This window comes from Podarcis erhardii (genome assembly GCF_964252035.2).
Source record: "Podarcis erhardii genome assembly, chromosome: 12".
Taxonomy (NCBI): Eukaryota; Metazoa; Chordata; class Lepidosauria; order Squamata; family Lacertidae; genus Podarcis; species Podarcis erhardii.
The window spans coordinates 32,965,471-33,253,828 of NC_138513.1; the positions used below are offsets into that span (position 1 = coordinate 32,965,471).

The 288,358-nt window shown below is 42.1% G+C and overlaps 1 protein-coding gene and 1 long non-coding RNA gene across 3 annotated transcripts; one reads left to right on the forward strand and one right to left on the reverse strand.

Annotated features, from left to right (window-relative positions):
• The first annotated feature begins 34,714 nt into the window (after positions 1 to 34,714).
• On the forward strand, positions 34,715 to 210,322 carry KCNH8 (potassium voltage-gated channel subfamily H member 8). Of its 2 annotated transcripts, XM_081881916.1 has the most exons (16): positions 34,715 to 34,997; positions 93,597 to 93,830; positions 112,206 to 112,337; positions 125,063 to 125,190; positions 129,740 to 129,980; positions 138,200 to 138,357; positions 144,098 to 144,302; positions 160,221 to 160,418; positions 164,324 to 164,523; positions 165,864 to 166,113; positions 168,003 to 168,217; positions 184,560 to 184,598; positions 188,235 to 188,596; positions 193,539 to 193,645; positions 202,019 to 202,095; positions 208,395 to 210,322. In XM_081881916.1, exons 1-16 carry the CDS (start codon positions 34,922 to 34,924, stop codon positions 209,100 to 209,102), a joined length of 3,330 nt encoding a protein of 1,109 aa, XP_081738042.1. In that variant the 5' UTR covers positions 34,715 to 34,921; the 3' UTR covers positions 209,103 to 210,322. The 2 variants fall into 2 exon arrangements, with proteins under 2 accessions (XP_081738042.1, XP_081738043.1); XM_081881917.1 differs by lacking the exon at positions 184,560 to 184,598.
• On the reverse strand, positions 124,732 to 144,207 carry LOC309325772. Its single transcript, XR_014149984.1, has 3 exons — positions 144,090 to 144,207; positions 143,323 to 143,487; positions 124,732 to 125,151 (listed from the first exon to the last, which is right to left on the reverse strand). It is a non-coding gene; the product is annotated as an uncharacterized lncRNA (long non-coding RNA).
• Positions 210,323 to 288,358: the final 78,036 nt, after the last annotated feature.

The window sequence follows — 288,358 nt, forward strand, 5'->3', positions numbered from 1 at the left end:
CGGGCTAAATAGTAGCAAAGTTTTTCAGCGAGCCGGGAGGAGGGAGCTGTTTTTTTCAGCGAGCTGGGGAGGAGGGAGAGAATAGCTCGCTAAATAGCAGCAAATTTTTTCGCAAGCAGGCTCTCTGTCCCTTCTCCTCCCCACTCAGCGGGCTAAATAGCAGCAAAGTTTTTCAGCGAGCTGGGGAAGAGGGAGAGAAGCAGAGCCTTTAAAGGAGCAAAGCGGAAGAGGAGAGGAGCCTTCTCTTATACCCCTCTTCTGCATTATTAACAGCATCCTTCTCCACCCACCCCACGCGTGCACCTTGTCCCTTGAGTGCTTTTCCTTCCCTCCCCACTTAAAACGTGGTTACAAAGCACGGATCCACATGGATCCTCAGGATTTTTGCACTGGGTCACCCCAAATTCACCATCAGATCACATAGCATGTCCATGGCTACAGCTTGCACCAAAAAAATCACACACCCACTGTTGCCTGGGGCCGCAGTGGTGCAAAAACGTGGTTACAAAGCACGGATCCACATGGATCCTCAAGATTTTTGCATTGGGCTACCCCAAATTCACCGTCAGATCACATGTCTGTGGCCACAGCATGAACCACAAAAATCATACATCCACTGTTTCGTTTAGAATATTTTTTTTCTTGTTTTCCTCCTCTAAAAACTATGTGCGTGTTATGGTCGGGTGCGTGTTATGGTGCGAAAAATACGGTAATTCTTCGGCAATCAGCCTTCTTTATGGTCCAGCTCTCACTTCCATACATCACTACTGGAAAGAGGTAAAATAAAACTGCCACTATCATCATGCTGCTACACAACTCTGTGGTTCAACATCTGCACTTGGAATATTGTGTTCAGTTCTGGTCACCACTCCTTAGTTCGTCATAAAGCTGGAAAGGGTCCTGAAAGGGAAAGCTGAAATAATCAAGGGTCTGGAGCATCTCCTCTGTGAGGAAAGTTACAAGATTTGGGGGCATGTTTAGTATTTAATTTTAGGAGAGAGGCAAGAAAGGTGGGGCGTGACAGAGGTTGATAAAGTTACGTGTGGTGAGAGGAAAGTGAAGAGAGAGAGGTTTTACTCTCTCAAAATACTAAAAGCTGAGGCCACTCAATGAAGATGAATGTTGGAAGTTTCAGGACAGATATAGCAAGTAGTTCTTCACCTGGCACAGAAGGAAACGATGGAATGTGCTACCACAAGATGCAGTAATAGTCATCAATTGGGATGGCTTTACACAGGGACTTGTAAGTTCATGGAAACTTCCCAATGTGTTCCATCCCATGGTTTAAAAGCAGCCAAGAGTCTTGTGGCACCTTAAAGACTGTTGGCTTCTGTCTGTATCAACAGAAGGGGTGAAATCAAATGGCACCAAAGGAAAGCAGATCAATACGTTTGACACCAAATTGGCTGCAGGAGTTGCCAGAAGGAGGCGTACAAGACGCCATCCAAGCACCTTAGGTATTGCACTCTGGATTTGTGTACAGTTTACTCCTCAGCCTTTTCTTCTCCCAAGGTTATCCTGCAAGGCTGTGGAGGTTTAGCACCAGAGTTTTCCTTCTCCTTACCACATTGGTGAGCCCCATCTGCCCCTCACTTCCCTCTATAGCATGTGCAGAAACCACATTCTTGACCATTGGACCCACTATTGGTCTCATCCGCTCAATCCACTGGAGTCTGCCTTGGCATGCAGGCAAAGTTCAACCATAAAGACTAAGAGATCAAATTTGGCATAAGCTTTTGGGCACATCTGATGAAGTGAATTTCCGTCAATGAAAACACATGATAAATCTATTATTGGTCTTTAAGAGACTCTTAGCTTGTGTACACACTTTAACTCACATTGAAAGTACATTCTTTCCCTCAAAGAATACTGGGCACTGTAGTAACAATTCCCAGCAACCCTTAGCAAACTACAGTGAAATCTTTAAAGAGTGAAATGTGCTTTGACTATGTTTTCAGTGTATAATGTGAACACAGCCTTGGTGCTTTTCTAGAAACAGATGAATATGCCTATCCTTCCATTGTCATTCAATTGTTCAGGTACACTAGAACAAAAAAAAACTACATACAAAATGTCTAATTGCAATCCATCCTCCCCTCTAACCCCCAAAATTCCCTTTTAGTTTATTCAACTCTGAAGTTTTTATTCAGGTACAGGGGCCAGATTTTCAAATGAGCAACATTCAGAAACATTGTCACCGCCCACTTAGTTATCGAGATACCAAGATATGTACAGGCAAAAAGCTCTTTAATTTTAATTGAACAGCAAGGAAAGTCCCTTGTTGCATAATAAGATCCCCTCATTATTTACAGCCATCTTCTGCCAGTGTAACCAGCCATATGAACTTGGGCTGAGTTGCTTACTTATGAAACTCCATTGCTCACTTATTTGGCCTGTGACTTGGCTGGCAAAAAGGTATGTGAAATTAAGGCAAATATAGAAAAAAATTTACCAATGTTTCTAATGCTGTCGGCTCTGGGGAGGAGCGGGTTAAAGAATTGACTGGTTGATTCTTTAATTTCTATACCACTTAATATATTAAAAAATATCTCTAGGAGGTGCACCGAATACTGAAGCAAAAGCAGACAACATAATCAAAATATTACAAAAATTCATATATAGATAGAAAAAAGTTACACTGATACAAAGTTAGTAATATATCTAAATCTATATCGGTTGATTTTCTTTCAAACACGCCTCTCTCACCCTCCTGGTTTTGTTGTTGTTTTTACAAGTCCTTCAACCAGATTCAGGTGCAAAATCATGTCTTTAAGAGGCAGAAACAGATGAAAAAGTTTTATTACTGCAAGGTACAGTGGTACCTTGGGTTACAGATGCTTCAGGTTACTCTGCTAACCCAGAAATAGTACCTCAGGTTAAGAACTTTGCTTCACGATGAGAACAGAAATCGTGTGGCGGCAGCAGTGGGAGGCCCCATTAGCTAAAGTGGGTACCTCAGGTTAAGAATAGTTTCAGGTTAAGAACAGACCTCCAGAATGAATTAAGTTCTTAACCCGAGGTACCACTGTAAAAGGTAAAGGACCCCTGGACAAAGGCGACTATGGGGTTGCAGTGCTCATCTCACTTTCAGGCCAAGGGAGCTGGCGTTTGTCCACAGATAGCTTTCCGGGTCATATGGCCAGCATGACTGAACCGCTTCTGGTGCAAATGACCACCGTGACGGAAACCAGAGCGCACGGAAACACTGTTTACCTTCCCGCCGCAGCGGTACCTATTTATCTACTTGTACTGGCATGCTTTCAAACTGCTAGGATGGCAGGAGCTGGGGCAGAACAAGGGGAGCTCACCCCATTGCGGGGATTCAAACTCCCAACCTTCTGATCGGCAAACCCTAGGCTCTGTGGTTTAGATCACAGTGCCACCCGCGTCCCTCTATTACTGCACTCCATAAGCCATACCCTGTGATACATTGGGCATCAGTACCCAGCACCTTGGGGTATCTGCTAGGGCCCCAGCAGAGCCTACCACTGAATTCTGCACAGAGTCCCCCTTTAAATGGTTTCCCCCAGGAAACAATTCCCCCATCTTAACAGTACTGAAGCACCACTGCCATGTGGTAATGTACGCAGGAAGATAAGATGCTGCCTTAGACCTAGTCACACCATTGGCCTACCTAGCTCATTACGGTCTACAATGACTGAGAGCAGCTCTCCAGGGTTTCAAGCAAGAATCTCGCCCAGCCCTACCAGGAGATGCAGGGAATTTAAACTGGGACGTTCTGCATGCAAAACAGATGCTCCACCACTGAGCTATGGCCCTTCCTGTTAAGCCTGCCAGGGCCCACCAACAAAGGAAGGTAACTTGGCATGATCTCTTCAAACCCGGAGCAGCCTTGCCTTGGGATGACCTTCATTTCCCAGTGCGAATCTGCATCTGAGTTAATGCAATGCAGGGATCCTCACAGCCTAGTTCACAGGAGGGAAGGAGTCTTTTTGTTGTTGCTATTATGAAACATTATTGGGAGGTGCAACTCTTGCTGATCTACTGCACATCCAACAGTTTACCTCTAGATCCAGATCTGCCTGCTCCCAGTTTATTCCTTATTTAAGGATGAGCAGACCAAGTAGCTGGGTGCTACTTGCTTAGAGGCAAATTTTGGTCAGTAGTCCTTGCCTCCTTCCATATTTGCAGACTTGGGACCAAATAAAAGCATCTGACCAGGATGTGGTTTGTCCTCTTTGACAAAGAATCTGCCCCAAAGAGAAGCTAGGGGAACTTTGTAGAATGGTTCTGATTTGGCGAAAAATGCCTTGGGTTTATTATTTTGATTTTCTCTGTGTCAGTGGAACATCACAATCTCTTTGTCGTGCTAGTTATTATGTCTTGTTTTGCCGGAGATAAGTACTCTCTAAAATAATAAAGCGAATATGACACAGAACTGTACCTATTTATGAATTCTAAGGAATAAATGCAGCAAAATCAATTACAATTATTCACGTTGTTCTTGAAAATGACAGTACATGAAAAGAAAAGGGGGGGTCACTTACTCCCTCTTGTTTTAAGGCAGGTTTTGTTTACCTAGTCCCCCAGTGTTGAGAGGTTGCATGGTACATTTGCATAGGATAACTAACGCAAACAAGCCATTTTCACGTCCGCATGTACACGTGAGTAACAGTAATTACACGTGACACCAATTACTCTATTACTTTGTATTAAATTATAATGGAAAATTCCACTAGAGAATTGAAACCTAATTGCATCTTAATTTGCATAATTTTGCATATTAATTACATCTCAGATGAATAATAAATTTCAGCAGATTTTTAATTTATGCATAGACACAAAAACAAGTGGAGAAATAATTTAAGGGAGGGGGGGAAAGAGAGAAAAATACCAGCAACTATTACTTAGGGCATTCAACTAATTTTGCTTAGTTTAGCAAAACAAAACTTGGTTTGTTTAATACAGCATCTTTAGCCTGATTGCTGTTTATTTCTCATTTCTTCAGTCTTGAAAGAGACACGGAGATTCATTTTCATTCACAGCTTTTTAACTGTAAGGATATTAAAATATTTCAAGTAAAATGCAGATTAGCTAATTTGGGCATTTGCATGTATCTGAAGGACATGCATATTATGTAATTTCACCAGTCTCATTTTATGGATTTTTGCAAAAATAGTATGAAAGACAACATTTTTGAATAGATTCTGTGATGAAACACCTTTCTTTTGACTCAAGATGATTGCTTAGGAAATATAAATTGTGTTATCTATTAATTTTGATGCAACCAAGGCCACGAAACCATTTTTTTTTTTTAAAAAAACATGTTTTTAAATAACTGCATATATTTAATACTTGTAAAGATGAGTGGCAGATATTTGCCTGGTCAAGTGTCTAAAAGGTATCATATTGATGAAAAAACTAACAGTTGTAATATGCAGTCCTACAAGCATAGCTTTAAAATCAATCAAAGAACAATCTTATTGAATTAAATAGGACTACTCATGTGCCCCAATTTCTAAAACTTACAGGTCTCTATAACACATAAATGCAGTATGGGGCTTTGAATGTTACCATTTCTTAATTACAATTCCCACTCATATTCGTTTCACATTCCAGAAGAGCATATTGGTATGCTTGCTGTGACAACAAATTGGGAAATAATCAGGTACATGCAAACAGCTCTGCCTTGTACTAAAATCTTTCTGACAGAGGTAGCGTCATGCTGCTAGAATTTACTCCCAGGACCGGCTATCATAACTGTCAGCGCACTTATGTTTCTGCAGTCTAGCCTCTGAAAAGCGGAAGTCCCCATTCTGCTGTTAATTCACCCAAACCCCTAATCTGGTATTATTCCCTTTTATACATGCTGCCACCGACAATCTGCAAATGCCTGCGTCGAGAATAATGCGATTGATCATTTGCCAAACGATACAAAAGGAGTGGTTTAATAAATCAGGAGACTGCCAAGATCAATAAAGGTATTGCTCAACTGTGTGTGCTTGTGTGCATAAGGCGGCGATTGCGAGGTGGGGTGGGGGTGGGAGAAAAACCATCAACCCTACAAGATGCATATATTTTCCAGTGTGTTTTGTAGTTCTGTCAGTGTATGAGCTGGCTGGGAGCCAGAGGCTTGCTCCGTAATCTCTAAGAGGCCATTTGATATATCTTTTATCATATTTTCCTGGTGCCTTCTCTTTTTTTCACTGAAATGAACCAGAAGACAGTAAACAAGAGTGCTACATGGCTCATCGTTTCTACAGTTACAGATTATCCTCTTTATTTATTTTTTTGCTAGCCTGGCATTCACTGGGTCAGACTCTTATACAGCAGAACATCTGAAAGGAGTTACACTTTGGAAAACTTTTCCTCATTGGCAAAAAAGAAAAAGAAAAAGTGCCATGTAAAGCAAATGAAGTGGATCGTCGTTCTGTATTATTATTATTATTATTAAACATAATTTTAAAAAATGAAATCCATTAATACTATGCGCCTGGTTCTCCTAGCAGGCTTCTGTCACGGTTCCTCCAAATATCACACTAAATCCCATTAGTAGCGTCGTCGTTTTGTCCCCTTCTCATGCCAAAGTAGAAACAGTCGAGCTTTCAGAACTTGCATTCTAATGAGCATCCCAGACCGTCCTTTTACTTTCTGAACGTCTAATGTTACACTGGAAACATCTGATAGCAACAGAAACAAAGCGGCAACTCTTAGCCAATGGGTCCCTCTCCTGGCCATGGTTAAGCTCTGCAGTGCAGAGAAAAGTTTGCTCTTGTTTTGCCTTTCATTTTCATAAAACAGCAAGCAGGAATCACAATCGGATCCATTGGGAATGAATGTCCCTGATCCTCATGTGGAGTCAGATTCTCTGGTTTAAGAGCACATTGTCTTTTAAGGTTACAATTAGCAGCATAAAATGTTCCCAAAGCCAGTACTTCTGCATGATGTCTTGCCTCCTCATCTATAGTAAAGGTAAAGGTAAAGGGACCCCTGACCATTAGGTCCAGTCGTGGCAGACTCTGGGGTTGCGGCTCTCATCTCGCTCTAAAGGCCAAGGGAGCTGGCGTACAGCTTCCGGGTCATGTGGCCAGCATGACTAAGCCACTTCTGGCGAACCAGAGCAGCGCACGGAAACGTCGTTTATCTTCCTGCCAGAGCAGTACCTATGTATCTACTTGCACTTTGATGTGCTTTTGAACTGCTAGGTTGGCAGGAGCCTCATCTATAGTAATGATAGATTAATTCCATATTTCAAGTGTAGCCAGTTTGGGGGTCCTCCCATCACCCCCTGCCATTTCTTACACTTCCCAGAGCCCAGCATCTGAAAGGACCCTGTTGCTTACTCCTGCCATATTTGAAATACAGCATGGGGGAATTCATGGCACAAGGAGCAGCACAAACACAGCCTCTGCTAAGGTGAGTGGCATTTGAAATAGGAAGATCTCCGACTCAGGTGCCTGAGCCTGGCATTAACTGGGGCTATGCTGGCTGAAGATCCTTATCCTGGCTCAGCAGGATATTTGCCAGTGTAAGGCCTCCATCCTGGCTCAGGTAGATGAACCAAAGCCAGCTGAGCTGAGGCTGTGGTTAGCCCACAAAAGGAGCATTCTGGGAGTTACGGGGCAGTGTCGTGGCAGGGGTAAACTGCACCTGTTCCAAATGCTGTTCAACTCAGTCCCATGACTTAACAAACAATAAGAAGTTATAGTGGTGAAAAGGTCGTATAAATTCTATTTTAAAGGTTTGTTTTCCCTCTGGCTGGATCTACATTGACTGTAAAAATGCTGCAAACCCCCCCCCCCCATAATAATCACTCTCAATGCAACTTCCCATTGAGGACAAATCACTGCTCTATAGCGCCCTCTGATGTCGGATTATAACTGATCAGTGTAAAAACCTAGGATAGAATAAATAACATTAAAGTCAAAATATGCTATAATATGGCAGTGAATAACGGATGAGAAATAGAAGTAAGGAGTAGACGGGAAGTCAGCTATATAGGAAAAGTCATTTTTATGTTAAATGTATTGTGAGCAATATTCAATGTATTGTTGTTTTTTGTTTTTATTTTCTTTATTTCTTAGTTGTTAGGAGGTGATGGATATTTGTGTATCTTCATATTTTCTTTTTGTATGTGGTGTATTAAAAATGAAATTATATATATATATATCCTCCCAGGAGAAAGGCACCCACAGGGGAAAGGTAATCAAAAAGAGGATCATTTTATATATATATATATATATATATATATATATATATATATATATATATCTGATCAGTGTAGATTTGCCCTTTGTTGGGGGTGGAATAGCTCCGCTCCCGAAGAGAGTAATAATAAATTACACTAGCATAACCTACCCTGGAGCAACTTACCCTGGCTTCCTATAGCTTTTATTGCTCTACTTCCCTGTTAGCTGTATCCTGCGTCACTTTCAGGGAAGTTAAAAACTGTACTGGGCCATGGGAAGGGGACTTTAGTACCTGAAACTCAGTGAGTTTAGACTGAGCCCAATCTGCAGGCCAAGCTGGAATGATCATGATTGTTTTCCTCCCAGGAGAAAGGCACCCACAGGGGAAAGGTAATCAAAAAGAGGATCATTTTGAAGGCACAGGATTAAACCCCCTTTCGCCTCATGTCCCCCTCCGCCCATCCACTAGGCACCATTTTGTAAACAAAACAAGCATGTGAGGGCCAAGTGTGTCTAGTTTTGGGTCTGGCAGGATGTCTGCAAAGAATATGTTTGCACTGAAGGGAGTAGAGGAGACCTGGCGAGATAGGTTTATAGGGCTTGGGGAGGAGAACAGGATTGTGAATGAACTGTGTGCGTGGAGAGAGAGAAACTCATAGGAAGCCTATCCTTTAAGTTTAGTCTGAACCTGTTGACAGGCTTAAGATCAGATATTTGTCTCTTCCAATTGGAAGAGACAAATATCTGTGTATCTGAAGAAGTGTGCATGCACACGAAAGCTCATACCCAGAACTGACTTAGTTGGTCTTTAAGGTGCTACTGGAAGGAATTTGTTTTGTTTTGACTATGGCAGACCAACACGGCTACCTATCTGTAACTCTTCCAATTGGAGTTTAAGTTGGATAAGTATACATGTATACAATTGTTATATATATTTCTAGGAGAGTTCCATAAGAAGGTGGGTGGTGCTGTGGTCTAAACCACAGCCTCCTGGGCTTGCTGATCAGCCGTTCAAATCCCCACAACAGAGTGAGCTCTCATTGCTCTGTCCCAGCTCCTGCCAACCTAGCAGTTTGAAAGCATGTCAGCTCAAGTAGATAAATAGGTACCTCTGTGGCAGGAAGATAAATGGCATTTCCGCGCGCTCTGGTTTCCATCACAGTGTTCTGTTGTGCCAGAAGCAGTTTTGTCATGCTGGCCACATGACCTGGAAAGCTGTCTGTGGACAAATGCCAGCTTCCTTGGCCTGAAAGCAAGATGAGCGCTGCCACCCCATAGTCACCTTTGACTGGATTTAACCGTCCAGGGGTCCTTTACCTGGAGGAGGACAATTGTGATCAACTCTTTCAGAGAGATTCTGAAAGAATGAGCAAAGATGAGAATTGTTGTTGTTGTTTAGTCATTTAGTCGTGCCCGACTCTTCGTGACCCCATGGACCAGAGCATGCCAGGCACTCCTGTCTTCCACTGCCTCCTGCAGTTTGGTCAAACTCATGCTGGTAGCTTCGAGAACACTGTCCAACCATCTCGTCCTCTGTTGTCCCCTTCTCCTTGTGCCCTCCATCTTTCCCAACATCAGGGTCTTTTCCAAGGAGTCTTCTCTTCTCATGAGGTGGCCAGAGTATTGGAGCCTCAGCTTCAGGATCTGTCCTTCCAGTGAGCACTCAGGGCTGATTTCCTGAGAATTAGCTGATCTGAAACTGGTACAACACTTTATTTTTTGTTTCCTGAGTAGCTTCCTGAACTTTTTAGTCTCCCATATTGCAAATAAAAAGAGTGTTTTAAAACTGCAATTTCCCCCCTCAAAAACGCCTTTAAAAGACTCCATTACTTAAAGTGATTTGGATAATTGTGTTCAATGGTAGCCATTATTTAAAAATATAATTAGTTGCTGAACTCAGAGAGGGAGGGAAATTTTTTGCAGGTGTTTCTCATTATTTGCTGTGCATACAAAATACCTGCATAAATTACCTTGATGCCAAACGCATGCTAAAAGACAATGAAGCCTTAGCAGACAAAGAGAAACAGTGTTGACCCACAGTCTGGCATGGCCTCGTGGCAGAACCTTCAGGTGGTTTGCATACATGTGTGGAAGAACATTTAAGACTGAAGGTTGAAGGCAGCACCTGCAGCCATGCATTTAGTATACAACACAAGTCCCACCAGAGAGATATTGATAATGCACAGAGTTCTGTAGCAAATCCCAGCATGGAATGCTTGTGAAAATGTCTGGATATCACCTGGGAAAAGATGGCTAATGATGGGCTGAATTACTTTTTGCACATTATTATTTCATGCAAGGCATGTTTTCCAGGTAAAACCATTCATGGCTTTCTCTTAGAATACAGAAAATGCGGCCCATTACCTACTGAGATGAGGACATGTACAATCACTCTTGAATATCCCAGACTAGCATGGTGACTGAAATAGAGCTGTATGGGTTCATGTGCTACGTGTGTGAGTGATGTCAGCATGCCGGGGAGGTGTGGTGACTTAGCGCGCATGCTCTGCGATGTGCCCCCCAGTGACAGCACATGGCCCCAGGCACCTGCAGCCTGGGGGGCAAGACGCTGCTGCTGCTCCCCAGTAAGATTTACTGATATCTCACCACATTTTTGCCTCTGCTTCCTGAGGTCTGAGAGTTGCTAGGAGACTCCTGTTCTTCTCACAGAGCTACAATTCTCTGAGTGGTTCAATAAACCACTGTCCAGTGAACTCTGGGAACTGAAGCCCTGTGAAGGAAATAGGGGACTCCTAACAACTTTAGGGATGTGGGTGGTGCTGTGGTGTAAACCACTGAGCCTTGGGTTTGCCGATCGGAAGGTCTGTTGTTCGAATCCCCGTGACAGGGTGCGCTCTTGTTTCTCAGTCCCAGTTCCTGCCAACCTAGCAGTTTGAAAGCATGTCAAAGTGCAAGTAGATAAATAGGTACCACTCTGGCAGGAAGGTAAACAGCGTTTCCATGAGCTGCTCTGGTTTTGCCAGAAGTGGCTTAGTCATGCTGGCCACATGACCTGGAAAAACTGTCTGTGGACAAACGTTGGCTCCCTCGGCCAATAAAGTGAGATGAGTGCCGTATCAGAGTGCTCTAAATATATGGTACAGATGGGGTCTTTAGAGCACTGTTGCAAGGGCTAAATAGGGTTTGGGTACCAGATCATGTACACTGCTTTGAGCTCCTTGGAAGTAAAGTGAACTACACTTGTACCTCGGAGGGTGAATGCCTTGCAAGTCGAACGTTTTGGCTCCCGAACGCCACTAAGCTGGAAGTGAGTGTTCCAGTTTGCAAACCTTCTTTGGAACCCAAATGTCCGACATGGGTTCTGCAGCTTCTGATTGGCTGCAGGAGCTTCCTGCAACCAATCAGAAGCTGTGCCTTGGTTTCCAAACGTTTTGGAGGTCAAATGGACTTCTGGAATGGATTCCGTTCGACTTTCAAGGTACGACTGTATAAACAAACAGACCAATTCAGAGATTTGATTCTGTGAACCAGGGTCAGAACAGGAACTTCCTCTAACAATAAAGAGATCAACAGAAATATCTGTGATGACGTAGGCCTTCACTTTCCTTGTGTACAATTTGTGATTTTAACTATTAAAAAGAGGGGGGGGGGTATGGGCTACTTCAGTGCCCTAATCAGATTTGATGCTGATTATTGGAGTCTCTCAAGAAATCCTGATCTTATAAGTAGTTGGGCAGGCTCGTCACAAAACAAGGAAGAACTGATAGACTCATTCTTTCTTTTGAGATTAAATGTAATTGGCTTAAAAAGATAATGGTTCCTTTTGTCTGATTTTTATGCATTTCTTATGAAGAGCTAACACATTTTACGATAGTCTGACAAAGTGCCGCCTTTTATCCTCATTTCCCAGTGGATAAATACTTTGTTAATTAATAAAGTATTATACTAGCAGTTAGCGTCTGCATTTAAACATGGAAGGGTTTTATTCAGATTATGTTAATAGATTGTTCACCCTCTTTTGGCATTAATTACAACCTTTTATTGTGGTATTCTCAGAAGAGAATTGTTGCTGGGAATAGGGGTTTTTCTTGGATTATATTTTGTTTCACTACTCTGTAAAAAAAAAAAAGTATTGTTCATACTGAATGTGAAAGCTGATGCTGAAATATTTACTGAGAATAAAATTAGCAGCTTGTTTTGTGTTTTTCATGCTTCAAATTTATTATGAAGTGATTACTCCAAAAGACAACTGGTTGGATCCAATGTTCGTTCTAGACAAATTGAAATGAATGGACACTGTTATCTTAGGCCTGTTAATTTTAGTGGGTCTACTCTGACTTGAAGCTACCAGCATGAGTTTGACCAAACTGTGGGAGGCAGTGGAAGACAGGAGTGCCTGGAGTGCTCTGTTCCATGGGGTCACGAAGAGTTGGACACAACTAAACAACAGCAACACTCTGACTAGGACTTAGTTGGCCACAATCCTAAATTAGCTGCACCAAGATCCCACCATACTCAATGGGGCAACTTAGTCATGATTTCACAGGAGTCCCATTGATTTCTGCTTAATGTATTAATGTATATGAATCAACCCTGTGTTGAAGCAACTCATTGCTAAAAGCACAACAACCCTTACTTTGTCCAGGAAAACTCTAGAACCTGCAAATTCTGGAAAATATGCTGACAAAATGGAAAGGCGCAGAATTTCACACACATTCCAGAATTGATGGAAGGACCATAATGCCAGCCAGACATTCATGAGAACGTATGTATCTGACTAGATGGTGATATCCACTTATGACTCCTGTCATCTAAATTTGGAAAGAATCCCTAGGCGTTTTGTTACCTTGCCTAATACAAGACTGTAGACCAGCCTTACCAGTCTAGTGCTGTGCTGACTGAGGTATATGCAGGTTGTAGCCCAAAGCATCTTGAGGACATCAGGTTGACGGAGGCTGCTGCAGGGTTTCGCCGTGGTAAATAATTGTAACTAATCCCATGTTTTCTCAGCCACTAGTCAAGCCACCTTGGGCAGCTTTGCATCTGTATAAATTCAGTGTAGGTCGAGTTTCAACTGCATGTTTGACAAAGCAATCACATGTTCAACATCACCACAAGCTAAATTTCAGCTCAGATCCCCAAAACTGTGAAAATTGAAGCAGATTTTATAATACATATCCATCTGGAGGAGAGAACTACTCCAATTTAGATAATTTTAAACTAACTGGAGCAAGTGGAGAATATTGTTATGACTTTGTGGGTGCCAGACCACTATAATCTCTGGATCAAGCTAGTGTTAGAATTTAATTAAGGCTTGGGGTGTTAAAACAGGGTGCCAGACACATGTGTATTAATTTGTGTGCTAGACACTCCTAATTCCCTGGAATTAGCAGGTTGTAACAGCTAATTAAGACAAGCTAGTTTCCTTTTGAGGTGAAGAAGAGAGGAAGAAGAGTTTGGATTTGATATCCCACTTTATCACTACCCGAAGGAGTCTCAAAGCAGCTCACAATCTCCTTTCCCTTCCTCCCCCACAACAAACACTCTGTGAGGTGAGTGGGGCTGAGAGGCTTCAAAGAAGTGTGACTGGCCCAAGGTCACCCAGCAGCTGCATGTGGAGGAGCGGAGACGCGAACCCGGTTCCCCAGATTACGAGTCTACTGCTCTTAACCACTACACCACACTGGCTCTTGCCTGGGTGAGAGCCTGGGGGATGGGTCATTAAGAGAAGAAAGCATAACAAAAGGATCTGGTGTGAGACAGCAAGTGGTTGGGGCCACACTCCCAACAGATAAAGCCAGTGGTTAGGTTAGAGAGGTTAGAGTTAGGAATTATGTGACAGAGGAGCAAAGTTGCAGGCAGGCCATTATGTCTGGTCTCTGTTTGAATACAAGGCTGTGCCCATGGGGTAAGCAAGACCCTTTAGGGGTGATTATGCTGTGAACACCTCCATCATAAGCTCAGATTGTAGATATGTGTAAATATTCCATATATGATAAAGAAAACACAGTCTACAGTGTGCCTCATTTCCAAAAGGAAACATGAACCCTGCGTAAGAGCCTGGGACTCAGCTACATTAGTCAAAAAAACAATGTTTTGAATGTGTTATAAATATGCAACACCAGATGGCACCAGAGAGCAAAAAAAAAAATCAATGTGATTTTTACAAAGTGTTTTTTATACATAGTCTTTTGTTATAATGATTTAATTTCTGACTTATTTATAGCATCCCCCCCCCCTTCGTGTATAGATTCATCCCAGGAACCCCTGGAATCTTGCACTGCTCAGACATTGGGGTGGTGTGCAACACTATTTTGTATTCATAGACCACCCATTTCCAGAGAAACTACCTTCACACACATTGCTGTAAATGTGTTAGTAAATACTTCTTCAGCTGGTTAACAAGTGACATATTCATATGAACACCATTAAAGTATCTTCACTTTTTAAATAAAAAAAAAGCCTCATTCCTAAATCTGCTATGCAAAACTCATTAACATCATAGTCTCCATCAGTAATTGCTTGAAAGTGAGCACAGAGCATTAGGGAAAAAACAAGGAGCTTGAATTACCACTTAATGAAAAGCAAAGGCGACAGACAATTTAAATAGGCTGTTTGTCCGCCAGGCAGCAGCCACTCCCCGACTTGAAGCAATTACTTGACAAAAGTGTTTCTAGCTTCAGTGTAGTATTTACAGTTTGAGGGAAAGCTTTTACAGCTCAGAGTCAAAAAAGGTGGAAGCGAAAACCAAAACATTGTTTTCCATTTTAAACGAAAGTGCCATTCAGCTGCTGACAAAAATTATTCAAGGAGCAGGGGTGCTGATAATCACCTATATTCATACTGTATTTTGATATTTTAATGCTTATCAAGAAGTGGCATTTCTATCAGATGCATGTTTGTAAAACAGTGCTCAGACTGCCTCAAAGTGAGCTTCTTGTTCAAGGAATCCGCTGTTCAACCCTGCGACACAATTGCATGGCTGCAAAGTTTGCAAAACCAAAAATATGAAAGGAAGTCAGCAGATGTAACTCTGAAGATTTTAGACTTTACAGCAAATTCCCTTGCTGGTTTTGCCACACTGCCTGGCATCCTACCGTTGGCATCTTACCTGTGTGAACACCTGGCATCTGTGAGTAGCTGCCAATCAACATTAAGTCCTGGTGCCATGTCAGTATCAGACCCATCTGCTATCCTGTCTGTGATGGCCTGGGATTCGAACTCGGAGGCTGAACCTGAGGAATCCCAGCCTGCACAGGAGTGCCTGCCTCCAGAACCAGCTGAGCCGGGGCTGCGGCTTGAGCCTGAAGGGTCCTCACCTGTGCTGGATCCTCAGGTGCAGGCATCAGCTGAGCCTGCTCTGGCTCCTGAGGTGATGGAGGACCCATTGCCTGTAGGTGCTCCATTCTCAGCCCCATCAGGGGAAGCTGAGGTTGCCTCTGGGTCCGGTAATCCTGCAGCCTCTCCTGAGCTGCAGAGGCTCAGGGCAGAGAGACGGAGGGAACTAAGTTCCCGCAGGAGGAGTGCTTGTCTCCAAGCCAGGAGAGGCGAGTCACCAGAGGATAGGGGCCGCCCTATGCCTCGGGGCAGATAAAAACCGACCAGCACCAGTCCCAAGTTGCGGGAGCAACATTGTTGGCAGCCTGTTCCTGCCTGCACCCTGTCCTGCTCTTCTGCCAGAGTTCCTGACCCCACCCAACTCCCTGCCTTGGACCCAGCTTCAGCTTTGACGGACAGCCTCCATACCGCACCCTTGACCTCGGACTGGACTTGGACCTTGCCGCACAGTTAACCCTCGGGACCAGCACGCTGTCTCTTGTTCTACCTGGAGGTGGCTGCAAGCTGCTCGCCATATTAAATTCTTGCAGTGGCACTAGGTCTGCCACTACCCGAAGAATTAAGCCCCTCTGCTGCCCACCATCACTTATTAAGCCCACCAGAGGGCTGGATGTAGCTGTTGGGTAAGCTGCAAACATTGGAGGAACCACCAGATGGCGCTTTACTGAGTGCCTCCTTGAACCTGGCTCCGCATTACAGTAGTTCCAGAAGAGAAGGTGCGTAAGTGCCTCTTTTCATTCGCACCTCAGCTCAACAAATGTAGCTTCTTCCCCCTCTGCTCTGGTAATTTAAGGACCTCGAGATCACGTGAGAGGGACTGCATGAACTTTGCACATGAACATGGCTGCACGTTCTGGAAGGAGTGGGAAGTAGCCACATCAATGACCTTGGGAAAAGTCCCATCACTGGAACAGAATGAGGAAAAGTCTTGCTCCACATCCCGGGATAGGTGGGGCTAGTGTGAAAAGAAGCTGGATCGTCGATTCCTCCTGTGTGATCTCAGAATAACCACTTTAGTGGAGCATTGTGGGGAAAAGAGTCAGTCGCTTCTGAGCTGCTGAGCGAATTAAGACTAAGCTCTAAATCACATTAAGAAGTGATTCGCGGGAGATTAAAAGGCAATCTCTGCAAGGACTGCGAGCAAATTGTTTTTAACATAAAAACGTAAGAGGCTTGCTGGATCAGGCCAAAGGACCACCTAGGATCCTGTTCTCACAGTGGCCTATACTAGGACGCCAGCAAGGACAACTGCTCTCTGCTATTGGAATTCCCAAGCAACCGCTTTGCAGAGGAATGTTGCCTTCAGCATTGTAGCTAATAACCTTTGATCGTTGTCTCCTCCAATGGTTTGTCTAATCCTCCTTTGTCTAATGGATTCGTCTAAGCTTCGAAGCCATTGCTACAGTTTGTGGAAGCAAATTCCATAGTTTTGACTATGCACCGTGTAAAGGAATTATTTTATTTTGTCTGTCCTGAATCTCCCAGCATTGATATTCATTGATTTTCTCCAGGTTCTAGCAGGAAAAGAAATGCTCTTTCTTTTTCCCTTTTCCAAACCGAACATAACACCGGTCCTGAGAGATCTGCATTGGCTCCCAGTAAATTTCAAAGTCATGATCACTGCAGATGGTGACAGCAGCAACGAAATTAAAAGATGCCTGCTTCTTGGAAGAAAAGCAATGACAAACCTAGACAGCATCTTAAAAAGTAGAGACATCACCTTGCCTGCAAAGGTCCGTATAGTTAAAGCTATGGTTTTCTCAGTAGTGATGTATGGAAGTGAGAGCTGGACCATAAAGAAGGCTGATCGCCAAAGAATTGATGCTTTTGAATTATGGTGCTGGAGGAGACTCTTGAGAGTCCCATGGACTGCAAGAAGATCAAACCAATCCATTCTTCAGGAAATCAGTCCTGAGTGCTCACTGAAAGGACAGATCCTGAAGCTGAGGCTCCAATGCTTTGGCCACCTCATGAGAAGAGAAGACTCCCTGGAAAAGACCCTGATGTTGGGAAAGATGGAGGGCACAAGGAGAAAGGGACGGCAGAGGACGAGATGGTTGGATAGTGTTCTCGAAGCTACCAGCATGAGTTTGACCAAACTGCAGGAGGCAGTGGAAGACAGGAGTGCCTGGCGTGCTCTGGTCCATGGGGTCACGAAGAGTCGGACACGACTAAACGACTAAACAACAACAACACGTTTCCGAGCACAATTCAAAGTGTTGGTGCTGACCTTTAAAGCCCTAAACGACCTTGGTCCTTTATACCTGAAGGAGTGTCCCCACCCCCATCGTTCAGCCCGGACACTGAGATCCAGCGCCGAGGGCCTTCTGGCGGTTCCCTCATTGCGAGAAGCGAGGTTACAGGGAACCAGACAGAGAGCCTTCTTGGTAGTGGCGCCTGCCCTGTAGAACACCCTCCCTTCAGATGTGAAGGAAATAAGCAGCTATCCTATCTTTAAAAGACATCTGAAGGCAGCCCTGTTCAGGGAAGTTTTTAATATTTAATGCTGTACTGTTTTTAACATTTGATTGGGAGCTGCCCAGAGTGGCAGGGGAAACTCAGCCAGAGGGGCGGGGTATAACTAAATTATTATTAGTAGTAGTAGTAGTAGTAGTAGTAGAAATTCCCCACCCAGTTTTTAGACAGAGAAACTAGGGGATAATTTCATCAAATTTCTCCATAGGGAAGAAACTCTCCAATGCTTTCTTGGGGTGGGGATTCCCGTTAGCAGTGTTGGCAACGCAGCATATATCATTTTGCCTAACATTTTGTGCTTTTTTTTTTTTTTTTTGCAGCCATTGCATGTAGCAGCACCAGCTATAAATCCCCCACAATGCCCTATTGTGCCAGGCCATTATATGGAAGAAAATAGCAATGATTAGCCATTTCCCTCCCAAAATGGTAGAGAATATTTAGAAAACATTCTGCAAATTGGCCTTCTTTTCCTTTCGGGGTGGAGGGGTGGGGAGAAAAAGAAAAAGTCTCAGAAATTTGATCAAAAATGTCATTTTTTCCCCTGAGAAGTTTCAGCTCATCCCCAAGATTGTTAGCGTTGCTTGTGCAAATGCTCAGAATGAGCTTCCGTGCACATGATAGTTTTCTGCGTCAGAGCAGAACAAGGCAGGAGCTCATTTATGGTGCCCCGTTCACTAATCACGGGACAGCTGGGAGGTGAGTGGATGAGTTGGTAATTCCATAAACCAAGATCAACCCTGACCACCTGCTCCCCAGTTTGATTGCCAGCTTCTTACATTACTTTTGATGAACACGGATAGAGCTGCATTAAAAGATGTGACACTCTGCCGCTAATTTATATTTCGAACAAACAGAGCCTTTAGTGAATCTATCTCAATTTGTCAGCACACTGAGCTCTGCCAGTGTAGGATTCAATTCAGCTTGCATATACCTGTTCATTTTGTGACAGTTTGGTTGTCTTAATAAAGTTATTGCCCTAATGTGGATATTGGAATTTTTCTTATGGGACAACATGACAACCTTTGTTTGTTTTTTAATTATCTTTTAAGTTATTCTTTTTATGAAAGTGGTAGATGTAATACCCTACATGGTGCACTAGGTGGTGGTCTTGCTACACGAGCTGTACTTTAAAAAACCTGCACAAAATACCTGGGCAGGAAAAGAGGGGGAACAAAATTCCTTTTCTTCATAAAATTGGTGTGGCAGATTCAACAGTACTGGAATTAACAGTACTGGAAATCGGCATTCTGGATAGGAAGAGAAATGCATGTTGGTTTCATAATCGCAGATCTGAAGCAGCTGATTTCTCCCAACCCTCATAAAACTTACTTACACCGCAATCACCGGAGCAAGTTGTTCTTCCCTGTTTCTTTATTCCCTAATGAAAGGTATAAAGTGCAAGAGAATTGATGGCTTTGGAGAAGTAATTCGTGACCTGTGTTGATTTGCAGCTCCACTGGACTTGTTCAACATCTTTATCAACGACTTGGATGATGGACTCAAGGGCATCCTGATCAAATTTGCAGATGACACCAAACTGGGAGGGGTGGCTAATACCCCAGAAGACAGGATCACACTCCAAAACGACCTTGACAGATTAGAGAACTGGGCCAAAACAAACAAGATGAATTTTAATAGGGAGAAATGTAAAGTATTGCACTTGGGCAAAAAAAATGAGAGGCACAAATACAAGATGGGTGACACCTGGCTTGAGAGCAGTACATGTGAAAAGGATCTAGGAGTCTTGGTTGACCACAAACTTGACATGAGCCAACAGTGTGACGCGGCAGCTAAAAAAGCCAATGCAATTCTGGGCTGCATCAATAGGAGTATTGCATCTAGATCAAGGGAAGTAATAGTGCCACTGTATTCTGCTCTGGTCAGACCTCACCTGGAGTACTGTGTCCAGTTCTGGGCACCACAGTTCAAGAAGGACACTGACAAACTGGAACGTGTCCAGAGGAGGGCAACCAAAATGGTCAAAGGCCTGGAAACGATGCCGTATGAGGAACGGCTAAGGGAGCTGGGCATGTTTAGCCTGGAGAAGAGGAGGTTAAGGGGTGATATGATAGCCATGTTCAAATATATAAAAGGATGTCACATAGAGGAGGGAGAAAGGTTGTTTTCTGCTGCTCCAGAGAAGCGGACACGGAGCAATGGTTCCAAACTACAAGAAAGAAGATTCCAGTGTTCTTCCTAAACATTAGGAAGAACTTCCTGACAGTAAGAGCTGTTCGACAGTGGAATTTGCTGCCAAGGAGTGTGGTGGAGTCTCCTTCTTTGGAGGTCTTTAAGCAGAGGCTTGACAACCATATGTCAGGAGTGCTCTGATGGTGTTTCCTGCTTGGCAGGGGGTTGGACTCGATGGCCCTTGTGGTCTCTTCCAACTCTATGATTCTATGATTCTATTCTATGAAATGTCTCCTTTAACCATTTGCCTTTCATCATTCCATTTGCTCTCACTGTACTCTCAGTGTGCAATTATTAAAAAAAGGATGAATAAAATCAGTTTTTATTCTAATGTTTCCTCATTTCAACTTACAAAATGTGGACGGATTTAAGGAAGTGGGATAAGTTTGGCCCCCTGGTATGTCCCCCTGATCTTCCATTGCCAACCTACAAGAGGGGAAGATGGACTTTGCAATCAGAAGCTATCAAACCACTTGAGGGAATGTACGTCCATCACTGGCTTCTGAAATTCCCTTTCAGGAAAACTAGTTGCTAGCCTTTACCTAAATTCCTGATCCACCCTCCTTTCTGAACAACATCACTGATCCTTTCTCCTTTTGATCCCACTCAGTCCTGGATTTGCACACAACCTAAGTCAGCCACAGTTTAGGGTCTCCATTTCCAAGGGGCCTATAAATGCAAATAAATTGGTAAATGGCAATAACTGATTAAAATATAGATAGGCTTACTGCAAATTTTAGTCGGATCCTTCGCGTTTTCATTGCATCCTTGCCTTATGTACATCATAAAATATGCAAATTTATATACACATAGACATGGTATATATGCAAATATGAAACTTTACTATTTCTATGTTTATTTTCCTTTCTGTTAGAATAATTCCCCCCTTTTTTGTTAACCCTATGGGGCCTCCCTCAGCAGGTCTTAATCTGGCTCTTTGCCATGCCTTCCCCCTTATCCGTTCTCCCAGTTTGCTTTTCCTTGTTGACAGTCATCTAAGATAGCCATCTTTTAATTCCATTTCTATTTATTTTTCTTCAGTGCTAAGCACAGTTTCATTGGCCAGGCTCAAGGCGGAAAACCACCATCTCGCCTGTATTATCATATTTGTATATTAAGGTTTCTGTGGATCCGACAGGAAAAAAAATATTTACATTATCAATAAATAGTAGTCTTCTGAGGAGCCACTCAGACTGTAAAAGAGTTGTGGTTTTTTGTTTTTTGGAAAATAATAGCAAAAGCAATTTAAAATCTCCCTAGTGTTCCTCTTCTGCACCGTCATTCAACATGACCTGCCATAATAGCTAAGGTTTAACACAAGAATGTGAGGAGCGCTGTCCGCTGTTTCCAAATAATTTCATTGTGCAGGTTCATATAAATCTTTGAATCTTTTGGGGTGGGGCGGGGCTGTGTCCGGTTAGAGGAGCTCATACATCAAAAGGGTTAAGGGGAAATTGTATTACAAGGACTTTCCTTGTGAACTAGAGTCGTTCCAGATTGCTCACATATTCGTTAGGTGATCTGGGTAGAGCAGCAGCGTTGCGATGGAAAAGTAATTAGCCACTCTCCAAATTAGATCTGAATACTGTTAAAAGTATGACTCAAACCAATAAAAGCAAGGAAATTCAAGGATAATTTTGTTACCATGTTACATTTGTACAGCAGAGGGCCCTTACTGGAATAAGGAACTTATGGTGCTTAGAAGGGCAAGGGCTCCTGAACAAACCCCATTGCAAGGAACAGGATCAGCAGGCCAGCATGGTTGTGATATCCTAAGGTTGCCATCCTATGCACACTTATTTGAAAGTAAGCCTCATGGGGTGCAACGGAGCTTATGCCTTAGCAAATATGCATAAGGTTTGGGTTATAAGTGAATTTAGGGTTGTGTGTGAACTTTGGGCTTCTCTGGACGACGTATTTATTGCACACTCATCCTGATTTGCTTGCACAAAGCTTATGCGGAGGTTAGATTATGTCCAGTGTTTGTTGCAGATTTGTCCATGTGGTGATATGACAATGGGCATTCATCCTGAATTCAGCTTGATTTTCTTGCAGGATGTTTATACATATTCCTGTTAACCTTTCTTGCTTTTTAATGCATCCCCCCCTTCACTTTACTAGGTGGAACATGCCCATTCCCTTTTGAAAGTGGAGTTGTTGTTGTTACATTTATAACCCAACTTTACTTCCAAGAGCTCAAGATGGTGTACATGGTTCTTCCCTTTCTCATCTAATCCTCACAACAACCCTGTGAGGTACCGTAGGTTAGGCTGAGAGAGAGAGAGAGAGAGAGAGAGAGAGAGAGAGAGAGAGAGACTAAGCCAAGGCCACCCACTGAACTTCATGGCTGACTGGGATTTGAACTCTGATCTTCTTCGTCCTAGTCTGGCACTCCAACTTGGCAAATTTATTCGTTGCACTAGGATGACAAAGCACATTAATTACACAAACCTACATTTCCAAATATGAACTTGAATCCCCATCACAAAGCACTAATAATAATAATAATAATAATAATAATAATAATAATAATAATTTATTTATACTCCGCCCATCTGGCTGGGTATCCCCTGCCACTCTGGGCAGCTCCCAACTGAATATTAAAAACATGAGAAAACATCAGACATTAAAAACTTCCCTAAACAGGGCTGCCTTCAGATGTCTTCTAAAAGTCAGATAGTTGTTTATTTCCTTGGCATCTGAGGGGAGGGCATTCCACAGGGCGGGCGCCACTACTGAGAAGGCCCTCTGCCTGGTTCCTTGTAACCTCACTTCTCACAGGGAGGGAACCACCAGAAGGCCCTCTGAGGTGGACCTCAGTGTCCGGGAAGAACAGGTATACTGAGCCGAGGCTGTTTAGGGCTTTAAAGGTCAGCACCAAAACTTTGATAGTCTGGGGGCAACCTTAATCAGAAGCTCAGTTGAACAGATTGCTTCCAAGTGAACATCCAACCAGCTATCACAGAATCATAGAGAGTTGGAAGGGACCATAAGGGTCATCTAGTCCAACCCCCTGCAATGCAGGAATCTTTTGCCCAACGTGGGGCTTGAACCCATGAGCCTGAGATTAAGAGCCTCATGCCCTACTGACTGAGCTAACCTAGGAATGGACTCTGCAACTTTTACGAGTCGAAGTGAATTCCCAGCATAACAGCTACTACTCTTGTATTTCTAGGCAGTCAGTTCTGAGCTTTGGAAATAACATGTTCGCTTTCCTTCTAATCAAGCTTTATATTGTGAGAAGGGAGCAAACTGGCTGCATGAACATGTTTTTTCTTCCCTGAAGGACTTTTTCAGGATTGGCAGATCCTTCAAGGATGAAACAACACTTTCAAAATAAAATTTCTTAATATTTTAAAAAATCATAATCCTTTATGGGGATTGAACCTGCAACCTGGGCATTATCAGCACCAACCAACTGCAGACCTCCTAACTGGCCCATCATTTTGCAGGATAATCCAGCATTGATGTAGAAATCCTTCTGTCATCCGTTAATGAGAAGGAGAGAGTGACCCACAAATATTATTTATACGTACTGGTGCCATGACCACAGAGGATAGAATTATGCCAGGTGGTTTCACCCCCGTAGAATAAAATCTTTTTAAAATTAAAAGGCTGGCTTTAAATTTATGCATTTATTTAAAATAGTCCCAAACCGCATGAAAGATCTAGAACTAATATATATAAAAAGCACCTTAATATTCATTTCCCGATTCCGTTTCTTCATATGTTTTGAAACTCTATCTCTTGATAATCCAAGTTGTAAGTCAAAATGCTTGTTAATGTTTTATTCCCCAGCTTTATAAAAGGACGGGAGGGTAACGACAATAAAAGGGTAATGTACTGTGAGTAAGAACAAAGAATAATCCCAATCATATATTATGTTCAGACCAAGTTAACGACTGCAGAGAGTTTCTGCTGGCTCCTATGTTTCAGTGGCCTCGTGAGAACGAAAAGCTAATAAAGCCATTACTCAGAATGGAACGTAGCTGGTGAGTTAGAGCAAACTTCAGAAGCAGATTTTTCAAAATTAAGGATAAGCTATTGTTGCCCTGCTCAGGGTGCATCTGTGTGTCTTATCTCACCAGTCTCTACCTATGAGATGCACATAGTTATGTAATATTCAGGGGAACTCTGGTTCTTGCTTTTCCCAGGGTGGGAAAATCAAAGCTGATTTAATGAACTGGATAAGGAAGAAAATGTGATGTGCTTTATAGCATCCCCAGGCTAAAGAAATGAGTGGTGTTTCTCAAAGGAGACACAGAGCAGTAAGGAGAGAAGGGTGATGGAAAAGGCTTATCTGATTCTGGCTATCTTGGGCTCCAATTACATGTTAGGCAGAGTTCTGTGATATTTTGCTCCACTTTTTAAAGCACACACACACACACACACACACACACACACACACACACACACCAGCCTTTGGTAAGTTGAGGCTGAAGGGAAGACGGGTGGATGGTTCCTTGACTCTTATTTTTTAGCTCAAAATTGCACTGCTCAAACTGCTGTTTTACTTACAGACATGAATGCATTTAGCTGAGATTCCTTCATTGCAAGGAGTTAAGACTAGATGGGATTCAGGTCCCTTCCAACCCTACATTTATGTGGTTCTATGACACTATGAAGATACGGGGAATGTATTGTCCCCCATATCTCACACATGGGTGGAAATGTTGCCCATGGAAAAATGTTTTTGCCCAAAAGTGGAAAGAGGATGAGGTCCTGACGAAAGAACATTGGATACAGAAACTAACGGAGTATGCAGAAATGGCAAAACTTACCGGAAGAATAAGAAATCAAGATAACAAACTTTTTAGAAAGGAATGGAAGTGGTTTATTGAGTATTTAGAAACAAACTGTAAACATATTAAGACATTGGAGGATTATTGTAAAAGCCTGCAGTGTGTGTGTGTGTGTGTGTGTGTGTGTGTGTATGACTTATTCTTTTATTCATCTATTCATAATATGTCAAGATAATTTGGAGTATGCAGGAAAGGATGAAAATAAATGTAAGGAACCACAGAAATAGGGGGTTAGGGAGTCAAAACTGAAAATGTTAAAACTTGGCAAAATAATTGTTGTGTATGAATGACAATTATAAATAAAAATTTAAAAGCAAGAAAGAAGATGCTACTCAAGGATTTTGAGCTCACAAAGGACAGATAAGCAACTTTTTCTCACATCTTCTTCAGCAGGATCAGACTTCCGGTTTCCCAGTGCTGCATCCCAATAATATAAAGCATGCAGAAGAAGGAATAATTGAACTCTGATTGACAATCCAGTTTGAACCTATAAGGCTGCAATGCTAAGTGCTTTTTAGGGAGTAAGTCCCACTGAACTCAGTAAATGTGCTTAAGATTGTGCTCCACTGAGCTGGATGAGCCAGTTGTCAGACTCAGTAGAGAGAAATTTCCTATGCTCCCTATTTTATTGCTCCTGTTGCTAAATTGAGACTCTGTTACCAATCTACTGCAAATCACCCAGAGAGCTACTAGTATATTCCCAATCTACTTTCTGATCACCCCTGCTCTAAACCACCGTTCAGACATGAAAAGTAAAGGAATCTGATCCTATTTTTAACTATTTTTAACTGTGAATAACCCATACAAAAACACAGTTGTTCACCTATTTGGATGTTTGATAATGCTATACTATTCAGTTACTGTTTAAATAATGGACATTTTATAATGATTTTGTTTTTTATTTGTATCTCCTGCATTTTTGTTTTATAATTTGTAAACCTGTTTTTGCGTGGACAGGCGGAGTCCCCCCAACCCCAGGCGACCCCCGAGTGGAATAATGACTCAAGACAACGGGCTCTGGGATTAAAATTGGCCACAACTTTATTAAGTTTCAGATGTAGGGAGACCTTGGCTCAGGCATTGGGCGTTTATCCTTCCCAGTCTCCAGCTGGGGATCTGGGGAACATCAGAGTTATCCAGAATGTGTGGGGATTGGGCTGGCTCTGGAGAAAATATGTTCAAGCAGAGAGCCAGCCCCCTGTTTCGCCGCTGTCACAAGGGAGAGCAATAACAACCTCTCGGCGTATGGTCAATGCCTCCCCTCAAGACCCCTTTAATGGGGAACCCTGGGATCACCGCTGCAAAGGGGGCATGGGTCACCACTTCACCCCCCCCCCCCATTTAGGGAAGATAGACTAAAGGATTCCGCCCAAGGCCTGAAACCGCCAAAGTTGTGACATTTTGCTAGGGGGAAGGCAAAACTTGCCAATGCAGGAAAATTCCTTTCCAGCCTTTCAACAGCAACCATGATGTAGCAGCGCCCGCATACATGTGGAGAAGAGGTTAACCTGCAAAAGAAGGCTTAACTGAGGGAGGGCAGGGTGGGAGAAGCTCTGGAGCCTACTGACACTTTGCAGGTAAGATTTGCCTTCTGTTGTGTGGGCAGGACAGTCCCTCCCCTTACCTGGCTGATCCCCTGGCAACGCCTCCCCAGGTGGGATTGGGCGATTGGTTGAGGTAGGTGGAGACCTCCAGGTATCCAGCCTGGGGAGGGCAAAGTCAGCCCGTACTATGGGAGCCACATTGGGATCCAGGGGGCTGCATGCAACCAAGCAAAAGTCACCCCCCCCCCATTTGATGTGGGGAGCGGTCATTTTGATTCATTTATTTGCCAAAAATGTTAAGCGGTATACAAAATGTTCTTGATAAATAAATACACATAGTAAATTATCCTTGGAGAACAGCTGGGAAGTTAGTTCCTTTCTATCGATGTGCAGCTTAGCTAACCTTTTTTCCTTGAAAACTATGGACATAAAAGTGACTAAATCTTCAGCCCATTTGCACGTACATTCCAGTTCAATGATGATCATATTTAAGACATCCTAATGCAAATACAATTTGTAGCCTTGTGCCAGAAAATTGTGCAAAGATGCGGTTAGAAGTGCAACATGCTGATGTTTGTGCAAGTGTTAATTTTTGGTAACTAGAGGGCATATTATATTTGTGGACTACTATGGCACACATGGCCTTGATAGAAGACAAGCCTCCCAGAGTCTGATTAAAGCTACTATGTATTGAAACTGAAAGAAGTGACTAGAAATTGTTGCCTTAGCACAACTAATGATCTATAGTTCTCTCCTCTCCTCTGAAAAAGCAAATTGCCTCCTTCTGTAATAGTCTATCATAATAAAAATAAGCTCAGGAAATCACTGAGGTGCTTTGATGGCAAGAAAGTGATATAGAAACAGATCTGGACTATTACAGTGCAATGGGTATTCCTTATATTTAGTTTACAGTACGGTACCAATAGTTTACAACTAGAGAATAGAAGGCCTGATCCAGAGAACTATAAAAGCAGCAGGAAGATTTTGCATATTAATAACTCATTAATAACTTAAGAACTCATAATTGATTTTAGGAGAAAGAAAAGTGTATTTTTACCATTGCACATAAATGGCGAGGAGGTGGAGAGGGTTGGTAGTTTTAAATACCTGGGCACTTACATCTCTGAGGACCTCTCATGGACTGCAAATATTAATATGGTTGTGAGGAAGGTGCAGGGGAGGTTGTATTTCCTGAGAATGCTCAGAGGATTGAATCTATCTCAGCACCTACTTCTGTCCTATTATCATAGTACCATTGAGAGTGTCTTAACCTATAGTATATTATCGTGGTATGGGAACAGCTCTGAAATGGATAAAAAAGCTTTACAGAGAATAATTAAAATTGCCCAGAATGTTATTGGGCTCCAACTACCAACCCTGGATGAGATCTTCACGTCTCGCAGCTTGAAGAAGTCACACAATATCCTGAGAGATCCCACCCATCCTGCTCACAACCTCTTTGAACTGTTGCCTTCGGGCAGAAGATACAGGACAATGAAAACACGAACCACACGCCTTCTGAATAGTTTCTATCCAAGAGCTCTGATTGCACTAAATAATGATCTCAGGGCCAGTTGTAAGAAATAGCAAGCAGTGCGTAGTAAGGAATGAGATAGGTTTTAGGTTATGCTATGCTTCTAATAGGTTGTGTTATATTCTGGATTATGTATGTTTTAATAGATTATGTCTGAATAGGATGAGAGTGTTGGAGATACGTGCAAATGTGTATGTGAATCCGGTCTTGGGTGTTTGATTTTCGTTGTTGTGTATACTGTGTATATACGGACAATGACAATAAATTTATCTAATCTAATCTAATCTAATCTAATCTAAAACTAGCCCTGTTGCTGTATTTATATGCTGCTGGTTTTACAACTACAAGACAAATGCAGTAGACAATAGCTGGGGTTGGACTAGATGGCCCTTGGACTCTTCCAACCCCACAATTGTATGATTCTATGTTTGGAGCCAGCCATCATCCTGAAGCTGACACCCACAGCCACACTAAGTGGGAAATTCTACTGTCAAGGTTAGTTTTCATGCTTAATTGCTATGTTCTGTAGTTATCCACATGCAAGCAGGCAGGCTCTGTTCCTGACAAATCCTTGCAGATCTTGCTGTGGGAGGAAGAAATTGATAAATCTGTACCATGGAAGGATGTGTTGGGAGGTAAACAGCTAAGTCTATATCTGGAACTGTGCTTAAGTGTGCTATATCTGTTTTGAGTTCTCTAGCTCTGTGTCACTATCTCAAATTACAGGGGAAGCCCTTATTGCATTGAGTAATACTTTCCCCCTGAAAGTAATTCCACGTGCTTGGGGTTTTCTCTCTCTCTTTTGCATCTAATTATGGTGCAATTTTTGTTCAAATAATTGAAACTGAATTTGTGATGAAATATTACTACAAATGTGGATGGTTTTTTGAAATTAATAATAAAAGGTGTGTACCTTAAGACAATTGTACTTTTATTCATCATCCTAACTTTCAGAATTCTATATCATAAAGCAGAATCACATTATTTCAAATCATAAAGCATCACATTTTATTGGCCCAAACCTGACAGGCTCTTGTTTACAAAATAAGGAGCAAACAGTTGTACTGATAATGTGTAGCTCTTGTAAGACCCAAGACATCAGAAACCACAGCCATACCATAGTGCTGACAATCTCAGAACTGATATCAGTCCTTGATGGTTACAAATTCAGAGAGAGGCTGCAAACCAGCTAAAGCAAAGCGTCTTTAAGTCCCAATGGTTTGGAAGGCTGAGCAAATGCTTAACACTGTCCCACTGAAATCAGTTGGACCTAAATTTAAAGTGCAGTTCTATGAACTCAAACGTATGTTTGTATAGGCGTGCATCCAAAGTCCTGTTGATGTTATTACGTTCATTGCTCATCATTTTATTACTTTTCAGCCTGTCGTGTCATGACCACCAGGGTCTTGTCAAGAATTAGGGCATGGACTGGCATGATCAGACAGATGAGAAGGAGGACAGTGAAGGAGAAGTGTGTGTGTGAGAGAGAGAATTGTGGGAACCAGAGAGAGTGGACAGAGTTTCTTCCCTTTTGACTCCAGCCACTATGGGAGAGAGAGAAGGAACGCTGGTTTTCTCCTCTACCAACTCTCCCCTCTTGATCAGCTGCTGGGGGGCCTGGGGTTAGAGAATAGAAATGACCTACCGTACCCCCACCTCCCAGTTGCTACCCGTAAAAGTGATGTGTTTGTCAAGCAATTCTAAAAAGCAGCTTGGAAGAAAAGTTCATTTTGAGTCAACTGTTCATGTATCTTGTTATTCTCAGATCTACTTCCCATCATTCATTGAACTTGGGTAAAAGACCATAATGTGTCAGCAGGCAACATGACTTTACACAATACAGTTCCTTGCCTTACTAGAGTCTAGAAACTAGAGAAAAAGGGGGTTAAGGGAATACCCTCATAATTGCCATTACAAAAAGATTTAGTCGACTTTCTGATGTAAGCATTGTACATCAGCTCTATGGGTGGGCTGAATAATGAGGCAAATCTGGGTGATTTGTAAGTCTCTGCCTCTGAGTTAAAGCACAAAGTCAATATACCCTTTAGTTAGTTCAGGCCCCCCTCAAAGTCTTGTTTCTTCCTGTCACTCTGTTGTTTCTGTACCTTATAGTTCCATGGTTTCCTATATCTCTATGTTTCCCTAGCTTGATGCACTTCACAAGAAGCGAAGCTTTGGAAAATGTTTCCTGCAGAACACTGAAGAGCTCTGGATTATTATTATTTTTTGGTCAAATTGCAGCAGTGAAATAATTTCTTAAAAAATTATTTAAGAGCTTCATTTGAGGTTTTGTTTTTTTATTTTTTTTAAAAAAAAACCACCTACATTGCTCTGCTTTAACAACAAAGAAACCAGAGCTCTTCAGAATTTTGCTGGCAACGTTTTGGACAGCCCCGTGTTGTAGGCACACAAGCCCCAGAAAACAAATGGCAGTGTGAACCTGCAAATTTATTAAAAATATACTTACAAGAGTACACACCACTCAGGTACTACTTAATTATTTTAATGTAAGGAAGAGCAAGAGACCAACCCCAATTATGGTTATGTAAGAAAGTGAGCCCCTTTTATTTTCCCCACAAAAAACAAAACAAAACCCTGGCCTTTTTGTCTGCACTTTGGCAGACTTAATTCATTCAGCGAGTGGGAGCAGCTCCTGTGCATATAAATTCATCTACTTGAGCTCAAAGGGGGAAATGTTGTAGTGGCCATTTTTATATTTAACATTATAGTGAATGGGGCCTCAGAGCAGCTCAGAAGCCAAAACACAGAATGAGGCCAAAAGAGCACGAAACAACTCAGAAGCAGATTGATTATTTTTTTTAAAATGCACAGACTCAGATACAAAGGGAAACCTGCCCCATGCACACCCCTACTAAATGTGGTTTCTATCATAACCACCACAGAAATCTGATGTAGTAAAATGATCTCATTGTGATTTTTTTCACATCAGACAAATTCATGTGAATCTGCCATGCATTGCATGTTACACTCCTTCTTCTGGATGCCATTTCATGCCATCGCAACACACGTAGTCCAAGAGTTTGAATTACATGGAAATGGCAGGTTGTTGTTTCACTGATAGACGATTATGATACACAGAACGGTTTAAATGCAATTATTCCATTTTATCATTGCAAATAACTACTGCTGATTTTTTTTTTTAATTAAAAAAGAAGAACTGTAGAACTCCAGCATTCATTTAAGGGAAGAGTTCATAGTGCTTTCAGTGATCATTTCCTATTCTAAATAAGTCTTCTTTGCAGATAATATTTCATATTATATTAGCTCTTTCATAAGAGATGAACAGCAGGCTGCCACTGTCTGCCCTTTCCAATATCGTTTTTTTAAATATTATGAACTTCTTTAAACTTCAGGGGAGCTCATGTTAACAAACAGGTAAGGATGAAGCAGTTTCTTAATTCACCAAAGGAGGCCTTGAGCATTAGCAATTATATTTGCTTGGCAAATTATTTTCAGTTGCATGACTGCAGCAGTCGGTAAAGGTCAAGAAGTTTGAACAGTGGGATTAGAAATCATCCTCATTGATTAGTTTGTTCAAACATCTTAAAAATTCACAGTAATGTAGATTGTGCTTCAAGAAAGCAAGGCTACCTCACAGAGTCATTGTTGAGACACACAGCTTTCTTAGAAGACTGGGAGAGCACACTTCACTCTTAGACAATAAAAGGCTTACTTTCAGAGTGTTTAGAAATAGTGATGTACAACCGTCCCTTTTCTTCATCCCAAAGGGAATAACCCTTTGCAAATGGTCCAAGTGAGCAGACACAAAGGATTGACATTTTTGTGTATACTCCCAAGTGACCACATGCAAAACACTAGCAGGCACTCAGAGCATTACAGCACATTTGCCAACACCTTCTTCCCCTTACCTGCCTCCTAAGGCCCTCAAAAATATTACCTGGGGCAGAAGAAAAGGTAGAAGGTGACAGGAAGGCTTCTTGGCAAAACATTGTGTCCTCACTGAGGAGGACACTGGGAGTGGGATTATACATTGCAACATCGTAATACATCAGTTTCTTCCAAGGATTGGTTTATGTCCAGATGTGCTGGGACATAAACTTCCAGTGCCCTCTTTAGTGTAGATGTCTCTCCCTTCTTCTGTCCCTGGTAGGTTTGGGGACCATTGAGAGGGCAGGGAAGATGGAGATGGAAGTGGGAATCAAACAGAGGCACTATTTTTTTCACTTTTATGATCCCCTCATTTTGATTATCCATAGCATCTTTGCTTAAAAATACGAATTGCTTGCCCTCAAAGGATCGGCCACATTTGGCACTTTTTCTGTCTGTTTCTGGATTGGCTTCATGCAGAGATGCAGCAGACAGCACTTTCTAATGGAGGTTATGGTTCCACTGCATCTTCTCATTGAGTTAAACTCCATTGGGAGAGCCATGTTTGTCTGTTGCAGCAAACACACAAAAAAGGAGTGTTGTGACACCTTGAAGACAAAATAGATTTATTGTGACATAAGCTTTTGTAGATTTGACTGCATTTTATCAGAATGCTTGAAGTGTGAGTTAGAACAGGGGAGAAAAGTATGAAGCCTTGGGAATAATTAGGACGCTGCCTTATACAAATTCAGACTATTTGTTCACCTAGACCAATATATCTGATTGGCTGTATTTCTCCAGGGTCTTAAGCAGAAGTTTTCTCCTCACCTGCTACCCAATCTGTTTCAGTGATACTAGGGACTAAACCATGTGCTCTGAGCTTTGGTTTCACTTCATAGTTAAGTGGCTTGTAATTAAATTATTATCCAAGTACTTAAAATACAGAAAAGTGACAGAATGCACCCCAGTGAAGGTTCACTGGAAAAAAGGCAAGATCAGTCTGGGAATTAGATGGAATAAGAGGAGACCGAGAGGGGAGATGATAACCATCTTTAAATATCTAACGGGGTATCACATGGAAGATGGAGCAACCTTGTTTTCTCCTGCTCTGGAGGGCAGGATCCAAACCAACATATCCAAATTGCAGGGAAGGAGATTCTGCCTAAACATTAGGAAGAACTTTCTGATGGTAAGAGCTGTTCAACAGTGGAGCTGACTCCCTCAGACGGTGGTGGACTCTCCTTCATTGGAGGTTTTTAAGCAGAGGTTGGATGGCCATCTAAAATGGAGGTTCCTGCATTGTAGAGAGTTGAACTAGAGGACCATTGGGGTCCCTTCCAAGATTCTATTAATTTTACAGAGACGTAGTGCACTGCATCTTTTGGGTGTGACCAGTTTGGGAGCCTTTGGTCTATTCTAATGGGTTCCTATTTTGTCGGGGCTTTCAGATTAGCAATTATCAGACTGTTGGGCTCATCCATATTTCTATTTGTCCTGTGATTTCTTCCAAACTTCAGTCTGACTGACATTTGTTCTCATTCACAAGTAAACAGTGGGTTTCCCCAAGGAAATTGGTGGGACAAATCAAAACCTCTTGGACAAACCCTAAACCCAAGCATTGCTCATTTCAATTAGATGCGTCCTGCAAAAAACAGGAGGGCCTCATTCATCAATTGCCTTCTTTTGAATATTACTTTAGTAGTGACATTCAGTAGGTGTGGACACTCAGAGCTTTCCTTTTTATTGTGCCATGAAATATGGCAAATATTGTGACTGTATTATGTATAAGTGTTTTGCAGAAAAATGGTATTATTGAATACAGTGACAAAGGACTGAAGCTTTTTGTTTTAATGCTGCCAATACAAACAGCCCTAAAATACCAACTACCTGACCCTGTTGAATGAATTATTGGCATTGTGGAAAGTCTCACTCCTCTCGGGTGGGACTCCCAGGTGTTTTTGCATATGATCGCATCCTAAGACTTTTATGATAATGAAGAATTAGATAGCCTTTCTCCATTTCTTTTTTTGGCAGTTGGTGCCAGGCAAGCTATCTTTTTAAACATTTCTTTAATTGAGAATTTATTTTAAAAGATTAAACTAACATAAAATAAAAATGGCACTCATGAATATTCAACACAAAACTTTTTGAGAAACTTTGCTGCTACGAGTCTGAGGTCATATAGTTCCCAGCTTCTAGAGTTCATAATGGGTTAGCAACTCCTGTTCTTTTTTCCTGAATAAGTAGACCTCTGAGGAGAATAAGGCACCACAAAACCAAGCATCCTTGATGGGCTTATATATTTCCCAATATATAAAAGTGGGCGTGGGAAGAAAACATCTCCTCAAGGTGCTCTCCTTTCCTCATTAGTATTTCACACGACCCACACCTGACCCTGTGAGGAATGGGGCTGTAGAAACTATGATGTGACTGATATGCATTTGCACACATTATTATTATTATGTTGTTGTTGTTGTTGTTGTTGTTGTTGTTGTTGTTGTTGTTGTTGTTGTTTTGCTGTTTCACATGGTCTAGGGTGTGAGCTATTGCGCTGAAAACACAGTCTTTGCCTTCGAATATATTTTGCCCTTGGGTCTCGCATGTGGCGATCCCTTTGCTCCCCGCTCCCCCCGAACCCCCTCAGTAGCAGCGTGAAAAGCCCGCCATTTCTCCCTCCCGCCAAAACCCGGCGCTTTGTCTGCTAGCCAATGGGGTGTCCCCTCCAAGCCGCCCGCGAGGGAGGGAGCAACAAGGCTCGCGGCAGCTGGTGGCTCGCGGCAGGGCTGTGAGGGGTGGGGGGTGGGGACTCGGCGAGCGCGCACGCGCACAGGGGTCTCTTTGGCTTCGCGCGCAGGGCGCCTTCCCCGGGTCGGCGAAAGTGGGCAGGAGCGACGGCGGCGGCGGCGAAAGTAGCATCCTTTCCCTATGCCCGAAAGTCCGCGGCGGCGCTGCTGCTCCTCCTCCTGCTGCTGCTGCTCCTCGCCTGCTCCGCCACCAGCGCGCTTTGCACTTTCTTCCCCGCGACCCCATCCTTCGCAAGGCAAACTTTGATGGAGAATTTCACACCGCGCTGGAAAAATGCCTGTTATGAAAGGATTACTGGCACCTCAGAACACCTTCCTGGACACCATCGCCACTAGGTTTGACGGCACACGTAAGTCTCGCCCAGGCAAGGCGCGCCTCCGGGCAGCCAGAGGCGAGGCGCTTCTCGGGGCTTGCGGGGGAAACTCTCCATCCCGTCGCCCGCGCTGTTTTGGGGAAGGATGGCTCGGGAAACGGCTCGGATCAAACTTTGCAGACGATTTCTTCTTCAACATGTGAATTCTCTCGTTTTTTAAAAGAAAAAACGGGGGGGTGGGGGTGCGCTTTCCATTATTGCCCATCCAAACATCATTATGATTGTCACTTTAGAAACTTTGGGTATCCAAAGAGACTTTGCGATCAAAGATGATTTGATACCCGTTCCCCGTCCAATTTCTCCCTTGTGTGATCTGGTTTAAGATCTATTCGGAAAATCTCCTCGGAAGTAAGGGACCTGGGTGGAGGTGGGAGGGACAGAAACAGGCAGACCTCCTTCTCAGAATGGAGCTTTGATTTTTATTGTATTTTTTTTTTTAAAAGATCTCTTTAAAAGCTTAATTCCGGTATGCCAGGTTGTGTATTGGCTGGGCAGCTGTTGTCTGAGGTTACTGAATGAAGTCTATATCCGTCCGATTAATGAATGAGTTTATTACGGCAGCCGGGAGAAAAAAGGGAGAAAGGTTAGCTTTTCAGGACCCTGGACAGATCCAATCGTTCTCACCCAGAAGTATAATCCTAGATTTCTCTCTGAAGGGTTGCGTGCGTCCCTGATGGCCTGTTTTTTCTTTTTTTTTAACGTTCCAGCTGTTCCTTGTGTTTGTGTGTGTGCTTAATAGGAAAAGAAAACCCAGTTAGAATACAATTTCCCTCCCTTCACAGGACACACATGGCCTTCCTGCTGCTTCAGTTAATCCCTGTTCAATGGTTCCCTTGTGATATATTGTATTCACATAGTAGGGGTGTGTGTGTTTGTGTATGGGGTGTGTGTGTGTATAATTGAACACAAGCACATGCGGCAACACACACACAAATACACACCACCTGAAGGATTATTAAAGATCCTGTTAGTAGACTTTCTTTTTTGGAAGAATGTTGCTATTTGCCCTGGTAGAGGTAGAACTATTTAAATATTTAAATAAAGGGAGTACATAAGGATCATTCAGCAAAAGTTTATTAGCAGTGGGAGAATGTCAATATTTCTGTGAAGTCTGTAGCTGCTTTTAGGAGGATTACCACGAATCAGTTCTTTAAAGTGTTGACAATTCTTGGTTGTTGCTTCCACCCCACACCCCGTCTCCTATGAGTATTGCGCTAGTCAAGACTCTGGTTCAATGCATCAGGGTGATACAGTTGCATCTTCTTAAATTGTAAGATGTTAATTATAGTCTATAGCTACAGTAATGACTTATAATAAATTGTAATGCTGAATTAGATTGTGTCATACGCTGGGACCAGGTTAGTAGGATTAGATGAAAATGTTAGGCTTTCATTTTGGCATATTTTTTCCAGTTTTCCAGCTCTATTCTATGTTAGCAATTTCAAGTAATTTCAATTTGAGAAATTAAAAATACTGGTAAATTAAAAATGAATATCCAGGGCAGGTGCTTCATACTGGAACATGGAACCAAGTGAAAGCAGAAGGATCCCACCCACCCCATTCCCCCCCCCAAAAAATGATGACGTATATTCTAGGTTGACTTATGTTCAAGCATTTTTTTAACCATAGAAGTAAAATGTCATTTTGTTTAGCTTTTAAAAAAAGACCCCTACACCAAACAACTTTTTATATGTAAATGGGTAAAGAAATATACCCACCCTTGAGCTCAGTTGGACTTCTGATTTTTGGACTTCTAGAGGAATGCAGGTTACATCCCAACCAAGCCAATTTGAAGTACATGTGGGCAAAGGATCTAAATTTGGGTTAAATACAACACTCTGTTGGGTTGTGGCAAAAGCTGCCAATCTTTCCTCAAACAAATTTCAATGTTATAATGTTATGTTCAAAGATGGCACATGACTGAATCAAGGCATGCACTTGCTTAACTCTGTCACTAAAATCAATGAGACTGATAAATACTCATTTTTAATAGACCGTGTCCTTAAATATTGCACAGTACAATTTACATAAACCATTTTGTCCTGCAGACCCCTTTGAAAGTGATATTATGGTGTTATAAATGTTGAGCCCATGTTTTAACATAGCAACATTGACTGTAGCTAACATAGCTCCTTTTATTCTAAATCTTTGGGGAGGATATATTTTGTTGTCATCAGTAAGACTCTTATCCAGCAATACATCTTTAATCCTGTGGAGAATTAATTCTAATTCCGGGCAACAGTACAGGAAAGGATTCCTGATCATGTTGGGAAATATGTTCTGATTTATAAAGCACTCTCATTAAAGCATAATTTTTTTTATCTATTTCATCTTTAATCATTGAAGTTTACATGTGACAGAGAAACTTGGCAGACTGAATCACCTCAAGTAAAAAAGAAAACTTTGCTTGGGTCTTTATATGCTTGTACTTAAGCAATTTAGAGGGAGGCAAATTTCATCAACTGAAGTGTCTCCATAATAGTCTTCTAAGGGTCTTCTCTCAAACAGTGGCCAGAATTTGACTGGGAAGATCACAAGCAGGGAATGATGTTTGCAATAGTGACAGGCAACCACATTTCTCTCTACTTTGCTTAGGAACACAATGCAGTTTGGATTTTAATTGAGAATTATTTGTACATTTTCATGATTTCCCAAACTGCATTCATGGTACACATGAATAACATGTGCAATATCGTTATTCAGTGTCACAATGGCTAGGTTGAAGTATGCCTCTGAATACCACTTGCTGGGAATCAGAACTGGGCCAAGAGCTGCTGTATTGGGGTCCTGCATGCAGGCTTCCCATAAGGCATTTGGCTGACCAGTGTGAGAAGAGGAAGCTGGACTAGATGCTGCCGTGCTCATCTAATGTTTTTATGCAGTTCCGTCACTCACCAGGTGCTACACCTGAGCAGTAGCATACATATCTCTCCAGATAATATTGGGAATTGGTGTGGAAAGGAGCATACTGGTCCTGTTGGAGGCACTGCTGTTATGGCAATCACTGAACACTGTTAAAGAGGAGAAATAGGTTGTATTCCATCACTAGCATTTGTTCTGCAGTACAATGGGTCCCTGTATAATGTTAGTGATAAATGCTCAAGCGTTCAGACAAACATTATGAATTGAAACACCCCCTTTTCAAACTGATGGTTGCAGTTGACAAGAGACACAAAAATACAATTTAGGATGTCTTGCTTGAAATTAACTCCCTTCCCCAGTGTTGTGTGATTCAGAAAAGAGCAGATCTCGAATATTGGTCTCACTTGTAGCAAATGAAAGCAGCTTGGCTATCTGAAGTGAAATTACTGAATAAATAAAGACTCATGGATTGGTTTGGATATTACCCTTCTGGAAGTATGCTACATTTGCTTCATTACTGGCTATTACCAGCAGTTTATATGAATTTAAGTAGCCTTAAAGTACTCAAGCTGTAATCTTACACGTTTTTACTTTAAAGTGCTCTTGTTTTTAATAGATGTTTTTATCTAAGAAAGTGTGCTTAGAATCATAGCCTAATGCACTAACTTGGAAGTAAGCCACCTTAGAATCAATGGTACTTATACTGGAGTAAACATGATTGCTTACGATGGTGTTGCAAATCTTCAAGAGCACATTTTGAAATGCAAGTAATGAAGAAGTGGGGCAGCCTGAAGTCCCAAGGCCATATGCAGCTCTCAGCCAAATTCCATGTGAGTTGCCAGGAGTGAAATAATGGGTGGTAGAAGAAAGACAGAGAATGAGAAAGAGACTACACACTACACACACTTTTAGTTCTAGCCCACTAGTGGCTCCACCCATGTCCACCACCAGTACGCAGCTCTTGAAAAGTTACTTTTAAGGAAATCTGACTACTGAAGGAAAAAAGTTTCCTCACCGGTGACATAATGGATGGGAATGCTGCAAGGACTTCTAGATCTTCTTTAAACCTTTGTGGGACCCCCCATGCTTTCCCCATTTCCATGGCAGCTGGGGTATAGCTTCCATCTCCCCAAGGACAGCAGCTTTTGTGCTCATTGGCCCATTGGCAGGGTGATGTACTTCCAGGGTGCTGTGCCACCATCTATTTTATCTGGCTGTGGCTATCTTGCCATTGCCTTCTTGAGGGATAACCTGTTGGACACATTCATTCTGCCTCTTGGCTTTTCCAGACTGACAAGCACTCCTTAGACTTCAGCAATTTCTTGAAATCATTGTCACCATCCGTTAAGCAAAGTCCCTCTACTAGTTAATTAGAAATAAGAGTAGCAGGAGAAAGAGATATGCATTCAGCAATGCAGGGGCAAAATAAGTAGTTGGGGGGGGGGGAACCACCAGTGATTGCTTTTCTCATAAAATTTCTGCAGGGAAAAACAATGGTATATTTTTAAAGAAATCCTTTGGCGGTTTGTTTTTTGATACATATATCTGCAATGTTTAAATATGTAATTACTAAAAGCATAGAAAAAGTATTAAGGGTACAGTGAAACGTAACATAAACCAATACACATGTGATTAAAAGTGTTATCATAATGCTGATATGGTTCAATATACTGTTACACGCCTTCCCAATCTCTGCAGAGTAGTGCAAGATTCCAGAGGTATCAGAAACACTAACCTGGGTCTGTGTTCCCTTTTGGGACAGTGAGGCACAGCGGAGAAAGTCATGTCTTTATGATAGATGGCTTATTTACACATATATACAACCTGAATCTAGATGAAGGGATTGCAGAGCATTCCAATCCCTCCACTATAAGATTCCAGATTCCATTGGATTCAAGGAACAGCAAAAAGCCATGCTCTGTGTCTCTTTTGTTTCCGCCTGTCACCGTCGGTCCACATCGTGTTTTACCCATCATTCTCTGCTTCCCAAACTGCTTGCAAAACTGACACTTTTTTCTTGTTTGATTATGTCATCTACCCTGAAACCCTCACAACCAGAGGAGGGTTCTCTCACATCCTTGTCCAGCAGTCTGGCACTCTCTCTTGATGGTTTCCTTGATGGGCCATTACTCTGCTTTGTTCTTTAATGGCTTACCCTCAGCTAGCCTTGCCAGGCTAGTCTGGCTTGTTAGCATAAACAAACCCCCGGAATTTCCATGTTTAGTAGACTTTAATCATAGAATCATAGAATCATAGAATCATAGAATCATAGAGTTGGAAGAGACCACAAGGGCCATCGAGTCCAACCCCCTGCCAAGCAGGAAACACCATCAGAGCACTCCTGTCATATGGTTGTCAAGCCTCTGCTTAAAGACCTCCAAAGAAGGAGACTCCACCACACTCCTTGGCAGCAAATTCCACTGTCGAACAGCTCTTACTGTCAGGAAGTTCTTCCTAATGTTTAGGTGGAATCTTCTTTCTTGTAGTTTGGAACCATTGCTCCGTGTCCGCTTCTCTGGAGCAGCAGAAAACAACCTTTCTCCCTCCTCTATGTGACATCCTTTTATATATTTGAACATGGCTATCATATCACCCCTTAACCTCCTCTTCTCCAGGCTAAACATGCCCAGCTCCCTTAGCCGTTCCTCATAAGGCATCGTTTCCAGGCCTTTGACCATTTTGGTTGCCCTCCTCTGGACACGTTCCAGTTTGTCAGTGTCCTTCTTGAACTGTGGTGCCCAGAACTGGACACAGTACTCCAGGTGAGGTCTGACCAGAGCAGAATACAGTGGCACTATTACTTCCCTTGATCTAGATGCTATACTCCTATTGATGCAGCCCAGAATTGCATTGGCTTTTTTAGCTGCCGCGTCACACTGTTGGCTCATGTCAAGTTTGTGGTCAACCAAGACTCCTAGATCCTTTTCACATGTACTGCTCTCAAGCCAGGTGTCACCCATCTTGTATTTGTGCCTCTCATTTTTTTTGCCCAAGTGCAATACTTTACATTTCTCCCTATTAAAATTCATCTTGTTTGTTTTGGCCCAGTTCTCTAATCTGTCAAGGTCGTTTTGAAGTGTGATCCTGTCCTCTGGGGTGTTAGCCACCCCTCCCAGTTTGGTGTCATCTGCAAATTTGATCAGGATGCCCTTGAGTCCATCATCCAAGTCATTGATAAAGATGTTGAATAAGAATAAGACCGGGCCCAAGACAGAACCCTGTGGCACCCCACTAGTCACTCTTCTCCAGGATGAAGAGGAACCATTGATGAGCACCCTTTGGGTTCGGTCAGTCAGCCAGTTACAAATCCACTGAGTGGTAGCATAGTCAAGACCGCATTTTACCAGCTTCTTTACAAGAATATCATGGGGCACCTTGTCAAATGCCTTGCTGAAATCAAGGTAGGCTACATCCACTGCGTTCCCTTCATCTACCAGGCTTGTAATTCTGTCAAAAAACGAGATCAGGTTAGTCTGACATGACTTATTTTTCAGAAATCCATGCTGACTATTGGTGATCACAGCATTCCTTTCTAGGTGCTCACAGACTGTTTGCTTAATGATCTGCTCCAGAATCTTCCCTGGTATTGATGTCAGACTGACTGGGCGGTAATTATTTGGGTCCTCTCTTTTCCCCTTTTTGAAAATAGGAACAACATTTGCCCTCCTCCAGTCTGCCGGGACTTCGCCTGTTCTCCAGGAATTCTCGAAGATGACTGCCAGTGGTTCTGAGATTACATCTGCCAGTTCTTTTAATACTCTTGGATGCAGTTCATCTGGCCCTGGAGACTTGAATACATCTAAACTAGCCAAGTATTCTTGTACTAGCTCCTTAGTTATTCTGGGCTGTGTTTCCTCTGCTGAATCATTTGTTCCAAATTCTTCAGGTTGGGCATTGTTTTCTTTATTGGAGAAGACTGAGGCAAAGAAGGCATTGAGGAGTTCAGCCCTTTCTGTGTCCCCTGTTTGCATTACACCATCTTCTCCTCTGAGTGACCCCACTGTTTCTTTGTTCTTCCTTTTGCTACGAACATACCCATAAAAGCCTTTTTTGTTGCTTTTAACCTCTCTAGCAAGCCTGAGTTCATTCTGTGCTTTAGCTTTTCTGACTTTGTGTCTACACGTGCTGGCTATTTGTTTGAATTCCTGTTTGGTGGTTTCCCCCCTTTTCCATTTTTTGTACACATCCTTTTTTAATCTTAACTCAGTTAAAAGTTCTTTAGATAGCCACCCTGGCTTCTTTAGGCACCTTCCATGTTTCCGTCTCATTGGTATTGCCTGAAGTTGTGCTTTTACTATCTCCCTCTTAAGAAACTCCCAGCCATCATGAACTCCCTTTCCTTTTAGTATTACTGTCCATGGGATCTCACCCAGCACTTCCCTAAGTTTTATGAAGTCGGCTTTCTTAAAGTCAAGAAATTGAGTCCTAGTATGCTTGGCTGCTCCTTTCCGCTGTATAGTAAACTTCAGAAGAGCATGATCACTCGCGCCTAATGATCCTTCCACTTCTACCCCACTAACCAGGTCATCAACATTGGTTAGGACCAGATCTAATTGATTAATTCTAACTCTTACCAATTTTAAGAATTACGGGCACCTTGCACTCACATAATTCTGGCACCCCAACACATACAATTAACTGGTGTTTATGTGAACCCTTTATCCTGTGGGACTTCACGAGTTCTCCGACAATAGATGCCAAATTTGGAAGTGGTCTCAAATCAAGAAAAAGATAGGCTAGGAAAATGGAAACCAAAGGACAGTTTCCAATATGAGTTTTGGATTGCTGATAAGGGCGGAAAGCATTTCTGTGCAATCCTAATCCTGTGTATTGATGTCTGGGGACAGTGTGGGTTAGGATTGTGTTCCTGTTTCCCCAGTTGGCTAGTGGAGACGAACACAGCTGATTGAGGATAGGCAGGGAAAGGTGTTCTGCTCCACCTGCAGCCCTTGCTTCACTGGAGTGATCAAAATGCTCCTTCTAGCAGGAGGTTCCCAATGGAGCATTTCCTAGCAGGGTAGCGTGCCAGAGGTTCTGGATCTGCTGGATGCCCCAAAAGGCCAATCATTGGGCCCTTCTGCTACTGTTCCACACTCCTGCTCTCTAGCCCCATTTAGGATTGCTCCACTGACTTACGTGATTTCAGTGGTACCTCGGGTTAAGAACTTAATTCGTTCTGGAGGTCCATTCTTAACCTGAAACTGTTTTTAACCTGAGGTACCACTTTAGCTAATGGGGCCTCCCGCTGCTGCCGCCGCACGATTTCTGTTCTCATCCTGAAACAAAGTTCTTAACCCAAGGTACTATTTCTGGCTTAGTGGAGTCTGTAACCTGAAGCATCTGTAACCCAAGGTACCACTGTATATATTTATTTATTTTAGAAAATTTGTTCTGCCTTTTTCTCTGTTCAATGTGACCAAAGTTCACAATACCTATAAAATATAAGGTACAATAGAATATAAGCAGGATAAAGTCAACATCAAGAGAACACCCCCCCCAAAAAAAATACCTCCCTCCAAACCATAAATTAAATTACAAAAGCACAATGTAAAAAAAAAAAGACTCACTTGTTTATAATGTGGTACAGAAGAAGCAGCCAATGCAGTGGCATCCTCATGTTTTGAACCACAACCCTCATCAGCTCCAGCCCACATGGCTAATGGTCAGGGACTATAGGAATTGTAGTCCAACAATATCAGGAGGCAGCTATGTTGGCTCCAATTGGGGTTTAGAGCAAGCTTTTCTAGGAAGTAATTTCTATATTTAGGGCAGCAGAGCAAAGAAGGCCCTTCTCAATGTGTAGAAATAATTAAATTTATGGACACGTAATAGACAGAGAGGGATGCGGGTGGCACTGTGGGTTAAACCACAGAGCCTAGGAGAAGGATCAGAAGGTTGTGGTTCGAATCCCCGCGACGGGGTGAGCTCCCATTGCTTGGTTCCTGCTCCTGCCAACCTAGCAGTTCGAAAGCATGTCAAAGTGCAAGTAAATAAATAGGTACTGCTCCGGCGGGAAGGTAAACAGCGTTTCCATGCGCTGCTCTGGTTCGCCAGAAGTGGCTTAGTCATGCTGGCCACGTGACCCGGAAGCTGTATGCCGGCTCCCTCGGCCAGTAAAGCGAGATGAGCGCCGCAACCCCAGAGTTGGTCACGACTGGATCTAATGGTCAGGGGTCCCTTTACCTTTAAGAGACAGAGAGGGTTGTATGGGAAAAGGTACTGAGGTACATTGGATTCAGGCCTTGTAAGGCTTTATATTCTATAATCATCACAATATTGAATGCACCCAGAACTGGACAGGCAACCAGTGTGCTTTGAAAGGTCTTTTCTCTTGCAGATATTTTACATAGTCTTCAATGGCTCCTTTTTGTAAAGTTCCATACCCTCCCGTTTGATACTGTTTGGGAGAGTGAGGGCAAAGCAATATATTATCATGTGTAAGAATAGCTTACAAGTTCCAGGATGAAATTATTACAAATGTTTAATAAAAGACATATACACCCAGGCCAATAGATTCTGAGAGTAATAAATTTACCTTTACATAAGAAAAGAAGACATCTAATAAATTGCAGACACTTCAAGAAGATGAGATTTTGCTGGAAGAAGGTTTATATATGAATTTCCGTTAACTAAGTAAGCTGCAAGTTCTGTTACTTCTTTCCATTGGACAAAGAAAAATATTAAAACAAAACAAGACAAAACCACAACTTCCTGGATTTTGGTTTCCAGCACTAGGTTGCACATTGATATGCAAGCATTAAGATAGTTACATTACCAACACCGAGGGACCTATAGCAAATGTTGCAGACCCCAAATGTTGGATAAGAACATGTATTGTGCATAGTTACACTCACATGGTTGGTTCACATGGGGAATATGAAAAAGGAGGGCAAAGAGGCTGAGATAAGATGCAGTTAAGTAATGGGGAACAAGAGCCTTGGTTGTTGGAAATGTAAAGTATGACTGTTGCTCTCTAGCAATGATTTAGGGGGTCACAGTTTCAAAAGACAAAATGAAATAATTGTGTAATTTAGTTTAGAGTGAAATATGACCGTGCAATTTTAAACCAATTTCAAAAACTGGGTTACCCTGAAGATATCACTATAAAGGCAGGAAGAAAGGTTTTTTAAACATACATACAAACAAACAAACAACAGGTCAAACTGTTTGATGACATGATTTTGTTTATCTCCATGTTCGATTCTGCCTTAAGTCCACATCAGGTGTTCCCTTTAAACCTCTCTCTGAGGTTCCTGTCGCCTTGTTCCTGTCTCTCATCTGCTCCATCCTTTGCTCATCTGTTTGGATGGTATTCAGTTAAGTCTAACTCAGAGTACACCTATTACTGTTAGTGAACCTAAGTGAGGCATGCCCATTAATGTCAATGGATCTGCTCTGAGCAGGATTAGCAGTGAATAAAACCCATTGTGGCCAATTGTTTCCCCTGCCCAGTCTTACTCTCTTCATGTTTCTGTCAGCATTTTGTTGGGTGGGGGGATAAAGGGGAAAGGAGTTTGTGTAATTGCCTCTTTGTTTCTCAAAGACATGGTTGGGAACTTTGTTTCCCTTTACAAGGTCTTTCAGGCCCTTTGCTCAAAGACATGGTTGGGAACTACTGTAACCAGAAAAGGGAGGAGTTGTGTCATTGCAGAGGAATATGGTGGTGGATTCTACATGGTCAGTAAATCTCATTAGATAAACACTTTCCTGCAGTTGTGATTCAGACATTTTCTAGGCAATGGTGAGGGCTAGGAACATACTTGTAAAGTAACATTTTCAAACTCAAAATATGAGATACCCAGTTTCGTGCAATGCCGATTTAAAGTAATGATCCGTGTACTGCTTGCAACATTGGCCTGGGCTGCACGCTAGTTTAAAGTGCATTATGTAATAATAGTCAGAGAGTGCCCCATCCACTGTTGTTCACTCCATCCTTCTGGCTGTTACAAAATGAAGACCACGGTAGTAAATTAAGCATGTTAATAATACATTGGGTAGGGGGCAAAATAATCCCTTTGTTGTAAATCTGTAACCTGCAATGTTCTGAATATACTGCTAAGATGTTTCTTTAGTTTATTAGATTCAGAGGGCTTGAAAAGAGAATGGAATCCACATTTAATGGTAAAGAAATGTTTTATATTCTGAATAAAATAGGTTACAGCATTTACCTTCTACAAATGGGGAAGAATTTTCCAAATACACCAATGAAGGGTTTTATTTTTATGCCTGCACAACTGTACAGTTGGAATATTATTGTTGGAATGTTCCTATTAGATAACTGAATTCAGGGCCGTCTTAAGCATTTCTGGCGCTGTGGTGTAAAGATCCCTCCAGCCCCTTCCCTTTTTTTAGGGTGCTGACACCACGCTTACACATTATTTCTGCTTGGGGGAAAAAAACAGGAAACATAAACAAAATTTTAGTTGCTCATTTATTAACAATGCACATATACAGTATACGACACCACCACATTGATTTTGGCAGATTTAAGACAAATTATCTTATTATGTAACACCTTGTTTTTAACAATGTTGATTTCTTTTTAAATTCAGAATACCTGAGTTATTCATGTAAAATAGTTTGATACAGTACATTGTATGGTATAGTTTTTCCTCACATTCTAAGGTTCTCCTAACACCTTAATCCTTTGCTTTAATAAGGGAGACCTTAAAACAATGTGCAAACGTATTTTAAAATAATTGAAATTTGAAATCCACTACATCAAGCCAGCTCTCAAAAAATTAACACATACTGTATGCTTCAAATACCAGTTAAGAGATTTTGCATACTATTGATCAGATAACGTTGTTAACATCAGTAGAATTCACAACAAGAAAAATGCTTGCCCCTAGCACATTTCACAGCTTCAGACTGGCACTGAAAACAATACATTGGTCAGTCTGAACCATGTCAAGTAAACTATGGAAGTAGATATCCACAACACAAACTGTACTTGTACTTTCTTTTCAAGTACATTCTTGCAGCCCAATGCCAGGTTCCAGGCATTACAGTGGGTTGGGTCCCTTCCAGCTTTACAATTCTAATATTTAATAAAAGGTCCTTACAACATAATGCAATTTAGTCCCATATGATTAAGCAATTATAAATAAATGAGCCCCCCCCCCCACTCTGAGAATAATGCACTCAGGTAAACTGGTTTGTGCAGATATTTTTGGGCAAGATACTTTGGTCATAACAACAGGCTACATCCAACTAAATCCTACTTAGGGCAGACCCTTTGAAATTAAAGTTTGGATTTTTAATTCATTTCAGTGAGTCTACTCTGAGTAGGACTAGCACCTGACACAACTGTGTGTGTGTGTGTGTAGGAGGGCAAACGAGCGCTGAGAGCAAATCTAAAAAGGATGGGAAAGCTGCATATTCCTGCAATGCAGAGGGTTGGACTAGATGATCCTCAGGGTCCCTTCAAACCCTACAATACTATAATTCTAGGGCAGGAATGTCCAATATGTCAACCTGGTCCCTACCGTCCACTAGTGGGCGTTTCAGGATTCTAGGTGGGCAGTTGGAGGTTCTATGGCACAAGCTGAATCCTCCTTCCATCGAGCACTGGTGGGTGGTAAGGAAATTTTACTATCAAGAAAGATGCATTAGTGAGCGGTAGGTATAAAAAGGTTGATTACCCCTGGTCTAGCCACTACACTGCACTTGTTCTCTGGTTTTTATATTTTGAGCCAGAGTATATTTGTTTTGGGATGCGGGTGGTGCTGTGGGTTAAACCACAGAGCCTAGGGCTTGCTGATCAGAAGGTCTGCGGTTCAAATCCCCGCAACAGGGTGAGCTCCCGTTGCTCGGTCCCTGATCCTGCCAACCTAGCAGTTCAAAAGCACATCAAAGTGCAAGTAGATAAATAGGTACTGCTCCGGCGGGAAGGTAAACGGCGTTTCCATGTGCTGCTCTGGTTCGCCAGAAGCTGCTTAGTCATCTTGGCCACATGACCTGGAAGCTGTACACCGGCTCCCTTGGCCAATAAAGTGAGATGAGCTCCGCAATCCCAGAGTCGTCCACGACTGGACCTAATGGTCAGGGGTCCCTTTACCTTTACCTGTTTTTGTTTAGCAGTTGTCAGAAATCTGTTTTGGCTCTAAGTCTTGTGAGAGATCAAAATAATTTTGGATACCGCCTGCACCGAAGATGCAAGAAGAAGACATCTCTTAAAATTGTTCCATTTGAATATCATCCTTCATTTGAAAATGCAAAACTGTACAGGCACGTTTCATCTATTTCAGTTAATTGGCATTGTGATTACTGCAGAAAGCATCTACTGTGTTCGTGGCATTAACACTAACTGTAAAGCATCTGAAATGGAAACAAGTGCTAAAGTGATGGGAAATGGTCTTAAAATGAGCTATGTAGGGAAGGGGAAATGGAATCGCTTGACAAGTAACAGCTTCCACAAATGGATGCTACTAGTTTGCTAGCTACAAAAATAGTTGCATTCCTATACCATACATTTCCAGCTGTATCTTGAAGACCATCTTTTGGTCAAAGACTTGCTTGTTCTTACTTCACTTCATCATCAATAAATTTCACTTTTCCCTGCTTCTGCCAAATTTGTTCTACCTTCTCGTTTAATAATGGAATGTAGGATGGGGGGGGGAATCTGTTGCTTATGTTTTTATCACCCAGAGATCCATTTTTAAAGAAAGAAAGAAGTCCAACATTTTCCTTCTTATCTGGGGTGCATTATCACAATGCTGTCCTGTTCTAATAATTTGTTGCTGAAAGAAGGTAAAGAAAAGGGGAAACTTTTAACATATCTCTCCAAAGAGCTGAAACTGACTCTAGAAATCTGAATCACTAGAGAATAATTTGCTATGCTCCATAAGGGTACATAGCAATAACAGTTTCAGTTAATCACTCGCCGTTGAAACCAAGAATTAGAGGCTAATTAGGGGGGTTCTTGTAAATATAGTTTGTTGTTGTTTTAATAGCATGGCAAACTTGTCTCTTCTCATGATATGCCTTGGGTAATTCTTCTCAGAGTTGGTTGGTGGTGGTTGTTTTTTTAAAAAAGCATGAAACGTTTCCTGCAAGACTTAGTCACACAATGGAAATCACAGCCAACAACTTATTGCGGCAAAAATATAAACCTTGCTATTCTTCTGGCACATTGCTACTGTCACCGTTGGGAAATTATGGTACTCAGCCCATTTTGATTTCCTGACAAGAGAATACAGAGTTTCCCCCAAGTTATTTCTGCTTGCATGTAATTAAAATAGACATAATCATAACAATTACCCAAATGACAATATTTTTTTCCTAGAAATTCAGTTAAGGATAAGAATTCATGCAAGGGCAGTCTTTAGTACTACAGTTGCTAGATTTCCAGTCATTAAAGCTTAACACATTATTGCTGATCACAGCAAAATGATTATCTTTTAATTTCCAAATTATTGTACTAGTTTGCGTGGTGGTTCAGTTTTTTACAGTTCATTTACCATGGCTAATCTGCGGCTTCCAGCAACAGTTTGTAAATGGCACAATTAACAAAGAAGACACAATAAGAGAATAGATTGCTTTAGAGATTGGTCACTTGCTGATACTCAGGCTTCAGAAATATACACCAAACAAGACTTTCTAGGTGTTAAGTATCTCAGTGCTTCAGAGTGAGCTCATACCTTTCTGAAAGTGGACTTCAAGCTCTAAATTAGATGCCAAGCAAAGACATTTTTTGTTCACTAGGGCCTTTGGTAACTAAGTTGGCCTCTACAGTGCTTCTCATCATTTAATAGAGTGTTGTGGGATTTGTCCCTTTTATTTTGTTACCCTATAAGCATTTTTAGGTGTTTTGTACTGAAAATTGTTTTAATTTTTTTCTGGCTTTTCATTGTTTTCATCTGCTTGTATTTTATCTGTTTTTAATCTGTTGGGAGCTGCCCAGAGTGGCTGGGGAAACCCAGCTGGATGGGCAGGGTATAGATAATGAGTAAGAATTGTTGCTGCTGCTGCTGCTGCTGTTGTTATGTCATCACTTTTTGTACAAAGTGATTAACAAATGTAATTAGTTGTAACTAAAATTCAAGGCCTTGTGCTCAGTTTTTTTTTATTGAGGATTTTTGTATGGCCACAGCAATGAAATATTTAGCACATGCCCTAGGGAAGTCCAGCAGAAGTTGATGGAACAGCTCTGGGTGTTGACTTGAGTCTTATTGTATTTTTAAAATCCCTTTTATCCTATTCTCCTTCCTCCACGGGGGTTGATTCCAACAATTTTTATCCATTGCACAAACAAGTTTTGTATCATATTGAAAATGTATGTGGATTGTGCAGGAAATACATCCCCACTAGATTCAAAACCACAGAAACTGCTTCCCTTAAAGATGTTCACTTCATTTCTGCCCATTTTAACTTGCAGTAACTTTACTGCATATAAACCTCAATGGCAACACACTTCAGAACCAAGAGGTTCACAACTTGCTAGCTGGAAAATGCTGGTTAATTTATTTTTCTCTCCCTGCTATTTCCCACCTGTTATTTGAATGTGCCCCAAACAACTGTGTAGGTCTCTTGACTTCTGCATTTACTGTAAATGATACATTTTAATAACAGTTTAGCAAACCGAGTCTGACATCACTGCTACCATTATCTAAATGTAGCCACAGCGACAATGTAAATTACCCTTTAAGACTTTATTCTGAATGCGTAGTTGTGAGTACTTTGCAGTTTGGGGCTTGGGCATCCCTTGTACATTTGAGCACAGCCAAGGGAGAATTTGGAAAATTAGCTTCAAAGGTGGTACTACAAGGGCTGGGTGTTACTTTTAAAGGAAGCAGGACATGAAAGGATATTTCCATTTATTGGGAGGCAGTGTTTCACTTAGCTAGCACTTAACCATCTATTTTAGGGGGGTAAGGTGTAATGGGATTCAGCAGACAAGAGGTGTTATATGGCCTGGGTGTTCTGCTGTTTTCCTGGAATGTGACTAATCCAGCTCACTCTCAGGATGTCTGGGTCACTTTCTAATTTGCAGAAAGCTAGTTTATCGGAAGTGTACTGCATTACAGATTTATCACAGACTGTCTACAGACAGCTGTTTCCAGATGCCTGGAGGTAGTGTTTGGAGACCTCCCTTGCATGAGAAGACAGGCTCCGGCACATTGAGTGGACAAGAGCAATAGTGGGTCCAATGGTCAAGAAAGCGTTTACTGCATATGCTGTAGAAGGAAACGCAGAGGGAAATGAGGGACTAGGTAGCAGTGTGTGTGTGGCTGTTGGATGCATTGGCAATGGGCCAAGCATGTGCAATCCCACACACCCTACTCATGTTCTTTGAATGAATAGGTGTGGCATCTAAACCCCCTATAGTTATTGCTCATGAGTCCACATTTGCTTATTGTGTTCCATTACCATCCCTTATCAGGGACATGGGTGGCACTGTGGGTTAAACCACAGAGCCTAGGACTTGCCAATCAGAAGGTCGGCGGTTCGAATCCCCATGACGGGGTGTGCTCCCGTTGCTCGGTCCCTGCTCCTGCCAGTTCAAAAGCACATCAAAGTGCAAGTAGATAAATAGGTACCGCTCCGGCGGGAAGGTAAACAGCATTTCCGTGCACTGCTCTGGTTCACCAGAAGTGGCTTAGTCATGCTGGCCACATGACCCAGAAGCTGTACGCCGGCTCCCTTGGCCAATAAAGCGAGATGAGCACCACAACCCCAGAGTCGGCCACGACTGGACCTAATGGTCAGGGGTCCCTTTACCTTTTTACCATCCCTTATCAAGTAGGCTTTGTTATAGGTGCCTTTTTTGGGAGGGGGGAATCCAGTAAAATCATGTTGTGCAATGTAATTAATATTTTTTGGGGTGGGGTTGAAGTCCAGATTCAACCAGGGTCTGCCAACTTCCACTCCAACTTCAATAAATTCCATAATAAATGCCACTCAGGTTGTCCCTAATGGCTCACAGTCAAACTTCAACAGAATATGTTGTTCTCTGTAGCTGACGCAGGAAGCCTACTACTATAGTTTTGTAGATCCTCATCCCTCAGGGGAAAAGGGTGGCCAGATGGCTGACTCAAGAGTATTATAGAAGTGTCCAAAAGTTAATCTAATTTTTCAATCAACCTCCAGTCACTTTTCATAATATGTTTTGCAAAGACCAATTAGAAGACAAACAAACCCATGTGTTCATTTTTCACACAGAATTCTAATGATCTCTCTCTCTCTCGCTAACATTTATTTCTTACCTCAGTTACTAGATAGTTTAATTTACTTGGCAAATACATTTTTTTAAAGTGTGGGCAGACCATATATGCAAGCAATTAGTCTGCTGCCTCCTTTTTTTATTCTACTGTTCTTTTTTAAAAAATATGAACATACATTAAAACCATTTTATTTAAACACAAACCCAAAAGGTATCAAACAAGTTGAGCTCAAATATGAAGATAACAATTTTCATAACGATCAAGTTGCATCTTAGCCCTGGGTGCTATTCTACAAAGTTTTTTTCAGAGTAGAACCACTGAACTTAACAGGCCTAAATTAGTAATGTTCCTACAAAAAACATATTTGAATACTACCCAGCACCTCTACAGGGGTACCTCAGGTTAAGTACTTAATTCATTCCAGAGGTCCGTTCTTAACCTGAAACTGTTCTTAACCTGAAGCACCATTTTAGCTAATGGGGCCTCCTGCTGCTGCCGTACCGCCAGAGCACGATTTCTGTTCTCATCCTGAAGCAAAGTTCTTAACCCGAGGTACTATTTCTGGGTTAGCGGAGTCTGTAACCTGCAGCGTTTGTAACCTGAAGTGTATGTAGCCCGAGGTACCACTGTAGTTTCTCTCCATTCATTGTGCCTGACCACTTTCATGTTAAAGCAAAAAAGCACCGTACTTATTGTCTAGGAGATGTCAGTGGAGAACACCCCTTCCAGGTTCACAGGCAGTGTGCTGCTGGATACCAATAGCACATCCTTGGAGTCGGTGCCGGATTTATGTATGGTCAGGCCTGTGTGATCCACAACATCTGGAGGGCACGACATTAGCTACAGTACTTCTGGGTTACATGGTAGAGAAGGAAAAACATTGGCTGATGGGGTGAAGTGATGGAGTCTGGATCTCATTACACTCTTAAGAGTGAATGGGGGAGAAGGCTGCAGACATTCAAATGAGGGTCTGTTAGATGCTATGCAGGTTTCAGGTTGCACCTAGAATTTCTGGGAAGAAGGAACCTACAATGGCTGATGCCCCACATTTGAAAATATAAAATCCACCTGTTAACTAGGTCTGTCTCTATCCTCAGATCTTAAATCTATCTGCCTTGCTACATTTCAACCTCCTCCTTTTTCTGTAAAGCTCTTCCCAGCTCAGGCTTTATTGCTCTGCCAGGGCTCGCTCTAAAGTGAAGCCATTTGTTCAACATTTGAGTGCTGATTGCTCAGAGCAATCCTGCAAACACAAAGACAGCCTCACACAGCGGTCTGCAATACAGTATTTCATGATGAATCCATTATCTCTCCAGACCAGGCTGCCTGCCTTTAACAATGACACAGAGAAGGGATGGTGATGCTTTTTATTGGAGCAACTTCTGTCTGCCAGAGTACAACACTTCCCAGCAAATGTGGCTTTATGTTGGGGTATCTCGTGATTCCACTTTGTATTTAAGGTTACAAGCCTCTGTCCCGAGTTTTTGTGTGTGGTGATTTTAGGCAGAGCCCCTGTGCCTTTAAAGATGATGCTTTTAAAGCATCAACATGCAGCAAGGCACCATTTAACTGAATGATCAGTTAGAGCTATCAAATAAAAAAATATTATAATCTAAAAGATCTGTTTGAAATAGCTTTTCTAAGATGGTGCCCACCATAAAAACCATGTATACCATCTAAAAAATAGAAAAAGTAAGCTTCTTATTTCACAAATATTGGTTTTAGCCATATGCAAATTTAATCAGTAATAGAGTAATCAAATAATTGACTAAAACTCATATGTTTTAATAGCCAATGGCTGTTGCTAAAAATTGGTTTGCAGAACCAAAATGCAGTGTTGTGATGGAAATGTCACATAATTTAAGACTCATAAGAAGAAGGTTGGAGTTGGCACCTATTGATTTTTCCACTATTCATCCAAGTTGTTTAAGCCCAGGTACAGGAACGCCTGGGGCTTATTCCCAGGTAAAGTGGCACAGGATTGCAGCCTAAGCAACTCTTGTTGAGACCCATTAAATAAAAAATGGTGCTAAAAGAAAAATACTGCTTACTCTCTTACACGTTACATGAAAGTCAGCCCCATTGATTTCACAGGGACTTGGTTCCAAGTAAGCATTATTCCTGGGACATTACAGGCCTCAGATACCCTGCTTCCAAACAGCGACCCTTCATTCCTACTGGGGATTAAATGTTGCTGCTGCTGCTGCTATTTAAAACCTATAATACTGTAAAACATACGCACCATCTATTTTTAATAATATGACTGCCTAGTAAGTATGCCTGTCCGTGCTATTTTTCTTTCTCCAAAGGCTTTTAGGGCAAGTAGTGCAATAAATTACAGAGCATAAATAATCTATCATTATACAACCAATTCATAAATAACACATGGATTTTGACGTAAAAGACAGCATGGAATGTCTCGCAAGGTAGGCTTTTTAAACTGTTGACAGCCGCAACAAAACTTTTAAAGTTTTTGATTCTTACTTTTGCAATATTTAGAAGCTTGTGTCATCGGCAGATGAAGTGAATGACAGGGAGGTGTGAAAAGAGATCACCCTAAGGCACTACCTGCATAGTATAATTTTAATTATTCCTTTGATACTGTAGTCTTCTACGTGAGATAATTGAGATAATTGAGATACACAGGAAATGTGCTTAAGCTATGGGCACTTGGATATACAAAATTTTTCTGTGTAAAAGACGATATATTTTCCTCAGAAATAATAGGCAAAAATTGTGGGTCATCATATACACAGATAGCAGAGGGGGGACAGGCGGTTGGTGGCAGCAGCCAGCAGGAGATTGGCAGTGGTGATTGGGTGTGTGATTGGTTGCTGCGGCAAGGCCTGCTGCTGATTGGCCGTGGCTGCGGCAATTGGGCGGGTTATTTATGGCAGTGGCAAGGTGTGCGTGCAATCGGCTGTGTTTGTGTTGAGTGTGCAGGTGGGCTTTTGGTGGCGAGCGTGCTGACGATTGGTGGTTGTGGCGATATGTGCAATTCAGCAATTCTCTCCCCCTCCCCATTTTTTTATATTGCGGTCCCCAAAAATAAGAGTCATCTTATACACGGGGGCGTGTTATACACGGAAAACCACAGTATATATATAAAGTTATAGTCCTCTCTAAAGGTTTACTTGTGAAATTATAAGGCATGAATGATGAAAGCAGATCAAACATAAAAAGAGACAAAGGGAGACTCCAGCACAAAAATTCTCAGTTCATGTAAGGAAAGTTCCCTTCCCTCCTGATTTTGGATGCTCCTGACCTGCCTCAGCAACATCTCTCCCCCCCCGCCCCGGCAATGCTCCATCTCACATAGAATCATAGAATCAGAAGGGACCATGAGGGTCATCTAGCCCAACCCCTGTAATACAGGAATCTTTTCCCCAACTCTGGGCTTGAAGTCACTGAGATTAAGTGTCTCATGCTCTACTGACTGAGCTAACATAGTTCAATGGGGGCCCCAGATGCTTCAAAAAGGCTTTTCCCAAAGAGCAGATGGCTGCAGAATAGAAGAGGTGAGAGGAAATTTTCCTTCTGGGAACTTCCAGGCCCATTTTTAGCATCCAAGCCTGTATCTATCAGTCCATATCTGCCAGCTGTGGATAACACTTCTTCATCTGACAAAGTGGGTTCTGATCTACAAAAACTTAAAAATGAAAATTTTAAAGACGTCACAGGGCTCTGAATAATTTCAAGATATATTGGGGATAAATCAGAAGAACCGTATGTGTTCAAATGGAAATAAAGGTGTGCTTTACATAATATATTCATTGAATTGCTATGGATCTTTCTCTGCTTGGAAACAGAACTTACTGAAATTGGCTAGCTTCCCAATGCATGGATGTATCATGACATATTGCTCCTGGTACCATTTTCAGGCATTTAAATACATAATTTCCTCTTCACCAATTTAATTTGTTAGAGATCATGGCAGCCTTTATTATTTTGTATTTTTAAATTATTCCCCTTTCAGCTGCATGCAGTTAAAGACAGTTTTATTCTGTATTTTGCGTATTTAATTTTTTCAGCGTTCCAGCTCAGTATTAAATATCATTTTCTTTAATGCTCTTTGCATTGTGCAGTGATGGGATCTAGCCAAATTACCAGTTAGTTGCATTCAGCAATCAACAGTAGTCAATAGACCATTTATACTTTGAATCACTATTAAAGGTGCATAGATATTTTCAAGCAGAATGAACAAAATGAGGGTAATGTACCCTTATAAATGTATAAGGGTAGAGTTCTCCATGCTTTAATTTACTGAAGAACCAATATAACTTTGAGCAGAAGTTAAAAACAACAACAAACTTGTCTGTTAATGGATAGACTTTGTCATGCTCCCCAGACTTCAAGCCCAGGGGAGGCAAAAGACAGGAAGGAATAATCTCTTGAAGAGTCACCATCCTCTACTCTGAGACTTTCCAGGTCAGAGGGTATTGCTTAAACAGGTTCCTCTGCTTCTTAAGACTCATTTCCAGGGCAGCTACTTTGATTTTCATTATTATTTATGCTGTTGTTGTTACTGTAGATTATCATTATATTTATTAATCACTCTTCAGTCACTTTGGGTCACTTGTTAACACAACACTAAACAGTAAAACTAATTACAACAATCAATAGAAACAAACAAATAAACAAAACTATACAAACAAGACAGACATCACAGATCCTGCCCCACGAAAAGGGGCCACAAGTACCTAAAACCCTTCAAATTAGGGGCTGAGTGAAAAGGAAAGCTTTTGCTTGGTTCCTAAAAATAAAGACTGCACAAAGTGAGCCTTGCTGGAAATAACATTCCATAAGCAGGGAGGCACCGGTAAAAAGGCCTGCTTTTATGTTATCACCTTCTGGACTTCCCATGGAAGGAGCACACAGAGAAGGGCCTCGGAATACAATCATAGCATACAGATTGTTTAACAAAAAGAGATGGTTGATTCCTTGAGGAATGTTGGTCCTGAGGTGCATGTGCCTTTATAGCATTTTAAATTGAGCCTGAAACTAACTGATAGCAGTTCAGTCATGCCAGAATTGGTGTTATCTGTTCGGACCATCCTGCCCCGGTCAACAATTTGGCTGCAGTTTCTGAACCATTTTCAAAGGCAGCCCCACATATAATGCGTTTCAGTAAATTGCAGCATCATACAATGCAAGGCAACAATCCTTTAAGGCAGGGATGGGGGAAAAGATATCTCTCCCACCCTGGAGGGCCAACTATAAGGTAAGGTAAGGATCTCTGGATGGTTAAGTCTAGTCAAATTTGATTATTGGGTGTGGTGCTCATCTTGCTTTCAGGCCGAGGGAGCCAGCATTTGTTTGCAGACAGTGTTTCCAGGTCATGCCGCTAGCATGACTGAACCGCTTTTAGTGCAATGGGACATGGTGACGGGAGCCAGAGCACACAGAAATGCCGTTTACTTCCCACCAGGCGGGAGATGCTGTGGTCTAAACCACTGAGCCTCTTGGGCTTGCCGCTCAGAAGGTCGGGTAAGCTCCCGTTCTGTCCCAGCTCCTGCCAACCTAGCAGTTTGAAAGGATGCCAGTGCAAGTAGATAAATAGGTACTGCTCTGGCGGGAAGGTAAGCGGCGTTTCTGTGTGCTCTGGCTTCCATCACTGTGTCCCGTTGCACCAGAAGCAGTTTAGTCATGCTGGCCACATGACCCAGAAAGCTGTCTGTGGACAAACGCCAGCTCCCTTGGCCTGAAAGTGAGATGAGGGCTGCAACCCCATAGTCGCCTTGGACTTGACTTAACCATCCAGGGATCCTTTACCTTTTTTTTTTTAACCTTCCCACCACAGCAGTACCTATATATCTACTGGCACTGATATGCTTTCAAACTGCTAGGTTGGCTGCAGCTGGGAGCTCAACCGGGTAGGACCACTCACTTGATAATAATGTGATTGGGGAAAGGTACTGCACAAGCAGGCTTGAACTCCCCACACATCAGCTAGTGCACAGCTGGTGGTGGTTCAAACTTGCTTTCTTTAGGGTTTAAGTGTACCAGTCAATTACATTTTATTTTATTTTTTGCACCAGCTTGTACTCATGACAGCATGCTATTTGATTCTTTTAAATTCCTGGCTTATTTAAAATGCTTATGTATTATATGTTTAATAGGCACTAATTGGTATTCCTTGATAATGCTCTGCAGTTCAATTAATTAATAATTTGTTAGTTTCAGAAGTGTTTCATGACTTACATTTAATAACAATTCAATAACTGCTTAATTTTACTGTGCTCATTATCACTAATAGAAAAAAGTGCTGTAATAGTTGTTGTCCATAGTTGTCTGGTAAAGATTACAGTAGGCAGTTTTCTGCGATAATGATACACATGCATACATAATTTTATCAGTATGCCGCCTCAAGGAGGCTTACAGCATGAAAAATAATACACAATTATAAACATAACAAAAGTAGTCATAAACAATAAAAACCCATCGAAAAGTACACAAATTGAAACAGTCCACATAAAATGCAACATCTAAAATAAAGATACATAATAATAATAATAATAATAATAATAATGTCAATAACAGTGACAACCTGCCTGCCCTCAACAAAAATCCCTAAACAATACCCCAGCCCAAAAGTGTGTTCAGCAGACTCTGCTTTTGCAGCTGGAGTCAGTCAGGGCTCTGTCCTCCCAGGCCAGGTGGAAAAAGGCCTGCAGGACAGGAAGCAGGTCTTCCAGGACTCACAGCCAAGATGTCATAAAGCTTTATATTAAGGTACTCAACTTTTTTTATTGTGTAATGAATGGTACAAATGGTGGGAAAAGTTGAGCCCTATTTTAGTGTTATGTCTTAGATGGGTTACATTATGGAGAGGCATCTGTGTATGGATTTCAAGCTGTGAATACATTGTATAAATTAATCAAACTTGAATATAAAAAGATTATATCATTGCAATGCATTAGTACTGCTCAGGGCAACAAAATTGCCCACAAAAGTAAAACAACTGCATAAAAACAGCATATAAAAGCTTTCTAAAATGAGGGTATGCTACTGGGGAAAAAACATATCCCTAGCAAGGCAATGGCTTGCCAGAACAGGATGGTTTTAACCAGCCAACAGAAAACAGAATGGGAGGGAACTAACTGATCTCATGGGGTTAATCCTGCATAATCTGGGACACTCTAGCAGCATATCTCTCCAACAGATTTTAGGGACTGGCCACAGTAGGGGGTAGTCCATCAGGTGTCCTCAATCCAAGCCATTTCAGGCTCTGAATATAATCTCACCAACATTTAGAATGCTGCAATGTAACATGGTGCCCACCAAAATTCTTGCAGCTGCATTCTTGACCAAATGAAGTTTCCAAAAATTTCCTCAAAGTAGTTCCATACAGACAGCATCAAGGTATTCCAATCTGGATGTAACTAAAACATGTGTAACTGTGGTTAGGTCTGATCTTCTCAGGAATGAGCACAGATAGTGCACTTGCATGGACTGGGCAAAGGCAATCCCGGCCACAGATTGGATCCAGGAGGACCGCCAAACTTTTACAATGGAAGTGCTACCCCACCCAAAAGCAGCTGAATCCCTCTTCCTCCTGAGCAGTAACACCTCTGTCTGGATTAAGCTTCAGTTTATTAGCCTTCATCCAACCTAATTCTTCCTCTAGGTTGTGGGACTGCAGTGTTCATTGGCCATTTTGGCTAGGGCTGATGGGAATTGGAGTCCACCAATGTCCAGAGAGTACCATGTTGGCTACTCCTGCAATACTACATTATAAACAAATGAAAGCTTTTAATATATTGTGTTAATTTATGGTTAGGGGAGAGTGGATATTTTTTTAAAAATTAGTGTTCTTTTGATGTTGATTTTAGTTTAGTTTTTTTATTTATTTCTACTCCCCTCTCCCAGCCAATATAGCTTTTTGGTCTAATCAATTAAAATAATTCTTAAAGCTGTAGAATCGCTGTAGAAATGAAACCGCAGACACTAAAAACCAATCTGATCTGTAACCCATTTGCCTCATTCCCCTTAATTAGCTAGCTCCTGAGCATACAAACAAGACTCCCATTCCAGACCTCCAAGAAATATTGCCCCTTTTAAAACAGTCCGTACATGATACAAAGTACTTTTTAAGGGCTGTGGGAATTAATTACACTTGCATCCTGTTGCATGGAAAGATAGCATGTGAATTTTCACTAAGTGGATTTTTGTTTTGATATTTTTGTCTTCCCTGTTGCTTTGATCCTTTTCTGCATTCAAGACCCATCTCTTCTCTACACAATTACCCTACTTCCATGGCTGCTTCTTGAGTTGTAACTAATCAGAGCCACAGAAAATTGCTTTATGAAAGCTACATGCGGACTTTTTATACTAATCAAGCTAATTAGGCAAATTCTAATTTAAAACCACAGGTCTTATTGCTGTTCTTATTGAAGTCAGTGGTGAAGCTTCCACTAGACACCTTTAATAACTCACAACATCAAATACACTTTCAGCTTGTTAATTAGGAATTTATTATCATTCCAACATTGTTACATTATTCAGATATGATTCATATACCCAGTACTTTAATTATTAGAGAAGGTGTGCGGATGACCCTGTGCAAATAGTTTCTAGGTACAGAAGGCAAAAGGGATAGAATGGGGCCTGCTCTGCTGTCACAACCCAAATCTGTGTACTTGTTTCTGAGCAACAGTCATGTACTCACCTACCTGGGAATCATCTCCATCGTACCCAGTGGAACTTATTTCTGAGTAGACATGTAGGTATGACCTGATCAAACAGGTGTGCTGCATTTAGATCAGCTTAATACATTGCAGTAACATTACAAAAGCATTCAAAATTCATTGTGGTATTTTAGACGCAAAGTTTGTTCAGTGGCGTGATTTATTTATTTTTTTAAAAAAGAATTATTTTAAATAGGTGGCATAATGATGATGTACATGCAGCAAAGCGAAAATAAAAGTCGAGACTTGCAGGGGAAATAGGGTGGGTTCACTCTGCGTTACATCACTCCCAGTTTGCAGGATTCAGATTACAGCAGCTTTAGCCCAAAGGGTAGAATCTGTTCACTTTACATTGCAGCGATACCTGTTTGAAAGGTAGCTCCTAGGTTCACTTTACATGACTACAGCTCCAGTTTGTAAGGGTAGCCCCAGGATTCACTTTAGGTTACTGCAGCTCAGCTGTGTCAGAGGTGAAGTGCAGCATCTGCATCCCTGTCATCCAGAAAAATTCCTTCCTTCCTTAGCTGTCTAGTACAGAGAGGGCACCACCATCCTTCTCAGGGTGGTGTGTGAGTGCATAGTAAAGGACCACAAGATCCACTGGAACTACATGGATTCAGCCAGGGTGAACAACAAGTCATTCAACTCCAACATCTCACTGATGTGGTTGGTGATCTGCATTGGAAACTTAACATCTTGTGAGCCCATTCATCCCTCAGCCCACTGTCCCCAGCCTAAGCTGTTTCAGCTTTTGGAGTTGACATGAGAGGTGTGTGAGAGGAGGACTTCACACTCCCACTCTGCCCTGCACCCCTCTTACCCTTACTGCAGGCTTCCCCAACCTCCAGATGTTTTGAGACTACAATTCCCATCATCCCTGACCACTGGTCCTGCTAGCTAGGGATCATGGGAGCTGTAGGCCAAAAACATCTGGAGGGCCGATGTGGGCAAAGCCTGCCTTACTGCTTTTCTTCTCTGAGCTTATCTCACCCAACTCACCTTGGAAGGGACTTAAGTTGGTCTCTTCCAGAGGAGAGGACTTTGGATCACCTGGGCTCGAGAGCCCAATCTGGAGTGGGTGGACAGGATTGTGTTTAGGGCCCCTCTGACCCTCCTCAGGGACAGCTCTGCCTGTGCAGGTGCATTCTAAAGCGGCTGTTGGTGTAGTGCCATGAAATCTTCCCCCTGCTCAGCTGCTTACTGCAATACAGGCAAGTGTCATAGCTGGATCTGCTGCCACTCCAACGAGATCCCAAACCACACTCTGCTGCTTCTGTGAGGACCAAAAATCTCTGCCTTTATTCTGGCTGACCTCCGCAGGATATGTGGAGGAGGGGCTGGTATCAGAGGTAGTTTTTCCTTTGCAGGGTGGGCTCCTCCTCTGCACCAGAATGCTGCTCCCTCTTTCAGGGAACTGTGAGGAGGGCTGTTCGAGAGATCCCTCTACTCAATTAAAGTGTCCACCAGATCTCTGCAATCTACCTCTCAGTCTCTATATCTAATAAACTGACATCCCCTCCAGGTTCAGTCAGAGGAGCTGCCAGTGGCAAACAACAACAACAACAACTTATTATTTGTACCCCCACCCATCTGGCTGGGTTTCCCCAGCCACTCTGGGCGGCTTCCAACAAAGATTAAAAATACATTTAAATGGTTGGCCAGAGGGTGTTAAAGAAGGATCGAACATTTTTCATGTATGCAACAATGGCAGCAAGGATTCTTATCGCAAAAAATTGGAAAACTCAAGATTTACCCACACTGGAAGAGTGGCAGATGCAGCTGATGGACTATATGCAACTGGCCGAGATGACTGGCAGAATCCGAGATCTGGGAGAAGAAAGATGGAGGAAGACTGGGAGAAATTCAAGATGTATCTACAAAAACATTGTAATTTGTTTGAATGTTAAGAAGGATGCTAGATTATAAAAAATTGGCCACCACTAAACTAGATTTAAATTTGATGCTAAGTGAGATTAAAGAAAATATAAAAATTTTATTGGAAAAAGTGCTAGATTATATTTGAATGTGTGGACATGAGACTGTAAACAAGTTGATAATTTGTTTGGAAAAAAATTTTTAACGACGTAAATGGGAGAGGGGGACGTGAGGGAGTCCAAAGAAGCGAAGAATTTGTTGTGATAGAAGCAAGATTGTTTTATGTGTGCATTTTATATCTAAAAAAACCTTAATAAATATTTTTTTTAAAAAAAATAAAAATACATTTAAATGTCACACATTAAAAACTTTCCTGAACAGGGCTGCCTTCAGATGTCTTCTAAATGTCAGGTAGTTGTTTATCTCATTGACATCTGATGGTAGGGCATTCCACAGGGTGGGCACCACTACCGAGAAGGCCCTCTGCCTGGTTCCCTGTAGCTTTGCTTTTCGCAATCAGGGAACCGCCAGAAGGCCCTTGGCGCTGGACCTCAGGGTCCAGGCAGAATGATGGGGGTGGAGAAGCTCCTTCAGGTATACTGGGCCGAGGCAGTTTAGGGCTTTAAAGGTCAACACCCTTTAAAGATCAACTGCTCCATGCACTACAAAAAGAGCTGCAGGAGAAGTGGACTTGCTCTTGCTAACCCCAATAACCTCAGAGAATGGGGCAACCTGCCACTGCATATCATTGCTCCTCATGTCTAAAGCAGTGAAAGTGCATTTCAGTTAGGTTGTGGTATGGAACTCAAATGGCCTATGGCAGTGGTGGCGAACCTTTTAGAGACCGAGTGCCCAAACTACAACCCCAAACCTGCTTATTTTTTGCAAAGTGCCAACACGGCAAAGTCGTCGAGGTTTTTTTGGGGTGGGGATTGCACAGGGATCTGGAGCTTTTTTAGGGGGGATGCAGAAAATAACTAACACAGTTAAAAACGCTGCAAATCGCTCGCGTCAGCACAGCAAACATGTGTCTGCAACTCACCAACAGCACACCGCCAGCTGGTTCACAGGTGCAGAACTTCAAACAATGCGCACTCTATGGAACGTTTAATGCTCGCAGCGGCGTGCCCCCCCTGCAAAAACTCCCCCCCCAGCACCACTGCGGGCAAAGCACACTCTAAGGAGTGCTTCCCACCCGCAGTGGCGTGGGGAGAGCGGATGGCCACTGTGCTTAATGGGCCAATGGCTTGCATGCCCGCAGAGAGGGCTCTGAGAGCCAGTGTGGTTTAGTGGTTAAGAGCGGTAGATTCATAATCTGGGGAACCGGGTTCGCGTCCCCGCTCCTCCACATGCAGCTGCTGGGTGATCTTGGGCCAGTCACACTTCTCTGAAGTCTCTCAGCTCCACTCACCTCACAGAGTGTTTGTTGTGGGGGAGGAAGGGAAAGGAGAATGTTAGCCGCTTTGAAACTCCTTTGGGTAGTGATAAAGCGGGATATCAAATCCAAACTCCTCCTCCTCCTCCTCCTCTTCTTCTTCTGGCACGCATGCCATAGGTTCGCCACCACTGGCCTATGGCAATGCTTGTGCCTTTGCCGCCACCTCTGCTACTGAGGCTGCCACACAGCTTGCTATCAGCAGCACCATGTATATATACCTGAAGATTAGGTGCAATTATGGATTGTTTACAATAGGAGGGTGTCTGTAGAATAATAATGATAATAGAGATAAATGTGTATTGTGTGACTGTTATGCTTATAACAGTGAGTGTACGTAAAATAGCATTGCAGTCCAGTAGAATAGATGGGCGGGTGAGACACACACACACAAAGACACTAAGATTTAATAACAGAAATAATAATAGTAATGCAGACCATGGCTGATAAGTAGAAAAGAATTAAGAACTACGTGAATACACTAAATTAACTTCTACTACAGTGCAACAAGCAGTAATGTGTGTGTGGCTGCTTTTCCCTGTCACACACAGAGAGAATTTAATAATACACACAAAGAATTCAATAATAATGACGAGGCAGTCTATGACTAATAAATCAAATCACTTGAGACAGATTAAATAAAACAGACTGCACATGGAACTGAAAGTGAACTCCTTGGACCAGAGCTATTCTTAGGGGAAGAAAGATCACTGACAGACAGCAGGATTATATCAAAAGGAACAGTAAGGATGTTAAGGTTGGTAAATAAGGGACTGGACTGGAACGACATAAACTGGTACTGGTAAAAAGGAACACATGGGCTAAAGAAAAGCCTGAAATGGTAGCACCTTTAAAACATTACTGGTTCACAGAGACAAATCTAGCATAGAACAAGAAGCACATGAAAGTGAAGTTACTTATTTACTTCAACTCTTAAAGCACTGGGATTGAAGAGCCCTAGTTAAATAATTCTCTCTGATTGCAAGTTAGACCTGTCAGTCACAGAAGAACTTTCCCTTCTTTCCCCTTTCCCCACCCTGGTATTTTCTTTATGTGGTAAGCTTATGCTTACCACATATGCTTTTCAGTTTTAGCTGATGCTTGTCTGAAGTGGTTTTTTATATCTGAAACACAGAGGTGTCACAAAGTGCTTTCAGGTGCTGCTTTGACTCAGGCATATCAGGCACAGCCCTCTTTGCCTCAAACAATCCCAGATCCCCTCTGAAGTTTCCTGATTCAGTTGGGGATTCATCAGAATCCTCTGCATGACCCTATTGTGCAGCCCTGTCTAAGCCTATTGATATAAGTTGCTCAGTGTACTTTTGTAATTTCATGGGAGAGACGCTCATTAAACCTTCACACACACACACACACACACACACACACACACCCTTAAAAAAACCCCACCTGTTGCATTTCCTGTAGCTAACCATGGTTATGGGTACATAAGTAAGAAATCTGCTATATAAGTGTACCCTGTAGTACCGTGTCTTGTTTTCATCAGATGTACCATGCTTGGCTGTGAGGAATCAGGAGGCCTTTGTAACTGGCCAATATCTTTGTAAGAGACACGTCCACAAGAAGAAGAGACATGATGCCATTGAGGGGCTGTCATATTTAATTCTGATTACTCTTTCTCATCTGCCACTATTCTAAATTATGTTGGAAAAGTGCCAGATAGTTCTCTCATTGTCACTCTAATGGGATTTAGATTGGCTGTTCTGATTGCACGTTCTCCTCCTCCTGTTTATGCTGTTTTAGATCTTGTAAGGGATGTATCAAATAACTATTTTAAGTGCTCCTTAGGGATAGAGCAGAACTGACAACATGCATGTGTGTGTTTTAAAAAGCAAACATATCACTCTTTTGTACTGTTGAATCATTGTGAAGCAGCTTTCTAAATGAAAGCAGATAAACACCACCATTTTGCCTTTGAATATCCAGCTGCAAATATAGCTATCTTTCTAGCTATTCCTTTTTTATTTATTAAAATATATTTATATGCCACCCTTCCATGCAACTTGCAGGTTGAATAATTAAAAAAAAACAAAACAACAAAGTAACTTAAAAATCAGTATAAAAATAAAGCAATACAAAATGAAAAATAAACAATTGCATTTGCTTGCAACTGACAATACATCAGAACTGGTGCCAGCCTAGCGTCCCTGCAGAGAATATTCCATAAGGTATATAATGCATTATATTGTATTGCTTAGAGACAACTGTAATTAAGCTGTATAAAACAACTAAGTGGTGTGCTATCTATGTACCTAATCTATCAATGTATCAGAATCATAAGAGTCAATGTCCAAATACACATTGATTAATGAAAAGTAGCCTGAAATGTGTAATTGTTACTGTAAAAGGTTTCTGTCAAGATTTTATTGAAAGTCTTATTCTTCTAATGTTAGACTTGCCTGCAGGTGGTAATGTGAGGGTTACCCTCTTTTCCTGTGAATCTGAGAGCCAAACTACATGTGATGCTCATGCAGCTTTACCTACTATATGAATGAATGAATAGCAGCTATATCAGAAAGGGGCTTATTGACAGTGGAGTTTATGGAAGCATGCAGAATGGAATAAGCACTTAACTGGCAGTATATTCCACTGTATTTCTGGAAGCGGCTGTTTATGTTGTGTGAAAGCTCATATATAATGTGGAAATTCGTGGTTGGGGAAGAGTGAAAATGGATTAAACTTGAAACAGTACATTAGGATGCAGGGACCATGGTGAGGACCAAAATACCTCTAGCAGCTACCTAGGTATATTTACCCCATATTTGAGTCAGTCTGGGAGAGAACTGCTTTCAAGTAAGGAGGCAGAAAGTGTGGAGTACATGTCTTTGCCCTACATACTCCTTTTCACATCTTCTCCCTCTTTATAAGTGAACAGGGTAGACATGTGGATGCAATACTTATCAAGTCTCCACTCATACTGTTGCATGGCACCCTAATTTCCGAGTGGTGCGATATTCCAGGGGTTCCAAGTGCTTAACCAGGGTTCGTGTTTCCTTTTGGAAATGAGGCACAGCGGAGACTTTGGTGTCTTTATGATATGTGGTTTATTTATACATATATACAACTTGAGCCTATGATGGAGGGGTTCACAGCATTAACACCCAACAAGGGTCTTGTTTCTCCCCATAGCCACCACCTTGGATTCAAGCAGAGATCAGGTATGTCTCTCACTCTTGGGTTTCTGTCTGCTTCTAGCCCAGCTCACATACACTCAGGGTTTTTTCAGGGGGAACTTATAGGAACTCAGTTCTGGCACCTCTCAGACGGATTCCAGCACCTCTCAGGGTGCCATTGCCACTCTAACAGAATGAGGGAGGTGTTTGTGGTGCGTTCTAGCACACCTTTTTCTAGAAAAATAGCACGGCATACACTCAGCTCTGGCTTTTGTCTTTCTAAGTGCCAGCCAGATGAGGAAGGAAGCCCACCCATTTTCTTTCTGGCACAGAGCAGCTTCCTTTCTTATACTAATGACTCATACTTAGAACCATTACCAAGAAGCTGGTGTGGCTATTCCTACGGTAGAATCCTACATTAGATTTTAACCCTTGCTGGATCCAGGAATTAGAAGGCATTCAGACATACAGCCTAACCATTGTCTACTCTCCCCCCCCCCTCCAAACCTCCCCCTCACAACATAATGTTTGTCATCTCTCACATAAATGTATGGCCCATGAAGTACCAGGAGTTGGAAGAGAGCTGATATGTTTCAAAAAAGGCTAGTTTGATAGCATCATATTGAATTTTTCAGTATGGTTTGGAATTTAGATATAAGCCTAGGACTTGGCTAGCACTTTGGTACTGTATTAAAGATATGGGGAAAGAATGAGAAATCATTAAAGGGTTTTAGGCTATGATTTTAAAGCTATGCTGCCTGTCATTATTTCATCTCCGTTAGTACTGCAGAGGACTTACTTGAAAATGCTGTGGCATTAGACTGGATGAATTAAGGCAATCATACTAACCGCTGCCTTTATATTCTTAGTCCTTCAGTCCAAAGGTTCTTTCTTTCTTTGTTTGGAGACCATTTCTTCTTGACAGGATTAGCCATCCTTAATGAGACAGAAAACCCCTCTTGGGGTTTGACAACTATTATGTTTACCTTTTTCTTCTTCTTATTGAAAGGAGACATGTTAGACATGAAGGGAGAATGTAACAACAACAAAGGAAGGGAAAATATATATCTGCCGTCATCATCTGTGTTTAGTTTCCAAACAATTCTTCAAAAAAAATTATAGATATGAACTACTCATTTACCCTTTGTGAGGTCTACAGGCTAGCTTCATTGGTTGAAATCATGGCTATTACTGGAATGGCATTATGAAAGGTGAAATTGTCGCCACTGACTAAGCTGGACTATTAAACAGCAGGTGAAAAGCAAGAGATGGGAAGAGAAAGCTGGTAGCACAATGATGTAAGAGAAAGCAACATATAGGGTGTAATGACAGTTGAGGATTCAGTGTCAGACGTGATGATGTTCCTTCATTCTTCTTACACATATATTCTGAACAGCCTTCAAGAATGTGATGACTATCAGAGTTCTAGGACGGTTGTGCGTAAGACATTAATACAAAAGCTGCATTCTTACCTACACTGAGGTTTGCAATGCTTGAGGTTTCTGATTATCTCCAGAAAACCAACTTTTTCCCATCAGAAGCTCCTAGATAGTTATCACTTTATCATTTTCTAGCTCATTCACTGACACTGTATATAGTGCATGAATCTCGTCTTCTTGCCAGCTTTCATTAGATGCTTTTTGTTTCAGAAAGGTCTTATTATGCTGCTTGAAGTTTTCACTGTATATATTTTAATGGTGAGGTGCACCTAAGGTTGTTGGGTTTTTTGTGGTCAATTTCCTTCCTTCCTTTTAGCTTCCCTTCCTTTCTAACAAACTGGGAGCCATTCTTTTGTGGGTGCTGACAGATTTGTGTGTGTTCAATGGGTCTTTTTTTACTTTCATTTCTGAAGAGCCAACAGTCCCTCTGCTTACTCCAACTGTACTTTTAGCTGGGGCCAGATAAGCCAAGGGGAGCCTAAAGGCATTTGCAGTACAGTGGTACCTTGGGTTACATACACTTCAGGTTACATACGCTTCAGGTTACAGACTCCGCTAACCCAGAAATAGTACCTTGGGTTAAGAACTTTGCTTCAGGATGAGAACAGAAATCGTGCTCCGGTGGCGTGGCAGCAGTGGAAGGCCCCATTAGCTAAAGTGGTGCTTCAGGTTAAGAACAGTTTCAGGTTAAGAACGGACCTCTGGAACGAATTAAGTACTTAACCTGAGGTACCACTGTACATTGTGTGAATTTTGAAGGATTTTAATTTAGGGTCACCTCTCTGGAGGTGTGATATTAATGAAACAACCAAACCCAAGATATATTTTTCATGCTCTGTTAACAGAATTTTTGCTGGATAAAATCGCCAACATATTTTTAAGAAAGGCTATGGTGCAAAAGGTATCAGAGATGACTTAATGAATCCTTTCTCTCTTTTTTTGCTTTTTCACAGTATACTTCTTTCTACCTGACAAATAAGGCACCTTTTCCCAAATATGCTTTGCAATGTTGTGGGTTGTTTTTGCATTTTAAGTGGGTAATGCCCGGAGGCAATCTTGTTCAGCCCAATAATGTTACTTCTGAATGCTGAGCTGGCAATTTCATTTCTGCTTTCAGCTAAGCTCAACCAATAGCTTTCTCCCAGACTGCTTAATTCAAAAAGTAGGAGTGAATTTTCAATCCCCAGAGAATTTTTTTCCCATCTGCAACTGCTAATGGAAACATGCCTCAGAGGCAGTATAGCACAGCTGGGAATTTAGGCTTGTCTTCTCAAAGAAATCTGAGTACAAACCTATTTAGCTCCACACAGCATGTTTACTAAAAAGCATTGTGCTGCCCACAATGCAAAGGAATGTATGTGGATGGGCAAGCTGGAAATTACTAAATACAAAAACCCTATGAAAAATAGCAGTGTAAGCTAATAAGGATTGTTTTTGTATGTTGTTTCAGGTGCTAAAGCTGACCTTGTGAACAGTAAAAAAAAGGACATAACTTTTATTTATTTAGAGAATCTATATTCTTTTGTTTGTAAGTGTGTTTGCAATATGAGAAAACATAAATATTATTACACCTTTGCATGGAATAACACTGTTTTGGTTTCAGAACTAAAATGTTAGTTATGTGTTATGGTTTTGCTATATACAGTGGTACCTCAAGTTAAGTACTTAATTCGTTCCGGAGGTCTGTACTTAACCTGAAACTGTTCTTAACCTGAAGCACCACTTTAGCTAATGGGGCCTCCCGCTGCCGCCGCGCTGCTGGAACACAATTTCTGTTCTCAACCTGAAGCAAAGTTCTTAACCTGAAGCACTATTTCTGGGTTAACGGAGTCTGTAACCTGAAGTGTATGTAACCTGAGGTACCACTGTAATTGGTCCGGTTCATATTTCTGAAGCAGCCAAAGAAATATGTATCCTAATACATGACAAACAATTCTGAGTAGAATAGAGTTAAACAGGGATATGGTTTTCCAGATATTGTTGAATTATAGCTTTTATCAACCCTAGCCACTGGCCATGCTGATTGGGGCAGATGGGAGTTGGAATTCAGCAACATCTGGAGAGCAACAGGTTTTCCACTCCTGGACTAAAAATGGCCCATGACTCTTTTACACCAGGCAAGGAGAGAATGAGAGGGAGGGAGATAAGAGAGAAAGAGAGATTTTCTAAGAGAAGCAGATTAAAAAACAGAATGGATGAGAAGCAGTATCATGGAAACAGGAAGCCAGATCATGGGTATTATAGGTGAGAAGAGATAAAACCTACCAATGTAAAAAGTGAAAATTTTCATGTAACACAATTTCTTAAATATTAGAGGAGCAGCATAATGAGCCATTATATAGAGGTGAGGATTAGGGATGTGAATCCTTGTTCTGAGCTTATTAAACCACCATGCAGAGAGATACTAGAGTTGCCTCCATTCTTGCTGCCCTGATCCCATTGCCAATTGTAGAAAATAAATTTAAGGAATATCTACAGTGTGCTAAAGTAGACCAGTTTAAAGAAGGATAGTCCTCATGGAAGAAAATGACATTTTACATTTACTGTTGGGCAACCACTCCTTCACACCTTATCAGATCTTCTGAAATCTGGCAACAGCTCTATCAAATCTGTTTCCAGAAAGTGCCAAGGAAAAATCCCACATGAACCTGCAGAGGAAAAACCAATTTTGGAAGAAGAAGAACCACCACTCAGAAACAACAGTGAGGTCCAGTTTAAGTTACGCATTGCAAATCCCCATGTGCTTGAAGATCTCCTGTTGTAATAAATGAGATTGAAAACTGCTTGATTTCAGTAGGATCATGCCCAATGTTAATTATAATTATTGTCATCAACATGATCAAATCTATAATCACTGGGGGGAAAGTACTGATTCATTAAATCTGAAGTGCTTGTTATGTATCCCAAACTGGTGATTATAACCATGATGTTCTGTCACTGAACATTACATAATGTCAACAACAACCTTCAGAAAAGGCAATAGCCATGTTATCTTAGGCCTCTCAGTCTTTTTTAACTAAGAAGGTTGAGTGTTTGCTTTGCATGCAGAAGGGTCTAGACTCTAGGTCAGGGGTCAGCAAACTTTTTCAGCAGGGGTCCGGTCCACTGTCCCTCAGACCTTGGGGGGGCGGGGCGGCGGACTATATTTTTTGGGGGGGGGAAATGAATTCCTATGCCCCACAAATAACCCAGAGATGCATTTTAAATAAAAGCACACATTCTGCTCATGTAAAAACACACTGATTCCCGGACCATCCGCGGGCCAGATTTAGAAGGCGATAGGGCCGGATCCGGCCCCCGGGCCTTAGTTTGCCTACCCATGCTCTAGGTTAATTCTCTTGTTTAAAAGATCACAGGCAGCCAAGCAAAGAAAGACAAGGCCTTGGAAAACCACCACTAGTGGGCTACATGGATTAATAGACTGATTTAGTGTAAGGCACCGTCTTATATGTTCACAGTGCAATAAATTCTGTGCACTGATCTGGACATCGAAAATTGGGAAAAGAAAGGCTTCTGTGTTTGTGTGTATAACTTTTCAAGCAAACCTCACAAAGCAGTTTACATAAAAATGACAAAACAATAAGACCTGGTTTATAACAATATCATCTACAATATAGTTTGAAAAGTTGTTTGCTTGTTATGCCAAATTTGCATTATGGTTCCTGAGATCAAGAAGCAGGTTTTCATCTATGTTTGGATACAACTGGATGCCGTTTTGAATCAGGATGGCAGACCGAACCTTCCCAAACTGCATTGGTTTTAACCATAGATGTGTGAATTATTGTTGTTGTTTCTTGGAATGCTTGAGTAACAGTAAAGGTAAAAGGTAAAGGTACCCCTGCCCGTACGGGCCAGTCTTGACAGACTCTAGGGTTGTGCGCTCATCTCACTCTATAGGCCGGGAGCCAGCGCTGTCCGCAGACACTTCCAGGTCACGTGGCCAGAGTGACAAGCTGCATCTGGCGAGCCAGCGCAGCACACGGAACGCCGTTTACCTTCCCGCTAGTAAGCGGTCCCTATTTATCTACTTGCACCCGGGGGTGCTTTCGAACTGCTAGGTGGGCAGGCGCTGGGACCGAGCAATGGGAGCGTACCCCGCCGCGGGGATTCAAACCGCCGACCTTTCGATCGGCAAGTCCTAGGCGCTGAGGCTTTTACCCACAGCACCACCCACGTCCTGAGTAACAGTAGGCACAGGCTACAAGGTGGGGAGAAACTTTTAGAAGCTAGCACTCCCATGATGGGACTTCCATCAGGGCAAGATGGTTCATGAGTAGCCCTATGGTGGCAGCTGAAGGAGGAATAGACCACCCTCAGTTAGAACATTTGGGAATTAGATGGTGGGCAGCTCTCCAGTCTATTCTATCTTCTCTTCTTTTCTCCATTCCAGACACTTCTACTGGAGCTAGACTGAAACTAGCTACATATACAGCTTCTCTCTTAAAGTAGATTTTCTTATTTTTGTATGATGTGAACATGGTGTATTTATTTGTAAAATCTTTATATACCACCTTCCAGCCTTTAAATGGGGGCACCAAGGCAACAAATACCTTAATAGTGCTTGAGAGAAAAAACATCTTAAAACAATTATTTCATCAAAAGCAGAGGATTAAAGCCTCATTTTAAAACCTGCAGAAGTTCAGCAGAATAAAAGTGTCTTGGCTGGCTGCCTGGAAACAGTGAAGGACAGGGACAGCAAACCCTCCCTCAGGAGAGTGTGTCTTAATAGGAGTGCTGTCACTGAAAAAGTCCTGCTTTGGGTCTCCTCCTATGGCAGAGTAAGGCTCCAGAAAATAGGCTGGTTCACATGGTATATTTGTAAACTGCTTTGAACTTCTTTTTACAGTTAAGTGGTATATAAATTTTATGAAATAAATAAATAAATAATAAGAAAATATTTGCAGCTGAACCTGCAGTAGAAATTATCTGAATTATGATGACAAGTATAATAATGTGCAAAAATTTGTATTCTGTCTTTGTCTTCAGCTTGACAAACAAACTCTTGAACCTTTCATAACTAATTAAGATAGTAGGGAATTCTAACAGTAACCTAACGAAGGAAGGTTCAACATTAACAATGATTCATAGCACCATGTCTCTGCAGTGCCTTTGATCTTCTGAGCATGTCTCAAATGTTAACTAATCAGTTAGGGTACTTTAGGATCATATTTGCAGGGGAGCTAAGAAGTTTGAAAATATTTTGACGCATATATTATTTATCATTATTCACCCTAAGGTCCCAGGGCAGCTTAAAACAATTTAAATATAGTTTTAAACAGTTTTAAAAGTTACAATTAAATATACAGTTTGAAAAGAACAACCATATGAAGTTGCTTTGATAAAAAATTAAATTGCAAAATCGATATTTCTGGTGTTATAGAAACAAACCCTGCTCCTTTTCCCTTATGGGGTATCCAAGAGCCCATATAAAGTCCTTAGGTGGGTTTCCTATCAGTAGGAGAAAATAACAGAGGCCAACCAGAGTATATTGAGAAGCAAAGAGGCTAGTAAGCCTGATCTTTATTAACTGTTGCAACAGCGTCCCCACTCACCACACGCAGGAGGGAGGAGAACGCAGAACAATGGTGCGCAAGCCCATTGACTTTTGAAATTGCCCACTCTGTAGCTCAAGACCACCCCCCAAAACATCATACATACATCACAGAATAAATCCTGTCTGCCAGGATATCTGTTAATGCTCAATGATTGCTTTACCAGGGCATCCTGTCCATTCTTTTGTGATGGTAAAAACTTTTACTTCCTGAATCCAGGTCACAGGCTCACCCTATTCACACACAAATATGCCCTTAAGACAGGATTTGTAAGTAAAAAGACAAAGGGAAGGCTTTCCTCATTTCCTCCCTCCTTGCAGAGAAATATACTGTATTGAGGTCAATTTGGGAGAGTCAAAATCAGGGGTCGGCAACCTAAGGCCCATGGGCCACAAGCAGCCCATGGGGGTTGTTTAACCAGCCCATGGACCCCTGCCGCCCACTCAGGGACCCCAGACACCCGCTTGGTCAGCTCCTGTGCGTCATGCTAAACCGGCGTGGAGCAAAGCGTGGACCGCCTTCCGTGATGCTGGCTGGCTTCCCATTGGCTGCAGTAAGCTCCTGCAGCCAATGGGAAGCTGTGCAAGCCTCCTCTGCGCTGGGAGGAGCGCCGGAAATAGCGTTTGCGCATGCATGCATGCGCATGCACACACTCCGGCCCACCGTGGCGTCTGTGGGACCGTGAACTGGCCGAAGCCACAAAAACTTTGCCGACTCCTGGTCAAAATGGTTTGGGAGAGTCAAAATGACTTCAGGATTGCTCTCTTGTACTATTTCAGGTTTATATACTTATGTATGTGTTTGCCTTGTACATTTATGAACATTTATTTTGAACGGGTTTTTTTGTAACATGAAATCATTCAATAAAAATTATTTTTTAAAAAATATGAACATTTATTTTATATTTGGGACCTTAGAATTCTTATAACACTGGGAAACAGAAATCTAATGGGACACTTTAAAATTCATTTTTGCTGTTATACAATAGCTTTTTAAAAAATGAGAAAATGACTGAAAGCTCAGGTTTATCTAAAATCTAAAAGCATAAGGATCTCTCATTCTTGCTGGAAAATAGCCTTGTGCCTACCTAATGCTTTTCTGAAACAAACAAACAAAAAAAGAGGAGAGCAGAGCAGAGCAGAGTGAAGCAAAACAAAACAAAGGCTCAGTTTCCAAGAAGGGCATTATTTACATCCCAAGTTTACAAGATATGTAGCATTGCCTGGAAAATAACTAACCCATAAGTTTATTTTAGAGAAAATAGTAGTTTTAGACCTTGCTATTATTCAATGTGTGTGTCTAGACCACAGAATAATACCTCAGGAATGCATCACATAAATAGCTTATCAACAAGACCAGAGAAAAGAAAAAGCATTAACCTACATGTTATTGTGCAAATAGAACCGCAGTCACAATTCTTTGCAGTATTTCTAACAGGAACTCTGAATTGCAAAGACAGATTAGTTAAGTCCCGAAGAAAAGAATTCTTAGAACGGGAGTTTTCGCACACTTCAGAATGCAATATTTAATTGTAGCATGTATGAAAAACTGTACCAGAACTAGTTTAACTACGGACTAGTCTATATGTTACCTTCATCAAATAGGGACTATGTCAAATGGCCTCTGCATGATATTTTATGAACACAGCAGTGGAGGCAGAAGCTGCCCTGCTTTTGCTCCCATAGGTTTCCCAGGACAGGCGGTGGCAGGGATGGGCAGAGGTGTTCCGCAAAGTGCTCAACACAGCACAAAACTGCCAGGTGAAACAACTGCTGCTACTCCCATCTCTGCTAACTAACTAACAGAATGCTTCTGGGTCCTACTATGTTAATTGCAGTTCAGCGTTCTCCGTATTGTCTTCCTATATTCTGTTTTGCTTTTCAGTTACCTGAGTTGTGGCTCCCCCATTCCACTTCCACACCCCCAATTAAAAAGAATTGCAGTAGCATAGTGAGTACAGAAAAGTACTACTGAAACTTTTAACGGTTCCTGTGCCTTTAATTAAAAGTCTACCCTTGCCAGGCCTTGACCTTTCTATTGCTTTGTGTTGATAGTGGTAGGCTGATTAGTGATAGTTTCTTAATTGCCCCACTGTTCATTCCTGTTCCTCTTGGGGACAGCACTCTCGCTATTAGTTCCTTAGCATTACTTTTTTCTGTTCAGTTTTAGATCAAAATTTACTGTAAAAAAATGCAAAGAGATAGAGATAGGAAATAGCCAAGTACAGTGGTACTTCAGGTTACATACGCTTCAGGTTACAGACTCCGCTAACCCAGAAATAGTGCTTCAGGTTAAAAACTTTGCTTCAGGATGAGAACAGAAATTGTGCTTTGGCGGCACGGCGGCAGTGGGAGGCCCCATTAGCTAAAGTGGTGCTTCAGGTTAAGAACAGTTTCAGGTTAAGAACGGACCTCCAGAACGAATTAAGTACTTAACCCGAGGTACCACTGTAAAGCTTTTGTTACCTCCAGAATAGGGGGGCGGGGTATTCAAGGGACATTTACAAGACCATTCATCACTAATTCTGAAGCCTTCATTCACAGGAAGCAACAAAAGGAGCAGGACCAGTAAAAAAGGAATATATTTTTAGAAACTGCTCCCCTCCTTAATTTCTGAGCAATACTATCAGTAGAACAATGCATTGTTTAATATTGAAGTGTTTAAACCACCAGCAGCAACTGTAATTCTGTTTTCTATTTTTTTAAAAATGAAAAGGAGAAAATATATTTAATCAATATATTTAATCAAACTTAAAATAACAAAATAAAATAACGAAGTAACTTTTTGGCAGTGGCAGAGACAGGTGGAAGGATACCTCCACATCTTCTCCAGAACAGCAAATTAGGAGGTTGGATTGCTCTGCAACACCCCATCAACTGAGTATGATGTAATGAAGTCTTCAGTGGGCATGTCTCAAGAACAATTCCCAGTCATAATTAACATTGGGCAGTACCTTTCCTTAATGGACATTATTTGTGAGTTATGATCGCATAAAGATCTCAGCCATGGGGAAGGGAATTGCTGGATAATGTAGTGCTGTGTGGAAACTCCATTTCACTTTCAGCCAATTAAAAGGAAAGCTGCAACCACAGTAATGACTGGTATCATGAATATTGGGGTGGGTGGGACTGGATTAATTGTGATCCCAGTCTTCTCTGCACTAGTTCTTAATGAATCATTTCACTACGTTTAAAATGAACTTTGTAAATTATTGCTGCCTAAAGAGTTTTACTGGTAATCTTTGCTTCATGATTGAATTATCAATCCCATAGAACAAAATACAGGCGCGCGCGCGCGCACACACACACACACACACACACACACACACACACACACACACAGTTTATTTGCATTAGCCACTAGCCATAGCAATAAAATAAAATGTGATATACTTATGATGGAGCTAAGTGCTTAGCCATACAAAATGCGTTCCAGAGGTTTACATCAATACAAATGACAGAATTGATACACCCCACCCCACCCCCCCTTGCTCACAACTGACTTGCATATATACGCAGCATCAGGAAACAATTAAATAATTTACTTCATACCCAGAAATGGAGGGGAAGAGCTGCAGAGTCCTTGCACCTCACAAGGAGAACCTTCCTAGAGCCCGAAGAGGACTTCAGTGAGGGCCGAGACTGGAGGTACAGAAGGATTTTGTTTAGGCTGCTCAGCCTCCCCGCCTAACAGCTGGTGTGTGAGATACCGCAGCAGCAACAGCAGCCGCTTTCCTGTGCATCCTCTAGTCTCCTGCGAGCCCTAGAGCTTCACTTCCAGTTGTGGATATTTTTCGTGCAGTATTTTTGATCTGGATTGAGGAGGGAGAGTGGCAGGGAGGGGCATTTAGGGCTGCTTCCCCCCTTATGCAATTTTCACTTCTGCTTGTGGGGTGTCAGAATGTAACCTCTGTGTAAATGGGGAGTTGCCTGAATGAAAAAGGAAGAAACTGTGTGCTGTTTTTCATATGAGATAAATAAGTTAGTAAATCAGGAGCCTGAACTAACTAACTTATTAAGTCAGGCTCCTGATTAGGACCATATCTGCTAAATTTCAGCATCAGATGTTCCTGGACTGTACACCTAGGATCACAGGAAGTTTCCGAATACCTAGCCAGACTATTGGTCCATCCAGCAGTATTGTCTACATTGACCGCCTGTGGCTGTCATAGGTTTCAGACAAGACTCTTTCCCCTAGAAAATTATTCCTAGAAATTAATCTCGAGCCTTTTGGCAAATCACCTGCTCTGATGCTGAGCTATGACTCTTCCTTTGAAATGATGCTGTTTCCACTTGGTCTAGAATCATAGAATCATAGAATCATAGAGTTGGAAGAGACCACAAGGGCCATCGAGTCCAACCTCCTGCCAAGCAGGAAACAGCATCAGAGCACTCCTGACATATGGTTGTCAAGCCTCTGCTTAAAGACCTCCAAAGAAGGAGACTCCACCACACTCCTTGGCAGCAAATTCCACTGTCGAAGGCCATTATATTAAATGCAGGTAATGCACACAGAATTGTTTACATTTGTGGCCCATATATTTTATTTTCTTCAAGTGTCTAATGCATAATGCATGAAATGGGCGGGGGATCTTGATCTTGAATTTTATGCTTATGTTATCATAGATTTTTCTTCTTCCTGTGGCATTGAAGGCTTTTGTCATCCAGCACCAACAAGAAGAGAATAAGGCCTCGGGAATATTTAGAATCACTTCAAAGACAACAAGCCCAATGCTTTAAGAAAATTGAGGCTGACATAATTGCTGTAGGCAAAGGCAAGAGCCAATGAAGTGTTGGCAATACTGCTGAACCACCAGCAAATTCTGCGTCCTGAGAAATGCTTTGATAAACAAATTTGGAGAATACTCTTTCCTCCTGCGCATCTGTTTTATGGCTGAAAAGTAGATGCTCTGTGTGGAAAAGTCCATTATTGAATGCTGCATCCCTTCCATAGACACGCAGCCACCACTCTACAAACACAATGCATTGCCTGGAAATCATTTGTTAGGTGAGCTTTCTCATAACGAGTCAATGATTTCCATTTATTCCTACAGGAAGATTTTCCAATGCATTCCCCACCATGGGATTTTGAACCCAAAATGCAGGGAGAAGCCCAGGAAAATCCCATTAAGAAATGCTCTCTGGTTTGTCTGATTGCTCCACCTCCCTCTCTCCCTCTGTTCCTCAGCCAATCAGCAAAGGGTAAACTAGGAAGTAAAAAATGTTTTCTGTTCAGACATCTGAATCTGCAGTGCGTATCTTGAGATTTGGGTCCTGATTCTTTGGAAAAGTGATTTTTTTTATTTTTTTTGCATAGCAAACATTTATAAGGCAGGACCTATGTATAGTTTTGACAAACCTAGACAGCATCTTAAAAAGTAGAGACATCACCTTGCCAACAAAGGTCCATATAGTAAAAGCTATGGTTTTCCCAGTAGTGATGTATGAAAGTAAAAGCTGGACCATAAAGAAGGCTGATCGCCAAAGAATTGATGCTTTTGAATTGTGGTGCTGGAGGAGACTCTTGAGAGTCCCATGGACTGCAAGAAGATCAAACCTCTCCATTTTTAAGGAAATCAGCCCTGAGTGCTCACTGGAAGGACAGATCCTGAAGCTGAGGCTCCAATACTTTGGCCACCTCATGAGAAGAGAAGACTCCCTGGAAAAGACCCTGATGCTGGGAAAGATGGAGGCCACAAGGAGAAGGGGACGACAGAGGATGAGCTGGTTGGACTGTGTTCTCGAAGCTACCAGCATGAGTTTGACCAAACTGCGGGAGGCAGTGGAAGACAGAAGTGCCTGGTGTGCTCTGGTCCATGGGGTCACGAAGAGTCAGACACGACTAAACGACTAAACAACAACAACAACAACAACAACAACATGTATAGTTTAAACTTTGACACCCGCCTCCTCTGGTTGTTTAAGAACATTCAAAGGGCTGTTTCACGCTCTATCGACAATCCTTCCCTGTTCATTGTGGAGGAGGAGCAGATTTGCCTCAGCTGTTCAGTGTAAAGGCTGAAGACTGGCAGGAGTCCAATGCACCAGAGTTGCAATTTCAGCTGAGTTTGGGGGAACCGCTTGAAGTATCCATTGTGTTGAGCTATTTCAATTGCTTTTGTTTGATTTGCTCATTGCAAACAGCTGAAAGTCTGTAAATTTTGCTAAGAAGCCTGATTTGCAATGGAGGTTCAATAATTTCAATTGCAACTGTATTTGCTGTACATCTTTTAATATGTAATATATGAAGCAATGCCTAAGACTTCAGACTTACGTTCATTCACTGTACACATTATGAGGTCCACTTGCACAGTAAAGTCAGTCTAGCATCCTTGCTGATATCTTTTAGGTGCCAATTGTAGACTTGCCTTTCCCTAGAGGCCTGAGCTAATTCTGTGCTGTTGTTGGTGTGCTTCTGAAGCTTCCTATGGCTGTTATGTGAGGCTGTTTTTGGTACAGCATATGAAAAAGCACTAAAGTTTTAGATGATATTTTCTTTCCCCTCCCCCACCCCCATATAGAATTGTAGAGTTGGAAGGGACCCTGCGGGTCATCTATTCCAACCCCCTGCTATGCAGGAATATGCAGCTGTCCCATACAGGGATTGAGCGTGCAACTTTGGCATTATCAGCACCACACTCTAACCAACTGAGTTATCCAGGTGGTATAATGTATTTATGTTTATGTTTTTTTAATGTAAGTGGCTTGGAAACCTTTTGGGTAACAAGCAGCTAATAAGTTTAACTCATGATAATTGAGTCACTTTGGGTTGCCCTGGGCAAGATAAAGTGATTAGCAAATTTAATGAATAGTAATAATTAGACTCTTAATTTCAGGGTCATGGGTCCTAGCCCCTTGTTGGGCAAAATATTCCTGCATTGCAGTGGATTGATGACCTTTGTACAATTCTATGATTCTAATTTATATAGAGAACGGTAAAGGTAAAGGGACCCCTGACCATTAGGTCCAGTCGTGACCGACTCTAGGGTTGCGGCGCTCATCTCGCTTTTTTGGCTGAGGGAGCCGGTGTACAGCTTCCGGGTCATGTGGCCAGCATGAATAAGCCGCTTCTGGCAAACCAGAGCAGTGCACGGAAATGCCGTTTACCTTCCCGCTGGAGTGGTACCTATTTATCTACTTGCACTTTGACGTGCTTTCAAACTGCTAGGTTGGCAGGAGCTGGGACCGAGCAATGGGAGCTCACCCCGTTGCAGGGATTCAAACCGCTGACCTTCTGATCAGCAAATCCTAGACTCTGTGGTTTAACCCACAGCACCACCTGTGTCCCTTAATTTATATAGATAGATGATAGTAAATCCCATTGAATACAGTGGGAGTTATTTCTGGGCACACGTGTATAAGACTGGCCTTCAGGAGAGAGGGTAGATCTTAGCTACAGCAGCTTGTGTTTTGTGTTTTGATTGAAGGAGACTCTAGAGGGTAGTTCACTACTATTAAAATACTGTGCAAAACAAATTTCCTTAACTTTGCTACCGTTGTTTATTATTAGAATAAAACTTGTGGATTGGAAACACTTTCTAGAAATATGAAGACATGCAAAATAAAAACTATTATCACATTTTTATTAAATAATGTCTGAATCATTTAGTGTAACGGGTAGAAGCAGAAAAATTACCAACCATCCAAAATATTTCATTCAGTTCAAATCCATGCTTTTTAAAGCATGCCAATCAACAATACTACGTTGGCATTTTAGCAAATAATAATCTTTCCCTAATCTTTGCAAGCCTGAGGACAGGAGTTGTAACTATTTTTGTTGAGTGCTGAGTTCAGCATGTTAAATAAATAAAGAATCCTTACAAGAATAGTTATTATACGCATAATCAACATGCTGGTTCTTGAGTGTGCTGCTCTCCAACCCAACATCTGCACTAAGAATGTGTACAGATAATTCAGATAGCAGATTCCGTACTTTGGGGGTGGCATTTGGTCAAAAGGGAATTAAGCCCACTACAGGGCACATATTTATAAAAAGAAATATCTTCTTTTAGTGCTAGTGTAGCAGTGTGGAACTATGACGACTGCACAGCCTGTGCTGGTCCAAATCCACTAAAAAACCACAGTATGAATATGTTGGGGGACAGGCAAGGACAAATCACTGCAAGACAGGGTATTTGTCTTTGAGAACTGGATAACCTTCAAGACTACCATCTGGATATAACCAAGGGCTGTTTTGGGGTCAGGCACAGAGGGCACGTGGTTGAGAACTATGTCTTCTTGTTCCTAAGAAGAACAAGTAATCTTCGCTGCCTTTCTCCAGTTTGCATCAAACTAGAATTGAGTGGTTGGTGAAGATGAGCAGTTGTCAATCTACTATGAAACTAATAAAGGTTAAACTTCAGGGCCCCTAATCCTGAGAGGGTCCCAGAAGAGACTTTAGTCCACATTTTGGGGTCCAGTACACCCAATTTGAGTCACATAACTCAAATTGGTGCTCTCTCTGTGTGTATTTCAACAATCCCAAAGTTTGAGTCAGTAGCACAGATGTTGCAAAGGTGGAGTGTCACAGTAAATTATCAGTTCAAATAATATTTGCACCTTAGGAAATCCCAGAACACAGAAGAAAACACACCACCCAAAATGCAATGTGTATAAATTCTTCAGCTTTTTTGTGAGCAACAGCTAAATGACTAAAGAATACTTAAATTCTTTATGTATATTGTCTCTCTCTAGAAAATGACATTGCAAGGAAGCTCTCATATGACGAAACTGTACATGAATATGCTGCTTGAAAAACTAGAAAAAAGAGTATTTTGAAAAATGTGCTTCATGTAGTATGTGTTCTCATAGGTGTCTAAAATAAAATATTATATTGACTGCGGTCTTTTCTATCATTTATTTCATCATTCTGTGATGCATATATATAACATTTCCATAATTTTCATCTCCAAAAGTCAAAAATTATAAGGCATAGGAATTTTTTATTCACACCAGTGACTTTGACATGTGAGATGTGCAACAATTTTAATCAAAATCTGAGATGTAGCGGTATATATATATATATATATATATATATATATATATATATATATGCAGGTTTTGGTGTCCTCGGGTGTCTTCCCGTGTAAAAGTTGGGGTGTCTAGGCGACGTTTCGACGAGGTCTCACTCGTCATCTTCAGGCTGGTGCTTTCGGCTTCTTGTTACTGGAACAGAGCAGGATCTCAGTGTTTGAGTTCCTATAAATACTGTAGAGGGGGTGTGGTGTATAGCCTCCAATGTTCTGGGCAGAGAGGAAGTTCCCAGGCTAGTGTGCCTTTTCTTCTTTTGTTCCTTAATTTTCCTTCTTTTGTTCCTTAATCGTCGAAACGTCGCCTAGACACCCCAACTTTTACACGGGAAGACACCCGAGGACACCAAAACCTGCATTCCTGTACCCGTGAAAATCTACGAAAGCATATATATATATATATATATATATATATATATATATATATAAAAAAAAATGTGGTGATCTGTTGTAGAACAAGCCCATTTAAGAAGTGGTTACCCAGATCTCGTTGCTAGTTGCAAAGAGGCCGCCATCTTGGAGAAAAGATGGGATATACAGTTGTACCTTGGATCTCAAACACCTTGGCTCCCAAACAAATTGGCTCCCAAACGATCAAAACACAGAATTGAGTGTTCTGGTTTTTGAACGATTTTCAGAAGCCAGACATCCGGCTGCGCTTTGGTTTCTGAACGTTTTGGAAGTTGAACGGACTTCCGGAATGGATTCCATTCGACTTCCAAGGTACGACTGTAAATGTAAAAATAAATATATTATATAAAAAATGAACTAAAGCTTGTATCAGCCCTGGTCAACATGGCTAGTGATAAGAAATAATGAGAACTGTAGTCCAAGCAGCTAGAGGGCACCCGATGTGGGAAAGCACGAAGAGTGATTGATAATGGCTTGCCTAAGGCCACCTTGGGAGAGGCAAGATTCAAACCAAGGACTTCTTGATTTGTCAATCAGCCACTGCACTAACTTGAATAAGATTGTCTTCTCAGAAATATGATATTTAATACCAGCTCTTAACAGAACACTTGACGAAGCTGACATTGCAAAAATTGCTGATTCTACCACATAAAAAGATAATTGGGCCCAATGAAAGTTTTACAATGTAAGAAAAGAGGCAGAAGAGGATCCATCAAGCCTCTTCTTGTGGTGTGTGCGTGAGTGACAGCCTTGTTTAGGTGTCTTGAGTGGAAAGACTTAACTAGATTAACATGAATTGTGAAGAAAGGCTTTCTGTTTCCTTTGAGCAAGTCTCAGCCTGTTCCTTTATTGCGGTGTTGACCCATTATTGATTCGCTGGATAATTACTTTGATTAAAGGCAGTGCTTCCCTACCTCATCCTGAAGAATGCTTTCTCTCTTGCTCCTGCTGTGGTCAGTCGATCTCCTCCCGATAGGACGCCCACACAGCCTTGCTTGTTCCCCTGGAAAAAAAACACACAGCAGAGAGTGAGCGATTTCTCTTCTCCACTTCCACCAAATGCCAGGTTATTGCCGAACAATGTAGGCAGCAAGAAATGTTATTTTGCTGTTGATGGGAGCCCAAGGATGTCAAATTGTTATGGGCTTGTTTGAGCATTAAGGCTTAGCTTTCATTATTAGACAGTATATAACTCATGAAGGGAGTTGTGGCTCCCAAGGCTCCCATTGTCTTTCTTTCATTTTGATAAAAGCTTGAAGAATCACTTGGCTTTGCCTCATTCCAGCTGTGGTTTCCTGCCTGTTATATTCTGTGTAGCTCAGGCAATGACCAGGGATGATGGGAGTTGCAGTTCAGCAGCATCTGGAAGGCCAAAGATTTCCCATTCCTCTGCACCATTGGGCAGCCTCTTATGATCACTCAAGGGCTCTCAACATAGGCCTGGGATTTGGGAAAGGGGGCAGCACTGGGAGGAGGAAATCACAAAAATGGGTGGAAACACCTTGTACTGCACTCCCATCTATAATTAATTCTTCTGTGAATTCTATTATTGCATCGGATTAAACTGGAGAGAACTGCCCAGACTGGTGGGATTAGAGATGTAGACCTCTGCAAGATTCGTTTCTCCTAAATGTCATTTAACATTAAAATGTCAGTTGCTATCATTGTAATATTAACCAAATTAAATTGAAGTCAATAGTTAATAATTATGATAATAATAATAGCCACCTCTTAGATAATACCCAACTAAATCTTACTCAGTAGACCTGTTGAAATCAATTGAGTTAGGTTATGCAAGTCCATTGATTTCATTCTAATCTAACGTTTCCTAATTCTGTCTCTGATATTTCTGCTTGCAGAAATACTGATTCCCTCCCCCCGAACATTTATTAGATGTGAAATACATAAGAATGATAGAATTGTACATACTCCACTTTGTTCACGGGCTAGAGCTGTGGAAGAAATATCTCACTTGCCCACTAAATCTTCCACTTTACTCACAATCTACAGCTTTGAGAGATATACAGTATTCCACTTGCTCATATCTAACAGTAATAAGAAAACATTGTCATTTGTCTGTGATTTAAAAGTCTGTGATTTGTCTGTGATTGTTACCAATTAGCACCTATGGAATAAACATTATATTTTGCCTGAAAACAACAGCTGTAAGAAAGAAGAATAACTGCAAAAGAAATGTTGAATAACTGCATATAGCTGTAAAAGAAATGTTGCCCACAATTAACAACTTTGAGGAACCATAGCAAATTTCTGACAGCAGTTGTAAAACAAATGCCACACACTATAGTTGTGAGGAAAACGTTGAACAGCTGTATGATTGAATTGCATCTTAGTTTACTGCTATATAAGGAAAATTATATTATATATGTGTACTGCTCTACACTTTGCATCAATATTTAACAGCTGAAAAAGAGTTTCACAACCACCCAACTGTTAACAACTGTGGAACAAAATTATGTAATCAAATTAGCAGCTCTAATAGAAGTGTTGCCATTCATGAAAACAAACTGGCATCTAAAGAAGAAAGAGAAAAACAAATGTTTTTATTCTAGGATTATTTAAGCATTAAGTGATGCTCAGAGAAGACCCATTGAAATAAATGGATGTAAATTAATTACTGGATGTAAAGTTCAAGTGTCTCAATGGGTTCTGAGTATTATTTGCTTAATAGTGTGAGATACTGTAGTTTTCTAACTAAAATCAAGCTTCACCTGCTAGTAAATATCATGATTAACTCATTCCATAAATAGTTCAGAAAGAAACAGATCTGCACAAAATTTATGATCTTCCTAGTTAGCAGTGCTGTTGAGTGCATTTTTGAAACTTCACTTCCTTTGTCATATAGCTTATCTATAACAGTGCTGGATGGGGATTATGGGAGTTCATCTGGAAGTCCAAAACATCTGGAAGGCACTAGGTTGGTGAAGGCTGGTTTATAGTAAAGATTGGTAGCTAATGATAGCCTTAATCCCATGGTGTGAAGTTTGAATGTACAGTGGTACCTCGGGTTACAAACGCTTCAGGTTACAAACTCCGCTAACCTGGAAGTAGTACCTCAGGTTAAGAACTTTACCTCAGGATGAGAACAGAAATCGTGCAGTGGTGGCGTGGCGGCAGCAGGAGGCCCCATTACCTAAAGTGGTGCTTCATGTTAAGAACAGTTTCAGGTTAAGAACAGACCTCCAGAACGAATTAAGTTCTTAACCAGAGGTACCACTGTAGTTTAAAAAGATTTATTTCAAATTTTATAGTCATCATAGAACCTCAGTTATGCAGGAGATTCAGTGTACTAAAGCATTTGTCTACTTTAAAAACCTTTTAGGCCACCTGTCATCTAGCCAAAAAATTATCTGAGGAAAACAATTTCAGAAAAAGAAGCTCAGGAAAAGGCTAGTGAAAACAAAGGGTCCTTCTGAAATCCATTAATTACTGGAGAAATGTTGGAGAGTATGGAATAGGATGTCCCTATTTTCGTTGCAGAAATGTTGCAGGGGAGGGGATCTCACCCGATAATGTGTTCCAGGGACAAGGACCCACTACAGAAAAGGCCCTCACCCACATGTTTTTTAGAATAACTGATCTCAAAAGCGGGCACATGAGAAGAACCTTCACTGTTGATTTTGGAGGCAGACTGGTATGCGTGACAGTAATTAGTATCTCATAATGTCTTCCAAAGTGCCTTTCCAAATACCGTATTTTTCTGTGTATAAGATGCCCCCATGTATAAGATGACTCCTATTTTTTAAAACCCAAAATTAAGAAATTAAGTTGTTTAGTTTTTGGGGAGTGTGGGGGAAGTCACCCACCTGCCCGCCACTGCCAATTGCACACCTTGCAGCAGCCACCAATCGCCTGCTTGCTGCCACCAACAGCCCACCCACCCACTTGCTGCAGCCGCCAATTGTCTGCCCAATTGCCACAGCCACAGCCAATCACCAGCAGGCCTTGCCGCAGCCACCAATCACCCACCCAATCGCCGCTGCCAATCTCCTGTTTGCTGCTGCCATTAATCGCACATCCCGCCCCCCCGCATTCATTATCTGCGTATAAGACGACACCCAATTTTTTTTTTTAGCAAAAAGCATTGTCTTATACACATACAAATACTGTATGTCATATGTGCACACACTTATTAATAGCCATAGCATGTGGCAAGGCACTGCACTGGCTTCACTCTGTTTTTTATTGAAAGTATGACAGGAAGTCTTCTTATTTAATTTCTCAAATATTTATTAGGAAGATTTTCATCCCGCCCTTCCATAATATTATCAGAGTGGCTTACTAAACCTAAGTCTGCTCACCTTCTATGGCGTGTGGTGTTGCGGCCGGACCATGGGCCACGTCAGTGATCCAGTGAATGGTAGGGTTGTGTGGTCTGCCTGCCTGCACTTGGCCATTGGCAACATGTCTTGGGCAAGTGTTCTCCAGGGATGGGCTTAGCCGGCCAATGAGCACCATCTGGGCCCACTTCCGGGGGGGGGGGGGACAAATTGTGGCCTGCCCTCAGTTCCTTCTCACATAGTGCTGGCTTTTCAGCCTTCCTGCTGGAGCAGGGACTTCTCCAAAGTCTGCAAGTGGGTATGCTGGAGGCAGTGGCTGGTGGGACACATACTCCTATTCAGTTTCACTTGTTCCATCTTTAGTAGTTTTTAAACTGTGCTTGGATTAATTTGTACTGTGCATTTTAAGAGGTATATGTGTTTTTAAATGGATGATCTTGCATGTTATTATGTTTGCATTAAGAATTGTACACTGCTTTGTGAGGTATCTCCTGAAAGGCAGTTTAGAAATCATGTTATAAGCTCCCCCTCATACCTCCCCTCTAAAATAAGCTGATTTGTTGATTCAACCAGTATGTTTTTGTTTTTTTTTAAAGATATATATTAAGGTTTTGCATAATAAAACAAATATCACAATCAGAAAGAACAAAGAAGAAAAACAATCAAAACCAACACAGTTCAAAAGTGAAAAAAAGAAGAGATAATCAGAAAAACAAAACAAAAAACAAAGAAAGAACTATTTCTTACTTGCTGTCTTTATAACCCTCTTTCCTGACTTCCTCACATCTCCCTTTTCTGTGTTCCCCTTTACACAATCAAATTCAGCAATTCCCTACCCTCTTTCCAGTCTTATTCAATATTGTACATTTCAACCTATTATGCCTTTGGTTTCCTTTCCTTTTAAAACCATTTATCACATGTTCTTTATAACTTATTCCTTTATATCATTTGTTTAGTCTCGACATAATAATAATCTGGTCTTACCCCTTTTTTCTTCAAAACCTTTTTACATATTTCTTTTTACCATGTCACTGATGCCCTATTCTCTTTATATCCAACATCATTTTAACATTCAAACATTTTACAGTGTTTTTGGAGATATTCTTTGAACTTCTTCCAGTCCTCTTCCACCGACTCTTCTCCCAGGTCTCGGATTCTGCCAGTCATTTCTGCCAGTTCCATATAGTCGATCACTTGCATCTGCCATTCTTCCAGGGTGGGCAAATCTTGTGTCTTCCAATACTTTGCGATGAGTATTCTTGCTGCAGTTGTTACATACATAAAGAATGTTCTGTCTTTCTTTGGCACCAATTGGCCGACAATGCCCAGAAGGAAGGCCTCTGGTTTCTTAGGAAAGGTAAACTTAAATACCTTTTTTAGTTCATTATATATCATTTCCCAGAAGGCCTTAACCCTTGGGCATGTCCACCAAAGATGAAAGAATGTTCCGTCAGTTTCTTTACATTTCCAGCATTTGTTATCAGGCAGGTGATAAATTTTTGCAAGCTTGACTGGGGTCATGTACCATCTATAGATCATTTTCATAGTATTTTCTCTTAAGGCATTACATGCCGTAAACTTCATATCAGTGGTCCACAACTTTTCCCAGTCAGCAAACATAATGTTATGACCAATGTCCTGTGCCCATTTAATCATAGCTGATTTAACTGTTTCATCCTGAGTATTCCATTTTAGCAGCAAGTTGTACATTCTCGAAAGTATCTTAGTTTTAGGTTCTAACAATTCTGTTTCTAATTTCGATTTTTCCACCTGGAAGCCGATTTTTTTATCCAAGTTAAAGGCCTCTCTAATTTGATGGTAGTGTAACCAATCTCGCACTTTATCTTTTAGTTTCTCAAAACTCTGCAATCTCAATGTGTCTCGATCTTGTTCTAGTATCTCCCAATATTTCGGCCACTTGGCCTCCATATTGAGTTTTTTCAAAGCCTTAGCCTCCATAGGTGATAGCCACCTTGGGGTCTTGTTTTCCAATAGGTCTATATATCTTGTCCAGACATTAAACACAGCTTTCCTGACAATATGGGGGGGGGGTTGATTCAACCAGTATGGACTTATGGACTTATATGTGGGTTGGAGCAAGATTCTCCCCTTAAACTTTTCTTTACAGTTTTTTGGTTTCTGTTTAATGTTATTCCTGCGATATCTGGTTTCATTGGCTGGAAAATTGTAACAAAATTTTACATAGCTGGTACAGGAATTTTATTTGCATATAAAAATATACTGCTATAAAAATATATAATTCTTTTTTATTGTTTTAAAAGACACACCAATGATTCAAAGCAATGTTTATCATGGTTGCCTCCATCCTTTCTTTCCCATTCCAAATCCCTCTCCTAAACTGGGTTCACCTGGGTTCCCATATAACTTTTATTGAACAAGCAGTTAGGCCCTTAGGTATATTTCCCACAAAGATGTATAAGTTTAATTTTAGACAGTGCAATCTTCTTAGAGGAAAAGAAATTAAGCATCATGCCAAGTAAGGCCAGATATTTTAATAAAACAAGCCTTATATTTACATTTTCACAAGTCCTGTAGGTAGTAGTGCTTAATTACCATGAACGCTATCATTTATTTAGAGCCTACAGTGTGCTAGATGCATTAAGTATGTATTACGAATGAAATTGAAACCAAGGAAGCATAGCTCTGGAATCTATGATAGGGAAGCAGAGGCAACAGCCTAGGGAAGGCCTTAAAACAGCTGTGGGGGAAAGGAGTGGTCCTCTGGCATTGTTGGACCATAACTCACCATCCTTAAAACAAAACAAATTCCCTCCAGTAGCACCTTAAAGACCAACTAAGTCAGTTCTTGGTATGAGCTTTGGTGTGCATGCACACTTCTTCAGATACACAGTGGGATACGTGGATTGTAGAGGGTTCTTAATTCTAAGACCCTTGGGTATAATGTCCAGGTTCTTGCATTTAGTAAGAAAGAAGATATCAGTCTGTACCTGTGCAAGTTTCTTGGTGAGGTTGATGGACTTCCATTTCATGCGGCTCAATGTGGTGCCTTCCATAGTTCCAGTTACAGATAGGTAGCCGTGTTGGTCTGCCATAGTCAAAACAAAACAAATTCCCTCCAGTAGCACCTTAAAGACCAACTAAGTCAGTTCTTGGTATGAGCTTTCGTGTGCATGCACACTTCTTCAGATACAGTCATGTGTGTATCTGAAGAAGTGTGCATGCACACGAAAGCTCATACCAAGAACTGACTTAGTTGGTCTTTAAGGTGCTACTGGAGGGAATTTGTTTTGTTTTGACTATGGCAGACCAACACGGCTCACCATCCTTATCCATTGGCCATGCCAGCAGGGACTGATGGGAACTGGAGATCAATCACCTCTACCTTAAAACATGCAAAAGAGGTTGGATGTGTTTGTTTCTCCAGTTCATTCTCATTTATGCCACTTTTTAAACCTTTAAGGGGATTATAAAGTCCTTCCAGTACCCAAACATATTGTAAAGAGGCAATCTATAAGTAAATAACATTTCTGAATTAAGTTGGTCATTTGGCACCTCATGGTCTTTAGGAAAAGGGGTAATATTGGCCCTCCAGATGATGTTGAGTTACAAATTCCATCATTCTTGCCCATCCATGCTCACTGGGATTGATGGGAGTTGGAGTTCAACAGCAACTCTCACAGGCCCATGCCTGGTAAGGGGATGGTTTGCCCCAGCTTATTTACTAAGACATTCAGAATCAGCAGCCACAATTTTGCCCATACATACAGACTTTTCTGTTTGTATCCCTTAGACAGGTCTTCCATGGCTCTAGAAGGCATTAAAATCTTTTTGCAGCTAATTAGCGTGGCCCAGAATCCCCTTTTATCTATTCAGTGTTCCTTTTCTGCTTCATGTAATTCACATTGAATTAGCTGAGAGGATGAATGACTCTGCAGTAGGTAATTGTATTTTAAACAATAAGAAACCCAGGAATAAATTAATTTGAAGGCTGCAGATGCTTTTTAGATACATGATCATTAGCTTTTATACAGAGGCAACATCATCAATTTGCATGGCAAGCATATGATTTTAATTCTTTTACTAGTAGGGGAATCTGATTTTGTTTTGACAGCAGAATCAGCACACAAAGACATAACACTGGTAATGATATTCATTTTCCATTTAGTAAAACAAAAGTGGGAGTTTGAGGAGTCAAACAATTGCTTGAACCTAGCTGGATTGCGGATGTGAGGTGAACAAATAAAATCTATTAGGAAGTGTTATGAATAATTCCAGAAACTGCTTTAATTGGATAAGGTCAAGCAAGTGAGCTCACAGGAATTGAAATATAGTAAGTCTATTAAAGTAAACTTCAGCGCTTTATTAAAATGATGGGAGCCTTATTAAAAATAAATCAGTCATGCATATTAATACCATATTTCCCATCCACCCCATGTCCTTGTGACTTCACTTCTCTTATGCACACATACCTGAAAAAAGCCCTTTTTTATATTTCTGCTGTTCCGTAATTTCCACTTTAGTTTGCAAGAGAGCAATTGTATACTAGTGTCAACACACAACAGTGCTCAAAGAGCATCCCTAAAGAAGGTACGCAACCCATCTCTTAAATTTAAACTTCTCCAACCCAATGTAGGTGACAGAGGGTAGCAGGAAAATGTCCATTACATTGTGAAGCTTTATAAGAGGACAAAAGCAGGAAGAAGATTGCATGTACTGGAAATCTTAAAAGATACAGCATATAGGACATGGGAAGTTTCACAGAGCTAAAGAAAGATAAACAGCAGCTTACAATTATCTAACTAAATTACTCACTGCAACATAATTCAGAAACCATACGTCTCCCTTTACTGCTTATAAGACAGTCTATTTGTTTGCTGGAATTTAACAATAGCGTATCTGATTGACAGGGCCCTATTTCTTTCAGATGTCACTGTTTATGACTGAAACTCACAGCCACTAATTTAACTAAAGTCCAACTTGTAGCGTTAATGAGAAGAAAAAAGTCAATATCTTGACAGGAAAATCACTACTTGTCAATCAACCTGACATAGTTCATTGCGTATGTAACATCAATAGAACCTACTTATGGACCTCCAATGATACATACTGATTTGTGGAAATATACCTTCGAATAAAAACTGAAATTAAAAGAAGTTAAATGTAATTAAATTAACATTTGGTGCTTCTGGATGGGGGTGGGGGAAAGGAATGTTAAAATAAAAAAATCAGCTGTGGATGAATCTCTTTTTATAACTGATATAACAAATAAATAAAAAAATCACAATGCAAAAAAGTCAGTATCTTTATATTTTGTGGTCCAGTTGTCTCTTAGAAGTAAAACATATGATCTGATTTACAGTGGTACCTCGGGTTACATACGCTTCAGGTTACAGACTCCGCTAATCCAGAAATAGTGCTTCAGGTTAAGAACTTTGCTTAAGGATGAGAACAGAAATCATGCTCCGGCGGTGTGGCAGCAGCAGGAGGCCCCATTAGCTAAAGTGGTGCTTCAGGTTAAGAACAGTTTCATGTTAATAACAAGCCTCCAGAATGAATTAAGTACTTAACCCGAGGTACCACTGTATATGGATGTTTTCCACCACAATCACTTTTTATCAAATGAATCAGCCTGAATATTACACTGTACTGGGAACAATGTGATCCATTTTATAAATGTTTTGCTTCCATGTGTTTTTTTCCTTCCCTACAGATAGTAACTTTATCCTTGCAAATGCTCAGGTGGCTAAAGGATTCCCCATAGTTTACTGTTCCGATGGCTTCTGTGAGCTTTCTGGATTTGCACGAACGGAAGTCATGCAGAAGAGCTGCAGCTGTAAATTTTTATATGGTGCTGAAACAAATGAGCAGATGATTCTTCAAATTGAAAAGTCACTGGAAGAAAAGATAGAATTCAAAGGAGAAATCATGTTTTACAAAAAGAACGGTGAGTATTATTTCATTCATCAGACATGCTGTGAATGTAGCCATTATTCAGTGGTTATGTAACAACCACTATTTATTTTGCATATGAATGTTCAGAAGGCCACATATATGCATATGCATGAAAGTACACTCTAAAGTTGTGAAACTTATTATGAGTTTTTGTTAAATTCAGTTTAAAGTAGATTATTTTCCACATTGTCCATAATTAGGGATTGTATTCAAATACTAACCCATGATTATGGTAACATGTAGCTTGAACTCATGAGACAAATTCACAATGCACCTGATTCAATCTGTATTTCACAACTTGATTGTGCACTATTTGAAATTGTCAGCTGAGCTTGGGAGAACCCTCAGTGAAAAATATTGTACTGGAGGTGGGATGATGCAATATGAGCGGTAGTGCTTGATCTGTGAGGTTCTTTTCAAACATGATAATTATCATTTCAGTCACAGAGTTATGAAAACGCATGTTTGAAATGACCTTTGACACCCGTGGCAAAATATACCGAGGTGTGTTACATGCCTATACTGAAATAAATAGGTGCTAGGTAGCCCTGAACTTTGTGCAATAAGTCTTCAACCTGCTGCACTTTAAAGCAAGGTGAAGGACCCCTGGGGGAAAAAATTACTTCTTGCTCTTAACAGATCTGATTACAGAGCCCACAACAAGCAAGTCTTCAGAGCTAATGGACTGCAGGCAACACCACATCTAGCCACAGGAATGCTTTATTTTTAAATTTGTAGTTGTCTCTGAAATTTCAAAAGTCGATTTGGAAGTTCCTGTTTGAAATAGTGGGGATTTTTTGAGGAATTTCAACAGAAGCAAAAGGAGTTTCAGTAAGGCTATAAAAACTCCTGAAGGTGGTTTCACATGTCTATACTGATGACACGTAGCAAATGTTATTTGGAATATTTTGATGAGGAAATGTGTCATTGTCCCTTGAAGAAGCAAGCTAGACATGTGAGGCTGCTGGATAACAAAAAGGAGGAAGAGACTCTGTTCCTATTCCTGGTTTGCAAAGAAAAGGAGATAAAAAAAAAGGGTAGCAGCAATAAGCAGGGAAAAGAGGGGAATCAACTTCTTTGCTGTGGAAATATATTTCAGCTCAGAACACAGCTCTTATTTGAAGGGGGGGGGGAGTATGTTCTGGAAACGTTTCCCCAAGTTTTATACTCATGGAATTCTGTTAATTCTGCTGGTGCTGGGAAAAGGGGATGGGTTTATAATTTTCACTGATTCCTCCTTTCTGCATGCCTGTGTGCCCTACTCTGGCAGTTTGTGGGACCCTTCAAAACAAAAGGTGGCCCTGAGGGACATGGGGGAATCACTTCCCTATCTCCTTTCTCCAACAGGAAGCCTCCATTGGTCCCAGTTCCCTGTGTGAGTGGATAGAGGCATTCTGGAGGCTTTCTGCACAGGAGAAAATCTTACTCCAAATTCATACACACCAAAGAGAGAAACAACACTGTGTTTATGGTACTAGAGAATCATCTCTCTCCACACACCCACACCCACACCATAAAGGAAAAGGCACAAAGTTTAGTGAAGTTGCCAGGACATTAATGGAGTATACCTTTAAAATGTAGCATTGCAGGGATGCTTCATGAAAATTCAGCAGAATCATGCCCTTTGACAGCATTCGCATTTGAAGGAAGACGTGCCACTGCATCTCTAAACCATATTCCTGGAAAACTGATGCAAGAAAGATAATATGTAGAGATAAATAATTTACAAATACTGCCTGAATATGAGCAATCCTCTTGCACCAGTAGTTTCAGAGCCATTATGCATGTCAATGACTAAGCATTACAATATGGAAGGGTAGACAATCACTACTATAACACAATTCTCTGTTCATTTCGGTGGGGGCTGGCCAGCGAACTAGGCTATACAGCAGCAGGAGAGCTTGGTGAATGGAGGAAGCAATGCAGTAACATGTTTACTTAAGCATTTCTCAAGTTTTCCAGTTCAAAAAGGGGAGAGCCCACTGTGTGTCCAGAGTTTTTGAATTGGGGAAAAAAAACCCAGAAAGACCTAGTGCTTAGCCTTTGTACATTCACCCACCAGTTTCAGCAGGTTAACAGGAACCCTGTTACTCAGTTGAATACTTCCTGATTGTTGCAAAGTATCAAGTGGGTCTTTCAGCGTTCCATTTTTAGATGGAAGGATAGCATTTGTACACAGGTTGAAAACAAGTAATGGTTCAACATGGAAGAACTAATTTCGCTGAACAAACACAGCCTCTTCTTCCTTTCAGCTATAAATTTGCTGTTGATGATGCAAAACGAAAAGAACCAAAGTTGTTTGTTAATGACATTGAGAAATAGAGATTAGAAGCAGGAAATGGGTACGACCTTTGGAATCTGCTTCCCAGGTTGTTTCATGGTACAGTCAGAGTGTTTGGAGCCAGATTTTCCTAATGATACAGACATACTGATCTCCTTTTAATATGCATTTCTTGCAGGCAGCATGCTTGGGGCAGAAGTATCGTTAAAATTAAGGTGATAGGATAGCTTTCCAGTATTGCTCTTACCTGGCAAAAAAAGCAAATGAACTGGGGGAAAGAACTATTATTTACCTTTGTTGTGTCTCCTGTAATGAAACTTGGGGAGGTACAGTATAACAGTAATGGATGTAAGTTTTCATATCAAGTGGTGTTATTATTTTAATACATTACATGAGCTATTTTAGAAGCAAAAAAGCCTTGGGACATAATAGGAAAAAAGTGAAATATTGTGAAACTGTTCTGTAATTTTAAACCTAGAACCAGGAGGAAGTTTGACTTCTCTAATTGACAGCCCTGACACACTTTCAGTACAGGCTTGCCTAGAGACCAAGCAGTGATTTCAGGCACATATCCGAATTTATAATACAGAGCATTTTAAACACTGAATAATAAGCACAGAACTGAGCTATGTAAAATGCTATTAGGAAATATAGTAAGTATTTACTATAATGGCTACATTTTCTTGATATATTTTGTTTCTATTAGATATTGAACAGATATTCTAAAAGTGCTCTTTTATCTGGCAAGACAAAAACTCAAAAGCTTAGTTTGAAAGCTCAGTTATATCTTTGCCAGTTGCTTTATACCATCAGTAAATTGCAATGTTTTTTTGTTTGTTTGTTCACATTCTGACCAGGTGCTCATCTACAGCTTGTATTGCTTTCATCCCTGGTCACATCCACACCACTCATTTAAAGCACTCTTATACCACTTTAATAGTCATGGCTTCTGCCAAACAATAGTGGGAACTGATGCTGAGTTGTTCGGCATCCCTTCACAGTGCTGCAATTCCCAGCACCCTTAACAAACGACACTTCCTAGGGTTTTGGGGGGAGAAGGCATGGCTGTTAATGCTGTACGAGTGCCTGGTGTGGATGTGATCTATGTCTTCATTCTAGATTAAAAGGAGCTCAAAATAAGGCACCTGCCAACTTCTGAAAACTCAGGTAATACACAAGTAGGTCAGAATCAAGAGAACAACACAACTAGTTCCACTAGCTCAGGAGGGTTTGGGTCTACGCTGGAGTCAGGCAGGCGGTCCCAACCTCAGCATCTTCTGTAAACTCTTAGCTTTTAAAGTTCAGTGTGGACTTTCATTGTGTACAGGGATCATAGAGAGAGTGGTCAATGGAGTGTCGTGTGCTAAAAAGGGTGGATTTTGTTGCAGTCAGGAGTGTTGGGTGTGGGTGTTTTGCAGACCATAGTGAGATGGCTGCCTTTGGTAGCTGATTTTGTGCATCATGAATGGGCAGGAGTTGTCTGTTCTTTAATTTCTTTTATTATTTAATTTATTGTCGTTGATGGTTATTGTTGTTTTCACCATCATTTTGCTGACAGGTGATGAGGTGCTTATGGGATTTTGTGATTCAGGCGGCAAAAATAATTTGATAGGCTATAGGTCCTAAGCTTAGGATGGCCGTATCTTCTTCTTTACACGGGACAGTCCTCTGCAGGGCTCTTGGAGGATAGTGGTGGGGGAAATGTATTTGCATGTAAGTTTATAGATATTTCTTTAATACATGTACCAGATTTTTCTCTCATATTGGGTACACATACACACACAGAGAGAGACCCTACCATTTTTACAATGCTCTTTAAAACATGTTTGTAGCACTCTGTTTATAATTCCAGGGTGATGTACATACAACACAGTGAGTTAAATATAAAATGCAACACTAAAACATTGGAGAAAACCCTTACTTTTTAAAAGAAGCAGGAGATTGCATGAACAAAAATGTTTCAGCCTAGCTCCAAGAAACCAGCAGCGTGCTGGCCAAGCCTCTGTAGGGAAAACATTCAATAAATGGAATGCACTGCTAAAAACGCCTGTTTCTTTGTTGCATATCACACCACTAATAAAGGGCTTAATAGGAAACCAGAGGCAAGGGGTGGGCTCCATTTGTTCCCCACTGTAATTTTATCTTGGGACATGGTGTAAAAGTACTATACAATATGAATGATAGTAATAATTAGTTGGGAAATGCATAAATCCACAGAGGATTTCAATAGGTATGGCATTAGCCCAGGCGACCACCAGGCTGCCAGTCCTATCTGTTGAGTTATAATGTTTGCCAATTCATTCATTCTCAATGAGGGTTTCTTGGCTGTAATATCATCGGACAGCAAGCATTACACTGTCAAAACATGGGGGTTTTTTTTGTTTAAAAAGCATGCTGTGTTGATGAAGGAACAGTCAAAATGGCTTGAGCTAGGAAGTCAAGTCTTACCCAGTGCTTTTTTTTCTAACAAAAAATGTTTAGGGGTACTCTCATTTTCCTGCTCATATTGAAATACTGCCCCTCAATGAGGCCAAACTTAGATTCACAAAATGTTTAGGGGTATACGTTCCCTGCGTCCCCCCAGAAGAAAAGCACTGGTCTTATCAATGTATTTGAGTCCTTACATTCTTATGATTTACTTACTTGGGCTTTAAGTGAGCTTTTTGCAGTGTGTGCCAGCAAAGGCTTCTCAGCAATTTTAGCCCTCTTCAGGATTGATGCCAAGTTAGAAGGACCTCTGGACTAGTCTAGCTTTTAATTCCTTTGCTCTTAAGATCTCTGGCAGAAATATTTACAGATAATCTATGAAGCAAGCAGGATGATAACTTATTATATAATGGTATTTTCTTATGAACAGTTTTACATAGTTAGTTGCCCTGAGTCAATAACCCCTTCGTTCTCTTGTAACTTGGATTTTATTCCTCTCTTACATAATTGCTCCCGAACAATTTTACATTTCAGAGATAAAGAGGGAGACATAAAAACAAGCAGAGAGAGAATGCGAGAGAGAGAAAGTTATTTGTATCCTATAGAATGGATAGAAATGAGTAGGAATGACGCTTGCCCCTCCTGACAGCCCCCCAAGTAAAACTGAATTCTTAATGTTTATATTGAAAGCCAGTGTAGTGTAGTAGTTAGTGTTCTGGACTAGATGGTGTGGGGGGGAGTAATGTACACCACCTTGATATTCTTGGAGGGACAGGTGGGATAGATAGATGATAGAGATAGATAGATAGATAGATAGATAGATAGATAGATAGATAGATAGATGGATGATAGATAGATAGATAGATAGATAAATAGATAGATATAGATAGATGATAGAGAGAGAGAGAGAGAGAGAGAGAGAGAGAGATAGATAGATGATAGATAGATAACTCAAGGAGCTTTCAAATATTCCGTATTTATACATAAAAATCCTAATTTAGTCATTGCCCCCCCCTCCTGCAAACAAAAAAAATTACCTTTGGGATGGGTGCAGTTAGAATCATAGAATTGTAGAGTTGGAAAGGACTGTGAGGATCATCTAATCCAACCCTGATGGAGCTTCTCCACCCCCATCATTCAACCTGGACACTGATGTCCAGCGCCCAGGGCCTTCTAGTGGTTCCTTCACTGCGGGAAGTGAAGTTACAGGGAACCAGGCAGAGGGCCTTCTTGGTGGCGCCCACCCTGTGGAATGCCGTACCATCAGATGTCAAAGAAATTAACAACTATCTGACGTTTAGAAGACATCTGAAGGCAGCCCTGTTTAGGGAAGTTTTTAATGACTGATGTTTTGATGTATTTTTAATGATGATTTGTTTTTGTTGGGAGCTGTCCAGATGGGCAGGGTATAAATATATTATTATTATTATTATTATTATTATTATTATTATTATTAATTACCACCCCTGCAATGCAAGCAGGCATCTTTTGCTCATCATGGGGCTCAAACTCACAACCTTGTACCAACTGAGCAGCTAACCCAGAGTTGTAGCAGGTGGTGGATTGCTTCCTTCACACATATATCCATTGTATGCAGGCAACAACCAATTTACCCATGTCCATTTGATGCATGGCCATGCATGAGTGCATCATGGCCACAAAAGGAAGCAGAATGGGGCAGAGGCATAACAGGGTGGAGCAGGCTTATGCATGCTTCACGGCCACACGTGATGACCCAGAATGCAACTCCCATGCAAATAGGGGGTTGTCTGTAGTCAGGTGTGTACTGGGGCAGGGTACACCATAAGCCACACAGTACACTATGTATTTTTCATTATTAGTTGCTGTATATGTATCAGCCCTTCCAAAAGCAACAAAGGTATTTCCATTTGTTGTTGTTTAGTCATTTAGTCGTGTCCGACTCTTCATGACCCCATGGTGCAGGAGCACGCCAGGCACTCCTGTCTTCCACTGCCTCCCGCACTTTGGTCAAACTCATGCTGGTAGCTTCGAGAACACTATCTAACCATCTCGTCCTCTGCCGTCCCCTTCTCCTTGTGCCCTCAATCTTTCCTAACATCAGGGTCTTTTCCAGGGAGTCTTCTCTTCTCATGAGGTGGCCAAAGTATTGGAGCCTCAGTTCATGATCTGTCCTTCCAGTGAGCACTCAGGGCTGATTTCCTTAAGAATGGAGAGGTTTGATTTTCTTGCAGTCCATGGGACTCTCAAGAATCTCCTCCAGCACTATAATTCAAAAGCATCAATTCTTCGGCGATCAGCCTTCTTTATGGTCCAGCTCTCACTTCCATACATCACTAATTTCCATTTATTAAGCCCTATTAAAGCCCATGGAAGAGCTTATGGCGGTCAGATGATTGCCAAATGTGCGTAAATCAGAGGGAGAGAGTTAGCAAAGTGTAAGCATGCTTGGGTTGGAGTCATGGCGACATTGGGATCAAAAGTTACAGCCTTCCTCCCCTTGCTCACTTTAGCCTTCTGCATTGTGTTTATGTGTGTGTGTGTGTGTGTGTGAGAGAGAGAGAGAGAGAGAGAGAGAGAGAGAGAGAGAGAGAGAGAGAATTGGGCTTCTGTGGTTACATGCAGTATTAAAAGCAGCAAATACAACCTGATAACTTACAAGTTGAGAGTTACTCGCATTCCTTTTATTGAACAATTTCTGGCTGGATGATATGACTGTGCAGTTTCATCTGCTAAATCTGGAAGAATAATACTCTCTAAGCATGTAATTCCTCACCATGCTGTAAAATCCCATTATGAACTTAATGTGGCAAAGATGACTACCGCAGCCAGCTTCCAGCTTCTTCTGTGTAAAATGTCACTGTTGTTACAATTTACCTTTAGGAGCTTCATCCCCAGATTGTTAGCAGGCAGAAATTCAATGTATTGAATGCCATGTTGAGGAAACCTAACCTGCCACATCTTGGTGTGATCTTATTTGTGCTATGGCACCAACCGAGGTTAACCATCCTCTTCCTGATCCCTGTCTTGAAGGGAAAACTCTTCCTGATTTTTCCATGTGTTGCAGGCAGTGAAGAGGAGGTGGGATCTCTCACTTCTACTCTATGTTCACTATGGTCTGATGCAGAAGGAGAGGGTGGGAGATTTAGCTGACGATGAAATCTGCTACTGAAATCAAGGGTTATTTGCAGTCTCCAGGCCGCTCTGCCTGGCTCTTGGGAATACCCTTCCTCAGGACACACCCCTTATCCTCAGGCCAAACGCTCATTGGCATCCTTGAGTGTTTTTGCCTGGCCACAAATACATCCTCAAACTCTAATCATGTGTCAGGGGCTGGATTGGGGAGGAATGGTGGGGGCCACCCCCCTTCTCCTGAACCTTCCCAAGGGCAGCAGGAGGACAGTATTGATTTAGAACAGTAGCTTGCAGAGGGGCATAGTCCAGAGGGGGAAAGCTGGGAAATACTGGGTGAGGAACAGCTAGAAGAGGAAACACCATGAGAGAGACAGTTGGCAGATTCCTGGACAGCATTCCTTACCCACCTTCGCCTAAGACTAGACGGGCATTGAGAATGATAGAACAGAGAGCTCAGCGGCAAGAAACTCAGATTACCCAACATAGGAGTGATGTAGATTAATGGGGATGGAGGGGGTAAACCTGTACTGGGAGCAACACCATTTCTAGAGAGGTATGCATTCCTTTTCTCTCTCGCTGTGATTATGAAAGAAACTAACTGGTAAGAACGCTCCTTTTGTTTGATCTGCTTATTTACTGCCTCTGGGGGAGGGATTCGATTCCCTGAAGCCTGACATCATGCTTCTTATTTGTCTGGCTGGAGGATAGAGAGGAATGTGGAAGTAAATTTTGTTGCTGTGCCCACTTCGCTGCTGCCTTTGCCTATGGCTGGCATGTGGCCTCCGTAAGTTTGGCTTCAAGGGCTTGTGCTCACCTGGTTTGAAAAGGATTCCGTGCTGGTTGAATTTTGATACAAAAGAAATATTGTGACTTTGTATAATATTAAATCCACCAGCTCTTGTCTCGTTTTACCCTTACCGAGTTCACAGCTCTGAGGATGTTCAAGCGGGGTTTTTTTAACATTAGGCTCTTACTGTGAAGAGGGGGTGAGATCTCTCTCTCCTCAGACAGTAGCTAAGGGCAATAAACAGAATGCATAAATATAAATCTATGAAGGAGATCTTAGTCAGACAGTGATTATTGACAGAGGCAGTGCCTTTTGTGTGTACTAGCTGAGGCAAAGGAAGTTATTTATTGTGAAAAGCTTTCTAAAAAACAATAACTCCCCCCCCCTTTGAAATGCAATAGCCACTGGATTTCTCACACACTAGTAGTGTACAAATAATTGCGTTTATTTAACATAGTTATTTTCCTATGTGTTAGAAACTTTAAAAATGAAACTAGTCAAGATGTGAAAGCAAGGACAATGTGAAGGTCTCTGACTTCCGCCATTCAACAAGTACTAAAAGTTATTGATTTTTTTTCAGCTAGTCCCTCAGAGGTTTAATCTGATTTCAGCTCGTTGGTGAATCTGGTATCTTCTCTCTCTTACATCATTGATGTTGGCTTATATTTAGGATGTATGTTCTGTATTATTTTATTAATACTATTGCTGCAAGTTCATCATGCTATGAACAAAATTAAATAATAATAAAAAAAACAGTGCCTTGAATCGTGATCTGGCACACGGCTTGAGGACACATGCTTTCCTAATTGATATTGCAGCACAGATAAAACAAGAATATAGGGAATGTTGCCAAATTAAGGTTGGTTTCAAAAAAGATCAATACAACAAGATCCTAATGCCCTTTCATCCATCAAAACATCTGTGAGCATTTCATTAAATTTAAAACTTTTCATGAACCTTACTTTTTATAAATACCATACTTTTCCGTGTATAAGACTGTTTTTTTACTCTAAAATAATGTTCAAAATCTGGGCTCGTCTTATACATGGATAGTATCTCCCCTCATTTTCTTAAATTGGAATCCTCAAAAATAGGGGGCGTCTTATAGATGGAAAAATACGGTGTACATTTCTAAAGAGATCTCGGCATGGAGTAGGTGCAAGTGCAGATGCGACATTAAAAGCATTGGATTGGTTTCCATGCAGCACCTGCCCCACCCCGAACTCCCACTGCCTCATACCTTCCGCTCTTGGTTGGTGCCAGCAACCCGCCATATTCCCAAGGTGCAAGCAAGGCAGCCTCCCCAGCTGCTATGGTTATAGAGGAGCTCTAAATAAAATTAAAGAAATGGCAGGATGTGACATTCAGCTTCATTTGAAGATAACTCTTTTGGCATATTTAAAAGGAGAGACACTGACACTGATGATTTAGAATTAATTGCTGCTGCAAGCACTGAGTATTCCAGAACACTAGAAATCCACACAGACAATCCAGACTGGAAAAATAATAATTTGGAGACATTGAATTGCTCAGTTTAACATGCATCTTATTTAGCTACAGTCCTAGTTTAATGTTAATTTAATGTTGGTGGTTTATTTGCTTTTGCTGCAACTGACTGTTTTATTTAAACAGTGTTAACTATTACGTGTTTCATTTATGTGAAACAAGTCAGTGATTATAATAAACCCATTCATTCATTGCTGGTAAAATTTACTCATTTCTCAAGAAGTAACTCGAGGAGAAAAATTAAGAGATTTGTTGAAAGAGTCTCTTTTTATTGTTATTTTTTTGGAATAATGATTTTGAAGATAAAACAGAGCCATATGTTTTCTTCTCAGAGTTGTAAATAAACGCTGCTTCTGTTTATTATCATTATTATATGGTCAAACAGTTTGCGTTGCCAAGGTATTGAATCCTAATTTGTCTTCTGTTTGGTCCATATTTTATTATGTTCTAAATGCAAACTGATATGCAAATGGGAAGAACTGAACTGAAGTCTGAAAAAATGAGAAACAGAGAGAAACATAAACTGATGGGTCTGCCTATACTTAGTCTATGGGACCTTCTTGTGTATGGGCAATGGAGTACCCTGTTGCTAGGAGCAATCCTCTAGCCTAAAGTCTAGCACTCTATCGTCTCTCAGTCTGCTTCCACCTTTAATAATATTAATAATTAATAATTATAAATAAATAAATAAATAAATAAATAAATAATAATAATAATAATAGTAATTCTTTTACTCCCCATTTGACTGGGTTGCCCCAGCCACTCTGGTTGGCTTCCAACACAAACACAGCATCAAACATTAAAAGCTTCCCGAAACAGAGCTGCCTTCAGATGCCTACGAGAAATTACCATATTTTTTGCTCCATAAGACGCACCAGACCATAAGGTGCACCTTGTTTTGGGAGGAGGAAAACAAGAAAAAATTATTCTGAATCCCAGAAGCCAGAACAGCAAGAGGGATCTGGCTTCTGGGATACCGTGTGGCTGTTCTGGCTTCTGGGATAACCGTGCCAAGCCTCTTCAGGGCAGCGGGATGAAGGCTCCCTGTTGTGACGTGGGGTTTGTGATTTCAGCTCTCTTGACATAATATGCTGGAGACACTTCTCTAGTAACACTTCTTTATTAAAGCAACAAGACTGAAACCTGAGGAGGGGAGAGCTGCATTTATAGGGACAGGGAACTAGCTAGAAGGGATACATTTTGGAGGGAACAATATCAGGCAATCACAGTCCTGCCTTTTGGAGGCAACCAATAAGACAGAGGATCCAAATACAGCAGCTTAAATGAACCAATAGTAGCTGTACCCTCTGGAACCAAAAGGCAGTTACTTTACCCTAATGCAATTACAGACAATAATAATACAGATATAAAATCCTTTGACTCAATACACAACACCCCTCCCCCCCCCCTAGTGAGCACAGCAGACGTAATCTCTCAGGTACAACTTCTACTTGATCTCCTGACAACAGGTGTTGCCGGTTCTGGATTGGGTGTCACCTGTGGTAGGGGGGCTGCTATAGGGGTTTTGTCAGGAACAGATGGAGTCCCAGACATCTCAGGGTCCCCTACCTGCACCTCGTCATCCTGAGGACTAGCAGACCCTGGTTCATTTGCTGAAGCCCCTGGTGATTTCACCTCTGGGCCATTTTCACTCTGGTCTTGCAGCTCTGTGTCGTTAGCCAGGGATGAATTATCAGACTCCTCCCTGCTGAGCGCCCGGCGCCTCAGCTGATCTATATGTCTCTTCTAAACTTGCCCATTTTCCAAGGTCACATAATAGGACACAGGTCCACTAGCCCGGGTGACCACACCAGCCACCCACCGCGAACCTCGTGAATAGTTCCTCACCCAGACCAGATCTTCAGGGGCGAAATACCTTGTTGTGTCAGTCTCAGCCTGGGGGTTTGCTCTTGAATTACGGTTTGGCATTTTATCCGGGTGGACATAATCCAGCACCGTTACCAATCTTCTACCCAAGAGCAGCTCAGCTGGCGACTTGCCCGTCGCAGTACATGGCGTCGCATGCTGCAAAAATAACATTCGCGCGATGCGAGCTGACCAGTTACCCTCCATTAAGCGCACAATGGATTCTTTGGCTGTTCTTACCATGCATTCCGCCTGCCCATTGGAGGATGGGTGAAAGGGCGCGGATGTGACCCCTCTTATGAAGTTATCAGCCAAGAATGCCCTGAATTCTTGGGATACAAAAGCTGCCCCATTATCTGATACAATGGTCTCAGGTAACCCGTGGGTTGCAAACAGCGGCCTCAACACCTTGATTACGGCAGCTGATGCCATGCTAGGGACCATCGCCACTTCTAACCATTTGGAATATGCATCGACGATAACCAAAAAGACCTTCCCCTGGAATGGCCCAGCAAAATCTAAGTGCAGCCGGCTCCAGGGAGATCTGGACTGCTCCCACCAGTGAACTGGTGCTCTGGCCACTTCTGGCCGCACCTCTTGGCATGCCTTGCATGTTCGTACCCATTGTTCTATGTTCTGGTCCATTCCAGGCCACCACACATAACATCGGGCTAGCGACTTCATCCTGACCATTCCCAGGTGTCCCATGTGAAGCGTCTCAAGAACCCTGTTTCTCAGTGGTGCTGGGATGATCACCCTATCTCCCCACAGGAGACAACCCTTATGCATGGATAACTCGTGCTGCCTTGTCGCATAAGGCCTGAATTTGTCTTCATGCGGACCACCTGGCCACCCCCTCCCCACCCAAGTGAGCACACGGGAGAGAACAGCATCTTTCCTCGTTTTCTCAGCAATATCAGTAGCCGTTACAGGAGCCCCCGGAAGTGTTTCCAGCATCATTATGTGCTCCACTGGAGCAGGATCCTCATTGCTCCCGCCAGGAAGGGGCAATCGACTCAGCGCATCAGCGTGGCACAACGGTTTCCCCGGCACATGGGTCAAGGTGTACTGGAACCCGTTCAGGAATATAAACCAACGCAACATTCTGGGGGAGAGAATTTGTGGCGTTTGTTTGTTCGGGTTGAACAACCCCAACAGTGGTTTGTGGTCCATTTCAATGGAGAAATGACGACCGTACACATAATCATGGAACTTTTTGATTCCTGCCACAATTGCAAGCGCCTCTTTGTCAATTTGAGCATAGTTGCGCTCCGTGGGCGACAACGTACGGGAATAGAAAGAGATGGGCTTTTCTGACCCATCGGGTTCCCTATGACTCAGCACCGCCCCCAGGCCGTATTGAGAGGCATCACATGCCAGGACCAGCGGCTTCGATTCATCATAATGAGCCAGGACGCTCTTGCTACTCAGCATTCCTCGCAAGGAGTCAAAAGCCTTCTGCTGCTCCTGCCCCCATCGCCACACATTCTTTTTCTGCAACAGTCTATGTAATGGTTCAGCTACTGAAGCTTTCTGGGGTAAGAACGAATGATAAAAGGTAATAAGTCCCAGGAATGACTGCAACTCCGTCTTGTTCTGTGGTCGTGGTGCCTCGATGATGGCCTTAACCTTAGCATCTGTGGGGTGGATGCCTGATGCATCAATTTTAAACCCCAAGAATTCCACAGTTTGTACCCCAAAACTGCATTTTTCCTTTTTTAGTTGCAACCCCGCCTCCTTGAACTTGAGCAACACTGCACAGACACGCGCAACCAGTTCCTGTGGGTCTTTTCCAGCAATCAAAACGTCATCAAAAAATGGCAAGACCCCCGGCAGACCTCTTAACAGGCGTTCCATGAGCCCTTGAAAAATCCCTGGGGCCACACAAACTCCAAATTGTAATCTGTTAACTCTGAACGCCCCTTTATGTGTGACAATAGTCTGTGCTTCCGCTGATTGTGGGGTTACTGGCAGCTGTTGGTAAGCTTGTGCCAGGTCAATTTTGGCGAACACCTTGCCCCCAGCCAGTTTAGCCAACAGATGTGATACGACTGGAATGGGGTATGAGTTTCCTCTGAGTGCCTTATTGATAGTACATTTGTAATCAGCACAGATCCTGACTTCCCCATTTGCTTTAAGGGGCGTGACGATTGGAGTCTCCCACTTAGCGGAGTCCACGGGTGAGAGAACTCCCTGCTTGACCAATTTATCCAGCTCTGCTTCGATCTTGGGTTGCAGTGCAAATGGCACTCGCCTTGGTTTGAGTCGGATTGGGGCCACCCCAGGGTCCAATTCGAAGTCAACTGGGGGCCCTTTATAACAACCCAGTTTTCCATTAAAGAGACCAGCAAATTCTTTGCATAATGCCTCGCTCATCTCAGGGCAGGTTTGGATTGAATTAAGCCCTGATATACTCAGTCCCAGGGCGGGGAACCAGTCAGTGCCCAGGAGACTGGGGTGACTGCCCTTCGCAATCACCAGTTTGAGTACCGCCTGTTTGTCCCGGAACTGTACTCTCACGGCACACATTCCCATGACATGGATGCGGCCCGCTGAGTATGACTGCAAAGTTGCCGGAAAGGGCTCCAGAGGGGGCAACTTACCCCTGGGGAAGAATGTCCTCGCGGTCTGGTCCGACACGATAGTGAATCCAGATCCGGAGTCCACCTCCATGTCGCACAGCTGACCCTCAATCTTCACCTTGACGTGTGCCTTGCCTTGCGCTGGAAACTGCACGACCCTCCCGTTGATCTCCGTTACGTAGTGGCAGTCCTTTAGAACATGGTTTGCTGTGGGCGATCTGCGATGCTCCAGTCTAGGTGCTCCTGTCGCTCCCAACGCCGCCGATCTACAGACCCTGGCGATGTGACCTGTCTTTCTGCACGTCCGGCACATAGCATCCTAGAAACGACAACTCTTCCGCTCATGGTTTCCGCCACAACCAGGGCACCTGCCTCGGTGATCTTTGTGCACTGTGCAGGCCTGACGCACTGACTCGACGCCACGGACTGGGCTCTGGCTCGGAGTAGCCTCTAGCTCGTCCATGGCATGCGCAACTTCTATCTGTGGTTTAGGGGCCCTGCGACTGGCATCAAGCTCCTCTCTTTCATAATTCTCCGTGGCGGTGGTGTCCTTCAAGGCTGAAGCAAGGGTAACCTCTTCTTTAGCCACGATGCGTCTTCTGGCTTTCTTGCTGCTCAGACCACCGACAAACCGATCGAGGAGAGTCTCTTCTAGATCTTGGAAGTCGCAGTGCTGAGCGAGCTTCCACAGTTCAGCTAGAAATGCAGATATAGACTCCCCAGCACGCTGCTGCCTCTTATGAAACTCCATCCGCCGGGCCATCTTGGTCTCAGTAGGCGCTAAATGGCTTGTTAGGCAGGCAAGAATATCTTTGAGAGATGTCTCACTTAGCTTCGCTGGGGCAAGCAATGCCTTGGCCAGCTTGAAGGTCTCAGGCCCACAGTAGCTCAGGAATGTGGCCCTTCTTTTGCTGGCATCGGTGATCCCTTGAGCCACTGCGAAGAACTCGAAGCGTTCGACGCAGTCTTCCCACGTGTGGGGCTCTGATGGCTGGAAGGGCTCCAATACCCTTGGACTCTCCATTGTCCTGTGGGCAGGGTCGTCTTCTCAGCTGGCCAGTGAGTCTTGTTCTTAGCTACAATCCGGACTCTGAGGCAGGGCTGCGTTTAACCGCTCCTCAGCATTCCGGATCCCACCTTCGTCGCCAGTTGTTGTGACGTGGGGTTTGTGATTTCAGCTCTCTTGACATAATATGCTGGAGACACTTCTCTAGTAACATTTCTTTATTAAAGCAACAAGACTGAAACCTGAGGAGGGGAGAGCTACATTTATAGGGACAGGGAACTAGCTAGAAGGGATACATTTTGGAGGGAACAATATCAGGCAATCACAGTCCTGCCTTTTGGAGGCAACCAATAAGACAGAGGATCCAAATACAGCAGCTTAAATGAACCAATAGTAGCTGTACCCTCTGGAACCAAAAGGCAGTTACTTTACCCTAATGCAATACAGACAATAATAATACAGATATAAAATCCTTTGACTCAATACACAACACTCCCCCTGCCCGAAGAGGCTGCACACGGCTAAGGCAGAAGCCAGGACAGGCATGTCGCCCCTTCAGCAAAGCTGGAGAAGGAACAGAAGGAGACCCTTCTGTTCCTCCTCCGGCTTCGCAGGACAGGCGCGTTGCTGAACAGAAGGGGCTCCGTTCCTCCTCCCGCTTCGCTGAAGGTGCGCTGCGCAGCTCTACCTCTCTGTGCAGCGCTATTCGCTCCATAAGACGCACTCACATTTCCCCTTACTTTTTAGGAGGAAAAAAGTTCATCTTATGGAGCGAAAAATACGGTATATAGCTTTTTAACTCTTTGACATCTGCCAAGAGGCAGTGCTGGATTAAACGCTGTGGATGCCCCTAAGAAGTCAAAATTGGGGTGCAGAGGGGGGCTTGCAAATTATCTCCTAATAAGTTTTTTATTTCACCAACCAAAAATTTAAATAAACCTAAACAATATTATTTGAGCCGTTGTCATGGGGCCCCTAAAAGGCGTAGGGCCTATAGGCCAGTACCTAATCTGGCACTGCCAGGAGGGCATTCCACAGGGCGGGTGCAACTACTAAAAAGGCCTTGTGCCTGGTTCCCTGTACCTTCACTTTTCACAGTGTCCAGATTAAACAATGGGTGTGGAAAGGTGCCTTCCATGCCGCCTGCACTGGAAAACTGACACTGGAGTATGTGAAACCCCAGGTGTAAAGGTAAAGGGACCCCTGGCCGTTGGGTCCAGTCACGGATGACTCTGGGGTTGCGACGCTCATCTTGCTTTACTGGCTGAGGGAGCTGGTGTACTTGCACTTTGACGTGCTTTTGAACTGCTAGGTGGCAGGAGCAGGGACCGAGCAACAGGAGCTCACCCCATCGCGGGGATTCAAACCACCGACCTTCTGATTGGCAAGCCTGGATTAGTGCTTGTTGCTAAATTGAGTGTCTCTGGATCCTGGGAGCTCTAGTTCAGTGTCAGAGTCCCAGTTCAGCACCTCCAAAGGGTGCACCACTGGTGTTCCTGAACCAGCTGGTTGCTCCTTCTTTGGGTCAGAATCCTCATAGTCCAGTGCTATTTTTTCTAGAAAAAGAGGTGCCAGAACTCACTATGAACACCTGAGAGGTGCCAGAACTGAGTTCCAGCTGAAAAGAAAAGCCCTGCCATAGACTATCAGGAACATAATACCACAGGAACACACAAATTACTCACCTGAGGTTAAGCAGGGGGGGATTTTACCCTGAAAAATCCCAAGGAGCCCTGACTGCATTTTATTATGATGTATTATTGTTGCTTTGGGAGACACTTTCCAAAATGTGTGTCCAGTAGTTGTGTATTCAGACCCGATTTCCCTGGTACATGAATTCCATTTACTTCAACACACGAGGCATATTGTTGGAAATAACTAGGGAGTGTTGTCATTTCCTCCTGCTGCATAAAATATTTGTGTGAATGGCAACTTGCTACGATTAATCATGTTAAGTAGTAGCATGTAGTATGACTATAAAAATCACAGCCAGCGCATTAAATACATCATACTCATTCAGGATAAAAATTAGTGACTTTAAACACATGTAATTGTATGCATTTTAAACTAGTGTGTTTAAACAATCCTGCCATGCTGCCATAGTGCAATTAACACACTGCACAGAAGACATTTATCACAGTAATTTCCGTAGGCAGAGGGATATCAGATATTCTCCTGTGTAGAAATCAAGCATTTAATGAGTTTCAACTTGCCTGTATTTAACAGCTGAGATTTGAGGAGCTGTGCTTTAGTTTCTATTTTAAGGCAGAGTGTGATTAGTTTGAATGTCTTTGAAACAGTGGAGTCATATATTAGACGCCAGGAATGTAACCAATGCCAGGGGGAGGGCAAGGAGGGAGAGATGGTATAATCTAAAGTAATGGCATTTGATAGTGAATAAAGGAGGTTAAGAAGCCAAAGTTAACATACTGGGGGGGGGGCATTTCTTTAAAATAGGAAACACAGGCCAAGTTAAAAGGGAAATACCATGTAAGAGAAATAAAAAGCTTCATTAGACTATTAATGATCCCAGTAGATGCATATTGCGTTTAAATTAATGCTTTGCTTTCAGAGGAAGCAGAATTACTGAGCTTCAGCTGATGATGCAAAGAGATTTACAGGAGCTGAACATCTGTGATTTCCTGACTATTGACCCTTTAGATAAGTTATGGGTGTTTTGGTTTGGTATTTTTTAAAATTGTGTTACTTGTAATTTTCATTCTTTAAATATATTTTTCTACCAAAGAAGGGAAAAGATTGCTGTTTGAATTAAATATATTCTCTTTCCCCCCCTACAGGGTCTTCATTTTGGTGCCTCTTGGACATTGTCCCTATTAAGAATGAGAAAGGCGATGTAGTTCTGTTTCTATCCTCTTTCAAAGATATAACGGATACAAAAGTGAAGGTTTCTCTGGAAGATAAAAAAGAAGGTTCGTATCATTTCCAGAATAAAAGGGGACATGTTTTCAGAGAAGTGTGACATGAAACAAGAGTGAAAAATGTACATTACTGTAGAAGTGACTAGGCTCTAACTCAGTGGAAAAGGTATGTCATGAATTTATGTCATTTGCAGTGTTATAACCATATTGAGCCTAGAAAATTAGAACTTTACTGCTTGTTTACTGTTGGAATTGCAGGAGACTCTGCTCCATGTGTCACAATTGCTTAGTTCACATGTGTCCAGCAGTAGTTCCGTACTGAAATCACACCATAGTTAATATTTAGTACGTTTATATCCCACATTTCCCCCCATCATGCAACTCAAGGAAGCTTACATGGCGTTCCAAGGTGGTTTCCTATTCATCACTGAGCAGACCCAGACTTGCTTACCTTCAGAAATGTGGCCAGATCATGTGTCCTCAGACCATGTTCTGGACACCAGTAGGGCTGGCATATAGTTTTCATCTGTTTCTGAAAGTAAGTGTGACAGAGGCACCAACTATAGGGGACGGAAGGCGCTTCAGCCCCCTCAATATTTGTGGGTAGGGGGCTGAGCCCCCCTCAATATGGAGCAGACTGCCATCCTCCCACTGCGCGCTGCCGCTGGGCACCACTTGCACGCCGGGCAGGGGTGGGACACATAGAGGGAGCATGACATGCAAATCATGTCACACAACGCAGAGTCCCCTCAATGTGAGGGGCAAGTCAGCGCCTTGGAGAAGTGGGTAGCTACTCTAATTCTCCTGGGTGCAAATACTTGGCGCCTGTAAGCACTATGGTGCCCTTGACATCTTTCTGCAGCATCAATGAAGCCTCTGAACCACCCACACATCTCCCGGTCCCTTTTTGTCATGAGCTGGTTATTGATTTTCCCTTGAAAAACCCATAGAGCTGAAGGAGGATGTCAGAAGAGTAATTCTCTTTCCTACTTCCTCTTTCAACTTTGTATGCTTTTTCAAGGCTCAGATCAATTCTACGGGATCTGACTTTTACCCAGATCTCTTGAAAAGGCATCTATCTCTTAGGAAGGTGATCTAAGGGAGAGGAGAGGTGATAAGAGGGGATGATGGTGCCCATAGTACTTGCTCAAAATGGTTGACATTCTCTGAGGTAAACGGTCACATGTTGTGATTTTATCATAAATGTTTCATTAAAATGGGGAAAGGGCCTGAGAATTCACATATCATATGAAAGATGGAAATAACTGCAATGATTATTTATAAGGTTTAAGGAAAGCTTCCTATTGATTCAATGTCAAAAAGTATAAAACTTTTTACAGGCTAAAATATATTAATAATCTGGAGGTATAGAGATCCTTGAGGTAAATGTTAAAAAACACAGAGGAATTGTGAAACAGTTAAATTATTTTGGAGATCACTTATAAGAGTCTTTTGAAAGTTGTTTTTAGCTGACACTACTCATCTAGTGCACTTTGAAGCATTAGAGTCATTAAGGCCTATAATAGTGCATTAGAGACTACAAAAAGTGAGATGCCCCAGAAACATTTAGCATACCTAATTGTTTATGTCTCTTTACTGCAAAATGTAAACAGTTCAGTAATTTACCACAGCAAACATTTAGAAATGGAATGGCTGTTCTAGAGAAATAAAAAGGCATTTTATCCAAGAACGAAAATTAGCAATATTAGAAATGGGGATTTTTCTTATTGGATTAATCTTACGTGTCAAATTCATGGCCAGTGGTATTCCAGGTGAAACTGATCACTATGAAGTCACATAGAGCATGAAGGCAGATGTCCACATATCTGCTAAGTCTTCATACACACCAGTTGTGATAGCCCAGTGGAATTTTTGACTTTTCTTGTACAGTTTGGGCTCATGCTACACTATAAACTGCTTTTGAATCCTCAGTTACAAAGTCTGCTTCAGCACCAGGTAACATGCAACTGTTAAGATTCCTGCTCCGTGATTGCAGTCATAGGATTGTTGTCTATCACATGACGGTGTATGTTTTGACTCCACAGTGTGGGAAGTGACGGAGACAGGATGTTTGTGTTACTGTGTTCCGTGAAGTGGGACTATTGTCCTTTGGTCTTTTTCTCTTTGCTGTCTGAGAGAGAGGGAGCCACGTTGCAGTGCTCTCTGTGTGTTTATATGTAAATAAAGTAGATTAGCCAAAATGCTGAGTTGCTGAGTTCTGTTACGCAAGCTGTGAAGACTCTGTGGATCCCTAAGTGTGCTGATGTCTGTTGGCATCAGTCGCTGTGATGTTCAGGCAGAAGAAAGCTTTTGAAGCTCCCGAACGATCAGCCAGGAAGGAGAGAACATGCTAGTCGGGCATGTGTCTCTGCCAGGGTCCTACTCAAGAGTAGGACGAGCTCCTGACAGCAACACCATTTTCAAGAAATGCAGCAAAAATATCCCTTGGGCTCATGAAAATAGTTTAATGGTTCTTTGGACCTTTGCCAATATTCAGTATTTTCAGTTGCATGCTTATAAAATACAAGGAATGCCTAGGAAAAATAGATAGAATTGTGAACTACAGAATAGTTTAGAAAAGAAAATATTATCGTCGTTTTCCAAAGCCTTATTTTTCAGATGAGTAATGCTAGCCAGGTAAATTCAGTTACACATTATCAAGATTTCTGTAAATATTTATGGTTCTACTATGTACCTTCCGGGTTTTTGTTATAATTATTATTGCTGCTGCTGAATTTCTATTAGGAGCAAAGAAAAAGCTAGACAAAATTGATTTCATAAAGCAGCAATACACTGGGGAGAATAATTCCATGGGGATAATAGTTAATAAAAATTTTTTTAGGGTTGCCACAGTAATCTGCCAGCTATGATTACCGATGTGGATATTATTATTCTGGTGGAGACTCTTCATTATGTCTAAATCTTATGCCTATTTATTTTCCCACACCATCATAGTTGTTGATGAAACATCATCCTCACTCTTCCAACCTTTTGCCTAATTTACTCCTGCCATATTCACTGTAGAGTACTGAACTTTACACTTGGCTACTAGACAACAAGACCTGGCTTGCAGATTCCTGGTCCTACAAGTCTAAGACCCTGGTACCAGTGATGCTTCAAGAAAAAGGACTGAACCCAGACTTTCACAAAGCCTGCTGTGAATTACAGGGCTATGCTTCCTTGATCCCATGAGCTGCCATAACCTTGCCCTAGCCCAAGGCCCAGAAATTTGAAAAAGGGGAAAGCAGTAGCACTGGGCACTTCTAAATTCCAGTGTAATCTGTCCTTACCCGATGCGGCTGAGGACTACAAGTTCCAGAAATCCCAGCAGGAAACTGACAGAATACCGGGGATTCTGGAACTTGTATTACCAGTATGCAATATAGGAAAAGGCACTCTGTTGGGAGGGTCTGATTATTTGTCTTCAGTTAAGTTTCAGGACAGGTTAAGGAAGAGGTAGTGGTGGATGCTTTGACCTTTAATGAATGTCCTAAATAACTTGGGACCATGTTACTTGAAAATATTGCCTTCTACAGAACTGTTGTCCTGTTCAAGCATGACTAGATGTTGAGCTCCTCTGGAGTCTTTTTCTTTCTGTCCTGCCAACATTTGGTGCGTGTGCTTGGCTGGAACTTATGAAAAGGCCTTCAAGTCATTTGTGATCATTTTATTGGAATACTCAGACATGGCTGTGGTCCAACATCTTCAGCTTCATTCGGTGCCCAGGAATTCTAGTATTATAAGAGAGGGAGGAAAACTTTTATCCATCCATTTTCTCCATGCAATGCATAATTTTATAAACTGCTTATTCACCTTACCCTTGCAGTCACGCAAACAGCAATTGAGACTCAGATTTAAAAGACGAAGTGGGCTGGGTTTGATCAACAGTTGCCAATTATGATATGAATGTTGCGAAAGCAGCAATGGGAGAAGGAATTCTAGAAAGGTGGAATTGTACAGCTAATACAAGGGCCCCCTACATTCACCATAAAAGTAGTCTACACACAGTTGACAAAACAGCTCATATATTCAGTACACTATTGGCATGGCAATTATTTTGAAACAGCAAATTTCCACAAGTGATATTTAAATTTGTAACTTTTAACGAGAAGCAGTAAATTACTTTTCAATTATCCACAAGTTGCACTGCTAATTAGGTTCCATACAAAGAGTTTTCCATAACACTCAGTGTCATGCATTTTAAAGTCAATCAACCTTCTCCCTCCCTCCCTCCCTCCCTCCCTCCCTCCCTCCCTCTCTCTCTCCCCCCCCCCCCGTCCTTTTAAATCCTCTAATCAAATACTGCTTTGAGACACTATTTGTCGCCAGATTTAGCATAACCTGACTAAAAAGGATGGTTCTTCCACAGCATGCAGGAAATGTGCTGTGCTATTTTAGAAAAGCTGTTTTGCTTTCAAAGAATCAAATGAAAGTTTAGCAGTCACCGCCTGGCAAGGGTTATTTCAGTCCCTTGCATTATGTTGAGTAATGTATAGGAATGATTCTAATACTGGTTACGTCTTTGTCAACTGTGTTTACATTCAAAGCAATCTTAGCTGAATCACCAAATGTATTAATTACTTCCAGATCTTATAGATGAACACTGGCAACATCTTTCCTTGATCTAATTTAGCCTGCTGCTTATATGTTTGTGTGGGCCAGGCTGAAAAGAGCCAAGAAATGGGGAAATAGACATATAATGCCTTGCATCCTAGACCACCTATTCATCGCCATCTCTCATCTTGCCTAGGGTCCCTGGCTTCCCTTCCCTTCTCTTCCTGGGCCTTTCTGCTTACTGCTGACATTCCTCTAGTAATTGCCTGCTCTTTTACCCAAAGTGTTCAAAAATATCCACCATTACGCATAGTAAAAATAAAAATAAAAATCCTAATAAAAATGTAAAAGCATTTTAATGCAAATTTCTCATAATATACACATTTTATATGCAATTTGCCTGATAGTCATCTTTTTGCAAACAATTTATCCTAATATAAAGTACTTTATGTTATTTCACTGATATATGCATTTTGATGCACACTTTCCCTTAATATACACATTTTAGAAAACCTTATCACAAAATTTGGAGAAGAGTAAATATTGAAGGAAACCTATTTTCTGTTCACATATTATTTTGGAAGGTTCAAAGTAGGTAGGTTCACATTAAATCCTAACAGAACCGAATTTCTCTGCCATTCCTAGTGTTAATTTAAATAGATGCCCACTCAAAAACAATAATCAAACCCAGATATCACGGACACAATGTGGTTCATGAGATGACAGTACTTGAGAAAGGATTGGGGCATAATCTATAAATAGGTTAGCAGATGAAGCTTTAGGTAACCATCATCCACTTACTTGAAGGTAAAGGGACCCCTGATCATTAGGTCCAGTCACGTACGACTCTGGGGTTGGGGCGCTCATCTCGCTCTATAGGCCGAGAGAGCTGGTGTACAGCTTCCGGGTCATGTGGCCAGCATGACTAAGCCGCTTCTGGCGAACCAGAGCAGCGCACAGAAATGCTGTTTACCTTCCCACTGGAGCAGTACCTATTTATCTACTTGCACTTTGTGCTTTTGTACTGCTAGGTTGGCAGGAACAGGGACTGAGCAACGGGAGCTCACCCCCTTGCAGGGATGCGAACTACCGACCTTCTAATTGGCAAGCCCTAGGCTCTGTGGTTTAACCCACAGTGCCACCCACGTTGTGCATATCCACTTACTTACATAAGAAGAATTATTGAGATAAGGGGCATTCTGCAGATACCAGAAGGCCAGTATCTTGTTTCCAACCAGACACCCCTCTGAAGCCCATGAATAAAGCACAAAGGTATAGCAACTGACATTCATAGGTGAACATCTGCACATCTTGGACAATAAATTGCATGGGTTTGCCAATTCATGCTGATTATGAAGTTCTTGGAAAGATGCTTAGCCTCTGTGGCACAGGTTTTTATAAAGACTTGTTCACCCAATTATTGTGGCAGATTCTTCCCAAACCTGCATCACTATGGAAGATCCCATCTGTGGCAATAGACTCACCTGCATTGCTTCAGCCTTTTGAGACCAAGTGAGCCACACTTATAAGATGTGAGATTTCTTAGAAAAGCTGTCAACAAATAACTATTATTGAATGCCTGGCTTTGCTCCTGAATTATGGATAATCTTTATCATCTTCCAGGGACTAAAGTTTCACTGCAGGGTAGAAACATTTTCTCAAATGAGAAAGGTCACTTAATAAACAGAGGAATATACTCAAGAGCTGAACCAACTGTATGCAAAGACACAGAATCTGCTCAATTGCAGCAGCATTTGTGCAGAGAAAATTCATTCAAGTCAAAGGAAATTCTTTGCACAGTGAAAAGCATGAAAAGCATGATTTTGCTGCAGCATTCAAAGACTGACAGAATGTAGAATCAATGCAAATATTTCATCTTCTGAATAAAATATAGGCCTGGTGTTGATGGCTGGTAACTATTCTGCCCATATGATTATCACCATGGATACTCTATAGCCATCTGTTCTCAATCACTATTACGTGCCAATGACACCTACATTCTGGACATAGAGTAAATAATACAACAGTATGTTGTCCTGTGCTTTTATTTGGCTTAGGTTTTCTTTTGAGCTTCTGAGGTCCAGGTTTTCACAAAATTTGGAATGTTGGGCAGAGGTTTAGAATGCGGCAGAAAATTGAGCTTGGTGCAAATTTCAGTTATGGGAATGCTGAGAATATCAATTTTGGGGGTGCACCTTGATGACTTTTCAGGTTTCAAACTCGTGATTGTGAGTTCAAACAATGCACCTGGAAGAACTGCTAAAGCAAGGAGGGCGCACAATACTGGTTAAAGGCACAAATTTAGTTAAACTAACTTATTTTGCTACCTGACAGAATAATGAAAGTGCAAATCTACCATATTCAAGGCAGACCTAATTCATTAATGATTGCATGAATTATTCATGCAAAGTATGAACAGGGCTACTTTGAGAATCAGTTGCTTAAAACCTATGTGGCATTTGAAGAAACATTTTTGGAGTCTTTCTTCATATCTCTGTGTTGCGAGCAGTCTAAATAGGGAAAATCTTCCACATAAAAGCACAATAGAAATAAAGGAACTTTTTTTTTTTAGACCTGTCACATCATGAGAGGCAGATATTGGCCCGTGAAACATAATTAAAATCTGTCAGATAAGACTACCCACTAAAATACAATAAAAGTAAAGCATAATATCCACCAAAGTATTGAGTTGCATCTAGACTAAGGGATTGTACACACTTTCGCTTGTCCTGCCACTTCCCCTCAGGAAAACTCATCGTTTACCACTGAATTGGAACAAACATCTCTGGATATTTCTGTAAGTTGATGTTTGTTCCAATTCAGTGATAAGCAGCTGGTTTTCCTGGGGAAAGTAGCAAGACCAATGAAAAACCGCTCAGACCCACAAGACAAGTGGAAACCTCTCAGATATGTGCTTTTTGGGCACAGAACAAGCGGAACAGTGGACGAGCCCTATGTTAGTGGTACCAAGTTCCCACAGAAATCAGTGAAGCAACAAGCTTGAGCTGCAATCCTGTACCCTTTCCCTCTAGAAATAAGCAGCATTGAACTCAATGGGACCACATTGCACATGTTTCTAGAAAATTTACTGATAACAGCAGGGCCTTTTCAATAAGGCCATGCAACTCTAGAATAGCTTACTGAGAAGTCCATTTGCAAGCCTCCATGTTGATGTTTCAAAAGAAACTCAAGACCTTGTTTGTCATTCAGTTCTGACTGTACTCACATTGGTAGGGTTTGAACCCTCACACAGCATTATTATTATTATTATTTAAAAAGACTACATTTTAGTGCACTTTTCTGGATATGGGTGAGGTTTGGTTCTTACTCTGTATCTCTGGTATTCAAGTGGCTGGGAGTTGTTGGAGTCCAACAACATCTGTAGCATCACAGATTCCTCATCCGTGCTCTAGGGTAAGGATTCTTCCCGCTGTTTGGTTAAGTCTTCAGACTTGACCCGGATCCACTTGGGCCTCACATGCACTATCGAGAGCCACATCAGTGATGCTTTATCTAATCAGAATCCATTGTGCCACCTGCACCTATGTTTTCACAAAGGGTCAAATCTGTGATAAAAGCACAGGAATTTTCCTAGGTGAACCAGTCCAGCACATTTCCCTCTAATAATCTGAGCCAAGCCTACCATTAGGCTATGTGAAGCAACCGCCTCAGGTAGCGGATGCTTAGGGCCAGCGGTAGCAATCTCACCTATTCCTACTGAGCCACCAGCCATTGCCCTTTGGCACCACATGGTATCTTCTGGCCACCCTAATCTGGCTTGCTGCTTCAAGGTTTGGTACTGAAGTAAGATTCAGCTGTTGGTCCTGGAGTATGCTTCTGTAAGTAGAATTAGAGGAGGCACTTCTTGTTCTTTGCTTCAGGCACCAAAAGGTTTTAGGCCAGTCCTGCTAACCACAGGCAGTCACATGCCTCCAGAAGCAGGACGTTATGATTTAGGTGGTAGCCCTGAGATTGTATCCAGGAACCACAAGTATAATCTATCTCTTTTTAGACTTAATATGTGGACTAAATGAACATAAATAAGCAGAGGAGAGGGTGGCATTCTTATACACATTCATTTTCCAGGAACTCCCTTCATGGCTGAGAAAGAAGCCTCTGGTCTCAATGTCTGTCCTGTGTGCGTGTGTGAAGTATGTTTTCTGTTTTGACTTAATATTTATGGCTGCCACCTAAATCAAGAAAACTATTAGATGCACACTGTTGCAAACTAGCTTGAAAATATGCCACCATTCTTCCCAACTGTTGTATAAGATTTTATATCAGATTTATATCGGTTTCAGATTTCCCTGACACCTGGCCTGCCCCTTAAACCATTTGTTTTGAATAATGCAGAGATAAGCTGCCCTAGTTTTTGTAGTCTGCGATGCAATGCTCTTTATTTAATCATATCTGCCTGAGATATATTAGAGGCATTCCTCAACTGTTTTCTGCATAAATGTGGCTTTCTGGAAATACTGCAAAATCCCTCTTTTTCCTCTCTTGTATAGCTCTAGCTGATTGCTGCAGCATAAATCACAGAATTATGTCAAGTTCCTTCACTGTGTTATTCCAGTGACTATTTGTATCATTACAGGTGGGACTTACAAGAAAATGTTGCTGCATAAAGTGTTCCTGTTCCTGTTCCAGCTGACTGGATGGAACCCTCCCTGTTTCTAAGATATTCCCAGTGCTTTTTTCTGGGTGTACGCAGGGGTACGCATATCCCTAAACATTTTGTGAATCTAAGTTTGGCCTCATTGAGAGGTAGTATTTCAATATGAGTAGGAAAATGAGAGTACCCCTAAGCATTTTTTTAAAGGAAAAAAAGCACTGGATATTCCATTCTGTTTCTCTCGTTCCAACAATTCGTCAGCCTTCCGTGGCCTTTAACCACAGAAGCAACTTATGTGCTGGTAACAGTGACAGATTAAGGACCACTTCCCAGGCTATGAACCTGCTTCTTCTGGGGGAGTTCAACGCTATCTAGCGCAGGATTGCCACTGTGTCCTTCAACATTACTTTAGCCTGGCATTGATGGCATTGATTTAGCACTCCTGCTGCTTTACCTTCAATTTGATGAAAAAGAGTAATAGAGTTAAGTGTCATCCACTTATTCATAACACTTCACCCCAGGTCTCTGGATGGCCTTTCTCAGTGATTTCACGCAAATGTTAAATAGCATGGCGGACCAAATGGAACCCTACAGACCCCATGGCATAATGTCAAGGATCTGAGAAGGAGTCTTCCAGAACCACCTTCTGGGATTGCTTGAAACCCCTCCCTCCGTTGAAATGGATCTGGAAACTCAGGCTCATCCAAAGAATTCCTGGACAACTACCAGCCTTTCCGTTAGCAACTTCCTGATAATTGTTAATATCTTCTGGTTCCAGAGCAGGTTTTTGTTTGGAGGCAGCCAAAGCATTTGGTCTCTCAAGAAGACATTTATCTCAAGAAGAATTTATCATCTTCTGGACCCAGCAAGCCAGCATATTTTATCCCAGTGTAAATTACATTGGATTCCTATGATTTGTAATTCTTTGTGTCTTTCAGCAATGAAATAAGCTGCCTATGGAAGTTAGTGAATTCCTTTTTTGGATGCTTTTGAGGAAAAAGAAGAAAGACATGGGTTAGGGGTGATTCTGATAGAATTTGGCCTCTCTTCTTAATCTCTGAGTGGCCCTGAAAGTTAATAAAATGCGTGAATTCAGGAAGAGTGTGCCAGTGCTTTATCCAATGTGAGAATTCCATCCAAATAACTTGTATTTAGAGGTGGCTTATAATGATTTGAAGATTAGGATGTTCATTCTAATGCAAAAAAAAAAAAAGCTGTAAAAATAAAAGTCAGTGCATTCAAGTAGATGGCATGATGCTAGAAAAGCCTTTGGGGGTTTCACAGCAGTGTTAAAAAAGGCTCCTTAGCCAGCTCTGCAGGGTGAACAAAACATGTCCAGAATCATTTTAGGGAGAGGTGATTGCCCCTCTGTGTTGCCTCACTAATGGACTTGCTTTCCATTTAAGCTTTCACATCAATCATGTAGGCATCAAGTGCAGACGTCAAGATGCACTTTTTATCTATTCCTGATTTCTTGCTGTGCTAATTGGGTTTTCTTCACCTCATCTGTATATTTGGCATTGATTTTAATTACGCTTGCTTGATGGACAGCTTAGTTTGAAGCTCCCCAAATTCCTTTTCTCATTTCTAGCAACAAGTTTAAGTTTACAATTACTTGAGGAAAGGGTGCAAGACTTCATTAAAAATAATAATCACCAAATTGTTCCCATTGTACCTGAAATGCTTTTATTGAACAAGCCTGGACATTTGTAGGTGATTACCTACTTCATGAGATGCTAAAGTTGGAATTGTGAGCAGCAAATCAAATAAATCAATTAATGTAATAATTACACACAATCAGTGTGTGAACAGATATATATTCTTAAGGCTGAAGTTCTGTATCCACTTCCCTGGGAGCAAGTCCTGTTGAACTCAATGAGACTTGCTTTGGAATAGACATATTACAGCAGAGCTTTTCAAACTGTGTGTCACAACATGTTAGTGTGTCGGATGCAATATGTAGGTATGTCACACGAACACTCCCTGTGCTCTTCCCAGGGCTGGAAAAGGGTTAGTTTAATCTACACTTTGCTTTTGCACGTCTAAAAAACATGTCACCAACATGAAAAGTTTGGGAAGCTCTGTATTACAGGATTGCACTGTTAGTGTGGTATAAATTGTTTCTATACACATTTATTCCGATCCACAGCATTTGTTTTCAAGGCAAGTAATGTGTTTTCAGACCCCTTCTGCGACATTGAGGGTCCCATCAGGTGTTCAAATAGAGGAGCATCACAGATGATGTGGACAGAGTTGGCATATCCTCTGTGTTGATTAACGGGCAATAGGCAATTCACAGCCCAACTCACATTGAGTTCCTTGGTGCCTACTGTGCAGATAACTGAACTCTTGCAGTCACAGTGTTTTACACATTGTTGTAACTTGATATGATTCATGATGATACTCTCATTCCTAGTTAGTAGCTTTATATTTGTGGGATTATCTGTATAGCAGCAACTATCGTCTTTCCGAGAGCAGGATCATTCTCCAGAACAGGTTGTAGGTGTGTGTCATGCTGTGTCACAGTACGTTCAGACGATCCCAGCATTTTATCGAATATAGGTCAAACTCTGCTCTAATTTATACAAGGATAAACCCAGAGATACTCTACTGAAGCTATGGCAACTGCATTGAATGGAGGGCAGTATAAATAATACCTCAGTTGGCCATTGTGTAAAATGAAATAAAAAATCTCAGTTTAAATCAGCACCACAATTAGAAATCTGAAAGCTGGAAAACAAGCGAATGCTGAATTCTAGCCCTCATGGATTGCCTGTACTAAGATAATAGCTACAGGAGAAGAAAATGACATTTCATTTTTCTGAACATACAGAAACATTGGTGATCAGCTGTATACTTAAATATGATTCCGTACAGATGAACTGTTGGTCCACTTCCCAGGATTCATGAGGATCGGGGAATACATATGTGGACACAGAAGTGATTTCTGAGTTGATGGTGGTTTGGAGGAGCCAATAAGGACTGGGAGGGTGTCCAAAATTTGGAGGATCTATAGTACACAATGGGAATATTAGAAAGCACTGGATCTGTAACTTTTATGATTCCGTCATGGGGGACATATGTGGCCTGTAATTTAGCGGTGGTGGTGTGTTGAGGCACCTCGCAAAACAATTATGCATTTTCAAGAGAATTCATTTCACTAGATCCAACTTTTGTGTGCATAACCAAGAAGACCTCTCTCTCTCCCCTTCCCTCCACGCCCCCTTTTCCTCTCCCTCTCTCTCCCACACCCAAATCCACCCGCACTCTCTTTCTCCCGACTCCTGCAGCACCCCTCTTTCTTCCCATTGCTCACTCCATTTCCCTATTCCCAGTTCCCATATTGCTCCCCCTTCCCTTCTACCCTTACAGTCTAACCACTATACCACAGTGTCTCTCTCTGTTGAATTAGGGTTGGTGCCTTCTATGAAAATTAATTCAATTTTAAAATGGAAAGGAAGCAAAACCAAAACAAACAAAATGAAACAAGTAAACAGCCGTCTGGGGCTTAGACTGCCAAAGTGGTAAAACTTGAAATAGCAGTGATTCAGTGTCCAGAAGTCAAAGTGCTGTCTGCATTGTTTAATATTGTCTCATCTTTGTTCTTCAGAAAAATTCAAAGGAAGAGGGAGAGCAGGATCACATTTTGATTCAGCCCGCAGACGGAGTAGAGCAGTCCTTTATCACATCTCTGGACACCTACAAAGAAGAGAAAAGAACAAATTAAAAATTAATAATGTAGGTGTAGAGCACTAAGCTTCTTTTTGTGTGGTTATTTGTACAGTGAATTTTCTCCTAACTCAGAAGAGTTTCTCTAATGGGTACTACTAATCATTTGTAATTTTATTTGTAGTACGTTCTTGCTCTCAAGTTTCTTTTCAATAATGCAATATGGAAGGTCAATATATAAAGCAAAAAACTATGCCAGTATGATATTTTTATATAGAATGAATTGAGCTATATTACAAGACAAGGACAGAACACAATAGAGGCTGTCTGGGACCTTGGCTTTTCATATAGGTGACACATAAGCTTGCAGATCAATGCCATTCATTTTCACAGCTGCAAGCTTCTTTATGATTTCTTTTCTCTAGCAAAGTTCTTAAAACTGATTCTAATGTAGTAGATAAGGAATTTCCCTGCTGGATGCACACAATCTCCAAGCTTCTCTGGATTTTGAGCCAATTCAGAATACCCTAATCCCTTGAGTTAGGAATTTGATTGTTTTCCTTCTCCTAGAAATGTTGTAGTATTGTTGGAACTCCTTTGGACTTCCTTAGTATTCTGCAAAAGTTTCATATGGAGGAACTTCCATATTAAGTAGGAACAGCCTAGGGATGTGTAGAACTCACATAGATAATGTAACCTCCGGAAATGTCAGAGACGTGCTTTCATATGAATGGTACCATTTCATATACAGTGGGTTCAGAGTCCATCTCTGAGAGCCAAACTAGATGCGATACTAATGGTGTTCCCACTATTAACAGGAGTGAAATTGCTGTACCAACCCCTTACCTGAATGAGACTCTGAAAGGAATTTCCCAAGGGGGCGCAAATATGTGACCTGGGGTGAGTGGACCAGGCCAGTTTTAGGGCTACTCCAACCCCTCCTTGTCTTTTATATCATCTGTGGTTGGCTGGAGCCAAACAAGTAGAAGCTGATCACCTTGGGTGGTCAGTGAAGGCAGCTGAGAAAATAAAGATGAAATCCTATGCCACCCTGAGGCATTATAGGGTTGTGGGTTCATAGGAGCAATCAACTATAGCCCCAGGCTAGGGGGAAGTGGTTTCAGGGTGTCTACAGGGATGGGCCGGGACACTTGGATGAATGCTTTTTTGTACATGTTTGGTCCTCACTCCTCAAGGCTCATCTAGAAAGAAGGAGGGATGATGTACCCTTAATGAAGTACCTTTTAAAAGACATCTGAAGGCAGCCCTGTTTAGCGAAGCTTTTAATGTTTAACAGACTATTGTATTTTAATATTTTGTTGTACCCCAGCCACTCTGGGTGGGGTATAAATAAATATAATAATTATTATTATTATCACTGAATGGCATGTTCAGGGGATGATAAAAGGGGTGCTCTCCTCTAAACAATGAATGAACTCCCTTGCCCTCACTTATTAATTGGCTCTTGATTTGCAGATCATCTCGCGTTATATTTGAATAATATACTGGCTCTTGAGTCCTCTTCACAGGTGTTGGGGCAAATGCATTGTTAGCAATTGAAGAGCAGATTTGATCCTTTCCTCTATCAACGTCCTAATAAAAAAATGCCCCCCACCTGTGCCTACTACTAGGCTTGGAAGGAAAGGTCCCATTGGTACCAGTAGAGGCTACCACTCCCATGGTTTGTGGGGGGGGGGGATTTTAATTCGGACTACAGTGAGGGAGGAAAGAGTTAAACCTGCTAACGGGCTGTTTGTTTATTTTATTTTATTTTTAAAAGCATAGACATGATGGCTAACAATACATTTAGCATCATATACTGTTTGGCTCTGACATAAGATACTCTCACAGCATTCAACATTTCACTTGCTTTTCTCCCATTTTTTATGCCTGTGTGCTATGGAAAGAGACAGTGTCATACTACACACCCATCCTGCCAAATCCAGGGCTTCTCATCATCTTGCTGATGGATACTTGTGAAGGTTGCCTTCTTCCCACCCAACTCCTGCTTTAACTGTTGAGCCACATGCACAAAATAGTTTTCACCATGCATGTCGGTTTGGCCAGATACACAGTTTGCCCTGAACCAGGGCAGCAGCATTTAGAACTGGAATGTTTTAGCATAGTTGCTCATATTGCCATTGCAAGTTTAAAGCATGAGGTATTTTTAGTAATTCATTACTTTCAGACTCCCTTTAATTGGCAGCAAGACTTTGAATCAAATCATTGCTGTTGTAAATAAAACCTAGAAGCTGAGGAGATTTCTCCCTGGATTTGAAATGGATGTGTGTAGCTTGGTAGAATACATAAATCGATCTTCTTGTGCTTTAATTGCAATCATAGTCTCTGCTAAGGCTTCCGTGGTGCACATCTCTAGGTAACCACAGCTGACAAGTAAGCCTACAAAATACACTTGCTGTTTTTGTAGGCTGGTTTCTTTTGCCACCAGACCTTTGGACTAATGCTTCTACAAGATGCCCTAATGCAATCTCAGCTACAAGTGGATACAATTTTAATTGTGTGCATTGATTAACACATTACTTTGCTCTTGCGTCCCCACTTTTTGCTTGTCCTGTACTCATGTTTTGCTTGTTTTAATCCACATCAAGCTGGGAAGGACATTTTGGCAACCAGGAAGCCATATGAGTTCATGTCTTGAAAATGTTTTTTTAAAAGCTTGCATGACTGAGAAGTTGAAATATACTGGATGCTCTGGTCAGTTTCTTGCCACTCTGTTGCTCCTTGATAAAAATCCTGCCATAACACACAAATTTTGTGCAGCAGCAATCAAAATATGACATATAATGATCAGCACCCATTATATATTAGTATAATATATAATATATTGACCAATGGACACTTCTAGGTCAGGAGTCCATTCTGACAGATAAATGACCACCCAGAACTGCTTTTTTATGTATATGTGATTTTATTTCATTTTATCTTGTTTTCAGCTTCCACAAAATTTTAATTGGCGTTTTGCTCTTAATACTGGTCGTTGAACGTAATAAAATGACCTGTAGTACACTTCTCAAATGGAGGGTATATTGAGCCCGGAGCTTGTTGGAGCTTGTTGTTCTCTGAATTTTAATTTTTAATTATGGTGAGATGATCCTGGGAAAGAAAGGCTTGATATTTAATATGTAAATATTAAGTGTATTTAATATTTTCTGATGAAAATAATAATATAATGTAAACATATGCTTAATCCACCCCTTGGAATTTATGAGATGAGCAGAACAATTCACCCTGAGCTCAGAAAGCAGCAGGGCAAGGCAGAGAGTTTTAGATTCACTGCCACATCTGAAACTCTGTTAAACATGCACCAGCCAGGATGGGAAGTGTGATGGTGGGCTTTTATTTTTATTTTTTTGCTATGCCAGCTCCAGGCTGGTGTCACTGAGGAGCCCTTTAGGGAATTCACAGGGCTTTAGATTCAGAAGTCTCAAAGCCACTGGTCAGCTGCCTCCAGACAACCTATTTCTGGGTTTTCTGGGCTCTACAATCAGCATGCCACTCCCACAGGAAGCATAGAATTGTAGAGTTGGAAGGGACCTTTAGCGTCTACTAGTCCAACCCCCCTGCAAAGCATCCATGGCCACTCAAACACTGCTTAAAAACCTCCAAGGAAGGAAAGAGTCCACTACCTTCTAAGGGAATCTGTTCCACTTTTGAACAGCTTGTACCATTGGAAAGTTCTTCCTGTTGTTTAGTCTCCTTTCTTGTAACTTGAATCTGTTGGTTCGGGTTCTAAGCTCCAGAACAGGAGAAAGCTGGCTTACTCTATCTTCCATGTGACAGCCCTTTAGATATTTGAAGATGGCTATCATATCTCCATTCATATCTCCTCTTACCCAGGCCAAACATAACCAGCTCCCTCAACCATTCCTCATAAGGCTTGGTTTTCTAACTTACCACCTGCTTGGGCAAAGCTTGGGACTTTACTAAACTTTACTTAGATTGTGTTCATACTTAGCAAAGTACTCTGACATCAGTGCCTACAGTTGAAACAACAACACACAAAACGATTTACGGTACCCTTTTTTGCAGCTATGACAATAAAGAGACAGAAAGTATGGCTCTAGTGTTGTATTGCCAAGCATTATTTTTTAATACCCGAGGTGGGCAAGTCAGCCAAGAATTATTACATGAACAGTCAGTTTAAAAGGTCAAGAGTTCTGTAATGGATGCTTCAGAAATGGCTGTAGCTAAACTGAAAATGCCAGCTTATGCTGGTAACAGCACATCTCAGGAGCAGCACCATGCATTTTCTCTGGATTTATAATGCAACAGCCGCTCTCTTGAGCACTTTTGGCCTCTTTACTGAGTTAGCATCGAGGATTTTCCCTTTCCATTTCTGGCAGAAAGTGTTTCCATTCTCCTCCCTTACGGTTAAAATAACCCTGCAGTACATTAATGTGAAGTGCGATTATGCTGAGCCCATGGAAGGAGGATTAAAGGAACAATATCGGCAAATTTAGCTTTGGTGGGCAATGTGTGGGTGGGTGGGGGAGGGCAGCTTTTACAAAGTTGTAAGACTATCAAAAAGTTTTCCATTAGTTGTCAAATAAGAACTGATGCATTGTATATTGATTCTCTTTCTCTCTTTCCCTTCCAGAATGTTTTTGTAGATAAACCAGCATTTCCAGAATACAAAGTTTCAGATGCAAAAAAGTCGAAATTCATACTTTTGCATTTTAGCACTTTCAAAGCTGGCTGGGACTGGCTTATTTTATTGGCGACGTTTTATGTTGCCGTGACTGTACCTTACAATGTTTGCTTTATTGGCAACGATGATCTATCTACAACCCGAAGCACAACTGTCAGTGACATTGCAGTGGAAATTCTTTTTATCATAGGTAAGACACACCTCTTCTCTTTCCGCTTTGCTCATTTCGTGGCTCTGAAAATAACTATAGGTTTTTGACAAGAAGAAATAATGCTGCATTCAAATATTTGTATTTATTTTCTGGCATAGCTGACCATACTGTTAGGCAGAGCAAAACAGACAGTCTGAGACAGCATATTTTGTCTGCCATCAAAGGGAAGCAGTTAGTGATTTAGGCTGTAATCCTGTGTACACTAACCTAGCAGAAAGCTACACTAAATTCAGTAGGACTTAACGGCTAAGTAGAGGTGAATGGAATTGATCTGTTGATGAAAATAAGAATAATAAATTGTGGCAGGGGAAGGGGGAATGAAGGCACCACTTGGATTTCCATCTTTAGTCATCAATATATATTGGACTGTTTCTGTTTTTCTGGACAGCTCATTACAAAGTAAAAATGACAGATGCCTGTCAAATTACCAGGCATCACTAGCTGACTGACAAGGCATTTAAGCTGGTGTACTTGCATTTTAAGCCATCCCTTCCCTACTTAGAGCATATGCAGAGCACCTTTCCCTCTGATTAATTTCAGAGAAGCCTCACATATTTGGGAATTCAAGCTTTAAGGGTATGGCTTCAGGGAAATCCCGAATCTCCTTTTGAAAGTTATCCATTGCATCGACTTCAATTACAAAATGATCAGGGTCCATGACTATGAAAGGGGTCTGTGAATCATTGTATCAGTTTGATGTTTGTATATCAAGGCAAACTTGCACAAGTGTCAGACGGTAGTCATGGAAACCCTTACTCTGTGATAAGAGCCACAAGTGGATTAAACTCACTTGAAGCTATCTTTGGTCCATCTGGCTCAACATGATTTACACAGACTGGCAGCAGCTCCCCAGGATTTGATCAGAAGTCTTTCCCAGTCTAACCTGGAAATCCTGGGGATTGAACCAGTGACTTTTTTGAATGCAAACAAATGCTCTACCACTGACTTTCCTTGACAACAGTCCTTCCAAGTGGTGACTTCTATGAGCTTCGTGAATGAACATGTATTTGAATCTTGAGTTACCCCACATCCAAGCTCTGCATTCTAGCCATTATGCTGCATAGCTTATCTGATTTATTTAACATTATAGTTCTAGCTGCTTTTACTAGGGAGTAAGAATTTTACTAGGGAGTAAGAATTTTACTAGGGAGGGACTTGGATGGTGCCGTGGGTTAAACCACAGAGCCTAGGACTTGCCGATCAGAAGGTCGGCGGTTCGAATCCCCGCGATGGGGTGAGCTCCCATTGCTCGGTTCCTGCTCCTGCCAACCTAGCAGTTCGAAAGCACATCAAAGTGCAAGTAGATAAATAGGTACCACTCCAGCGGGAAGGTAAACGGTGTTTCCGTGCGCTGCTCTGGTTCACCAGAAGCGGCTTAGTCCTGCTGGCCACATGACCCGGAAGCTGTACGCCGGCTCCCTTGGCCAAAAAAGCGAGATGAGCGCCGCAACCCCAGAATCGGTCATGACTGGACCTAATGGTCAGGGGTCCCTTTACCTTTAAGAATAGTTCATTCTCCTACATTCTATATCAAACCAAGGCTGAGGATAGAATTCAGAATTCTGATGACTAGGTTTTACTTAAAAAAAAAAAAAAAAAAAAGCGCATCACATTTCCTATCAGCACCTGATATGAACTGAGAGAATTAGCTGCATTATTCACAAATTCATCCATTAAATCCATCATTGACTAATGCCTTAGAATTTGCCTTCTTTCACCAACCACAGATGCTATCCATCTAATATATTATTATCCAGTACACATAACTTGTACAGGGTGTAGAAAGATGTGTTCTTCCCTGTACAACACCAGGCTGGGCTGCTGTGCATACAATTTACTAGGGTTGTTGCTATTGCTATGCAAATAGAGAATAACAATGAAGTATAATGAAGTTAAGCCTATGCTGATGTAACATTTCATTATGTCTTAACTAGAGTTAAAATTGGGAGGGCTCTTTGAAATTAATGTCATGCCTGGTTTGCCCCGGGACCTTCTGCATTAAAAACTGATGCTCTACCACTTAGATCCCCCCCCCCAATTTTGGGGTGTATTTGTTTTGTGACTTTCTCTCCTCCCAGTAACTCAGAGCAGCTACCAACAGCATTTGGAGAAATGTTTCTTTGAGTGGAAGGCTCAAAGTCCAATACACACACTATTGATCTGATGTATCATTAAGGCAGCTTCTTCATAAAGGCTGCTTCAGTCCCAGGGAAGCTAGTGGAATTTATTTTAGAGTATTTTAAGGGAAATATGCTATTGTGCAGAGCAGCTATGAACAAACAACAAAGATGGGAGTCACCTTAATTTTTAACCTAAGCCACAGAGAGAAAGAATAAGAAATTACTGGCTGAGATATACAGACCCACCACTGATTTCTTCTGCCACATGGAGAGGCAATTTAACACCACCCGCTTTCATTAATTCATCCATGCACAAATTTCATGGCGTTTATGACAAGGACATAAAGAAATGAACATTCTTCATCTCAGCTCTTTCTGTCTGTGATACTATTGCATCTCATGCCTGCCTTGTATGTGTGTGAATTATTTTGAATGGCTGTACGTCAGAAATTTCATTGCCTTGTCAGGCCATGTAGACGAGAAAGTCTGAGGCCTGCAGGTAAGCAATTACGATGGCCACTCTGTAAAGCCAGAGTCAGCAGAGAGGGAGACTGTACAGAAGAGATAATAATAATAATAATAAATAATAATAATAATAATAATAATAATAATAATAATAATAATAATTTATTATTTGTACCCCGCCCATCTGGCTGGGTTTCCCCAATCACTCTGGGCGGCTTCCATAAAAACCAAAAATACACTAAAATATCACAGATTAAAAACTTCCCTGAACAGGGCTGCCTTAAGATGCCTTCTGAATGTCAGGTAGTCATTTATCGCTTTGACATCTGATGGGAGGGCGTTCCACAGGGCGGGTGCCACTACCGAGAAGGCCCTCTGCCTGGTTCCCTGTAGCTTTGCTTCTCGTAATGAGGGAACCGCCAGAAGGCCCTCGGTGCTGAACCTCAGCGTCCGGGCAGAACGATGGGGGTGGAGACGCTCCTTCAGGTATACTGGGCCGAGGCCATTTAGGGCTTTAAAGGTCAACACCAGCACTTTGAATTGTGCTCGGAAACGTAGTGGGAGCCAGGCAGAGGCTGTGCATGATGCACAGGCAGAGGTTTTTTAAATCATTCAACATCTGTGCATGGCCTAGTTGACAGATGCCAGTGTTTTAACTTTGGTAGCTTGGTACATGTACATTTATAATGCAAAATAGGCTTATAGAATCAAAGAATCATAGAGCTGTAGAGTTGGAAGGAACCATGAAGATAATCTTGCCCACCTTCTGCAACTGTACTATCCCTTATCTTACCACCTTTCAAATCAGCATTTTTTCATTAGGCATTTTGAGATGTATCTCACAACGACAGTCTTATGGAACGTTAAAAAATTATTTCAGATCTGCTGGAAGTGAACATGGGAACTTTTAAACTTTTGGAAGGCATTCACAAGTCACTTAATGTGAGGTGGAATTTTAGAAAATGCAGATGGGTGGATTGATTCAAAATGACCCCCAGTTTTCCAGCCTGAGACATGCACTATTAGGAAACATGATACATTAAAAATTACCTATGAATGTGAAACTGATTTTGTAGTTGTTTTTCTTTAACCGCATGTGTTGCTTACCTTGTGGGAGGGCTTTAGATTCCACTCCACCCGTCTGTATCATCATACCTGAAGAATGGGGAAACATCACTTAAAAAAATTAAAAAGAGGGCTGTCCAAAAAGGATAGTCATTTTGGACATGATATTGACTCAACTTTACTGGAGCAACTTCTTTGAGGTCAAGGGTTTCAGAATGAATCCACATCAGGAGTATTTAAAAAGCTCAGAATCGTCGTAGATTTAAAAGCAGAAGTTCAAAAGCTTTTGTTTCTGATGTTTTTGATCTGTTTTATATTTGTTTTATGGTTCTCTTTTGTAGGCTCTCTTTTGGAAATCTAGATTAATAAAATTATGGCTATTGGAGTTTGTTTTTGTTTTTTTAAAAAAGAATTGTTGTAGATTGAAAGCCTTAGTAAGTAGGAAGCAGAAACAATGAAAGTGTTTATAATCCCTTATAATTTCTATGAATGTTCCCTTCTTCCGTGTTTCAGATTACATGGATGTTTATTCAGGAGCATAAGTGCAGGAACACAGCCTATTCAGGAACATAATGACTTCAGGAACATAATTATCACAATAGTGGGCAATCAAATGCGGACTTTGAAGTAGGAATACACAGAGAGAGAAAGAGAGAGAGAGAGAGAGAGAGAGAGAGAGAGACATTTTGAAACAGGGAAGTGGGGACCATAGAAGCATAGAATCATAGCATTGTAGAGTTTGGAAGGACCTTGAGGCTCATCTAGTCCAATCCCTTGCAGGAATTGCAGCTAAAGAATCCCTGGCCACCCAAGCGCTGTTTAAAAACCTCCAATGAAGGGGGGAGGTGTCTACCACCTTCCGAGGTTGTCCATTCCACTGCGAGACTCAGTGTCAGAAAGTTCTTCCTAATGTTCAGTTGGAATCTCCTTTCTTGGAAATTTGAATCCAGGAGAAAATAAGTTAGCTCCATCTTCATGAGACAACCCTCCAGACATTTGAAGATGGCTATCATAGCTTCTCTCAGACTTCTGTTCTTCAGGCTAAACATGCCCAACTCCCTCAACTGTTCCTCATAAGGAAGGCTTGGTTTCCAGACCCGTGATCATCTTGGTCACCCTCCTCTGCCTACATTCCAGCTTGTCAATATCCTCCTTAAACTGTGGTGCCCAGAACTGGAAACAGTAATCCAGATGGGATTTGACCAAGGCAGAATAGAATTATACTATTACTTCCATTGATCTGGATATTACTGTTGATGCAACCAAGAAATGCATTAGCTTTTTTTCTGCAACATAACACAGTTCACTCGTGTTGAGATTGTGGTCTACTAAGACCCCTAGATCCTTTTCACGTGTACTGTTGTCAAGTCAGGTGAACCTTATATTTGTCCCTACCAAAATTGATTTTGTTAGTTTCAGCCCAGTTCTGCAAGGTCATCTTGAATCCTGATTCTATCTTCTGAAGTATTAGCTACTCTTCCCAGTTTTGTGTTATCTGCAAATTTGATGAGCATCCTATCAATTCCTTAATCCGAGTCATTTATAGGTCCCAACCATGCAGGCAAAATAACTTATAGTTAGTAGAGCATGAGACTTTTTATCTCAGGGTTATTCCACAGGGAGTTGGACTACATGACTCTTTTGGTCCCTTCCAACTCTACGATTCTATGTCTACTTAGAAGTAAGGTCTATTGAAATCAATGAGGTTTACTCCCAAGTAAGTGAAGTTATAATCACATTCTATATATGTTTTGAAACAGGTCAATAATAATAAATTACTTTTTGTGACTCTTAGTTGGCTTTTACATTTAGAAAACTGAATCATGGCAGCTCAATAAGTAGATAGCTATCTTCTAATCTCTTGTTTAGGTCTGTTGTCATGTTTTCCATTACTAGAATAGACCAAAGTGGCTATTTATCTATTTCTTCTCAGCAGGAATGGTCGGGCTTTCTCCCTTTCCTTGTAATGAATGAGTGCTCCTGATTTGTAGGTTTAATCTGATTGATAAACCAGGCTTTGAATGTTGCCCCAATTTTATTTCTAAACAGGCTGGAATACTGTAGTTTAATTAAGAACTAAAATTGAAAATTATTACTTAGGGGTGCTTTTTTCTTTTTCTTTTTTTTACTGTGGAAATTTTATGGGAAAATCTGTCAAAGTCACCACATCTTAAGCGTCTGAAAAATAAAACAAAACAAATAGCAATGAGACCAATTAAATAAATGTGCAGCTTTTAGAAGGTCGGGAAGTAAAGCCTAATTAATCTTCTCTGGATGTGACTTTTGTAGAATAATGACTATTCAGTGACAGCAAGAAAGAAATGTAGGGGGGAAAGCCATTGCTGAAGAAAAGTTTAAAATTTGCCAGTATTGTCTGATTGAGTAAAAAGTCAAAGGGGTGAAGAACAATATGCCCAGTGAAAATGTTCCAGTGCTTTGATTGCTTTTCATCAGAAACTCTTTAGTGGCAACACTCCGCAGGCATAATAGTTGGCCACAAAAGGAACTAGGATCTTATGTATATTTATAAGCAAATCAGGAAGTAGGGCTGAGAAAAAGCAATTATGAAACCTGACATGCTTGTCACAAGCCATATTAGCGTTAGATGCTGTATGTGCACATTCAAGGATGATATTTGCACACTTCTGAGCACAGAAGCTAAAACAGCCCGTCTCTCTCCAGCTTAATGACCTAGGCAGAGCCTTCAGTCGCATCCAGGGATGGCATAGCAGGGCTTCCTTGAAAACCTTGGTGTGCAAATTGGAGTCTGGCATCACGAGCGTGTCTCACTGGAGCAAATTCTTTCCCCTGCTGATATTACCCATGATAGAGAGTTATATGGTCCCCAGTTTATAATCTAGATTATATTAAGAACCCAAAGTGGAAAAAGAGAGAGGCCATGTGCCACTTTAGAGCTGAAGTGTAAAATAGTGCAAAACCTGGCAGTTTGTGTGTCATATTCAGTCACTTGTGCCTTTACAAAAAGAAAAAAGAAAAAGTTATAGAGAGCAACTGTAAAATTGCAGTGGAATATTTTCCCTCTTGTGGCTTGGAAGCCTTAACAACTTTACTGAAGGTGCTACAAAAAAACTGTTAGTGGTGTGCAACATGATATCTACAACTTAGACAAAGGACCAGTTCAAAACATTTCCTCCTCTCTCTCCTCTTTTACATAAAGAGCATGGTTCATATTTTTATAGTATTTTTTTTTAAAGCCTAAAGTAGGTTATTGTGGTTCTCCAGATGTATGGTTTCTGTTCACAAGTGATATAGACTGTGATGTAGCCAGAAGCCAAGCTATAGCTCTTGATAGTTACATGTCACTACCAGGGACTTCACACTGCCCTGTGGAGTTTCCTGTTTGCAGAGCTCCTGCTGCACATCCAGGGGATACATAGTGCCAAATGGCTCTAGATCTGCAGTACAGTGGTACCTCGGGTTACATACGCTTCAGGTTACATACGCTTCAGGTCACAGACTCCACTAACCCAGAAATAGTACCTCAGGTTAAGAACTTTGCTTCAGGATGAGAACAGAAATCGTGCTCCGGTGGTGCAGCGGCAGCAGGAGGCCCCACTAGCTAAAGTGGTGCTTCAGGTTAAGAACGGACCTCTAGAACGAATTAAGTACTTAACCCGATGTACCACTGTATTGCAGTTAAGGCAAAAATGGCAATGTATGTGAAGTTTCAGCCAACATCAGCATGACAACATTTTTCTCATGGTTTCTTTTCAGAGGCCATGCATTGCAGTCTCTTTCTCATACACACACATTTTGCAAAATAGATAAAAAAAAAAAATATCTTGCATTCTGAGTTATCTCAGGGAAAGGCAACCGCTGCCCAGCCTGGTCCATGGGTGCTATTACTGAAAAAAAATGGTGCAAATTGAATTGCAGAGATGCAATTTCTGATTGAGATGACATGAACTGAAATGGTCAGATACAAGCAAAGCATTATATAAACTCTGTGCAAGTTTTTGATAGAGGGAAAATATAATAATGCTAGGATCTGCAGCTTCTAGCAAAATTCCTTTGACATTCTGTAGATGTTAGAGCAATGTTCTCCTTGACACCAGTAAGAGCTATATGGCTGAGGGCAATATATGGTCCTCATCTTCTGGAACATGATAATAATTGAGACAACTGCCAGAATCTGAACTTTTGTTTGGATTTTAACATGCTCTATCATGCCACATCAAAAGCATTTCTCATGGCAATAGGCAATGCAGCCATAAAGTGTAATACAGAAACACATAAAATGTGCAAGTCACCACGCTGTAATTCTTAGCTTTGATTTGTTCCCACCATCTCTCACCATTCAGTTACTTTCAGCTGACTCAGCTTTTCCATTCTGAGCAAGTCTTCACTGTGTTGTGTGGAGTGGCCTGCTAAACATCTGAAAAATATTTGCCAAAAGTGTTTCCCTCCCAGGTTTTTATTGTGAAATAAATAAAGAGCATTGTTCTTTTTTTTTTTTTTTTTGCCCTCTACTTATCATTTAAAGGAAAAAAATAGCAGCCTCTGACAACTTGTTTCTTTCTCAAGCAGATATTATTTTAAATTTCCGAACAACGTACGTCAGCAAGTCTGGCCAAGTAATATTTGAAGCAAGATCTATTTGTATCCATTATGTGACTACCTGGTTCATCATTGATTTAATTGCTGCACTTCCTTTTGACCTGCTTTATGCTTTTAATGTCAATGTGGTGAGTATGGCCTTTCTATCCCACTTTATCTCTGCTGTTCTCAAGTGTCCCTTTTGTGAATGAAAATATTGCTCTTCACAGGCAAAAGAAAAGCACAGGACCAGTGTGTGTGTGTGTGTGTGTGTGTGTGTGTGTGTGTGTGTGTACTGTACCCTCGAGTGCAGCTTTTTATCTCTCCCAAGTACATGAAGTGTTTTGTCTTGAAGTGCTGAAGAAGCAGTTGTGGGAAAAATGTAGCAGCTAAAGCAAAACCTTAGGTATCAAACTGAGGGGAATCCTCTGGATCTATAAAGTCTGCTGTACTTCATGCACGTGTGGTCTTTTTTCTCTTTTTTTAAGGTTCTCCATCTTCAGAGAAACCCTTCCAAAACACAAATGTCTAAGGGGAATTGGGGCCAATATTCTACTCCCACACAGATGTGGAATCTGTGGTCCCCTAACTTTGAGATCCAGCACCGAGGGCCTTCTGGCGGTTCCCTCATTGTGAGAAGTAAGGTTACAGGGAACCAGACAGAGGGCCTTCTCGGTAGTGGCACCCTCCCTGTGGAACGCCCTCCCTTCAGATGTGAAGGAAATAAGTAGCTATCTTCTTTTTAAAAGACATCTGAAGGCAGCCCTGTTTGGGGACATTTTTAATATTTAATGCTGTATTGTTTTTAAAACTTGATTGGAAGCCGCCCAGAGTGGCTGGGGAAACTCAGCCAGATGGGCGGGGTATAAATAATAAATTATTATTATATTATATATTTGATCTCCAAATTCCTTCTTCCTTCATGCTGGTAGAAGCTGGAGTTCAAGTACATTGAAGATGGGGGGGGTGTCACATGTCCTGCCCTGCCCTGAATTATGTAAGCCAAGTAGAAATACAGGGGGGCGGGTCTTGCTTTTTAAAAATACCGTATTTTTCCATGTATAACACCCCCCATGTATAAGACTCAAATTATTTTTGGGGACTCAAATTTAAGAAAATGGGGGGAGATGACCCAGAGTTGTTGAGATTTTTTTCAGGAGGATTGCCCAGAGCTGTTGATATATTTTTTTTGGGGGGGGGGGAGATGCCGAAAATCACTAACCAGATTTAAAAACGCTGACCACTAACAATTGCTCGCATCTCTGAGCAGCAGCCAGAAATCAAACGCCCAATTGCCGCAGTGACAGCCAATCCACAGCAGACGTTAATTCAGCAACCTATCATCCAACCAATTTGTGCAGCAGCAGAAAATCCAAAGCAGAACTTTTAGCAGCCAACTATCACACACCAAATAACCACTGACAAGCTCCTGCTCGCAGTGGCAACCAATCACCCATCACCCACAATCACTATCCGTGTATAAGACGAGGGTTTTTTTTAACCGTAAAATAATGTTAAAAACGTACCTCGTCTTATACACGGAAAAGTATGGTAGTTGAAAATGCTCATGAGATCAAGTGTGCTTGCTACCCATTATTTTTTGAGTAATGGAATTTCTGGAACATATTCGTGGCAGCTAACTTAAGAATTAATAATTTTAATTATACACACAAACATACAGAGTTAACTTTTTTGTATCAGTTATCCCCACCCCAAGAGATGTTGGGAAGTTGATGTAAGCTTGTGAAGGCTCCAAGGTTCATCAGCATTTTTGGGGGGGTGGTGCTTTGGGGTGGGAGAGTCAGTTCAGTCAAAAACCATTAAGCCACAATCTTGATATGCATCTGAACATTCACTAGACTGTACAAAAAAACCCATTCAGGAAGTTATTTTGCCACACTAATGTTTAAACATTTTCCTATTTTGCCTCTAACATGCCCCCCCAATTAATTTAGGTTGTAATAATATGCTATGTTTTACTGAAAAGCAGGATACTTGCATAGTTCCTACGTGATGTTGACTCAGTTCTGCAAACCAGTAGATTAGGGGAATTCAAGTTTTTCTTCTTTAATGCCTTAATACTCTCCTGTCTCTAAAGATCTTTATGCACAATGCAACGACATTGATTTACTCAGAAAATTATTCTGCCTTAGGCGGCCATGAATGTCCTGCACATGCATTAAGAGTTTCATAAATCCAGATTTTACTTTTTTGGGGGGGGGGGTTATTTGGAGATACAGATGAAAGCCTTGTGAATTGTTGGATTGTTATTTAATTGACAGTCTTACATGTAGAGTAAAGGAGTCAACAAATGCTGATAGAGACTTCTTTATTTTTAATTATGATTGTGACGTGAAGGATTTCTAAACATCTAACAGAATACTCCCTTAGCAATAATTAGCACAGGGGATGTACTTTCATTTGGTGTTTTTTTTAAAGCAGAGGCTGGTGAAGACTATACAGCCTTCTGACAGCATGCAGTTAGGCTGAAGTCTGAAATTTCAAAAGCATTGAGATACCTAAGAGCACACAAGGTCTGCTTACTTTGGTACAGTGGCTAAACTGATCTCTACCCATGGAGAGGTCAGCACTCCTTCTCTCTTACAAGGCTAGGTAAGGTAATAAATTCTTCTTCCTTTTAGATTCTGCTTTCAATGAGTTCAAAAGCACACAAGTTCTGATCACAAGAAGAGCTAGGATCATTTTATATAATTAGTAAATTGTGCAGTAAATTTATTTGTGGATGTCTAGGGTGCCGCTGGAAATTCTCTAGTGGAGCAATGGGAAACCTCAACCCAGGCCGCCCTGTATCGGGAAGTTTTTTATGCTTGATATTTTGCTGTGGTTTTTTTTATATTTTGTTGGAAGCCACCCAAAGTGGCTGGGACAACCCAATCAGATGGGTGAGAGATAAGTAATAAGTTGTTGTTGGGTGAGGTATAATCCCTGTTCTGGGCCCAATAAGCACAGGACGCCTTTGCCCAGTGGCACTGTAGCCCATAAATAGATACTGGGCAAGTATCACTTGCCATGCCTTCTCCAGCCACTTTTTTAGTTTTAGTGTTGCTGTTTTTAGCAATGTAGATTCTTGCAGTTGCTAGGAAAAGCTTAACCTTACTAGTCTAAATCAGTTAGCTGTAAAGTGGAATTCGGCTGGCTTTGCATACATGAGTAATCAAATTTAGCTAGGCAGAGAGTAGGAGTGCTGACTCCTCATTTTGTCTTTCTAAGTTGTGAAAATACTGTATCTTCTGTATATGAATTTCAGATCTTACAGTGAGAAACCGAACACTGCTAAAGGAAAAAAGAAACATTTGGAATGAGTAATGAGAAATAATTACACATGATTTATTACACTCATTTGCAAACCTATTATTATCACATAATTTAAAAAATTGGAGATTTCGTTTAATCCATCATAGAAAAATGTAATGTGAGCTCAAGTATATATAACTGATATAACTTCCCTTTAAAGGAGGCCCCTCCTTTCCGATAACTGTCTTCTCAGTGGCCATTTTGCCTTGTACCTGGGTTTAGTCTTCCCTCCCCAAACTTTTTCCCTTTTGTAGTATGTTTTTTACATTACTGACCTGGACGTAAAGCCCATCGAAGCCAGTGAGACTTAACGTCTGATAGCGTTACACACCACCCCAATCTCTGATTGTGAGAAATTCCAGGGGCTCCAGGCAGGCTTACTCAGGGTCTGTATTTTCTTTTGTGGATGAAGTACAGCAGAGATTGTGGTGTCTTTATTGATCATAGAATCATAGAATTGTGGAGTTGGAAAGGACCACAAGCTTTATCTAGTCCAGCTCCCTGCAATGCAGGAATCGCTTTGCCCAATGTGGGGTTCGAACCCATGACCCTAAGGTTAAGAGTCTCCTGCTCTACCGACTGAGCTACCTTTTAAAGTTGATACATGGTTTATTTACACATATGTACAACCTGGGCCAAGGATGGAGGGGTTCATAGCATCAGCACTTCAGGAGCATCTTGCTTCCTCCATAGGCACATCCTAGGTTCCAAGCAGAGATCCAACATCATGCTCTCTCCCTGCTGCTTTGCTCCTCCTGGTCACATAACTCCTTACTCGTAAGGTGCTGGCTCACATAGCTTCTAGCTCTAGTTTCTCTCAGCTGTGGCTTTATCTTCAAACTAATTTGGAGCTGAGGGAGGGGCCCTAACCACCAAGTCCCTTTGATGCTTTGTCCTTTTAATGGCTTTGTCACCTCATGCAGAAAGCTCAGCCAAGCCTAAGGAGTGCCCAACACTTGACTTAATTAAAGGATTAGCTGGGTCTAGTACAACTTAATACACACAGTTTGGGCTTAATACATGCTGGCTTAATGCATATGGGTCTGTCACCCAGTCTTAACACTCCAAGCACTGATGAAATTCTAACACCTACTGGACTCAGGAATTTAGGGTGTCTAGCACCCACAAACTCATAACACTAATATGCAGAAGTTTACACTGCTAGGATGTAAGCCTGAGGGCAAACACATTTTTTTTTAAAAAAATCTTTGTATAGTGCCCAAGAAGTTTAGGTTCCTATTGTTGTTGTTGTTTAGTCATTTAGTCATGTCCGACTCTTCGTGACCCCATGGACCAGAGCACGTCAGGCACTTCTGTCTTCCACTGCCTCCCGCAGTTTGGTCAAACTCATGCTGGTAGCTTCGAGAACACTGTCCAACCATCTTGTCCTCTGCCGTCCCCTTCTCCTTGTGCCCTCAATCTTTCCCAACATCAGAGTCTTTTCCAGGGAGTCTTCTCTTCTCATGGGGTGGCCAAAGTACTGGAGCCTCAGCTTCAGGATCTGTCCTTCCAGTGAGCATTCAGGGCTGATTTCCTTAAGAATGGAGAGGTTTGATCTTCTTGCTGTCCATGGGACTCTCAAGAGTCTCCTCCAGCACCACAATTCAAAAGAATCAATTCTTTGGCGATCAGCCTTCTTTATGGTCCAGCTCTCACTTCCATACATCACTACTGGGGAAACCATGGCTTTAACTATACGGACCTTTGTTGGCAAGGTGATGTCTCTGCTTTTTAGGTTCCTATTATTATTATATAACTAGAAGCATTTCAGGTTTTCCATACCTGACTATGTAACTCACCTTTATGCATTCACCAGGTATGTGCATGGGCACCAAGACCCGCCTTGTATGTGCATCTTGTGTATTTTTAAAAATTCTGATCTGTTTCTGAGTCACTCTGCTCTCCCACACTTCAATCTGTTCCAAGGTTTTCTGTCTAAAATGGACCTCTGTGTTCCTCATTCACTATAGTGGGAAACCAAAAAGGGCTGTAATATTTTCCCGTTTTGACCAATGTGGGCACATAAGCCTCTTCAGAGTGGATTTAGTCTGCCAAATTGCAGACAAATAGGTCCAGGGGCTTTTTGTGGGGAAGGAAGGGGGATTCACTTTCAAGAGGCGTTAGAGTGGTGTACATTCTTGCTTATACATTAAAAAAAACCATGAAGCTTCAGACTGGCCTTTCCTTTGTGGTGCTTGTGTCCTGCAATAGGCTCACAAAATGAGGCTAACAAAAATGTTGAGTTCTGAAGAACTCTGGGATTTGTTTTAGTTTGGTTAAAACACAGTGGCATAGGTTTTTTTTTAAAAAAAATTAAACAGAACAATTAACTTTTGAAGAAACCTTATGCTGCTTAAAAAAATAAAGAAAAGAAATTCCACCTAGAACTCTTTAATGTAATATTTTGGATAGCCTCACTTCTTGCAAAGTATGTGGACCTAGTAGAAAAGAAAGAGATATAGAAAAAAATATAGAGTTGTAAGGTCAGAAAAGTATAGAAATGAGACAGTAACCTGAAGCACTTTCCTGTATGGAAAGACGGCTGAATATTACTTTCCCTTCTCACCCTTTCAGGTGTCCATCGTTCACCTTCTCAAGACTGTACGATTGCTGCGTCTTTTACGTCTTCTTCAGAAGTTGGATCGCTATTCCCAGCACAGCACTATCGTTCTGACCCTTCTTATGTCTATGTTTGCGTTGTTAGCTCATTGGATGGCTTGCATTTGGTATGTCATTGGAAAGAAGGAGATGGAAAAAAAACCATTCACTTGGGACATAGGTATATGCTTTATTTCCCCTCACAGACTGAAAGGTTATACTTTAAAACATCGAAATGTTGCAACTTAAGGGAAGGGGGGCACAAAAATTTGGTATGATGTAAACTTCTGGCTTCTACGATCTTCTTTTTAACCCATTGGACAGAGTGAGGGCAGGGAAATGTTGCCTCACTCTGAATTAGTTTCATGCAACATTTCCCAAAACCAAATGTGAGTGATGGCAATACTTACTGCCTCACCCTGGTGTATTGTGTGATTGATTGATTGATTGATTGATTGATTAAAATAAAGGTTTTGAGTACAAAATAATGACATTAGCTAACCACCAGTAAGACTACAAAAACTTCCAGATCCTTTGTAATTTAAATCTATTGTATATGTTTAAACTGAATTTATTAAGAGCATATTATTTTCAAATAAGGAGATTTATAAGCACTGTGGCACAGTCTTATCAAATTTAAGAACTTTTCAGCCCCATTGTTTTCCCCAAGAGCCATTTCTCAGAGCTTCTCATCAGGTTAATTCTTCCACTGGCAATGAAACTTGACTCCGTTGACCAAGGACTCTGTGCATTACCTCTAGGAACTTAAAAAAAGCAACAGCATTTTAACCAAATGTGCAGGAATCTCCTGAAAATCCATGCATTTCAGTTCTTTGCTTGCAAAAGTATAGCTACTGGTTTTATATATAGTGTATATAAATCTCTCTAGACTAATTATTTGTTCCTCACTTTCTATAGTCCGTACTTCCTTTGGAGAAAATGAAATTAATTTTGAGTTGACAGTGCTTTTGGTTACCTGATTCTTTAATATTTCCAACACCAATTTTAGGTCCTGATTTTCTATGGGCTTAGGGCAGATCATAATAATATTTAAAAATTCTTTATAGTTTAGAGAGGTCTATTATGAAAGACATTCCCTCTTAGATGTATATGTAAGTGCTATTTAGATCTGTGCAGACAATAAGCAGATTACTCTGAAAATCTTCTTGGCTGCAAACTGTATTCTATATTTTGAAACTTCATGATCTTGTAGAACTGGACAGCCGTGGATAGCAGGTTAATAGGAGGCCAAAAAGTCAAGATGCGTCTTCCTTGAGTTCATCAAAGCTGCCATAAATTATTTGTACAACAGTCTTGAACAAATCTCCCACCTGTCAGCTATAATTTCAGCAGCATCTTAAAAGAGAAAGAAAAACCAATTCAGAACTGTTTTGTGTATAATGATTAAAAGAAATGACTTACCTTAAGCAGTAAACTAATTCCATTTACTTTGAATAAGCCTACTTTTGTCTTCTCCAGTCACTGAAATGTCTGCTTTTTACACTTACTCACCAAAGTGCATTGCTTTATAGTTTGTTTTTGTGTCTGAAGGGAGGTCATATTACATGTGCCACCTTCAGTATGTTTGAACCAAGAAGTGGTGGAACTTGGGAGTTTACTGACCTTTGGTCCCAATCTTCTGTTTTAACGGTGCAGTACTAATTGTACAAAGTTTATTGTTGCATACTTGTGCTCCATCAGCGTCCTCAAGACAGCCACTAGGCTAAAATCTTTTCCATGATAATTATAGTCACATACATCATATTCTGAGAATACTGACAGAAAGATTTTAATGGTTGGGAAGCTTTCTCAGGCTGATGCTAGTGGAATCTGAAGCATTCATCATTCTCTTCATTAGTGCTTCTGCGGTCACCAGAAATTCTTGTCAGCAGCTCTGGGTATGCATTTTGAATATATCCTTGAGGGCATATATCTACCTCGGTTAAAATTCAAGTTATGAGTTTTTTCCTTCCTCAGAAACAAATTACATTATTTAGGTGTAACTAACAAAGGCAGTAACAAAGGTGTAACTAAAGCTGTCAGTCTTTAAATCTGGAGTAATAATTCCAGTCTGCAAATCTGGTACATCTGAATGTTTGCAAATTAAGCTGACTTTGGATCACTTCTGATATTACTTTCTCAAGATACAGGTACATGCAACGCCTTTAGTTTTTGGAATGTGTGGCTTTTGTGGGGGAAAGCACAATTTGCTCTTGCTGTATTGTTGCAAATAGATGTGCCCATCTGTCTCTTAGGGCTGGTTTCTCAGGTTTAGAAAATGCATGCTGTACAACCCTTCTGTGTTGCTGTTTAGTTCAAGGATAGTGTTGCATGGTTTGATGGTCCTTCATGTCAAAATTCCCTGCCTGTGGAGACTTGGCACACCAAAGAGAGAGATTTGTGTCTAGTCTTCTTACCAATGTGCTCATTTTCATGTCTAGGGAGCTTATGATGCAAGAAGACTTCCCATCCACTTTCTGAATGGGGCAAAGTTCCAGGAGAGCTGTTTCACACCATGTAAACAAGGGTCTAAGCTATTGGGTGAAGTTTTCCAGAGATCAGAGGCCAGGGTTGGTGTCTGGACCAAGATTTCAATACAGGCATATTTACACTCAGGCACCTTCTTGATCGCTTTGCCTTGCTTGACTGCATCTCCATGTAGGGTTTTCTTAAACAACAAAACCATCTTTTGCCATCTTTTTGTAAGAGGGAATTTGTGAGTACAGTGGTACCTCTGGTTGTGAACGGGATCCGGAATGGATCCCGTTCGCAACATGAGCAGAACGCAACCCGCGTCTGTGCGTGCACGGGCCACGATTTGCCGCTTCTGCGCATGCGCGTGATGTCATTTTGTGCGTCTGCGCATGCGCGAGTGGCGAAACCCGGAAGTAACCCTTTCCGGTACTTCCGGGTCGTCGTGGGACACTACCTAAAAAGATTTAACCTGAAGCAAACGTAACAAGAGGTATGACTGTATTATTGATGAGGAATTTATATTATAATAAATAGGACTTATACTTTAGGAAAGTTATGTGACATCAGAGTGAATTAGGCATCAGTCTGGGAATTTCAAGGCAACCACTGTTTTGAGTCATAGAGGAAGATTTTAGTGAAGCAGTACAGGAGCTCATGGGACTGTTCCTCCTGGAGCTGGTTGGACATAAGTAGAGCCTGTTGGATCAGGCCAATGCCCACCTGCATATTTTATTTATAAAACACCTACAGTTACTGGATGCTGCAAAATAAAAAAGAAATGACAATTATCAGCTCACATGTAATCAATATAATTGGAGTGGTAAGGGAACAGGCATGAAAAGGGGAGGTGGAAGGCAGTATGAAACAATAGATTCTGAATTTTTAAAAGTATTGTAAGAGTTTGCAGAAGAAAATGCTGTTCAGAATTAATAGTTTCCCATAAGCTTTTTGAAAGATAGATACTAAGAAGCAGCGGGTTCCAGGTGTAGGGACAAACCTGAACAGCTGGTAAGTAATAGCACAAAGAAAAACAGAAGCCTTGCAGAAGATGAGCATGTCATATAGTATGGCTTGAAGTTGGCTTGTTTTTTAACAACCATAGTTATGGCAAAGCACAGTTTGTCTGGTGTTGAATGTCACAGCAAGCTGTGGTTATTTTAAAGTGGAAGGGAAAAGCTTTATTTGTGCTTCAAGCCCCAAAACCCATCCCGAATGGAAATAAAGACACAGTGGAGACAGAATTTAGTTTAAATGTTAATGGGCAAATTTTGGCTGCAACTTTATTAAAATAAACAAATGTGACTGGTATTGGCTTAGGCATTGGTATCAAACTATATCTGGCTCCTGCCCCACCCTGAAGGAAGCCTGGAAGGGTAAGCAACCAGCAGGGGGATCTCCGTCAGTGTATATTGACTGGTGCTCACACCTGGGGTTCCTGGCATGGCCCTAGCCCCTCTCCGGGCTTCGGATGAGATCCAGACCCCCAGATTCCTTTAACGGAATACCCTATTCATTGGAGGGGCAGGTGATGGCTGCACCTCCCCTCCCCACATTCCCCTAAACCAATGCCTAACCGCCAAACCTTACAAAGTTGTGACGATTGCTAAGAGGTAGGCAAAAACCAAGTGGCCAAAGCCAATCTGCCACATTGGGGAAAAAATCCTACCTGGCCCCCATTCCAAAACAGGCAACCAACCATATTGCAAAGCAAGGCCAAACACGACCTAATTAAAGGGTGGATGGGTGGGCGGGTGTTCGGCAGCGCGAAGCAAAAGGAGGTCCCTAAGTCGTGCTGTCAAATAGATACCCCCAACCTTGCCATGCTGCTGATTGGCTAAAGGCCATCGGCAAGCCCCGCCCACAAGCCGGTTAGGGAAGAGTTTCAGGGCCAAGCACAACAAGGACCCTCTGTTAGGAGGATCCAACTTCTTACACCTAAACAGGAAGAAAGGGAAAAGGGGAGGAGAAGTTTATATCCTCTAGTCTGACTGTGGCTTGTCCACATCACACCAGAGACAAAGCTAGGGGTTGGCAAAACTGGCCCCTTCTGAGGGCCCAGGCCCAGGAGGGGCACAAAATTCACCTATCAAACTATGGAGTGTATGTTGTATGGAAAGTATGGCGCCACACCACTGCTATCGCAGCAAGATCAAACACGGGAGAAGCTTCCCATCCTTCTTGCACCGTAGCACAAAGGTGTTTGGTATTGCAGTAAAGTGATTTTTCGGTGTGTGCTGATACCTCAGGTTACATACGTTTCAGGTTACAGACTCCGCTAACCCAGAAATAGTGCCTCAGGTTAAGAACTTTGCTTCAGGATGAGAACAGAAATCGTGCTCTGGCGGCGTGGCGGCAGCAGGAGGCCCCATTAGCTAAAGTGGTGCTTCAGGTTAAGAACAGTTTCAGGTTAAGAACGGACCTCCAGAATGAATTAAGTACTTAACCTGAGGTACCACTGCATAGCTCCTTGCCAAGGGTGCAAGGGACCCTAGGTACGCCTCTGCACCACACCGAACAGCCATTCAGCATTTTGTGAGAAAGAGGCCAATATATCGAGAGGAGCATGATAGAGACAATGTGAGTCAGCAGAAGAAGATAAAGGCATAAATGTTGGACCAGCTTTTCAGTACCAGATAGATTCTACTTTGTGGTCAATCAGAAATAAATGATGAGACTGCCTTTTCTTCACCTACGTAGCTTTTCTTCTAGAAAAATGGTTTTCAGCATGAATTAACGTTTTTAACTCACAAATGCCAGATGCAAAAAACAGTTCTAAGCAAGCGAAAAATCGCATTTGGCAGTTTTCAACCCTTGGGCAATCTAGCTTGAAGACTCACACCCCCTTATAACTTTTGGAAATTGTCAGTGTTAAAAGGGATTGTGCTGATAGTTTGCCCAATATATTAATATTCCAAGTGCTGCTGAAGCCTGTTGGTCAGTTTCCTTGGCTAATGAGGCTGCAGGTGATATTTTCTGCTGTTTTTTAAAACCCATTTTGCATTGTAACCAGGGAACTGCGTGTTCTCTTTGGCAAACTAGCAGCAGGCTCTCTGGATAGCAACTGGAGAATCTTACGTGGAAACCTGTAGCTGACCTACTTCTAGCTTCCTTTTATTTAATTTCACTGTCACCGCTTCAGAGGAAGGCTGCCATACATTAGCAGAACTGGCACCCAGAATCACACTTTACCCAAAAGAGTAGAGCACAGCTGAGTTTTTACAATACAAATGCTTGGCAGGTATCTGATCTTTCTCTCTGCCCTAGCTTAGTGTTTCTGTTCTCAATCATTTTAACAGGCACAGAAGTGGAAATTCTGTTCACATTTACCTGGAATAAGTTCCATTGAGCTCACTGGGGCTTACTTCTGAGTAGACATGAACAACAACAACAACAACAATTTATTTATACCCTGCCCATCTGGCTGGGTTTCCTCAGCCACCATGGGCAGCTCCCAACAGAATATTAAAAACACAATTAAATATCAAACATTAAAAAATTCCCAGTACAGTGTTGCCTTCAGATGTCTTCTAAAAATCAGATAGTTGGGATGGTGTTCTACAGGGTGGGCGCCACTATCGAGAAGGCCCTCTGCCTGGTTCCCTGTCACCTCACTTCTCTCAGTGAGGAAAGTGCCAGAAGGCCCTCGGTGGCAGGGTAGAAATAATAAAGTTGTTGTTGTTGTTGTGATGATGATGATGATGCTTGTGCCAGTGGACCAGACAGTGTTGTTTATTTCCCATCTTTCCATAGCCTTAAAAAAATAAATCTCATCCCATTGGTCTAAATGGGAGAAAAAGGAATACACCAGCCCAAGAGCAGGGTAACCCTCTCCCTTCCCACATTCTGGGAAAATGGTAAGGCTTTAGACCCCATAGATCCACAGCTCCAGTGATCCACACCTGACATGCCCCTGTTTCTTCCCTCTTTGTTGTGGAAACACTGACAGCAGAGAATAATTCTGGGAGTTGACTTTCCTCTTTGAGGGCATAGCTCCCTCTCCATCCACAGAAAGAGCTCCACCAAATCCTACGAGACACCCTTCCAGGGACCATAGGATTGGTTCATCACCATTATCCTGATTTATAGGCAAGACACATCTTCATTCTTCTTTATGGGCATAGCCTCCATAAGGCACCTTGCATAGTCATTAAATAAAATACATTTAAAAATGAGAAAATCAGCATTGGAAAACAGCATGAAATTTTAAAACAGGTCAGTCAATTTAAAATATAAATGGATTAGGCAGCAAAATATAAGCCAGCAAAGTAAATTAGCAGTATTGGTCTATGCAGATTGACATGCTGATTTACTATATCAGTGAGAACAAGGACTAAGTTTTACTTGTTTGCAAAGAAAATGCTTTAAGACAGTTGCAGTGTCCTATAAAGGCCGAGTATCCAAAATAAAACGATGCATAGTTTGAAAAGAATAGAATAGAAACTCATTATTTTTAAGCTAATCACAATATCCCGAAGAAATCTGACATGGTTCTTGATGTTCTGGGAAAGGCAACCCTGATGTTTTGCAAATAGTAACAAGGGGAAAGACCAATTAAATTGATGGCAGTTTGTGGCAGCAGGAGTTAATAGTGCTACAGGCTGGTACAATGTAACTTCCATGGAAAATGCAGTCTAGCAGTGGCAGACCCAAGTTTCTTCTGGTAAAAAAGGTAAAGGGGCCCCTGAACGTTAAGTCCAGTCACGGACGGCTCTGGGGTTGTGGCGCTCATCTCGCTTTACTGGCCGAGGGAGCCAGCGTTTGTCCACAGACAGTTTTTCCGGGTCATGTGGCCAGCATGACTAAGCCACTTCTGGTGAACCAGAGCAGTGCACGGAAACGTTTACCTTCCCGCTGGAGCGGTACCTATTTATCTACTTGCACTTGGACGTGCTTTTGAACTGCTAGGTTGGCAGGAGCAGGGACCGAGCAACAGGAGCTCACCCTGTCGTGGGGATTCGAACCGCCGACCTTCTGATTGGCAAGTCATAGGCTCTGTGGTTTAACCCACAGCGCCATTTTGACCCTAAACTGTCTGCTTAAACAGAGGATTCTCTGCTAGTGCTGTATTTTAAGTGGCCAGTTGATACACAGGCAGGTTTATTGCAAATTTATTTTGGAATCTTTGTGTTTCAGCACTGTAAATGTGTAACTATCTTGTGTTTATCAGATAAAGCTCAAAGAAGAGGCTGCAATTCAAGACCCCTTGCTCGTGACTATGAGCCCACTGAACACATGTGCAGAATCACATTGGGGATTAACTTGGTGTGTTGTGGAGTCTTTTGTATGGTTTGTGGTAATTTGTATGTTTGACTGTTCCCCTTTGATGGACAGGTTTTGCTTTTAATCACAGTGACTTATTTTATGAGGCTGCTCCAATCATAAAGTGATTGGGGGAGGGATAATTAAGGAAACAAACAGGATTCTTCTCATGGGTCTTCATTCTGCTCTTTGTGGGACGCGGGTGGCACTGTAGTCTAAACCACCAAGCCTCTTGGGCTTGCTGATAGTAAGGTCAGCAGTTCGAATCTGCACGACAGGGTGAGCTCCCATTGCTATGTCCCTGCTACTGCCAACCTAGCAGTTTGAAAACACCAATGTGAGTAGACAAATAGGTATCGCTGAGGTGGGAAGGTAAACAGCATTTCTGTGTGATCTGGAATTCATCACGGTGTTCTGTTGTGCCAGAAGCAGTTTAGTCATGCTGGTCACATGACCTGGAAAAGCTGTCTGTGGACAAATGCTGGCTCCCACGGCCTGAAAATGAGATGAGTGCCGCAACCCCATAGTTGAATTCGACTGGACATAACCTTCCAGTAGTCCTTTACCTTTACCTTTCATTCTCCTCTGAGTTTGGACTGTAAGAGAAACATTCAAGTTAGACTATTGGGGTGGCCATATTCCTTCCTAATCATTCTTTTTCCTAACAGATCAGAAATCATAGGTGACTCTCTCTGTGTCTCTGTGCTTCATGGTGAAAGCAGTCATGCTTTTTCTGTGCTGTTCCCTCAAGAGTTTTGGAACATCATCATGTCTGATCACTCCCCGGGGGAATTTTGCTGTATTTTTGTATTCACAGCATGCAGCAGCAAGGAGCCCACAAACTAGCCACCCCAGGATATGGGTGGTTTGATGCCCTATTTTGATTTTTTTTAATTAAAAAACAATTTTAAAGTAATGAAGCAGCTCACAATACTTGGACACCTAGTAAAGGGATTCTCCAGAGTGCAGACTCTGAAGTGGACTCGTGATAATATTCGTGTCATGATCCACCCAAATCTAATCAGGCAAGTTTGCTTTGGAATTTTTCTAAGATGCCTTCCCCATTGCTATACATCCTTCAAATGCCCAAGCTAGTATTCTGTAATCATTGCACCATCAGGAAAAGAAGACCTTTTCTGCTCTATTACATGGACCCAGCAACTAACAGTAGAATTACTGCACATTGGTTACTGCACAATTACTGCACATTGGTTACTGCTGTTGTTTGTTTGCATCTTGTTGGGCCTAGCCTTCTTGTGCCATATATAAGTGGATGCATGCAGCAACACATAGACAGATTGTGATTTAAGAATGGGGGAGGACTTGTAAAATGTGAGATATTTGTACTGCTGGCTGTAAATGCTACCGTCATCACCTATCCCAGCCTAGAAACACATTTACATTTTCATCTAACACTGGAACTCTTCCCAGAAACGGTTAAACAAAACACGGTGTGAAATCATCCCTCTACCTACAATTCATTTTGGATGAGATTTCCAAAAGGTCATAATATGAGTCCAGTAATCCCCTTGATTTAGAGAAGCATTTGTGCACCCACCTATCTTTTGTGCTTGTTGATTAATAACTGTACGCACTTTAATTACATTGCCATTTTGAAAAACCATCTGAGAAATGGAGTGAAATAACTTTAAGGTCTGGATACAAACCATGAAGGAACACTGAGATTCAAGGAGCCCTCTTCTTTCTTTTTAATAATAATAATAATAATAAATTTTATTTATATCCCGCCCTCCCCAGCCGAGGCCGGGCTCAGGGCGGCTAACAACAATCAAACAATCAAACTATCAGATATTCACACATTCTAAAAATATTTCATTATAAAAATCAATTAAAATCGAATTAATGGCAACTAATTAAGCAAGATTCTGTGCAGGTTGCCAGAGGAGGGAGTCAGGCTGCGCCCTGACCAAAGGCCTGGTGGAACAACTCTGTCTTGCAGACCCTGCGGAAGGATGTCAGGTCCCGCAGGGCCCTAGTCTCTTGTGACAGAGCGTTCCACCAGATTGGAGCCGCAGCCGAGAAGGCCCTGGCTCTAGTTGAGGCCAGCCTAACCTCTCTGAGGCCTGGGACCTTGAGGATGTTATTATTTGCAGACCGTAGGTTTCTCTGTGGGGCATACCAGGAGAGGCGGTCCCGTAGGTACGAGGGTCCTAGGCCATATAGGGCTTTAAAGGTTAAAACCAGCACCTTAAACCTGATCCTGTACTCCACCAGGAGCCAGTGCAGCTGGTATAGTACCGGATGAATGTGATCTCGCAGCGAAGATCCCATAAGGAGTCTCGCTGCGGCATTCTGCACCCGCTGGAGTTTCTGGGTCAGTCTCAAGGGCAGCCCCACGTAGAGCGAGTTACAATAATCCAGTCTGGAGGTGACCGTCGCATGGATCACAGTGGCTAGGTCAGGGCGAGAGAGATAAGGGGCCAACTGCTCTAAAGTGGTACCCACTCCCCTCCACCTTCGCAACTCAGGGTGTGCATGTCAGGTTTGCTTGCTGAGTTCCTGAAAAAAGAACACAGAGGACAAGGACCAGATGGGACAGTCTAAATGTGGTAGATGTGCTTAACACCTTCTCTGCCTGACACCAATTGCCCTGGAAATCTGAACGCAGTGTGTTCAAGTCATTCAAGTCAGAACTCATCTATCTTTATTTCAGATGTTATATGCATGAAGTGGGGAGGGATCCACACAACTAAAAGGGTTGTGAGGCTGTGCTACTGGCCTCACCCTTGGTGAGATACAAATTTCCCTGGTGCTGCCCATAGTGACTACCCATTAGCGTTGATGTCTGCAGGGGGGAAGATCTCTATGCATTTTTACAGGAACTGGAACCTGCTTATGGAGCTCTCTCCTAACTGATATCGTCCCCCACACTGACAAAGTTTAAAAAGGTAAAGGGACCCCTGACCATTAGGTCCAGTCGTGACCGACTCTGGGGTTGCGGCACTCATCTCTCGTTATTGGCCGAGGGAGCCGGCATGTGGCCAGCATGACTAAGCCGCTTCTGGCAAACCAGAGCAGCGCACGGAAACACCGTTTACCTTCCCGCCAGAGCGGTACCTATTTATCTACTTGCACTTTGACGTGCTTTCGAACTGCTAGGTTGGCAGGAGCAGGGACCAAGCAACGGGAGCTCACCCCACTGCGGGGATTTGAACAGCCGACCTTCCGATCGGCAAGTCCTAGGCTCTGTGGTTTAACCCACAGTGCCACCCGCATCCCTCAAAGTTTAGGCGTCACCTTAAAACATACCAGTTTTGCTAGGCTTGTGGTGCTTAGATGTATATTAGAACAATAAGAGTTTTAGCACCAGCCATTGGATTTAAAAGGTTTTTATTATTTTACCATAATTTTGACAATAATTTCATGATACCTGTGTTATATTGTAAGATTGTTGTTAGCTGGGCCCAAATTTCGCCAGAAGGAAGGTGTGGAAAGAAAATGATAAGTGGCATCATAATAATTAATTATAACCTGAGTGACCAGGGAAGTCTTGTTGTGTAAAGCTCTATGAGCCTAGACTTTCCTTTGCAGACATCCACAGTGAACACATGGATGTCTGGTGCAGAAGAAGCAGCATGACATCTCTGTACTGTTAACTAGTAATAATATTAATAATAAGTTATTATTTATATGCTGCCCATCTGACTGGGTTGCCCTAGCCACTGTGGGAAGCTTCCAACAAATTAAATCATCAAACACAGTAAAACACCAGATATTAAAAACTTCCCTGCCTTCTGATGTCTTCTAAAAATCAGATGGTTGACATCTGATGAGAGGCCATTCTACAGAGCGGGTGCCACTACTGAGAAGGCCTTCTGCCTGGTTCCCTGTAACCTCACTTCTTGCAATGAAGGAACCGCCAGAAGGCCACTTGGAGTTGGACCTCAGTGTCTGGGCTGGACGATGGGGGTGGAGACGTTCCTTCAGGTATACAGAGCCGAGGCCATTTAGGGCTTTGAAGGTCAGCACCAACACTTTGAATTGTGCTCGGAAACGTAGTGTGACGCCAATGTGGTGTGGTTGCTAAATGCTGGACTAGGAACTGGAAAATCAGTCTTCAAATCCCACTCAGCCATGAAGCTCACTGAGTGTCCTTGGGGCAGTCACTGTCTCTTTGACTAACCTACCTCACAGGATAGTTGCGAGGATAAAAAGGAGATGGGCAGCACCTTGTGCACCATCTTGAGCTCCCTAGAGGAAAAGTGGAATATAAATGTATTAAAACCAAACACCCATGTGTACCCCCTTCCTACTTATAAAGTGAGGATAGACATCTAAGGCCCCATCTGCACTGTGTATTTAAAGTTACAGTGGTACCTCGGGTTACAGATGCTTTAGGTTACAGATGCCACTAACCCAGAAATAGTACCTCAGGTTAAGAACTTTGCTTCAGGATGAGAACAGAAATTGTGTGGCGGTGGCACAGTCGCAGTGGGAGGCCCCATTAGCTAAAGTGGTACCTCAGGTTAAGAATAGTTTCAGGTTAAGAACGGACCTCCAGAACGAATTAAGTTCTTAATCCAACGTACCACTGTATACAACTTTATAGACAGTCATTGCTTCCTCCAAAGCATCCTGGGAAACGTAGTTCCTTAAGCATGCTGAGGGTTGTTAGGATATACCTACTCCCCTCACAGAAATACAATTCTCAGAGTTCAGTGGGAAGATGGATTGAGTTAAACCTCTCTCTCTGAGAATTGTAGCTCTGTGGGGTCAAAAGAGGTCCCCTAACAAATCTCAGCATGCTTAACTAGAGTTCCCAGGATTCTTTAGGGAAAGCCCAAATCATTCCAGAGACCAGTTCAAGGACATGCTCTGTCATTTATTCAAGATGCCATCAAAGGGTCTTGCAGCTAGTGGTTTGGTTTCCTTCACTTCTAGTATTTTTATTACTCCAAATGCACTTTTATTACTCCAAAATGAACAATGCAGTCTATTAGCTTATTTACAGACTGTTTTAATGAAAACCAAAACCAATGGGGTCAGTACAAGGCAATAAATGTCAAGAAGTGCAGGAGAATATAGATGTAGTCTGTTCTGTTCCCTGGTCTCAAGGATCTGTTTGCTACACAATGACAACGCTGACTTTCCCTTTAGTCATTGCTCTTAGTCCTCTGTAGTTTGATAGGCCAGCACATAGCTCTCAGGAGTCTTTGGTGCCTTCAGTTGTCCTTGATAGAGGGTCACATGCCCTGTCTTGCTCCAATAGAAGTTTACATCGAGGCCAGAATTCAGCATTCTCAGGGTTTTGTGTGTGCATACTCTGTTCTTAATGTATTTCACACTTGATCAAACTATCATATGTAGTTAATAATGAGCTTTCAAAAAATTAATAATGAGCTTTCAAAAAGTATGAGGCATAGACAGGAATCGAGGCAAAGCTATTCTAGGGCAATATGAACACTATTTCTGTAATATTTACTTTCTAACTGTCATGTGGTACAGCTTGTTAACAAATTACGCATGTTTTGTTAGAACTCAACTACTGTATGTATCCTGATTTACAAAAAGAAAATATACTCTCTGGTCATTTAAACTATTATGAGTTGTTTTATCACAAATTTACCGCCTGGTGTTTCAAATAGAAGAACGTTGTTCACTTTGTAAAAGAAATATTGTAAGGAGCTTTCGCGAACAGACAGAGTAATTGTAAGGAGCAGTGTTTTTAAACTCTAAAGCTTTCTGTCTTTCTATCTGTCACTTTGTGCTTAAATCAGCAAATTCAAGCTTTATGCCAGGTCAAAAATAGAAACCCCATGCAGGAAAATCCCACAAAGATTTGTTCGAAATAGGTCAGAATACCAAATTACACTTCCATTGTGTTATACTCGGAATCTTAAAACTTCAAAACACAAAAAGGGAGCTGCTCAGAAGAATCAAATTGCTCCCTAACAATGTCTCATGTTCTTAAAAGACCCCTTCGGTTTTTTGATTCCTTTTCATGCCTTTGCTTTCCTTTGCAGTACCACCAACCACCTTACCATTTAAGAACAGACATAGAGAAAAAGAAATAATTACTTTTAGCAAAATTACAAAAAAAAAAAAAAAAAATGCAACTTCAGTGCAATGATGGGAGACTGTCTAGGAAAGCGTGTTCACCTTCATGGAGAGCACGTGTTGCGGTGGGGGCCGCCAGGACACTCCAAAGTTGGGGGGCGGGCTAATTGATCATTGGCCACTGATGCGATTGGGGCTTCCCTTGTTGTTGGGAAGAAGTTAATGTTGCCATTTATTGATTGACAGCCAGAAATAGTAAAACTCCTTGCACGAGGCTAGGGCTTCCTCTTTTCGCCCGTGCATTGGATTGCCCGTCCCTCCCTCCCTAGAATAGGGTTGTTCGCTTTGACCTTGCTATGCCTGTCATGGGGTCGTCTGCTTTGGAGCGGGGGCCTGCTAGGAATTTTGTCCATCTGGCTGATTGGCTGGGGCCATTTGGTTTTTGCCTACTGCGTAGCAAATCGTCACAACTTGTAAGGTTCGTGGTTAGCCATTGGTTTATGGTTTGGTTGGTTGAGGAGCATGGATTGGCTGTGCCTGCCCCTCTAATGCTGCTGCTGCTGCTGCAAGGGATTCCGTTAAAGGAATCGGTGGCTAACTATTGCTTGTCCACTCTGTCAAGGGGGCTCGGGCCATAGCAATGAGCTCCTGGTTGCATTTGGGGTGAGGGCAGGTTCCCTGCTCCGCGTAACCCCCAAGTGTATTCCCCCATTCTGACTTTCGCATCGTGCGGAATGTCAGTCTGTCCCCCATGGTGGGGGCAGATAGTCGCAACCAATGCCTAGGCAACCACTCACAAATTTGTATTTTAATAAAGTTGTGGCCAAAATTATGCCAAAAATCTCAAACAAAAAATTCTGTGTGATGTGTGAGTTATTGGGGTGGACCTGGGGACCTCGACACGCAACTGCATGCAGGCTGCTATGGGTTTCATGATGAAAAAAAGGTGGGCTGTTAATGTACAAAAATAAATAAATGCAGTGTGGCCTGAGGGGCTGAGCTCTAGTCAGGTCATGCACAAGAAGATGCATACCCTCCAAGTGTCCTGATTTTCCAGGGACAGTGTTATGTACTAAGCCTGGATCCTAGAACAATAGGCAGGTAGGATCCTAGACTGCAACAACTGATTGGCCTGCAGGAGAAGACCAATCAGACTCCAGGAGGGAAGCAGAATCAGCCAATCAGATGGGACTTATTGTGTAAATAATGTATATAAAGGCCTGAGGTTTTGGGGGAAATTCAATCACTGTTTTACAAGCTGCAATAAAGAGCATGAAATCACTGCAGGACTCCGAGTACAGTATATTTCAGACAGTCTCAGAATTACGAAAGCCATCCTGCCTTCTGCTTTGATCCCAGAATGTCCCTATTTCCCCTGCCAGTGATGCCTCCGCCAAGCTTGGGGGGAGGATGAACTGGTGCTTACACTGAGCGTTGGTGGCAGTGGCTATGAGGGAGCATCCCATTGTCTCTCCATGGCTGCTGCTGCTGCCCTGGAAAGAATTGTGCTGTGTTCCAGTGGTGGCGCCCACCCTTCCACTGGTAAAAAATGCTTGGGGGGGGGCTGGGGGAGCCAAAATATGGGGGGGTGAGTCAATGAGGACCAGTTGTCTGGGAATTAGTAACTCCAGCGGGGCCAGCAACAGAAACACAGAAGCCAAATGTCTCTATTTTCATCTGAGGAACGTTGGAGGTTATGGAAGATTGGGGAAATGATCTGGTAAGATGCAGGCCACATGTCAAATAACAACTCCCCCCCCCAAAAAAAATGCCTTCTGGATTTGAAAGTATTTCAGTTTTGAATGCTCTTTCCTGTAGACCCAAGCCCTGCAGATGGAACAGTAGAGCAGGGAGAAAGGTTCTATGCCAACTCTTTGGTTACTGTGCTGTTTAGTTTTTGACACAGAGGAGCAGTTAAGAATTTGACCATCTGCCTGCAGTCTGAAGTGCTACCATCCATTCTATGAGCAGAACGCTTGAACATTTCCACTGGAGAGGTGGGTTTTGATACGGAGTTTGAAGGAAAAGTGGGATGTACATGCACTTACCATTTTGGTAGTCAATCTGGAACATCCTACATGAGTACAGAGACTTGTCTCATGAGCCAAGGCAGTAGAATTATGTTTGTTTGTTTTAAAATGTGTCATCTTCATAGTAGAAATAATTCCTGTGTCCTTAGCTAGTATATCAGCCTGCAGGTGACTGGTAAGATATTTGAAAGTGGATGCACTTAACTGTTTTCAGAATCAAGTAGCAAACACCCTATCTTCTGGATTCAAGGTATTATGAAGCAGCAGAATGGTGGCTCCGTAGAGTTTGATCACAGGCTATGTTTCTTTGACTTCAGGTTGGCTTCATGAACTAGGAAAACGTTTGGAGTCTCCCTACCTTGGCAATAATACATCAGGAGGCCCATCCCTCAGAAGTGCCTATATTGCTGCCCTCTACTTCACCCTCAGCAGCCTCACCAGCGTTGGGTTTGGTAACGTCTCAGCCAACACTGATGCTGAAAAGATTTTTTCCATTTGCACAATGCTGATAGGGGGTAAGTAAACATTTTAAGTGCAGAAGGGAGAACCTGGGGTGGGGGTGGGGGTAGGAATGCAGTAGTTCAGAACTATGGTGCATGCAACAGCACCGTGAAGGGTTAATAATTGTAGGAGCAGCCATGTGCCTTCCAGAGTCAGCATAGGAAGAAGAACCCTTAGCGGTTGTTATTACTAGTGATAGGACTGGTTGAAGTCATTTTATTGAAATTCCATTTGTAAATAGCAGTGTCTGTTCTTATTAAAAGTCTGGGAACAACTCTAATTTTCTATTAAAGTAACAGCATTGGGCTGGGGGTGAGGGAATATTTTCAGTTCATACTTCAGTACAAATTAAACCAAATTCTAAGTAGTAAACTAATCAATGATGCCTTTTTAAAGCAAGGCTGAGGTTCGTCAGAAAACATTATAAAAAACGCATTTTGTTATGTATTAGGCTGTAAGATTGACAACATTGCAGCTTAACTAATTAAGCCATGCAAATTTCACACCACACAGCTGTGATTGTTGTAGTTATTGTCGAGTGAAGCATTAATATTCATCGTGCAGCACAGAACTTTAGACTCCATCCTGAAAAAGCAAGAGTTTGGGGCATGCTACAGATAAACAAGTTGTTGTTGTTGTTACTATTGTTAAGTAAATTTCTATACCGCCCTTTATCCGAAGATCACAGGGAAGTTTGCAATACAAAAACACAAACATACATTTGATAATAACAAAAACAATACACACACACACACACACAGAGAGAGAGAGAGAGAGAGAGAGAGAGAGTTAGAGTTTAAATGCTCATAAATTGTTTAATTAGCCAAAAGGCCTCGTGGAAAAGGAAAGATTTTGCCTGGTGCCTATAAATATGTAACAAAGGTACCAGGTGGGCTTCTCTGGGGAGAGCCTTCTACAAGCGGGGAGCCACTGCAGAAAAGGCCCATTCTCATGTTGGCGCTCTCAAGACCTCTTGTGGAGCAGGCACACAAAGAAGGATCCCAGATAATGATCCCAGGTCCAGAACTGTTCATATGAGGAGAGGCAGGCCTGGAGGTATTGTGGTCCTGAGCTGTTGAGACTTTATAGGTCAAAAGGAGCACTTTGAAAAGGACCCAGAAACTAATTGGCAGCCAGTGCAGTCTGGCCAGCATTGGTGTTATATTCTAAAGCCATCTTGCCACAGTGAGCAGCTTGGCCACTGAATTCTGCACCAGCTGAAGTTTCCAAACCATCTTCAGAGGCAGTCCACATACTACATACTACAGTAATCTAATCTAGAGGTTATCAGAGCATAGACAGAAGTTAGGCTATCCCTGTCCAGACAGGAATGCAGCTCTGCCCACCAGCCAAAGCTGACAAAAGGCACAGAGGTGACCATACAGGGTGACCAAAGCAGTTTCTGTGCCAAAACCAGGCCTAAACCCTGATTGAAATGGATCTAGAAAATCAGTTTCCTCCAAGCGCTCCTGAATTTGGTCCATGACCACCAGCTCAAGAACCTTGCCCAAGAAGGGGAGACTGGCAACTGGCCGGTAATTACTTAGATTTTCCAAATGCAGGGAAGATTTATTGAGGAGTGGAATTACTACTGCCTCTTTCAAGCAGGCAAGGACCACCCCCTCTCGGAAGGAGGCAATCATCTCCCTAGCCCAGGTAGCTGTCCCCTCCCTCCTAGTTTTTATCAGCCAATAGACACAAGAGACCAGAGTGCAAGGTGCAGAACAATACAAGCACTGTGTCTACATCCTCAAGCCTTACTAACTGAAACTCATCCAACACAACATCCCTAATACTGATGGGTTATTGCCCTCTTCTCAGCAGCTGTACCCTTAAATTACATGTTGTTGTTGTTGTTGTTTAGTCGTTTAGTCGTGTCCGACTCTTCGTGACCCCATGGACCAGAGCATGCCAGGCCCCCCTGTCTTCCACTGCCTCCCACAGTTTGGTCAAACTCATGCTGGTAGCTTCGAGAACACCATCCAACCATCACGTCCTCTGTTGTCCCCTTCTCCTTGTGCCCTCCATCTTTCCCAACATCAGGGTCTTTTCCAGGGAGTCTTCTCTTCTCATGAGGTGGCCAAAGTATTGGAGTCTCAGCTTCAGGATCTGTCCTTCCAGTGAGCATTCAGGGCTGATTTCCTTAAGAATGGATAGGTTTGATCTTCTTGCAGTCCATGGGACTCTCAAGAGTCTCCTCCAGCACCAGAATTCAAAAGCATCAATTATTCGGAGATCAGCCTTCTTTATGGTCCAGCTCTCACTTCCATACATCACTACCAGGAAAACCATAGCTTTAACTATACGGACCTTTGTTTTGTTCAAATCTTGCTTTGGAACCACGCTGCATGGCTGTGATCTTTTAGTTCAGCAGCACTCATGTCCCCACCATGAGTAAAAGGAGAACCCAACAACCTAGAGCTTGCTGAATACAATAGAAATATACAAAAAGACAAAACAAACAAACCTGAGTTAGCACTGGAAAAGAAAGTTACTGCTATCAAATATCACACTGAAGTAATCTACTAATAACCTATTATGTAAAGCCGCTTGTGATATTGAACTGATTGTCCTAGATTTGGTGCTGAATGTTTACCCCAGACCTAGGCTGCATGGCTGTTCTCTGTTATAACTTCCTCATTAAGAAGCAATTGAAAAGCTGACAGTGTGAGATATTCTCAACACTGAGGAAAATATTCATGCAAAAAGGAGGGGGGCTGGGGAATGAGGAAAAACAGTCTTCCTTCCAGCTGTATTAATATCCCTGTTCTGTTTTGAAAACAAATAGCTGTGATTATAATCAGCTGAAAGAGGAGCAGTGTCTTATTAATTAGATGAGTAAACTTTATGTGATTTACTCTCATAATTAGCTAAGCAAAACCTATAATAATATTAATGTAAGGTAAGTGAGCAGAATGGAACTGGTCACTGGGGATGTAGTTAGGAAATAGTCAAGAAGAAATCCAAGTTACTCTCAGGTACATTTTCTGACTGAATCTCAATGGCAAAACTCACATTAATTCTAATAGGCTGAGATCACTGTTTAAAATGCCATGGAGTGCAGCTTACTAAATTAGAAATAACCTTAATTCTTTTAGCTATGGATAAGGAACACATATTATGTTGTTTAAAATTTTAAGGTTTTTATTTTAAAAAAACCAATAACAATATTCTAGGAACATAAAATATATTCTTTCAGTTTTAGTTCTCTCTGTGGACTACAGTTATTATCTGGGTCAGGAATGTAATGTAGAAACAAGAAACAATTTTCATTTGTTGAAGGGTGGTGAAGTAGTGGTAGCATATGCCAGGGAAGAGAAAGATAGTTTGAAAAATCTTTATGTTATAAGATTTGGAAAAAATATTAGCTCTTCAATGTATCCACCCAACAGATCTGGGGGTTTAGATTCTGCTGCCCAACATTTCCAAGTAGGAACTGTGCAACATGCAGAAGTACCAGCATAAAGACAAATGGAAAGTTTTATTACAGGTTCAAATTATAGGTCGGCTGAGCAAATGTATACGTAGCATATAGCAGATTTTAATTCTCCAGCCGTTATTTTCATTTTGCTCTCTTCTGAGACAAATTTGCAAGATGCATTCTGCATATACTGACTTCCTGGTGTTTTAATAATATTCATGAATGTCCTCTGGTTTTTAGTATGTTTTAAACTGAAATATCACAAAAGCATTTATGAATCTCTACATTTTCCAAACTGCTTTCTCAGCAGAGCAGAGCAGAGCCAGTCATTGATTCTCACTATCAAACTTACTTTATTCATTCCAGATCATTTGCTGCTTGCCTTTTATTATGTTGCCATCATTAATGGGCAAGTTCTTTCTTTCCTGTAACTCCAGCATCAGTTTTGGCAACAGTGGGGTCTCTTTTCTGCTTCAGTATGGCTTCTCTCTTTTACAGCTTTGATGCATGCCTTGGTGTTTGGTAATGTGACTGCTATTATTCAAAGGATGTACTCCAGGTGGTCCCTTTATCACACAAGAACCAAGGACCTGAAGGATTTCATAAGGGTCCATCACCTACCACAGCAGTTAAAGCAAAGGATGCTTGAATATTTCCAAACCACCTGGTCTGTCAATAACGGAATAGATTCCAATGAGGTAATCAGGGTCTTTCTAGCTATAAATTCTTAAATCAACAATGTTGGTGATGTTTTATTTTGCCATTTGGTGACATTGTATTTCTGGAACAATCTTACTTGTATGCATAGGGTGGTATCCAGCATTCTCTGTCCACTAGTGAGAGGGTTAGGTGACAGGTGAGTTTTAATGTTACGCAATTGAGGAATTCAGCGTGACAATTGTGTTAGCAGAAGCTCACTGTGGGATAGATTAAGAAACCAATTGCGTGAACCAATTAGGGAAGCTTTTAACCAATTTAGGGAAGCTTTTAATGTTTTATAGGTTATTGTATTTTAGTGTTTTGTTGGAAGCCGCCCAGAGTGGCTGGGGAAACCCAGCCAGATGGGCGGGGTATAAATAAATAAATAAATAAATAAATAATAATAATAATAATAATAATAATAATAATATAATAATAATAATAATAATTACCAGGTGCCTCCCGCAACCCGTGACAGTCTCCCCGATAAACATACAAGACGGCAATATTTGGGGTCAATTTAGGCCACAACTTCATTGATTATGGATGTAGAGGTTTGGCATAGGCGATGGGTATAACCGTTGAACCACCAGCCCGCCTGCTGGGGAATACCTGTTAAGGTATCTACCTGGGACGAAGGGGGCCTATGACACGCATCAAGTAGGGACCCCTCGTGGGGTTGCTGCTCTGAGGAGTGCTATGGCCCTAACCCCTGCCTGGGCATCTGGACAGAAGTGACTCCTTCTGGATCCCTTTAACAGGATACCTCTGAATATATTAAGTTGTGAGTACAAAGCTAACTTTGTTGCACAGGTGCCTTCAATGGTTGGGTGCTTTTGTGGAAGGTGCCTCAAGCAAGTTCCATGATCTAGCCGGGAAATAGCAGGTGGATTGGGGTGGAGCCTGAAGGCTACTCTGCCCCGCCCCTGGGGTGGAGCCAGCTGATTAGCCTGCCCATGATAGGCCAATTATTGGGCAGGGTACTATTCAGTTTCCAGGACAGCATGAGGCACGTTTGGTGGTCATCTGGCCTGGGGAAACCCCTCAATAGTTGCTTTTGGCTGGATCATGGAGCAACAAAGTTAGCTTTGCATTCACAAGTTTATGTATTCTCTTGAGCAAACAGTGTTCTGTCCCATTTCAGCTCCTCAAGCTGAACTTTTTCAGAAACTTTCTCAGCTCTGTATTTTGTTTAAAGCTGATGGGACCACAAACGTACACAGTATTTCAAGTGTGATCGCACAGTTGACTATGTGAAATGACAAACAGAGGAGCTAAATGGATAAAGGTGTAGATTTACTGAAATTTAACAGGAAACTTTCTCTCCCTTTCTGGATAGCTTTTAAAGGATTTTCCTGATGAGCTGCGCTCTGACATCACCATGCACTTGAACAAGGAGATTCTGCAGCTGTCCCTTTTTGAGTGTGCCAGCCGCGGGTGCCTCAGGTCTCTGTCTCTGCATATCAAAACCTCCTTTTGTGCTCCTGGGGAGTACCTCCTCCGGCAGGGAGATGCCTTGCAGGCTATCTATTTTGTGTGCTCAGGTTCCATGGAAGTTCTAAAAGACAGCATGGTGCTGGCAATTCTAGGTAAGTTCTTGGATGTGCTCTACTATTGCCAGATGGAGAGTGAAGTTAAAGAAATATATGGGTAGAGCAATCAAAACTATACAAAGTCTCCATGATATATATACCAAGGTAAACTATGCTGGTGTGACTTACTGTTCCAAACTCTGTTCAGTAGAGGGTCTACTGGTGGTTGAGGCAGCCCATGCCAGATTTTAAAACAGCATGATTTAGACATTTCACCAAGGCATTTCACCACCCTTTCTGCCAGTATGGCTTCTGCTGGGTTGCTAGGTCATGTGACCAAGCTGAATGGAGTTTGGAATAGGATTACATTTTCCCCTATACCATCCTATCCTTTGGAATGCTCCTTTCTCAGGATGAGTTGAATGAGCCCTGGCTGAGCCAGAATTCAGGATTTACATTGGCGTATCTCTGGCTGAGCCCAGACTCGTCCAAAATTTGGCCTATTCCAAACTCTGCTCATCTTGGCAGATCTTGGGTTCGGTTGCTCCTTCAAGATACCCTTGATCATTGTTAGCTGATAGATCAAGTTGTGTCCACTCTAGTAAGAGCAAGAACTGCTGTGCTGAACCTGTGCCCAGGTAAGTTTGGCTTGTGTGACCTTTGCAACCCATGCCAGATACAAAAAAATGGTAGGTATGATTCATACTACTGTATAAGGACTTTTCATTGGGATACTAGTGTCCTTTGGCATTTGTTGACTGCATCCGATGAATTTAACCTGCAGTTGCAATAAAACTTACCTTGGCGCATGGGAAACAGCAACAGAAGTGTTGGGTGCTCTCCAAGGCACAGTAGAACTTCCTTCCCCAGTGAGGAAACTTCTCCCCTTCAACTTCAATCCTAAAAAAAAGGTCAACAACTTTGGGCGGCCCTTTGGGTGGCCCTCACACATGTTCACTTCATCAAATCTGGCCCTCCTTGAAAAAAGTTTGGCTCCTCTAGTTCACAAAGTGTGCATGCATTTCCCAGTCTCCTGTGCCTCCCTTCCATTTATTTCAGTGGATTTGGGCCAATGTGAGCCCCATTGTGTGCATGTATTGGCTCATTCCATTGTTTTGAACAGGGGAGATTGCACATGCAGGAGAACCATGTTTAAGTGTAAGCAGGTGTGGATCTAGATCACTTGTTAAAAGTGGGAAGGTTTGAGTAGGGAAATCCTTTCCCCAGTCAGATATAGAGTGTAATTCTTAGAATGACTAATAATTTCCAGAATTACTTCAAGCACACAAAAAATGCTTTATTCTTACGGTATTTTATATTCTACCACCAAACAGGGAGTATATATGGCAATGAATAAAACACCATGCTATACCAAACCATCCCCATATAAAATGTCAATATGATCTTTGAGCAAAATTCAGAATACTGAAATTTTCTTATACCTAAGAATTTCTGCTTTGGTTATGGAAGAGGGTATTTAATAACAGTTAATCCGTGTTTCTTTGCAAAATGCCTTTCTTTCAGTCGAGGTAAGGAAAGCAGAGATTTAAAAAGTAATGACAGTTCCAACTGCAAAGCAAAAAACATGGCATTTCAATTTATTTTACACTGATCTTCAACTAGATTATAACAGGATACACCTGAGTGAAGCAATTACAAAATTTCTTCTTTGGCTATATTGGAACCATTAGTGTGTGCACCATAGGAGTCAGCAGCTTTGTGCTGTTCCTATTATCATCCTTACTGACTCCTCCCATTATTATTAATTACCAGAATTCCCAGAGCCACTAGTTTCAACTTAGTTACAGAAGCTTAATAGTTCTGAATCTTTGTATTTGGGTCCCTGTGTATTCCGCACGATCTGCTAAGCTGTTCTCTGTTTCTAAGCAAAGTCGAAAATTCGTTCATGAATAATTATTGCTCTCCTCTTTCGTATTTTCTTTTAGGTAAAGGAGATTTAATTGGAGCAAATCTCTCAATTAAGGACCAAGTGATTAAAACAAATGCTGATGTGAAAGCCCTAACCTACTGTGACCTCCAATGTATAATTCTCAAAGGACTCTTTGAAGTGTTAGACCTTTACCCAGAATATGCTCACAAGTTTGTTGAAGAAATTCAGCATGATCTCACATATAATCTTCGGGAAGGCCATGAAAGTGATGTAAGTAGATTTAATAGGACTACAGTTACTTCCAGCTTTAAAATTAACTCTTGTGTTTCAGCAGTTCTCCTTCATATGTACATCAGAGTAAAAATATATGTATCGTGTTCATTTTCAAATGAATTCTGCTTGGGTCCAACTTAACCATTCAGATACAGCTTAATCAAATTATTGATAATGAATTATAGGTCTGATACAAATTACTCTATGCTTCTATATAAATTATTCATTTGGTGTGGGTTTTGTCCTTGTGTGCTTATATTTTCAAATATTTGCTAGTCCTGCTAAACCTTAATCCAAAGTAACATTAAACCATTTCTATTTTACATCCTAAGTAAGAATTAATTCACACTGCAATTTAATATAGTTTAGAGAGTTGTTTCAGTTTTTAATACAAGAAAATGTTGCCAATGTACATAAACAAGGGAGAATTACAATTTATGATGGCTCTTAAGGTGAACTGAACTATACAAGCCCTAAAAGACCAAGAGTCTGTTGAGAGTTCTCCACACATGGGCTTATTTTCAGACCTAAGGTATATGAACTACAACAGTGAATAAAACCCACTAGGCAGAGAAAAGCCATGCATCAAAAGTTCAAGAGTTGTATGCATGCCTTTTATTTTTCATCTAATGAAACTAAACACTGCAATCCCTAAATCTTAGAGATTTCTTCCTAGCGCCCAAGGAATAATACAACCATTTTTCTAATACACTAGAACCTGTCAATTCATGCCATGAAATATTTGGAACGCTCCTATCTGCACATCCTATAAACTCTGTGCTTTCCTCACATTGTGCTTTTTTTGGGGGGGGGGGGGAATTTGGTACAGTTTTCCCCACCCTACCCCATATAGTCCTTAATATAGTGAACATCTCAGGGTTGGCTCTGAGGACAATGTGTCTTTCTGCTTCTGTGGCTTTATTCCTTGCCTCTTTGGTAAATCCCAAACAGCAAGATTGTGTGGGAGGGGCAGATGTCATGATTTCATGACTACCTCCAATGCCAGTGTCATCCACCCCCATGCAATTGTGACACTGGCATAGAAAGTAAGTGCACCCAGGGGCAGGGCTAGCCGCCCGCAGGGGCGGGACGAGCGTCCCAGGAGGGTGCCAACCACGGCAAGCATCCCAGGGGGGCAGGGCGTGATGTCACCCGCTCAGGGATGACACCCAGGGCGAGCCACACCCACCACACACCCCTTCCTCCGCCAGTGCTTAGGTTGCAATCCTAATTCCACTTACCTGGGAGTAAGCCCCATTGAATTCAATAATCCTAACCATGAGTAATCAGAAATTAGTCACTAACTTGCATAAGTAAGTAACGACGACCTAGCTCACAGATTTGTTGCAGGGCCAAGGTGTCCTGATATGAGAGCAAAGTTATCTGAGCTATCTATGCTGAACTTTAATTAGATTTTTGTGAAGTTTCCTGTTGTTTAGGTTCCTCTCAGGCATTTGTAACTGAGAACGTATTTGCATAAACTAATTGGCTAGATCAACACCTGTGGGATGCTTCGCATGTTACACTTTTAACAGGGGACACATTAAAGACCTCTGTTCGGCACCTGCTAAACCGAAAGCCAGTAACAGATTTCCGTAGTATGTTTTCATAGTATATATATGAGCTGAGGAAAATATGTGTGCACTGCAGACACACCTGTATATGCTGCAGACATCATGGTTTAGGAGACGGGTGGCGCTGTGGGTTAAACCACAGAGCCTAGGACTTGCTGATCAGAAGGTCAGCGGTTTGAATCCCCGCGACGGGGTGAGCTCCCGTTGCTTGGTCCCTGCTCCTGCCAACCTAGCAGTTCGAAAGCACGCCAAAGTGCAAGTAGATAAATAGGTACCGCTCTGGCAGGAAGGTAAATGGCATTTCTGTGTGCTGCTCTGGTTCACCAGAAGCGGCCTAGTCATGCTGGCCACATGACCTGGAAGCTGTACACCGGCTCCCTCGGCCAATAAAGCGAGATGAGCGCTGCAACCCCAGAGTCGGCCACAACTGGACCTAGTGGTCAGGGGTCCCTTTACCTTTAATGTGTGCCCATAAAAACCGTGGTGTGTGAAGCAACACAAAGTGACTATATATCAATATGATTTGCTGATATTGAGCTGAAATTTCTCAGAAGACATGGTTCAGGAGATGCTCTTAATTTAGCCCCACCTCCTGTTTATTACATACACATACCTGAAATTTCCCAGAATATCTTCAACATTTCTTTACGGCAAATACCATTTTCCAATCCTGCTCCAATGACCTGGAATGATACTAAATCTGGGGCATCACGAATGATTCAGAATGGTGAGCAGACTGGCAGGATAATTGTTGTTGCTGCTACTTGCCGTGATAGCCCCCTAAAAAAAAAAAAAAGATTTTTGGGGAAAAGAAGGAAGTTGGGCTGCTACTACTGCTTGTGATTAGTCCAACCCTTGTGAAATTGTTAGATATATTTTCCTCCCCTTGGAGAAATTCGATGAAAGCTGTCTCTTCAAAAAAAAAAAAATAGGGTGGAGAATTTTGCACACAGCTCCCAACACCAAGCATAGCTGCTGGTTTCTGAGAGGCTCAGGGAGTTTGGCGCAGTGCAGGAATGGTGGCAGGAATGGAGGATTGGCTCTGCCACTGTGCTCACAACATGCTGAGAGCTCTTCCCTTCGACCCTCTAAGGAACCAGCATTCATGCTCAACCTTGGAAGGGCAGATAAGCAACCCCATTGACCTCTACTGGTTCATATATGGTGCATCCAGGAGCAGACAGGCCCCAGTGGAAGTTCCCAGCGTATATAATTGGAAATGACAAGTGAGGACAACTGGTTACTTTTTAAAGGGGCTAAATAAAATGTTTCATCTTATTTGCAGTTGGATGAATGGGAAGGACAGTGTCCAAAGTCCTTTTGGGGGGCTTAATTCAGCCCACCAGTCGATTTAATTCGGCCCACATGTCAGTATATGTTCTGGGGTAAAATCCTAAAAAAATCTCAGCAACTTTGGTAGGCCCTCACACATGTTCACTTCATCAAATCTGGCCCTCTTTGAAAAAAGTTTGGGCACCCTTGGTGTAATAGCACAAGAACCCTAAGAATTGGAGATCCACCTACGGTTGCTTCAATATTTAATAAAACTAGAACAATCTGTCTATCTAGTGTTCTGCAATACACAGTAGAGTTCTAATGGATAGTCAACATAGTCTTTCTGCTTCTTCTCTACTCCTAAATCTAACTCTTAATACTACTTCCTTAGTATGCATACAAAAAGAACAGTCATGTGCACAACAGCAGAGACAATTACCCTATGTAGTATAAATATTATTGCAAGAGAAGAACTCATGCAGCCTATTTTTACTTATTTAGTAATAAACTTAATTCAACTGAGTAGACATGTATAGGACTGCACTCTAAATTGTATATATTGCAGAATTCAGTGTTAAATTGATTTGCAAAACTCCCCAAAGAAGGCAATTTTGCTGCATTTTCTCCAAATATTTTCCACCAGTTTGCACCCTTGAGCAAGTGCTTTGAGTCCATTTTGAAGGGGGATGCCTCAGAAGATATGGGAGGGTGGTCCTCTTTCCTGATGACTTTCTTGTTTGATCCAAAAGGCAAAGTGCACTTCTTGTTGCACTTTTTCTTTTCTTTTTATATGCTAGTGCAATGTAAGAAAACTATTCAGCTTTTCTGCTTCCTAGGACTCCTCGCCCAGGAACCTCCAATTATAGAATAGCCTTGCATGAACTTTATTATTTCCTCCTGTTTCTTTTGATCAACCCCTACTCGCATGAAAGACAAAAATGAGTGCTGCCAGATGCACTTGGTTATATTTGTTGAGATTTCATGAGTAAGCAAAATGTGAGAACTCCTGATCAGCAGTACAGGGCATGTTAACTTGCAAGCAGATACTGACTAGAGTGTATGAAGAATATTCTGTGGCACTGATTATCTAATGAGTACTTGGAAAAAAGCCATCTCATTAATGGTCGTCACATTTAATCACCAGTCTTATGGCTCAGAGTTTTTATGACAACCCTCAAAATATATTAGATTATTTAGCAATTGTTCACCAGGTACATATAATATCTAGTTGTGTGCATAACTTTTCACTGGATATGTATAATATCTATAAGCTATTTATGGTGGTTTTCCTCATTAAGAATTGATCTTTTCTTCTCCAGTGTTTTGGTCCAACATAGGTAATCTTTCCTTTACACAAAAAATAATAGAATTTTGGCTAATTCACATATAGTAATCCTGTTGGGGCTTGAGTTTCTTTTTATTTCATTCCCCCCCCCCAATCAAAAAGGAGATCTTTGTAGTTTCTGTGATATGGAGATTATCTCTCTCCATGGAAAATAAGCACATATGTGCTGTACAATCCAGTACCTCAGAAGTAAGCCCCATTGTGTTCAATGGAACTTACTCCAGGTAAGTGAGAGAGGGATTGCAAACTAAGAAAATTTCAGAGGACTATGCATGTTAACACTGAAAATCTGAAATCTGTTGAATGTTGACAGTTACATAAAGTATTTGTTACCACGTACTGGTGAACGAGCAGTTAAGTTAGATGTCTTTTTTGGGAAACTCAGCTGAGATTGCAAGCATTCTCTTGTGAGTGTGCTGGTTTAGATAGATAGATTTTAATATGCCTAGAAAGGTAACAAAAGATGGAAAATAACAGAGAGATTATTTGGTATCAGTCTCTTGGGGAAGAGTAACAAAAATGGCAACATGAATTGAATGCTTCAAGGGACCCTGATGACGCTGGCAGAAACATCAATGCCCAAGTGGTTGGCAGTGTTATCTGAAGCTGGTGAGGTGTGTACCTATAGTCTAGCACTGTTATTGTGCTTCTTTCCCTGTGGATTATTGAGATAGTTCAAGAATGCAAAAAAGAACATCTCTTTCCCTCTCAGTTGCATGCACAAACAAGCTTCTATATCATTCCTTTCAACTAAGCCCGTGTGTGCTTTGCCAACACAATGCTTTCTTTTATTTTGTTTTTATATAGCAATTGTCTTTATTAAAGGCTTTCATTGGTGCGTCTCTGTCATTTGCAGATTGCTTAAATGCAGTTACATGACAGCTTAGGAAACCTTGTTAACATCCACCCTGCATTCTTTACATGGATTGCTGGTAGAGTGGCAAATTGATTTAACACTAACATTATTGGTTTCTGTATTTCCTGAATGGCATACATCCTAGTTACATTTGAGAGCTGCACCTGGGATTTTATTTTGGGAGTGACCTGTGCCACCCACTGTTTGGATATGTCACTACAATACCTTTGTGCTGGTTGTTGGTCAAGCCTTTGCTGTGGCAAGACCGTACATTCTCCATTGCAAGTGTTTGGATGCAATGCAGCTGTAGTAAGGCTGATGGAGATGACATAGAACCTCCAAACTCCCAAGACCACCTTTCTGACCTTTCCTCAGATGCTAGATCAGGGTCTCCCAATCTTAGGTCTCCATCTCGTCCTGCTAGCTAGGAATGATGGGAGTTGTAGTCCAAAAACAGTTGGAGACCCAAGTTCGGGAAACTCTGTTCTAGACTGATATTCTCAGGGTTGCTGACCTAACTTCCTACTTCCTGTTCCTCGATCCCACGCTTTCATTTGTCTCTCTCAACCCTGATTGAAATGGAACCAGAAAATCAGTTTCTTCCAAAAGCGCCCGGATCTGGTCTGCAACCACTCGCTCTACAACCTTGGTCAGGAAAGGAGGATTAGCAACTGGCCGGTAGATAGTTAGGTTTTCCAAATCCAGGGAAGGTTTCTTAAGGAGTGGTTTTACCACTGCCTCCTTCAAACAGCCAGGGACCACCCCCTCTTGTAAAGAGGCATTGATCACCTCCCTGGCCCAGCCTAAACTCAACTTCTGTTGATGCATATAAGTTCCAAATTCTGTCATTCTCTCCAGTAATTAATCTTTGCTACTCCTTTAGCCAATAAGAAAAGAATTCAAATAAAATAGTTCCATCTTCTACATACTTTGGGGAGGGATCCATTATTTGTTCACTTTACCACAGCTTTTTTTCCCTTCCTGTTTGGTCCTTCAGAGATGTAGCCTTTGGAGGAATGAACATAGGCCACCCATTGGGTGACACTATACTGTACTAGAAACCTCCCTTCCCATATGTCAGGCTATAGCAACATGCATACCCTGCCTCTGCATCGAACCCATTGCAGTACATTCAGCCATTGTCAGGGAATGGAGACAACTCACCTTGCTGCACCCAAGAGTTCTTGGGTCACTCTCCTCTTATGTAGTTCTGCTCCCAGCAGTGAGGACCGGCTAAGAAGCAGACATGGACAAGGTTAGGAACAACCCCATTCCTTGTGAATCATTGGCTTCAGCTTCAGAGAGCCAGTGTAGTGTAGTGGTTAGGAGCGGTAGACTCGTAATCTGGGGAACCGGGTTCGCGTCTCCGCTCCTCCACATGCAGCTGCTGGGTGACCTTGGGCCAGTCACACTTCTCTGAAGTCTCTCAGCCCCACTCACCTCACAGAGTGTTTGTTGTGGGGGAGGAAGGGAAAGGAGAATGTTAGCCGCTTTGAGACTCCTTAGGGTAGTGATAAAGCAGGATATCAAATCCAAACTCCTCTTCTTCTTCTTCATAGCTGTGCATGTAGCACAATAGAAGAGGGTAAGGTATTTATTTAATTACTAAAGGTATATATTTAATTACTAAACTGGAAGGAGTAGAGATGGCACGGATAGAGTATTTGTGATGAGATCTTACTGCAAAAGAAAAGTTAAAGTAAGTTTAAGCCTATGGCAAGATTTGAAGTAAGTTTTGAGAGAGCTCATTGTTGGCTCTTTCTGGTTTTGCCGTGGGATGTGATAGCACAACCATGAACTCATTTGCTAAATGACACCAAGTGAGATTACTACTGTGCCCCCAGAAACAGAATGATAACACCTTTCCCCTGCAGCCGCAGTGAGATTTGATTCATCTCTTAACACCAAGCGTTGCAGCAGCCTGAGTCACTCAGAGGTCTTCTGTGCATTCCACAAACTTTAATGAAGTCCCAAAGGAAGATGAAAACCTCTGAGGGAAGCATGACTTCTCTCCTTTTGGTTCAGTGAGGTACTATCAATATGTGTCACATCGTGGAGAGAAAGATGGCTTGCTTGAATATGTAGAGATCTGTCACTGCAGACAGGATGTATAATTAGCATGAATGCTTTTCCTACAAAGCACTAAAAATAGCACTCATGTGTTCCATCCTGCCCAGCACTGACAAAACCAAATATTTACAAATTGAAAATAATAAGTATTATATAGCCAAGAGGAAAAGAAAGATCCTGGCTGTCTTTGAATGGTTCTCACATTGCATATACAATAATGTGTGCACAAATCTCATCGGTTGCAAGTGGGATTCTTTCACTTTGAAGATGCAGCTGTGTGACTGATGCTTGGTATAGGCTGATATCCAGAACTCTGATCCTGCATGGGTCTTTCACTGTAGACTATGACTAGGGACGCGGGTGGAACTGTGGGTTAAACCACAGAGCCTAGGACTTGCTGATCAGAAGGTCGGCGGTTCAAATCCCCACAGTGGGGTGAGCTCCCGTTGCTCGGTCCCTGCTCCTGCCAACCTAGCAGTTTGAAAGCACGTCAAAGTGCAAGCAGATAAATAGGTACCACTCCGGCTGGGAAGTTAAATGGTGTTTCCGTGCGCAGCTCTGGTTCGCCAGAAGGGGCTTAGTCATCCCGGCCACATGACCCGGAAGCTGTACACCAGCTCCCTCGGCCAATAAAGCGAGATGAGCACCGCAACCCCAGAGTTGGTCACAACTGGACCTAATGGTCAGGGGTCCCTTTACCTTTACCTTTATGACTAGGACTGGGTTGATTCTGCTTCTCTCGCTTTCTCATTTTTCCAATCTTAAATCCAGCTCTCCACATTTCTGCAGTATTTTTTAATATCTATTTTTAATCACCATAAAAATTATTCAGCATTTTTGTGCTAATTTCTCCTAATAGACAGTTCTTTTTGTATGCAGTTTCGACTACTGTACACATTTTTTTTTGCAAGCAATTTGTTCTGATGCAAAACATATTTGTAAGGTTTTTTTAATAGGTTCTTTTTTATGCGTAATTTGGAGGACTGCAAATCAAAATTTGGATAAGTGTGTAGTAGGTTTGCAAATTTTGTGCAGGACTCTTCCCCCCAATACTTCCTTGTAATTATTTTATGCTCTCTAGGTTGGCTGGGCAGCAGAGGAGGGTGGAACATATTTGGCCAGCTTTTAAAACAGATGTTTGATACACATAAATAAAAAATGGAAGTGTTTTGTAATAGGAAGCTAAATTACATTGCCTCCTAATTGTTGTTAAAGATATGCTACTAAATATGCTAGTTCAAGAGTTGCAACCCTAGGCTTTGTGGTGACTGAAAGAGGGACAAAGCTCAACTATTAATTTTAGCTTTTAAACCATTTTGAACTCTCTCCCTCCTCATTCACCTCACTTCCTAGGATTATTACATGAGGCACCAGATTATAAAGCTTAGCCAGAGGGTTACATGTTTGGACGAGGGGGGTGGAGATCCATAGTCCAGCAAAGCGGCTTATCTGTGTTTTTAAAATGTGGTGCAAGGAGGTTATAAAGCACTGAGCCAAGTAGCCTTTCGGCCAGAAAAACCATCTTAGGTTCAACAGGCATTTGTGTGAGAGGGTGAGGGGTGTGGGTGTGTTAAATCTAAACACAATTCTGTTCTGATCACAGTAGCCCTGGAAGACTCAAAAGGAGGAATTGCAGTCCTATGCACAAGTTTTACAACAAAAATCATGGGATTATAAAACCAAAGGGCATGAGGGCAAGCTTGTAATCAGCCACTTGCCTGGTTGCCTATAGCAAGTTACAAATGACTCAGAAGTCCAAGAGAATCCCAGTTGCACTGTAGGTTTTAGTTTGAAAGAGCTAATAACTTTGTCTTTGAGACAAAGCAGCTCTATCTACATCACAGTCTGTTAAAAAGTCATTTGCTTTCCCCTTTTCTTTTCTTTTCTTTTCTTTTTCTTTTTTTGAAACTGTGAATTTCACAAGTTTGTCTTTAAATGCAAACAGAATCAAATTTCTCCCTCACCTAACCATAGTTTGTCCTGGTTCACACAAAACAGTAAACTGTGGTTAGCTGAAAACAAATTGAATGCTTCCCATCTTCCTTGTTGCTGCACTGGAAGAGAAGAGGGGAAGGAGGAACCATGCGAACCCAAGACTCATTAACATAGCTATCAACTATGGTTTAGAATTACATCCAAACATAGCTATTATCTTCTGAAATGCAGTTAAGTCCTAGACTTTCCCAGTGCTGTGGAACAGTTGATAGTATTGGGTTCTTTTCACTTGTGACAACTTGTATTGGTTGGTATATAAACTTGTATTGGTTGGTATATAAATTGTCCCAACTAATAGGAAGCCATACTTATTGACTGCTGCACTGGATTAGAAGCTCCAACACCCAGCTGCTATGAATCATTGATCTCTACCAATGGAGAGACCAGTAGTTGCCAAAATGTCCCCATTCCCCCAATTAGCTAGCAGTGGTCAGGGATGGTGGGAATTGTAGTCCAAAAACAGCTGAGGACCCAAGTTTGGAAAGCACTGGTTTAAAGCATTTGGAATTTTGATACATGTTTGGTTAGACGTGTATGTGATGTATTTTAGGGACACACTATGCATTGCATGTAATGAAGGGCTAACACCATTTTTCTTTAAAGAAAAGTGCATACCCTCCAACATTTCTCCGGTGAAAATACACGTCCCATTCCATAATGATGATTTTACTATTTATACCCCACACATCTTATACTGGGTTGCCTCAGCCATTCTGGGCAGCTTCCAACACACATAAAAACATAATAAAACTAAACTTTTTTTAAAAAAAACACTTCCCTATACAGGATTGCCTTCAGATGGTTTGGGGTGGGGGTTGAATAACTCCATAGCTTCCAACATTTCTCCAAGGAAAACAGGGACATCCTAAGGAAAAGTGGGACATTCTGGGATCAGATCAGAAACCGGGACAGCTTCTCTAAATCAGTGACGTCCCTGGAAAATAAGGACACTTGGAGGGCCTAAAAGTGCATTAAAGTGCACTATGAATGGAAAACCAGAGGGAGAGTGATTAAACCTGGTCTCACTGACTGCTTTTTAGCTCAGTTCTCTGCCCAAACTGCTCCCCCACTGCCCACAGAGTCCCAGATGAATCAAGAGCTCAGCAGCAGAAAGTGCTGTGGAAATTTTGACTGGAAACAATGGCTAACAGGGAAAGCTTTAGACATTTCTGCCCACTACTAAAAATTGATTCTACCATAGCTGTAGTACACACACACACACACACACACACACACACATTTCCCACCAAAATTATTGGCATTGGACCCCCCCCCCTTCTGCTGCAGCTTACTTTATACTGCAAAATTATTGACTTGACTGTGATGCCAAAACTACTGAGTGTTGCAACAGCTCTTTTTTAAATAGCCATGCTTGTTTGGAATCCAATTTTATTGCTTTGCTTTTAATCTTCACTAAACCATCTATATAAATGTCTGCTTTAGAACCAAACTAGACACGACGCAGGAGATATATTAGTAGCATAGGCTTCATTTTATTTCATTCCTACTTTTTTATTTTTGTTACTATGCAAGCAGCTGCTTGGGGCTTCTAATTTGATCAGAGAGGCAGCCCTGGGAAGAGAGTGCTTTAACCCTTTCCCTTACCTAAATCACAACTTTAGCCTGCTGTTAGTTATGTTGCCCAGTGGGGGAGGGGGAAAACGATGACAAAATGTGGATTGGCATAGATGGAGGAGAGATGTGTACAACGTCAGTAGCTGTCTCTTTCCCCCCTCATACCCCAGATGGAGCTAATAACTATTTCAAATGGGTGCAATTTAGATCAGGGGAATGCCACAGAAGGCAAGGATACTTTTTATTGATTCAGTGCCAGTGAAAAGTCATCTATCTGCTTGGGCTTTGTGGGGAATAGTAGGAGTTACATTGTGCCTGGAAGTGAGCATCCCAGGTTGTGGCTCCCTGGGTATTTTTTATGGGTAGGTTATATTTTTTATGTTCTGTGTTGAACCATTTATTCTAGGGTTGTTTTAGTGTTTTATTGTACTGTAATCCTTCCTGGGATTATGTGGAGAAGGATAGGTCAGAAATAAATAAGCAGCCTCACATGGTTGGTTGATTTAAAAAAGAAAAGAAAAGAATAAAGCATAGGAGAGCCTAATCATCATATGTATATCCCATATCAGGTCTTGTTGAGCCCTTATAGCTTCATGTAAGGTAAAAAGCTAAAGGCAAAGGACCCCTGGACAGTTAAGTCCAATCAAAGGAGACTATGGGATTGCGGCGCTCATCTCACTTCCAGGATGAGGGAGCCAGAGTTTGTCCATAGACAGTTTTCCGGGTCATGTGGCCAGCATGACTAAACTGCTTCTGGCGCAACATTACGTAAGCCCAGAGTGCACAGAAACTCCATTTACCTTTCCACCGCAGTGGTACCTATTTATCTACTTGCACTGGCGCGCTTTCAAACTGCTAGGTTGGCAGGAAGTGGGACAGAGCAACAGGAGCTCACCCCATCATGGGGATTTGAACCACCCACCTTCCAATAATGCTTGGTGGTTTAGACCACAGCGCCACCTGCGTCCCAATATAAGCTCCATATAAACCTTACCTTACATATAAAGATGTGTGTTTCTATCCAACTTTCCCTCTCTCTCCAATCCTGCCGGAACATTGAATGCGAGATGGGGAGCTGAATGGATACAAATACCCCTGTTCAGTGTCAGTGATGGCTTGTGTGAGGTGATGAACAAGAGTCTATGTGCATGCAGCAGTGAGGGGGGGTGCCGTTTCAGTAAACTTTCCATACATTCACAACTGTATTTCTGTGCAACCTAACTTTTCTATCCCTGTAAAAATACAATGAATACTGTCGGCTTAGAAGCAGAAGAAACATGTTTTTTTGTTGTTTGTTACTTATACTACTTTTTCTGCTGGCACTAAGGGAAGTGCTCGAATATTTAGGAGTTCTCTCGTCCGCCAGAGATACATAAAATGCGATCAAACTGAACAGAAGCTGAGCAAGCTGATGAAGTGAAAAATTAAAATTCAGGAGATGTTGGACTAGAAAATTGTCTTGGGAATGTTATATTCAATTATTGAGTTTAGTTACAGTAACAATTATAGCTAACCTAAGAGGTCCTTCAGATCGCATTTGTCTCAGTAGGATGCAATTTGGGGATTTACATATTTCATTCAAAAATAAAACATATATCCTCCCGCTCAAAGGAAAGTAGAGAGAGATGAACATGTATGAGTCACTAAGCTTTTAGGTGATACAGTAATCCCTTGTTATATGCTCACATATTTTCCATTACCACACAGAAAAATCCCTAGGAACAAAGCATATGACATTTGATCTACATTCATATTGCCAACATTCACAAACAGAATTTTGTACTTCTTAATACTAAGCATATTACCATTCCAATTTGAGTGGAAATCCAGTTCAAAGGCTGGGTTAGTGTTTTTGCAAACCCCCACCCCAAATTAGCAGACATACAAAACATAGAACAACTAATTCAGTGCATATGAAAAGGTTTAAATGTCCTTCTTTGTGATATATCCACATTTTCTTTTGGTCTGAATACAACATCAAGATGACCAGCCAAAGCTCTTTCAAATCAAATGAATGAGAACAGAGGGTAATACTTGGGCGGGTTTTTTTATACATAGTAATGCAATAAGAGATGGGGATGTGGGTGGCACTATGGTCTAAACCACTGAGCCTCTTGGGCTTGCCAGTCAGAAGGTTGGAGGTTTGAATCCCCACGATGGGGTGAGCTCCCATTGCTCAGTCCCAGCTCCTGCCAACCTAGCAGTTTGAAAGCACGCAAAAAAGTGCAAGTATATAAATAGGTACCACTCCGGTGGGAAGGTAAACGGTGTTTCTGTGCGCTGCTCTGGAAGCAGCTTAGTCATGCTGGCCACATGACCTGGAAAAACTGTCTGCAGACAAACGCCGGCTCCCTTGGCCTGTAAAGCAAGATGAGCGCCGCAACCCCAGAGTCGTCTGCGACTGGACTTAACTATCAGGGGACTTTTACCTTTTAATAATAAGAATATTAATAATAAGAAATGAGCGAAGCTGTTTCAAAATGGATGCATAGCTCTGTCCAATATGGCTGTCAAAGGGCAGAATAATATAATTTGAGTACTCTTTAATATTAAAGATGGAATAATTAAAAAATTTGTTATACAGATTTGTGTCTCTCCCCCCCCCCCCATTTTATCTGTAGAGAACTAGAAAGGATGACCATTGCCATTGTACTAGTTCATTCCATAACAGGGTTCTCAACCTTTCAAGGATTTTTTTTAAAGAAAAGGATATGGGGGTCACAAAATGGACTGTTGCAAGCGGATGGCCATTCACAAAATAGCTGCTCCCACTTTTTCAGGATCACCCCAGAACTAGCACACACTCACATAAACACACATGCTTGTTCTCCCTAACATATTTTATGACTGTCAGTGTGGACCAAGATACTGGTGATTGCTTTAGTTCTCAGTACCACAATGGCGTCACATGGAAGAAGGTATGAGCCTGATGAAAACTGAATTACCGCTGAATCATCTCTGGGTTTTAGTTTTCCATCCTTCTGTGGAATCACACATTTGAGTTAAATAACACAAGCTGGTGATTGAAGATCTATGCAAAGGTTTGATAATGTTGTTGCTTTGTGTTTATTTGGTCTGTCTCTCACACTTTTCTTCTAGAATCAACAGACCGATTCCTGTGATCAGAAAAATCAAAGCCTTCTTTTCTCTTTTGATCAAAACATTTCTATCTCCTTCTTGTTGACCTCCTTATTTAGGGTTAAGCAAAGCCTGTTCCCAGCATCCTTTAAAAAGTATTAAAGTGATAAGAAATCAGGGCATCTCTGCAGGTCCTCTCACAATTAATGCATCTTATATTAAATACCCTAAGAGGCAGAAAGGTGTAACCATGGTTATGTGTATTCTGTGGCCTTAAAATTCACTACAGTTTACTGCGTCTGTCTTTGTCCTTGTTTGTGTCTGTGTGACTGCTTTCTGTTTGGAGACAAAGAAGAGGCAGTAGAGACAAAAGACTTTTACAGAAAACACAGGCGACTATCACCCTTCACAGGGAGCTCAATGAATTCAATATTTTTTTTTATATGTAAAATATTCGTTCTCATACTCTGTCCAAATGCTTCACTTATAGAAACAAGTAACTCAAGCTCCATTTCTGCAGATTTTTGAGAGAAATATTTATCAACTATTAATATAAATTCCCAGAGAGGTACAATTTGTAGACATGGAAAACAAAACAGATATGCAGCCTATAGACGCACTTGCTTTGAGGGTCATTCTCATTTATCTCTGTGGGATTTACTTCCAAGTAAATATGTGTAGGATTGGCCTACAACAATACCATCTCAAATAAAATCAGAGCTGATGTGGAGCAGTCGCTTGGACACTACTTACCTGGAAGTAGCTTACCTGAGAGTAACTCCCACAGAATCCAGTGGGACTTGTCTCTTACTATGCATTATAGCATTGCCCTAGAAGGATGCAAAGAGATGCAACACGGAAAATACACAATTGGGATCGTCTGTGGATTGGTTAGGCTACTTCCAGATGGGTTCATTTGCAAATGGGCTGTTCCAATACAACAAATGGGTCGTGGACAACAGTTCAGTTTAGGTTAGTTTTTGTTTTATTACTAATCAGATTTCCCCCGGAAATGGTAAATCCAGATTAAATGGGGGGAAATATGGGCCAGCCTTTTGATGCCAGCCATGTTGTGAGGATGCTGCAAAAACTTACATTTATGGGGAGCACTGATCCCACAATGAACATCCATCTGAAAGCACCATTACATGTAAAAACCGCCACTTGGAGCACAAATTAAATCATGGCCAAGGGTGCCAGAAAGCTAATGAAGCTCTTCCCTGTCTCATTTTTCTATCTCCCAAGCTGCTATTTGCCCTGCAGAGGAAAACATAAAGGCACCATAAAAGTACCTGTGCATTTCGCCCTGCAGATGCAACAACTTTGAGGAGGCAATTTAGAGTGACTCTTCCAGATGCTTTTTGACTACAACTTCCTTCCTTCTTGACCATTCGCCATGCTTGTTTGGGCTGATGGGAGTTGGAGTACAGCAGCATCTGGAGAGCAGCATTATTGTTATTGCAATTTGATTCTTCATGAAACTGAGCCAACATTCATCATTCCCTTGGTTATAATAGATAAGGGAGCACAAAGGAACGCAAGATCTCTCCCAACAAAGAGTATCTAAAGGTGTGAGTCATTGTGTTTGAACGTGTGAGAGGAAGTAGCAACTAATGGTAAGAATGGCTAGATCCAATGGTTCTGTTCAGAAAAGCATCCACAAGTTCAGATGTTTTATTTTTTCCTGCCTGTACCTATGTTCCCAAATTTTACAAATTGGAAATCTCACAAGAACTTGGTAGAGGAACAAAATGAATGACTGACATAGCAGATCCACACTATACATTTAAAGTATATCATATCATATCATTTATTTATTGAAATCTATATCCTGCTCTGCCCAGGGTGGCAAACAGATACAAAATTTAAAAATACTTAGAAAGGTTCTAAAAACAATACAACTGGTAACAATTAAAAGCAGTGACTCTTAAAAATATCCCAAACTGCACCATTCTAATGGGCATTTAAAGCATGTGACTCTAGAAATGTGCAATTGCTTCAGATCTGATCCTGCAGTAACATCCACCAGCTTAATTCTCATAAGTTCAAACAAAACACAAAGGTTATATAAAAACAAGGGAATGCATTTAGCTGCACAGTGAAAAGATCAAAGTGTGTGCATGCATGCTCAATGCGAAAAAATGCAAATTATACCATATACCAAACCAAAATCTGTTGTTTTTGCTAGGCGTGTTCTATCCCATGGCACATTCAGGCATATACAAAAGATGAAAATCAAATAAGATTATATACATATGGGCACCATGCCATTAAAAAGCCACTTCTTTTTTGTGGCATGGTGCCCTTATGCATCAAAACAGAAAGTACCACCTAAGAAAAAATGGTGGGCTTCAGTATTAGAAGTGAATATTTGCTCACATTTTAAGACATTAAAAAATAATTCACTTTTCTCTAAACCGTTTTGTCAACTGATTTAGCAAACAGACATGAGAGACAATTGATGTGAGATTTCCCTTTTACGCCATGCCCTGCTCTAAAATTGCTGCTGGAAAAGCCACTATTGTGCAGATTCTGGTATTTGCTACTTCCTCTATTTGTTGTTCTTTTCAGGTAATCACAAGATTATCAAACAAGTCTGCAATCTGTCAGGTATGGTTGACTGATTTTAATATAATGAGCTTAGTTTTAAAATACCTGTGGCTGAATCCAAATTCCTTTTCGGGTCAGAGTGTCACCTTTGGATCCCAACAGGCACTGAGATGATGTACCTTTTTAAAAGGTCCTTGTTTATAATGGGTACAGTAGTGTTGGCATGGATAAACTTGCCTGTTTGCATGCCCAGTTGCTACCTCTGCATTTTAAAGCCAGGCCCTGCATGCACAGTTGCTGGTCTGCGTAGAATTATGAAGTAAAAAAATTATAAGTTCTCATTAAATATTGGGCTGCCTCATATCAAAATATGATGCGTTTTGCATGCTGATTCTAACTTATGTATGTTGATGCATCTCCCCAAAAGATCACCTTCTGAATTGCAACTCACAGTGACGTTTGAAATATTGATTTCAAAGCAACAGACTTTTACTATGCTTTATTGACGTGAACGTAGCAATTTCAAATCTTGAAAGTATATAGAGAGAAACTCCCTAGCCAAATTAGGTTCATGTTAAGACTGAACCTAATAACAAGAGTCCACAGAATTCGCCTATCCGAACAATAATATGATGAGGGTTCGCAAACTTGTATTCAGCTAACTTTTACTCAGAGTTCACCCACCTAAGTTAGATATGGCCATTAATTTTAGTGCATCTACTCTGCAAAGAAGTTAGTTGAATGCAGCCCTATCTGTTGGGTTGAGTTCAGGCCCATTTTGTATGGTTGCCGTTCCAGAGAAAATGGGGCCCAGATAACTAGCCCTTTTGATTTTGCATATACATTTGAACATCACATCTCTGTGCAGCCATCTGGTGATATTAGAGGGGGCCAGAGCATGTTCTCACCTTCCTTCATGGGCCAGAGTGGAAGAGAGGTACCGCTAATGTCCTATCCGACCTGCAGCCTCAGTGAATCTACTGAAGAGACTACCCACACTTTCGTTCTAATAAGAATAATACTGGAACTCAAGCCTGTCCTGGAAGTCCTGGCTTTTAATTCTAAGTGTAGGGCAGCTTTTGCCAACAAGCTGCCCTCCAAATGTTTTGAACCACAACTCCTATCAGCCCCAGCTAGCATGGCCAGTGATGAGAGATGATGAGAGTTGAAGTCCAAAACATCCCAAGGGGACCAGGCTGAGGAAATCTGGTTTAGGAACATGCTGTAGTAGCTACATGATAAGGAAGGGCATTTTGCTCATGTTCACTGATACTTTTTGTTGTTATTATTTCACCTATTAGTACAGATTTTGAGTGAGCCCCTAATAAACCTTGCCACATACATTTTTTTGTTGTTTCTTAAACCAAATTCAAAACAGAGGTGAATTTGGGTTGGTCAGCCTATGAACAGGACGCAGGGTCTACATATTTTCTCCCAGATTGATTTTTCATTCTGATGTAATATTGCTCATACTTAATCCTCCATGGACATTGCGCCATGAAGATAAAACTTATGTCACAATGGGACCATACTGTATACGTTCTCAGTTGAGGACAAAAGATAGATGAAAATCATGATGATAACCAATATGATATCTTGGTTAGAAGCTTAGGACTAAAAGCTTTTAAACCCTGGTCCAAATTTTTGGTGAGTCTTGAAGTTCCACAAGTTAGCTGTCAAGGTAGTAGCCAAGATAGTAGTCAAGTAGCCCTTTCCCCCTGGCCTAGGGGACGAGGTCTAAACTCACCCAGCCCTACAAAAGAGGCTCCTCATGAGGCCAGAGGAAGATTGTCTGGCTATTGTTTTATTGATTTAACATGCTGTAAAATGCTTTGAGATTTTATTAAAAATATAAAGCGGTATAGAAATTAAAAAATAAATGAATATATTTTATCCTATTCTACCTGTGAGTTGTGGACATAAAATGAAAAATTGCCACAAGCAGGATGGAAATAGGATAGAAAGGAAGAGTAGAGCAAGCCAGTACAGACCACGGGGCTTGTTAGCAACATCACGCTCATTTAATCTAAATATGAAACTGCATCTGGAATGTACACTGCAACCCACATGGAGTAAGTATATTATGGAAAGGAGTAAGGCTACATGGGGGGGGGAGTTCCTGATTTTAAACCCAAACTCCAGTTTCAGGATCATTTTCTTTACCGAGAAATGTTGCCTAGTTTTGGTTCTTGCAATTCACACAGTGCCTGTTCTGCTTTGAAGCTCTCGGACATCAATAGTGTTGTCTACCGTTGAGCAACGTTACCATATTTGGATTCACTTAATTTTAAATGTTCTCCCCTACCTATTATTTCTGCAAAGGCTCTTAAGGCTATTTACTATTATCAGACAATGACTTGCACCCACCTCCCTGAGCCCACACACCTGCAAATAGCATTGTGAAGGCTTTCACTCCAGCTTCCCTTTGCACAGGATGCCCTCGCACTCTCTCTCAGCAGGTGTGCCTATATTATCTTCTTCTTTGGCTTAGGAAACTATGTAAGATCTACCTTTTTACTAAAACTTTGAGCTAGTTTTTAGGGGGAAAGCTGGTCCAGTTCATTTGGAGTTGTTTTATGTTGTTATTTGTCAGTGTGGATTTGTCTTTCTGTTTTGTTTTGTTATGTACATTTTAATTTGTTGCCATCCAAGCAAATTTAGAAACATGGGATTTAAGAGATTTAAATAAATAGGTAAATTAATTAGACAACCTATTTATCTGTTACACAGCTCTGTATGAACTAAAAATATGGAACATTTCTGGGTAACAAAATGCATTTGCTTACATTTTGCTGAACTGTGTTTATAGACCCATATTTTATAAATCTCCTCACATAGTGGAATCCCATTTAAGGGGCCCAAGAAGCTGCAAAGTGTTTACGATGGGAACATTTGTGGTCTTTGGGTTTGATTAAATGCTCAAAAGTTTTCTTCCTCTCAGGAAGAGGCTTCCATCTTTCTGTCTAATTCTCAGGGCACTTAAAAATTTGGGTGCAGGGTGCAAGCTTACCTTGTTGCAAGGTGGCCAAGAGTGGTGTGCCTCTCTGAGTTTTTCTTTCCAGTAAGCTTTCCCCCAGCACTCTGCAGCCTCCTTGGCTGCCCATGCCTCTTGATCTGAAAAAAGCTGCATGTATCTTCCCATTATAGTGCCAGGCACCCCAGAAGGCTACAAAGTGCAGGCTACTGGTAAGATGATGTAGATTGAAAGACAAGACACTCACAAACACCATTTGGCCCTCCCAAAAGTGAGTTAAGCACAAAAAGCACCTCTGCACCCCACCCAAGAGAAATTCATTGCAATTCCCCCTCCCCTTTATTAATTTTCAAATGCAATTTCTTTCCTCCTGGGAAATGGATGGAAAATATGCGGAAGGAACATTGGATTCTCAGATACAGTGGCACCTCGAGTTACAGACGCCTCAGGTTACAATCGCTTCAGGTTACAAACTCCGCTAACCTGGAAGAGTTACCGCGAGTTGAGAACTTTGCCCCAAGATGAGAACGGAAATTGTGTGCCGGCGGCGCAGTGGCAGCAAGAGGCCCCATTAGTGAAAGGATGCCTCTAGTTAAGAACAGTTTCAGGTTAAGAACGGACCTCCGGAACCAATTAAGTTTGTAACTAGAGGTACCACTGTAGTTACGACATAGCAAGCAGATTTCCATTTTAATTTCAATATGAGTTATCTGCTATTTTAGGCAGACTCGAAAGGAAATGGAAGCATCAACAAGAGACTTCCCTCTATTGTGGAAGATGAGGAAGAAGAGGAGGAGATGGTAGAAGAGGAGGCTGGTACTCTTTCTCCAGTCCATACCAGAAGCACAACCTCCTGCTCCCAGCAGAAAAAGTCAGGAAGCAATAAAAGCTATCTTGGGATAAACTTGAAACAGTTGGCCTCAGGAACTGTGCCCTTCCACTCACCTATCCGAGTTTGCAGTGCAACCTCCTCTAGAACCAAGCATGAAACCGAACTGCATTATTATTCCAAAAGGAGAGATAAGAACCTGAAGCTGCATCTTTCATCCCTAAACAGCACTGGTCCCCCAGACCTCAGCCCCAGGTAAATATTAGGAACGTCTCTTACAATGGCGCGCACCCAGTTTCTCTTTCCATACCAACATTTTTCCTGTGGATCATAAATGTTTTCCGTTCTTTGATACTGTTGCTAACAATATTGATGCCTTAAAATTACCCACCAATTTCAACCACTTTAAATACAACCCATAAAGGAGTAAATTCACTGATTATCTAAATAATAACTGTAGAAGTTTGAAGACACTAGCAGGATTAAAATAAATCTTATGACATGGACTTGAATAAAGAGGAAACTGTGAGATGTAGATTGGAAATAGAAAACTGTTGGCGGGAGGGAGGGAAGTCATTGCTTGGCAGAGCGGGGGGAAAGGAGTTGTACAAATGGATGTTGAAATTTATTGTTGTTTGTTTAAAGTGAAAATTTAATAAAAAAGTATTTTTTTAAAAAAATACAACCCGTAAAGGAATAATGGTTCTCTATACAGAAGGCATTCAGAAGAACTGGTAACTAAAACCAGTACAATACACAATGTTTAAGGGCACAATAAGACCCTATCCAGCATTCATTATGGGAGACTGAGGCTACAGTCCTCTACTCACTTGCCTGGAAGTGAGTTTTGCCCCACTGAGTTTTATGGGAATTATTTCTGAGCAGACATTGACAGGATTGCACTGTAAGCACAAAAATCATCCTTACTGATTTCAGTTTAGTTTGCCAAAATGCACCTGCATCTTTCAACATCCCTTCAACAGACCTGCTTTAAAAATTGTCTGTTTTTCATTCAGAGTCCTGGAAGTCAGAAAGATATGTAAAAAGAACACAAAGTATGAGGGGATTTTTTAAAGGATCATTGAAACCATGCAGTCCCTGAGCTAGCCCATAGAGCTTGGCTCATGAACGTTTCAGAGCTCTGGAAGGAATGGAGGAGCAGTATGTTTTATTTTATCTTATATAAAAAATTGATACCCTGATTGCAAAATACCCACTCAAGGCACTTTGAAGGGAAGCTCCCTGGCCGGAGCTAAAGCTCAGGCAGAGTCTCTTTATATGAAAACCTTCCTTGCCCATATAACAGGCCTGTCCCCAGCCCTGCCTATGGCTGCCTGATTGGTAGGTTTGCAGGGTTTCCCACTGACCATATGCCCCGGACATTGCTGGGATTTCAAAGGTGGAATTGACGTCCAAGGGGAATTTCCGAAAGGCATGGGGTGGATTCCTTAAAAAAAAAAAAAAAAAAAAAAAAAAAAAACCTGAACAATTTTGGAGATGTCCTGATTTTTACTTTTTGAAACATGGCAACCCTACCACAGGCATCTGACTGGCCACTGTGAAGACAGGGTGCTGGGCGAGATGGCATGATCCAGCAGGCTCTTATGTCTTTATGTACAGAGAATACCATATTTTTTGCTCTATAAGACTCACTTTCTCACTCCTAAAAAGTAAGGGGAAATGTGAGTGCGTCTTATGGAGTGACTGCAGGCTGCGCAGCTATCCCAGAAGCCAGAACAGCAAGAGGGATTGCTGCTTTCACTGCGCAGCGATCCCTCTTGCTGTTCTGGCTTCTGAGATTCAGAATTTTTTTTTTCTTGTTTTCCTCCTCCAAAAATAGGTGAGTCTTGTGGTCTGGTGTTTCTTATAGAGCAAAAAATACTGTATATAAAGTGATTCTGTCCAAGCTTTGGCTCCGTCAGCTTAGACAATCTCAGGGACTGTGCGGTTCCTTGGAGGGTTGTTCTTTTAAGTAACAACAGCCTTTGCACAGCTGTCTCCCCGCAGTGCAAAAGCAGAGAAACACTTGATTTCTCAGCAAAGTGCTTAGCTGTTTGCTTTAAGGCTCTCTCTTTTGTTGACCCATGCAAATTTTAAGACGGAAGTTCAGCTCCCTTCTCCTGAAAATGCTTACAGACTGCATTCTCACCTTGAAAGGCTTTCGGAAAGACATTAAGCTGAACCCAGTGGGGAGGTCTGCTGCATGAGGTCCATTGAGAGAAATCGGAACAGCCTGTACTACTTCCCTATTCATTTCAATTTGGCTTGTGCAGGAAACATCTCAGTGAACTGTGTCCATAGAAGCTAGCTGCAGGAAGGAGTGCCTGAGGAATAAGAAATGGGAGGGGGGGAAGGAAATTTCTCCTCCACTGCCACGTTGCTGATTTTAGCTTAGGACAGTTATGAATGAAAGTAATCACCTTTAATAGGTGTTCAGTGACCTTTGTAAAATAGGTTATAGTTCAATAAATCCATTTTCATTCCTTCATGCTGCATTATCACATCCCTTTCATTACAGTAAACTTACTGATGAGTGTTATACAACTGCTAATCTCGCACAGGCATTTATCAACAGAGGTTGGCTGAACAAGTGATATTCCCCCATTTTGTATCTCGGCAGCACTTTTTCTTTATTCGAAATGCAGGGAAGATTAGTGATAAGTTAAAGGAAATGATGGAGTGTACAGTGGTGCCTCGCAAGACGAAATTAATTCGTTCCGCAAGTCTCTTCGTCTTGCGAGTTTTTCGTCTTGCGATGCACGGTTTTCCATAGGAATGCATTGAAAATCAATTAATGCGTTCCTATGGAAACCGCCTTCCCCCGACCTCTTCTGGCGGCATTTTTAAATCGCCCGGGACAGCGGAGGACTTCTCCGCTGTCCGGGCGATTTAAAAGCCCCTGGGAAGGCAAGCAGGGGGGACGAAGCCTGGGCGCTCCTTGCGGAGAGTTGCCAGCGCGCCCAGGCTTCGCGGCCCCGCCGCCCGGCTTCGGGACATCGTTCCGATGCCAGGCGGCGGGGGGAGGCTTTCTCGCCCCGCCGCCCGGCATCGGGACGATGCCCCGAAGCCAGGCGGCGGGGGGAGGCGTTCCTGCCCCGACGCCCGGCATCGGGACGATGCCCCGAAGCCGGGCGGCGGGGGGAGGCGTTCCCGCCCCGACGCTCGGCTTCGGGACATTGTTCCGATGCCGGGCGGCGAGGGGAGACTTTCCCGCCCCGCCGCTCGGCTTCGGGACATCGTTCCGATGCCGGGCGGCGGGGGGAGACTTTCCCGCCCCGCCGCCCGGCTTCGGGACATCGTTCCGATGCCGGGCGGCGGGGGGAGGCGTTCCCGCCTCGCCGCCCGGCATCGGGGCATCCTTCCGAAGCCCGGCGGCGGGAGGAGGTGTCCCCGCCCCGCCGCCAGGCTTCGGAGGAGGTCCGAGGACAGCGGGGAAGACGAGCGCTTCCCCGCTGTCCCGGAGATTTCCCTATGGGCTGTCGTCTTGCGAAGCAAGCCCATAGGGAAATTCGTCTTGCGAAGCGCCTCCAAAACGGAAAACCCTTTCGTCTAGCGGGTTTTCCGTCTTGCGAGGCGTTCGTCTTGCGGGGCACCACTGTACAAACATTCATATGACTTAAGGAAAGTTGCCTTAATTAAACAACACCTTGGTTGGGTAGCCGTCTTCCAAACTCTGCCATGGAGGTAGGGTTGCCACATTTCAAACAGTGAAAATCTGGACAGAAAATATGTTTTGGGGCAAAGTTGTTGGACTTTTTTTTAACTTTTGCCCCAAGTTGTTGGGCAAAAATGGCACTGCTGACACGGGCTGCCATATTTTCCCAGACATCTTCTCGATTTCTGCCCGAACGCTGCTGTCGACTGCAGTATTCTGGATGTATGGCAATCCTTCATGGAGAGGGTGGGGCAAAGGGTTCATCAATTAAAAAGAAAGAAAGAACACAGAAATGGAAAACAAAGTATGGATGAAAAACAGGGCAATAGGTACAGAAACACAGTCATATTGCCAAAGAAGAAAGCTTCGTTCAGGCCATCTAATGAGAGTGCAAGTGCCTGGGAGCTTAGTACCAGTCCCTGTTCCTGACCTTTATGCATTTAGTATAAAACTTGTGGAGGCATCCCATTCGTGCAACTGTTAAATGTAGAAGGCTCTCTCTGTGTGATTGAGAGCCCACGCAGAGAGGTTCCACTGCATATATTATTATTGACAGAAGGAGCTATCTGCTGATGTTTAAGTGTGTGGTGCAAAGTGGGGTTGAAGCTGGCTGCTTCAGTGCTCCCTCTCCCCACGCCCAGTTTGAAAGTTTATAAAGGGAGTGGAACTTCACAAGTCAGATTTTTTAAAACATTACATTAATCTCCGCCCCTGCCCGAAAAGAGAGCATGTACGACTCCCAGGGTTTTTACAAAACCTCCAGTACAGCTTGCATTATTTCTTGCTAACACAACACAACACAAAACACAAGTTATGTTTCACCATGCCTTTTGGAGGTGGGCAGGGAATGAGAATGGGCATCTATTCAGCGAGCTGAAATTCTAATTTATGGCCATTGTGTGCAGAGGGTTACTTTTGTTTGCTTGCTTTCTTGTTTTTTGTTTTTTGTTTTTTGTTTTTTTGTTTTTTGTATACACCACAATATCCTACCTCAATCTTCTGTTCCTATATGAAGCACAATCTAGTTTCAGGCTCTGCTTGCAAGGAGCACATCAAATCCAAAATAATATTACAGCTGAGCGATCTTTTCCTCTGAACAACATATTTAATCACAGAAATTCTGCTGCTTTCCAGGCTAAGGGAAATCTCAGATTTCCTCTAACCTGAGGAAGCGGTTTGGACACTACTTTTATCCCTACTCCTCTTCAAAAGTATGAGTAGTCCCTCAGGAGGAAATGAGATCTGACAAGACAGACAAAGGCTTGTGGTCCTTTATTAAGGAAAAATGTTGTTTAAGTCAGTAACATCCACTTCAGTGTGTTTTCTTTGCAAAGATAAACATAGAATTTTCTATGCCACGTTATCAGTCGACCAACATAGCAGCTCTTTTCTTTTAAGCAATTTTAGGTTCAAATATTGGTAAAGTTCATCGTATGAACGTTCTGTTTCCCAAAAAATGTGTGTATTGTTTGCCATGTATGAGGACAAAGAAGCTTGATTTCTGTGCAATTATTCCAAGATTGTCTTTCCTTTTCAAAACAGGATCGTTGATGGAACAGAAGATGGTAACAATAATGAAGAAAGCCAGACATTTGACTTTAGCTCTGAACAACTCAGGCAGGATTCCAGAGCATCTCCTACCATCAGGGGTTCGTGCTATATTTAGCCATCTTACAAATGATTCATAATGCACCTTTCAGAGAGGGCTGCCTTTTGTGTACTGCACACTGTGAGAGAAATCCTTAGATGTGACTGGATCATCGTGGGCAAGAGTGACAGGGGGGTGAAGCGTAGAGCTATTTCTTTCCAGTTATCTGGGCTTCTTTTCTTGCCATTTATCAGACAAGGTAAAAAGATCATGATGCTTACAGGCATTGCTGCTTCCTAAATCAGGGCCCATCCCTGTGTATAGTTCTGCATGCCCCATTAAAGAAGTCGACCCTAATTGTAAGAAGGTAATATTAAGTAGCAAAGTGTTCATTTAAGGTCCAATAGTCTGCAGTCCCAAAGCCAAAGGTGCAATTCTGGCAGTGGGTGGTGAAAGGTAATTGTTGCCAGAGGAGGAGGAGGAGCAACACCAAGAAAAGCAAAAGCTTGATGTGAGTAGCCATATTAATCATAACAATAAAATAATTGTACAATTGTAGCACCCTGCTTGTGGTTAACGCTTAGCTGGAATGAAATATTCAACGCAGCAATAGAGAAATTAAAATAGTAATTTATTTGTCAGACAAATAAATAAGAGGCTCAGTGGTACGTGGTTACCAAGCTCTGGCCTGGCCTCCTGCCATTCTGGCCAGCACTTATATTCCCTTAATCCAGCCCCCTTTGCTCCTCCTGTGGCTGCCTCTGTCCAATCAGCCTGGTTGAAATTCCTATTGGCTGTTTGCTAGAGCCAATCACAAAAGATACACCCACAAAAGATACACCCATTTCCTTGCCCTTATAAGGGAGACAAAGAGCTATATATATGACATATAAGTAATAATATATCTTACATGGAATCTTAATTACCAGCTCACCTCTTGCCCTTCTTGCCCTATTGCCTTCTAAAACAGATGTTTAATCTTACATTTTTATGTTCAACAGATGTCAAGGATCTTGAGTTTCACATCAACATTGAAAGATTTCCTTCATTTAATGTTTCTAAACAAATGCCTGACAACCATATATCAAGACTGCCCGGATGGCGTCCTCTGTCCGGCAGGGGGGCTAGGCTGGTGGCTGACTTAATTTCAGGATAAATACAACTCTTACAACCATATGAAATAAGAATCTAGCATTCCTTAAATCCTTTGCATAATTACATTTAAGCCAATATATTTAAGCTAATATATTTCATACATTTATCATAGGTAGCCTCTTAAAAGAATAAAGCTTCTCAAAGTGAAAAGGAAGGAACTCAATAAAACACAGCTTTTAAAAGAAGCCTCTTCAGTTTGCACCTCCCCCTTTCCCCCTCCTCTCCAGCCTCAAAATAAAATAGGAAGAAGCTGCTTCTTCTGCCAAGCCAGTTGCCTTTCCAACATTTAACACATTTTAACCTTTTTTAACTCTCTTAGTTTAAGAAACAGCTTTAGAAAAAGACTTCCCCCAAAAATGTTCTCTTTCCAGCTAAATGTTTCTCCCCATTGCTCCTGGCCTTTTAACCTTAGAAAGAAGATCTGGCTCATTTTACTGGGAGGCACATTGGTATTATCTTCCCCATTCCTAATGGTGTTTTCTCAGCCTTGGGGCAGCATATGTAATTCTCCCTTTTTATGACTTTGAGAATTGTTTTTCTACTATAAATCAATGGGGCCCTTCTTGTCTTAGGAGGAAAAACATCTTGCCAAGGTTCTTTTAGGCAGCTGGTCTTTTGCCTGGCATGAAACATTTGAAAATCCTTTTTTTAAGCTCATTTTTAAATACAAGCCTTGATTGAAATATATAGAAGCTTTGATAAAAATGCAGGCTTATGATTAGATGCCTCATTCCCCCCTTTCAAGCTCAAGGACCTTCATCCCAAGTGTCCTTGATAGCTTGACCTTCATCATATTCCTGAGGTAAAGCTCTGTATAGGGCCATGATATGAGGTAGAGTTTCATTTGAAACCATCTTGCTAATTGTACTTCTAAAACATGAAATGATACATGGCATCATACATAAAACCAATACTACTACTGTCAAGAAAAACAAGCAAGACAATAGTATCCCTTTGAGTCCTGTGACATTAGGTAACCAATTGGTGAGCCATCCCATATCCCATCCTTCCCATGTTTGTACTGGGACATGTGCTATATTCTCCATCTTTGTGGCCAACACACGGATTGCCTCACCATTATCAGAAATGTTAAAGCAACAGGCATTCCCTGTCAAGTTCAAGACTCCACATAGGCCTCCCTGCCTGGCAAGTACATAATCCATTCCCATTTTCAGCTGCAAAATGGCGGCTCTACTTTCATCCAACTGTTGTGCAATAAGTCTCAAACTCTGGGCCGTTGCATTGGTTACAAGTTCCACTACTGCTTGCAATCGAATTATTCTGTTTAGATTATAAATAGGATCCCGTGCCCCTTGTATGAGCTCACCAGGATTCCAGGAGGCAGGATCATAATAGGCTATAATGCGCTCTGGCGGCCAATCATCAGTACCGCTCCAACTTTGGGTACTTCCTCCTGCTATATGAGAAATATCAGCATTCCTTCGTGTTCGCCTGGCCGAACTAGTGGGCATAATCCACATTGGTGGTAATACCCAACCCAAGAAACAAGTCCCACTCCATTTGGAAGGGAGTTTCTTGTATGCCCATTCTCCACATATCCACCACAACCATCGGGTCTGAGGTTTTTGGTACGGGGAATACAGAAGGCGAAATACCAAAAGGGGTAGAGAGTTTACAGTGCAGTATGTTAGATTGCCTTCTTCTGTCACAGTTATGTTCCACACCACTTTCCATGCATGAATAAAAGGAGGTGCACAGGGCAAGGCATTCCGAGTTAGATAGGTAGTACCGTGTGCCCAGGTATGACTATTCTTCTTATAATCCCAAGTATAGTGACAATGAGAAGAGCCTATCATGGGAGAATCAGCTGCATCTGATGATTTATGTACACAGAATTCCCCTTGTACAGGTATAACTCGTAATGGTTTAGTTGAGTTCCATCCGGGGAAATTCTGTATTTCAGTTTGGTGTGGCATTTCGCTTACCATACCAATAGCATCTAATGGTATCGGTAATAACGGCATACCTCCCTCTGAATCATCTGGCCCAAGAGAGCAAACAAGGCAATTGGTCCTATTTGCAACATTAGCTACCATTTCAGCTAAACCTACCCACATATTGTGGTCATGGCTGAATCCATATTTAGCCAATTTGGTCAGATTCAAGGACCCTTCCCCTTCCCAAGGGATCAGGATTAATAAAATCATGTTGATGTCTAGTATATGCATTCCTTCCACAAAAGATTACCTTATTGTGATAGCAAATAATTATTAGCCCCAATATAATTCCCCCAGTGACAGAAATGGGGAACCACCAAGACCAAAACATATATCCCGAGGATCCCCAATGAGTAATATCTCTGATAATTGTTCCACAAGGGGGGGGCAGTCAATCAATTGTATTAGAGAATCTTTCCGTTCACAGTCGCTGGTTCAGACGCTCCTCAAGCTTCAGGCGTGCGCAGGTCAGCCAGCTTCCAGGTTGTGGCTGCAGCAGGCCGGTCGTCAAATGTTGCCCGTGACCTAGCCCGTTCCCGGTAGGGCTAGATACAGGGGTTTTTGGAGAGAGTTAGTTTTAAAGGATTAGAGGGGTCACCTTTGCACGTCCAACTGCCTTCAGACTTCTTCAAACGAGAGTGATGAATCCAGGGGGTCACCTCAGCTACCTTCACCGCTGTTGGAGTAGAGAGCAAGACGGTGTAAGGTCCACGCCACTTAGGTGCAAGTGGATCGCGTTTCCACTCTTTCACCCATACGCTATCGCCAGCCTGGAACTGATGAATCGGCTCGGCAATGCTGCACGGCGTGCGCTCGAGGGCCCACCTGTTAAGAGAAACAAAAACACGGGAGAGAGATTGCACTTGTCCCTGTGTCACATGATCTCCTATTTGTTTAAGGTCAGCTGGAATATCCTGAACAAAGGAGGGCGGTCTCCCATACAGGAGCTCAAAAGGTGACAACTTAAGTCTTTTTGTGGGTGCACACCGAACACGAAACAGTGTTATGGGTAACACATCTACCCTTCTGAGACTTTAGACATATTAGTGGGCTTCTGGCATGCCCTGCGGATACCTTGCACAAGTGTCTGGCGGTAGGTGGTAAGTCTGGCCAGGTGAATTGCATTGTTTGGATCCCAATTAGGATCTTCCAAGGGAAAGTTATCTTGGAGATGACGGTCAATATTATAAATATTTCCCCCTCTGGCCTGCTCACGCAAATATATCTGTGCCTTTTCAATTATGTCTCTCCTTTCCTCAGTGGTGAACAGAGTATTTAGGAGCTGGCGACAATCTGTCCAAGTAGGGCTATGAGTATTTACTATTGAAGTCACCAAGTCCATCATAGCCTGAGGTTTTTCTGCAAAAGATGGGGTGTGTGTTTTCCAATTCATCAGATCTGTAGTTGTGAATGGAATATATTGCAGGGTCGAAGTTCGAGGTGGCCGTGGTCCGGGTTGCCCATTAACCAGCGCAGGCTCCTCAAGTGCATCAAATACTCTTCTAAGAGGGGCTACTACGTGATCTTTCTCTTCACTTTGCTCTAGGGGCCTCAAATCATAGGGGATGGTATCTGTCGCAAGGCGTTCTTTTAGCAGCTTTATACGCCTGGCTGTATTGCTTGCTGACCGAGCAAGGTCTCCCTGTAACTTCTGTAACATTTCTCTGGGACTTGGATGTACAGGGGTTTGGGGTGGGCAATCAGTTGTTCCACTAAAGGAGACTGTAGATGGAGGTCTATTAGGAGTCACAGGTGGAATAACCACTTCTGCTTGGGCTTTATTATAGAACTCCAATGCCTCCTGAAGATATTTATCATAATCTATCAAGGAATCAAGCTCTGTGACTCCACTCCCATTATTCATTCCAGTTTCTTGCCTTGGGGTTACAACTGGTGGAGTGTTTGGATTAAGCTCCCTTCGATGTGGAGCATAGGGTGGAGGTGGAAGCACCTCTTCCTCTGGCCCCTCAAAAATGGGTTTGAGTTTATTTGGCAAGATTCCTTTCCTAGCTTCGGCTTTTACAGCCAATAATTTGCATCGTTTGACTTTGCATTCCCTTATCCATGGAGGATTTTTATTTAATGTGCTCAGCCAGGAATCTATATATGGAAATTGTTCTGGGCACCCTCCAGTTTCTTTGGCGATATCAGTCCAAAGTTTGCTTACTAAATTTATATCAAAGGTTCCCTGGGATGGCCATCCAGTAATTTGTTTTGGCCATTCTAGTTCACATAACGTTCTCAAGCGCTCTGGCGTCATTTTGACTCCATATGCCCCTGAGAAGGCTTTCTTAAAATTATTTAACATACACTCAAGAGGTGTATTTTCCCCCTTTGAACCCCCAACTCCCATTGTATGGCCCTGTGAAGTATCCACTCAGTCACTCACAGACGCGCTTCGTGGGTTTCCTTGCCTAGTGAAGTCGGCCTTACTAGGAACCGAAGTACTGCCCACTCCACACTCAGGTCAGCTACAGATTGCTCTGTACTTTCTCACACATACAATGCGCTGGATACTTCACCACACTCTACCTCCCAATCCTTCCCTTTCCCTACACCAGATCACCATCTGATGTACCCAACCACCTAGCGTACTCAGTTTCCCCTTACTGAGACGCAGAAGTTTGATCAAGACTTCTCTTCCTCCCAATTAATTGGAGGGCCAAAAATCCCTTTGTGCACTTACCCTTGGTTGGTTCCCTGTTTCCCCCGGTCCGTCGCCGCCAGTGAGCAGGGTATCAGACAGACGAGTCTTCTGCGTTCCCCCTGGAAAAAATTACCAGTGCGCGCTTTGGGTAAGCAGTTGTCCTCTCTCTTGTACCCTGCCCAGTAGGGCGAAGGGGCTGCGTTCCAGCAGACCACTTATCCGAGTCACGGCACCATAAAATGTAGCACCCTGCTTGTGGTTAACGCTTAGCTGGAATGAAATATTCAACGCAGCAATAGAGAAATTAAAATAGTAATTTATTTGTCAGACAAATAAATAAGAGGCTCAGTGGTACGTGGTTACCAAGCTCTGGCCTGGCCTCCTGCCATTCTGGCCAGCACTTATATTCCCTTAATCCAGCCCCCTTTGCTCCTCCTGTGGCTGCCTCTGTCCAATCAGCCTGGTTGAAATTCCTATTGGCTGTTTGCTAGAGCCAATCACAAAAGATACACCCACAAAAGATACACTCATTTCCTTGCCCTTATAAGGGAGACAAAGAGCTATATATATGACATATAAGTAATAATATATCTTACATGGAATCTTAATTACCAGCTCACCTCTTGCCCTTCTTGCCCTATTGCCTTCTAAAACAGATGTTTAATCTTACATTTTTATGTTCAACAGATGTCAAGGATCTTGAGTTTCACATCAACATTGAAAGATTTCCTTCATTTAATGTTTCTAAACAAATGCCTGACAACCATATATCAAGACTGCCCGGATGGCGTCCTCTGTCCGGCAGGGGGGCTAGGCTGGTGGCTGACTTAATTTCAGGATAAATACAACTCTTACAACCATATGAAATAAGAATCTAGCATTCCTTAAATCCTTTGCATAATTACATTTAAGCCAATATATTTAAGCTAATATATTTCATACATTTATCATAGGTAGCCTCTTAAAAGAATAAAGCTTCTCAAAGTGAAAAGGAAGGAACTCAATAAAACACAGCTTTTAAAAGAAGCCTCTTCAGTTTGCACCTCCCCCTTTCCCCCTCCTCTCCAGCCTCAAAATAAAATAGGAAGAAGCTGCTTCTTCTGCCAAGCCAGTTGCCTTTCCAACATTTAACACATTTTAACCTTTTTTAACTCTCTTAGTTTAAGAAACAGCTTTAGAAAAAGACTTCCCCCAAAAATGTTCTCTTTCCAGCTAAATGTTTCTCCCCATTGCTCCTGGCCTTTTAACCTTAGAAAGAAGATCTGGCTCATTTTACTGGGAGGCACATTGGTATTATCTTCCCCATTCCTAATGGTGTTTTCTCAGCCTTGGGGCAGCATATGTAATTCTCCCTTTTTATGACTTTGAGAATTGTTTTTCTACTATAAATCAATGGGGCCCTTCTTGTCTTAGGAGGAAAAACATCTTGCCAAGGTTCTTTTAGGCAGCTGGTCTTTTGCCTGGCATGAAACATTTGAAAATCCTTTTTTTAAGCTCATTTTTAAATACAAGCCTTGATTGAAATATATAGAAGCTTTGATAAAAATGCAGGCTTATGATTAGATGCCTCACAATATGCTTATTCCGATCACACTCACACCAAACGTTTGAATCACTCTTTAACAGTAATGGCTCCCCCCTCCAGTGAATCCTGGGAACTGTAGTTTGTGAAGGGAGCTGAGAGTTGTTAGGAGAACATTTAATGACCTACAGTTCCCATAATTATTTGGAGAAGAGTGTGTGGGAAAATAGCATTCTCTGTGGCTACAGAACACAGAAAGACTATTTAGCGAGAGGGCACAGAAAAGAAGGGGGAGGGGAGGGGAAGGGCTGGAATCCTGAACAGCAATGCTCCACACTGCAACATTTTCTTGCAGGTCCCACTTCCTACAGTTTTAAAATCATTAAATATTTTAATAAAATGAAATAAAGTGCCAACTAATTTTACCTGATGCTAGGGAAGAGGGGTTATTGTACATCACATACACCCCAAATTAAAACATTTTTTTTAAAAAAAGTAATGAAAATGGTTGTTGTTGCTTACTTACATACATAAACACACATGCACAAAGCCCAACGATGAAGCTTTTACTGTGTCCCACCCACCTTCCTAAGGGGTTTTTAAGAACAACAACCCAGTTGCTTTCCCCCTAGACAGCTATATAGCAAGCTCACCAGAGAGAACAAAAGCAATCTAGACCAAGATTTTACAGTCTAATGCAGAATAAATCTCAAAGACCTTCTTTGGTGTAGAAAGATGACAGCCTAAAAGTTGGGGGAGGGGGCTGGGAGAAAGGCTACTTGGCTCATTTCTGAATTATGACAAGCATCACAGCACAAACCTGTGGAATGCAAGCAATCAAACCTTACCCATCCCTTCCTCTCTTTCTTTAGTTGAGCCATTTCAATTTCAGAGGAACTGTGGTTTATTTTTATTTTTTGTTTTTTGATGTTGTCTTTATCCTGAACTCATTGAAGGAAAGGTAGAACTTTACATATTTGAATTAATTTAGGCTTATCAAGAAAAGGTTCTCGATTTGGAACACTTGTTTTTACATAGGCAAATCGTTCCTTCACAAACTAAAATCTGGAAAGAAACTTAAATGAGCAATCAGGTCACAGATGCGAGATTTCTATGACCATCTACTTACAGTATGTATTGTTATGATTACAGAGAATGAAGTTGGCGCCGCTGTGCTAGTCATCAAAGCGGAAGAAGCAAAGCAACAGATCAACAGGCTTAATAATGAGGTATGGAGAATTTCATGTCATTTCAATTGTTCTACTCTTCCTTGTGGAGAAATGAAACTTGTTAGGATCAGCAACACCCTTGAGGTAAGGCTAATTTTTCATGCCTAGTGATAATTGATAAATCTTTAGTTCCAATAGCCTATAGCACTTTTCAGATGCGCTGCTTATGTATAAATGTTATGTGCATGCAGGGCAAATGGAGACAAGTGCGCTAAGCTCCACCACCTGTATCACGATCTGCATTGCCCTCTAGGACATACAAGGTGACATCTAAGTGGAGACCCTTCTCTGCTCAAAGATACGCCCTGCACGATTTGGAATCCCAGTTTTGAAGGAGAGGGTGCTTTGTCCTTTTTATTTTATGCATTGTGACTTCCTGTTGTTTTTCTCGACCATAGTTCAGTCAGTATTTATTGTGATTGTTAAGAGTGGATTTCTGTTTAATTATCATTTGCTGATGTTTAAAGGTAAAGGTAAAGGGACCCCTGACCATTAGGTCCAGTCGTGGCCGACTCTGGGGTTGTGGCGCTCATCTTGCTTTATTGGCCGAGGGAGCCGGCGTACAGCTTCTGGGTCATGTGGCCGGCATGACTAAGCCACTTCTGGCAAACCAGAGCAGCGCACGGAAACACCGTTTACCTTCCCGCCAGAGCGGTACCTATTTATCTACTTGCACTTTGACGTGCTTTCGAACTGCTAGGTTGGCAGGAGCAGGGACTGAGCAATGGGATCTCACCCCATCACGGGGATTCGAACCGCCAACCTTCTGATCGGCAAGTCCTAGGCTCTGTGGTTTAACCCACAGCGCCACCCGTGTCCCATTTGCTGATGTTTGGAGCTGTTTAATTTATATTTTTTATAGCTGTTTAAGTTTATTGTGTACTATTATATTCAACTAGCTTATTGAATATTACTTTATTTGATATAAGTCATTTCATTTTTAAGTTATGCTTTATTATGATTTTCTGTATTGGATCGGATATAATATAAGGTGTGTGTTCTTTGTTGTATATTTTGTTGCTGTAAGCCACCTTGTGTATGGTAATATAGAAAGGCTATATAAAAATTAGAAGTGGAAAGAAATGAAATGGAACTCATGAAGGGCGACAGAGAGCTTACTACACTTTTCCCTTGTGTGTATGATTTACACATGAGCAGCACAACCCAGACAAAGCGTATGTCTGTGGCCATGACGACATTTCCTACCAATGCATTGGATTGTAAGAGGAGGAACACAATTCCTAGCTTTTCCAGCACCTTCATCTTATTTCTTAGAATACCCTACTCCAGTTTTTTGTGTATTTTTAAGAAGAAAAAAAATGAGAAAGGAGGTCATTGGTAGCCAGGAGCAACACATTTCATTAGCAGTCTTTCCAACTGAGATTAAAAGCTTTCTAGCAAAAGGGCAAATAACTGCTTTCATACAAGGTAATTGTGTTACAGCACTTTACTAGCAATCAAAAAATTGCTACCTAGCTCTCCTTTTGGAGGGGAACTAGTAATTTGCCACAGAGCAAAAGCTACTGGAGCAGAATGGACCAAAATCAAGCAAACATACTATGATCCTTAAATTTGTGCAGGGGCATAATACAGAAGCGCATTTCACTTTCATAGGAAATGCTTAGCATTCACAAAATTCTAAAGTCTCTTGTTAGCAAAAATGATAATGTCTATAGAGATGCATTACTTTAAAACATGTATCAGTAGCCCAAAACCCCCTAGCAAATTTATGCAGCTGAAGGCTACCCATGTTTTATTATAGGGTCAGGAGAGGGGCAAAAATAAGGTTTTGCCAATATGAACGTCAGCTTTCTACAGCTTTTAAAAATAATACCTGCTGAGCTGGCAATTTTGAAATTTGGCATGTGGGATCTACCTGAAGAGTTCTACAAATGTGCCAAACTTCAAACAACTATGATCTATTGATTATTATATTTTCCCCAAGGGGCCCAATGTGGTGAGCATGGTCCTCCCCTCCCCATCTTATCCTCACAGCAATCCTGTGAAGTAGGTTAAGTTGAGAGGCAATGACTGGCACAAGGTCACCCAGTGGGCTTCGTGGCAGAGTGGGGATTAGACCCCTGGCCTCCTAGGTCATAATTCAACACTCTATCCATTACAGCACAGGTACATCAAGTTTGAAAGTGCTGAAAAGGGGGCATTTCAACCTGCTGTTCTGCAGGTTTATAATATATTTCCATTTTTGTAGAAAGTACTGGTACACTTTATTCAGGTTTTATTCAGAGAGCACATACTTTCATTGATTTGGTGAAGTTCTGAAATTCAAAGTTAATTTTCCTTGTCCCATTAAAGTCTATGGAAAACATGTACTGGCAGATAGTGCAGGGACGCAGGTCTAAAAGCTGCTCCTGAAAACTGGAGAACCCTCTGAAATGGCATTTGAAAGTGTGTGATGGGAAGGGCCTCTTGGGCTTGCCGATCGGAAGGTCAGCAGTTTGAATCCCCGCGACGGGCTGAGCTCCCGTTGCTCTGTCCCAGCTCCTACCAAACTAGCAGTTCGAAAGCATGCCAGTGCAAGTAGATAAATAGGTACCGCTGCAGCAGGAAGGTAAATGGCATTTCCATGTGCTCTGGCACTCATCTGGCACTTCTGTTGCACCAGAAGTGGTTTTGTCATGCTGGCCACATGACCCGGAAAGCTGTCTGTGGACAAACGCCAGCTCCCTCGGCCTGAAAGCGAGATGAGTGCCACAACCCCATAGTTGCCTTTGACTGGACTTAACCGTCCAGGGGTCCTTTACCTTTTTACCTTTGCAGGGCATACCAGGAATGAAAATCAAAGGCAAAGGGATCCACCTAGTGGTTGCAATGTGCAGTGCCTGTTCACTTAGCTACGGAATATAAATGTGTGGAGTCACAGATAGATGAAGGCTTGGTAACATTGCTGAGCCTGTGGGTACATTTGCAGACATGAGAAACTGTGGTGGGTCACCTTCATGCACCTCCCACTGCAAGACCTCAGCCCACACCGCAGACCTATTAGTCCCCATACGGCATACAAATTGGAGAGCAGTGTGGTGTAGTGGTTAGCATGTGGCCTCCCAGGAACCAGTGGCGTGCTAATTTTCCTCTTCCATTATTTGTCCTCTTGACAACCCTGTGAGGTAGCTCACATGAAGATATCCATGTGAAAGTCAGTCACATTAAGGTTGCACAATTAGAGTTTGTTGGCAGGTCCTGCACTACAAGCCCACTTTCCCCTCCCCAGTAAGAGAAGTGCCAGAATAATGCATTGGAAAGTGTGGAATGACACTTGGTTTAGCGCAGCATTGTCTAGCCTCTCCACATAGCGAATGTTGCCTAATATCCTTGCAAGCAAATCAGGATGAACGTTCAACAGTGAGCAGATCATCTGGAAGTGTCTACCTAGTAAATGTATTTAGGAGTGCAGCTTCAACGAATTTCTGCTTCAACTTTTATATATTTCTTAAAGCAAGTGGTAGTATAAAAAACAAAATAAATGCTGGAGATACAAAACTAACACTGCACCCCCAAAATGTTGAGATTTATTATTATCTCAACTGAAGGCACCTTAAGATGGATAGTGAACTGCTTACCTGTTTGTAATGTGATTTCAGAAGCACTAAAGATTAATACCACAGTCGTTAGGCTTTCCCCCACTTGTATGAAGCCCAACAAACTGGAAGTAGAAATACATTATGAAATAGTATTTCACACAATGGTGTGGGGGGGGGGAGAAACAAACAAACGAAATCATGGAAATTGAGGGTCAACGTGAAGTAAAATTAAGATATTTGTTTGAGCATGACCCGCATTATCCCTTCCCACCATGCACTGTCAAATGCCATTTCAGAGGGTTCGCCAGTTTTCAGGAGCAGCTTTTCAGTCAGAAAGAGAACCTCTAAATGACCACGTAGGCTCTTAGAATCTTAACCTATAGTTTCAGCATATCCAATGTATTTTTATATTGTTAATAATTAGTGAACATAGGAAGTTGCCTTATAGAGGCTGGCAGTGTGCTTTCCAGGTTTTCAGTCAGGGGATCTTCTCAGGCCTGCCTGGAGATGCCAGGAATTGAATCTTGACTGTTAAAGTGGCATAAATATGCTTTAACTCTAAGGTGTCTGGATGTGACTTAAGGCTACTTGATCTGCTTTGACTTAACCATGACAGCGTCAGGTGCTTAATTTATAGTAATGAGCAGGTTAAGTTGTACAAGTCACACACTAATTGGAAACGCTTTTAGTTCAGAAAGACTCAAATGCTTCACAATTATCCTTTCCTCTTTCTGACAGGTACGTTTACCCTTTTGAAAACTAATGTACAGCCTCATCTTGCTTTCTGCAAATTACTTCCTCTTTTCATCAATTTGATGAACTGCACAAGTTTAATTCTGCAAGCACAGTGGCAGTATTCTCGCCTAAAATACATTGATTATCTGCTACTGGAAGCAATGCAGAGCTAATTTTAAATTTTGTACCTTCATTTGCTTTTTTTCCCCTGCTAGCTATGTACAGTATAATCAAATGGGGAAAAAGAAGGTTCCCTTCAACTTTAATCCACAATTCACTCAGTTCAGTGTGTGTAAAGTAGTTGATTTCAGCCAACAATGCAAGAATAAATGGGTTGTAGACTACAGCTGGTTACTTTCATTATATAGAGGTATATTCTCCATCAACGTCCCTATAGCAAATTTTATGTATTCCCAAAAAATATGATTACCCACATAAACTATCATGCTGATAAGCCTTCCCAGATGAGTACTTCTCAAATTATGAATTTTCATTAAAGAAATGGCCATTCTATTGCACAACGTATAATATTAGATAGGGAACACTGTTAATTCTTAGTAGTCGGGCACTTCTTAAACTTGGAAATATTTCTAGTTACAGGTAGGTAGCTGTGTTTGTCTGCCGTAGTCGAAACAAAACAAAACAAAACAAATCCTTCCAGTAGCACCTTAGAGATCAACTAAGTTAGTTATTGGTATGAGCTTTCGTGTGCATGCACACTTCTTCAGATACACTAAAACAGAAATATAGGAAATATTTCGACAGCATTTCTATTACATAGAAAGCTTTCAACAATGACATCTTAGTCCCATTGAAATGGGGAAAATTTAATCATGGCTAGCATAAGTCTCATTGATTCCTATGCTACTAAAGCCTTAATTTCCTCCGATCCAATGTTTCAGTTGAGTTTCAGCTGAGCTTTTGCAAACATTTACGACATTTTGGGGGGCGGGGTGGGGGTGGAGAAGAACTTCTTTTTCTCTTCCTGCCTTAATGGAACAATCCTATACATATCAATTCAAAAGTACAGCCTATTGAGTTCAGTGGAGCTTTCTCCAAGGTAAGTGATTATAGGATTCAAGCCAAAAGGTTTATTTTCAAAAGCAACCCCCTCTAATAATTGGTTTTTATTTCATCATGTTGGAAGCAGATTATTAAAACAGTTTGAAAATATGATTTGAGGAGGCTCCAGCTTGACTCAGCAAACTGGAATGTAGCACCTAGCAATTGGTTCTGAAGTAATTCAAAACTCAGGCTTGGTTCTTGAATCTTCTGATTTGCTCCCCATTGGTGAACTTTGACCCACACAGTTGGTTTTAATGAAACTTAAAATAGGTTATTTGTTAGCGTTTCTGTGGCACACAATCGTGAACCACAAGTGGCACAAATATAAAACAAAACAAGAATCAATGGATTTACCATATTTTTCCGTCTATAAGATGCCCCCATGTATAAGATGCCCCTTATTTTGGAGGGGGCTCCAATTTAAGAAAATGGTGGGGGGGAGATGTATCAATGTATAAGAAGCCCCCCAATTTTTGACATTATTTCTTAGGGGGAAAGCCTAGTCTTATACACAGAAAAATACGGTATTTTCCTTAGGAAATAAACTCGTCTCTGCTCTTAAAGAGAATTTTGCAACTGGAACCAGAGAGATGGATTAAGTTGTGAAACTTGCCTTCTGTGTATTGGATGGGATGCTGTTGGTGCTCTTACATTCATGACAGAGCTTTTGATCCAGCGGACAGCTCCACTAATGGAAGAAGATGGGAGGTGATTCTTGCCCATTCACCCTTTCCCTTCCATCACCCCACGCCACCTTCCACCCTGATTTCCAAGGTCTGCAGAATTGGCAAAAAAATTAATATCTTCCCTTCCTCTTCCATTAGTGGAGGCATCTGCTGGATCAAAAGCCCTTCTGTGAATGCAAGGGCATGAGTTGGATTCCACCATTCCTTTTTCATTTGAACGATGTTGTGTAAATATTTTTATATGTATATATTTTTAAATATATATATATTTCAGGTCACTTCTTTGACTCAAGAGGTCTCTCAGTTAAGCAAGGACATGAAGAATGTGATGCACCTCTTGGAAAACCTGGTCATGGCACAGAAGTCCCCGGAGTTTTGCGCCGTGCATGGCGCAGCCGTGAGCCCCAACATGGAAAACTTACAGACTAGAATGTCTTGGCCTCCACACCAGCCGTGTATGCATACGCAGGTTCCGAATATCACCTGCACCAAAGCACAGCTCTGCCATTCCAATACGATAGCCGGCATCTGGAACATGGACGCAACCTCCGTAGGTAGCGGCCCACCAAGAACTGAATCCCACCTTCAAAATTCTACAGGTGGTGAATTCTATTATACGTCGAGCCTTGAACATTCCCCCTCCCACTACCACGTGATCCAGAAAGATCACCTGCAGTTTGTGAGTTGCACCTCTCCGCGTTCGGACACCACGCTGACTCCCCTCCAGTCCATTTCAGCAACTCTTTCCTCCTCCATGTGCTCTTCGTCGGATACGTCCTTGCACCTTGTGTTGCCCAGCAGATCCGAGGAAGGAAGCTTTAGTCAGGGAGCGGTCAGTTCGCTGAGCCTCGAGAACCTGCCAGGCTCTTGGGACCTGGAAGGAACTACGGGGACAGCAGCAGCGCAGACCTCAGAAGACTTTCCTCTGGATGTCATGAAAAGCACAGTGGATATTAAAGATAGCAAAGCCATAAACGTATAATGGAAACGGTGACGTGATAACCCTTCAAGCATGCTTGTAAACTTCATGCCAGCTTGTAAACTGCATGACATATTATTATTTTTTTGCCTTTTCCTCAGATGCTCATGGAAATTTGCAAACTCAAAAATTGGCGACCCGTGCAAAGGCAAAGGTTTGACCAGCGCATATGCAGAGAGGTGATTTCTAGATTTAAGAAGCACATTAAAAAAGCCTTTTATACACAGATTGTAGCTTAACTGGACTGCTCAACAGACTTTTGTTACACTCTGCAGCTCCTGAGGGACAAAGTAGCTGGACCACGAAGACTTAGGAGCTTTGGCACAGGAGGTCTTTGTTGTGTGAAGCAAAGGTTTTTTCACCCCCTTACTGCCTGATTGTTGCCGCCAGACAATATCAGCTTCAGGTGTTCGAGGCTCCTGCTAGTATTTATGCCAGTTCTGCAAAGGCAAAGGGACAGTTACCACTGCATGTCACCTCCTTGACAATCAACCAAATAGAGCTGGTAGAGAGTGGTTAATTGTTGCACGCTCTTTGTTATGTAAATCAGACCTCTTTATCAAAAATACTATTTTTCTATACTTGGTAAGAAATATGTATTGAAAATATTTATAAGGAGACTAATCAGGATTTTGTTTTTCCTTTTTGGGGGGGGTAACAATGCTTGCCGTTTTCAGAATTAATGCACTATCATGTATACATCATTACGTATTAGATCAAAAGATTCTTAGCTTAAAGCGGACATACAGCCCTTTTCTCTGCATGCAGTTTGCAATGAACTTGTTCATGCCGTTAGAATACAAATCAAGAATAGGGTACTGTTTTATTTACAAGAGAATAAAAGCCAGGTGGCTTATACAATGCTAAATCAGAAAACTGTGTAACAACATGTGAACTGTACTACTTTAATCGTTGATAACCAATGCCCTTATTTATTGCTATTGCACATCATCACTTTTATCCTTTATTTTTTAAAGGTCAGGTAACCATTTCAGAGTAAAACCGGACAATCGGAGGTAACGTCTTCAACCAAAACCATGGCCTGGGAGTTATATCTCAGGCTTAGAATCACAAGCAAATAATTCTGAAATATGTTTTAAGGCAAATACTTAAGCTTTCCCCCACCATAAAAATGAATAGTCATTAAATCAGCAGGGGATATTTATCAACTGGCTTGCACTTTTGTACATAAATTTAACATTAGAAATAATAAAATGGGCAAGTGGATTGCAATTTATAATATTATAAAACCGAATAGCTAATTTCTGGGGTATGCAGACCAACTCTTTTCAACAGGGAAGCGCATTTTGAACATGTGACATCGATATAACAGATTCCGTGTCATCATAACACTACATACACATTCTAGTCTAAATAATACACCCCCTGTTTTGGATTGAGAAAGAAGCACAGTAAATCACATGAAGCAGCAACGGATAGCATATTTTGATGATTACCAAGGTCAGTCAGCCACTTATCTGAGATCTTAAGGGGAACAAAGGAAGCAACTTTGGATCAAGGCCAAAGTTAAAGGTTGAGATGTTCTAACTTAAAAAAAAAAAAAAAGTGAAACGTCAATTTGTGGGTTTCATCCAACAGGGCCTCTCAGCTAACAGTAAAGCTTCCATCAGCTGAATGGAGAGGGGAGCAATTTTCAGTTATTCCCTCTACCCCCTGCCGCTCTGCTCACAAACCCTAAATCTCTTCCAGAGGGTTAGGGGAGCTCCATAGAAGACGCAGAGAGGCTACAAGGGAGAAATAGTTGAAAATTTTTTCCTTCCTTTTCCTCTAATGGAAGCCTTACCGTTATCTGAGTGACTCCGTTAGGTGCAACCCTTTCGTTTCAAATGGTATGGCACCATGTAGTGTGATGCTACTCAGGTTTACTCAGAAGTAATGCCAACTAAGCTAAAAGGAAGGTACTCCCTATTAATTCTGCTATTAATGATTCACTTAGCTACTATTCTTGCAGAAGGCTTTGTTCATCTATGTATAATAACAATGGAATTAGATGTTGAAAGTAATTTACAACATACACATGGGAATTGTCATCCCCTCCCCGAAAGATAATATGGCCCGATAATGTTGCAGTGCAATCCTGCTATGCCTTTCTAAGAAGAAAAGTCCTATTGAGTTCAGTTGAGCTTACTCCCTGGAAAGTGGGTATATTAAGACTGCAAGAGTTTTCGTTAGGATCTAGGATGTACAACTAAAATATTCCTGTATGGGAAAGGATCTTTTCCATGGAAAGAACCCCCAGAAACATACTGTTTTACAAATCCTGCATGATTTAGGGAATGCTCCCTCCTTATTTTTTCTCCACTGTGCTGGTCACCACAAACCATTTCATTTTCCTTCTTTGACAGAGTTTTTTCAAGTTATAATTTGTGGAGCTATCGAATGGGTTTCATTGAGCCGAGGGTCCTGGTTTCTCAAATCTCTATAGTAACATTTTATTTTTCTCCCTATCACTTTTCTTTATTGCCCACGGGGGGGGGGGGTATATAATTTGTCCTGTACTAATAGCTGAACCTTTCCATGTAAGCCAGTAGCTGTAGGAAGTATTGCAGCTTCCTTCCCCTTTAACTCACTCTTCTGGATTGGAGAGTAAGAGACAAAGAGCACAGAAAATTAGCAATACCAGAAAGCCCCAAAGCTATACCAGTAGACGCATTAGTTTAAATGAATGACCTAAGTTAGTCATGTTCATTCATTTCAGTGGGTCTACTTCAAGCATGACTAGCATTAGAGAAAATCCATAGCATTAAAATGAAGCCACTGGTGGGAAAGTATTTATTTTTTACAGCTTATGAGATCATGTCATTTAAAGGGGGAGGGGAATGTTTTCTATCAATAGCAAACATTTTATTTTTGCTGACAAAAAGTATATATAAATTGGTTATGTTTCACTTCATTTTAAAGAAAACACAAAATATGTAGAGTGAAATGAATGGGATCCTTGCACAGCGATCCACTATTGTACATTTGGATCTAGAATAAAATACTTAATGCAAGAAACTTAATGGAGCAAATAAACCTCAGCTGATTTATCATAAAAGCTCTCCTTGATTTTATGTGTATATTTGTAAGCACAGCCACTAACACTTCATGCTCATTCATCTTGGGTGCAACACCATTGAGTGTGATTTTAGGTGACTCTCCATTCCTGAGGGGGGGGGGACCAATCAGGTGGGGGGAAACCCATGCAGTTGTTCACCTCTGGTTGAAGTCAGTGCTGGATTTATGTATAAGCTAAACAAGCTATAGCTTAGGGCCCCACTCTCTTGGGAGCCCCAAAAAAAATTGAAGGAAAAAACAACAAATGGATGTACATTTCTAAAATATAAGATAAAAAACAAATAAAACCTACATACAGCAACAGTGTTTCGTGTTGTGTAGGCTCCTATGATATAAGTAATGGGCCCCACCTGCTAGCCTGCTCCCTAAAATATTCAACACAAAAAACAACCACAATTTGTTGTTGACAAAGGACAGCTGGACATATTAAGGGCCCCATTACCTTCGGTAGATTAGGGCCTCATCAAACCTAAATCTGGCCCTGGCTGAAGTATTTACATACTGCATGGGCTAACATCATAGGCAAATGGTACCCGTGAGGTTCAGTGTGTGTGTAAAGAGGGCCTTGGATGGCAGAGATTTTGTGAGAGTATAGTTGCAGAGGAGAGACCAAGAAAGGGAAGGCATCCATGGGGGGAAAGGGAGGTACAGGTCACAAACCTATGGGCAGAAATGTATAGTGAAGGGTGTTTCTAGCTAAAAATAAAATCACAGGCCACACTGAATTGAGATTTTGATTGAGGTAAGGGAAAAACCATCACATTCAGCAATGCTTCATGAAGATGGGATATTGCTTAGCAAAGTGGAATATTTAAAGCATCCGAAACAGCTGATATGAATCTTTTTGTAATGTAGCACCACATCCGGGCAGTCCAGCAACGGTAACTGGAACTGGATAGGTATGTAGACATAATCATTGTAAGATCATTTCATATTGTCTTTCTGATAGTTTTGCAATCCAGCTGCCTTTAGAAGCTTATCTCTACCTATAGCTGCCTTCCTTACAGCCATCCCAGCATGGATAGTTTATTGTTTCATTATTTTGTACTATACATTATAAAACTAAAACAAATTCAATTTCAGTATCCTTCGTTGTTGTTTTTAACTTACTATTTCTGCACTACCTTGATTTCTGTTTTTCAGTGTGCTCCCACCTCCAAGATTTATCTATAGATGCAATCATTAATCTTGCCTTTTGCCCCTCTGTCAGTCAGTTCCCCTTTCCTTGGTACTCGCACTAATCCTCACCTGTCACAGGAGTGTGCCAGCCAGTAATCACACAGTTCAAAGTTGGTGTTAACTCTTTATTAGCAAAAAACACTTTCTCCACAGATTTGGTTAGAGTGTCAGGCCTGCTGAGCAGAGCAGCTCATTCTCAGTGGTCTTACTCCATGAAAATCAGTTGCTGAGACTAAAAAAATCCCACCTCCCTTCCTCTCCATGGCCTTTTCCAAGCAATCGGAGACTACACCTGTGTGCAGCCAACCTATCCACCCTTTTTATGCCTCTTCTGGTACTGGGAGACAAGTGGGGAAGGAAGCTTGTCATAGCAGGAGGGGGAGACACCCATGACTCTTCACCAGCCTGATTCATCTCTGCCTCTTGGTCCTCCTCATCCCACTCTCTTGCTTCAGCTTCAGCCTCTGATTCTGGACTTATCTCTGCCACAGATTCACCCCAACTCAGTCAGCCCTGTTACCCCTTCAGCTTCTGATACCTCCATAGCTGTCAACTTACAGATTTGAAAATAAGGGACCAGCAGCCTCCAAAATAAGGGATCAGCAGCCAAAATAAGGGACTTTCCAAGCACAGGTATGTTCGACTTCTGAGCCCCTCCGAGCTAAAGGCAGAAAGCCTAGCCAACAGCCAAACGAAGCCTCAAGCAGTGGTTCCCACAGTGCAGCACTCCGGCAAAGGGGATGCAGCAAGGAAAACCACTGTCACCTCTCCGCTGGGAAGCGCTGAGCAAAGGCAAGTCCCCAGGCAACGCGGCCGATTTGATCGGCACAAGGCATGCAAGCTCCACCCCCCAGTCGTTCTTAGACTCCTTATTGGGTGAGCAACGCAGCCAAGCAACACTGTTGGAGAGGAGCTGCTTCCTTTGAAACCCGGGAAATTTAAGGAACATCATCAATAAGGGATAGCAGCGGGACATGGCGCTGGGATAAGGGAGTTTCCCGCCAAATAAGGGACGGTTGACAGCTATGGATACCTCCTCTTCCCCGTCTCCTCCCTGTAGCCACTCAGCATTGTCCCTCCACCCCTCCCTGGGCTCTGAGACTTCTTCCCTTGGGGGTTCCCACCATTCTTTGCATCTAACCAGTCCCTGACATCACCCCTTTTGTGTTTGGTCAAACAACTGCGGTCAAATTACTTCCTTCCTTTTTGTTTCCAGTTCAGAAGGGGAATACAGAAGCATGTTGGAACTGTAGGTGCTTTTTTTGTTGGGTGTTTGGGAATACCACGTCAGACGGCTCACAGGTCTCAGGCATTCGTTCCCCCTTCTTAGAGGTACACATCTCTTCATTAAGCCCTTTGGCTTTTGTTTTGTTTTGAATAAAGCGAGGTTAGAAATCCAAGATATTTATATATATGATGAGCAGGAGAGAGGCTTGTAGAATTAGAAGAAGGAGCACATCAAACAGTAAAATGAGAGCAGAAAAGAGGGAGGAGATTCCTTTTCTCAGCCTGGCCCTTTGATCCACTGTAACTCTCAGTAGATGGAATGTATGGGAGGCAGGAGCTGGACAGAGACAGAGAAACCAAACCAAATCGCACAAGGAGTGAAGAGCAGAGTTCGGTCTATTTAATATACAAAATGTATGATATATAATCGATGTATATAAATACTATAGCAGCAAGAAGAAAGTACAAGAGCTGAATGAGATGAGAAGTGGCACAGTAGAAAGGAAGATTGGCACCATCACTGCCCACTTTTAGATGCAAGGCTAAAAAAATTATGCTAAATTTGTGAGTAGTGAGTTAGCGGCAGGGGGGTGTTGCTTGTTTAATGCTGATATTTTATTGGGGTGGATATGATTTGGGTTTTTTAAAATATTTTTGTATGCACATGTTTAGATATTGTGTTTTCTTGTTGCTTTGTGTACGGTTTTATTGCCTTTTTCATGGCGAGTCGCTTGAGACACCCTTCTCTGTGTGAGAAGTGATATCACCATCATCATCTCTGCTATTTTCCCAATATGAACCTGCTACAGACATTTGTATCTTCCCCTCCCAGTAGGCTGCCCCTAGCTTCTATGGAGATGAGGATATCAAGTGAATAACCCACAATTTCTAGCTGAAATGTCACAGAATATCTGTCAGCAAACATTCAGTATCAATACTGCTGCATTTGTGGCCTAAGTGAACAAAATAGCTTTTCTTACAGGATAACGTATCCTCATGCATCTTTATGCAAGTTAATACTGAAGATTCATTATGCTTATCTAATGCTTCTGCTGTCAATCATTTAACGAGGGAGCTTGCTCCTTATAGAAGCAGTGGATTTATTCCAGCGGCCCATTATTTTAAACTGGATGCTCCAGAGAATTTGGAATGGACAGATTTCAGGGGTGGGGTGTTAACCCTGAAAATAATTGTAGCTAATGAGTCATAGAAGAGTTTGTCAACATATAAATGAAAGCATGTAATCAGTTGCTATAAATATGGAAACAGGGGTAATCATTAAAACATTGGCTTAGATTTATATTTCATCTTGAAGGCTGTGACAATAGTACAGCCCACTCCACTAATGAATTCTGCTTTCCTTGTTGACCAGACCCATGTCCAATGTTTGGAGGTGCCCACTAAGATGCGTAGGGAAGAACCAGCAACTTGGGGTTCAAAAATATACCAGGAATTAATATGCTCCAACCAACAGAACAATGCAAACCTCCCGAAGCAGAATGCAATGCATTGTGATTGTCTTCTTCATAATGAAATAAAGCAGGTTTGGCGAGAGCAAATCCTAGGCTGTCGTCGCTCTCTCAACGGCTTTTCAGCCTGCTATTATCCGCCTGTGTTTATGGAGTAATTAACATAAGTTTAGAATGTCCTCACCTGTTCATATAATCCAGAAGGAGATGTATGATCTCTCACTATCCATTATTCATTGGCATACCCGGCAGATCTATACAGAGGAGACCGGGGGCGGGGGGGGGGGGAGGATTCACTTTGACAGCTCTGTCGTTCCAGCTGCCGAAACACACCTGCTTGCCTGTTGCAAAACCTGCTTTTGCCAAGCACTAGCATTTACCAAAGCCATAAAGAACTATTATGTCAGTGGTAAGGTAACAAGGATCTTTGAAATCTGGTATTTCAGTTTAGCTGCAAGCAGGGGCAGCAAACCCCCTCCCTTTTTTTTTTTTTTTTTTTAAGACCAGCAGTCTCATTTCATATTGTCACAGTTTTGTTCTGTCTAACCCAACATTGCCTTTCACAGACATGCAGTGGTTTTTCAGGATTTCAGACAGGGAGTCTGCCCCAGCCCTGCCAGGGATTGAACCAAAAACCTTCTGCATGGAGGGCCCGTTCTCTAACACTGAGCTACGGTCCTTTGCTTCTGGGCAACTTTCCAAGATGAGCCCAAAGATAGGGTTGGTCAAGGTGCTGGATAGTTTTACAGTTAAGGGCAAGGACTTTGTGCTGGCTATGGAAGGAGATGGGAAGCCAAGTTTTTCTTCTTTTTTGGAGATCACTCATAGCCAAGTAAGATTGTCTTCCATGAACACGGTCTTAACAGTGTATCCGTAAGTGACTGTGGAGGCCAATTTCGGATCCATACGTCCTTCTGTCATGTCAGGAGAAGCGACAGCACTAGAAAACAGATTAAATGTGAACACACCCGGGTTTTATGCCGGGATAACAAGCTGGGTGACAATGCTGTCTGTGGATATGGAGAAAGTAATCGATGGAAAAGTAATTCGGTCTGGGATGCCCTCTGTCAGCCAAAGCATAAGCATTTGGGCAGACTGGGGTGATGTTCTTACACAATTCCTGTTCGTTGTGATGGAGGTTTATCCCTTTGAGAATGTGAGGATGGCTATGAAGCCAATACCCAGAAAAGGCACATTTTGCATACAACTCATTTTATTGCATTGGAAAAGGCATTCTTCCACACCCGGTTCACGGACCCCCTGAAGCCCATCCATGGACCCACCAAGAGTGGGAGAGCAATGGCTGTGGTCAGTGGTGATGTGAATACAGTATGCCCTATGTATATTTGCTTCTTGTCCAGCTTCCTATGTGTAAAGTTGCCATATGTCCTCTTTTTTCAGGACACATCCTCTTTTTCAGGTCCGGTTGCCAGATGTTCTCTTTTTCTCCATACACGTCCTCTTTTTCAGGATAAAAATTTCTACCCGAGTGGATTTTTAAATTTTGGCAAAAATTCTGGGGTTTTTTGTTTGTTTGTTTTTGTTTACATTAACCCAATAAAATGCTCCTAGTGTATTAGACTCAAATCTAAGGCGCCTGGCTATGCTGGTCTGCAGCAAAGAAGCACAACAGAGCAACATCTTAAACTAGCTACATACTGTATACATCGCTTCTCTTGCGGCTAAACTAGATCCTGGCTCAGCTACAAGATCTTGGAGGAGGAGTCTGGGAGGGCGAGAGTTAACTTCCCCCTGCCCTTAAGGAGAGTCCAAATGTACACGTTAAACAGTTTAATAAATTGTTCTGTGCACACTTATGTTCACAAAGATGTGAACATATGCCCAAATACCTTCATGTCACAAGTGAGGGAGTAATATGTATTATTATTATTATTTTGTTGTTGAAAGTTAAGAAGAATGCTATTCACAATATATTACAGCTTCTATAGCCTATGTATAGTAGGGGTATTTAAAATGAGAGTTGCCATAATGATCCATAGTTAAAAGTAGAAGTCAACAAATCTATTCTCTTTTTTGCTGTTCAAAATATGGCAACCCTATACGTGTGCCTGCATCCTGCCCAGGACATTCATGTGCCCATAATGCATCAAGATAACACATTCATAGGCAACCTACTAAGCCTATGCTTAACTCTCTCTCTCATTGAAGCCAAAGGCACCTAAAGTATATAACTATGCTATTATTCATATGCTATAGGAAGCCGGCTGTCTGCCATATAATCAGCTGGTATGTATTGGCTTTCTATTATTGGGTTAATCTCACCTGATCCAAAAGGCTCTAGGCAGAGTAAGAAGTTCAGAACATAAAACGTATATAAAGCATCCAATTAATCTGGCTGTTCTTCTTTAAAATCTCTATTGCTTACAGCTAATATGTGCTGCAGGTTTTGGGGGTTTGATGCTAATAGTTAAGCAGGTATTGTATTTCTGTCTGTCTTTATTGTAAGCTACCCTCTGCAGCCCTGTTGGAGATGTTTGGCAGGATATATAAAAGCTAAAAACTAAAATCAAAGCTAAATGCTGTTTTGCAGGCAGGCAGGCAAGAGGAGGAATCTTGATGCTGTTTGCTCTGTACATAAGGTCAACGCATTGCTAAGGCTATCCCCTTTTCACAGAGCAGTACCTAGTGGGTTTCTTCTAACACGTTAAGATCCTATTAGCAGCTCCCTGTTATCTGTCTCCAGGCATGAACACTTCTCATTTAATACCTTTTCATATCTGATATCGGAGCTGGGCTGGCCTTGGGATAGGAGCATACAGATGCAACCTCCATTTCATTTTGCTTCTGTTACTTTATTATTTTCCCATGAATGTATATAGTTTTTGCCTCAGCAGGTGTGATTCCCCAGGAGACCCGAGCCTTGGCAGCAAAGATGTATTGATCCCACAGACACAAAACTCTTTGCTCTGAACCCCTAGAAAACCACTAAATTGAGATAGTGTAGCTCATCCCCACAGATCCCAAAGCAATTAGCCAGCCACCAAGTACAAAGTCACCTCCACTTTGGGGCTGAAAATAAACATTTGGGATGTTGTGCTGCTTAGTTATTCCCACTGGGTGACACCCAGCTAAGTCATACTCAAAGTAGACCTGTTGAAATTGGTGCAGCCCCAAGGGGGTGTCAGGAAGACCTCACCTTAAGGGTTTGGCAGAAGGGAAGTTTTCAAATTGCAGGCCAACTTTACTCTCTGCAAGGTAGACTCACAGTGCCAGATTTACGTATAAGCTAAACAAGCTATAGCTTAGGGCCCCACACTCTTGGGGGCCCAAAAAAATTTTAAAGGAAAAAAACAACCTGGGTGTACATCTCCAAAATATAAGATTAAAAACAAATACAGTGGTACCTCTAGTTACGTACTTAATTCGTTCCGGAGGTCCGTTCTTAACCTGAAACTGTTCTTAACCTGAAGCACCACTTTAGCTAATGGGGACTCCCACTGCTGCTGTGCTGCCGCCGCACAATTTCTGTTCTCATCCTGAAGCAAAGTTCTTAACCTGAGGTACTATTTCTGGGTTAGTGGAGTCTGTAACCTGAAGCGTATGTAACCTGAAGCGTATGTAACCCAAGGTACCACTGTAAAATAAAACCTACATACAGCCAAAGGCCCCGCCTGCTAGCCTGCTCCTTCAACTATCACTGGTTTGCTCATTTCTGTAGATAGGGTGCCTACATTCTGCATGTGCAAATGGCTTTAGATACCTATTAGGTCCATAAACTACCATATAGCATATATTCAACACAAAAAAGCGACAATTTGTTGTGACAAAGGGCAGCAGGACATATAAAGGGCCCCAGTACCTTCAGTAGCTTAGGGCCTCATCAAACCTAAATCCGGCCCTGTAGACTCACCAGTCAACAGGCTTAGGAGCTTGATCGAGTCAGGGGATATTCCACACACATGGTTTCATTTCGCCCCTATATAGTTGCCTATGTTTATTATGTTCCTATGTCATATAGCGCGGGTGGTGCTGTGGGTAAAACCTCAGCGCCTAGGACTTGCCGATCGCATGGTCGGCGGTTCAAATCCCCGCAGCAGGGTGCGCTCCCGTCATTCGGTCCCAGTGCCTGCCAACCTAGCAGTTCGAAAGCACCCCCGGGTGCAAGTAGATAAATAGGGACCGCTTACCAGCGGGAAGGTAAACGGCGTTCCGTGTCACGCTGGCCACGTGACCCGGAAGTGTCTGCGGACAGCGCTGGCTCCCGGCCTATAGAGTGAGATGAGTGCACAACCCTAGAGTCTGGCAAGACTGGCCCATACGGGCAGGGTACCTTTACCTTATGTCATATAAAGTGGCCCTATTTGTGCATCCTACTTTTCTTGCCTGGTTATTTCTGGTTTTCTGATGCCACTTGAACCTATTCAAAAAAACTACCAGAGACAAATTCTTCTAACTCCTTGTGCTCTTTTCAACTGCCAATCATGTAAAAATAATATTATGTAGATACCCAAGCGCAATTTCAGTCTCTCTCTCTCTCTCTTGTAAGTAGCATATTATGAGTCCCACCCCTTTGGCTCCTGGTAAACACTTATCTGTTGTCTGCCGTCTCTGAAAGTATTCTCAGTCATTCTTTAATGTCAGGTGAAAGATGAGTCAGAAGCACTGAGGGATAAAGTGATGTGCCCAGGTCTATATGGCAGGTCACTGGCAGAGCTAGCATCAAAATTTGGAAGCTCGCTCACACTGGCAAGTTGCATCTTAAACTCCAAGTAGCTTCCAACACTACTTAGAGTTTAATTAAACAAAACCTTTAAACTTTCCACAAATTAATTTTTGCATTTATAAATTAAATAGGTGGCAGATGGGATCCTTAGCGCTAAATCCCCCTTTTCAGTTTGTTAGAGCAACCCTGGAGCCTTTCTCTACCCCGGGAGTAGAGTTCCACAAACAACTTTAGAAAGATGCTGTGATCTGATTAAATCAATTATGTTCCTATAGCTCTCTGGCTCAATTTGCACATTTTCTGAAGACTATTTTGAAAGCTGTAACCACCTGCCGCTGTGCAGGCAGCAAAACAAGGGGGGAAGAGGGAGGGAGTGGGGTGAAGAAACATGCTGATTCCCAGGCCAACCTGCAAGCTCTCTTTTTCAAGGCACATTACAAATATGAGGCCTTGTTTACATAGCCACAGATGCCTGCGGTTCTTGGTTCAAAGCAAAATCAGCAGCCTTTCTTCACAGAGGCAAAGGATCCTGAGATATTTTATGAATACTTCCATCTGCTTACTTCCTTAGATTCCTTCTCTGGTTGTTGTGCAGTACCCAACCCTACTAAGTGGAGATAATGACAAAGAGTCACTTGTCAGTGCCTCTTGGTCTTCCCAAATTACAACAGTTCCTTATCTAAGGCTCCTGACACAGAGACTTTCCACATTTGGTGGAATGATGCAGCAGAACTTGGAAGTCTCTGCCATTTCTCAACAGGGAGATCAATTATAAGATAGTTGCCATTGTGGGGGAGAATCGAGGTTATCTTTCAAGATTTAGGTCACGTCCAAGCACCCCTTTTTATCTACTCTGACCTCGACATGTTACTGAACTTGGTGAGAAATAGTATGCATTAGTACTAAGAGAGTTAAGAGTTAATAATTGTAGGAGGCAATGTTAAGTATAATGGTTTAATTGACACTGAAATGAGAATGCCTAAATGTGTATTGGTGAAAAGGTTTAACATGGGGATTAACACCAAGGAAAGCTCTTGCTGAGTTAATGATTATTTAACTGATCATTGTTCTCTGGTAGCTAGCATGTGAGTGTTGTAACCTTAGATCATGTGATGAAGGTATTGGGTTGCAAATCTCCATTTTGAAGGGAGTTGCCTTTGAGTGTTTGTCTCCCAAACTTCATGGAGTGAATGAAGATGTAATGAAGGGCCAATGAAGGCCAACGAAGGCTAGAATGCAGGCTGTGGAGAGAGAAGGACCTTTGCCTCTAGGTTTTCTAAGATGCTGAGCCTGTGCTGGACAGCACAAGATACTGTATGGATATTTTTGATGTACAGTTGATGTTTATGCTCTATTTTTTTGAAGAGTTCTGCTAGTAAAATTGGAATAATATTTTAATGAGTCTGGACAATGCTTCGTTTCCAAAAGGAGTCAGTTTTATCAAATCCAGTCGCTTCAAACACAATATTAGTATCTGCGACAAGGACTATGTATTTTTCAAAGCCAGCATGACACGAAGAACCTCTGCTTGCTAGAGGCTCTAGGCCTCAATTTTATCCCGCTATATTATATTTTTGCAAAAACAGATGTTGCCATACTGCAATTTGCATGGCTGCTGCAATGTGGAGACAGAACAGCAGTGAGGTGATGTAGGTAGGCAGGCAGGCAGGCAGGCAAATGCCATGGGCATTGTGCCTAGGTGAGCTGCAAAGGAACAGTCAGGATGGGTCAGGGCAGCTCCCCAGTAACCATCCTGCTCTGCTGCCACTGGGCATCTGTTATCACTGCCACTGTTACAGCAGCACCAGAGGCTGAAGTCTTCAGAAAGCAGCAAGAGTGCAGGACCATCTGGAAGCAGGACTGAGCTTCTTTTTTGCTAGATCTAATAATAAGTTGAATTAGTAAGATACAGAGTAGCTCTGGAATATACAACTTATTTTCTGAAGCAAGTTGAATCCCGTAGCCAGTGCATACTAGTGCTAGTATGTTAAGTATGGTGATTTAATTCACTGAAATCGAAAATTCTTGTATGCAGTCCTATGCGTTTAAATTGGATTGGTTGGTAACTGAATTCAAGAGATTCTCTAGTAGTTCTCATGTGATTGGCTAATGTTGCCCACATGGGAGAGGTATCGAGTGAAGGAAAGACTACATTTTATGTGAAGCAAGATGAATGTGCTTTAGACTTCACTGTGAACACTGCTAAGTTCAATAAAGTGTTACAGTGCATCTTCTCTGCTTGAAAGAAAGAGGGCAAAGCTGCAGGAGAAAGTATAAGTGGAAATCTCTCCTAGGAGCTGCAAGGCATGGCCTAACTGAGATACAGAAGGCTGAGGGATGAGCTCTGGAAAAAGTGGGAAATACAGTTGTTTGGAAGTTAGAAGAAGAGACCGTGGTCCCAAACTTGGAGAAGCATGTGACTGTAAATATTATTCATCTATAACTATACATTTCTGCAAGTAAAGCTTTTGAATGGAAGTTGGTTTAATTTCCAAGTATAGTGTCAGTCATATATATGATTTGAGCTTCTTAGCTGCAATTTCACTACTCTTACTTCAACATAGCAGTATTTTTTCTTTCTGTAAGTCTGTGGACCTCCCCTGACTCTCTACTAGTAAAGGTAAAGGGACCCCTGACCATTAGGTCCAGTCGTGGCCGACTCTGGGGTTGCGGCGCTCATCTCGCTTTATTGGCCGAGGGAGCTGGCATACAGCTTCCGGGTCATGTGGCCAGCATGACCAAGCCGCTTCTGGCAAACCAGAGCAGCACACGGAAACACCGTTTACCTTCCCGCTGGAGCGGTACCTATTCATCTACTTGCACTTTGATGTGCTTTCGAACTGCTAGGTTGGCAGGAGCAGGGACCGAGAAAAGGGAGCTCACTCCGTCATGGGGATTCGAACCGCCGACCTTCTGATCAGCAAGTCCTAGGCTCTGTGGTTTAACCCACAGCACCACCCGCGTCCCGACTCTCTACTACCACAGCCTTAAACTCCCATCAGCCCCAGCTAGGCATGAGCAATGGTTACGGGTGCCATGTGGTGTAGTCCAATAACATCTGAAGAACCACAGGGCCCCCTACTCTGATCTATAGGATGGGAATTTACTATTGCATCACAACAGGAATGGTACAGAATATCCCTGGTTCAAATTTTGGATGGTTCCTGACTTTCAGCAAGAGACAAAATCAGTCTGGTCTTGCTTCAGCTTTCCTCGCATGCTGAAGAGAAAAGAAAGTATATTGGATACCACAGGCTCCCTCCTGAGCAGCTTGGCAGAAAAGGAGAAACCCCTGGACCCAACTGGGTTGAGAAAAACAGCTTCCATCCCTTTGGCTGCACGGAATGAACAGATGGGCAGAGGAAACCCTTTGAACTCCACAGCTGAGCAGCACCAAAGATTCACATCTTATTTTAAATGTCATATTGCAAACAGAATTTACAGTGTAGTGTTGATCTGAAACAGACACAGAAAATATACTGGCTTTATGCTCTGGAAGTACTTCTCTTCTGTCGTAGGTGGCATCTCTTGAATTTTACAGGAAGTGCAAGACATTCTCGAGGATTGGGGAAATAATCCATTTTGGTGCAGAGTCTTAGCAAGATTCTGGCAAATGTCTAGGTTCCCACTGCTCACTAGGCATGTGGTGCTGAGGACCAGACATGACGAGTTTTGTCTGACTCAAAAGAATTAACAGGAATGGGGACTGCACCAGAGCAGGCATCTCAGAAAATGCTGGCTTATTTTAAGTTTTTTTTAAGATGCTCATGGGATGCTCGCAAGCAGGACCTGGGTGCAATAGCACCCTCCCCGCTTGTCATTCCCAGCATCTGGTGTTTGGGGGCATACAGTCACAGTAGGATACAGCCATCGTGGCTAATGAGAGCTTTGTCTTCCACAAATTTGTCTAAGCATCCTTTGAAGCCATCCAGGTTGGTGGCAATCACTACATCTCGTCAGAGCAAATTCCATAGTTGAACTATGTGCTTTGTGAATTATTATTATTACCCCACTCATCTGACTGGGTCATCCCAGCCACTCTGGGCTGCTTCCAACATATATAAAAACATAATAAAACATCACACATTAAAAAGCTTCCCTGTACAGGGCTGCCTTCAGCTGTCTTCTAAAGATTACATAGTTTCTCATCTCCTTGGCATCTGATGGGAGGGCGTTCCACAGGGCGGGTGCCACTACCAAGAAGGCCCTCTGCCTGCTTCCCTGTAACTTCACTTTTCGCAATGAGGGAACCACCAGAAGGTCCTCGGAGGTGGACCTCAGTGTCCGGCTGAACGATGGGGGTGGAGATGCTCCTTCAGTGTTATAACCCCACAACATTCCCCCTCACTCCCTGACTATGCGGTAATTGTTACATTTGGACCTCACCTTAGTAAATGCACTTCATGTATTTCTTGTTTTACTATTTCTATAGCAGTTGTAGGGAAAGCAAACGGAATCAGAACCATGGAATATGGGTCCCCCCTCCCCCATTTTTCCTTCCCTCCTCCCAATGACTCCCCAAAGCTGTTATTCACTCTCCACACACACAACATATTGACTACCCCCCTCACTCCCCCACAACACACTTCTAGGCCTCCTTTGAGAAACTTGACTTAGAGCATCTATTTATTTTGAGGTTAGCTGTTAAATTACATTCTTCTGCATTCTGTGCAGCCAGTAACTCCGATGAATGCAAGCAAGTGATTTTGTTCAGACTGACTGAGCTATTTCCATGCAAGTTCCCCAGCCACAGAGCTCTGAATAGCACGGGTTTATCATGCTTTATTATATGCAAGATTACTTATAGTGCAGCATTTCTTTGGTATACCGGTCTATAATATTTCCCCCCGGAGCTCAGTTTTGACACAGCTTTAGCACTCTTTTGCATGATTACATGACAGAAGAAGTGCATTTTTAAAAACTATCATTCGGGTATACAAAACGCCCAATTTGAAAGTCAAAGAAGGCCATCAGTATACCTTACCAGGCAGCACAGTAATCTTGGGGGGGCTGAGGAAGAAAGCAGGAGCGGGCTATTTTTAACTTCAACCAGACTGACAGCTAGTGCCATATGGTGGCTATAATACTTCCCTCCACAACGCTGTGACTTCCAAATGAGGAAGAATAAGCCCCCTGACTGTGAGACCTTCTCATTGCTCCTGCCTGTTTTACTAATTTCTCATCAGTATCTCTTCAGCTGAAAGGGCCTGCCGTGCCGAGCCTTAGCTGATTTCATCAGTTTTGTTCACAATGCACACAGGCACAGGCACACACATTATATATCACAGACACACTTGCACATATTACAGACCCTCCAAATGTCCCTATTTTCCAGGGACAGTGTCGATTTAAAGAAACTATCCCGGAATGTCCCGCTCTTCCTTAGGATGTCCCTGTTTTCGTGGAGGATATGGAGTTATGCAACCCCTCAGCCAAGGAGATAAGTAACTATGCAACCTAGAGTAGACATCTGAAGGCAGCCCTGTATAGGGAAGTGGTTTTTTTAATGTTTAATGTTTTATTCTGTTTATATATATATGCTGGGAGCCACCCAGAGTGGCTGGAGCTACCCAGGCAGATGGGCAGGGTAAAAATAATAGCATTGTTGTTGTTGTTGTTGTTGAATAGGATGTCCCTATTTTCATCAGAGAAATGTTGGAGGGTATAATATTAACTCCTACTTCCATCTAACAATCCAGATACTTTTCTGGAGAACACTCAAGAAAGACATAGTCTCTTTGAACAGCTCACTCATAAACAGGAAGGGATGCACGGTATTCATTTATTTATAATATTTACATTTGTTTTTATAATATTTATATACTTATAAAGCACGTTCTCCATTAAATGAGAGCGTGTGTTGCAGTGTGGGCCACCAGGCCAGCCCTGCGTTGCCAGGCAGGTTAATGGCTATTGCCTGGTGCATCGATTGGCTGACCGGGTTGCTGGGGCAAATTGCATGTAGCAAATTGGTGGGTGGGACCATAGTCTTTAAATACTGGGGCACTCTGGCTTTTGCTTTCTCTTTAGCAGAGTGCATCGGATCACACGCCCCCCCCCCCGCCCTGTGTTCCGGTTCACCTTGCTTTGCCTGTTATGGGGTAGTCTGCCTTAGTGCAGGGGCCTAGTAGGATTTTTGCCATTTGGCTGATTGGCTGGTGCCATTTGGTTTTTGCCTACTACTTAGCAATTCATCACAACTTGTAAGGTTGCTGTTAGGCATTGGTTATAAAAAGCTGGTGGTGGAGGGGTCAGGATAGGCTGTGCCTGCCCCTCCAATGGTGCTGGAAGGGAATTCCGTTAAAGGAATCCTGGGGCTTGCCATGATTTCGTCCAATCCCTGAAATGGGACCAGGGCCGGCAAACCTTGGGGAGCTGGTTGGGTGAGCGGTGAGGGACTGACGCTCAGCTCAACTGATCCCCAACATTGACTTTCCCTTCAACTGGCTTCCGATTGGAGTTCGGAATGTCAGTTCTGTCCCAGGCAGGGGGACAGATAGTCATAACCAATGTCTAAACAACCACTCACAGATTTTGTATTTTAATAAAGTTGTGGCCAAAATAGTGCCCAAAAACCTAAAACTAAAATTACGTGTGATGTGTGAATTATTTTGAGGGGTGGCTTGGGGACCTACACACGCAACATTTATATCCTGCTTTCCCACTAAAGATCTCAAGGCATTGTATAATCTCCTATCATTTTATCCTCACAGCAACCCTGTAAAGGTTGATCGTCCATGACAGTGTGGAAAGTCAAGCATGGATCTTTCCAGTCCAACACTAACCACCACATCACACTGAGTTCTGGGCATGATGCTGCCAGGTTCTGCGTCCCATTCACTCTCACACCAACCCTGTGAGAGTAGGTTAGTGACTGGCTCCAAGTAATCTAGTGAGCCTCTGCTGAATGGAGATTTGAACCTGGTGCAAGCCAGACGTTCCGTTCACTATATCACACTGAATATTCTTGTTCTAAATGTTGGTGCAAGGATTTAAAATCACAAAAGCTACACCAAAGCAAAGTGTGGAAATATAGGCTGTTAAGACGTTTAAGGTATGTCCTTGTCAGTTCCAAAACTCCCCACTTTCCCCAGCATAGGAAAAAAAGACCACATGTTTGGTAAGTTAGAAATTGGTTTACTTACAAATTCTTCAAAGGTCTGGTTTGTGTGCTTTTCCATGCAGCATTCAGAAAGTTTGCACAGGCAGTAAAACTTGGCTTAGGTACAAAGTGGTGAAAAATCCTAATTTAAACTCAAGAATGGCTGATGAGAGTCATATGGCTAAGCTCTTCACACTCTGAGGTAGACTGAAGGTTGCACAACAGGCTTGATTGCCCTTTTCCTCCCAAGGTAAGAGGAAGTGACCTTGCTAAGCCTGCCAGGACAACTTATTCAGTGGTTTTAACCCATAATGCATTAATTAGACTTGAGCATATTGGTTATATGAGGCTAGTTATCCCACACTAAAAGGGATTCATTGCAGTCTCATAGCCACCAAAACATATTGTCAGCAAGTACTGTCATTATTTTTCATCTTCATATGTACTATTAAAAAGCAATAGCATTATTTATTGTGAATTTTTCCTGCACATGTCCTATTAAAAATGTGTTATTGGGAAAACAATATTGAACAGGGCTTATGCAGAAGAGATCGTTGATAAGCAGGGCCACAAAGTACACACCACTCTTTATTTTATTGTAAAATAAATCCATTTGGAAATGTAACAGAGAAGCTCCACTAAAGCTATCCACCACTAACATTGCTCACAGCACAAGCAGGCATCCCTTCTGAGACCATTATTATTGTCCTTGGGCTTCAGGATAAAAATAAATATGAGAGGGGCTAGATCTCTGAACTGCATTTGAAAGCATTTCGAAAGCTTTTGGCTCCCCGAAACACTGAACAAACATTGCATGTGCGGTTCCAAACTCTTTGTCATTGCTTTCTGTCAGGAAGAATGTGATACGGTTTTTATTTGTTTTTCTGCCCAGAAGAATTTGATTTGCTTTTTACTTCTTATCTGAAGTGTAAATCTCATGCAGTAAAATAAAACAAACAAACAAACAAACAAACGGACAAAAAGACCGATCACCAAGGTTTTAAAAACATAGCTGTGGTTTTTTTGACAGAAGTTTCATCATATTTTGAGCTGACCAAACTACATCTCAAAGAATTGTGCTGGCATGCTGAAATATCAATTCAACAACTACATTCACAATTTGGGTTACATTCTTATTCTTTTTTTATTAATAGCTGTCTGTACAGTTGTCTCAAGGATGACGTTCGTTAAAAACAGCAAAAAAAAATATTATTATTTAAGACAGCAAATGCATTTTAAAAAAGCTAGAACCATACAAAGTAGATACTTGTAGTAAAGACCCATCTACCCTGCTAGGAAAGCCTGTCAGAACAAAAATACCTTCAGCTGTTTCCAGAAAGTGCGCATTCTGGGCGCCTGAAATATCTCGACAGCAATGCTCTTCTACAGAACAGGCAGCCACACTAAAAAGCCCTGCTCCAAACTACTGAGGACTGGACTTCTAAGATCTTGCAGGGAAAACTTCCTTACAGACTACAGTTATATTGTTTATCACCACTGACTCTCCTTGAAATGGTTCCATGTCATTGTATCAGAAACATCTAACATTTCTAACCTGCAATCTCATACAGAATCGACTAGCATGAAGAACACAAAGCCACTTTAATCCAGAGTCTCTTGTGAGCAACAAGAGCTTGCCTGGGATTTGCACGGTGTAACTATGTAGAGGGTTGCAGATTTTCATTCTATTCCCTTTCCATTGAAACTCTAGGGAAGCCCCCAAGATAGACTTGGTGCTTCTTTTTTTAAAGTGCCCATCACTCAGCTCCTGGTTAAGAAGCAGTACTATCTCACCTTTGGTTATTTGCACAGGAAATTATTTCTAAGGGTTTTTATTCACAGTGCTGTAAGGATACAGACATTCTCTCATTTTTGAAATAATATCTGACACATTTAAAAAAGAGTCTTTAATGAAAAGCTATCAAGCATGATACAATGAGCCATTTTCTATCCCGCTGCAAGCATGTTCTTGATTAAATCTGAAATACAGTCAGAATTCAGTCAGTTGTAAATGATATTATGTTCAACAAAATTAAGTTAAGATCTGGTCCTTAACGTACCTTCTTGGTACTACAGTGGTACTGTACCTCGGGTTAAGAACTTAACCTGAAACTGTTCTTAACCTGAGGTACCACTTTAGCTAATGGGGCCTCCTGCTGCCGCCACCGCATGATTTCTGTTCTCATCCTGAAGCAAAGTTATTAACCCGAGGTACTGTTTATGGGTTAGCGGAATCTGTAACCTGAAGCGTCTGTAACCCGAGGTACCACTGTAATTAATGTGACCCACTTCCATGTTCTAGTTTTGATCTCTCTTCTCTTGCTGTAAAATACAGTGGTACCTTGGGTTAAGTACTTAATTCATTCTGGAGATCCATTCTTAACCTGAAACTGTACTTAACCAGAAGCACCACTTTAGCTAATGGAGCTTCCTGCTGCTGCCACGCTGCTGGAGCCCGATTTCTGTTCTTATCCTGAAGCACTATTTCTGGATTAGTGGAGTGTGTAACCTGAAGCGTATGTAACCCGAGGTAGCACTGTATATAGATATATATTCACTGCCAGCCAAACATAAAGCTTTGGTCATCTGCAGGGTTTTTTCCCCAGCCGGAACTCACTTCCAGCACCTCAGAAGTGAGCACCATTGCTATTATAAGAGAATAAGGAAGGTGTTCATGGTGAGTTCCTGTACCTCTTTTTCTAGAGAAATAGCATTGGTCATCTGTTCTGGTAGTATGACCCCTCCATGCAGGGCCAGCCTAAGACATTTTGATTCCTAAGGTAAAGGACAAGATTGTGCCCCTCAAAAATACTTCATGCACAAAAGCTGCCTTGACCAGCAGCTGAACCTTCCTTCAACACTGGCCTGAAAGCCACTGGCCAGCTTAGAGAGTGTGGGACAAGCTATATGGCATGCACAGCTCTGTCCTGCAACAGGTGGAAAGAAATGAGGGATTCGGAAGGGGCAGCTGGGGAGCTTTTGCCACCTGAGATGACTGCCTCACTCTGCCCAATGGTAGGGATGGCCCTGCCTTTGAATACCTGCACATCGTCATTTCTGCTGAAGAAGACTTTGAAAGATCATTTGGCTTCCTATGTGCTTGTCCATACACAAGTCCCTTCACCATGTTCACACATCATCAGAGTTATGGCAGGTAGCGTCAAGTCTAATTGTTTAATTGTACATTGAAATGGAAATCTATGCTGGCATAGTTCTAATCATCTTTCCTTGTTTTCATCACTAACGTCATATTTGTTTAGTAAGTGCATATTATATTGTTGTAACCACCTTGTGCTGAAGTGCAGCTTAACCATGTGTATTCTTGACATCTTCGCAACACCTCTGGGCATCAGAGTTAAATAATGATTATTATATGCACATGGGGTGTGTGGGGTGTTCGGGGAAGGCTAGTACCTCTGGTGAGGGACACATCATGCTCCTAGTTCCTCCACCTTTGGTCCATGTGAAACTGGAGCCCCATCTTTCCCCACACCTTGTCAGGGTGCTGTCAGCAGCTCCCGGCTGGTTGCCCAGGGAAGTATAAAGACAAGGAAAAGTTTCTGTTTAGGGAAGCTTTTAATGTTTAACAGACTATTGTATTTTGATATTTTGTTGGAAGCCGCCCAAAGTGGGCGGAGTATAAATAATAAATTATTATAATAATTTATTATTTATAAAATAAGTTGTTGTTGTTGTTGTTTCTTACAGTCCTTTTTTATTTCAAACTTTACAGAGGCTATAGAACCCAGCCTCTTGGATAATGGCATTGTTCCGATGTGAATCTCCACCCGCTTCTCTCCCACTTCCTCATTCATCATCGGGTGCTGCTAAATGCCCTCTGTCTTCGAACTCTTTGCTCTCCAACTTTTAAGGCTCGCCAGGTTCTGGGAGATGGTGGGTCTGGAGTGTTTTCTAGTAACAACTTGCCAGCCAGCTGCTGCTCTGGCTCTGCCTGTTCCTGCTCTCCCATTATTTCCCAACTTTTTCCCTCATCTGCCTCTGAGCTGTGACCTCCTGCAAAGCCCTGTTGTCAATCTATGCTGTCTTCCTCTTTCTCCTTCCTGGAAAGGTCAGGCTGGGAAGGCGGTCTCCACCACTCCTCCTCCTCTGCCCAGCCCCTGACACATCTTTGTTTTACTTTGAAAGGAAAGGCTGGACACTGAGTATTTGCCACCGAGTTGTGGGTGGCGCTGTGGGTTAAACCACAGAGCCCAGGGCACCCGATCAGAAGGTTGGTGGTTCGAATCCCCGTGACAGGGTGAGCACCTGTTGCTCAGTCCCAGCTCCTGCCCACCTAGCAGTTCGAAAGCACGTCAAAGTGTAAGCAGATAAATAGGTACCACTCCAGCGGGAAGGTAAATGGCTCTTATTCACCAGAAGTGGCTTAGTCATGCTGGCCACATGACCAGCTGTCTGCAGACAAACACCGGTTCCCTCGGCCTATAGAGCGAGATGAGAGCCGCAACCCCAGAGTCATCCGCGACTGGACCTAACGGTCAGGAGTCCCTTTACCTTTATCATTATTTTGTTAGAAATGGTCAACATCTAATGAGTCCAGGTACATCTGGCTTGGCATGTCCAACAGAGAGAGAGCGTCCTCTGGCGCTTTCACCATACAAATTTGATTAATAGCCCTGTACTGAGAGCAATTTGGGGCATATTTGTTAAAAAAAATGTGAACACACAGCTGACCTCTCCAGCAGAATAGAAGAACTGAAGGTTAAGCAAGGTTCTGAAACCATTTTCATCCCTCTGTATTTTTATTTGTTTGTTTATTAACAGCCTATATATCTGACAGCCAAGAATGGCATTCTCTGGACCGTGTTCAAACAATAGAATGCTAAAACACAACCATCACAAGTGTACTCACAGTGTTTATATAATTAAGCACAAACAATAGGTCCTCTCACAGTAAAGAAACAGTGTTCAGTGCCTTGTGAAAATTATTCGAGCAGTTGCTTCACTGTCCTGTTCATGTTTGAATTTAATCATTCAAATGAGTTGTTTTATAATCCTTCTTCGTGTTCATTAGAAAATTACTGAATCCTCCTTTGGAAGATGTTAATGCCATTTCCTTTCCAACAGCATCTAAAGCTGTTCCACACTATTGGCTGTTCTCCAGTCGAAATTTTATCCCTGAATTTTATCCATCAAAATCTAGGCCTCTCAGAGGGGCAGCCCAAACCTTTACAACTTTCCTTGCGGGGAAATGAACAAGTATGTTCAGTTTGGATCAAAGTAAGTTTGCATGAGCCGTGGTCAAAATTGGAGGGGGGGGGTGCAAGTCTACTATTCGCTTTAAAAAGCAAACAAAACACCCAGCCACACAATTTCTAATTGCAATGGAGATTTTGCATCTTGTCTGGCCCTCACACCCTCTAGCTGTGCAAACAGATTGTGATATAACTGCTTCCCATTGGCATTAACAATGCCATGTATAAAAGCTTAGGTACTAGACAGCGTTTCAGAGACAGTCTCAGCGAGGTGTTCTGCAAGCTTCTGCGGGGATTGCCCAGCCATATAGACAAACTAAGCATCTGCCTGGATGCCAAATCTTTGGGACTGCCCAAGCAGGCCATGTAAATGTCTTGAAGAGACTGTCTGCATTTCTGGAGAAGAGAAGAAGAAGCTGAGCAGTGTCTGGGTGAAATTCCCTGCAATCTAATGAACAAGGCACCGTCTCCTCTCTGCTTTTCTGCCCAGGTTAGTAGCCACAACTAGAAAGGGGAATAAATGCAGAATGAGCTAGAAGCTAGAAACAGGCTCTGCTTGAATCCAAGGCTGCGTCTATGGGGGAAAGCCAGACCCACATGGGGTGTTAATGCTGTGAGCCCCTCCATCGTAGGCTCAGGTAAATGTGAAAATAAACCATATAGGTGCAAGGTTCCAGGCTCTTTCCCAGGGTTCAGTTTCCTCAGAATGAGGGGCAACAGAGACTGTGGTGTCTTTATGATATATGGTTTATTTACAAATATATGCGACCTGAATATACAGTGGAGGGGTTCACAGCATTAACACCCCAAGCGGGTCTTGCTTCTCCCATAGCCACACCAACTCACACACCTCAACTCTCCTGGATCCAGGAATTAGAAGGGACTACAAAGCCCATAATGCAGTACAAATGTGAATGAATGTATATGCACATGCAAAAAGGCTTACAGTTTTCCAGTACAACTCTTGCTTCAATAAACAGCCATAATCTCGCAATATTTAGATTGTATGATCACAATAATAAATCCATGTCTCCATAACTGTTTCTGTTATCAACTGCATATTGGAATTGCAAAACAAGGGAACTCAATGAATCTAAGGAAGCCGGCCACATGAATTTTCCACACAAAACTCTAATCCTTGATCAGATAAAATGATTCACAGTTAAATTCTACTGTGAAACATATGCCAGTAAGTTAGGTAGGACAGCAGTTTTAAAATGGGCATTTGCTGGAGGCATCTAGACAATGTTAAATATACCTCTCAGCATTTTAGAAGCATGGTATTAAAGAAGTCCTGGAAATTATAGATGCACAGTATCATAATTTGAGAAATACATATTACCATGGACTTGTATAGTCTGAAATGTGCCAGAAAGGAAGAATTTAGATGGTGCTCTTCTGAATCGACTATTTTTAGGAATGCTGTTGTTATCAGAAAGGAAAGGAAGGATGATAGGAATAGGCAGAAGCTGACTCAAGAAAAAAAGTCACAATGAATCAAAATGACCAGCATGTCAAGTGAGGGGGGAAAAACCAGAAGCATTAAAGGACATGGAAAAATACTGTACTGTGTTTGTATAGTCACTTGAAAAGTGAAGTCAAAATTACAGTGCAACCCTACAGATCTCTACTCCAAAGCAAACCCCATTGATGCAAAAGGACCTACTCCCAGGTAAGAATGCCCTCGATTAAGGCTTTAGCAAGAAAACTCGGTTGCCGAATAAGAGGGAATGTCAGTATACTAGAAAAACTAAATAAGTGCAAGTAGCCAAGATCATTTAGCCTTAGTTGACGCTACATAAAACAGTAGAAGAGGAGGATTAAACCAGACAGTGAAGACTAATAAAGGAAAGCCAATTAAATCTGAGGTCAGCTTTTTATGAAGCAGCCCTGAAAACCACAGACCATGTATTTAACAATGAAATGCTGATGGTGTTGGTAGGCTCAAGGAACAACTGTACAAGTGGACTCAAGGGCAGAAATCAGTGAGAGGAGAGGGGGAGGGAGAGAAGTTTAAGGAAGCAAGCAGGGAGATTGAACTGGGTGCCGTTAATAGGCATGCCATGCAGAACAGTGGTACCTTGGGTTACATACGCTTCAGGTTACAGACTCCGCTAACCCAGAAATAGTACCTCGGGTTAAGAACTTTGCTTCAGGATGAGAACAGAAATCGTGCTCCGGTGGCGTGGCGGCAGCAGCAGGACCCATTAGCTAAAGTGGTGCTTCAGGTTAAGAACAGTTTCAGGTTAAGAACGGACCTCCGGAACAAATTAAGTTCTTAACCAGAGGTACCACTGTAGTTTAAAAAGATTTAGTTTAAAAAGTACCGTATTTTTCACCCCATAGGACGCACCGCCCTATAGGACGCACCTAGTTTTTTTGGGGGGGGGAAATAAAGAAAAAAAATTATTTCCCCCCCCCCCGGCACAGGGCTGGCGCAGGGGAAGCCCGAGCTTCCCCCGACCCCAGCCCCCAGAAGAGCCTGCTATCCGCAAGCCTAGGGAGCCGCGCCGGTCTCCCCAGGCTTGCGGACAGCTGTGCGAAGCCCGGGCGCGCTGAGGCTTCCTAATGCAGGCAGCTCTGCGCAACCCTCCGGAGGCAGAGCTGCGCGGACCCTGGGAGCGCAGGCAGCTCTGCGCGACCCTCCGGAGGCTGGCACGGCTTGGTGCTGGCCTCCGGAGGGTCGTGCAGAGCTGCGCGGAGCCCGGGAGGGCAGGCAGCTCCGTGCGACCCTTCAGAGGCCGGCGCGGCTTAGTGCCGGGCTGCGGAGGGATGCGCAGAGCTGCACGGAGCCCGGGAGGGCAGGCAGTTCTGCGTGACCCTCCGGAGACCGGCGCAGCTTGGTGCCGGGCTCTGGGGGGTCGCGCAGAGCTGCGCGGAGGCAGGGAGCACAGGCAGCTCTGCGCGACCCTCCGGAGGCTGGCACAGCTTGGTGCTGACCTCCGGAGGGTCATGCAGAGCTGCGAGGACCCCGGGAGGGCAGGCAGCTCTGCGTGACCCTCCGGAGGCCGACGCGGCTTGGCGCCGGGCTCCGGAGGGTTGCGCAGAGCTTCCTGAAGCCTGGAGAGTGGGAGCCTCTTGCTCCCCAGGCTTCAGCGAAAGCCTGTATTCGCCCCATAGGACGCACCCACATTTCCCCTTCATTTTTGGAGCAGAAAAAGTGCGTCCTATAGGGCGAAAAATACGGTACTTAACCCGAGGAACCACTGTATCTCTTTACTGCATCTCTCATCTGAATACTAAACAACATAAATGTAGGGTGGGTGGGTGTGTGTGTGGAGGAGGAGGAGGAGGAGAGAGAGAGAGAGAGAGTGCACTAGATTTTGAAGCAAATAAAGTGGTATTGTTAAACATATGTAGTTAAGCATTAAGTATAATACAGCCCAGAGAGAAACTGGCTTGCAAACATGTTGCTAATGTCCACTGCTATTTTTCATGGGAGGTTGCGCTCAAACAAGTGTTGTTTGGAGGTTGCTACATTCCCAATTATTCATACCCACCCTTAAATTCTGAATTCAATTTTTGGGTTCCACCTCACATGTCCCCACTGTCAGGGCTGTTGCCTGGAAAAGTGAAGTGAAAGGGACCAGGAATCATTGGAGAACACGCAGAACCTAAATACAGATACGCTAAATACACTTAGAATTGCTTAATTATATTACTTCTTGTTGAAGAATTGTCTGTGAATGCATTTCTGCATATATCCATAAATAAAAGGTTTAGTAGGTTTTTTTGGACAGCTGATCCCTTTACAGCTCTGTCAATTCCATTCTTTAGCTTGGTATATTGAAAGACCATCTTTAGAAGGGGAAAAACCAGAACACCAATACGCCAGTATAAATGTACACAAATCCCGCCTTAAAATTTATAGTAGAAACCAGTGCTAGTTTACTCATTGCCATTGTTCGATGGGACTTACTCCCTCATAGGATTGCAATCCTGGTTTCTTTTTTCTTCTGAGTAAAATGTTTCCAGAATTCTAGCACCTCCTCTTGGAGGGAGGGCAGAAAGAATGAAAGAGGATTGGAGTGAACAGAGGGAAAGGTGATGTGTCAGAAGCTGTTCCACTAAAGCTCTACTGCGCTTCTGTGGGATTTGCAGCCAGCCCACATGCCATATACTCATATAATTAGTGCAGATATCAAGACCCTGGGTCCAGCTGTCTAGCACAGGCAACACACTGCAAGCGAGACAACTTTATCCAAGTGCTTTCTTATCAATATCAGACAAATGAGACTCCAGTTTCATCTCTTATCGCCAAATTATTTTCATTTACTGCCAACTCTAGTTTCAGTAAAAATAGACCCAGCGGCGTTTTGTCTCCTTCCTTTTTTATACTTATTTTATTAGCTAATAAAGGAGCAGATATTCATAGTGTACTTAAACAAAACAGTGCATGGGTTTACATTTAGAAGTGTGACACTCTTCCTTAACCCTAATAGGGTAATTGCAACCTGCAAAAATATGTGGGTTTTGCTGCTCTTCATCTGCCTTGTCAGCAACGAATGCAAAAACAATCCTGAATTGTGTGTTTGTGTTGCATTCCTGCATTGCAGTCCTAAGAAAAAGAAGAAGTGCTGTGTGTATTGAGGGAAAGTCAAGAGAATGGTTATTGAGTTTTCTGTAAAACAGCTTAAGATTATGAGCTTGCTCCATATTTTAGGGAGACTTCTTCTTTTACTCAAATGCTTACAAAGACATCTTATGCAAGAATCTCACCTATATAGGTACCAACAGCATGTAACACAAGAAATCATGCAAGGGCACCCTCGTTAGTTTGCAAGCCCAGGAGAGCAGATGATTCTTGCATAAGGAGAAAAGGGGATGTGAAAAGGCAGGAGATAAACAGCCAAGAACAACCTGACGTAGGCTGCATCTACACAGCTGTAAAATGTGCTCTGAAAATGCTGGGGGGGGGGGAAGAGTTTTAAAGCTCACACTGGAAAATTTCATAGATTTCTGATTTCAGCTCTGGTGTCACAGTTTTATAATGCATTTTATAATGCATTTATAATGCTTTATTTTTGCTAATGTAGCTGAACAATTAGCTCTAGTTCTGCAAACAGAAGGCTATTTCTTTCTTTTAAATGTATGTCGACCACTTTCCAGGCAAAATGGTTTATATGTATATACACAAACAGCCCATAATACAACTCACAATCCAAGTTAAAAACATTACAGCACAAAATATTGCTATGACCAGCATGAACTAGCATGGAAATTGCTTTGACCACACAATGATTTTGCTGGATCAAGGCTTTCGCCTTCATGAAGTGCGTTTGGGTTTCCCACATGTATTTTGTTAGGTAGCTGTGAGAAGCAGGATGCTGGACTGATGATCCAATTCAGCAGCATTCTGTATATGTTAGCATGTAAGTAATTTGAGTCCCCATCTCTTGGTACGATTTTGATGGCAGTGTTCTTTCACCCTAGAGGGAAAATAGTTTTTATCGAAATAATTGTCGGGTTTCTTTCATTGTGGCAGGGGAGTCTTCTGCATGTGTTTTGCTGTATGAATTTGTAGAATTGAATCATAACGAGAAGCTACTCTGTGTAGGGTGTGATTCATCTCACAATCCAGCTACATTCAGGGATTTGTTTAATTCTGAACACACACTGGAAGATAACTATGAATTACAGTTTAGGACAGTTAGATAGGCTTCCTTTTGACTCCATTCCATTTATTTATAGAAATGTGGTTAATACATCAGGCCAGTATCCACAGGAATGAGCTGTAGATGGAAAATGTTTCTGCATGAGGCCTTACAGTCTCTCTATTCAACTCACTCCTTCAGAGAGAAAGTTAATGTCTCAGTTACAGAGTTTATAAATCAGCAAGATCCATTCTTCATTCAGTTGTATAGGATGTGCTTGCAAATTTATATTTTCTTTTTTTAAAAAAAAAAGACAGGGACAGGTATTTATCACTAAGGGCTCTATATACATTATAAATCAGAGTATCACATCTGATTTGCATATTTTGGGACAGTCTGCAGAGTCTAAAACACATCAACATGATGTATGAAATGTGTGTGACCAAGCACATTAACAGATTTCCTGTAGCTGTTTACGTCATCATGCTGACATTTCTCAAACTGCTGATCAGGGATAGAAAAAGTATGCATGCCAAAACCATCTTGTGTGGATTGCAGTTGCTAGCATGCATAACTCCCCCCCCCTATTTATATGCAAAGATTACACAACAGGAGAGACACCATAAGTAACAAAAGAGAGTAAATTAAAAGAACGAAATTAAGAGTTGATGGTACCATGCAGAACAGATAGCATGGAGCAATTAAATGCTACCATTTCCCATGAAAGAAACCACCACACATTAGGATTTATAGAAACAAGGCAGGCAAAGGACTTCTTTATTTCCCATCCCAGAGTGTCCAGTAACAGAGCAAGCATTGTGATTCTCCTCTGAAGCACATAGCTGATGCTTCCTGTGTACAGGAGTTATAGGCCAATGCTGTGGCAGTTTATGGCAAACTGCCATCTTCTGACACTGAACACCACTAACTAGGAAAGGGGAACTGACCTTATTCACACTCCCTGAACATGGGCCAGAACATGGTAATCATTAAGTTGTCACTCGTCTCTGAATTTTGCAATACAATACTTCTGTAATTTAGGTTAAATTACAGGCATATGAAATACATATTTTTTGTGAAAATTACACACAGAACAATGCATTTTATCATACTTTTTAAAATATATATATATATATCACAGATTGATGCAGAAATGGGGTGGAAGAGGCATATAAATGTATACATGCAAAACTGACTTGAAGAACAATGATCTGTCCACAACTACCAGAGGTGGTGGTAGAAACAACAGCACTGGTATTTATCAACACATAAGTACATCATGTTATGTATTCAGTGGTCTGTGTTTGCCTGAGCTTGAGTCTGGACTAAGGATTCTGAGTCCCTGTGTTCTGATTCAATACATGATATCCAGTCACAGAACATTTCAGGATTTGGGCCTCTGCCATTGGCCCTTAAACTCTGAGTTATGATTTGTAGCTTGGAAGTTTAGACAGCCAATCATGTTGGGAGTTGGAGCAGCCCAGGCCTTCAGAAATGTATATAAGCAGTTGCTTTGCCCTTGTTATCTAGTTCTGTCAGTTCAATAAAGGTTCTTGCTGTTATCACTGTGTCTTGCCTTGTGGGAACCCCACCTACACTTCACATCACTTCTGACAGAGTAGCATCACCTAATATCACTGCTTCTTCTGATGCAACCTACTGATCAAAAACAATGATCTGCTGTGAACCACTACACTGGGCAGGTGAGAATGGGCAGCTAAGGTGCTCAATTAGGAAGGACTCTGCTGAAACCTTGTTGCTTAGGTTAACTAGCCCTTGGCTTCTATGTCAGCACACAGAGGAGCACATTAGTGGAAGAAGCATTGTTACAACTTCTTGCTTGGTTGAAATGCCATCCTTGTTAAAAGTTAATTGCTGGTGAGAGTTCTGGATAGAAAACGTTCTTCAAATGAGTCGTGGCTGTTTCTACTCCTAATTCTGTTTCATTAAATCTTCTGGAGCTCTTTGATTCATTCTGAGAGTTAACAACTTTGCCTAATTGATCAGTGAAAATTGGGTATGAAATTACAAATAATTGCCAAACAATTTCCCAGACTTAAGTGTATTAATTTGGGAGAACATGCTCAACATAAATGCTTCAGTTTTACAACCGCACCCAAGAGAGAAGCTGCGCATATATATACCGTATATATATTCTCAACATTTGCTTTTGTTGTGATATATATGCTATAATATGTTATATATGTGTGTGTGTGATATATATGCATACTATGTGTGTGTGTGTGTGTGTGTGTGTGTGTGTGTGTATATATATATATATTTGCTTTCGTAGATTTTCACGGGTACAGGAATGCAGGTTTTGGTGTCCTCGGGTGTCTTCCCGTGTAAAAGTTGGGGTGTCTAGGCGACGTTTCGACGAGGTCTCACTCGTCATCTTCAGGCTGGTGCTTTCGGCTTCTTGTTACTGGAACAGAGCAGGATCTCAGTGTTTGAGTTCCTATAAATACTGTAGAGGGGGTGTGGTGTATAGCCTCCAATGTTCTGGGCAGAGAGGAAGTTCCCAGGCTAGTGTGCCTTTTCTTCTTTTGTTCCTTAATTACTTGAGAGATATCTTGAGTGATTTCTTGAGTGATATCCTGAGTACCACTTAGGTGGGTCATTAGGTGTGGATTAGTTGTTAAAGTCTTTGTGTCTTGACCTCTTGAACTTTGTGAAGAGTTTTCCTGAGAAGATGGCTGTACTGTACTTAGTTGTGCTCTGGCTTGGCTTCGTGTATAGGGGCGAGCTGTGGTTTTGTGGCTTGTGTCAGCCAGATCTGTGTAGGGATTGCAGGGGGGTGCAGCATCCGGAGGTGCCACCATGGATTGGCTACTGGATGGTGTCTGTAATTCATCTGTGGAGAGGGTCTGGGTTTGGGTCTGGTGTGGTTGATTGGTGTTTGATTGGCACACAGAACGCCAACACCAATCAACCACACCAGACCCAAACCCAGACCCTCTCCACAGATGAATTACAGACACCATCCAGTAGCCAATCCATGGTGGCACCTCCGGATGCTGCACCCCCCTGCAATCCCTACACAGATCTGGCTGACACAAGCTACAAAACCACAGCTCGCCCCTATACACGAAGCCAAGCCAGAGCACAACTAAGTACAGTACAGCCATCTTCTCAGGAAAACTCTTCACAAAGTTCAAGAGGTCAAGACACAAAGACTTTAACAACTAATCCACACCTAATGACCCACCTAAGTGGTACTCAGGATATCACTCAAGAAATCACTCAAGATATCTCTCAAGTAATTAAGGAACAAAAGAAGAAAAGGCACACTAGCCTGGGAACTTCCTCTCTGCCCAGAACATTGGAGGCTATACACCACACCCCCTCTACAGTATTTATAGGAACTCAAACACTGAGATCCTGCTCTGTTCCAGTAACAAGAAGCCGAAAGCACCAGCCTGAAGATGACGAGTGAGACCTCGTCGAAACGTCGCCTAGACACCCCAACTTTTACACGGGAAGACACCCGAGGACACCAAAACCTGCATATATATATATATATATATATATATATATATATATATATATGGGAGACCCCCTAAACCCTAGAAATAAATGCTAGGATTTTGATTATTTGGGATGTGAAGGGAGAAATACAAGCTGCAGAGGAATTCCTAGGCTAGCCTAAGCAAAACGACCTGACTAAGCTAGGGCCATTAAGGAACAATATAGGGCCATTGAGGGCCATTGGCAATGCAAGAGAATGGTTCTTTCCCCTTGCCCAAAATGGGAACAGAGACTGGGTTTGGAAGGTTGCCAGGGTAACTGTGTGAGAGGTGACCAGAAAATAGAGTTTTGGGCGGCAAGGGGTTCTGGGAGAAAGAAGGAAGAAGAAGGGCTGGGATCAATCTTTGGGCAGGCTGGACTCCAGGGCTACATTGCCATGGGGTACGAGCCTCTCTTGAAATGACCATTCTGTAAGATTTAGACTCCTACATGCAGATTGAAGGTGTAAATAGGTGAATAAACTTAAAGCTTCGATAGTCTCCACTGTGTCTCAATTCTACAACGGAACACAGCCCCTGGGCAAGTGCCTGGAACCCCATGGGCTTTTGCCACCACTTGGCAGAGAGAGGGAGAAGAAGAAGAAGAAGAGTTTGGATTTGAGATCCCGCCTTTCACTCCCTTTAAGGAGTCTCAAAGCAGCTAACATTCTCCTTTCCCTTCCTCCCCCACAACAAACACTCTGTGAGGTGAGTGGGGCTGAGAGACTTCAGAGAAGTGTGACTAGCCCAAGGTCACCCAGCAGCTGCATGTGGAGGAGCAGGGAAGTGAACCCGGTTCACCAGATTACGAGTCCACTGCTCTTAACCACTACACCACACTGGCTCTCAACTTTTGTAACAATATATAGTATGCAACACACAAAGAACAGGGATGTTGAAAATAATAAGACTAGAGGGGAACTAATACAGTCACTTAAAATCCAGGCATCTTGACTTGAGGTTCTCGTTGTTAAAGGGGGCGGGGGATATTCTAATGCCAAGCCAAGTCAAAGTTGTGTAATGATTGCAGAAGAAAGTTTCACCAAAGACCCCTTTTTCAAGATAACCGATCACCTGTGCTTTACAACAAAGACAATACTTCTTCAAGGACAGATAGGTCAACAGACAGGGAATTCCCAATTCTTCAGCTCCAAATAAAATACTGTGTCTGTGTGCAGTAGATCATTGAGGGCACTGAAGAAATCTTAGAGCAATTCCTCATTGTGACTCTATGAAGAATGCAAATAGTTGTTTACTTTATTGTTATACATTCCTAAATATTGTTATGAATAGTATCCCAGTGTTCTTATTTTTTTTTTATATATAGTTTATTGTGACTAATAGCACTCTATCTCCTTGGAGTCAGTGCAGACTCCCTGATTCCACAGGAGCCAATTTACTGTTTCCATCCACGGTAATAATGCTTACAGTCCACCCACCCATTACAATGCTGACAGAATAAGAAAGTGTTCTGTAGAATAAAAATAACACGGTTATCTTTCATTGTGTCAGAAGTGGAAATACTTCATCAACCCTTCTAAGCATGGATTATGGGCAGGGTTGTGTAATTCACTTTTCTAGAAGAGATATTTCAGTTTCTTCATCCATCCAATAGGCCACTCAGAGCCATTTTGATTATAAGAAAACAACTAATTAAGGTCATTATTCTTTTATTTTACAACCCCCCTCCAACCATAACACATCAAGCAACAATTATAAAATGATTCAAATCAATAGAGGAAATTGTGCTTCTTTAAAGTGAATAGTAAACGTGCAGCAACATACTGTTGGTGCAAGGAAAACAAAAAGTATAGAAAAGGAGAATTCCTGGATGCCAAGATCTAGATTTGGGGCAAGTACTCTTTGGTGAGAGAATCCCAGCAGAGATTTAAAATCACAAAACATGCAGCACAGTAAAGCATGGAAATATAGGCTGTTAGACCTTTATAGTGAATTTCTCTTTTTCACTAGCATAGGGGGGGAAAGACCATATGTTTGGTGAATTAAAAATGGTTTACTTTCAAACTCTCCAAAGATCAGATCCAGGTGCTTTCCCATACACACAGCATTAAGAAAAGGTTGCGCTGGCAGTAAAACTTGGTTTAGTTACAGTGGTGAAAGTTCCTAAATTATTATTATAGAAAGTCAAGTGTGGCTTGTGAAAGTCTTGTGGCTAAGCTGGAGCAACCAGTTTAGCTGAGCTTCTCATGTAGACTAAAGGGAGACAAAGGCTTACCTAGTCCATCCCATGGTGAGCTAAGCCTGGAAGGACAGGTAACTCTATGGTCTTAACCCCTTCATGCAATAATTAGACTTAAGCTTGTTGGTTATATGAGGCTGGTTATCCCACAAATAGATGTGCAGAAGTGTATATACAGTGGTACCTTGGGTTAAGTACTTAATTCGTTCTGGAGGTCCGTTCTTAACCTGAAACTGTTCTTAACCTGAAGCACCACTTTAGCTAATGGGGCCTCCCGCTGCTGCCATGCCATCGGAGCATGATTTCTGTTCTCATCCTGAAGCAAAGTTCTTAACCCAAGGTACTATTTCTGGGTTAGCGGAGTCTGTAACCTGAAGTGTATGTAACCTGAAGCGTATGTAACCCGAGGTACCACTGTGTTTTATTCATTGAAAAAATAATTTCTCTGTAGCCACCCAGTGCAGAGAAAGCTACCTTGAGAGAGCTCCTGCATCTGTCAGAGGCTGTCAATGATCTGTTCCCATCTCCAGTCCTCACTGACCACCTCCTGGCAGAATATAAACAAAGCCGGGTCAGAAATTGTCTGGCATGGAGGTGAGCATTGGCCTCACTCTTGCTGGTACAGAAACAGCCAAACAGTAGCATCAACAGCCACTATTGGGATTCTAAGCATCCTGAAGAGCACATCTGGGAGCCTTTGTCGCCGCCTGGGAGGAAACCAAAATAGCTGGCAGGTAGGGACTCAGAACTGTGAGTGATACAACTTCATAGCTCTGGGGAGTGGAAGAGGGCAGTGAGAGGGGAAATAAAAACCATTTAAGATGTGATTAGACTAGAAGGAAAATCAACACTGTTTGAAACTGGGGGTTCCTGTTAAGTTGTGGGTTGACATAGTAGACGACACAGCGATTTCTCCAAGTAGCTCTTTATTTCGTAAGCTGGAATAGAACTGACTGCAAACAGCTCAGCCGGCCTGCTTTTATAGGCAGCCGGCTGTCAACATTGTAGCAACAACAGCCCAGAGTTCCCGCCTAAAATAACTGACGTGGACCTGAGTGAAAACTATCTACAGACCTGAGTGAAAACTATATACAGTATCCCCCTGCTGGCCCAGGGTGAAACTTCACTACATAACAGTTGCTGTGATTAGAAGAGTTCAGGACGTCTTGAAGAAAGTGAGAAAGTGCTTGCTAGGTCTCTTCTAAAATATGGAGTGAAGCTTGGGGCTTGGAATGAACCTAAGCTGCTGCAATTCACTGCCTACCTTCTAAAAGAAAGACTCTGTATCAGCAGCCCCAAAATACTATGAAGGAATGAATGCAACTTTTGTCAGATGCAGTGGGTGGCCCTAGATGGAGTTACACGTTCCCATCGGTGGGCCCCGATAGAAATGTGGATCTAGGTGCACATCTGTATCTATATGGGTGGTTCTGTGGCTGCTACTTCCACATTCCCCTTGTTTGGGTTGTATCACATTTCTGTAATTCTGCCTTATCTGTATTATATTTGTGAGCATGGGTGGGACTACTTCCGCAGATGACTAGCCCACACAGAATAAGATCTCCATTGGCTGAGCTCATTTGTTCTTCTTTCAGAGCAACAGGTAGGGAAAACAAAACTCGAGAGATTGTGGGTGAAAATCGTGACGCATTAATTAGCCTCATGTTTTCATAAACCCATGCTGAAATTCAAGAGAGACACAGAAGTGCAGTCAGTAGCATCTACAAGAGATGACGCAGCATATTTTGTGAATAGAGTAAGCTATATTCTCCCCATTTTTAATGGGAAAAGGTTGTTTAATGAAAAGCAGCTTTCCTCAACCGGATGCCTCCCACATGTTTTGGATTACAACCCCATCATTCCCAGCCAGGTTGCGGAGAGGCAAATGTAAAGCAAAAGCTGATTTGTAACCTCACACATGCAAGTTACATAAGACAACAGAAATTAAATTGGCAGAGAATGGCAGCCAGCCTTTAATGTGCAGAAGGAGAAAGATTAGATGAGCAACCCAGTCCAGGTTCTGAACAGCTGATTGACAGCAGTCAGCAAGTGGGATTATGAGTGAGCATCGCTGGCTCCTGGGTCGTGATCCTGCATCACTCACACTGGACCATAGCTAGGAGGAGCTTGTCTCTGTACATGGAAAGCCCTACCTCACCTAGTTTAGTTTTGTTTACCACTCTTTTATTCTTTTTGTAAACTCCCCTAAGAATCATAATTGCATGGCTGTATAAAATATGTATAATAAAAACATATAATAAATGGTTCCAATCCAGATACGAGTTGGGCCACTGGCCTGATCCTGCAGAGCTAGTCTTATGTTCTTACAAGCTGGTCCCCATTGAAAGTTTATTGGTGGTCATCACAATTAAATTTCCTTTTTGGTAGGCATGATCCCCTGAAGGAGTGATCTAATGCCTGAAAATCTCATCCTGTTTGAATTTAAAATGTAAAAGTTACATTTTAAAAAATATAATAAAGCGTGTTCTCCTTCATGGAGAGCACGTGTTGCGGTGGGGGCCGCCAGGACACTCCAAACTTGGGGGGCGGGCTAATTGATTGTTGGTCACTGATGCGATTGGACTTCCCTTGTTGTTGGGAAGAAGTTAATGTTGCCATTTGTTGATTGACAGCCAGAAATGCTAAAACTCTTTGCACGAGGCTAGGGCTTCCTCTTTTCGCTGCGTGCATCGGATTGCCCGTCCCCCCTCCCTAGAATTAGGGTTGTTCGCTTTGATCTTGCTATGCAACTTGTAAGGTTGCGGTTAGTCATTGGTTTATGGTTTGGTTGGTTGAGGGGCATGGATTGGCTGTGCCTGCCCCTCTAATGCTGCTGCTGCTGCTGCAAGGGATTCCGTTAAAGGAATCGGGGGCTAACTATTGCTTGTCCACTCTGTCAAGGGGGCTCGGGCCATTGCAAGAGCTCCTGGTTGCATTTGGGGAGGGCTGAGGGCAGGTTTCCTGCTCCGTTGCTACCCCCAAGTGTATTCCCCTTTTCTGACTTTCGCAGGTGTGCGGAATGTCAGTCTGTCCCCCATTGGGGGGCAGATAGTCACAACCAATGCCTAAGTAACCACTCACATTTTTGTATTTTAATAAAGTTGTGGCCAAAATTATGCCAAAAACCTTAAACAAAAATTTCTGTGTGATGTGTGAGTTATTGGGGTGGCCCTGGGGACCTCGACACGCAACGTGATTCTCCCATCGCAAACAATTTCCAAAAACAGCAACTGAAGTCTGAATGACAAATAAACAAATTCAGAACTAAAGGCAAATGTACATTTTATGAAAAGCGGGAAGTGGCGGCGGCAGTGGCAGCAGGCAAAGCTGTGATGGAGGGGAGAGGCAAGTGGCGGCAGGTTGGTGGCAGGGGTTCAAACAGGCAAACAGCAGCAGGATGGCACGGGAGGATGTGGGGCATGGTGCGTACTGGCACATTTTTTTTCTAGAAATAAAGCAGTGTGTGTCAAAAACAACAACACCCATATATTGTAAAGATACCACAGTCACCACTGTGCCTTATTTCCAAAAGGAAACACGAACCCTGGGTGTGCTTCTGGAACCTCCTGGAATCTTGCACTGCATGTAGATTGGAGTTGTGTACAATGATATGGATTAAGCAGCTTTCATTCTATGGGTAGCTATTTCTACGTGGGTTATCAGAGGACCGGGCGTGCTGAGCAATAGGGAGGTTTTGATATAGTGCCATGTCAAAATCTCAACTCCCATTAATATACTAATCTCTTGCCTTTCATAGAAGAGAATCTGCTCACATATCCCTGGGATATTTCTCTGACTTTGGAAGTGTATAATGAGATAACCACGAGGAAATTTCTTTTCTAAACTAGTCGAATTTCTACAAGACAAAGAGAGAGAGCCTAAAATAGATTTTTAAATAAAGAAGCTGTCTATTTCCCACTCTTTCACAAAATAAAAGCTTTCCCCTAACCTACCTTCATGAATTGCATGGAGCAAGTCACAAACTCTCCTCTTACAATAGCCGTGACCTCACAGGACCCAAATAATTTCCAGCAAAATTGCCTGAACATCCCAGAGGAACAACCCGCTGCCAAATGCTGAATAACTGGGCATGTGAAGTGACAAAGCTGCAAATCGGGTCTCCATATCCTTAAAATTCCCAGAGGTTGTTTCTATGGGAGACAAGTAATCCTGCTACTTTCTGGGGGGAAAGCAAACTTTCTGCACTGCTGTGATTTTATAATATTTTATTTTTTTAAAAGCGTTATTACTTATATGCAGTCCATCCGGCTGGGTTTTTAAGACCAGGTATTATGGTTTCTTTGCTAATAATTGTTCTAGTGTGGAATGGTATTGAAATATACTCGGAGTCCTGCAGTGATTTCATGCTCTTTATTGCAGCTTGTAAAACAGTGCTTGAATTTCCCCACAAACCTCAGGCTTTTATATACATTATTTATTTACACAATGAGTCCCGTCTGATTGGCTGATTCTGCTTCCCTCCTGGAGCCTGATTGGTCTTCTCCTGCAAGCCAATCAGTTGTTGCATTCTAGGATCCTACCTGCCTATTGTTCTAGGATCCAAGCTTAGTACATAACAGGTTTGCCATCTTGTCTGTATTCTAATTAATTCAAGAGAGTTCTGGAAGCTTCTCTGTGTGAAAGAAACAAGCAAAAGGTTCATGATGTTTGGGTTATTCCTTTAGAGAAGCTGAGTACAGAGTGGTTTATCTCTTTCAGTCAAGGTCATGCTGACAATAAAAGTAAGGCCAGCAGGAGCCTGGGTTTCACTGTCTCTTTCTATCTCTTTTCCTTCTGGTGTGGTGTTCTGTACATAGTGGTAAGTTTTAGACTTATTATAAGTTATTGTAAGTTTAAGTTAAGTCTGCTGATTTCTTACGGACTGTGCCAATCCTGAATGTATTGTACAGAGGTGCCCCGCAAGACGAACGCCTCGCAAGATGGAAAACCCGCTAGACGAAAGGGTTTTCCGTTTTGGAGGCGCTTCGCAAAACGAATTTCCCTATGGGCTTGCTTCGCAAGATGAAATGTCTTGCGAGTTCCTGCAGGTTCCCCCCCCCCTTTTCCTAAGCCGCTAAGCCGCTTATCAGCTGATCCGCTGATCCGCTGATAAGCCACTTATCAGCTGATCTGCTAAAAGCCGCTAAACCGCTAATAGCACTAATCCGCTAAGCTGTCAATGGGCTTGCTTCGCAAGACAAAAAAACCGCTATACGAAGAGCCTCACGGAACGGATTAATTTCGTCTTGCGAGGCACCACTGTATTTGTGACCATTATGCTCATTTGCCTTCAGTAGCAGTAAAGCTCTGCTGGATGAAATATTAATTGCCTCTGGTCTATTTTGGGGGGAATCCTGCAATGTGTTTTCACTCTGCTAACTATATGCTGGAGTCTGCTCTGGATCAATATTGAGTAGAATTCCATGACAAGGACATCCACATCCATAAAAAAACAAAACAAAACACCCAAGCCTCCATTATAAGCAAATTCTCACCAGAGACTTTATTTTAGAATTAGGGAGAGATTGGGGTTGGAGGGGGACATGGGAGAAGGACTGAAACAACCTCACCCTGTGTTTTGCTGAGTACATGTCTGAAAATTCAGTATTCAATGGCATGCTAATACGGACACCAAGGAGCAGCGTAGTGAACGGTTTCTTAGGTGATGGCAAAAAGAATAAGAGAGATATCATCCATTACTTGCTTTTCCATTTGATGGATGCCCAGTTCAGAAATATACTGACAGCTCTGGACTCACATCGGTACTGTACCTGACAAATCTATTATTTCTGCTTTCAGAGCTGTCAAGAGAACATATCTTGATAACGAACATAGACAAGCCTGATGCAATATTATGGCAGTGTTTTACATTACAGTTAGAGGAAACACTGTACCATTAATGTTTTCTGCAGCACATGCATAAAGTGTGTCTTTGGACACTCAAAGGTTTCCTTGCACATTTTACAATCTCACTGTTACATCACTGTTTTCTGCAGCAAATGTGGAATATGATGTACTGCTTTAGTGCCTCTGATGTTTATTCTTGTTTGCCTGGTGACAACTATACACTCCTGCTCTCTTTTTTTCCTGGCTGCCAGCTCATAGAAAGAAGTAATTTAAATGGATGCAAAAGACCCAGTGTTTCCCAGACTTGGGTCTCCAGCTGTTTTTGGACTACAACTCCCATCATGCCTAGCTAGCAAGACCAGCAGTCAAGGATGATGGGAATTGTAGTCCAAAAGCAGCTGGAGACCCAAGTCTGGGAAACACTGCAACAGACCAAGGCAATGTGGGGCCCTCCAGATGGACTTCAACTTCCACCATCCCCAACCAGCATGGGGAATGGTCAGGAATGATAGGAGCAGCAGTTCACATCACCTGGACGCCACCATGTTGACATCAGAGCTTTCTATCTTTGAACAAAGGAAAGCCAGCATTAGCAAGGAGGAAACCTCACTAAGCTGGAGAACATCAGGACTTCCTTTTCAGTGAGAACTCACAGGGACTCAGTTCCTCTACCTCTCAAGTAGGTGCCATTGCCATTCTAAGAGAATGAGAGAGGTGTTCCTGGTGAGTTCCGGCACCTCTTTTTCTGGAAATACAGCACTGGAGAACATTATATGGCTCCAGGCAACTTGCTTGAGGGTTAAGGGGAAGAAGTGAAGCCACCACCCTTGACATTTGGCCATGCTCTACAACATCTGGAGGCATCACCTTGGCCACCTCTGTTCTAGCAACTTGAAGAAGAAGAGGAGGAGGAGTTTGGATTTGATATCCTGCTTTATCACTACCCTAAGGAGTCTCAAAGCGGCTAACAATCTCCTTTCCCTTCCTCCCCCACAACAAACACTCTGTGAGGTGAGTGAGGCTGGGAGACTTCAGAGAAGTGTGACTAGCCCAAGGTCACCCAGCAGTTGCATGTGGAAGAGCGGGGAATCGAACTCCGTTCACCAGATTATGAGTCCACCGCTCTTAACCACTACACCACACTGGCTCTAAAGGAACAGGAAGGGGAGAAGCTCTTAGTATCTCAGGTCAGCAAGCAAACTTGAACCAGAATTCTTCCTTCTAAGTATTTATAACTCACCTTTCCACATTCACTTAAGGCACATTACATCACTTCAATACAACTTAATATAGTACAGTAAACTTAACAAAGCAAAGAGAGCTGTGAATTCTAGAGGTTTATAATCAGCAGCACAGAGCCGAAGCATCTCCCTCCAACTAAATACCTTCCAAAACAAGGGCATCTAAAGGCCAGGTAGGGAGAACATTGATGGTCTCTGGGGGAGATCATTCCAGTAAGCTGGGTCAACCATTCAGAATGCATGGCTGTTGCACTGTGGAAGGCGAAGCAGGCAGCCAAAAAAAAAAAAAAAAGCAGCTCTACTTCTGCCTACGGTTACTGTTTCCTTGGGGGAAAACTGCCCTCCAGCTGGCCCTCTTGCCTTGGGAATAGCTATCTCATTGCTTGACTCTAATAGCAGCGTCTGAAGACATCTGGAATACCAGTAACAAAACAATGTCCAGCCCACATCTGCATTAGACTATTTCATTATGTATATTATGCTACATCATATAAATATGTTACTTTGTATTATGTTACTTCATATAAATACCAGGACAGGTGACAACTATATTTAAACGACCAACACTGAAATTTTAAAAATTGTACAATAAAACCAATAAAACATCCCAATTCATTTAGGGACCAAATGTGATCTCATTATTACTGAAAGGTTAGCTACACTGTTTATTTTAACTCCCTTTTATACCTTGGAAAAATGTTTTATCTTCCTCAGTATGGGTGAAAATGGCAACAAATAATATAATTTCATCCCAAGGTGAACGTGGTGTGAACCACCACCTATATCCAGAATACAAAAAAGGTAAAAGAAGATGTATAACAATGCAGAATCTGACAGCAACAGAACAACCGAAGCCCTATCCTAACAAAATGAAGAGAAATCTTGTCTCAATATTATATCAAACTTTCAAGGGGTGGAAAGATTGTTGTTGGGCTTGGGGTTTTTTTGTAGAAGAAAATGTTCTCAGTTTAAATCATTCAAGCATTGCATATGATTCACGCTTAGAAAGGAGACTACTAAGAGAGAGAAACAAAAGAATCAATCAAGATATCTTAATAATATGTCATTGTAACCATTGATGGGACACTCCAGATTTTGCTAAGAGATTCCAAGAAGAGAAAATTATTCCACATATATTAACTAGGATTTAATACAGATATGGACTGGTTTTTTTCTATTTATTCTGACTACAGTGCTGTGTATACTTACCTGAGAATAAGCACTACACAGTATTCTGAGCTTGATTACCTGGGAATAATCACTAATAAACAGCTGATTCCCTGGTGGTCTGCTGGAATGTGGAGTTATCATAGGCTATCAACTGTCTGGCTCTGAAGTGCCTTCTCTGATTGCATGAAGCTTGGATGGTCCCACGGTTTTGCCCCGGGGCTGAGGGTGATGAAACAATTGCTGAGATGGCTAGAACGTCGGTGATGAAAAATTCATTCCGAATCAGACTGAACATGGGTTAAAGCTCAACGTCAAGCCAACAAACAGCAATAGTAACGGCAAAGAAGACCTTATTTGCCACTTCTATTGCATCTTTCAGGTGGTTTGTAGTCCAACAGAACCACCTTCGTCACTGAGGGTTGGTAAGGACTCCAACTCCCATCCCACCCACCTCCTAGTTAGGACAAGGGAACTGCCAGTTTCTAAAATATTAAGTTTCATTCTCCACATTTACTTTCGGCATGCCCAAGGGATTAGGTCCACCACTCCCTGTTAAGTATAATTGATTAACTGCACACTGAAATGGAAAATGCTTGTATGTGTATGTGTATTGGTAAGGCTTTAACATTGAACAATTCCATCAAGATATACTAAAGCTAAAGAGAGCTCTATGAGCTTCTAGCTTGGCCAATAATCAACTGTTGATGTTCTCTGCTCTTTCACGTGAGTGTTTAACCTTAGATCATGCGAGGTACATAGTGCCACCCATTTTAAAGGAAGTTGTCTTTGGTCTTTTGTTTCCAGGCACAGTGGGAGAAAGACGTGCAAATGAGAAAACAGCTCCAGCCTGATGGAGGCTGTAAGAAGAGAAAGAGAGAGACTTTTGATTCTAGGTCTGTTTGGAATTATATTCCTAAGAAGATGCTGAAGCTTTGTTTGGGCAAGTGTATGTCTGAGAGAACTGTTTGGATGTATCATTGATTGCTTTTGTACCTGTTTTGAAGGAGTTCTGGTTAGTAAAGCTTTGAATCATATTTATGAGTCTGGACAATCTTTATTCCAAAAGGAGTCCATTATTCTGCATCCTTCCAGCTGCACAATATTATTATCTGCAATACCCACTTGCTTTATACTGACAGTGCCAGCTCACAAGCTGCCTTTGAAAGTCCGCTCACTTCTGAAGGAGGTTTAACACACAGGAAACTGACACAGCAGTTAAAAAAACAACCCACATCCAAATACCCCTTAGGTGCATGGAACTAGTCATGTGCTTCTATAGATTCAGGATACAATGGGGCTGTTCAGGTGTTCTGCCCATGCACACACCATAAATACAGGAAAAGTGAGACCACAACCACTGACCATGCCTTGGTAGAACATGTATGATGTGTGTGTGTGTGTGTGTGTGTGTGTGTGTGTGTGTCCATCCTATTAACCCACACTCCCATCATATACCTTAAAAATGACCACTTCCTAAACTTCACCTCATTATAGCAACATGGTAAATACAGTATAGACATGAAACAGACCCAAAAGTGAAACAAACTTTAAACAAGAACCAAAGGAATCTTGCAGGATAATATATTGATGTAAGTTAAAATGTTCCCATTTCAGATGTTATGCATGGAACTTGGTATAATACTAAGCAATATAGGGGTCATTTTCACCTAGTTCCTATTTAAATCATGGGTTCAGTTCCGCTCGTTTCCTTTCCACCTCAGTCAGGAGAATAAGGTTGGTTTCTGGACTGAAGTATTCTCTCAGAGAGCCAGTGTGGTGTAGTGGTTAAGAGCGGTAGTCTCGTAATCTGGGGAACCAGGTTCGCGTCTGCTGCTGGGTGACCTTGGGCCAGTCACACTTCTTTGAAGTCTCTCAGCCCCACTCACCTCATAGAGTGTTTATTGTGGGGAAGGAAGGGAAAGGAGAATGTTAGCTGCTTTGAGACTCCTTCGGGTAGTGATAAAGCGGGACATCAAATCCAAACTACTCCTCCTCCTCCTCCTCCTCCTCCTCCTCCTCCTCCTCCTCCTCCTCCTCCTCAGGTCCAGCTGTTCTCATTCTGCTCCTTATTGACCTGATAGAGGTTCACCCATGAGTGGGGAATTCTTTCTGTGCAATTCTGGAGTCAATGAAATAAAATTAAAGCTAGGATTTAAAACAAGAATGTGATGGTTCATACCAGCTGGGCAGCTTTTTAATTCTAAGAGAAATGCTTCAACCACTGAAGCTCAGAAGCACTTAGATTCTGAAAACTGCAATAATACTTGCTGGAAAGCATTCTGTATTAAGACTATTATTAATAAGAATACAGGACATTTTTAAGAAGGACAATTTGACCTGGGAATCTAATAGCTATGAGGAATTCAGAGCCTCTCTCTATAACATTCTATTCCTGCATGGAACTCAGGGTCAAACAGAGTGTTGTGTCCTTAAAAGTAAAAAGCATCCTTATTTTATAGAGAAGAGATATGATCTGGATAGAGTTAAAATGAAATGTGCAAAAGTGATTCAAATCCCGCTTTCAGAGTTGAAGATAGTTTTTTGTGTAAATGTGCTTATTTTGCATCTATGTTCCTAAAATGCATTGTTAAGCATGAACTCACTATTTTAGTTTTGTGGTATCTTTATTTTGCAGAGGGTATGATGCCAAAGAATTATGAAAAGTTTCATTTAAAATATAAAGGTACAGGTAAGGTAAAGGACCCCTGGACGGTTAGGTCCAATCAAAGGCATTCATCTAGCTTCTGGCCAAGGGAGCTGGTGTTTGTCCACAGACAGCTTTCTGGGTCATGTGACCAGCATGACTAAACCGCTTCTGGCGCAACAGAACACCATGACGGAAACCAGAGTGCATGGAAACACCGTTTACCTTCCCGCCACAGTGGTTCCTATTTATCTACTTGCACTGGCATGCTTTCAAACTGTTAGGTTGGCAGGAGCTGGGACAGAGCAGTGGGAGTTCACTCTGTTGTGGAGATTTGAACTACTGACTTTCTGATCGGCAAGCCCAAGAGGCTCAGTGGTTGAGACCACAGCGCCACCCGTGTCCCTATCTGTTTAAAATATACACTTTATGCAATTAAAGTTCAATCAGATCAGAACCACTAGATTCTAAATATTCATCCATTTCAAACTGACACCTTCTCCATCCCTAGTGTGTATATATATATTGCCTTCTTCTAAATCTAGAGCCATTTCCAAATCTGTACACTCTATGGAAAAAAGATGGTAGGTGGAAGTGTTAAAAATGTGCTATAGACAGAGCACTTCTGTTTCCAGGAAATGAATATCACAGAAAGGTTTGAGGAAATTGAATCGCACATGGCTATCAAACAATTTTAAAGCCAGATACGAACTGCATTGCTGTCTTCCATGCATGTACATTAATGCTAGGACAGGAAATCTCTGAAGCCCTTTCTGTGGTAAATGTGATATTGCTCATAATCGCAACTGACCATGGCTGAATTTCCCACACTGCTGCATTTTGGTGTATTTATAGATTCCCATGCTGAAGTTCTTATTTAAAGCCTCTGTACACAGCCAGAGAAAAGTCTTAAGATTTATTGCCAGGTACTTGTTTTAATGGTTCCTTTGCCTCATTATAGGTGACTCAAATGGGAATGTGATGAGTTGGAGACAGAGGTAATAGCCAAATATACCTTCAGCTTGATATAATTTCCTCTCATAAAAATGAGAACATCTCCATCACTTTCAGGTTTTATCACTTCTGTAATGAGTGAGATTGTTTTAGTGGCCACTATAGCACACCTTGCCCCCCCCACCCCCTACAAATGAAGTTGTTCATGTTCAGAAATATGCCTGGTAATAGAATTGTTTCCGGAGAGGTTTTAGCCTTGCTTTAATAAAATGGGCTTGTGATAGTCTCATAAATCACAGCAGCGACAAGAGGGAACTAAATAACTTTCTGTGTTGCTTGTTCTGCCTCAGAAGAGATGCAAGCCAAGCAGGAAGGCTGAGATACGCTCTTCGTTAGTCAGCTTGAAGGTTGAGGTAAATTCTTTCCCACTCCATGGAGCTAAATCTGGTGCCTTTCCTTGTAACCATTTCCAGAGGGTAGGATTTGGGCAATGTTCTTTTGAAGGGTGAACACTGCTTATTGTGAAGAGAGAAATCCTAAATATTCTCTGTCAAGAGGGGGAAATGTTTTCTTCTTTTTCTTTTTTAGCCTGAGAGCCACATTCTGTTCTGCCCAAGCTTTCAGGGGCCGCATGGTGGTGGGTGGGTTCACCAGCAAAAGCGGGCAGAGCAATTAATATAATGTTTGCCTTTGTACAGTAGGCTGGTTTCTACAAACAGCCACATATTCCTTTTATTCTCTCTCCAGGTAAGAAGCATTATCAGAATTCAAGGACACATTCACATTCCCTCCCACATTTCTCCAATGAAAATAGAGGCGCCCTATTCAACTGTTGTTGTAGTAGTAGTAGTAGTACTATTTATACCCTGCCCATCTGACTGGGTTGCCCCAGCCACTCGGGGGGGGGGGCTTCCAAAATACATAAAACTTAATAAAACATTAAACGTTTAAAACCTTCAATATACAGGGGTGCCTTCAGATGTCTTATAAAGGCTGGATAGAAGCTTAGCTTGGGGGTCAGATAACTCCATACCCTCCAACATTTCTCCAATGAAAATAAGGACGTCCTAAGGAAAGCAAGGGACGCGGGTGGTGCTGTGGGTTAAACCACAGAGCCTAGGACTTGCCAATTGGAAGGTTGGCGGTTCAAATCCCTGCGACAGGGTGAGCTCCCATTACTCGGTCCCTGCTCCTGCCAACCTAGCAGTTTGAAAGCATGTCAAAGTGCAAGTAGATAAATAGGTACCGCTCTGGCGGGAAGGTAAACGGCGTTTCCATGCACTGCTCTGGTTCGCCAGAAGCAGCTTAGTCATGCTGGCCACATGACCCGGAAGCTGTACGCCGGCTCCCTCGGCCAATAAAGCGAGATGAGCGTCGCAACCCCAGAGTCGGCCATGACTGAACCTAATGGTCAGGGGTCTCTTTACCTTTACCTTTAAGGAAAAGCAGCACATTCCGGGATCAAAACAGAAATCGGGATGGTTTCTGTAAATCCAGGACTGTCCCTGTAAAATAGGGACACTTGTTGGCAACACTTGAAGAGGGGCAGGCAGCAGGGACCCCCCAATGTCATTCTGGGCTCTTTGGGGAGAGAAGGAGGAGGAGAGACAATCTAGTATTCAAAAACTGAAGCTGCATATCATTTTTGAGAAATACAGATTTTAAATGTGGCTTCTCTTCTAGAACCATTTGTTCTCTGGGCATATCATTGACTCTCGCTGGATTTATCACTGAACCTCTCCTCAGTTCATTCATCTAGCTAGCTTTGCTTGCATTTTGGCCTGTCATCTACAATTTCAAAGACTGACCCATTAACCTCTGTTGAAGGCCTCAGAGTAGGGATGTAAATATGTCTGACTAAAGCACAGCAGGCTTTTCTCTCTCATTGTACCTCAACGAACTCTGTAACTGATTAAGCTAGAGAACTCTGCTTTGCTCAGGCATTTTTACAACCGTGCTTCACAGAGGCAACGGCAGGGCTAAGTTGTGTTTTAAATATACTAATTTTGGTGACTAATTAAGATGAATTAAACAGCATACCCTCCAACATTTCCCCAATGTCAATAGGGATGTTCTGTTTGATGATGGTGATGGTGATGACGATGATTTAATTTTTTATACCCAGCCCAGGGTTTTTTTGAGCCGGAACGCGCCGGAACTCAGTTTTGGCTGAGGTGGGCACCATTTCCATTATAAGAGAACAAGGGAGGGGTGAGTGGTAAGTTCTGGCACCTCTTTTTCTAGACAAATAGAACGGGGTGTGACTTATATGTTACAGCAGCCTTCCTATGGTACAGTTAGGATTGCTCAGGAAATCTCTCTACCTTTTTTTTAAAAAAGTGAATATTGTTATTGTTACTTTCCAGGTGCCTGTTAGACCTACCTAGCCATAATGGAATTGGTGGTTTTTAATCTAGTTTGACCTCATGAGCTGAGACAGAATTCATCGCACACAGACATTCCTTTAAAAAATTAGCTCGTGCAATTTTTAGAAAAAAAGGACAACCCATTATTGTCTAGACTGTAGTTGACTGATGACTGTAGTTGGCTGGTCTTCTAAGCCCTGATGACCAGATGGTACCTTCAAGATCAGAGGCAACTGCTCTTACATCTATCGGCAGGCATCCCATTGCCATCTGGTTGGCCTCTGTAGGAAGAGGACACAGGACTTAAGTTGCCTTTGGGTCTCACCCAGCAGGGCTCTGATGGCTCCTTATGTATCCTTTTATCTAGCATATGCTTCATGAAGTCAAATGAGGGTAATGCCAGGTTTGGGGATTCCTTGCCCCCAGGAGATTCATCTAGCTTTGCGTGGACAGGCGGAGTCCCCAGATCCCGCGCGGTCCCCCAAGTGAGGATTCCCAGGTAAGATCCTCCCTCTATTGTGTGGGCAGGTAATCCCTCCCCTACCTGGCCTGGTCTCCTTGGCAACACTTCCCCCAGGTGGGATTGGACAACTGACTGAGGTAGGCGGAGACCTCCAGGTATCCCACCTGAGGGAAGGCAAAGCCAAGCCTATGCTGTTGGAGCCGCTCCAGATCTAGGGGCTGCGTGCGTCCCCGCAAAGGGCGCCCCCCGTTTTAAGCGGGGAGCGCTCATTGTCCTTGAAGTATTTCTGTCATATTCTGTGAGGCATTTTTCTCCCAGCAGGTAAATATCCCTGATTTATGTTCATGGTCCACCCTGCCTGTGTTCAATATAATGTAAGTTGTTGTTTTTTAAGTTGCTTTACAGTGGTACCTCGGGTTATAGACGCTTCAGGTTACAGACTCTACTAACCCAGAAATCGTACTCTGGGTTAAGAACTTTGCTTCAGGATGAGAACAGAAATCATGCTCTGGCGGCGTGGCAGCAGCGGGAGGCCCCATTAGCTAAAGTGTTACTAAGAGCCACCTTCTTCCCATTTTAAATATAAGATAATAATGATTGTCTGTGTGTGCACATACAAATAAATATAAATAAATACAGTGGTACCTCAGGTTAAGTACTTAATTCGTTCTGGAGGTCTGTTCTTAACCTGAAACTGTTCTTAACCTGAAGCACCACTTTAGCTAATGGGGCCTCCCGCTGCTGCTGTGCTGCTGGAGCACGATTTCTGTTCTCATCCTGAAGCAAAGTTCTTAACCTGAAGCACTATTTCTGGGTTAGCGGAGTCTGTAACCTGAAGTGTATGTAACCTGAAGCGTATGTAACCTGAGGTACGACTGTAAATAAACCCAGCCAGATGGGTGGGGTAGAAATAATATATGATTACTATCATATTTTGCCATTTCTTCGGCTGCCGTTTAATTGAGGCGTCCACGGAATGGATTTCTCTCTCTTTTTTTTTCCCATTAAATTTTTATTGGATTTTCACATTTTATAACAACACATACAAAAAAAACAAACAAACAAAAAAAAACACACATGAATATTTTCATATCCTTACTTTCCCTGACTTCCCCCCACCCCACCCCATACATCCCAATTTCCATATTTGATTCAGCAAGTTCTTGTTTCTCTCCTTAACCCTATTCTTATTATGTTAAGACTTAATTCTTTCTATTAGGCCCAATTTATTGTCCCATTCACTTATATACATTAGATCCTTTATCTAAGATCGATCAAGGTTCTTATACCATAAATTTCCCTTTTTTATATTAAAATATAAATCAAAATTATAAAACCCCAAAATCATAAAATTTTTGAATTCTGTTTTTCCCCCTTCCTCCCTGCCCAGGTATCTGTCCCCTCCCAAATAACTGTCCTCCCATGAAACTCCTAGCCCGGATTCCTCACATCAGAGGCCTTTAAGTCTCTTTCAGTCTCTCTCTGTCTGTTCTGTTGGTAGTCTTTTTTGTTGGTCTTCAGATCTCGAGGGATGTCTGTCACAGTCACTTCATCTTTTCTCGAATCAAACCTAATTGGAAAAGCTTGCTGCCAGGGTTCTGCCAGGGGTCCCCGAATTTCAAAGTCATCCAAGCCAGAAAAGAGGAGGAAGTCCCAGTTATGTTTCTTTACTCTTTTAACTTCCCATGTTCCATAGTGTCCAATGGCTTCCTCCTTTGCTTTTCTCTTCTCATGGTTTGTAATCCAAAAAACTTCTCTGTTCCCTGACTGCAAAAGGTCCTGTTCAAAAATTTTTATCTGTACTTTTCCCCCTCCAGCCTCCTTTTCCACCAGCTCCAAAGATATCTTTTCTGTTTCAGCTGCAGAATCTTTCGGAGTCAGATCCTTAGTTCCATCAGCAAGATTGCTTGTTTTAGCGATCAAGGTCGTGAGTTGTTTGTCCATAGCCATGGCTTGCTCTTGTAAAGTTCCCACGAGAAAAAAGGCTCTTTCTATTTGTGCTAGTAATTTTCCTTCTGCAGCCATTGTAGTGTCACTGGTTCCCCCTAGGGGGATTGCCATTGTTAAAGTTCTTTGCCAACAGTCTTATACCTTGTTATTTACTTTGTTTCCAACCACTTCTAGTTAAATGTAACACCTTTAAATCAGAGAGATATAAAGTAATGCAGTTCTTATCTTGATCCAGCCGTTTGACAGCTCAATTGACAGCTGTCAAACTCCTGTTCTTTCACGCTAGGTTGATGCAGGACGCTCCCGGGTCCGGGGGGGGGGGTACACAAAAGTTTTCAAAGTTCACCTCTTCCCTCCAGCGCAACTTAAAAATAAATAAAAGCTTGTTCTCACAAATTAATGGAATCTCTTATCAGTCCCAAAAGACACGAAATTTTTTATTCCGATCTTAGGTTTTCGCTCCTTGCTTTAAATTGTCTGTATGTAGGGGGGGTGCCGACTTCCCTTTAGCACATCCCCCCGTTCGTTCCAAATTAAAGGTATAAATTTCTTTTAAAGTCCAAATTTCCTTCTACTCACGGGGTATTTATTTCCAGTCCAAATGTCGGGAAGAAAGTTGACGCTCTCTGGTAATGGCTTGTGGCTTCACTCCACTGAAGTAGCGGTCTACTCCCAGCACCACGCCATTCCTCGTACCCTCTCCGCAGCCTTTAAAAAGGCTCTTCGATTGTCGAGGAGGGCGCTTAAGGTGCCCACTGAGTCACCAAGTCCACAGGTATCAGCACCTGTGGTTTCTAAGGGTCCCCGCGTCGCCGGCGCGGCAAGACCCGTCTTCAGCGGAGCCGATTCCCTCCAGAGCTCGGAGGGAATCCGCCATTAGACCGATCGCGTCAACCCGGAAGTCCACGGAATGGATTTCTCTGTTGGCTTCTGTGGGAAAGCCCAGCGAAAACGTGAACCCAGCCGCCCTTTCTTAGGTTGCCATCTTATATGCTTACTGACCTGGGAGTTAAGCCCTGCTGAACTCAAGGTGACTTACTCCCGAGTAGGAAAAACAGACTGCTGGTGCTGCAGGTTTTGGATGGCGTGCACGAGCCCTCCTCTCCTCCTCACCGCCCCCCACCCCTGGCACGGAAGCTACAGCCCTGCTAGGGCGATGGCACACATGACATAGGCTCGCCACCACTGTGCTATGCTATTAGGAGTCATTTTGGATGTTTGAGAGAGAAACTGTCCAGAAACGAACCCATCAATGCACTCAAAAAAACACAGGAGTGGTACCTTCGTGCTTATTAGTTTCATGCATGATTACAGATGGAGCCGAGAGAAAGCACAAGCAAGGCTGATAATGCTAACTTGGTTTTGAATGCACTGAAAGGGAAAAAGCCTGGAGCAGAAAATTATGTAACCTTGCGCACAAAAGTTTTGCAGTGATTTGGAAACTCTTTTCAAAGCTAATGTTGATTTTTGTCCTCACAGCTCCGTCATGACAACTCTGCAAAGTACATGACTATTCCCATTGTATAATTTGACGGGGAGCCTGCCCTCTCCCCAAGGCCACCCAGCGAGCTTACATCTTATCTGTAGCCAAGCTATTGTTTGTAGTTTTACATTCCAGATCGTCTCCCTTTCCTGCTGGACATGAGTTCTGGTTTTACCACTGGGTATGGTCATGGCGGGTATAGTTTTGATGTGTTTATATATTTTTTTAAAAATGTTGTTAGCTCCCCAGAGCTTCTTCTGGAGAAAGGGTGAGAAATTTTTTAAATAATAAATAGATATTTGAGTATGCAGCTTACAGTACATGCCTATACATGTCTACTCTGGTAGGCAGACTCCTAGGTAAAGTGGGTATTAGGAGGACAACCTTAGTATATGTAATATAATGTTGAAACTTGGCAGAATGTGTCAAGTGTTGTATGCAAAGTTGCTCCCAGATTTGCTTACTTTGTATAATTTATTTAGGTCACATGATTCAGTTCTATTGGCATGCACAATTTCTTGGTTCACAGGAAATAATTGTATACTTTTGTGCCCACTCTCAATTCCCTCCCCTCCTAGATTTCCATATCAGATTATTCTCTGCAAGCTTTCCTTGGGAGGCAGGGAGGTTCTTATTTATCTCACTGTGACAGAGTACGAAAATAACTGTACAGGGTTTCTTCTTCTCCTCCTCCTCTTTTTTTAACATTGCATTCGAATCCGAAATGGTTGAAGAAAATGCTGCCCTACTTACTCTGACAACTTCTGGATTGTGAAAACCATCTAATGAGGGAAGAGCTGTCAAAAGTATGGCCACTTATATCAAGATCAGAGGTGAACATGTTAAGATACATGTCTTGTCAATGGAAAGGGTCACGGTGGCTTTGATCATCTTTGAAAATCTGAGATGAGTGTTTGTGAATGTGTGTTTTTTACCACAGTGCAGGCTATGTCAAAAACAAGAAAAGAAGAGTAAAGTGAGGCTATTTTATTTACAGTTGATTAATGCTTTTTCCTAACAACATCAATGCAAAGCTGGAAAAGCACCTCATTTGAGACCCAAAAAGTTAACCAGGAAAGCAGGTATTGTGTCTGTGTTAATCTAGTTCTTTGCAGTATGCATTTGTCAATGTATACTTTACCCTTCCAAAATCATCTTGTTTTAAATCTTATTCCACATTGGAATATTGTATAATGAGCATGTCTCCTTGATTGGCTATGGCAGCATGTGCTACCATTGGCTGATACACATTATACAAGCTGTAAAGAGGAACCAATTGTGCAGTGTGATTGCTAATTGGCTTCCTGCTGTAACGGACTTTGGTTACATGCTCTCCCAGCCTTAATCATTCATTTGTTCCCTCGATATTTCTCATCCAATATTCTGTGTCTGTCCTTTGCCTTCAGCCCAGCCCTTATATATATATTTCTGTCATTTTATTTAGCAAGAATCATCCCTGCCTTCTTTCAGATGCCATCTAAAAACTGTTATTCAGACGGGCCTTTGCGATGTCCATTTATTTTTACCAACCAGTATTCATTCATTGATTGGTTTCTTTACTGATGCTTTCACGCATCTTATTGTAATTTTGTAGGCTGTGGACTGCCTTACTGTATTTTTATACAAGTGCAAGCTATAAATGTTTCAGTAAATAAATAAACATTTGGAGAACATCTGTAGTTCTTCAGCTCTGAGTATAATTTTGCTCACAACACTGCTGTATGTTGCAGATCGGACAAGCTTACCTGTGACCATTAGATTGACATAATTTTGGTAATATGGTTTTTAAAATTCTCACTGTGATCACTTTAGATGAGGCCATCTCATTTCAAGCAAACACTCCAATAAGGCTAATGTGCTTAAAATAACGTTCAAAGAAATTACTGCAGATCTGGCAGAACTTTCCATTTGTCCATTAGACAAATATAATATTTTCTACACAGACATCCCACCCCTGCTACTGAATGTGAACTATAATCCAAAATGCAGCAAAGTCCACGTCTCCTAATTTTTATGTGTAAATTGGTCCAGAAGTATTCCAGGTGAGGGCTTGGTAACAATATTGGTACCTGAAGGAGCATCTCCACTGCCATCGCTTAGTCTGGACACTGAGGTCCTCCTCCAAGGGTCTTCTGCTGGTTTCCTCAGCTGCAAGAAGCGAAGTTACAGGGAACCAGGCAGAGGGTCATCTCGGTAGTGGCTCCCTCCCTGTGGAACACCCTCCTTTCAGATGTCAAGGAAAGAAAGAACTACACAACTGAAGACCATTAGAAGACATCTAAAGGCAGGCTTGTATTGGGAAGTTTTTAATGTTTCATGCTTTTTTATGTTTTATATATTCTGTAAGCCACCCAGAGTGCCTGGGGAAACCCAGCCAGATGGGCGTGGTATTATTATTATTTACAATACAATACAATATGATGTATATCAAGTACTCTAAACACTTCTCAGTGTTTCCCAAACTTGGGTCTTCAGCTGTTGTTGGACTACAATTCCCATCATCCCTGACCACTGGTCCTGCTAGCTAAGAATGATGGGAGTTGTAGTCCAAAAACAGCTGGAGACCCAAGTTTGGGAAACACTGTATTGTGTCCAGTAGCTTTTGTGAGCAGTATTCTTCGTCCAGAGCCCATATTGCGGAGAGGGAGCATGAAGACCAAAACCATGGTTTATTCTTAAGATCACCTAGTGAGGCCAATACCTGAAGTGAGATCTGAAAGAGGTTTTAGTTTATAGCTCACAATCTCAATTACTAGGATGGGCACCAACACTGGGCATCCTTGGGCAGCTGGGCAGCACCCCAGATCTCTTGCAGGTCCCATTGCTGATGCCTCCTCAGCCCACCCCCACTTCTCTGTCTCAGAAGCTGAGCTCTCTCAAACACTACAGGCATTCCATGGCACTCAAAGGAATCCTCAGATTTAAGAAGATAAAGCAAGGTTGGGAAAGACACATGTCTGAGCACAGGATTTTGTTCCTGCTTTTTGCTTCAACAAAGTGAACCTAATTTCAGCAGTCAGCGTCAGACATTTTTAGAACATATGCTATAGACTTGGTTTTTTTAAGGACATCCTGATTGTTTCAGTTGACATTCAAATCACAGAAGATGGAAGTTTCATCACTTGTGCTGTGGGATATTGGCTCTAAACTTGCTGAGTTTTGAAGGGAACATTTGGAAGAAATTCCTTTTTACAATTGCAAAGATGATAAATGTCCCATTGAAGTTCTCCTGATCTGTTTTAATCCATTTTCAATAGTTCTTTTTCCTCTATCAAAGTGCTGTGGGCAAGTTCTGAAGGTTTGCAGCTCTGCACTGGTAGATCGTGACAGTACAGCGCTGTGAAAACCTTCAGATTTAAAAATAAATGCCTTCGACGTGATGCTTTCACTTAAAATGAAAAGGGGGAGAATGCCATCTGGAATACTGGAGGAAGGGATGCATAAAGTCATACTAATGAGCATAAACAAACAAACAAAAGACCAAGTGCTAAGAGTCCATAGAAATGACACACAATCCTTATTAAGAAATATAAGCAACTGAATAAAACAATAATCTTAAAAAGGACTAAAAGGACCACAACGTATGACTCAGGAGCTGGAGTCAAGTGTAGGTCAGCGATAGAAATACCGTGTCAGTGTAGTTAATATTTTATTCAAAGCAACCATAACAGCGCAGTCCTAGTCATCCCAACAACTCTTCCCAGTAGGTCTTGCACCAACGAGGCAATTGAGAGGACTGAAGATCCTTCCCACAGCTGCCTAAGTCCCCTCCTCTTCAGGGGCAGATCAACACTTGTGGTTTATCACGTTAAAAAGATGTTATTAAAATGTGACAACAGAGAGCATTGCAGAGCAGCGACCCAACGGCAAAGAGAAAATGCATGTTAAACGCTATAGAGTGTTATATCTAATATCGTTCTAATAACGTTTAAAAGATCAGTGTAGATCCAGCCCAGGGTTTTTCCCAAGCAGTCGTAGACTATGTCTGTACTCAAGCAATCTCTGCTCCGCTTTTTTCATTTCTCTACATGTTCTGGGAGACCAGTGGGGAGGGGAGCTGGTCTCAGCAGGAGGGGGAGACCCTGGATTTTTCAGCAGCCCGACTCAACTCTGCCTCTTGGCCCCTCTCCTCTCCAATCTCTTCTGCCCCCAAGCCTGTACTGCTCTCTGCCCCTGTCTCTTCTTGCTCACTAAACCCTGTTGCCCCTCCAGCTTCCAACACCTCCTCCTCCCAGTCTTCCCCCTCTGACCACTCATTGTTGTCCCACCACCAATCCCCTGTTTCTGAGCTTTCTTCCCTGGGGGTTCCCTTGGGGGGTTCCCCAGCTGGTGCCTCCCACCACTCTTCTGCACCACTCCAAGTCCATGACATCTAGATTGTCCCCTTGAGCTAGACCTCAAGGATCTGACTCTGATCTCCTCTGATCCTGGTGTGGGAATGCTCTGACCCTCTAGATGCTGATGAACTACAACTCACCTTGGCCATTGGAGCTGATGGGAGCTGTAGTTCAGCAAAATCAGATTTTGCTGAACTACAACCCCCATCAGCCCAAACAAGCATGGGCAGGTAGGTAGATATATGATTGTAGCCTTAGGCCACAATCCTGTGCACAGTTTCCTGGAAATAAGTCCTGCTGAACTCAATGAGGCGTACTTCTGACTAGACTTGTATAACGTTGCACTGTTAATCTTTGGATCAGAACTGCTCTCCTTTCCCTCCTTCCTTCCCAATCCCAGTGCCCTCCTCATTTTCCTTTGGGCATCTGCATTTTCAAGATTATAAGGCTCCAGGCAGGATTCTTATTCTTAATTACAGTGGTACTGTGCCTCTAATTTAGGGGGCTTTCTAAATCAGATGACAGACATCTGCTATTCAGTGTGCATTTCAAAACATTCATTAAACTCCTCCACACTGTGTACATGCTCTCTCTTTTTAAAACATTGTGTGAGCAGCAGTGGCAAGCCAATATAAAAAACATCATGAAAACATTTGAAAGAGAGTAATGAGTCTGAAAACATGAAACCTCTTTCCGCTGCTGACATTCCCAATATGTCAGTCATAAAAATCGTGACTGTTTTGTCCCCTCCCCTTAAAGATCTGGTTGCACGGTCAACATGCATCTGCTAATGAAACAATCTGAAAATCATATAGAGCCCTCAGGGTTGTAACCCAGTGGGGTGTACAGAAATCATTGTATGCAATGATTATGATGGCTTTGATACTTCCTGAAATTGTATCATAGCTCAGGGTTCCTAACAAGTGGCGATCATTTTCTTAAAATATTCTCAATCAGAGCAAGCAGAAAATGTTCCTTGAAAAAAGAAATGAAATGAAATGATGAGTCTTATGGGGCCTTTAGTTGTTAATTCTCTTATTTTAAAAAATCTGAACAGGACCCATAACTGATGTCTATTTTGCATATATTCATAAAGAACGTATGCAAAAAGGGCAAAACATTGCATGTTCTATTATCATTATGACCAGATTCTTATTTTATATCAAAAATAGTGAGAAATAATCTCTTGGATTTGTATAAATTACAGGCAACCCCCCCCCCATTCACGCATATTCAATATGCACATGACCTTACATATGTACCTGGAAGTGACTCAAAAACATTACAAAAAGACGTGGAATGGGGCAGAATGGGGTATTTTCAATAGCGTTCCAAATAGATGTGATTTCGCTGGCGCGCGAGGTGCCTCTGAACTTAACTCCCATGTAAATGGGAGTTGCCTGTATAGCATTTTTACTTAAGTCAGGGAAAGAGAATTAAACTAACTTCAAAATTGTTGCAACGAAATTTTCTCTTTTGTACTTATATGGCGTGTTAATTTAGCCTAATTTAAATCTTGCTAGGTCACTTCCTCCATTCTTTCAGTTAGTTACTGTTGTTGTAAAATTTGACTGTGGTGACAGTCCTTGCTCCCATCTAACACACGCACACACATTTGGGCATAGCCAGGGTTTTTGTGGGGTGGGGGCAGGCCTTTTGTTGGTGTGTGTGTGTGTGTGTGTGTGTGTGTGTGCAGAACCTCAGTTAGCTATGTTGATTGTCATTGACTGTTATTGATTGGGGGGCAGTTGCCCCTCCTTGCCCCCCTTGGCTACACCCATGCACATACAGAGACTCTTACTTGGAAGTAAAGGAGAGATCTTTATTCAGGCAAGTAATACCATATATATGGGGTGTAATGGGGTGTTAGGGAAAGGGTCGTACCTCTGGTGGGGGAACACATCATGCTCCTTCTGGGGTAGTTTGTCCACCTTTGCTCCCCACCCTCCACTCAGCTCTCACCTGTGGCTCCTAGCTGTCAGCATGCAACAGCGGCCACACCCTGAGAAACTGCTTCAACTGGCCAGCTAAACTAGGTGAGGGGAGCCAATGGGTCACAAGCCCTCAGTGTGAAGACAGACTCTGGCAGATTGAGACCAATAGTGAGTCCGATGGTCAAGAAGGCGGTTTCTGCATGCGCTGATGATGGAAATGAGGGGCAGATGGGGCTCACCAACCTCGGAAGGTAGCCCATCTAGGAGAGTGGAAACTCTGATCCTTGCGGGATATCTATGGGAGAAGAAAAACGGCTAAGGAGTAAACCCTACACACAAATCCGTAAGATGGTTGGGTGGCACCTTGTACGCCTCCTTCCGGCAACTCCTGCAGCCAAGCTGGTGCCAAACGTATTGCTCTGCTTTCCTTTGGACCATTAGCAAGGTCGTTGTCTTGGCATCCCAGGGCCTTCATGCCCAGTGCCCAGGCTTGCACCCCAGCAAGGTCACTTTGGTGCTACAAATGCAGCAGTTTGACTTCATCCCTGGGGGGCACACTCCATTGTCTTTTGAGATGAACGGGTGCCGTGTGTATGTGTGTGTGTGTGTGTGTAGGTCTTGGAAATGCCACACTTTCCCTAGGCAGCATTTTTTGGCAACCTTTGTTAGGAAAACATTTCTTCTGCTATTCTTGGTGCATTTCTTCTGCTTTAATTTAAGCATATGCTCTATCCTTCAGTAGTGGGGTTGAACAATTCTTCTTTCTGTCCTCCCGCCCCCATCCTGCACCAATATAGCAGACTTTATGGCAGAGGCACACATTAAGAGCTCTGAGACAAATTGCTTTCTATAACCTGTCCTGAAAATGTGAATTGATTTGAAGCACTACCAGCCTTATTAAATAATGTGAAGCACTATTAGCCTTAGAAAGCACAGTGTGTCCATTGCAAACTAATCAGTGTGTGTGTGTGTGTGTGTGTGTGTGTGTACAAAAATCAAGGCTTTTTCATTATATTAAAGAATTAGGAGTATTATTGCCCAGGTAGCTTCGACTGACATTGGGTTATGTTGATCCAGATGCTGGAGCTTTATAATAAAACTTGATTATTCTCAGAAGGCTCATGCAGCTACAAGGCCACAAACACTCAAGTCCCAGTAATGAGAAACACAAGGTATGCTTCCATTAATCAATATATGGAGTTGGCCTATGTAGATTCCCTTCGAAACCCACAGAACAGGAAATTAAAGTAATTAAAAGAAAGCTTGATGGTGAGTAATGAAATACCCTAAAGGAAGGCTCGGTTTATAGTGCCTCCGGAGCTTTTCCTTAATCAGACATTAAATCCTATACTCAGCAGTATACATCTATGGCTAGACAACACCTGGAGCTTAATAATTGGCCAGTTCATTTATTGATGCTTCCGCTTTCACCAAGTTCCTTCTTGGTCTTCTCTGCCCTGTTTGGGTTGCCATGAGGCAATGCTGCAGCGACAGTAGAATCCATATTGAGATTAGTAATATCGAGCACGTGGGAGACACTGGATGAACTAAAAGTGACTCTTCTGGTGAAATAAAAAATTCTCCTGTCCAAAACTATGGTTCAAAAGCTGTACTTGCAGAATTTAAATTCAAAACAACTCAAAACAATAAAAAATTACATTCACTTGAACAACTCTTAAACTGGTCCCAACAAAAAGCTAAAATCAAAGCTCCATCTCTTATTCATTACAGCCTCTTTTAGCCTCGGGCTGTTTTGCTGGAGACAGATATTCACGCATCCATTCTCTTCAGTGGCTTAGAACAAAGAGGCACCACACCCAACATAGATGCATACCAGATTAGCATGTGCAGAGACCTGAAATACCATCAGTTCCATGTGACTCTTAGCAGATCACCCTATGACTGAGCCACAGAGATACAGCCCCATGATACACCTGGTCAGCTCTTCTCTAACTTCATACAATTTCCAGCTATGCTTCACAATATACAATAAAGAGATACTATAGATCTCCCATTTCAATGTACATGAAACAATTCTACTTAACAATCCACGACTGACAGAAATTCCCTTCCGTGCAACTCAAACACTCTGGCAGCCAGTACGCCTGGGTTCCTGATCACATGAAGAGGTCCCTCTTCACTTAAGATCTTTACAATGCCCCTCACTCTTGTGTTAATTTAGGGAAGGGTTGCAGCTCTCTGGCAGAGCATCCGCTTTGCATGCAGAAGGTCTCAGGTCCAACTAAGTTAGATGGACCAATGGTTTGACTCAGTACTAGGCAACTTCCTTTGTTGTAAGTACATGAAATTTCTCCATAGGCCCATCGGTTCCTGCTTCAGTCCCCTTATGTGCTCAAAGTTCCTTGCAGCACACCCACCATCTACTCAGGGCTCTGATGTCTTAGTCCTATGTGTACACAGACAGGATGTAACTGAAATCAATTATTTATTGATTCATAAAGCTCAACGGAAATGCAACATGGAAATGGCATAAAATAGAGAATTGTGAATGGTGTAGAAATGTACATACAGAAAACAGAAAATTGAATAAATATAGGAATTAATACAAAATACAGTGGTACCTCAGGTTAAGTACTTAATTCATTCTAGCTATTGGGGCCTCTTGCTGCTGCTGTGCCACCAGAGCCTGATTTCTGTTCTTATCCTGAAGCAAAGTTCTTAACCTGAAGCACTATTTCTGGGTTAGCGGAGTGTTAACCTGAAGCGTATGTAACCAGAAGCGTATGTAACCCGAGGTACCACTGTAAGGTAAAACGTGATTAAATGATTTGCAGTTGGATATGATTTGCATATGGGTTTACAAGTAGCAAACATTGACAAAGCAATCAAGGTGTATCACATAACTCCTATCTCCCTGCAGCCCATCTAGTTGTGACATAATTCTAAGTTCCTAGCATATTACAATCATAGAATTTGTACAGTTGGAAGGCGCCATGAGGGTAATCAAGTTCAACTCCCTGAAATGCAGGAATATTTTACCCAACATTGGGCCCAAATCTAGGACCCTGAGATTAAGAGTCTGATGCTCTACCCACTGAGCTATATTAGAGCAAGAAAAATTCATAGTTAACAAATTTAGGGCTACAGACCAGGTCCTTGGTGTAAGCAAAGCACACTGAGAGGCACAAAGCAGCAGGAAAGGAATAATGCAGCCATGCTGCAACACCCCCCTCCCCAAATAAAGAATGTAGAACAACCTTGGCGGGGAACGAGGATGGCCAAGTATGCCTCTGATGTTGACAGGACCTCTCAATTTAAAAAATCCTTCAATCTTATTGTTCATTTATGTGGACTATGAATTACCATACTCCTTCTCAGAGAGGAGGGGAAATAAGCAACTGGGACCCTATTGTATAAGTTGTTCCTCACACAAGGACCTTTGAGACATTTCCAGCATTGGTTTGCGAAAACATTTTATTCTCCCACTTGGTTTTGTGCTTTTCTGCCACTCTGTTTTTCTGATTTTCTGCCAAGAATGCCAAGTTCTCCATGAACCTTTACTGAAAGCAGCAAAAATACGCACTCAGGTCCAAGCAGCTTCCACAGAAAGGACCCAGACATAGAATATCCATCCATCATGGCTGCTCTATTGCATGCATAAACCATACCGTAGCTGCTGTGATGTTGATGATGATGATGATGAAGAAGAAGAAGAGGAGGAGGAGTTTGGATTTGATATCCCGCCTTTCATTCCCCTTAAGGAGTCTCAAAGCGGCTAACAATCTCCTTTCCCTTCCTTCCCCACAACAAACACTCTGTGAGGTGAAACAAAATTTAAAAAATCCTTCCAGTGCAACTCCTGGCAGAACAATCACCATCATTCCAGTCGATGGAACACATCCTTATAAAACAGCCCAGAGAAACAAATAAAATTATGGGCTAAGTGCATTATCTATTTTTTAAAAAATCAACAACAACAACAACTTTTGAGCCCTGGTGTTTCCCTTTTGGCTACCAAGTGCAAGGACTGTCTGATCTAGCATCCCCTTAAAGGACATAAATAAAGATGCTTGTTTTCAGCTGTGTCTCGGTTCCATGCTGATTATATTTGGAATCAAAGCCTTTCCCTCTCAGTATGCTTTCTCTGTGTCTGCTGTCCCCAGCTGTCTTGCCAGGATGTCCATCAAGCTGGTTCTTCTATATGGCAGCTGGGAGCTACTTTTCATCCAAGCTCCAGCTGAGTTGTGCTCTACCTTCACCCAGCCTTCTGCTTGCCGTGTTTGGTTGGCCGGTCAACACACCAGCAACTGATCATGTTTCCAAACCACCATGGGTCTTAAAGAGGCAAGCCCACAAGGACAGACAGTTCATTGGTGTGTGCCAATACGAAGGCTGTAAGTTTACTCGCTGGCATGATATGGTCCAAAATCTACAGTTCTTGATGATTCGAGAGCCTTACTTAGAAACAGTTGATGTTGTGGGAGCAGGGAAGGATGAAATGCAACTTGGCAGTGGCCGGGCAGCAGTCTGTCAGAGCCTGCATCAATCCAGCCATGCCCAAATCCTGCTCCTTGAGCCAATCAGCTGCACTTTTTGATCTCCTGCACATGGGCTTAGGATCAGACTAGAGGGAAAAGCTCTTGTCTCTGATCTGTTTCTCCACTAATCAGTTATACGAGGCCAGAAATGGTTTACTTCCTAGCACAATTGCCTGTTCAATTGTGTTTCTTCTCAAATGGCGTTAAATCAGATGAACGCTGCTGGTATTTCTTCATTTTGCACGACAAATTCCTTATATTTATGATACCTGCTCATGCTTCAGACAATCCAGCTTTTCATAGCAGCTCTACAGCATGAAGAACCGATGGTGCAGTATCATAATTAGGCTTGCATGTCACCTATACTTCATCTCAAAAACTGTCTTAACAAACACGTGTTTCCCAAAATGCATAGCACTGTGCAGAAGTCGAAAAATGAGAGATGAGTTAATACCTTGGAAATTAATTGCTGGCAAGCCTCAATATCTATCTGTGCAATCAGAGCCAGAAACATCAATATCTAGCATCACAGGGATACATACATTCTGAGCTGAGAACATAAATGCAAATCATACAGATTGGGGAGGATGGATAGATAATCTATCCACATCTGCATAACTACTTTAATATGCATTTGGGGGAAATGTTTATGTTTTGCAAGAGCTGGGAGAGGATGAATAGTTAGCAAGAAGTAAATGCATAAAGGGAAAACACTGCATGCCACAGTTTCTTTTTCCCCCTGGTTTATAGGCAGTGGCGTAGCACGAGTTGCCCAGGGCCACGTGATGGACAGGGTACGCATGCATATTCAACCGCCTAACAGCGTCCGCATCGTTGAGGAGATCACAACCACCAGGATACGAAGAGTTGTTCCCTTGTCTGGAAAGGCCACTTCCTGGTTCCCATGGAAAAGTTGTTTTCAAGCCAAGCAACGGACGTGTGCAGCTGTACTGAGGCAGCACCAGGTGTTGAAATTTTGAGCCCTTAACAAATTTGCACCCGGGACTACTGTCACTGTGGGTCCTCCCCTCCCGCTACGCCACTGCTTCTAGGTACTGAACAGTCTTAAAAGGACACTGCTAATTTTCATATTTACCTTTCGTTGCCTATTGATACAAACATCTTGAGGCACCCAGTGAAGAAGAGGATAAGGAGAGGTTGCAGAAGTCCAAACATACTTGCTTAATTTTCTGCATAGCTGGAAATGGCAAAAAAAAAAAAAACCACCTCACACAGAGTTCTTAAATTTCCTCTGAGCCTCCGACAATCTATTGATAAGAAAAAGTGAACAGTGCATTACAATCCAAGATATCTACTTAGTATTCCTGATCTGTAGCATTTTAATTACAACCCGACTCAAGTGCTTCCGAGGTTCCCAAAGCTGTTTTGTATTTACAAGTATTTCCACCATAAAACTTTTATCCATGTTACGCAGGCTCTCTTGAGAGTAATTTCAGGTTTGCACGGCAAGCATTCATCTTATCACCATTACCAGAAGAAAATGTATGAACACTCAAATAATGTGATTATAGTGACCAGATTCTTACCACCAAAGCAAGCAAAAGGAGCTCGTTAAATCCAGATCTGTTCCAGTGTTGGAAGCCTTTCTGATCAGCTGAAACACACTTCGGTTATCTTTCTAGGCTAGGGATGAAGGAATGGATCGGGCCAGCAGGCCAGATTCCTAATTCTCCCACCCCCTGCAAGCCATCTTCGGCAGGTGGGCAGGACCACACAGCTGTCCATCACCTGGCATCATGACACTGGGTGCGTGACAACTGTCAAAGTTCAAAGGCAGTTGCTGCAACTGCCAATCAGTTGATCACTGGTTATAGCAACCTTCTTGGAAAATGTTATTTTAGCACCAATCAATTGACTGACACTGTGAACGTACATTCCACTTCTCTGTTCTTGGGAAACAACCACAAATCTGGAGAAAGCATCAGAGGACTCCAGGTGCTCAAAGAAAAGAAAGATTCATCTCAGGCCTGACATATTTTGGAGAGATCTTTCTTCAGGAACAGATGTGCTAGCTGGGATATCTCTTTCTCTAGCTGGCTGATCAGTTGCATCAGTTTCAAGTTCAGGTATACTCTTATGTAAGCACCTCAAAGGAGCCTGAGAACAATCGTTTGCCAGCTGGCTGATCTGTCTAGGACTGTATGTGTCTAGCGGGAAAGGCCTCCATTTCAAGTTGTTAGTGAAACCTTCTGTACCCATAGATTAGCCCCTGACAACCAGATTAAACAGAAGGTTCCTGAAAGTAAAATATAAAGGAAAATGAGATTGATTGTTCAAAATAGAATTTAAATTATCAATTGAAGCTAGAACTTCCGAGCACCTGTTTCATTGGATGAAAGTAAAGTTACTCTCAAGATACAAGCAGCCTCCTGTACCCATAGATTAGCCCCTGACAACCAGATTGAACAGAAGGTTCCTGAAAGTAAAATATAAAGGAAAATGAGATTGATTGTTCAAAATAGAATAAAAATTGACAATTGAAGCTAGAACATCCAAGCACCTGTTTCATTGGATGAAAGTAAAGTAACTCTCAAGATACAAGCAGCCAACAGTGTGAAGGACAAAAATAAAAGTGTCTTGATTGTTACTGCGTCGTGATTTGATATAAAAATAATGTGATTAGTGGGCAGATACAGGATGAATGGGAAAGAACATGTCATAACTTAATAGTAAAGTGGCATCAAAGTTGTTGTACTTGGAGCCAACTTATAATTGGACAAAGAAAAGGAAGTTGGGTCAAAAGAACAAACTAAGGTCAGGACAAGACCCCACCTATTTGAGGTGCAATACTTCCAGTTGAAGACTGAGAGGTCCTATCTAAAAATATAGGCATTTCTAATATTAAAAAAAATTCAGTGGTACCCCTCCCAAAGTAGTCACACTCTGAAACCAAGCCATCTGACCCACCCAAAAAAATGGTCCTTGACAGATTCCCCCCCCCCCAATATCACTGTCATGCTTCCTTACCACATTTAAGTGGCCTGGTAAAAGATCCAGAAAACTATGGGAAATAAATGAGTAACAATATAATATATTAGGACTGCCATATTTTTAGGAAAGTTGTTGAGCTTTCTTGTGGAAAGTTTTAAAAAGCTGGACGTTTTGCCAATTCCCCGAAATTCCCCCCCCCCCCCCGCTAATTCCATCTTTGGCAACCACAGTAGAATATGGGTTGTAGTGAATAAGACAGAAGCACACTATGAATTGAAGCTGCCAGATTGTCTTGTTCAATTAAAATAATAATTTTTTTAAACTGTTTGATTTTCTCACGTTCCAAATTTTCTTGTCCAGATTTCATGGGGAAAGTGCCTTTTTATGAGATTTGAGAATAGAGGGTTTATTTGAAATGTGTCAAAGGCAGAAAGGAAAGGAGACGAGGAAGCAACAGCAGCGGTTGGGCTAGATTTTTAAAAATTAGGAAGAGAAAAAGTGATCAAGAGTAGAGCACGATGTTTGATGGGAATGTTGACAGTGCGAGAACCTTCAGGGTCAGTTCAGGCTCGATGCAGAATGTAGAGAAAACTACTGAAGGGATTAAGAAATGGAAGTGACATAGGGGCAATGAGAGATGAAGATGGGTTTAAGACCAGCATTTTAATTAGACAGGAGGGCACACATGTAGATCTGGGAGCACAATAGGTGGCTGCAATTTTAAGGCTGACAGGAAAGGATACAAGGATATCATCGATGCAGAAGAAGAGGGAGATAATTTTAGAACAGCATCACATGATAAATCTCACAGAAGTCTAATAGGTGCAAGGGGGGTTGATGCACATATGTAAGGAATGGAGGACTCCAGAAATAGCAGTCTGTCTATTGAGGTTGGGAGTAAAACTGTCTGTTGGGGTTGTGATTAGCAAAAATGAGAAATGCTTTTTCAATGTGTGGCACAGATACTTAGGCAAATGAAACCTGTTGCTATATGATGTCAATCCCCTGTATTTTGTTGCTGTGTATTGCAATGACCTCACAGCCTTCCCCCAACCTGGTGCCTTCCAGGTGTCTAGGAATCCAAAACATCTGGAGGGTGTCAGGGTGGGAGGGGGCATTGGCAAAAAGCATTCTTGTTTAGACGAGCCCACACAGATGCTTAGAAAGTCGCAGTGTTTATAATCTGTTTTAGTATTTTAACTCTTGTAATTTTTTTCTTGATTTTATTGTCTTATCTTTTTGAAAACTGCATTGAGGTGATCTTGTATTTATTTTTTACAATCACACGGTGTATACATTTAATGAAGGAAATAATAAAATAAATAAATGACCTACGGTTTTGAGCAATAAATTAGAATGACTGGTATTCACCAGCAGTTCTAACCAATGAATGGTAACACAAACTATTAATCCCTTGGGATGGAGCAACAATTTATCCTAGTTGTGGGTCAGGGTAAGACAAATGAAGCAAGACCACTGAAGAGGTGTGGTCTGGGCAATGAAGGGATGGTTGGGGAGACAGACCCTCCAAGTGTCCCTATTTTCCAGGGACAGTCCCAGATTTACAGAAGCTGTCTCGGTTTCTCATTTGATCCCTGCTTTTCCATAGGACATCCCTATTTTGATTGGAGAAATAAGTAACTTGGAGAGATAAGTAACTATATGGCCTTTAGAAGACATCTGAAGGCAGCCCTGTATAGGGAAGTGGTTTTTTATGTTTAACATTTTTTTATGTTCTTATATCTGTTGGAAGCCATCCAGAGTGGCCGGGGCAACCCAGTCAGATGGGTATGGTATAAATAAAATAATCATTATTGTTATCATTATTATGGAATAGGGCATCCTTATTTTCTTCAGAGAAATGTTTGGGGTATGGGGAGAGGCTGTGGCCTGGAGAAAGTCCTGAGGGCCCAATAGAAAGACTTTGAGCTCCTAGGCCTGAGGTACTCCACCAAGAGTTACCTGGTTCTCTTTATCTTTATAGTTTGTTCTCCACCAAGAGAGGTTTCGTTAGTATCAGTAAACAAGTAACTAGGGATCCCTGTATCTGTGTAAAAGGAAATGCCTGCCAGCCTACCTTTGTGTATTTGAAAGCATCCGAGAGCATTTTTTGGTGGCTTTTCACAAAGGTCTTGATGCATCAACCCGTTTTGCATGAATTAATCTACAGTGTCAGTCTGTCAGCATCATCTGTGTCACCACCATCATATTCTTCCACAGCGCCAGTGGCAATAGTTCTTGCAGCTGTGGAGATTCCTTTCCGGAATTTACCGCGGCTTGCCGGAACGAAATACAAGAGTAGAACCGAACCGTTGGACCAAAGCAAAACACCTCAGATGGGTGAATGTTGCTTTTGAGGCAACCCTATTGTCCTGAGAAGACTTTTAGAAGATACCAACACTGGGGCTTTTCTTCAGGGAAGCTGCCTTAAGCATTGTGAGGAGGAAAGGTGAAGACAAACCTGCCGACCCTCCAAGTGTCCCTATTTTCCAGGAAAATCAGAGAAGCCGTCCCGGTTTCTGATTTGATCCCGAAATGTTCAGCTTTTCCTTAGGGTGTCCCTATTTTCATCGGAGAAAAGCTGGAGAATATGGTAGGGTGTCCCTATTTTCACTGGATAAATATTGGAGGGTATGGAGTTATCCGACACCCCCAAGCCATAATAATAATATTATAATAATTTATTATTTATACCCCGCCCATCTGGCTGAGTTTCCCCAGCGACTCTGGGCGGCTCCCAATCAAATGTTAAAAACAGTACAGCATCTGAAGGCAATCCTGTATAGGGAAGTTTTAAAAAAAAAAAGTTCAATGTTTTATTATGTTATTATATATGTTGGAAGCTGCCCAGAGTGGCTGGGCCAACCCAGTAAGATGTGTGGGGTATAAATAGTAAAATTATCACTATGGAATGGAACGTCCCTATTTTCATCGGAGAAATGTTGGAGGTTGTGAACACAATGTCCTAAAACGCTACTCCACCCCACAAATAGTTCTGCAGTCACATTTGTGGGGAAAGAACAGACTGTCTTTCACTGATGATTGGTGTTCTCATTGGAGATCTGTTAAAGGTTCTGAGACACCCAAGGGCAGGGGGTGCAGTAGACTTCCCACTTGTGGGGACTGAGGATGGGTGAATATGTCAATTGTGATTTATCTCAGTTCCTTATCCCCCCCCCCCCGAATCTAATGTTCAGTTCTCCACATTTCTACATCAGTTTCCAGTCTTTTTTTAAAAAAAAGATCATGAAAATTAATCAGCATTTTCGTGCAAATTTATCCTAATATAGACATATTGTTATGCAATTTACCCAAATATACAAATATGCAAAGCAGTTCCCCCTAATATAATGTATTTTTGTATGCTATTTTCGCTCATCTATGAATCTTATGCACATTTTACTATAGTGCATGCATTTCTGCATGCATTATTTGGCTAGAACACTGTTGCAAGATATGGATTAAGTGCAAGTTTTGAAGGATATCTATCTTTCAGTTCTTATTGTTTCAGAAAAATGTGAAAAATGTTCACCTTCTCAGCTGCTGTTATTGTTAGAATAACTGTTAGAAGTCAGAAACGCTTGCTGATTGGCTGCAGTTCACCAGACATCTCCTCAGTAAATTCAGATCTACCTTCTGCACACCCCTGACCATGAGTTTCCCAGAGAAATATGTGCAATGATCAAAAGAGGGGGAGAGGAGAACAACTAACCTAAAATATCATTACTCAGAAACAGGTTACCTTCTAGATTTCAGAATACAAAACCACATCACTCTACTTTCAATAGGCAGAATTGCTATTAAATTTTAGTAAGTTAGGAACTGCCTGCCTAAACTTGTGATTGCCCATCTAAACTTGTGATATTTGAGGAGAATCTTTGCAGCACAGAAAATCATGTCAGAAAAATCCATCCATCACGTCTTCCTTTTCCCACTTCACTTTCCAAAGGGTTATAGACACATATTCTCCAAAGCACACCCATCGTGCCTGCAAATAAGCATTTTACCACCTCCATTCAGAAAGAATTAAATGGCCTTCTCACAGGAGAAGTTAAGAAGTAAACTCTTGGTTGGTACATTACACTGAAAAGATGTCAGATACAGACATTGAGCTCTGGTGCTTTGCACAATTACAAGGAAAACAGTAGAGATGGGGCAGAAAGCTGTTTGGCTTAATATGAGACATTCTTCTTTTTAATCTCGGTTTAACCTTTGTGCTACTAACAGTGCAATTCTATACTTGTCCACTCAGAAGTAAGGCCCATTGAGTTCAAGGGTGGAGACATCCCTTTCTAGCACCAACCCAGTAGGGTAGGCCACAAGCCATAGATTCATCATCACATTTCTCTTGCCACTACCTGTTTAATTGGCACCAGGGCTACAATATTACCACTACTGTAGCACCCTGCTTGTGGTTAACGCTTAGCTGGAATGAAATATTCAACGCAGCAATAGAGAAATTAAAATAATAATTTATTTGTCAGACAAATAAATGATAGGCACAGTGGTATATGGTTACCAAAGCTCTGCCTGCCCTCCGTCCCTGATGGCCAGCACTTATATTTCCTCAACCCAGCCCCCTTGCTCCTCCTTTGGCTGCCTCTGTCCAATCAGCCTGGTTGAAATTCCTATTGACTGTTTGCTAGAACCAATCATAAAAGATACACCCATTTCCTATTACCTTTTATGGGAGACAAAGAGCTATATTTCCTTCTGTCCATAAATGGCAGACAAGTAGCCATATATCTTACATTTGCCTCGACAAGGCACCTTAATTACCAGATCACCTTTTGCCCCTGTTGCCCCTGTTGCCCCTGCATTCCAAAACAAATGGCTAAAACAAATGGCTCGTGGTATTAAGTTCTATCTAAACAGAGATCTTACTATTTACCAACTCTTAATTAGTGTTTTTGCAGCTTGATTGTATTCTGTAATATGTAGGGTCAGAGTAACCTTTGCTCCCAGCCTGTATTTCCCTTTTTACAACTTTGAGAAACTTGTCTCCTGCTTCTGCTATAAATCAGGGGGGCCCTTGTCCAGGAGGATAAACAACTGCCAAAGTACTTAGCCAGCTGCTTTTCTGCCTGGCATGAAACATTTGCAAATCTTTAAGCTCATTTTAAAATACAGGCCTTGATCAGATGCCTCACTACCTTGCCGTGGCCTCCTTGGGTGGAAGGAAATCACCACCTGAAATTCAAGGCTGTGTACAAAAACACTTAATCTAGAATCTATGGAACCTGGATACTTAGGGTTGATTTTTCCCCTGTATAGTCAACACACAATCTTTAGTGTACAGTGGTACCTCGGATTACAGACGCTTCAGGTTGCAGACTCCACTAACCCAAAAATAGTACCTCGGGTTAAGAACTTTACCTTAGGATGAGAACAGAAATTGTGCAGCGGAAGCAGGAGGCCCCATTAGCTAAAGTGGTACCTCAGGTTAAGAACGGGTCTCCAGAACAAATTAAGTTCTTAACCCGAGGTACCACTGTATTGCATATTTTTTGCCCTTGAAAGTGCTTCTTGAAAAACTGGTTTCATTCTGAAAATAAAAGCTCGTAGCATATTGGTTCTGCATTACCCCACAGTGTGTTCATTTGAAAACAGATGGAGGCGGTACTGGCAATGGGTGTTTGTCCGCAGGTGTTTCTACACCTGATGCAGCAGGTGGCATATTGCACCAGGATTGCAATACCACTATGGGGTTGCGGCACTCATTTCGCTTTTCAGGCTGAGGGAGCTGTTTGTCCACAGACAGCTTTCTGGGTCATGTGGCCAGCAAGACTAAACCGCCTCTGGCGCAACGGAACACCATGATGGAAGCCAGAGTGCATGGAAACGCTGTTTACCTTCCCACCGCTGTGGTACCTATTTATCTACTTGCACTGGCATGCTTTGGAACCACTAGATTGGCAGGAGCTGGGACAGAGCAACGGGAGCTCACTCCGTCACGGGGATTCGAACCGCTGACCTTCTGATCGGTAAGCCCAAGAGGCTTGGTGGTTTCGGTGGAGGCAGTAGGGCAGGCAGGGCACCATGGGGGCACCACCTTGTGGTGTCATGACGCTGTCATGCAGCGGCGTAGCGTGGGTTGTCAGCACCCGGGGCAAGGCAAGTAATTTGCGCCCCCTAACCCGTGGATTTGCGCCCCCTAACCCTAACCCCCAGATGTTGCGCCCGGTGTGGCCGGCCCCCCCTGCACCCCCCACGCTACGCCACTGCTGTCATGCAAGGAACGTCAAGCGTGAAGAATTAACACTTTATTGCCAAGTGAAGTTAGGAAAAGGCATGTCCATCAGTCCTATGTCTCTCAGCTACTGCTGGATGTACACCTAATAAGGCAGTTGCCGCAACAGAAAGGCCTTGCCCCCAACCTGGGACACACTGCATGCAATGTTTGAATTGTACTACTGAATTACAGGCCTTCCTGAAGTGTAATATACTGAAATATACATTTTTCATCTTTTTAGGAAACAGGCATGTTAAGTAAACTCCCTCCTTCAGTCAAGATACTATTTCTGTTTAGAAGTCTTCCTGTGCTGGATGTTGCTTCTGTGCCTTGTACCTTGTATGGTAGAGATTTAACTGCTTTTTTGTGCCAAATGTAGAAATGCTAGACTGCCCTCTACTGTTCTGATAAAGGCAGAGAGCTTTCATCTGCTGCTATGAAACGGGGGGGGGGGGGGGCGGAATGCATGGACGCAGATAAAACTGCAAAAAGGCTTTCTCACTGGAAACAGATCGAAAAAGATATATACAGTATATAAAAGCAACCCAGTACAATATTTGGACTGGAACTGAACTCAATGTAAAGATTGCCCTGGAGAAGCATTAGAACGGAGAGTTGCATTTCTGGACAATTCCAAGTGAATTCTGAGACAAAAGGTATCATTCTAATTCCCTTGTCAAACAAGCAGTCATGCTTGCCTCTGGTTTTTTTTAGATTAGTGGAAGAGTACACATTGTAAATAAAGTTTTTCTCCTGATAAGCTGTAAACCATACACACACACACACACCCCAAAGACCTAGGGCTGGGCAAATATTTGCATCTGACAAATGCATTATGTGCCTATAATGTGAAATTTCTCTGCGGAGAAGCAGCAAGGAGGTTTAGCAGGCAATTAGGAGAAAAGAAGGAGGGGATTGGCAGGCAAATTTCAGACTCACCAGGGAATGTCCAGGGGATTATACCCAGTCATGCCAGTGGTGACATCACTGGTGGGAGAGAGCATGGTCGGGTTTGTTGAACCTTAAAGATCTGGTTGCACGGTCAACATGTATCTGCTAATGAAACAATCTGAAAATCATATAGAGCCCTCAGGGTTGTAACCCAGTGGGGTGTACAGAAATCATCGTATGCGATGATTATGATGGCTTTGATACTTCCTGAAATTGTATCATATCTCAGGGTTCCTAACAAGTGGTGATCATTTTCTTAAAATATTCTCAATCAGAGCAAGAAGAAAATGTTCCTTGAAAAAAGAAATGAAATTAAATGAAGAGTCTTATGGGGCCTTTACAGTGGTACCTCGGGTTAAATACTTAATTCGTTCTGGAGGTCTGTTCTTAACCTGAAACTGTTCTTAACCTGAGGTACCACTTTAGATTGCCCTCCCACCGCCTCTGCACAATGGGGCCTCCCACCGCCGCTGCACAATTTCTGTTCTCATCCTGAAGCAAAGTTCTTTACCCGAGGTGCTATTTCTGGGTTAGCGGAGTCTGCAACCTGAAGCGTCTGTAACCTGAAGCGTCTGTAACCTGAAGCATATGTAACCTGAGGTACCACTGTATTTTCCATTTGCTTAGGGGTCAGCAAACTTTTTCAGCAGGGGGCCAGTCCACTGTCTCACAGACCTTGTGGGGGGCCGAACGAATTCCTATGCCCCACAAATAACCCAGAGATGCATTTTAAATAAAAGGACACATTCTACTCTTGTAAAAACACGCTGATTCCCGGACCGTCCTTGGGCTGGATTTAGAAGGTGATTGGGCCGGATCCGGCCCCTGGGCCTTCGTTTGCCTACCCATGAGCCTTAGACAATTCTTAGCCTAACCTCAGGAGTTGACCCAATTACTAGTTATTGTTTCTTAACAGTTCAATTCCTGACAACTTGAAGCAGGATGGTATTCTCCCTGTATTACTGAACTGTGGTTATTTTGCATTTTTATGAAAACTGTCTTGAGACAAAGGGAAGGATATAAATAGTGCTACATGCCATTGAGAGACTCCAGGGGTTTCAATTATTTTTTTTCCAGGGTTCAGCCTGCTTGGTACAAAGGTCACTGGAAACTGTGGTGTCTTCGGGATACAAGGTTTTATTTACACATATATACAACCTGAGCATAGCATGGAGGAGCTCACAGCATTAACACCCCATCTTGCTTCTCTGTTAGTCAGGCTCCAGCATGGAGCAAAAAAAAAAAAAAACCATGCACCTTTCCATCCTTCAGTTTCCAACATGCTGCTTTCCCATCTTACACACAACAACAATTCTCTAGCTTTTGTTCTTCTGTCTAGGATCACGTGGCCTCCAGCCAAGTGAGGGGACTGCAAGGAAATGCTTAACCCGCTTAGCTGGTTCTTTGAGACGCTGGTGAGGACTTAACTGGGAGTGGCCACCAAGACCATATAACACCGGTCTTGAAAGACCTACATTGGCTCCCAGTACGTTTCCGAGCACAATTCAAAGTGTTGGTGCTGACCTTTAAAGCCCTATACGGCCTCGGTCCTGTATACCTGAAGGAGCGTCTCCACCCCCATCGTTTTGCCCGAACACTGAGGTCCAGAACCAGGGGCCTTCTGGCGGTTCCCTCACTCGAGAAGCCAAGTTACAGGGAGCCAGGCAGAGGGCCTTCTCAGTAGTGGCGCCCACCCTGTGGAATACCCTCCCATCAGATGCCAAGGAAATAATCAACTATCTGACTTTTAGAAGACATCTGTTTAGGGAAGTTTTTAATGTTTGATGTTTTATCATGTTTTTAATATTCTATTGGGAGTGGCCCAGAGTGGCTGGGGAAACCCAGCCTAATGGGCGGAGTATAAATAATAATAAATTATTCTAAATTATTATTAACTGGCCAACGAAAGCCATTACCTTGACAAAAGGACTAGTTTGGCAGGTTCCAGAGCTGCTTCTACTGAATTCTAAACCTCACTGGATACAGGATCACAGGCTTGGAAGGGATCCAAGGATATAATCCAGATAGACCGCCTACCCCCCACCCCCAAATCACTTGTGTGGCTACTCTGTGCTTCAGATAAAGCAACCAACGTCAGCCGCCTTGAAATTAACACGAGCTGGCTCCTGGTTTTTTATTTTTCTGTGTTATAAAAATCATGTAAGAAGCTTTTTACTTAGCTTTTGATAACTGGCATTTGGATAATGATGATTCTAAGGTATACCTGTCCTAAAGTGATTGTCTGTGGCAGTGGAATACCTGAAGGAATACACAGATGCATCTCCATGACTCTGAATACAACAAATGACGCCCCTTAGGCAACGGAGACATTGTTGTGTTGGAAAAAGCTGACAGGCGGTAAGGAAAAAGCCAAATGGGAAAGTGGCGGCAGGATGACAGCCTGCTTACAATACTGCCATTGTGCCTGCCAAATCGAACATCTTTTGCACGTCACTCAGGGAGGAAGTACCTCTCAAAATCTCAAGAGCGCCAAAGCTTCTAATCTCGCTGATACCAGCAGGAGGTTCCCAGCCCACAGAAGTTATTTGGATGACCCCAGAAGCTCAAGCTAGGCCTTGAGTGCTTCCTTGGTTTGAGGTATACAATTAAGCAGAATTTAACTTTCCGGTGCAATAACTTCCACTATGAAAATATTCAGAGGTGTGGCAGATAAGGGGAGGCATAATATACCATTGCCCATTATTTGCTTGAGGTGGGTGTGTCCCGTTCCACACACACACACACAAATACACACACACAGAATGCCTGCTTCAAATTTAAAGAAATACGCAAACAGTGTTTACTATGACTGCCTGAAAGAACAGGAAAGTACTAATGACAATCTGTGGCTGCAATCCTACATACACACAGTGGAAGCTGGTGCTCATTGGGACCAGTAGGGCAAAAGATGGAGCCAGAGGAAGGGACCAACAAAGCCAGATCCAATATTAGGCACAGCCAACAAATTCCGGCTTTGTTCCAGTTGTCCTTTCTGTTGATTTCTGCAAAGGCAACACAGAGACTGGGGAGAAGGAGCCTGACAGCCAGTGTCCCTCCCTGAACAGATTGTAAGTAGAGAGGTGGGCAGTCAGTGGCTGCCTGAGGACGGATGGAGCTCGGTGGGGCACTGCTGCAGTTCTCAGACTGGTTTCCCTCTTTCTATAAAACTATGGGTGTTGAAGCTCCACAAGGGAATAGGGGACTCCGCTACATACATACATACATACATACATACATACATACATACATACATACATGTCTTGAATGCACTATAAACATACACCAGATGGCACTGGAGAGCAAAAAAAAAATCTATGCCGTTTTCCATAGCGTTTTTCTTTATTTTGTTATAACGATTTAATTTCTGACTTATTTATAGCGTGTTTTTTCCCTGCGTGTAGATCCACTCAGGGTTCTCCTACCACCTCTTAACAAACTGCAGTTCCCATTATTCTTTGAAGAAAATTGTTAAGAGTGGCATAATAGCAATTTGAAAGTATGGTGCAGATGTGGCCTAAGTGAGGCTTACTCCAGAGCAGCAGTGTAGCGTGGGTCGCTGGCAACCAGGGTGGGGCAAGTGTTGCGCACACACACACCCCGGTAGTGAACTGGGCAGCTGGGTTGGGGCACGGATGAATGGAGCCCGCCTCCAACTGGCTCCTCACCCACTGCTTCCATCCACTTGACCAATAGACCAACCTGCCTGCCACTGCACCTCAGCTGCCAGGGCTCTGTGCCTGTCTGGTTGAAACCCCTCAAAATTGTGCAACCAGGGCCATGACCTCCCTGCCTGACCCCCACGCTCCAGAATAAACAGGTCTGCGATTGCATGCTGTAAAGCACATTTCAAGTAGGAAGCTCAGCCCTTCGGTTTCTTCTTTCTTTTACTAACCACTTGTTAAGTTGTGGGTGAACATATCAGACGACACAGCAATTCTTCAAACAGCTCTTGTTTATTCACAGGCCAGAACAGAACTGAACTGAAGGGTTCAGCCAGCCTGCTTATATAGAGCTCCAGTACAACGCAACTGTAACAACTTTCTGTAACTATCCAATCACTGAATGTCACTTTCAATCCCCCTGCTGGCCCAGGGTGAGAACTTCAGTACATAACACCACTGTTTGTCTGACAGCAAACAATTCAACTGCCACAGGTCAAGTGATCTAAAATCATGGCTCTCGGGATGCTTTGCAGGGAGTAGTGTATCAGCCACTGGGTCTTCTGTTTTGAGTTGTGTAGGCTAGAGTCCTGTTCCTTCTCCAAGTGAATTGTTTGGAGAGAATTTTCTTTTAGCTCTTGACTTTCTTTTTAGTTTCTGACAGAAGCGAGAATGTGACAGGGAAGAGTAGCAATGATATTCCATTGGAGGCAGCTTTAAAACAAAAACGAAGGGAACCAACTCTGGCGGAGAACATTTGCTTTGACCTTCAGGAAAGAGTTTTGGCATTTGAAGGTGGAATTAGCGCTCCCCGCAGGATGGTTTTCAGGTTCCGAATGTTACCAATGTAAACCTCCTTATTGTTATTTATTTCATTTACGAATTGCTTCCCATAAGGATTAAATAATAATCTCAAAACGATTTGCAATGTAATAAAAACAGATAGAAAACACTTACCTATGTTTAAAAACTGATAAAAATAATTGCTTATATAAAAGCAGAAGTTTAAAACAGCAACAGCACATACGTAGAATCAATACCAACTGGTGTTTTCACTGGAAGATTATACCTGATCCTCTAAATTAGAGCCATGCAGATGTGCCATTGTGAAGCTACAAAGATATCGCTTCATCGGTGATCGATTGCCCATCACTGATTCAGAGCAAAGCATCAAAGAAGGTGGAGCAAATTGCCCATGCTTGTTTCTTTTGTAGAATCCAGCAAGAAAGCCAAAACATTGCTTCAATAGCCTGAAATGTTTACCCTGTTTGTCGTCAAAGATTTTTTTAAAAAATAAATAAATAAAATAGTTAAAAGATTTTCTT

Coding starts and splice junctions, on each gene's coding strand:
- KCNH8 (XM_081881916.1), top strand. CDS start 34,922: ATGCCTGTTATGAAAGGATTACTGGCACCTCAGAACACCTTCCTGGAC. Junction 138,358..144,097: donor ATGCTTTTAATGTCAATGTG/GTGAGTATGGCC, acceptor TCACCCTTTCAG/GTGTCCATCGTTCACCTTCT. Junction 164,524..165,863: donor ACGGAATAGATTCCAATGAG/GTAATCAGGGTC, acceptor CTTTCTGGATAG/CTTTTAAAGGATTTTCCTGA.